Source organism: Saccostrea cucullata, unplaced genomic scaffold, assembly GCF_032062105.1.
Source record: "Saccostrea cucullata isolate Sc308-1 unplaced genomic scaffold, CSIRO_AGI_Scuc_v1 ctg200, whole genome shotgun sequence".
NCBI lineage: Eukaryota > Metazoa > Mollusca > Bivalvia > Ostreida > Ostreidae > Saccostrea > Saccostrea cuccullata.
The window spans coordinates 1-286665 of NW_026928357.1; the positions used below are offsets into that span (position 1 = coordinate 1).

A 286665-nucleotide genomic window follows, 5' to 3' on the forward strand; every position below is an offset into this window, starting at 1 on the left:
GATCACGGATCCTCCTTTCTTTGTTTAAAAATTGCTACGGCGCTAGCTAACCAATCTTTTTAAAAGATAAACTTGTACTGATATAAGCTTACTCAAAGTTTACATTAAATTGTCCGTTATAAGCATGCGTCAGAAAATAATGCGCTTAGGACTTTTATAAAGGGTGACGAAACTTGAAATTTGTCAGATGTTGAAGGAGGAAAACAAAATGATGATGGAAAAATAGGAATGTACTTTTCACTATATTAAAAAGAAGAAATTAAAATTAATGTAATTATACACAATCGTCTAAGAAAAGACGAACAAGAGAGAGAGATATACTGAAGTAATTCACAACCCCTCTCCCAATTACATTTTTATTGATTAAAGATACATTGTACTAATTATTCACTAATCTTGTGAATCATTTTGATTCCTTGACGTGACGTAATTTCCGATACCAGAAGCTGTCCAGTCTTATTGACCATGTGACTGATAAAGTCTGATTCTCGGAAACGCCCGTCTGAATGAACATTGCAGAAAATATTAATTTAAAAATTCCATCATTTCCAAGGCCTCGGTGCCTTCCCATTTTAAATACTGCCGTTTCTGTTTGAGTTAACTTTACAAAGGAAGTACATGTATGCATTTAATGTCCAATAAACTAATGATTTTAACAACATGGGAATTCCAGGAGCATCGATAGCTTAGAGTTTCATTGTGGAGTGATGCAAATTGTATATGCCAAAACACTTGTATTCGATCAAGGCCTCTCTTGCCATTTTTAGATCCTTGATGAAAGAAGAAGTAGCCTTTAAATGTAAACAAAGGGCGATGTAGTATTTGTTGAAAGAAAAGATGCAAATGCAATTGTTTACAAATCAATGTCTTTGAGTTCGGCTTTTGTTTAGCCGATTGATTCATTCTTGCATCACTAATGTTCGTCTTCCTAAAGCTAAGGTATCTTCTGAGAATGTAGAATAACATCGCTATTTAGAGCAGCAATAAAATCTCATTGCATGCAAATTAGATTATAAGCTCGGTTTTTCCCTATTGTATTGTATATTATTTGATAATCAGAGCGCCCGTACATATATGTTATTGATCAAATTGTATACATATCTCCCAGCTAATGAACACTTTTAAGTAGGGACTTCAAACTGTAATTCAATATCGTAAGATGATAGAAAAAAACATAACTTGTAGAGAAAGGTCTTATTGCAAAAGAAGAAGACAATTGCTGTCCATTCATTTTCTGCAGTAGAAAGAATGGAGTGTATATAGACTGATGCTTGTTGAATAGTTTCTCTCTCATCTATACTCTGTAATTCTAGTAAAAAGTTTTTTTCTGTCATTTCCTTAAAAAATGTACCTATATGTAGGGCTTTCTGTAAGATATTGGAAATGTATATTCTACAAAAATATTGAAATAAAACGTATTATCTTTATATAAGAACAGTGTTTGCAATGTGTTTCACAGAAACAATGTAGTCGAGTACTTGAGTAATTACTCGTATTATAGATAGATAACCTCAGGAGTACTGTACAAAAATATATTCGAGAAGTTTTGTATATCAGATGTGGATACTATGAAACTTTCAGAAACTTTTAAAAATATGATATCACAAAATTTTAACAAAAATAATGAATTCAAAACGTACGACTTTTAAACATTATTCAACATTCACCACATAAATTAAAGTCTATTTTTTTTAAACGACATCATTGTCAGCTTTAAAAGAATAAGAATGGAACTCGTAAATTTGCTTCCTTTGTCAATGGTCATTTGCAGAATTATTTAATTCTTAAAAATATTATAATTGTACACACAAGCGTTCAGAAGTTGACATTAAAAAGATGCTTGAAATTCTGATTGACAATATCGATGTAGTTTTTGGAGACCAGATCCTCCAACAATTCATTGGAATTCTCATGAGTACAAGTAGACCTCTAAGAAAAGAAAACATTTTGCTTTGGCCTTCAACTCGATATTAAGATGTATCGACGATGTATTAACAATTAACAATAATTACTTTCATTCATATGTGGACTCGATGTATCCAAGTAAAACTTGATAAAAGTTCCACATAGTTTGACACATTTGTTTCTCATTCGGATATTATACTAGAAAAAGATGTTAATAAAAACCTAACACAAAATTTTGTGATAATCATGATGACTTTAACTTTTCAATCGTTAACTTTCCTCACCTATGTAGAAAAAAACATCACCTGCATTTGGAGTTTATGCCTCCCAGTTGATTCGATACGCAAGTGCATGCTGTACCCACGAGCAATTTCTAACACCAGGCAAGCTATTAACAAACAAGTTGGTGTAACAAGAATATCAACAGACTTGTTAAAGTCGTCATTTTGCAAGTTATGGACTATACAACAACCTTATCAGCAAATAAAATGTCATTAAGTCGAATTCCGACTAATGTTTTTCATACTTATTGTTTGGCCATTATTTACACACTGAATTGTCAACGTATTTTTTTTTATTATCCTTATCATGACAAAAAACACACGGCGGTGACTGGTCAAGATGGGGATTTTTACTTGTCCATATCACCTGATCCTACCTCTGATGTGCTGAGAAGTCTATGTTTGCTCTGCTCCTGTTTTGTATTGTTTAAATGGACATGCTATTTATATTTAATGCAATATGATATTTCATGTGGTATTAAATGCAAGTGTACAATTACTTCAAAGTCGTTGAATGCGTAAAAATCATTATGACAATTTAAATAAAAATTCATGGGACCACAATGTCCCCACTGTTAAGTTCTTCAAACCACAAGGTCAAGGCCAATGGATTCTTCAAGTCACAAGGTCAAGGCCAAGGGGTATGAAAGCATCCGAAGAACTGTCACAAAGTATACACATGCAAATATGAAATCTCTAAATCAAACAGATCAAAAGTTATGGTTAAGGTTTAAGTTTTTGTGAACATGATAGAGAAAGGCAGACGGACGGACAGAGCAAAGATTTTATGCCCTCGAATATTTAAATATACGGGAGCAAACAGTTATTTTTTATAGTTAGTTCTGATATATACAACATCTCCATGCATGGTTGCATCAGCATAAGAACTGATCCTGCACGTCATGATAAGAGCTTTGTAATACAGACACTCCATATTGATCAGAAACATTAGGACACATAATACTAAGTAAACAAGTCCAGGTTAAAGCATTAAATCTTCCTTTGGGGCTTGTAAAATCTTTCTGACTAATTTTGATTTGTTACATGCTTTCATGCTTATTTTATCTCGGGGTGAATGTGGGTATGTGGTAAATCAATATATGATCCCACTTTTACGGGGTATTTAGGGGGGTTCGGAGACGGAACGACTCCCCGTGTAGGTTTCTAATTAGGTTTTTTATCTGAATGGATAGGTTCTAGTAAGCACGTGGATTAAGAACAATAAGATTTATTTGGTTGACGAGACGGCAAGAAAGCCTTTTTATGGTAACCTAATATACCCATTTAAGTACCAGCTTATAAAGGTATGCCCATGCCTCGTGATGAGAAATATCATAGCAGCACAAGCTGTTGTGAATTTCATTAAGGAAAATGTATCAATAATTGTGATATTTAAAAATGTCCAGTTTAATATAACTATTTAGTAATTTATAAACTTTTAAATGTCACGCGGAAAATACATAAAGATTTTACTTATTAAAAATGCACGATATGCGGAAATTCATTATCAGATGCGGTTTTTTTTCTAGCAATAGTGTGATAATTTTTACGTACACAAAAAGGAAAAAAATGAATAAAGATTTGAATAATTAATTTAATTTGTACACACTGTTACCAGGTAGCATTAGATACTGACCTTCATACTTTTATAATAATTGATGTCCAGGTAAAATAATAGGTTATGTTAGTTTTGATGGGCCCCCAAGGAACACATACAGGTCTCGCTTTTGTTTGTATCTGTATTTTTCGATATTGAATTTCTCTTTTTCGTTCTCTGGCATTGAAATTATTTCTAAAAAACATATCATGAGCATGAATTATTCCACATTTAATTATGCTTGTTCCTAATTTTTTTTTTAGAAAAAAAATATATGCAGTGTCAGAAAATGAAGCTCCATAGTGATACCTTAACAAGCAATGTGAAATGTTTGATATCAATGATTTAACTAATTATAAAGACGCTATGACTACGTAGGGAGCGATTTCTGGAGACAAGGCATGTAGTGTCTACCAATTAGTAGAATGCCTCCTCAAAGATTAAATTGGAAAAGATGTAAACATAGTAGTAGAGAGAGAAGATACAATTAAAAACTACAACCACGGTCATGGTCAAATGAGAATTCATGTCAAATTGAATTGCCTTAATTATCTGCATGAGACTTGATAAGAAAATTTTCGGAAATATCATTGTCAACCGGAAACCATTCTGGACTTGTTGGAGACTCTCTTCTAATAAATTAAATTATTGCCTGGATTTCTAGTCTTATTAATTAATTATGATTATTAAAAGAACAACGAAAAACTGTATTTTGTTGTGGAAGCGGTTTTTTTTAAAGAAGAAAATGTTCGTTTTCTATTTCAAATATTTACAGTATTGTTGAGTGTGTTTTCCTTAAAAAATCAATTCAGTCTGCTTTAATTTAGAGTTATTTTGTACCATGATGTATTTTTTTCTTGATCACAATTTACTGCCATGATAATTTTTTATAAATTCTGTCATCAAATTTCGACAAGAATAGTTAAAAACGGGGAAAAAATCAAATATAAGCCTGAAATACATTCTGACAATATCGCAAAATAAGGACCTGGAACTCCTTCCTAACTCAAGCCTTTTTCCTGGAAATTTTAGATAGTATTTACAAGTCTAATGTAAAGTTATTTAATTCTAAACACGGTCAAAAAATTCCACTGTTTGTCGTTATTTCCTGATCATGACAAGTAGCAAACGGCAAACGGAGTGAAGGGTCGGCAGGGGATTCTCGCTCCTCCATGGCACCTGATCCCACCTCTGATTTTCTGAGAGGTCCGTTTTTGCTCTGCTCCTGTTCTTTTTATTGTTTTATGGAGTTTTGGGCTTGTATGCTATCTCCATATGTTCCATCATACAAATCGTGAAGTGCAATCACATTTTATAAACATGAAGCAGAATGCTAAAAATTGATTCCTTAATATCTATTGAATAATCCTTCATTTGATAGTTTTACGCAAAACAATGTTATTATCATGCATAATTTTGTTTTTATTATCAGAAGGAAATGTGTGGAAAATTCTGGATAAGAAGCAATTAGGTGTTTAAAAGATATTTCGTGTTTCATTCAAATGAAGTATAATTTTTCCTCGGGGAAATAATATGAGTTGTTGCTGTACTTGTTTGATGAATGCAAACAGTGCAGCTGTACTGATCAGTGCTTTTACGAAGATTCATTCAATTACATCGATTGTATTTCCGGTAGAATGTATGTAAAAAAAATTAAAAAAAAATAAAGAAATAAAAAAAAAATTGAGTCATCCGTTAATCAACATATAATGTAAATTTTAAGTTACTTAGTATCTAAGTAGAGCTAATGCAAAATTTATAACATATCCAATATTAAGGTCCTTCGAATTCGGATGAGACTGTCCCCGTGTCGTGCGCAGAAGGTGTGAAAAAAAACCCCTCACTGCTCGATGGCCATGAGAGCCGATTATAGTGTCTTTCCACAAATTTTATTTAAAAATAAAATTTGTTGTTATGACTACTTCAAAGTTTATTTTTAAATAAATTTTGTGGAAAGACAATAAGACAAATTTTGCAGCTCTCCACCGGCAAGTGCATGGTGGCGTCTCCATAAAAGTGAAAAGTTCTCGAGAGGGACATTAAACAACAGACAAACAAACAAACCAATTTTGCCTCCACCATGCATTAAATTAAAAATTAACAACGCGATAAACGTATGACTTGTGTAAATACAAATGACCACAATCTCATTTTTCACCATGGCCCAGTAAAAAAAGGGATTGTGATACATGTATAAAGGCTTGTGATTTTTGTCTTCAATGTTTATCATAAAGATTTTGCAGTATAGTTTCAATAAACAACAATTTTTAGTACGAATATTCTTTTCACTTTCTACTTTTTTCAGAGTGAAGAGCACATGAACAGACTGGACAGAGAAATCCGAGAACTGGAACGAGTTGGCAAAAAAGCAGACAGAGGAACTATTTACTGCGCATGCGGAGTTTTGGGACTTGTGATAGGACTGATTTTAGTCTTTGTTTACCTTCTGTGATGTAAATTCTAACCTTGTTATGTTTGAACGTTGGAGCTTTGGAAAGACTGTTTTGATTTAAGAACCGTTGATTTCCATTTTAATTAAAACTTGTTTCATAGAGTTGGATTTTTTTTATGGTATAAACGGTGTCTGATTTGATTGGACCAAGTCTTTCAATGGAATTTGTTCGTCCATTTTGAAGAAGAATCAAAAAATTTAAAAGAGCACAAACTGATTTCAGTCAGTCTATATACTCTTTTTTTCCAGATCTAACACCTTAGATTGTTCAGAAAATAACTGAAAAAGATCAGATAAATCGAGAATTAACGATCTAAAACAAACTTTAGAGTACATACATCTACAAATTCTAACAATTCCTTAATGAAAACTATTTCTTTCATTGTTTAAGATGTATGGCACAATTATTTTTCAGAGCTATTAAAAATTACGTAAGTCTAAAGAGAAAGGGTTTTAATGGAAAAATATTTCTCTTTGAAATATTTTTCATTAATATATCCACAACGTTTTTCTCCCTTCAAATTGGCATTTACTTCGACAACGAAAACGAAATTGGCTAATCTGAGCTAAATCTGTTTTGTTGTTGGCGAGGACAGAGGATTGAATGAGCTTCATGTAGCATGAATGTGACTTTTCTCCATCTTATGATTAATTGAATTATCAACTGGACAGCTCATCACTGAAATATGTTCATCCTCATTTCGGCCTGCTTGCAGTATATTGACAAATAGTGAGATTTTCAATCATTATTATCCACAGTATCTTTGATTGAAACAGAGTCCCAGAGCAACCGTCAGAGCTTGGCTGATTTATAATCTCAAATCCAGGAAAAAGACCTAAATTACGGAACCAGTCTTCAGGCAGTGCTGGACTGACATTTCACGGCCTCTGTTTCTGACGTTTCCGACTTCCAGCTGAAAACCCTGGTCTCTCAATCTGCATTGGTCACTTATTAAGTCAAAAGCAGACTATATTCTCTCAATTATTCTTCTGTGATTTTGATTCGCTTTCAACGACAAAAACAGTCTACGAAACTGCATTAAAAGAGTGCAGACCGTAAATGCACTTTTGGAGTAAATGCATTTATGACATGTGTAAAGCACTAAATAAATCGTTATTAATGGTTACAAACGGTGTAGTTTTCTGCAAAATGGCCCGATGCATGCTTTTCTATGCAAACAAGAAATGGACAGACGGACGGAACAAAAAGAAATCAAACATGATTCATGGGGCATGTGATTGTATTTTAAAACTTTTAGAAGAAGAATTTGTTTCATATGCTCTCTAAAACTTTGGCCCCAGTAAATTCGTTAAACTTGGTAAATTTTTAAACTTATACAACAAAAATTTGAGTCTCCTTAATGCACAGTCAATTATATACATTTCATTGTTTAATCTAATAATGTTTTGGACATATGCATTGCTGAAGCTCTCTTTTGGGTAATTAACTCCAAGGAAAACGAAGTACCAAAAATAGATTTTCTTCGGGACATTTGGCCATAACAAGAGTCGCTCGCTTTGATGAGCTATTATTGATCAAATAACCTGGATTCCATAATTCTATTTTAATTTTAAATTGATATCAAACTCTTTTATCTTTTATTGCAAAGTACATCATTAGGCAACCGACAACGATAATTTGTCGGTATACAGGCATAACAACACTTTAAGCATAAACGCATGAACAATTTGGAGCCAGATCTTTCGGGTATAGATGCTAAACATATACGTAATTCCCAGACAAACTATATGTACGAAGCAGTTAATTAGGTACAACTTTCTTCTTTAGCAAACAAAGTTTTTTTTTAAATGATCTTGACATAGATGTTAGTACATGTATCACGTTTAATTTAGATTCTTAAACTAATATTTATGTTTGTTTTAGTCAACAGTTATGTAATGTGAATATTTGTTTATGATATAATAACTCTTCTTCGGTTGGATTAAGTCATTTTGCACAAAAGTGCTGGATATGTGCAGCAAACGATCGGAATATGTAAAGTAAGAGAACAGTTGTGATTTCTGTTATTATAAACCTATAATTCAAGCATGTGTTAAATGTCCTTCTCCCCAACACTACAGATATCGAATCGTTCTTTTTCTCTCCGAGGTCTTTCTGCTTCTGACATGCTAAAAACCGTATTGAAATTCAGATTTACTCATTTTCCAACTGATCGTTCCGTCAATATGTATATGCAGATTTTCTGCTGCATTTTTTGAAAATATGTAGCTCTCTTTCCATAAGAAAGATGTATTCCCCTGTAACAATAACCCACTCCAGTCTGATTAAAATCAAACTTTCCACCAACTCCTTGATTTTGATGGTCAGGTGGAAGGACCTTTTAAGCAACCATCAAAATATAGGAGCTACTGGAAGATTTGATTTTAATCAAACTTAACCCACTCGCCCCCCAACCATCAACACCGACTGTTGTAACGATTTAGAAATGTTTCCTTGAAATTTTACTAACTATAATAAACCAATTCAAAAAGTAGAAAATTGTCTTGTAGTACAGTTAGAAAGATGCTTATGTCATATTTTAAGCATCAAGGCACCGGGATCGAAGTCAGCCTGGCTAACATGTTTGTTGTGAATTGTACCTATATATAGTTTAAACTTATGATTTCCCCACCTAGCTCATATGATAAACGTTCGTTTTCTTTTTGCAAATTGAAAACGGAAATAACGGAACGTTTTCAAGCTCAAAAGCCCATTAAACAATGCACATTTTGGAGCAGAGCAAACATGGACCTCTGAAACATCAGAGGTGGATCAAGTGCAGTAGAGGAGTGAGCATCCCCTGCCCATTGGTCACACCCTCCGTGTGCAACTTGTCTTACTTCTTATTTAGTCCTCTTCTTTCCTTGTGGAGCATAGGGCTACTACAGTCGTTCTCTGCCTTACTTTGTATTAGGCGGTTCTTTTTTACTCATCCCAGTTCTTTCCAATGTTTCTCCTCCAACTGTGTAATGGTCACCTTTGCTTTCTTTGACCTTGTGGATTCCAGTCCAATGCCCGTCTAGTGATGCTATTTTGGGGCTTTCTCCGTGTATGACCAATCCATTGTCATGCTCGTTTCATGATCTTGAGGGCCGTTGGTTCAGTGCCTCAGTAGTTATTCGTTGGATATTTTTAATTGGCCATGTCACTTTACAGATGTGTCGTAGGCAGTTGTTGGTAAAAACCAATCCGAAAGATTATTGGAAAAACTACATAGATTTTTTAAGGAAGTGATACAAAAGTAGTGCCCAGGATTCAAAAACCATTAGAACGACCGGTACCTTTTCAAGCCACATAGTATAACTAACTAATGATAGATTTTCATTGCAAGACACCAGTTCTTTAAGGCTTAGTTAGGAAACTAAAGTGTTTCTTAATGACAGAATAACAGCTATTCGGATGAACGAAAGATCTGATCCAAATTATATGGTCCATTTTCAGAGAAAGTCATGTCGAAAATGTACCGCTGTAAAGGTTTTGTAACTGGGTAATCTATACGAAGATTAAGCGATTTTATTACACGTAAAGGCAAGAAGGGGATGATAAATTCGAGTGGGGTGATGGGGGGGGACTCTTTCGTGGAGTAGGTTTTCCCGCAAGGAACGTTTGACGTGAACCGAAAATGTATTGACTCAGGACCCCTGACGTTTTGTGGACGCCTGGGGAAGAGAGAATGTTTAAATTTACTTTTATTAAGCACTAATTTCAAAAATGTACCAGATATTAAAAGGTTCAAAGCCCTTTTACAGGTGCATATCGTTTACTGCTTTATTGGGTGAGAATTGATATGTTAGGGCAATGACATTTTTCCAGTATTTGTGGCATTGCAATGCCGAAATTTGGAACTGTGAGCACGATATATCTTAACTTAAGTGTATAAGTTTATCTCGCTCGAATTTCTTTTTTCAACAGCAGGAGTGATTTAACATATAATCAAAAATGATTTTAGGAGAATACATGTATCACTTTTCTTCTGTTAACATCCAAGATGTTTATTTCAAATGTTGATATGCTGTCACAGTCAAGATATATTTTAAATCACTTACTTAACATATCTATCTAGCATTATTGCATAATTAACTTGCACATCAAGAATATTTACAAATAAATGAATTGCATGTACAAGCAATTATCTTGCATGTTGACATATATAAGTCGCATTCCAGCATAAAAATCTTGCATGATCACATAAATTATTTGCATATCAACACATTTATTTTGCAAGATGACATACATATCTTGCATGTTAAAAACAACTAACTCACATGACGACATAATTATCATTTTAATTATTGTGCATCTTGCATGACAGGTTAGATACTCACTTAATAAATAAAATTTCAAGAAAAGGACAATTAAATAAAAAAAAAAATAAAATAAAATAAGGGATCTCTTTTACATGTAGATAATTAACGATTCAGCCAACCACACACTCACTAATGCTGGAAACACTCGCACATTTTAAAATTTCACCTTCGCATACTTTGAACTGCGAGCACGGATATCCAAAAGTCTGTTTATTTCTTTATTATTTAATAAATTGTGGAAAAATAAGTGGAAATCACTTGGAATTAACTATATTATAACATATTACAACAACCCATTGCATTAGACGTTTACCTTTAAATAGGTTAATAATTTGTCATCTTCTGGAATCTGTGTTGGCCATCGATCAGGGATATATAGTACACTGTCGAGATTCCGTTGTCTGCCTAGCTAGCCAGAGGGGAGTTCCGTTGAATGCTGATACTGAAACAGACGTGTTGTTCTCGGAGTATAGGCCGATTTAAGATGGCAGACGATACAGCAACTAGTCATGCAATGGTCCGGACTGATCAGAACAGATGTCTTCTGGTTTGAAGACAGAATTATTTTCTGACTATAACTTTAGACATCAGCACTTTGTTTTAGTGTAAGGAAAGCACGGTAAACAATTGTCCTTCCTCTGTACTGGACGAATCATTCTGTCTGTCTGATAAGGAAATGAAGAAAAGATTTTGTGCAAATTGTTTTGTACAGAAAAATTGGTTGATGTAAGAGAAATTGTGTTAATTTAAAAAGTTACGTCTGATCAAAAATATATACGACTGGGGGAAAATATATGACTACTCTGCAGATGGAGATATCTTTCAAGCCTGGAGTTCTTTTTTTGGTAAGGGGGGGGGATTAAATCTAATTGATTTGAAATGACATAAAAAAAATCCATTTCTTAATTCAATTAGGAATCCCAAAAACATTCTACTGTTAAATTGTTCGGTGGTTCACATGAGTTAAAGTGATAAAGCACAATGATTTTCAAATAAAAATCATTGGTTACCCTTCAATTAATCTTCACCAACCCCCATCATACTTGTTTTTAACTGAAGGAAGGCATTTTAACTGTACAGTGTAACTACAAATATGTTGAATACAAGTACAGCTCAACCAAAGAAGGATATAGAGAATATAAATTATTTTTCAAGTACTAGTATTGTAGACTCCCCCATAGCAAGCTTCTTTCTGTACTTCAGCGGAGGTTGTCTCCCAGAGGAGAAATCTCAAAATAGAGCCAGTTTCCCTTTTTTTCTTTCTTAGAATAGGATTTCCCCTCTCTGACATAATTAAAAGATGTCATAAAGTCTTAACACAATTCTTTCATAATTAAAAAATTTCAACTGAAAATAATGGTAACCTAACCGAAAAAAAAAACTTTATTACAAAAGTGATGACAAACTTTCCTATCGTCAGTTTTCCTTAATTACTAGTATGTAGCATAGTACTCTTAGCACCTGCATATAGAGTTTATAACTCCTAGTCGATTCGATAGACAAGAGCATGCTCTAAATAGAAACAATTTCTTAAAGAAGGTTAACGAAGCAAGTATATCAACAGTCTTGTTCGAAGTCATCATTCGCAAGTACAATTGCCCATACATTTTTATTATCAGCAAATATGTACCATCTATCAAAAAGTCGAATGCTGACTTCTGTTTTACATACTCATAGTCAGGCCATTTACACACTGGATGGCCTATGCATCTTTGCTTGATCGTGATTAGCAGCATACTGTGGGTGTTTTCTCCCCAGAGGCTCCTGATCCCACCTAAGATGTTTTAAAAGATGCGTAATTGCCCTGCTCAAGATTTTTATTGCGTTTTTAAACTTGCAATTGGTGAGACAAAAAGGATTCTTTACTGCTCAAAGCCCTTCGGTGAAGAGTACTATGATGGAAGTGAAAATGAGTGACAAAATCGCGATGGGATGTTGAACAAATAAGCCAAATAATACTCCTCCCCCCCCCCCAAAATAATAATAAAACAAAGCAATAATTTGAGCATATGCTAGTATTTTACACCGAATTTCGGAATTCTTGCGTCGAAAACATTCATGTGTCCATTTAAGGAAAAACTGGCTAAGGGGGAAATACAACTCTACGATATAGGTATACTGAAGATGTATATCCTGTTTAAAGATTTGAAGTCAATATTTTCTCTATAATATTACGACTTATATATTTTAATAGCATTTCACACAAAAATTAATTAAAAATCTTATTTTATCTAAAAGTTATTAAAACTTCAAATTTTTTGGCATGTTTTATTGACACATCCTTGCACTTTCACAAATTTTAACCTTATTCTTAATTCTTAGGAAAATTGGCAATCTTGTTGTGTATTAATGAGAAATATTAAAACTTTTATCCAGAAAAAATAATTTTATTCAGAGTAGAAATATTAGAAAGCAAAACTCCTTCACAAGTATCGTTATTCCGATCTAAGAGTGCGTACAGAGTTTAGCAAATCGAGCACACTCGTGTTATGTACACAGTTTTGTAAACAGGGCACGAGTTCTGTTATTGTTTATGTTTAGAATTCACCGGGGAAGTTCAATCGTCACAGTCTGCTTACCACAACTGCACGGACTGACAAAATATTGTGTGTTTGTTTTGCTTTCGAACATGTCTACTCTGAATTTTCTGCATTATAGTTTTAATATTTTTCATTTATACAAAAACGAGATTGCCACTTTTCCTAAGGATTAAGAATAAAATTAATTTGTGAAAGTGCAAGGATGTGTCAATCAAGCCCGCCAAAAATTTTTTAGCATTGATATCTTTTATATGAAATAAGATTTTTAATTAATTTTTGTGTGAAATGCTCTTAAAATATATAAGTCGTAATATTATAGAGAAAAAAATAACTTCAAATCTGTGTCCAAGTACCTATAAATGCTTGTAATCGCAATATATAAAGAGAAATAACTCTTGAAATGCCAACAAACTTGAACATGTTTGTCGCTCTTTGTAGCAAAAAAATAAAATTTCTATAAATTATGATATGTGTCCACATTAAATTGGCTGAAAACAAAGCATAAAACAATTCAACACGAATTAGATGTGCAATTATCATTTGTCGGTTTTGAATATTGTTTTGTATTCCAAACAACCAAAATGATTTTTCATTACAATATCTAAATTGGATTCCAAAACTTCGTAAAAAAATCCTTACAATAAAAGATACATAGCGGTTCCAGCAAACGTTCTATCAAGCCTCTTTCTTTACTCCTCACTTAGATATTAACAGTAATCAAGGGGGAACTTCAAGAGTACTGTGCAACAATATTCTCAAGAAGTGGTGTAAATCAGATGTGGATACTTAAAAATTCCAAGGAACTTTTGGACTGTATGAAGTCACAAGATCTTACCAAAATCAACAGCTTAAAAACTTGCGACTTTTCTACTTTATATACAACTATTTCCCACGATAGACTAAAGTCAAGGCTTTCTGACATCATTGACAGCTTGTTCTTCTTCTTCTTCTTCTTTTTTTTTTTTTTTTTTTTTAATTTTTTTTTTATAAAAATGGAACTCGTAAATTTACCTACCTTGTCATTGGTCATTTGCAAAACTGCTTTGTTAAAAGACAATCTGATTGTAAACACAAGTACTCTGGAGTTGATATTAAAAAGATTTTAGTTTCTGATTGACAAAATCTATGTGGTTTTTGGAGACCAATTCTTCGAACAATCTTTTGGAATTTACATCACTTCTAGAATATGTTGTTGCACGGTACGTCTGAAGTTTCTTCTTAACAGCAATACGATTTTTAAAGGAGTAAGGATAGCTACTTAGTAGAACAATCGCTTGACCATACAATGTATCTCTGTTTGTAAGGATTTTGAAGAAGTTTAAAAATCCAGTCTTAGTAGAGTAGATCGAACTTACCTTGGTGGACTGGAATGTTAAAAGTTTGAAATGATGAAATGTGATTTTGAAGAATATTTCCTCTAGAAATTAAACTGCGAGTATAAGTTGGATTTTTAGAAGTAGAATAAAAACCAAGTTCTTCCAAAACACAGTCATAATAATGAGCCTTGAAAACAAAGACAATATTATTACATGCCTTGACTTTTGGAACCATTACAAATTGTTAATGTTGTCTTTCTTACTTTTGGATCAACTAAAATTTAGTGAAAATGGAAGAATAGATGGTTCGCATTTTACCTTTTAAAATTTCTTATACTCGTACGATTTTTATAAATATATTTCTAAAACATTTAATCTAGTCTGACAGAATGTTTAGATTTTCTTCTTCATATTTTGCCCAACGTCTGGCGTAATCATAATAGAAAAGAATTTAAGTTTTGTCGCCAATCGAAAGGTTGGAAAAATGTTATTGTCGAGGTTACTCCATTGCAGTGATTCAAATTGTCGGTCCACAGGTCTTGGGGTGCTATTGGGGGACAAGACTGTTAATGTTGATAATGCTTGTTCTACTTAAGAACTTAAGTTGTTGCTGTAGCATTCGTGGACGAGAAGTCACCAAACCTCTTTATACACAGAAAAAAATTAAAATGTCTTTCTTCAGAACAAATGTTAATTCAAGAAACCATGTTACATGTACTGTTGAATGCATTTTCATCTATAGAGATACAATGGCAAATGAATTTCGACTGCATCTAAGATACTTTAGATAGACTGCACCTAAAATACTTAAGAGATACGATTGTTGCTGGACTACAATTGAAATTGATGTTACTGAATTTCTAAATGCTTTTCCATGAATTCTAGAATGCAGATTCAAGTCAGACCTATATACATGTACGTATGTACAAATGTCCTAGCGCTCGAGAAGGCTAGCATAACTGAAATGATATTTTTTCTAACTTCTTAAGAATGAAACGTATGGGGATGACGAACAGTATTCAAGATACACATTGGAGATAACGAACAGTATTCAAGATCAGAGGTCCACAAAACAATACAAAATAGGAGCAGAGCAAATATGGGCCTCCAAAACATCAGAGGTGGGATCAGGTGCCATGGAGGAGTAAGCATCCCCTGCCGACCGGTCACAGCCACGGTGCGCTCCTTGCAATTGTCATGATTGGGAAAATACGGAAAAATCTGTCGTCAATTCAGTGTTTAAATCATGGCCTAAATATTTGTATGAAAAACGTCCATCAGCATTTGACTCGATGATAAATTGTATTTGCTGACAAGGTCATTGTATCGACCATAAAACGTACGAAATGATGACTATAAACAAGACTGCTGATGTTCTTGTTTCAGCAACTTGTTTGTCAGTAATTAACCTCGTTTTTGAAATTCAGACATAGAGCATGCTCTTGTGTATCGAATCAGCTGAGATAATTATATACGCTACGTATGCAGGTGATGAAGGTATATTGCTGCATACGTAAGGGAAGTTGATGATAGAAAAGTTAAAGTCATCATGTTTTTCATTTAGCTTGGTTGTTAGATTACCATTAACGTCTTTTTCAAGTAAAATATCTAAATATGAAACAAATGTGTCAGACTATGTAGTATCTTTTTATCTCAAGCTCACCAGGATATCTCGTTTCGACATAAGAATGAAAATTACCACTGTTAATTGACAATACGTCGTCGATGTATCTAAATGTCGAATTGAAGGACACAGCAAGTGTTTTCTTCTTTTCACGCAAAAGATTTAGCACAAATTCTGCTTCATATGAATATAAAAATGGGTCTGATAACAGGGCGCAATTGGTACCCATGGGAATTCCAATAGATTGCTGGAAGACATAGTCTCCAAAAACCACATAGATATTGTCACCAATTACAAGGTAAGTAAATTTACGAGTTCTATTTTTATTAAAAAAGCAGCCGTCAATGATATAAAAAAGCCTGGTCTTTAATTTATTTTGGGTAATGGTTGTGTATAAAGTTGAAAAGTCGTATATTTTAAAAGCTGTTGAGTTTGATAAAATTTTGTGATTTCAAATAGTCCAAAATTTCCTTGGAATTTTTAAGTATCCACATCTGATTTAGACCTTCTTGAATATACTGTTGCACAGTACTCTTGAATTTTCTCCTTCACTACTGTTAATATCTTAGTGAGGAGTAAAGAAAGAGGTTTGGTTGAACATATACTGGAACCCGTTATGAATCTTTGTTTGTAAGGATTCTTATGAAGTTATGGATTGCAATATACCGGTATGTATATTGTAGTTCAAATTCATTTTGGTACATCGGGATATTAAAAATATTCAAAACCGACATATGATTTTGAAGAATTTCTTCCTTAAAGGGGAACTATGAGTATAAGTTGGATTATCACTTCTAGAATATAATTTATATAATGAGCCTTACAAACAAAGACAATGTTGCTACCTGTTTTGTCAGCAGAATAAATTCAACCAGTTTGGAAATAAATATACGTTTCCTCTTTCTTTGAGTGATTTTAGTTATTTTCTATAGAATTAGTTAAATCTAAAAATATTCGTTTTCTTTCTATATCATATACGTATCTATTATATAAAGAATCATTCCTGCAATATGGGTGGAAAAAGATAATACATGTGTGTCATGAATAATAAATATTTTATTGCCATAACAATTAATGATGCCATATTTATGTGAACAAAATCTTTTCTTTTACTGTTTTGCTAATACCATACAAAAGACCTAGATATTGTGTAAAATAAATATGATTAAAAACAAAAAGTATATAATAGCAATGTTTCTGCACTGACAAATTAACTTTTTATTCAGTGCTTAAAAAATTTTTGACAAGACTGTTGTACATTAACCGTTTTATCTGTATTTTGAAAATATGCAAAAAAATTTTTTTTCTAAAGGTTCATCAACTTAAAAAAATCACGAACCTTTGATTTTTCTATTCCATGCAGTGTTGAGTAATTTCTCACTTTTTTCCAAAATGTATGAAAAGGTGCCTTAAGCGTAAAATTTCTATAGTCAAATAAATATTTCTTTGAAAATAAAGTCGAATCAGTGTGCAATATCTTTCAGTAAACACAATGTGTTTTTAAAAAACAAGTGTTTTTGCAATAAACATAAAAATGACTTCATAAAAATCACAGATATCTTTTTGTCAATGTTCTTTCAAATCACTCTTGTCGTGTCTTTCTCCATCTGACCAACTTCTGATTTTTGAACCGCTTGTTAACAACTTTGGCAAGGTGGTATTATTCCAATTAAATATGTCAAGACTGGGAAAAAAGACGTTTATATGTACCCTCTTTCAATGTCTGCCATTAATTCTTCTTCTGAAATATCATACTTTGGGACGCTTCTGTAAAATAGAAAAATATTTGATTAGTCTGGAACACGAAATGTCTTCCAATATTATGATCATTTTGAAATTATGAAATGTCGGAGAAAACTTGCAGTCAGAAGTCTAGCATAAATAACTTAAATGTTAAATGATGATTAGGTGGAAAAAATTTCCCTCTCAGCCATAATATTTAAGCCATGTGTATACCTTTGAGTTACAATTTGACAATGGTATTTTACCTGTCGTATTTCTAAACTTACTTTTGTTTCTGATAAGTTGGAGTTCGGTACAAATCATCTGCATTTTCCGATTGACGTGTATTCCTAGTATAATCTGAAAACAAAAAAAGAAGAGATTCCATAAATATGTCCTTTACTTAGTCATTAACGTTATTGTGCCTTTTTAATTATCAATCACTTTTTCTCGGGAGTTATTTAAATATTATGTTTTACAATCTAATAATATTAATCTAAACCTACAGAAGGAGTCAAAAAGGGACCAAAAAAGACCATAAATTTATATATATAAAAAAATTATTCACTATATGCAAAAATTAATCCGTAAAAAATTAAACTTCGTCAAGATAGTTTAGAAATAAAATTTTCTGCTTGCCTCTCTTTGATACAAAGAGGGAAGCTTAAATATTAGTCTTAACAATAATGCTCACTATAGAAGAGATGCGCAGGTCACAAAAATTTATTATTGATAAATCGAAAGACCTTGGATCTAGGGGTTGTAAACAGTTTCTTGGTATGCCGATTTATACATCAGAATGTCGTATTGTGTGTGCCTATTCGTCAGAGACGATTCCCAGTGGGAAAAATGCATTATTGTCCAAAATCTGATTAAAGACTTTGTCAAAACTTACTCGAGTAAAGTTATCTTTTTAATAGGGTACAATTCTTGAAGGACGAAGTGGAATTGTTTTCCACAGCGTTAAATATACCATGGTATTGCACTCATTAAACTTATCTAGTACGGTGTGAAGAAGGCTTGTTTGAAGAATAAATCAATTTTTTTTTTACAAGTGATTGAAAAAACTCGTTGTTTGTCGATTTTTTTTTTTGCTTCTGAGCAATTGCGTCTTGGCAGGAACTCTAATAAATAGGCCTACCTATTAATTGGTTACTTCGCTTCAATAAAGTTCCAGACCTTGTTTGGTTATGACCAAAATACATTATACAATTATGGACTCTTTTGGTGTTGAATATGGTTTGTTATTCACCAGAAAAATATTCATATTGACCGAGGCGAAGCCGAGGTCAATATGGATATTTTTCTGGTGAATAACAAACCATATTCAACACCAAAAGAGTCCACAATTGTTTTATTATATAGTCGGGATTTGAATAGATAAGACATTGAAGGCTGTATGACGACACCATTTTCATTTGCGATCTTCCATTGTTGAAATTTAAAAAAATCTCCAGATTACTGTTTGTAACCTCCGTGTTTTCATTTCCGAGTTTCGCTATGTGTAAGACGTCCAAATGTTAAAAAATAATCCTGAAATAGGTTTGAATAATTGTTTTCCAGCTCAGATACGTAGCTCGCTGCGGCCGTTGCAACCATTGTTTACAACGTTGTTAGATGTTTTGATTGTGACGTCACAATGCCGTTGCACGCGCATTGACCCTCCGGTGAATACGGCCTAAAATCCGGTGAATATGTACTACAGTGTTATGAACTGTTTGCGTTTGTATAGATTAGATAGGGACTATAAATAGACTATATAATAAATAATAACATGGCATGTTCAACGTTGCAATATTCGATCTTTTCCATCTGTATAGAATATTCACATTAATATTCTTTATAATCTATTTGAATTGTATAATTTTTAATTTGTTTTGTATGAAATACATGGAAATAACGCAAAGTATTCAAGCTCAAAGGTTCATTAAAAATACAAAATTGGAGCAGAGCAAATATGGACCTCCAAAACATCAGAGGTTAGATCAAGTTCGACGGAGGGGTAAGAATCCCCTGCCAATCGGTCATACCCACCGTGTGCTCCTTATAATGATCGCGAAATAACAGAAAATTCGTTGACAGTTCAGTGTATATATACATGAAAATCCTAACAATTAGTTTGAAAAACGTCAGTCAGCATTTAACGTCATTATAAATTGTATTTGCTGACAAGGTCTTTGAATCGACAATAGGAGTTACAAAATGATAACTTTAAACAAGATTGCTGATGTTCTTGTTTCAGCAACTTGTTTGTCAATAATTTATCTCGTTTAAGACATTGTTCATACGTAGAGCATGCTCTCCGTATCGAATTAACTGAGATATATAAACTTCGTATGCAGGTTATGAAGGTACATGTATATTGCTGCATAAGTAAAGGAAGTTGACGATTGAAAAATTAGTCATCACGTTTATCATTAAGCTTGGTTGTTAGATTACAATGAACGCTTTTTTCACGTAAAATGTTCAAATATGAAACAGATTTGTCCGACTATAATTTTCTATTTGTATTGTAAATTTTGTATGAAAAATTGTAGTATTATACAAGGAAATATATGGAAATAACGAACAGGAATCAAGGTCAGAAGTTCAATGAAACAATACAAATCGAGAGCAGAGCAATTAAACCCGGGGCCTCTGAAAACATCAGAGGAAGATCAGGTGTCATGGAGGAACAAGTATCCCCGGTACACCGCAATCTGCTCGTTGTCATGATCAGGCAAAAGGAAAAATCAAAGACAATTCAGTGTGTAAATAATGACCTGCCAATTAGTATGGCAAACGTCAGTAAGCAGCCGACCTTATGACAGACTGTACATATTGGATGACTAAGTCTTTGTATCGACCATCAAACTTGCGAAATTATGACTTTAAACAAAACTATTGAAATTGTCGATATCCTTCTTTTATCAACTTTTTTAATAGCTTGTCTCGATTTACAAATTGTTCTTACATAGGGCATTCTCTTGAAAATTGAATCAACTGGGAGACAATATTCAAGGATTGAATTCATATTTTGGGATGTCTTCGGTCCTATAACTACGAAAGCCCAGAAGGCTCATTCGAGATTCAAGTTTCGAAATACGAGATTCAAAATTCGAGATTCGAGATTCGAGTTTCGAGATTCAAGATCCAGATTAACCAATCAAAAGGCTCATTCGAGATTCGAGGTTCGAAATACCAGATTCGAAATTCGAGTTTCGAGATTCAAAATCCAGATTAACCAATCAAATGCGGGTTCAACATTTGATTACTCCCCTTTATTATGTTTTATCTATCAATAAATCGTTTAATATATTTATAACAAATGAGTCATTTGATTAAATTACAATGCAAGAAAGAGTGTTATATATATTAGAAGGAAAGTTAAATAATCATTGGATTTTTTATCAACAAGATATACTTCAATTTATATTATGACTTCTTAAATATTAAATAGAATACATATATCAGGAATATATATATTTTTTTGCATTGTCTACTTTATATAAAGGGTTGTTGACATAATAATAAATTTATAAATAGTGACTAAAGATTAACAAAATCCTCACCCCTACCCGCCACACCTGCCAATTTTTCCCGACACTGGAAATGTTACTTTAAAAACTTGAAAGGCAATATAGCCTTGATAATTAAAAACCGTGTTCGTTTTCCTAATAGAGGGAATACTCAGTACATAAAAATAAAGTTTTCAATTACTTATCTTCATCTAAGGCTTTGATTTCTTGAATTAATTGTTAATTATATATATACAATACAGATTGCAAATATGAATAGGAATAAATGCAGCATTCATTTTATCTGATATCAAACAGTAGATTAGTCTAAATTAGCTGCAGAACTATAGCATTATAGTTTTATATTTAAGTCTCTGCATGACCATAGCGTTATGGTCAAAGATTAAAATATACTCAGTTTTTATTTATCAAGGCTACATTGCCTTTCAAGTTTTTAAAGTAACATTTTCAGTTTCGGGAAAAATTGGCAGGTGTGGCGGGTAGGGGTGGGGATTTTGTTAATCTTTAGTCACTATTTATAAATTTATTATTATGTCAACAACCCTTTATATAAAGTAGACAATGCAAAAATATATATATTTCTGATATATGTATTCTATTTAATATTTAAGAAGTCATAATATAAATTGAAGTATACCTTGCTGATAAAAAATCCAATGATTATTTAACTTTCCTTCTAATATATATAACACTCTTTCTTGCATTGTAATTTAATCAAATGACTCATTTGTTATAAATATATTAAACGATTTATTGATAGATAAAACACAATAAAGGGGAGTAATCAAATGTTGAACCCGCATTTGATTGGTTAATCTGGATTTTGAATCTCGAAACTCGAATTTCGAATCTGGTATTTCGAACCTCGAATCTCGAATGAGCCTTTTGATTGGTTAATCTGGATCTTGAATCTCGAAACTCGAATTTCGAATCTCGAATTTTGAATCTCGTATTTCGAAACTTGAATCTCGAATGAGCCTTCTGGGCTTTCGTATATAACACACCTGACCGTGCCGACAAATTGAATACCGCGCGTTAGCGCGGTATGATAATTTGTCGGCACGGCCAGGTGTGTTATAGGACCGAAGACATCCCAAAATATGAATTCAATGCTTATATTTACATTCTCTAATTTTTCCTCTTCATTATTTTTTATTTCGGTAATCTTTAATGTGAATTTAGTGCCATTCAAAACTGGTTTGCTTTATACACGTAAGAGCCGTTTGTGACGTTTGTGACGTCGCAAAGTTAAATAACGCTAACGAACATTGCGAGGAAAAAATTAATAAAATAATTTTAAACGCATTTTCATTAAATTGTGTCAAAACAATGTACATTTTGGTGTTCCTAGAGTATTGAAAATGCATAGTTCCTACTGTGTATTCTTACGCGCGGTGACAAGGTTTCGCGTGTGATATAGGAATTTGAACGTCGTGGATTTCTAATGGATTTCATAAGGAAAACTACACTGAATGTAAATATTTATGGAATTAGGGTAGAATAAGCAAGGGAAGGTCGTCAATAAAAAAAGTTGCCATTACGTTTATATCAAAGTTTTGTTGGGTTACCTATCTCCCTTTTTTCGAGAAAATATCCAAATAAGAAAAAGATTTGTCAGACTATATATATATATATATATATATATATATATATATATATATATATATATATATATATATATATATATCACCTTACCTGGTGTCATAGTAAATATTTCTCTCTTTTGTTGTGACTAAAAAAAAGAAAAAAAAAACACTAATATTAAAAGCATGCTTCATCTATAAAAAGCACAATTATTTACAAGAAAGGTCATTCAATTATATAGTCATCTCGTCTGTTTATTATCATGCTAAATAGTCCATGACTTACAAAAATAATTGAGTTTTTTCTGCTAACTATAAATAAAAGACATATTCTTGAATTAGCACATACATTAAAAATAAAGCTTTGATCTATTTTGAAACCTGTTGAAATATATGGATATCAAACGTCACTAGCATTAAATGATTTATAAATAGAACCTTATACCATTTCAAGATTTTATTACTGATGAATGTCCTTATTTTCAAAATGACTTTAATTTGAGAATTTGCGTTCAGAACTTTAAAGCAAATTGCCTTTTAAGTTTCGATTTATGACGCAACAACTCATAAAAAAAGTTATAAATTCTTTGGCCCAGCATGAATAGCTAAACAAAAGTACGTTACAAAGTCAAGTATCGGGATTTTACTATCCACTATAAATTAAATCCGTTAACAGTTATGTTAGGACTTTCAACTGAAAGATTGTATTAGGTTTTCTAGTGCCATATTTTATGCACTGTTTCATGGGTGTTTAGATATTTTTTTTAAAAGGTTGTTGCATTACATTATTTGTTTCGAAGAGAGAAGGAGAGACAGTCACAAAGATTAAACCTTCCCCCCTGATTTCAACTGAGATGAAAATTCTTTTTTTTTAAATTTGCACCAATATCAACATATAAAAAAAACCCCGAAGACTTCCTCTATTTCGAAAGATTGATATATAATTATAGCGACATAAAGTAAAAGCGAAAATCGAAAGATTTCACAATGCTTAAATCTATAGCTCTTTGGCTTGTTTGTCCGAATTTTATTATCCAGAAAGCTACATTTCTGCAGTTGAGAAGAAGATTTTTAGAATTAAGATACCATTTCATTTTCATGTTTTTAATAATTTCCCTTCAAAAGAGAGCTTCTTTCAACAAACTTTATTCTCCTTTACCCATAAAGATTGCATTGTGGTAAGATTATTTGAAATTGCCTCATTGGTACTTGAGAAGACGATAAACTAATGAAAAGATTATGACGAAGACATTGTATTAAATTGAGTTAAAGACAGAGTGTGCATAAACTTTTGCTAAATTTACTGATGATTCAAACCCCCTTGTTCTGACCTCCATACATGCTCCATGTTGAGGTTGTATATACTGAAATATGTTACCTTTGAAAGTGTTCTCGTTTGTTGATGAAAATAAGCAGTTAAACAATTAACATCATTATATTGAGCAAGTAGTCTTCTACTGATTTTTTTTTTTCATTTCATGGCCCCAGCACTAGTGACTTTGACCCAAGAGAGGTCTAAGTCTAGAACATATATTGAAAAATATTTTTAAATAAAACTTTGGACATCTTTATTTGTGGACATGTATCATGCAAGTTGTTCATATGCTTACAATGATGACTTTAACCTTTACCAAAGTATTTAGTTTGATACATCCTTAGTCCCTATTCCTCTACAAAACCATGTCGCTGTAACCAGGAATTATCCTGGACGGAGGGAGGGGGTGCTACGTTGGTCATATACATGTTTTTACACCAAGCAACTACTAGACAAGACAAGCAGCACGAGTGTATTTCTGATTATAGAGTCTTCGACGGTAAAGTTTTGTCACCAGTTCCTTTTGGTTAATTTTAATTGGCCATAGCCAGTGGAACACATAAATGTAATACTCAGGTGACCGTTTAAGCCCATGGGACTTTGGTTTGATAGATTTTTATAAATGCTCACCTGTACATTGGCGTTGGCAGCTTTAAACTTTGAAACATCGAAACTCCCAACACTTTCACGCTGAAAAATATAAAAAATGAAAACTATTACATGTGTAGGGGTGGATAAAAGTAATATAAAATAGTAATATTACTTACATTCAAACATTTTATTTCAACAATATTTAAAAATATACATTTCAAAACCTTTTTCGTAGGAATTAAAAGCACATATAATTTTTTGATGGATTTTATGAAATATTTAATCTGAAGAGGGTAGCCGTTCATGGTACCAAGCATAAAGAAGCAATAGCGAGCGGACAAGCAAGGCGATCGCCCCCTCAGTCTCATAATGCTGTCCTCTTATTCTCGCTCCCCTGCGTTGTTGCCCTGTCATTGGCATTCAAACTTCATTCTCTCGCTTTGAGAGACAACCAGTGAGAATATATTCATGTAATGTAATCATATAACAAACTTCAGGAAATATCTGATAGTTTTACAAATTACCATCTAAATTGTTTACCATGTACATACTCTTGTACCCCATAACTATGGAATCCGGATAGGGCCACGCAGTTCACTATCGCATCATCGCACCATCGAGGTTTAGGTCGATAGTGCAATGAAGAGATAATGCGATGACGATGATGCGATGGTGCGATAGCGATGAAGTGATGGTGCGATAGCGCGATGACGATGATGCTATGGCGCGACAATGCGATGACGATGGTGCGATAATGCGATGACGCGATGGTACGATGACGCGATGGTGCGATAGTGATGACACGATGATGCGATGACGATGGTGCGATAGTACGATGACGATGAAGCGATATTCACTATCGCTCAATCGTGCTATCGCACCATCGCCATCGCATTATCGCGCCATAGCATCATCGTCATCGCGCTATCGCATCATCGCTTCATCGTTATCGCACCACCGTTTCATCGTTATCGCGCCATCGCATTATCGCGCCATCGACCTTTAAGTTGATGCTCGATGGTGCGATAGTGAACTGCGTGGCCCTATCCGGATTCCATACATAACATAAAAGTTCGTGAAGCTCTGAAACACCTCCCTAAAAGCCAAAATACCTCAACAACAACTTCCAACATGGTGGCTTTAAAGAGTTGTGCAACTTAACCCATATATAACCAGTAGATAAAACATAGGAAATTAGTACAAAGAAATTGACAACATACAGCATTTAGTCTACATCATTGTGGCTGAGACCTACCGAACTGGAATTTGACTGGCAATTCCTCGCACCTGCCATTTCCTGGAAGAAATGCTATGTTTATCCAGAGACTTACAGACTTTTCAAGCGTTATAAAGTCGCGCAGTTAATTGTATAGATATTGATTTCTCTTCACTTAAGTTTTAGTCGATGCTACAACTAGGGACTAATTTTCCATAATTATCACCACCCAGTTTCACATTACATTAATAGATTGATGTCCAAAATTGATTAAAATGAGGCGCCATTTTAACAGGAATTGATTTATAAAAAACTGACCTGTGATTTACCTTTGGTATTTTTTTTTTTTACATGGAAGTCTATTTACATTTCTATAATTACTCAGATTAAACCTTCTCGAAAACCAGAACAAGAGACCCAAAAGTACAAGAAATGTATTTGACATAAATACAAACTAAAAAGGTAAATTAAACATGAATAGGAAGCTTTCTTCTCCCGCGCCAAAAATACTCATTGGCAATTGAAAATTGCTAATTAGTGAAATACACCTGCACTAAAACACGAGCAAAGAACTGAAGAAAATAAATATTAAAGTGCTGGTCAAGACAAATACATAGAAAGTACAGTTTGAGCTTTATTGTGCCCTAAAAATTTAATGTTCTTAAAAAATTATGAAATTAGCTTTAACAAAAGTTGAGTAGATGCATATAATAAATCATTAGAGAATATGGCATGAAGTAGGACCGCTCTGGAAATATGACGACATTAATTTCGTACATTTCTAAGTTTAATGCAGCCACCGTCGCCCAGTTCAATTTTTTGATATATTATGTAAACTGCTTTGAAAAATCACATATCTCAAAATCTTTGTGGGCGACGGTGGCTGAGTATGTTTTCTTAAAGAAAATTCCATTGAAAATTGATGTCTTCTGCAACTTTTTAAGAAAATACGGGAAATGCACAAGTTAATGACGTCACAATTAGCATTTAGAAGGACATGCAAGAAAAACAATTTGTATATTCTTACTGCACGGAGTTCCAATGAATCAGAAAGAATAAATTTTAATTTGTTATTTCACTTTAATATTTTAGAAAAATACAGGGCTTAATTTGTATTGAAAATGTACCTTCTTCTTTTTCGTCGGATTGATGATGACTGATAGGGATCGATGCACTTAGCAAAAATATTTTCTCAAACTCTGGTCTTTTTAACAGCCCCATCCCTAGATACGAATTACTGACCTTTGTATCCGGAGAATATTAAATTGAATTTTCAGTAGATGGCCATCTACAGTTGTATACTATTTTATGAATTTTGAAATTACGATTTTTGCCCTGTTTTTAAGGCGGAACCTCGGTCCTGATACAGAAATTTTGAAAAACACAATAGCAGATGGCCTTATGCTTCTCCACACCAGGAATTTTCAATTATCTTCAAGCTGTGCAGAAGATTTTTAAAGGTAAATGTTTTTCAGGTTCTGAAACTTTTGGTCCTGTCCATTAAGCAGAACCAGTGCCCTCAAGGTAATAAAAATATATTTCTACTTGAGAGTCTCATCGTTTTCCTTACATACATTCGGGTTGAGTTTAAGATGCTATAAGTGCAGATTTTTTACAATTTAGCTACATGTATTTTAGCATTTTTTTTGGCCCAATCCCTGGGGTCTCATATAAAAATGGGGGAGGGCTCCTCAATTATGTGACATTGGTCAGCGACATCAAATATGAATTATTATCATATTTTATAAAAAAACATTTTAAGTGTTTGTTTATCTCCCGTTAAAATAGACTATAAATTAAAACGCTTCTGGTGTAAATGACACGAAAAATGTCAATTTGGTATTGACTTAGTAAACCCCACTCAGTGAAAAGAAATAAATCGAGTATAAGAGTTCGATTCCTGGTCTTCTTTTCTAGATGTTAAGAATGTCATTAACTAGAGTAAACAGACAAATCTTGAAAATGTTTGTTTGAAAATCGGCCATATATTCAGTGACATTCTAACCAAAATTGACAATACACGGTGTTAAAATGACTCTCACCCCTACTTGTATGATTTTAAGAGTGTGACGCTCTTATATATAGGTAACAATACAATCATGTATTAATGCTTCCCAACGATCATATTCAAATTCAGTAGTTATAATTTTTAGAACCCTGGTCCGGATTTGTTAGTTCCAGGTACGGACCAGGGTTTTATTGGATACCATGGTTCAAGGCTCTCCATTTTAATGTATTTACAACTGTCATTTTGACAGAAATCAAGATTTTTCTTTGATTTTTAATGTCTATTAAATAGAAAACAAGTAACCTGTCTTTTACAATCCAAATAAAAGATTATATGCTCAAAATAATTTCTGTTTTGCCGTTGGGAGCCGTATTGTTAAAATATTAGTTATCTGTGGATTTAATAAAATAGAATGTTTTAAGTTTTGTGTGAGATATTGGTGTGTGACTCACACAGACGTGTCACGTAGGCATATTTCATGAAACGCGCTAGCCTTGATGCGATAACGCGATGAAGATTGAGTGATGGTGCGATAACGCGAGGAAGATGATGCGATTACGAGATACAGAGATGACGCAAAAATTGACGATGGAGCTATACTCACTATCACTTCATCGAGCCATTACGGTATCGCCATCGCAATGTCGCTGCATGGCATCGATTCAATGGTATCGCACCTTCGTCGTCGCGCCATCGACCCAACAGTCGCGATGCTTGATTGTGCAATAGTAAACTATGTGGTCCTATCCGGAGTTCATGTGAGAGAAAGGTTTTAAACAGTCCTCGCAAAGAAATTAATTATAATTTTCACTTGCTAAATATGTTAATTGTTTGAAAAAAATTGCAACTGAGCACATAGACTGGTGTACATTTTGTTCTTTGTGATATTTCGTAACTGAATAAAGTTTAATATGATTTAAATTGAGAGTTAAATTATTATTTTTTACCAAAATATCTTTATACTCAGTATTTTTGTCCGGGGTAGAAAGCCTCCCCTTAGATATAAATCCATTTTTTAAAAAAAATGCCTTTTTCATTGTGACTTGCAGATTTTTTTCCTTTATTAACACTATCTTTCTAACGACCAAAACTTTTTCTTCTCTATATAAATCACTCATAAAAGAAAGAAAGCAAATCTTTAAACCAGAACAACTTATCACTGATTAAGAAAACCCACCCTTTAATACACATTGCTTAAAGTATTGATCAGCGAGTCAAACTGAATTCTTTGGAGATATTATTTTTAACAACAGATTAAACTTAAGATATTCAGGTGATGAATTCGATTTTCTCAACAACAAAAATCAACTCTTTGACGGAAAAATATCCATCATAGTAGAATAATCTTTCACTTGTCCAGGTAAAAGTTATAATTGATTATCATGTTGATTTCCAATAGGACATTGGTCACAAAGATTTGATTTTACATAAATGCTCGAATATAAATTCAATTTTTGTCCTTTTCGAAACAATGGAAATTGACTTTATTCCTAGCAGACAAAGGTAACTAATAAAAATACAGGTATAGTCCACTAATCGATATATTATTTCAAAGGTACACGATACCATGACCGATTCCTTCTGACTGATGAATCTATCCTGGAAAATCCGAAGACGCTCGGCCATGCCGAGGAATCTTTGCGTCAATAATTCATTAAGCAAATGTATCAAGACTGCTCTTTCCATATGTACGAATGCCAGGAACCTGTCAATATATTGGTATATTTAGAAACTGCATCAAAATTTAATTAGATGTTCATAAACGCACCTTGGTAGTTTTACCTTTTCTCCATTTAGAGTAGAAGTTTTATTCAAGCGTCCATATTTTGACGGTAATTTTGGCGTTTTTATTCTATGGTACAGAGTAATTGTTGACATTTTTTTTCAGATCTATTTTATTTTTATACTCACACAGGGAAAATTTCACAATCAATTTGAATAGATTTACCTAGAATTTTGAAACACATCTTTAATCCCATTTAAGAATTTTGCAACTCGCGGTTTACCTAACTAGAGCTTTTCAAACCAATCCGTAACAATTCTATAAATGAAGACTTTCTAATGAATGTTGAATTCCCCCATGAGAGGAAAGGAACGTAAAACAATTTAATTAACGAAAACTAATGATTATTTATTAATTAAACGAAATGACCTTTTGAGAAACAAATGCAAGTAATTAAAGGTGAGCGCAAGATGTGTAAATTCTGTACTGTCAATAAGTAGTCCACAAAGGCAGGATAATCGGTGTTATTGCGCCATACGAGCTTTTCAAAAATTATTTCTACGTATACTTTATGAAATACGTTTATGCCCCCCCCCCCCCCCCCCCCCCCAAAAAAAAAAAAATTTAAAAAACCCAGACAAACAAAAATAATATTATTGAATACTTAGAAAATGGAAATAAATAGATCGACTTCACTATATGGGTAGTCCAGAAGATGAGCATAGCCACACTGCATAAACTAAAATACATGTATTCCTGTCTTAGTGTGATTTTTTAATGCCCCTTGATCGAAAAATCCCGAGGGTATATTGTTTTTTGTCCTGTCTGCCTGTTTGTATAGCTGTTTGTCTGTCTGTTGTCAACTTTAACCTTATAATAACTATATATATTGCGCTGTCAAGGTTAAGGCTTTAATATATATTTGACATAAGTGTTCATTATGACAAGACCTTTTCATTGGTACATTACAGAAATTTTTTTATCTTGTGACCTCAATTGTGACCTTTGACCTACATTTGAAAAACTCCAGAATTGTGTTACCATAGGCGGCATAGTGTTTCAAAAACACATCATGTTCTTTTTATATAGTGGTATGCATGCTTTTCAAGTCTATGTAAATTCAAAATTAACAATATCATAGTCCATGCAAATAAAGTGACATTTCTGATATATTTTATTGAAAGGTGCTTTAGGCCTGCTAGAAAACTATTTTACATGCATGTATGAAACAATGCACGGACATGAAAACTTGTGGCAAAGGAGATTCCAGTATTCAGTGAAACTTGGTTTTTATGCAATTTTTGATTGACTCTAAATGAGTTTACCTATAAACAACTCATAAATAAAGTTTAATGTATTGAACTCTGCATTTGTTGACGTAAAACTACATTTATCAGATTCAGTTTGTTTAAGCTCATGTCTGAAGGAATGTGGGTGTGGAAGTGCAAATTATTCATTTGCAGAACATTACTCGATAGTTTAAACACATATATGAAAAAAATTGATCAGACAGAAATAAAAAATTTAGGAAATTAATCAATAAGGGAATTCGACCTTATCTGTTAGCAATTAGAAATGACATAGAAGCATTTCCTCTTACGGTAATGTCATTCAGTAATAATGGATAATACTTAATGTGGGAAGTAAAATTCCAAAGAACTTTGCTACTTACAGTTTTAATGTATTTTCAATACATGACATTCATAATGGTCATGTTTAAAAAGTCTAAATTATCGATTGTTTCCACTAAAAGCAAAATTTGGTTTAATATATTGACATTTCATTGCAGTAGTAAACATGACCAGGAAACAACAGCCTCAAATAATGAGTGTACATGTGTGTCCCTGCTAAATTCTTTAGATTCATCTACACATTATATGTTTGGAAAAAAAAGAGCATTGTAAACGTATAATACGCATGGTAAAAGACTACAAAGTTCAGATAAACCCCAAAAAGATGGAGGGGGAGATAAGGTCAAATTTTTGTGAATTATAAACAGAAATATTTATTTTAAAATAATTACGTTCAAGCTAATTATTTATTCAAATATGCAGATACTAGTATTGCAAATATATAGGATTTATTTACTCTTGTTAACTTATAGGGCATCTGAGTGCAAGTTTAATTCTATCGATGAAGTTCAGGAAAATTTTGAACTGCGAAATCATTTCCTAGGAATCGCATTTTATATCAATGTACGGACCTATCCTTCAAAGTTCCAAACACAGAAACTAAACAGTTTTTTTTTGTGATTTTTAAGTCACACAAATTTCCACGTCAGAGTTCACAGAAAATTCCACTTAAAATCAAATCTTTGATCGTCATACGTGAAAATATCAAAGATTTTATGTATTAAACACATTTCATGGAACTCACATGTTATACTTGTTAAGTCAATATTTAATTGTTTTGCATGGATTTCACTTTCCAGTTCCCCTGAGAAATCTTTTGACAATTTTTTACAGTTGAAAGAGTTACACGTAGCTAATCTGCTAATGGTTTCATTTGGAAAATCTGTTTTAGCAAGTTTTGCAAACTTTAAAAACCATTGCTTTAAAAAATGTAAAATTGTCTTTGATGTCCCAATTCAAGCAACAAGATCTCGTAACAGCATACATTGTATATTTCATATCGGAGCTGATTACCAATGTTTGGACCGTCGGAAAAAGGCCAGATACCCAGTAACTTACGACGTGTGAAAATATTTGATTTTTGGTCCTAAATGTCAAATAGGCTAGAGTCCTCTCGGGCCGTGTGTTGACTTTTATGTTTAAATCGTTCTACTTAATTTCCCCCACGTTTAGCATTGGTGGCTGGTTCTAAATTGTCTTTGAATTTTGGTCCAGATACGGCTGCTCCTGATTAATGTTTATTTACAGATTTTTAAAGGGTTCAGTACATAGAAGCGAAGATAACGAGTTGCGTCTTTTTAATTTAATTAAGCACTGGGCGTGTTTGTTTATTGTTTGTACATATCTTCAGTGGGAACACCGACGTAGGTTTCATAAAGATTAAAAAACAGGTGACTAGGTTCTTCACGTGCGACATAATGGCGAATTATAAATGGTCACGGTTTATTGTTCTCGTTACTCGGGTAAATAAGATTACGGTATGCCAATAAATAATTTAGGCATTTAATAACCTATACACGCTTCCCTTAAAATGGAATATTTTGTTATTGAAAAGCCTGCCTTTGATAATTCTTAAGAACCTTTGGCTCATTTTAAAATAACATGGAACTTCATTTTTAATGTACACTCTCGAAAGAATAGAGTGGTCATTATATTGCCTTTAAGGGTTTTATTGCATGCATTTTATGAGTGTACAGGGAAATTCTTTCTTGATACAACAAGTTGCTTAGAGAATTAAAATGCCAGGGTCTCGTTTGTGCATAGATAAAACACAACAATGGTTTAGAGAAATAAAAAGAATTTTTTAAAATAAGAAATTGTCTGATAGGTAATAGCTTCCTTGGGCATGGATAAAGAGAATTTTCCTCGACCTCCGAATGACAGACACTACATATCAAAACCAGGCTTCTCAGATTAATTCAACAACAATTTGTTCTCAATTTTTCCATTATTTGTTTTTAATTATCCTTTTTATTACACCTCTGAAGCTGTATTCAAAAGACTCTATAACCAAGAGAATAAAGTACATTAACATCATGAAAAAAAAACCTAATTATATGTATTGACTCTACTAATATGATCAGAAAATTATGAGCCAACATATATCACATACGTACTATGGGTTGGGTTCTGGGTACCGTGGGTGGGTTCAGTTACTTACTTTTTCCGGAAGCTCCCACTCGTCCGGGTCCCTGTAGATGGTCTTCTGTCGGAGGAGGTCGTTGGGTCGGTACTGTTCCCGGAACCCCCTCTGAGCGTACGTCTCCGGTAGGTCCTCTACAGGGGGGTCGGGGAGTCGGGGTGGCAAGGAATTTTTCTGTTTGCTATTATAGTCATTATATTGCTTTTCCTGATTATTGTTCTGGAACGTTTTGGAGTCATTGTTCCAAGAGGAATCCAAGTTTAGATCGTTCGTTAAGTCGACACTGTCGTCTTTTTTGACGATGAATTTTGTTTTGGCATTCCGAGGGGTGTTGTTATTCACTGGGGAGTCACTCCTTACCCTAAGGTTATTTTGTCCCTCACGCCCTGTGTCCCTCCTGGGTTCGTTCCGCTGTACCGTCCCCCCTTTTTCAGATTGATTCGCCGCCTCTGTGCTTCCACCAGAACCCATACTCCACGAAAGTTGTATTAATTATAACCTTCCCTAAAACACATAATTCCAAAAATATAAAAATTAATCAGAAATATAATTAACGGCTCGGTCACATTTTCTCCTAATGGTGAACCACCGACATTCACTTGGACACTGAACTATGCTGATTTAAATTAAGCCATATTAGAACATTCCGAAATGGCGCGCTGCCTATTCGTATACTTTACTTCGGTCTGAAGACTGCGTAACCTCTTGGCAATCTTACAGTTCATTGGTTCGCATTTTCTGTTTATAAATAGTTCCACCGGTTTCAATTACTCTCGTTGATTGAAGGTTATACAAATTGATATTAACTGATCGTCGATCAATATAAATACAGGGTATGACATCTATGAATCAATATTTAAATATTAAGCAACCGAGGTCTGATCGAAGAATACAATAAAACACTCCGGGATTAAGATCATCTCGTAAATCTATATTTTTAAGTCATGAAGAGGTGTTATGAGCCAGTTGGGAAGACATGATCATCCACGATATAGGCTTCAGTTCCTGCAATTTTTTAAAAATAATTCAGGATCATAATTATGTAATTTAGATTTTCAAATTATAATTAATTATCTAAACTGATTTTATTTTAGATTTATTAATGATAATGAGCCTTTATATAATAAACTTAATAATACGCTATGTTATGCAGAAAGGAAGTTTTTTAAAAAATCGAAAGACATGGATTGAGTTATGGTTTTCCTTTCAGGAATCTAAATCTCCTAACATTTTAGCCACCTTTTCCTGTTACCATGTTCATTATAACCAAAAAGCACCTATCATTCATTCATACGTTATTTCCAGTTTGAAGGGAATTATGAATATATCATATAAAACACATGCATTACATAAATTTAGTGAAGTTCCCTCTGAGGGACAATGCAAGAATTTGCGTGGTATCATGCTCCTCTCTGTCCCAAGCAAGATCCTGCCAAGAATAATACTGGTAAGAATTGATTAATTGTTTGATTGATCGAACGTTGTTTAACGTCTCTCTCGAGAAGTTTTCACTCATATGAAGACTCCACCACTTGGAGAGCTACAAATTCTGTCTTATACTCGGCACTTAGGGCCATTGAGCAGTGAGGGGTCTTTTTCGTGTCAGCACCTTTTGCGACACGGGACCGAAGGACCGCTCTCCACGTCCCACAGTGGGATTCGGACCAGCGACGTAAGGATCAACTCCTTACTTGGCGACTCTAGAGCCGACAGTCTAACCACTGCGCCACGCGGGTGACGGCAAGACTTGAAGATTCCGCACAAGAACGCCTCCGACAGGAACAGGATAAATCCTATATAGACCACCACTCTCCTTAAAATAGTCGCCCGCGTGGCGCAGTGATTAGAGCGTCTGCTCTAGAGTCGCGGAGTAAGTCGACAATCCTTACGTCGCAGGTTTGAATCCCACTGTGGGACGTAGAGACCGGTCCTTCTGATGAGATAGTATAAAACGAGGTCCCGTATCGCAGTAGGTGCTGGCACGAAAAAGATCCCTCAATATTCAATGGCCGAAAGTGCCGAGTAACATATAGGACAAAATTTGCAACTCTCCACCGGCAAGTGGTGGCGTTTCCATATGAGTGAAAAATTCTCGAGAGGGACGTTAAACAACATACAATCAATCAATCACTGAACAATAAAACAGTCATTAGAGTGGCAGTCAACACTACATCTGAACAGAACATGTAGTCTCTGTCAATTAGGTAACATAGAAGATGAATTCCATTTTGTGTTAAAATGTCCACATTACAACACATTAAGACAAAAATATATTAAATCCTACTACTCCCGAAGACCAAGCGTCTTCAAATTGGTACAGCTACTCAGTACACAGAATATAAAAGAATTATGTAATTTAGGAAAATTTTTGCAATTAGCGAATGCCTCAAGAACAGCATCTTTATCAATTTTATAGATTATCAGAAATATTATATGCTTTGCACATGTACGTTGTATGTTTATTCCATTATTGCACGTGTTAAGATGTATGTTTATTTCATTATTACATGTGTTATGTCTATGAGATGTACGTCTCTCGACTTCAATAAAACTGAACTGATTTATTTATATGAACTCCATCAACTTTCAAAAGGCCTTTGACAGTGTTGACAGATGTCATCTGTAAACTACTGTAGTTTCCTAAATATACGCGTGGGATTAATTATCGCGTAATTTTGCGAGAAGCACCACACGTGAAATAAAATTACTCGCCTTTATTTTATGCAAAATCTCTTGACCAACCGTCCATTAGCGATTTAGTACTCGCCAAAAATAAGGAATCTACAGTACTCCAGCATATGGATCGCCACCTACCTCCACCATCCTCATACAACTTATGTATGGCAAGGCTACATGCCAAGTCCTCCACATAGGTAAGCTCACAATTTAAGCCTTTGAGACGCGAATAGGATTAAGACGCGACTGTCTTCTTCACTGTTGATCTTCCTAGTGGTGATCTACTGGATTACGCAGAAAAAACCCACAAGAGATGGCAAGACAGGAGTAAAATGAACTTTCAGCCAGTGTTTAGAAGACTCGACTTTTGTGACGACCTATGTCTTATGTTCCAGAAATATGAGCAAATGCAGCTAAAAACTGATAGTCTCGGGTAGGAAGTAGCAAAGACAGATCTACATATTGACAAGACAGGTTACGCGACTCCCCAACAAACAGCAAACACCAATCATGCTTCGAGAGCATACCCTGAAAGACAGAAACCTTCACATACATAGGCAGCATTTGCTCAGCCACAAGTGAAACAAATAAAGACATTTGATAAAAGCAAGGATCAGTAAAGCAAGACACGCCTGAATCACGCTCATGCCTGTGTGGAGATCAACAGCACTGTCCACAACCATCAAGCTCCGTATTAACAACAGTAATGCTGATCCCACCCCTGACGTTTTAGAGGTCCATGTTTGCTCTGCTCTCGATGCGTCAGAGGGGATCACAGATCGAGTGATAATATCAATGGTTCCAAATACACTGCCAAACACCCAGGGGAATATAGAATCCTGATAAGCTAGACAGGGCCAGTAAGAGAGGATCATAACTTGATTTGTAGGAACCTACGGAACCACGAGACTTGAAGTTCTCTCTTCTAGCAAATATAGATCATTCAGCTGGAAAGATGCAAACTGTATATCTGTCCCTTTTTCAGAAAGGAAACCAAAACAATATGAAGGAAAATCCTTTATTATCCCACATAGATACGGAACATAAACTGTAGATTTATCAGAAACAAACAAAATTACATCGGAAACATGGTTAGATTCGAGCACTGTAGTAAAGATAGATCAAACGGTGTGCTCATCACCATTCATGTCAAACTCCTTAGCTAAAGGTATTAGTTGAGGAAATATTTGATACTGCATACAACAAAGTGGACATGAATAATCTATAAATAAGTACTAAAAATATCAGAATCTGTGCCTTTTCGATCCTAAACCATCGAAATTAGAAGACGTACTTAGTAACAGCTTTTGTGTCTGTTCAACGTGCTCGTATATTTTCAAGCCCGTAGCATAAAATCCTGTCCAAATCCTGAAATTTCCTAGCGCCCAACCCTTACAGCAACGATAAGTAGGCAACCAGCATGCAAAGGAAAATTTTCAATAGCAAAGACTCAGAAAAAAAAAAACCCCTTCCAGCTTTCTACGGGGGTGTATGTCAAATCATGGGTTATCTTAATTTTGTTTTTGCCTATTAAAATTGATATAAAATATTTGTATATGTAGTCTCCTGGTAAAGATAAACAGATAATAATTTCTAATGTCTTTTTTAAAGTCTTGATTTCAAATTAATATCTATTTAAGATGGACTATTCACTCCTATTTCAATATGAGTGAATCCGCAGGAACACATCCGTATACTATATATTTGACCAAGTCTTCATGTGTTTACATGTATATGTCAAGAAAATATGTTATTCTGTAGGGGTTTTTCCCCCAATTGCCATCATTAGTTTTAACAGATGTGTAGTAAAAATTTCAGCATTGTTGCAAGAGCAATAACTCTTGATGTGATACATTAAAAGACCATTAATGCACATAATAAATGTTTGGATTTTTTCTGTCATCAAAACACTGAAAATATACAAAATATGATAAAATCTGTGTTTATTTTAACAAACACATAATTGACCAATAACAAATCTACAGAAATGTGCATAATTAGCACTATCATAATACTTAAAGCATTATTAAACAAGGAACACAGTTTTAAAACTAGCTGTATGTATATATACAGACCTATTTGGCCCAAAATAGGAAAAAGCTTAAATCTGAAAAAAATTATAAATGATATACATCATCTTTTTCAAATTTTTCATCAAACCATTACAAGAAAGGAACAAGAAAGTTTTAATTAAACAAATAAATAAAATGAAAATGTGATAATGAAATTGGACCCCATATTGACATGCTTTCATGAATAAAATCAGAGTCTGGGTACATAACATCATCAGATACCCCCAGGTGGTCTTGTTGATTACTCACTGTGACAAGTAAAAGACTAAATACCTCATGCTTATCCAACTATGGGTACATAATTATTCTTCCACCTATCATTCTAAAATAAAAGACAACTGTGTCTAATAAATAATAAAAAATGGAGGTAGATGCACTGGACACTTCTCCAAATATACAGATAAGTTTATGCAATGTTTTTTTTTTCTGCTGGTGTAACTAGATAATATTTTATTCAACAAAAGTTTATATCTACAAAGAGGAAATTGTATTTCCATCTTCTAAAAACAAAGAATGAAATAATATTTTTTTTTTTACTTCTGTGGTAAAATTGTTATTAGACATTTGTCAGTTTTCTCACAAACCCTGTTTAACCAGAAAAACAAACTAAGGATTTATACACTGGTATATTCTTGTAACAAATACTGTATACAAGGAATATGATGCTCCCACTTTATTATACCCCCCGCTTGAAAAGCGGGAGGGTATATAGTAATCGTTAATTCCGTCCGTCCGTCTGTACGTCCTTCCGTCCGTCCGTCCGTCTGTTACGCTTTGGGGTACCCATCTCTTATCCGCAACTCCTCTCATATCACTGAATGAAATTTGATGAAACTTTCACAGAATCTTCATTACATATTGCCATTGTGCACCTCCTATTTTACTTTTTGATTCGACACATATTTTGGGTTTCCCGGCCACAGGAAAACATGGACTTTTTCACCAGTTATAACCATATAGGAAGCGGGGGTATCATTTAGTGAGCTCATCGCTCACAGTACCTCTAGTTTTTGTCTCTTTTGTGCTTATTTCCAGTTGTCAAATCTAAAACACAGTGAATTCAAAAAAGACAAAATTAGATTTTTAACCCATTTGTGTCTGGGCAAATTTAAAAAAAGGGTTGGGGGGGGGGATTGTTTGCATGTTAGAAAGGGTGAAATAATAAAGGGCAAAAATATCCCTGTATACAGTATACACAAGGCTTATTTACAGGCAAGTTTTACTTTTCATTTAAAGCTAGGTGACAAGTGAACAAATTAAAAGCTATGTAAATCTATTAACTTAATTACATACAAGTTCATACTTTTGATCAGTGAACATAGAGAACAGCCACAAACAAACAGAAACACACATTCACAATCATTCCAAACACACATATATATTTTATCTTAGTTAAAAAAATCTACAATTTGCACACAGTATAAGCCACTTTCATCACAATCTCTTCATGGCACAGCTGAGATATTAATTGTTCATATTTAACAAAATAAGTACAGTCTTATTTCTTTTATTTTTACATGCCATCATTTTGTAGTTTTATCTTGAAGAAAAAGCCATATTCTCTTTGCTCTTCATTTTCTTAAAACCTGCTATGATTTTTATTTTATCCTTCAAAAATTTGAAGGTCACACAAATTTGTTTTAAAACTCGGCTCTTAATTTATCAATACATCAGATTAAACAATCAGATCTAATTTAAACATGTATAATATGAACATGTACAAATAAAAGGAGGAACATTGGCAAAACACTGACTTGAATTACATAGAGACCATCAAAACAACAAATAACATACTGGTATGTAGCTGTAATTTTTCTGTATATTTTATAAGTAAAATGCTACACACTTCGTTAATAACATCTTGAAGCACGAGTTCATTAAATTAAAGTTAACTGTTTCCACCAGATTTGTTCAGTGATGATAATGTTGGCTGCGTTTTTTCCATTGCACCGTTTAGAGTTATCTCCCCATAACAGGGTACTGATGTTTGATGATAACAATAAATACATGTATAAGCTTGATAATTAACAGGATCCAAAAATATTTGACTACATTTAAATGTTCAACGTCTGACCATTAAAGTGTTTCCATATTGAGCTCTTCCCCTCCAAGAGTCAATCAAAGTACAATCAAAATGTTTCCCCACCAGACAAACAATTTTAAAGTGAGTGGGAAAAATTCTCACAGAATCCCAGTCAATTTAAGTCCCAAATGCAATTCACATAAATATCCATTTCACAAAAACATATACATGCTAGTATCATTATTGAGTACAAAATCCGCAGCTATTGCAGTCTTTCAGTCTTCATACAATCAGTATGCATCAGCATCAGACTTCCCTAAACATGCATTCATGTAAAATAATTTTCCTTATATGGATTGACAATAATGCACCTAAAATGATGGTATAACATTATAAATATTACAAAATATAAGCATCAAAGGACTGAACACAGAACCAGTGATTTACAATATCTACGGAATAACTAGGGGTAATGCCGGAATGGCTGATCTACGTTGCTTGATGATGGCGTAATCTGTACCCAGGGTAGCTCTTCTCGTCTCTCGCTTTTTGTTTTGGATTTATTACTAGCTTTGCTTCTGACGCTGCGTAAACTTCGAACACTGCGCCGATCGGCGCCGTAAATGTCATTCACAACGGTGCTCTCTCTCATGCTGGTCTCATAGCTGGGTGGTCGGTCTAGCGTGGGGAACTCACTACCGTGGTTGTCATACGATAGCGTTACATTGTCATTACTTTGATATCGACGTCTGGAGGGAGAGGAATTGGAATACATTTTAACAAACTCTAGTTCATCATTTGCTGAAGATGCTGAAAAATATAAAACAATTTTTAATCAAATTATCTATCTTTTAATATATGTCAATCTAGGCTTTTGCTTTAATAATAATGAATCATTAACCAGTTTTAAAAATAGTTATTTGTAAGCTTTCCTTTTTCATCAAAGAATTTCAAATAATTAAATGCATGTATTATCGATAATTTAAATTTTCCCAATGCATAAATCAATGAAGATTTAAAATAAACACAACCTTTCACAATTTACTTTATAAGAGAAAAAAATTCGAAGTTGATACAACAATCAGTTACAACACAATACTAACAATACTTCATCCAAAAAAAAAAAATAATGTGTTTGAAATTCTGAATAAATATTTCTATAATTTATACATATAATAAAATATATATCTTTCTGAAATCAACATATATTTTTGTAGGTACATGTAACTGTACATTCAATTTATTTTTATTTAACCAAATTAAGTTCCATCTATGATCATTACATGTACCATGTCATGCTCTGCATCTTATTTTGTAAATTTGTTATCAGCAGTATCAAAGTATTAAATAAGCTTTTATAAATGTTTGTAAATAAAAAAAAAAATTGGGCATTTTATTTTATTAATATGAGAGCTCCTTAGAAACAACTGCATGACAAACAAGCTAAAGTTCTTGATCAGAGAAAACACAGTATGCACCAGCTATTCTGGGTGAAATTCATAGTAATTTTCCATAATACTCTTGGACTTAACCCGATAAACAATTCTAATTATCATTTTTCTACCAGGAATATTTTTTCTCCCTTTGACTGCTATACTACGTGTCTAATCAACAAGGCTGGTCAATAAAAAAAAAAAACATCACGAGTTGACGACTTCCGGATTAGATACATTAATAACTTCAGAGACCACCTAATGCTCAGATCTAGCATCCTTCCTTTTTCTGTATTTATCATCCTCTTATTGTTGTCACAAACAGATGTGTTCATCTTAATATAAATATCTCCTTTAAAGCTAAAAAAAGCCCCACAGATTTCATCATGTAGTGATGTACATGTAGTTTGTACTATGCTGAAGTTCAAAAATATATGATTGAGAAAATAAACTATGGTTTATCTGTACTTTGCATTTATGTGGGGATGATTAACAAATAACTGATGAAAATAATTTCTAAAAAGATTTTTAAGGCACTAGCCCAAGGGCAATTACAGAAAATTTAAAATAAATGTAGCAAAATGTATGTATATTAATATGTAAAGAGACCTATCCTTCTCTTGAGTTTCAGTTTAAATTCTAATCAAAATCAATTTAAAATCATAAGTTACTGGTTAGAATACAATATGGTGTTTGTCGAGATTTTGAAAATATTTGAATTCTTTATTATTAGAATACATGTACAATATCTGTCAATTATTTCATTATCTGGGTATCAAAACTGGGATGTTAAATTGTCCTCTCTTTATACTACATATGCAGTTTTATATTGAAATCTTCTAGTCCATGGATGGATTATTGATATTTTTCAGAGAATATTGGAGGATGGAAAGGGTGAGGGGCTGTTAATACACATTAATGGTGTTCAATTGGAAGTTATTTTCAGTACATGTAACTACATGTACATTACAAACACTGAAGTTATGTCATCTTAATCAAATTAAATGTTTATTTGGATGTACATCAGTGATATTATATTATCACTATGTCACTGAAGCAGTCCTGCTTCTTACATATAAATAATTAACGACACCACTTTGTAATACACATTGTAAGTGTTCACTTAAGATTTATATGCATGCAAAAATGAAACACTTTACATCTAACCACAAGTATAATCTGGTAAACATGTAAACGAATTTGTCCAGGAAATAATTAAAAAGCAAATTAAGCCGACAACATGTATCTTACTGTGAGTGCGGATGTAACTGGGAATTTTGGCCAGACATGTAAAAGAAAAGAAATTTATTGAGGCATCTTTAACTGTTGTCAGTGTGAGGCTAAACCTTTGTCAGATGGAAATTTATAATAAGTATATAACCTGTACCTGTCTAACTCAGAATGAAATTTATAGAGTGCTTGTCTCTTATCTAAAAACTGACAAAACTGCAGAGTTCAATATTTAGGGGAAACATTCTAAAGATGGAGAATGTTTTATTCTTTTACTCAACCGATACCAGTAAAATCTATCTCCATAACTTTGTCAGAATATTACATATAAATTGACCTAAATTTTCTGCTTTATGGGGGTATGGGGGATCAGTTTTGGCCTACTTGTGCTGCTGCAATGACATACAATCTGATAATCATGAAAATAATATGTCACAAACAAAACAGCTCATTAGAAAGCTTTCTGCAATCCAAGCCTTTGTGAACCTAGCTCACCGTCATTCATCTAAGCTTTAGACAAACGTCAATACCCCTGGTGGTATACCTCTACATGCATTTAGTATAACTTTTCCTTTGAGGTATCATTAAGGCAAATTCTTACATCATGCCTTTGTAAAGTAGCAAATTTATAATTCATACCTATCCCAAGTAGACTTCAATTAACCACTTAATATTCACAAACAAAGATAGACAGGTATATAATGTCATGAATTTCAAAAACAAGATTTGTTCTTAATACTGTAAATCACTTTTTATTCGCGAGAACATTATTTTCGCGTAATTAGGTGAGACAGTGTGCTAGCGAAAATTTAATTCTCACGTATAATAGCATTCCTGATGATTATATAGAGCAATAACCAAGAATCGCGAAAATTTTGTCTCGCTAATCAAGAGTCAATGACTATCTTGCGAAAATAAGGTGTCGCGAAAATTTAGTGAGCTACAGTATACTATGCAAGAAATTCCCACCCTCCCTTTCTTAAAAACTTTCAATCATTTCGTATCCACCCTATCAAATAAATCCTTAAATAGTCAAATTAAAAGTTAAGAGCAAATATTTAGATCAGATTATAGAAAGTTAATACTTCATCTACCTAATGAAAGAGTCAATATTGAACATTCGAATCAGGTGCCCAGGCATTATATGTAAGATCAATTATCAATCACACATAAAACACATGAGTAGACTCTCAAAGATTGATCAGTGAGTAATTAGAATGAACCAAAACACAAATTAGGTAAACAGTGTGATGAATTGGCTAAATTAAATTGAACTTCACAGATCTAGATGAACTTTGATTCTGAAAATGCAATGTATTGGTGTACAACAGTACCAGGAATGTGTAATACCTATCATTAACAACAAGTGAAAGTCAGTGTTACAGACAGACGAACAGAGTGAGTGATGTTGAAATCGTATGATGTCTGTTATGAATTTGCCCTGATGTTGTCTGATGGAAATTATAAATGATTATGTATCTGTTATATATTAGCATACATCTAGATAACCAATTCTGAGCCATGTTAGTGAATAAACAACACCCTTTTAGCTAGCTGTTATCATGATATCTATCTTACAAGATTTTCCTGTGTTTTCTGTGACACATTTTTGACTTGCTGAAAAAATATAGCATGCAATATATTACTCGTGTTCTATAAGATTTTCTTTACTCTGTTATAAAAATATATATTTTTCCTTTCATAGTACAAAATGGGAAAACTACTGTATACCAATAAATGCAAATAAGATATTAATGGTAACAGTTTTTCTAATATATGTACTATTATAATTGCAATTTATAACTATTATAAATATACATGTGCATAATGTGTTATGCAGTTCTCGTAAATATTCTGTTTACATTAAGGACTAAAATAACAGGTTAATCAACGTAAAACATTGGTTAAAAAGAACTTGAAATATGTCCAGTTTAGTCGTAACAAAAACATTGCTAACAAATTTTGTCTTACGTGCAGGTTTGTAAAGATATTTTTCTCTACCTATGCATGAAATAAAAAGCTATTGGGTAATTTTTTTAACAGAAATTCCAGCACTTATTAGAATTAAATAATATGCAACTTTAAATTTCTGGTTGTAACAAAAAAAAACATCTGCATTTTAAGTTACCTTCTAAAACAATGTACCTAATATACTACAGTTCACTTTTGTTTATCTAACTTGTTTATCCATCTTCCAGGTAAAAGAATTAATTTCTTAGCTGCATGCATGCAACGAAAAATTATTTTTAAAAAAGCAACCAAAAAAAAAGTTATGCAATTTCAATTTTCATGCATTACAACAAGAATAAAAAGAGATAGAAACAAATAGCATTTAAAAAAACAAACAAACAAATATCGAAGAAACACGATGAAAAATATTTTGAGTTGTCAAAACATCAGCATATTTAAATTCAAATTTTAAATGTACTTTTCTTTACATGTGCTAAACACTGTTTAAAAATCGCCATGTTCCCTTTAAACAGAAATATTGATAAAACCTTAATACTGTTTTTGCACCTGTTCTTTGCTGTTATATATCCTTCTTATTTAGAATCTCATAAGTTGCAAAAGAGAAACCATCAATAAATCAATGCTTGCTAAAGTCAAAGATGTAAGACCAACTTTTAAAATTAAAGGGGGAAAAATTAATCAAAAGAATTTGTCCGTTGGTTGCCCTTGCTTCAACATGAAATTTTTATCTTTAAGATTCACTTCGCTAAGGTGGAACAATTTACTCAATAAAAACCGAAGCTTCAGTCTCTGAGAACACAATCTAATCAAAATTATATCTTTGATCCACTCCAACTCTGTTGCTGCTTAGATCTAATTTTAATGAGAGTGCTCATAACAATTTTAAAATAACATATAATTTGTCAACCAAATTAAACCAGTAACAACAGGAAAAGAAAACCGTTTTCAACAAGAAAATATAACATTTGAAATGTTTTACCTATACAAAAATTGGTTTGAGATGCTGGTGATAGTAGGAAATAGAATCGAAGCCTCCAATGAACTCCACTGAAAGAGCATACCAAAGGGTGTTATGTCATAGCAAAAAGAATACCAAGTCAAAAGTACATCTGTACTGAATATTGACAGTCGAAGTCCCCCAACATGAAGATGCCCTTCATTTGCATTGTATATGTGAATAAGCCCCTGCAGATTAGCCAGCCAATTACTGACCATTTTCTACTCAGGTCATGTTAGTGGCTTTGTAGCACAAGTCTCCTGCAGACTCTTCTTTTATATTTGTGTGGACAAATAATGCAGTAAATAAGGTAAAAGGGTGGAAAAAATTCAGACACATGTAGTCTTATGAAAACAATTTGAATGATTTTTCCAGTAGATGCTCCAGCTACATGCATAAGAGAAAACAATCCTTAACAACTGAAAAGGTCGTCTAAATTATAAGGCATTCACATGTCTGAGACTTAATGGAATAAATCAGCCTTTTGAAAATATGAGTAAAAGCAATGTATGGCATGGAAAACACAAGGACTGAAAAAAGTTTCTTTTTTCATAAATTAATAGGGTACAAAATGAAACTTTAATAATGAATAAAGGAAGGAAAAATAAACAAAAGAAAATTTAAATGTACCAATTTTGCTTTTTTAATTAATTTAGTAAATACTCCTGGTGGTCTTGGGTCCACTGAAAAACAACGATATAATTTCTGCTTACAGTAACATCTACATAAAACTAACAGGAAGTATATTTTAGATCTCTATTTATAACAAAACATGCAGGTTTCCCTTCATACATGCAATTTAAAACCACCTAATTTGTCAAAAAAAAGAAATTTTTCTATCTATTGACTTTTCAATTCTTTCCATACTGAAAAGGTTTACCACATAAAGCTGAAATTTATAATTTATGAATCGAGTTCTTTATACCATTTTAACATAAACTTAATATGTGGGAGTTATTTTGATCTATTTTCTTCCAAAAAGTACTTTTGAAGACAATTTTCTAGCTGAGTAAGAAAAAAAAGATGACAGACAATAGTAAGCCATATGAATATCACCCAATCTCTTTACTAAAGCTCTGCAAGACAAGCTTAAGCACCACTCTAATGGCCTACCCTCCAAATGTCGCACAAAACAACAACTAAAGATCCACAAGAGAAAAGGGTGGAAAACAAACCAGTCACAACATAAAGACATTAAAGAAGGGGGGATAGAGCACCGTGCAGCTGCCAGGTAGCAATGCAAAAGATCTACAACAAATACCCTGACACACCTCTGTGATCACACCCCCTAAACTTCATCATCATACTGCTGGATCAACAACTGGGAGGTCTGTGACATACAGGGCGTGGCTTGTGTGTCATGTGACCAATCCAAACCCTCAGAATAGGTCTGTGACATACGGGGCCTGGCTTGTGTGTCATTTGACCAATCCATACCCTCAGAATAGGAAACATAGGTGGGCAAACACCAGCTATCTCTAACATACAGTGTGGGATAAGACTGGGCCGAATAGCTATGGCGAAGTGTGCCCAGTCGTGGGTATGTGCTAGTGTATGCCAGGTACTTACAACTTTCTTCTTCTTCATTAAATGCAGATATGCTGACACATGATGAAGTGAACCCAATCAACTGGAAAAGAGAAGGGCAATATGTAAATCACAGTTCAACAATTCTTTATGTAGACGTAATCATGCCAAAATTAACATATTATTTATAGAATTTTGAATTTTTTTATTTTCAAACAAAAATCAATCTTTTATTCTGACAATAAATGCAAATGAATTCTGTCAAATTCATCATAAACCTTAATGATAAATGCATTCACATTTTTTTTTGTAATAATTACAAACATACATAGAGAATTCAATATGTAGGGCAAATTCATCAACAGAATGACTTGTCAATTTAAAATCATCCTGTTTTAGTTCAATAACCCTTTAAAACATCCAGACAATGCTGTATATATATATAAGACTTCTGATATCATGTCAAGTGTAAACTGGACTTACGGCTAACAGACACTGGACGCCTGCGTGGATGACCTCCACATAGTAATAATCCAGGAGACATCCCTCTACCGCCTCCTCTGGGGGGATAAGCCGACTCGTCTTCACCGGATTATCACTCATCCACGTGTCATTAGTGATCTTACATCCGATTCCATGCTCTAACCACCAACTCTTGTTCTTTGTTCCAATGGTTAATATAAACAGATCTCTGTTCTGTGGAAAAATTAAAAAAATATACTCTAAATTTTTTTTCTCTGACACATTTATTTTCCTTTCCATTAAGGAATGAAACAAAAATATACATTTAACTGACACATTTTTTTTTATAGTAAATGCCCTAGCTCATGTCATTTACACATTCAAATATATTTTGCCCTAACTCCTTTAATCAAAGAACATGTTCATAACACTAACATTTCCTTTCCTGCAATTACACTACCCGGTACTTATACATATAAGTATGTCACTCAGCAAGAGTATATTTCGTAGATGCTGATGTCTGTTTTTTTGTAACAAAGATTTATACTTTATTACTTACTCTATTTAGAACACCAACTTCTAAGTACAGACAAATGACAAATATATTCCATCCTAACCACATTAATGACCATGTTGAATACTGGAAGAGAAGAAAAAGAAGGAGTATTAAGCTTTTAATAACCAAGGCATCTGTACAATATCTTGTTCAATAGTAAATTAATAAAATGTATCTTCCAATAGAATTCACATATTTTTCTCAAGAATTTTCTAAGAAAAAAAAATAGAATAAACTCTCTATATTGTTTATTTTATTGGCTTTGCTAAAGATCTGCGACAGTCTACTAAGTACCTACCACTACTACAAACTGTGCTTTCATCTGATATGTTCCAAAAATTCCTAAAATGCAACAGATGATCTGAACTGTGTTGGCAATAATGGGTGCCCACATATACCCTAGAAAATCAAACACTTGTCTTTCCAGTGTGCTGAGCTGGAAAAAAATAAGTCTGATGATATATGATCATATCTAAACAGCAACATTTGGGGAAAACAAGGAAAAATCTATGTGTATGATTCTGTAGTGGTCAACCGGGATCGATTGCTGGTGGCTAAATAGCTCAGTCAGTAGAGCAGCTGACCAGAGATTCATGGGGCCCAGGGTTCCCATCCCAGTCTAGTCTGCTGCATTTTTCTCCTCTCCCAAAACATTTAGTGCAGTGTTATGCCCTGGAACTGACAGGTGAGAGGCCTACTAGGGATGAGAGTGGGTTGGGATCTTAGGGGGGGGGAGCTTTTAAGGAGGGCGGATTGTGGAAGTCAGCCAGGTTTGATGTTGATTGTGAGATCTGGATGTTTCATTGAATTTTGTTGACATGGCATGCCCAAGACATTCTTTTTTTGAATTTCCCCTACCTCAATCAGTGTAACAATTGAAAGATTATACTCCATCAAGAAAATTATTTACAATGACAACGATCATGCAGTATCAGTTCCTATATTATTTTCTTACAATACATTATATGGTCAATTATTTGACCAGATCAAGCCTATTCATGGCAGATGACCACTCTAAACAAATGCAAGACATTGAAGTTTTCAGCTCATGGGGATAGGAATAACAATAGTCCCTGTGATAAGAGGATCTACTTTACAAAGAACAATTTACATACGGACCATTTTTATTCCGCGGCGAACTGTGGTAATGAACAACTTATAGTGAGATAAAACATGCCAGGAATGTCATCAATGACAGACGGCTCTTACTTACCAACTGAAGACAAATCACAACCATAAGCGTCGTATATAACGCTTTATTAATAAGTTTTCCTTTACAAGCCATCTTGAACATTATGACTTTTCCTTGAGATCAGATCTGTTCTTACTAACACATTTTTTTGTTTTTTCTTCGAACCATTTTCTTGTTATGAATAATCCCCGGTCGTAAGGCGGATATGAATGCGCGAGAAAAAATAGTTTCGTTTATTCAGCAAATTTAAACATTTTTACCCTTGCATGTCATTGATCAAAAGGATATAACTATTATAAAAATATTTGTTAACGTTCAGCACACAAAAAGCTTGATATTTTAAAGTTGTCTTCAATTTTATTGGGTGCGCATTAACGGGAATATTCTAGGCGTAACTATTTGGATGTCAGCAAGTGCGTAAACAAACAGAGCTGCGTGTGACATCCTGAAAGATTACAATATTTATTTTCACGAAATGTAAAAAAGAAAATCATTCTTTTCTTATCTCTTTTTTGTCATTTCTTTTTAAAAGATGTGTTTCAGCATAGACGTGTTTGAGATTATTTAGATCAAATTAATTCATTGGGTCCAAAGTCCAAAGGAACTACTTTTCATTGAATAGTGGCGGATCCAGTTGTTGAGGGGTTAAAATCATTTATTTTAAGAATATATACAAAATCTGATGATATTGAGACGACCAAATTCTGAAGTACCAACTTTTCTTCACACTACAAAATTACCATTGCTTGAAATTACTGCAACAAAAAGTGGGGGTGGGGGCGTAGATGGACATTTTCAGTAAAAAGACAAGTTGTGTTTATTACCCCCCCCCCCCCCCCCCAGTGCTGCGTTTCCATGGCCAGTTTGCAATGATATGAAGACAAAATGACTAATAATAAGCATGGTTATATGATTATACTGTTGTTGTGGAGAAATATTTTTGAAAGTAATTTTTGTGTATTCCTCTGTAAAAACAGTGGCAGATCCAGAAATTTAAGTGTGTGTGCTTGAAAGGGGGGGGGGGGGTTAGTAAGGGAGGGGGTGTCCCATTAGTGGGGATTTTGTTTCTATGGTTCTAAATAGTGCACTTTCCAGCATTTGAGGCCACTATATATATACATTTTTTAAGCTGACCGATCATAACAAATTCTTCAGAATTTGGAAAGATAAAAGGATTTGAAGTAATTTATAACTTAAACATAAAATTTTAGACTTTTGGAATTTATCACCCGGTAAAAAATCTCTGCCTTTAGAGAAATAGTAATTTTATGAATATAAGCATATTGACTTGTCTTCATTTAAAATGTCGTATGTCATATTAAAAATTTGAATTCCTTGTAGAAATTACCCCTTCTCTATATAAAATTAATCAATGATAATTTATTATACAAAGTTGTCTGTCACAACTAGAGGGGTTTGCTAAGCCAACCTGAAAAATCGTATGAATTTAACCCCCACCCCCTCCCCCAATATGGAATTCCATGGGTGCACGACGTTTCGGGACTAGCGACAAGACGGTTCGGGACTTGGATAAGATGTTTCGGGATTTCAACAAATTATTTTATTGTGGTTATTTAGCATGTTTTTCTAAGTACACATAGAACATAATATTTCAACCTGGAACCGTTGTCATAAAAATGTATTTTTTTTTACTGATTCATAATAGGTGTCTAATAATAAAACTTTTCTATATTCATTTTATTTTTATTTTTGAATTTGTTTAGGGATTTCTCACGCTGGTGAAATATATTTTAAGGTATTCAAGTAATCTCCAGCTACCGGCCAATGAATTCACAGTTTAAAATATGATTTTCATCAAGTATCTACAAATTATGCCCGAAACACCTTATTTGACCAAGCTAAAATTATATAAAGGATCATTAAAGGAATTTAATTATTTCTCAAAATTTATAAAATCTGTTAGCACCTTTCATTTATTAGATCTTGACCTTAATATTAAATATATTTATAAAAAAAAAATATTTCGATAATTGTTATGAGGAGGAGGAGGATGCCAATGAACATATTATTCACTCATTATTGACTAAAAAAGCATACCTTATTTCTAACATATTTCGCGTACTATCTGATATAATTTATTTTAGGCAACTGTAAGTCACCTTCTAGAGAAAATTGAAAAGATTACCAACAAAACAGTCGATAATTAAGAAACGATCATATGTAAAATAGACGAATTCATTTTATTTATTAATTCAGACAGTCTATAGTTATCGTTTCACAGACTTTACTTATGTAGTTAATGTTTAATAGAATAAATAAATAATTGTAACTACATTTCTCAAATAATTAATAAATTATATTTCATTTATAAGAAATTTGTTTCTCGTTAAATTAAAAAGGTTTTTTTTTATTTTAATTTGAAGAGAATTATATTTAAAGAGATATTTAAATACACGTTTAGATAAATCATTGTACAATTCTTTTAAGAAAACAAGAGTTGTCTCCATTTATTTTAGTACGTGTTCAGCATTTCGATTTGAACATTCATTTTTTTTTTATTTTTTAGTTATTGACCCCCCCCCCCCCACTCCCACACCCCCCAAAAAATTTTTGATTGGGAGCAGGTTTTGTATATATAACCCCTCTCCGCAGAAAATAGAAACTTGAACCCGTATTTTAAGATGTTCTGAAAATGCAAAACTTTTCGTTACACATCTACCCCTGCATCTATAACAGACGGGGTAAAATAAAAAAAAAATCTAATGTTTTTTTTTAGATTAAGGACAGATGATAGAAATAATTTTTTTTTTCTTTGGAGGAGACTCAAAATCATGTCACTGGTTTAGAAAAGTTGACAACTCTTAGATTTTTTTCTCCTTAGACTTGGAAAATATTGGGTTAATAGGTTTACAGAAGAGAACAAAATTTAAAATATGTTAAAATATGGTGCTAAATGTGTAATATAAACTTTAAAAAATATATACCATGGCAGGTAGATTTTATGAGGAAACGCAAAATGGTAAAAATCAGCCAATGTGATTTTTATGATTTTTTCACCATTTTGCAGAGTTCCTAGCTCTGCTTATTATCATATCAGTGTCATATATTGGTTATTTTCGCCCAGTGTTATATTTATGCTTTCATATGTGCAAATATTAACGATTTTGTCCCATTTTAAATTCGCCCAATATAATTTATTTAATAAAAAATTACACTGTCTTTTCAATCTGATTAAAATCAGATCCTTTGATCCGCTCACATAGATCGCTAGACAAGGTAGCGATCTATGTCAGCGGATCAAAGGATCTGATTTTAATCAGATTGACTGTCTTTTTTGAATTTGCGTACCTGTGAGCAGGACGAAAAGGGTGAAAATAAAACGGGGTAGAAGATTTCCATGAAAACAGTATGAGGAAGTCCAATTGTGACTAATCAATTTCCGACTATCCGATCGGAACGATGTTAATCAGTTTAATTTTTGTGTATATTAAAATGATTTTGATTTTGAAAGGAATTACAAACCCCTGATCCTCTACATGTTATGATTTTGAAGTACATAATTGAGTAAATTTAGAAACAAAGAAGGTTATTTCTTCTGTATTCTGTTTTTTAACTTTCCAACATTGATTTTATTCAGGAGCTACATGTATAGCATCAGCTTCAAATGAAAAACAGTATGAGGTATAAAGCGCTGCTTATTTAATCAGAAATTATATTTATTTCAGACCAGAACATGAAGAAAATTTAACACAGAGAATATTAATGAATTATTATCACGACATAAAATTAGAAATATGAAGTGTATAATAAAATAGTATTTAGAATCATTACCTATGAAATTAATATGATAAAACATAATAAAGCGTTGCTTCCTCGGTCAGAATATCACAATGTTGTGTATAGTTGTAAGAAATGAATACATTTTTAAGTAAGAGTTCTCTTTCTTATAATTATTTTTATACCTCCCGCTTGAAAAGTGGGAGGGTATACTGTAATCGGTATGTCCGTCCGTCCGTCTATCTGTTACGCTTTGGGGTATCCATCTCTTATCCGCAACTCCTCTTATACCACTGAGTGAAATTTAATGAAACTTTCACAGAAGCTGTATTACATATTGTCATTATGCATCTCTTATTTTACTTTTTCATCCAACACATATTTTGGGTTTCCCGGACACAGCAAAACATGGACTTTGCCATTATAAGCATATGGGAGGCGGGGGTATCATTTGGTGTGCTCATTGCTTACAGTACCTCTAGTTTTATTGGAAAATATGTATCGTAATACCAATGAAAATTCTATATTTGGCACATATTTGGTACATGGTACATTTAACCATTTAAAAAAAAAAGGTCTCTAAAAAGATAGAACTTATTCAGTTACTCATTCAGTTTATAAGACGTTTAATATTGAATTTGATTTTTTTTTATTAAAGGAAAATATTTAAAGCAATACCTTAAAAAATACCTGGCCTGTGAGATGTTGGCCCCCTTAAACTTCGATATAAAGGTTATTTTGATCAAACTTGCACAGATATAGAACTTTAAAAGAGAGCGCAACTGTAACAAGAGGTACTGTGAGCAATGGGCTCACTAAATGATACCCTCGCCTCCCAAATATGGTTATTAAAGTAGTTATAACTGATGACAAAGTCCATGTTTTGCTGTCGCCGGTGTAACGTTGAATATTGACCCGAGTTGAAAATTGAACCGGGGTTCATTTTTCAACGTTGAATATTGAACCAGGGGTGTTTTTTCTGTTGAAAATTAAAACTTTTCTAAATTCATTTTATTTTTATTTTTGAATTTGTTTATGGATTTTCAACAGCATGATAAATATATTTTTTGTTATTCCTGATAACCTCAACAAGTTGAAAATTGACCCTGTTGAATATTGACTCCACCTCAGAGTTTGAATATTATTTGAACTTGAAAATTATATTCATTAAAGGAATTTAATTAGAATCTCAAAATTTATATTTTGCACCTTTCAATTTTTTACCTAATCCAGAATATATATAAAAAAAAACATATTTCGATAATTGTATATATGTACATTTTGATCAGTGCACATATTCAGTTCATCTTAAGCATAAAAAAGTCAATTTTTTCATATATTTCTAAAATCCATAGATATAATTTATTTTACAAACTGTAAGTCACCTTCATAAAGAAAATTGAAAAGATTAAACAAAACAGTCATAAATCAGCCAAACTTGATCATATGTAAAATAGACTAATTCATTTTATTTATTTCTGATGAAAATATAGTATATCATTAATATATATATATATATATATATATATATATATATATATATATATATATATATATATATATATATATATATTAATAAATTATATTTCATTTATTGAAATTTGTTTCTCGTTAAATTAAAAAGGTTTTTTTTTATTTTAATTTGAAGAGAATTATATTTAAAAATTATTCACAATCGCCTTTGCTTTTGTCTTTGTACAATTCTTTTAAGAAAACAAGAGTAAATATTTCTTTATTTGTGTCTGTTTTTGTTTCAGCATTCCAGTATTTGAACATGCGTTTTTTTTTTATTTTTAAATTTTGTAACCATAACCAATATACTCCCACACCCCCCAAAAAATTTTTGATTGGGATCTCAGGTTTCTGTATATATAACCCCTATTCCTGCAGAAAATAGAAACTTGAACCTGTATTTTAAGATGTTCTGAAAATGCAAAACTTTTCTTACACATCTACCCCTGCATAATACTGAGAGCAGTGTAAAATAAAAAAAATCTAATGTTTTTTTTTAGATTAAGGACCTTTGATAGAAATAATTTTTTTTGTCTGTGTGGATATTCAAAATCATGTCACTGGTTTAGAAAAGTTGACAACTCTTAGATTTTTTTCTCCTTAGACTTGGAAAATATTGGGTTAATACTTTAATAGAATTACAAATATGGACAAATCACACTCAGTGGAGGTTTACAGAAGAGAACAAAATTTAAAATATGTTAAAATATGGTGCTAAATGTGTAATATAAACTTTAAAAAATATATACCACGGCAGGTAGATTTTATGAGGAAACGCAAAATGGTAAAAATCTGCAATGTGATTTTTAAGATTTTATCAGCATTTTGCAGAACAGCTCTGCTTATTATCATATCAGTGTCATATATTGGTTATTTTCGCCCAGTGTTATATTCATGCTTTCATATGTGCAAATATTAACGATTTTGTCCCATTTTAAATTCGCCCAATATAATTTATTTAATAAAAAATTACACTGTCTTTTATTTTGAAAAAAAATCCATTTTTCAGCTTGACATTTTAAGTTATTAAGGTAGCGCATAACTAAATAAGCATTAAAAAGGATCTGATTTTAATCAGCATTGACTCTTTTTTGAATTTGCGTACCTGTGAGCAGGACGAAAAGGGTGAAAATAAAACGGGGTAGAAGATTTCCATGAAAACAGTATTAGGAAGTCCAATTGTGACTAATCAATTTCCGACTATCCGATCGGAACGATGGTAATCAGTTTAATTTGTGTAATTAAAATGATTTTGAAAGGAATTACAAACCCCTGATCCTTTATATGTTAGGATTTTGAAGTACACAATTGAGTATATTTAGAAACAAAGAAGGTTCTTCTGTATTCTGTTTTTTAACTTTCCAACATTGATTTTATTCAGGAGCTACATGTATAGCATCAGCTTCAAATGAAAAACAGTATGAGGTATAAAGCGCTGCTTATTTAATCAGAAATTATATTTATTTCAGAAAACATGAAGAAAATTTAACACAGAGAATATTAATGAATTATTATCACGACATAAAATTAGAAATATGAAGTGTATAATTAAATAGTATTTAGAATCATTACCTATGAAATTAATATGATAAAACATAATAAAGCGTTGCTTCCTCGGTCAGAATATCACAATGTTGTGTATACATATAGTTGTAAGAAATGAATACATTTTTAAGTAAGAGTTCTCTTTCTTTTAAATATTTTTATACCCCCGCTTGAAAAGTGGGAGGGTATACTGTAAGCGGTATGTCCGTTCGTCTGTCTGTTACGCTTTGGGGTACCCATCTCTTATCCGCAACTCCTCTTATACCACTGAGTGAAATTTAATGAAACTTTCATGCACAGAATCTGTATTACATATTGTCATTATGCATCTCTTATTTTACTTTTTCATCCGACACATATTTTGGGTTTCTCGGCCACAGCAAAACATGGACATTGCCATTATAAGCATATGGGAGGCGGGGGGTATCATTTGGTGAGCTCATTGCTCACAGTACCTCTAGTTTTATTGGAAAATATGTATCGTAATACCAATGAAAATTCTATATTTGGCACATATTTGGTACATGGTACATTAATCCATTTTAAAAAAAGGTCTCTAAATAGATAGAACTTAATATTCAGTTACTCATTCAGTTTATAAGACGTTTAATACTGAATTTGATTATTTTTTATTAAAGGAAAATATTTAAAGCAAAACCTTAAAAAATACCTGGTCTGTGAGATGTTGGCCCCCTTAAACTTCGATATAAAGGTTATTTTGATCAAAATTGCACAGATATAGAACTTAAGAGAGCGCAAGTGTAACTAGAGGTACTGTGAGCAATGAGCTCACTAAATAACCCCCCCGGTCTTTCCCATATGACATGTTTATGACAAAGTCCATGTTTTGCTGTGGCCGGGAAACCCAAAATATGTGTCGAATCAAAAAGTAAAATAGGAGGTGCGCAATGGCAATATGTAATAAAGATTCTGTGAAAGTTTCATTAAATTTCACTCAGTGGTATAAGAGGAGTTGCGGGATGCAAGATTTGGAACTGATTTTCAGGTTTTTCTTACACAGAACACCATAGAACGTATAGTTGGACACTTGTTAAGGTGTAACGTTAACCTTGGAGGAACGTTTTCCATCATTTGTAGCACTGCATCCAGGAGAAGACAAAACTTGTGCTAATTCTGCTGAAATCCAAACCACTGACTTCAGAAACAATATTGAAGATTTTGTTTTGTTAAAATTAGTCATATTTAGGACATCTTAATTTCTTTTCTAAATTGATTAGAATTATAGGGTTATCAAGGACTCTTACTCTTGGTGTCACGTATATCTAAGCAAATTGATTTCAGCAATTGGTTTAGTTTGTCTAATCATTTTTTCTTGTCCTCACGAGCAACTGCATGAGAACTGAATATTATTAAATCTTTGTATTCTAATATAAAATCTTGTGTACGACACAGAAATCAATTTTCCCAATTTTTTAGCTGCCATGAGGGTCTGATGCAGGGAGAATCTCTCTCTCCATTTTTGTTCTCTCTGTATGTTAATGATTTTGAGATGGAATTTATAGAGAATATGTGTATTCCCGCAGAAATAAGAGATATTGCTATGTTTTTGATCATGTATGCAGATGACACTGTGCTTTTCTCAGAGACAGAACAAGGTTTACAAGATATGCTCACTTGTTTAGAGCGATATACAGCAAAGTGGAAACTTAAAGTTAACGTGGATAAAACTAAAATTGTTGTATTTAGAAAAGGTGGTAGATTGAAGAAAAATTACTGTTGGAAGTACGAAAACAAATTGATTGATATTGTTGAAAATTTCAATTACTTAGGAATAACTTTGAATTATAATGGTAAATTTAACAAAACACAAAGTGTACTAGCAGCACAATGTAGAAAGAGTCTAAGTAGTTTAATAACAAAAATGAAACCAATGTATTTGAATGTAAGCACTAAATTGTCATTGTTTGATACATATATTGGTAGTATAGCAAATTATGGTTGCGAAGTTTGGGGGTTTCGCCCAGCAGGAGAATTGGAAAGTATCCATTCAGATTTTTGTAAAAGAGTACTAGGTGTTAAAAAAAGCACCACATCTATTATGGTTTATTTTGAACTAGGACAGAAACCATTACAATGGAACAGAAAATTTAGAATGCTGAAGTATTGGCTAAAATTAAAAAATAGCGATAATTGTATTTTAAGAAATATATACAAAGAAATGTTAGATGTGTGTGAATCTAACACTTTTCCTTGCTGGTTGTCACATATAAAAGAACTTGTTGATACATTAGGCTTTGGTTATACATGGATTTTAAAAATAATCTTAATGAAAAACTTTTTTTGTTTGAGGTGAAACAAAGATTGGATGACATGTTCATACAAGAAGCACGAAGTTATTTTGAAGGTTCTCCGAAGTGCATTTTGTATAAGCATTTAAGTGATAGTTTTGATTTACAATTATATTTAAAAAAGTCAATATCACAAAAATATGCACAACATATCAGTCAATATTTTGTCTTCTCACCAACTAGAGATAGAGCGAGGAAGATTTTTTAATATTCCGAGAATAGAAAGATTATGTAAATTTTGTTCAATGTCAGAGGTTGAAGACGAGTATCATTTTATTCTGGTTTGTCCATTTTTTTCTAAAGTTAGAAAAGAGTATATTAAGAAATATTATCACCAAAAACCCTCTACCTTTAAACTTGTTCAATTGTTGTCGACAAAAAATGTAACAGAGTTATGTAAACTGGGAAAATATCTTTATAAATGTACAAAATTAAGAGCAGATGTAAATTGAATTGATATTACGACTCCTCACTACTACTATTACTAAACTTATATTATTGTGCTTTTTCTGCGTTATGAATTTAGAATGAATAGTTTGTAAAATTTTTCTATGATCCTGCTTTACTTAATGTTCAAACAATTGAAATGTTATACATATACTGTACAACTGATTTATGTATATACGTTAAACCTATGAACTGTATGGTTCTTGGTAATAAACAATACAATACAATACAATGAGAACTGAAAACCTTGTGTTTTTATACAAACACTAATTATCCTCTTTTAATATAAGATTGGGAAAAATATAATTTTTTGCTCTGTCTTTCCTTTTGTCTTCTGTTTTTCCGCAAAAACTTTATCCCTGCACATAATTATTGAACAATAAGTGCCCTGACTGTTATATTTCACACGTGTATTGCTCTTGACTGGGCCTTTCTTTGCGTAACAATGTTATATATTTTACCTTTTGACCTTTACCTTGGGGTTTGACCTATTTTTTGAAAATTTTTAATGTTTAACCATGACCATAACCTTTGAACAGTCGTAGCTAGAGCTTTGAAGTTCGAGAAGAGTGTTCCATGCGTCGAGATCTTGCCTTTCGTACCAATATTTTTAATCTCAGACTTTAAGTTTGACCTACTTTTGAAAAACTTAAACGTTTGCCATAACGTCTTCACTGAGAGACGGTGGTTGCAAGGACTTTCATATATATCATGTGTATTCCTTGTTATAAGCCCTTTGTATTGGAGAGGGGGGGGGGGTACAAACAATTATGACTCATGGACTTAAAGTTTCACCAACATTTAAAAAACTTTAACCTTTCTTAAAACCTTTGAACAGATACTGCTAGGGCTTTCATAGTTCATATTTTAATTTCTTGTTACAAGGGTTTTTTTTATGCCATTAATTTTTTCCGTATGACATTGGAGTATATTACCTACGTTTTGGAAAACTTTTACTTTGATCTTTTCTTAACGATTAGTACTAAGACTATTACATTTTTCAGGTGTATTCTCTGTGACAAATTCTTTTTTTGGGTATAAACTTTTTTTTAATATTATCTACATTTGAAAACTTGACCTTGAGTTGCCATACTTGTGAAAAAAAATATTTGGAAATCCTTTCGTATTCTGACTATTTAAGAATCACTGTTCCCTATATCTAGTGCAAAATATTTTTAAAATACATAAATGCATAATTTGCTCCGTACACTGTGAATTTCCAAGAAGGAAGATTTTCAAAGGTATGAAGTAGTTTGAATTATGACCAAATTAGGCCGACGCGGATACCTTAAACCATAATCTACTGCTTTATTATTATTTTTATTTTTAATTTGAAAAGTGCTCTAAATTTCCATTTCATTTCCGAAACAGTTTGAGTGTTTTATATCTAAGAGAAAAGTACTATGCATAATGTGTTTCTTTAAATATTTAGTATAATGCAATAGTTTAGATTTGATGTCTCTAGCATCGACACCACAAATGCCATTAATGGGCCTATTTAAATTGGAACCCAATTAACTCCATTATAATGTATTTTAATTCTTATATCTGGAATCATTCTATATCTTTAGGTTGTGTTAATTGCCTGATTTTTAGGAGTAAAGAACACTCTACTGTGTTGAAAGAATAACTTTTGACATATAGTGACAAACTTTGTGAAAACTCATGGGACACGAATATCATGACTGATTTTAGAAGCTAACGTACACCAAAGATTCAAATGACCTTCTTTTGACTGCAGATTTTCTATTGGGATGTCGAGTGTAGTCTATAATTCTCAACATTTACGACAATAGATTTTAATTGTCTTGCTGCCCAAAACACACTTGGCAAGAAAATAACTCCAGAAAAACTAAGAAGTGTTTCATTTTGGTTTAAATAATTTCCTCTTATGCAAGAATGAACCTCCAAAGGGGAGTTCAACCTAGAATATAAGATACCTTGAAATTTGTTGGGGGATCTTTGAAATTCTTCTCAAGAAAACAGCACATGATTAGTCATAGAGATATGCAAGCATCACAAGTGAAAATAAAAAAGAAATCGCTTAAGAAACAAAATGTGTAAATTTTACCAATTATTTTCCATATGATATGTCCTCTACAAATATTTGAATTTTTCAATTAAAATTCGAAAAATTCAAATATTTGGGGATACACAGCCTACTGTATGCAGAAAACACAAACATCAGTATTGTATATCATCGATTGATATTTTGTGCAAAAATACGTCTAGTAAAACTCTATCATAAACAGTTATTTTATTGTTACACAAATTTAGAAAATTTATTTAAAATTTTATTTAAAGCAGTAAGTCGTAGTATTTGAAAAGAGTGTTAGTAACTTATTGATCTCAAGACTTTCGTAAATGCTAGAAAGATGAATAAGATGAATAATTCCACAACGATGAACGATACCATAACTATGTTTCCTTTTTCTGAGGCCAATATACCACTAGTCATTTTATGGATATTGATAGTTATTGTTGGAGGTGTTGGAAATAGTTTAACAGTACACATTATAAGGAGATTAAAAGTGAAATCGGCGACTATTATTTACATTTTGAGCCTGGCAGTAGCAGATCTCGCTTTTTTAACTACAGTGGTGCCTTTTGTCTTCTCTCAACGCATGACCAATGTTCTGGTATTGCTTGAAGACACAGGATTGCTTTTTCTCGCTTTTTTTCAGTTTGTAAGTAATATAGTAGTTAATTATTATTTTTGAAGGACATAGTCTCATAACTGCAGCGGTGTGTGGAAACAAATGTAGAAATGCGCGTTAGCGTGTGATGAAAATCTTCGCACACAATCAATTTTTCTATATTCAAAGCAATATTTTTATTTTTTAATTAAATTTTTGTTATTAACCAACGTTTGAATCCAAAACTTGTTTAACTTAGTCCCACAGTAATGCAATTTAAGAAAACTTTTCAAAGTGCGTAAGTTTTAAAACTTCTTTGTAATAAAGCATTAGAATATTTTCCACAGCAATAAATAGTTTTAGAAAAATTGATCACAGCAAAACCTGTATTGTATATAGGTACTAATTAATGACACATTTTGCAATATTGTATTTTGAAAAAGAGAGATAATTCTGTCTCTGTTGAATTCATTCCCATTTCTTTAAAAAAAAAACTATTCTAGACAAGAAACATGGAAAATAAACTAGAGGTACTGTGAGCAATGAGCTCACTAAATGGTACCCCCGCCATCAGTGTCCATATTTTGCTGTGGGAAACTTAAAATATGTGTCGGATCAAAAAGTAAAATAGGAGGTGCACTATGGCAATATGTAATAAAGATTCTGTGAAACTTTCATCAATTTAAATTCAGTGGTATTAGAGGAGTTGCGGAAAAGAGATATGTACCTCAAAGCGTAACAGACAGACGGACGGACATATACTATATACCCTCTCGCTTTTCAAGCGGGTGTATAATGAAAGCACAATATCCCTGCATACAGTAGTAATTTTTACACAGATAACAGTGTACGTGACGTGTTGGACATTGGTGGCGATGACCATTGACAGATACCTGGCCATTGTGTATCCAGTAAAATCACTGAGATGGAGGACAACGAAAACATCAATAAAGGTCTCCATAGGAGTGTGGATTGGTGAGAAAACCTGTTTATAACAAAGAATTTTAAAAACGTCTACAACAATATTACTTAGATTAATACATATAAATTTGTATAATAAATATATCGAGAAAAAATATATTGTCCAATAAAATGATAAATTAAAAAGTACAATTAAAAAACACGTTTTTAATCTTTTGTAGTGTCTGCTCTTTTGTCGATGCCAACTGCATTCCCCTACACACATGACTCGGACTTCTTAGATGCGGTAGCGGTTAACATCTTTTTGACGTCATTCGGAATTCCTCTGCTTATTATCATAATTTGTTACGTGAAAATTATCAGTGTCATATATAAAAGAAACAAAGAGATGCTTCAAAAGGTATATTAAGTAATGTTTCTTTCATATATTTATATTAAGGATGTCAACTAGTACCCGGTTAACCAGGTACTTGATCGAACGCCCGACTACCGAATACTAAAACTGGTACTCGGTTTCTGGGATGTATTTTCTCTTATTCCAAAGTACATAATTATAGTTATTGAAAACGTATCAAAAATAACTTGAATGTGCATGCGATAATTAGAGTGCCCTCGCCTACACCTGTAAAATACCTGTAATCGTTCGTGGCTGTGTATATACAGTAATTAGTGACCAATCACCAGGTACACAGCTTTCTCGAGAACCTATAGCGTTCGTCATTTTTGGGATGACTTCAATGATTCGTTTAACGCTTAAATTCCGAAGTTGATTTAAAGTCCATTTTGATATATAGGAATTCGATTTTGTTTTTTTTCTATTGAAAAAAAAAATGTCCCCAAGAAAGGTATTTCTAATTTCGGGTATTAGAACTTTCATTTTTTTTTTCATTATCGCTTTTGAATTTTATTATGACGTTTCAAAAATGAAAGTAAATTTAAACTGTGACGAAACGTGACCTTTCTTTATATTCTTAAGAGGAATACTAAAAATATTAACTTCCCGTCATATTTTTCATTAAAATTACTTGTAAACAAGCAAATTCAAAGAATTGTGGTCCCCCGCTTTCGGTGTCTTTGTTGGTGAGATTTTATTTTTTATGACATATTGTGTCTAATATGAACATCCTATCTTATTTCATTTATTAAGAAATTATCATTGAAGTTGATTTTTTTGAAGGATGAAAAAAATATATTGTAAAATTAAAAAGTTATGGCCAAAAAAAACGTTTTTTAAAAGTAGGTCAACTCCAAGGTCAAGATCAAAGGGTCAAAGTTGTTGATGAAAGGTTTTTTCACAAGGATTACATATGTGAAGTATGAAAGCCCTAGCCCTTACTGTTCAAAAGTTGTGGTCAAGGTTAAAGTTTTTACATAAACGTAAATCTTTAAGTTCAAGGTCAAAAGGTCAAAGTTGTTGATATCCAATGAAAGGACTTGCCACAAAGAATACATATGTGAAATATAAAAGTCCTAGTATCTATCGTTCAAAAGTTGTGACCAAAGTTAAAGTTTTTTTTAAAAGTAGTTAAAACTCCAAGGTCATGGTCAAAGGGTAAAAGTTGTTGGTATCCAATGAAAATCTTCTCAAAAAGATTACATGTGTGAAGTACAAAAGCCCTAGCCCTCACCGTTCAAAAGTTATGGTCAAGGTTAAAGTTTTTTCATAAGTATGTAAATCTCCAAGGTCAAGGTCAAAAGGTCAAGGTTGTTGGTATCCAATGAAATGTCTTGCAACAAGGAATACATATGTGAAATATGGAAGTCCTAGTATCTACTGTTTAAAAGTTGTGACCAAGGTTAAAGTTTTTAAAAAGTAGTTAAAACTCCAAGGTCAAGGTCAAAGGGTATAAGTTCTTGGTATCCAATAAAAGGTCTTCTCACAAGGATTACATATGTGAAGTACGAAAGCCTTAGTCCTCACCGTTCAAAACTTATGGTCAAGGTTAACGTTTTTTCATAAATAGGTAAATCTCCAAGGTCAAGGTCAAAAGGTCAAGGTTGTTGGTATCCAATGAAAGATCTTGCCACAAACAATACATTTGTGAAATATGAAAGTCCTAGTACCTTCCATTTCAAAGAGCTTTAGAACTTTTATACATGTACTTGTTTCGTGATTTGTCGTTCATTTTTGTGAAATCTTTTGCACGCCTAAAACTTTTACTGGTAAAGAAGCCATAGTCTTTCATATTAAATATCAGAAACAGAAAGTAACTCGATTCTTTTTGTTAGACAGGGGGAACAAATACTTTGAAGAAAACCAGAAGAGTGGTCAAGATGGTGGCTGTTTTAATTCTCCTGTTCGCTTTTTCATGGGGGCCGATGCAAGTTCTAGCCATGTTGTGGAATCTAAATCCCAATTTTACATATTCTTTACAGTTACATAAATTCAGAATATATGCGAGCACTTTATCGTACGCTAATTCTTGCATAAATCCTTTTGTGTATGCGTTTATGAATAAGAAAATAAGAAAAGCTTTGGCAACTAAATTAAAAAGAAAGCATGGTCGTGTTTAGAAATTGACCAAACGGTACACTTACTGCTGAAAATTATAATTTCTTTGTTCATGTTCAAACACATACTCATATGAATGTATATTATTAAAGTTTCTATTATGCAGCGTGTTATTCAGTTGTACAAAAAATATAAATTAAAACATATTCACGATAAAACAAATGAATGGCAGATAGCCCTATTGAGAATGAGTGAAAGATGGTTTAGACTAAAGAACTCTTGTTGAACGAATCTACATATCTTTTCATATAGTTCTAAAAATTCGAGAGAATTTGATCTTTAAAATCCCCCTTATCTTGAAACACTTTGCGACAATCCATTAAACTGAAACTTCTTTTGCTTTGTTACCATTAGAAAGAAAACTATGTGATGGTCAATGTTATAATTACTCTTGGTTATCGTTGGAAGCAGAAAGAAAGAGGTTTTTGTGGTAACAAATATTTTTCTTGAATAAAATTGATTTCCTTCGTTGCTGGTACGGTTTTATATGTTCTGCAACTTTAAAATGCGTTGTTGAAGGTCTGATTTGTATATATTTGCTATACATTTAATGGGTATTATTTGATCGTTTTGCGTCCCTACAACAGCGAAATTGTATCAGTCCAAGAAATACATGTGCCTACAGTAGAATCGTTTCAATTTCTTGTTACTGTAACATACGATCCAACTGACTTGTCTATTTTTGAGAAGGTCCTCCTGACACTTGAGTTACGTCCTTATTGATCGACGAATTATTGATGAAATACTAATTATTTTTTCCTTTGGTAAGTTAAATAAAGTGGATATTTTCATTCTAAAGTGGAAACTTGAAATTAAATGTAAAGGAGTAAATATAAAATTTGCCTCATGACTTATAATGCATAACTAGAAATGAGTTTTAGATGAAGAACAAAACAACAGGGAAACAAGATTTGGAACTGATTGTCAAGTTTTTCTTACACAAAACACTAAAGAACGTATAGTTAGACACTTGTTAAGGTATAGCCTTGGAAAAAGGTTTTCCATCATTAGTAGCACTGTATCCAGGAGAAGACAAAACTTGTGCTGATTCTACCGAAATCCAAACCAGCGACTTCAGAAACAATATTGAAGATTTTGTTTTGTTAAATATAGTCATATTTAGGACATCTTTATTTCTTTTTTAAATTGATTAGAATTATTGGATTATCAATGAGTCTTACACTTGGTGTCGTGTATATCTTAGCAAATTCATTTCAGCAATTAGTTTAGTTTGTCTAATCATTTTTTCTTGTCCTCACAAGCAACTGAGAACTAAAAATCTGTGTTTTTATGCAAACGCTTATTACCCTCTTTTAAAATAAGATTGGGGAAAATATAATTTTTTGCTCTGTCTGTCTTTTTGTCTTCTGTTTTTCCGCAAAAAACTTTATCCCTTCTCATAAATTTTGAACAATAAGTGCTCTGACTGTTATATCTTACATGTATATTGCTTGTGACAAGGCCTTTATTTGAGTAACAGTATTATATATTTTACCTTTTGACCTTGACCTTGGAGTTTGACCTATTTTTGATTATTTTATTCTTTAACCGTGACCATAACGTTTGAACAGTTCTAGCTAGATCTTTCAAGCTCCAGAAGAGCGTTCCAGCGTCGAGATCTTTCATTTCGTACCAATATTTTTAATCCCAGACTTTAATTTTGACCTATTTTTGAAAAAAAACTTTAATATTTGCCATAACTTCAAGGACTTTCATACATATCATGTGTATTCTTTGTTATAAGGCCTTTCTACTGGGGGGTACAAACATTTTATGACTCATAGACTTAAAGTTTCACCAACATTAAAAGACTGTAACCTTGCTTAGAACCTTTGAACTGGTGCTGCTAGGGCTTTCAAATTCATACCCCCCGTTTGAAAAGCGGGAGGGTATGTAGTAATCGGGATATCCGTCCGTCCCTTTGTTACGCTTTGAGGTACCCATCTCTTATCCACAACTTCTCTCATAACACTGAATGAAATTTGATGAAACTTTCACAGAATCTTTATTACTTATTGGCATTGTGCACCCCCTATCATTTTACTTTTTATTACGTCACATCTTTTGGGTTTCCCATAGAAAATCAATGACACTTCCATTATATATATATATATATATATATATATATATATATATATATATATATATATATATATATATATATATATATATATATATATATATATATATATATATATATATATATATATATATATATATATATATATATATATATATATATATATATATATATATATATCATATATATCATTAAGTGAGCTCATCGCTCACAGTACTTCTAGTTCACATAAGAATTTCTTTTTACAAGGCTCTTTTGGTACCATTATTTTTTGTCCTTATTGATCTTAAAGTACTAGTATTATCTACGTTCTGGAATTTTTTTACTGTGACATTGATACCAAGGCTATTACATTTCACAGGTGTTTTCTTTGTGACAAGTTCTTTCTTTGGGTTTAACATTTTTTGAATTTTAATCTACATTTAAAAACTTGACCTTGAGGTGCCATAATTTTGAAAAATGGTCATTGGAAATCCTTTTATATACTGACTATTTGGGAACTATTGTCCCCTATCTAAAGTGCAAAATACTTTCAAAACACATGTCTGTCCAATATGCAAAGATAATCAAGTAGGTCCCGGCTTTGGACCTACATTATTGAGTACAAATTTCACAAATTGTGGTGAGTGACTTGTCACAATACATAATTTGCTCCCTCCACGGTAAATGCCCAAGAATAAAGATTTTCAAAGATATGAAGTAGTTTGAATTACACCCACGAGGATATATTAAATCAGAACCTGTTGGTTTTATTTTTTAATTTGGAAAGTGGGCTTAATTTTCATTTCATTCCCGAAACAGTCTGAGTTTTTGATATCCAAGAGAAGAACTATGCATAATGTGTTTCTTTAAAATAATTAATGTAATGCGGTACTTTACATTTGCTGTCTCTAGCATTGACATCACAAATGCCATTAATGGGTCTATGTAAATTGGAACCCAAATAACTCCATCATTATGTATTTATATCTGGAATCATTCTATATCTTATTGTTGTGTTCATTTCCCCTGATTTTCAAGAGTAAGGAACACGCTACTGTATTCAAAAATAACTTTTGACATATAGTGACAAACTTTGCGAAAACTCTTCGGGCACGAATGTCATTAATGATTTTAGAAGCTTGCCTACGCCAAAGACTGCTTTAAATGAAATTTAAATAAACTCTCTAAATTTGCACAACAATAAAAGAACTGTTTAAGACAGTGTTTTACTTGTATTTTGCACAAAGTAGAAGGCGATGATATACAAAACTGATGTCTGTGCTGTCTGCATTGCGTGGGCTGTGTATCTTTATAATATTACTTCGCCGAGATGGAACAATAGTATTAAACCAAATAATACTTCTACGTGTGTGGCAGTGAGAACTAGTATTTGAAAAGAGTTTGTGTCTTATCGATGTCAAGACTTTCATTAATGTAGAAAGATGAATAATTCCACAATGATTAACGGTGTCATGACTATGTCTGATAATTCTGAGGCCAAAATTCCACTAATTATTATTTGGATTGTGATAGTTATAGTCGGAGGTGTGGGAAATACTTTAACAATATACGTTATATACAGACGCTCAGTGAAATCAGCGACTATTATCTACATTTTGAGCCTGGCAGTAGCAGATCTCGCTTTTTTAACTACAGTGGTGCCTTATAACTTTTCTCTCCGCAAGATCAATGTTCTGGTAAAGTTTGGCGACGCAGTGATGGTTTTTCTCGCTTTTCTTCAGTTTGTAAGTTAAGGAATATGAATATTTATGTATACGTACTTAAAACGTATGTTTATTTGTGATTAAAAAGCCTCTCTTTTAAATACCGTGAACTATATTATGTCCCACAATATCTTGATCCACGTGGGACTGAAATGCGTGTCTATACATGTGAAATGCATTAATTACGACGTTTGTCTAGCTCAAACAGAAGACTGGAAATAGATCAACTTTCCTACAAATATATTCAAAGCAATATTTGTGTTTTGCAATGTTTCTTTATTAAACTTTGTTAAAAACAAATTCTGCATTTGAATCGATAACTGGATTAACTTGGTCCCAAATTTAACACATTTTTAAAAGTCCGTTGTAAAAATACATTAAATTATTTTCTACAGCAATAAATAGTTTATTAGGAATTGATCACAAAAGAAACTGTATTGTATACAGTTAGATACTACTAATGACACATTTGCAAAATTGCATTTTGAAAAAATTAGCTAAGTCTGTCTCTGCTGAATTTACTCCCTTTTTTTAAAATTAGTCTTTTGAGGAGGACAGAAACGTTGAAAAAAAATAAACACAATATCCCTGCATACAATATTAATTTTTATACACAGATAACAGTGCATGTGACGTGCTGGACATTGATGGCGATGACCATTGACAGATACCTGGCCATTGTGTATCCAGTAAAATCATTGAAATGGAGAACAACGAAAACATCAATAAAGGTCTCCATAGGAGCGTGGATTGGTGAGAAAACTTGTTTCTAACACATAGAATTTAGACAAACGTTTACAACAAGTGTATTCCGATTAAGACGCATAATTTTTTTATAATCAATATAAAGAGAAAAAATTACATTGTAAAATAAAAACAAGAGGCCCAGGGGCCACAGCGCTCACCTGAGCACATCAGGCTTGAATTTACTCCCCCCCCCCCTCCAGGCGTTCATCATTTGAACAAACTAGAATCTACACTACCTGAGGATGATTCCATATAAATATCACTAATCATAGCTTTGAAGTACTTGAAAAGAAGATTTTAAAAGGTTTCCCTATATATCCCTATGTAAAAGTTGGGTCGGCCATTTTGGCCCCACCCTAGCCCCAGGGGTCATGATTTGAACAAACTTGAATCTACACTACCTGAGGATGATTCCACATGAGTTTCATCTTTCCTGGCAAAGTGGTTCTTGAGAAGAAGATTTTTAAAGATTTTTCCTATATATTCCTATGTAAAATTTGGGTCGGCCATTTTGGCCCCACCCTAGCCCCGGGGGTCATGATTTGAACAAACTTGAATCTGCACTACCTGAGGATGATTCCACATGAGTTTCATCTTTCCCTCCTAGTGGTTCTTGAGAAGAAGATTTTTAAAGATTTTTCTTATATATTCCTATGTAAAACTTGGGTCGGCCATTTTGGCCCCACCCTTGCCCCGGGGGTCATGATTTGAACAAACTTGAATCTACACTACCTGAGGATGATTCCACATGAGTTTCATCTTTCCTGGCCCAGTGGTTCTGGAGAAGAAGATTTTTAAAGATTTTTCCTATATATTCCAATGTAAAACTTGGGTCGGCCATTTTGGCCCCACCCTTGCCCCGGGGGTCCTGCTTTGAACAAACTTGAATCCACACTACCTGAGGATGATTCCACATGAGTTTCATCTTTCCTGGCCCAGTGGTACTGGAGAAGAAGATTTTTAAAGATTTTTCCTATATATTCCTATGTAAAACTTGGGTCGGCCATTTTGGCCCCACCCTTGCCCCGGGGGTCATGATTTGAACAAAATTGAATCTACACTACCTGAGGATGCTTCCACATGAGTTTCATCTTTCCTGGCCCAGTGGTTCTGGAGAAGAAGATTTTTTAAAAATGCCATTAATTTTTAACAAATTCATGATTATCTCCCCTTGGAAAAGGGCGTGGCCCTTCATTTGAACAAAAACTTCACCCAAGGATATATTGTGCCAAGTTTGGTTGAAATTGGCCCAGTGGTTCTTGAGAAGAAGATGAAAATGTGAAAAGTTTACGACGACAACGACAACGACTACGACAACGACAACGACAGACAACGGAAAAATTTTGATCAGAAAAGCTCACTTGAGCCTTCGGCTCAGGTGAGCTAACAAGAGGCCCACGGGCCTTATAGGTCACCTGAGTATTGTGCAACAACTTTCAAACAATTCAATTTTCGTTCGTGTTTTAAACCAGAGGCCATGAAATTCACAAATTCACAATTTTGAAAGAGGCACCATTGCTTATCATAATTATAGACTTAGATTGCTTACTCTATTTACTTAATACCCAGAGGTAGATCAGAGTAACATTAAGAGAAAATGCACTTCCACTTTAGAACCAGTTGTGCACCTCATCCCAAAGAAACCACTGAACCTGGGGCCACATATTTCAAAATTTTGCAAATTTTATCATAAAATGGTTAACTAATGCCAAAGAGCAGATTTCAAGGCATTAATTTATTTTCAGACTTTGTAACCCCCCCCCCCCCAATCCCCGACCCAGGGAGGGGGGGGCATAAAAAATAATCATTTTGCTAGATGCACCTTTCTTCATCATAAATATATATACTTGGATCATTGGCATAAAACCCAGGAGCAAAGGAAAGATTTTCAAAGAATTAATGTATTTTCACTATATAATCAATAGAGCCCCGCCCTAACACCAGAACCCCTGACCCTGGGGCCGTAAAATTCACAATTTTGGAAGAGGCACTCTTGATCAACATGACTATGTGCTTAGTTAGTTTATTTAATATCCGAAAGCAGAGAAGAAGATTTTCAAAGAATTAATGCATTTTCACTATATAATCAATAGGGTCCCATCCTAACACCAGAACTTCTGACCCTGGGGCCAAAAAATTCACAATTTTGGAAGAGGCACTCTTGCTCATTATAACTATTTACTTACATAGTTTATTTAATACCCAGAAGTAGACAAGAAGATTTTCCAAGAATAAATGCATTTTCACTATACTACCAATAGAGCCCTGCCCTAACACCAGAACCCCTGACCCTGGGGTCATAAAATTCACAATTTTGGAAGAGGCACTCTTGCTCATCATAACTATGTGTTTGGTTTGTTTATTTAATACCCAGAAGCAGAGAGGAAGATTTTCAAAGAAATCATGCATTTTCACTGTATAATCAACACGGCACCGCCCTAGCACTAGAACCCCTTACCCTGGGGGCCATGAATTTCACAATTTTGGTAGAGGACTCAATGCTCATTACATTCATGCCAACAGTTTGCCTGCTTGTTGTCCAGGAGTAAAGAAGAAGATTTTTAAAGATTGCAATAATTTTAGTGGTTTTGGCCCCACCCCTCAGGGGGGCGGGGACCATGAAATTCACAATTTTTGTTCCTCTTCACCCAAAGATGCTTTGTGCCAAAATTGGTTGAAATTGGTTGAGCGGTTTCAGAGAAGAAGCTGAAAATGTTCAAATGTTAACACACGGCACACGACACCCGACGCACGACGACGGACGAAAATGGATAGCAATATGTCACCTGAGTCACTCAGGTGACCTAATAAAAAGATAAATAAAAAAGTACATGTACAAAATATAACACATTTAAAATTCTTTTGTAGTCTCTGGATTTTTGTCGATACCAGCTGCTCTCCCCTACACGTATAACTCGGACTTCTTAAATGCAGTCGCAGTCGACATCTTTTTGACGTCATTCGGAATTCCTCTGCTTGTTATCATAATTTGTTACGTGAAAATTATCAGTGTCATATATAAAAGAAACAAGGAGATGCTTCAAAAGGTATACAAGTATAGTATTTCTTTTTTAGATATATATATGGATGCCCATTTTTAACCGATTAACCGGTCTGAACGATGGTAATCAGCAAAGATAAATCTTTCAGAATTGATAGTTATAGCTTTAGATGTTGCATTAGCTGATATAAAACACTTAACTTTCAAAGTTGAAAAAGGGACATTTTGATTAAACTTGCAAAGCTATTGGACCTTACACTGAGTACCTGCAACGATCCACCAAATTTTTCATTGACAAATGGATTTAATGACAAATGATACAAACATACTTTCTTCAAAATTCATAAAACTAATATATAATGCTTAAAATTTCTTAATATTTAAGATATTTGATATGAGGATCATTTAGAACTAAAATATTTCAAAAATATATATCAATCAAGGCATTCTGCTTTTTTATGTTTAAATATTATTTGTTCCCACACGAAAGGTATTTTTAATTACCTCATCCTTAACTTGAGTACTGAAGACAACTTTGACGGCAGGTTATCTTCCTTCGTATTTTTAAAAGGAATTCTAAGTAAATTAACTTCCTGTATTTTTTTTCATTAACTGTAAAATACCCTGGTAATTGTTCAATAATGTTTGAGGAGCTTTCAAATCGTCATTACAGAAAATATAGTAAGAACCTTTATACTTGATCCGTGATCGCTTTGTCAATAAGTGAAATCATTTGCATGCCTTAAGTTTAGCTGGTAAAGGATTTAAAGTCTTATGAATTGAATATCAGAAAAAGAAAGTGACTTTATGGTTTTTTTTTTTGTCAGAATACTGTGAGGAAAACCAGAAGAGCAGTCAAGATGGTGTCTATTTTAATTCTCCTGTTTGCTTTTTCATGGGGGCCGATGCAAGTTCTAGCTATGTTGTCGAATCTAGATCCCAATTTTACAGATCCTTCACAGTTTGATATACTTAGAAAGTTTTTAAACACTTTAGCGTATACTAATTCTTGCATAAATCCTTTTGTATATGCATTAATGAATAAGGAAATAAGAAAAGCTTTGGCAAGTAAATTATGCATAAAGCATGACCGTGTTTAGAAATTGACCAATGCCACACTTTAACTGCTGGCCACACTGTAACTGCTAACAAGTGTATTTTCTTTGTTCTTGTTATTTTAAAAACATTTTGCAGAAAAATGTAATTTAATCGCACAGAAAATATAAAAGTAAAATGGTGGAGTATATTAATGATAAAAACTAACAATGAATGACAGATAGCATATTTTGTGGTAGTACTTTTTGTTGAATAAAATTAATTTCCATTGTTACAGGCTTGTTTTTATCTGTTGTGTAACTTTAAAAAAGTATTGATGAAGGTCAGGTTTCTAGATATTTGCACTTGCCCTCTTGTCCACTAAAGATTTAGCAAAATGTTATATTTAGTTTCTTTGCGTCTCAGCAACAGCGACACTGTAACAGTCCAAGAAATACATGTGTCTGCAGTAGAATCTTTAGACTTGTTAACATATGATCCAACAGACTAGCATGTCGTCGAGCATATCATCAGGACACATGAGTTACGCCCTTATTAATCGACGAATTATGGGTGGACTACTGAATAGTTTTCCTTTGGTAGGTAAAGTAAGCTGAATACTTCCCAACTAAAGGACTTCTTTTCAAAGCTTCAGATTAACTGTATTGGGTGAAAGTCAAATTTGCCTCATGACATGTAATTTATAACTGGGAAGACATTTTAGAACAAGACAATTGGGAATCTGTTGGACAAGTTTTCCTTACATAAAATGCTGAGAACATGTAGCTTGACAGTTGAAAAGGTAACTTTGGAGGGTTTTCCGGCATAAAAAATATATGAAGATAATGACCATTTATCAAGGTCAAAAGGCCATTCAAACAATATAATTCAGGAGCAGAGCAAGAATGAACCTCCAAAAACATCAGAGGTGAGATCAGGTGGAATGGAGGAGTAAGTATCCTCTGCAGTCATTCCGTCGTGTGCTTCTTGTCGAGATCAATGGTAAATCCATCGACAGTTCAGTGTGTAAATAATAGATTTACAATTAGTATAAAAAAGGTCAGTCAGCATTTGACTTAATGATAGACTGTATTTGCTGACAAGAAAATTGTATCGACCATTGAACTTCAGAAGTGATGGTTTTAAAGGAGACTGTTGAGATTCTTGATTCATGAACTTGTTTGTCGATAACTTGCCTCGTTTTAGAAATTGTTCATACGTAGAGCATGCTCTTTCGTTTCAAATCAATTGAGAGATATACATATAAACCCGTATGCCATTGATGAAGGTATATTGCTGCATAAGTAAGGGAAGTTGACCGTTGAAATGTTAACGTCGTCAAGGTTATCTTAAGCTTTGTTATTAGCTTAATATTAGTGTCTTTTTCAAGAAAGTAAATAAGCAAATATGAAACAGATTTGTCAGACTCTGTGGAGCTCTTATCTCAAACTCACTGGGATATATCGTGTCGACATATAAATGAAAATAACTGTTGTTAATTGATAATAATGGAAAGTCGTTGATATATCTAAATGTCGAAATGAAAGCCACAACAATTGCTTTTACTTCTCAAGTATAGGGTTTCTATCCACATAAGTTTTATACCACTTCTCGAATATATCGTTATTCAGTACTCTTGAAGTTTCTCCTTCACTGTTAATAATTTTTTACTAAGGGCTATAAGGAAAAAAGGATTGTAGAAATTTACTGGAAGCCGCTATATATTTTTGTTTACAGAGATTATTTATGAAATTTTTTGAATCGGATATTCCGTAAATCTGGAAATTTTTGCTGAAGAATTTTTTTTTTTTACAAAATTTGCTAGTTTATTGCATTAGCAAAAATATTATTCTTAAAAATAAATTAACAGTAATAAAATGTAAAGAGAGCAATAGTCATTCGCAAAACTTTGTTTGTAAAATTAAATCTCGTTCCTCTAAAATACAGATACCGGTCGCGGAAGTCTAGTGGTAGAGCTTCGTGATCGTGAGGCCCGGGTTAGATTCTCGTTCGCGGCGCCGCGTCAAACATAAGAGGTAAACATAGGTACATGTAGTGACTGTTCCTCCCGAATGAGTGAAAAACTCTCGAGTGGAACTTAAACCATATACAATTAATCAATCAATCAATCAATCAATCAATCAATCTAAAATACATTTAGAATTATGAGGCTTACAAACAAAGACAATGTTGTTACCTGTTTTGTCAGAATATGTAGCAGTGCATCCATTTGAAGACAAAGCTGAAACCCAAACTAGTGACCAGAAATAAGACGGAAAATTTTGTTTTGTTAATTTTAGTCATTTTTAGGACATTTGAGTTTTTTTCTGATTTGATCAGAATTATAGGGTTAGCAAGGAAATCTTATTCCTGGTGTTATTTATTTTTTAGCAAATTACTTCAGTTGTAGTCGACCGCGGGGCGCAGTGGTTAGAGCATCTGCTCTAGAGTTGCGAAGTAAGGAGTTGATCCTTACCTCGCAGGTTCGAATTCTCCTGTGGGACCTGAAGACAAGTCCTTCCCATGAGCCGTATAAACCGAGGTCCTGTGTCGCAGTATGTGCTGAAAGGAAATAAAATCCCTCACTTCTCAATGGCCGTAATTGCCGAGTACACATAAAATTTACAGTTCTCCACCGGCAAGTGGTGGCGTATACATATGAGTGAAACATTCTCGAGAGGAACGTTAAACAACATACAAACAAACAAAATGCTTTTAGCAGTTGGTTTAGTCCGTCTAATCATTTTTTTCTTGTACTCAGGAGTAACCGTGGAATGAATTATATGTGTTTTTATGCAACCGTAATACAAAATTTGGGGGATAAAGATTTAGGTCTGTCGTTGGATTGTCCTCTGTTTTATAGAAAAAAACCTTTAACATAACTTTTGAATGATAAATGCTTTGATTTTTATATTTTACATGTGTTTCTAGTAAGAATGCATTTCTTTGCATACAAATATATTTAACTTTTGATCTTGACCTTGGAGTTTGAACTACCGGTATTTTCGACCATTCCAATCTTTAACAATGGACATAGCTCTTTAGCAGTTGTAGCTAGATCATTTTAATATCACAAGTGTATTCCATGCTTCCATATCTTTAATTCCACGCCAATATTTTAACCTTTAACTTTGAGTCTGACTTTCTTTTTAGAAACTTTAACTTTGACCAAAACTTCTGAACGGTGGTTGCTAGGAATTTCGTGTATCACATGTGTATTACTTATGACAAGAACTTTTTGGGTAGCAACATTATTCACTCTGGGTCTTTGAGCCCGACAAACATTTTTTAAAAACTTCAACCTTGTTTATAACTTTTGTACAAGTGCTGCTAAGACTTTCATATTTCACTTGTAAATTTCGTTTGACAAGACCTTTCTTTGGTATTTTTATTTGTCCTTTTGCCATTGACCTTATGGCCTACTTTTTGGAAAACTTTTACCTTGGTCTTATTTTCTTAATGATTGGTACCAAAGCTATTACATTTCACATGCATATTCCTTGTGACAAGTTCTTTTATTGGGCTTAAAATTTTTAGAATTCTTGACCTTGGAGTTTGACCTATATGCAAAAATTTTACCTTCGCCTTTCACTGCGATACGTGGGCATCAGTGTTTCACAAAACATGTCAATTTTTCTTGTAAAAAATCTTCGTAAGTCAATTTGAATTCTAACCAATATGTAAGAATAATTATCTCTTATATAACGTGCAAAATATTTGAAAAATTATGCTTGTTAGATACCGGCATGCAAATATAATCAATTAAGCCCCAACATTGGACCTGCATTATTGAATTTAATTTTACAATTTGTTGAAGGGTTTCCCATACATCTTCGCTACCGGAGAATTCAAAAAACGGGTTGACTGTTTCATGTTTAAGAAAAGTATGCATATTGTATTTCTTTAGATATTTATTTTCATACAGTAGTTTAAATTCGCTGATTTTAGCTACCATTGATGTATCCATTTGATTTGGAATCCCAATTACTCAATCTTTTTGTATTTTAATTCTAATATCTGGAATAGTTCTATATTTGTAAGATTTTTAATGCCTGGTTTTCAGGAAAAAGCAACACGCTACTGGTATTCAAAGAATAAATTTTGACTTATACAGTGGTATACTTTGAGAAAACTTATTGTATGAATACTGAACCATTGGTTCCGAGGATATAAAAAGTCCGGAAAAAATCATTATGATCAACCTAGCCCAATCTCCAACTCATGGGCCGAAAATGTCCTGAATGATTTTACAAGCTCACCTACGCCAATGATTTAAATGACCTCCTGTTGATGTAATATCGGATATTTGAGTGTTGCCAAATAACTTTCTTCATTTACGTACGGCAATAATAAAATTATTTTAAATATCTTCAAAAGAATCACTTGGCAGAAAATCAATCAGAAAACAAACCGAGCTAAGATTCAAGTTGGTTCGATTCATTTCCCCAAAGGCTGGCTAAAGGATGAACCCATAAAAAGAGTTCAACTCCAAACACAGAAAACTGTAAAATCACATATTTTCGTGGGTGCAAATTTCGAGGTTTGAGAAAATTTGTCGATGTTTGGGGAAATGATTTCGTGGTTGGAGAAGTGTTGAGTAATAATGTATATCAAATTTTGTTGTCAAGAGAAGTGTTGACTAGATCGAAGTCAAGAATGGCTTAGGCCTATTGGTACGAAAGCTTGTAAGTGATAGGAATCACGAGGAATTTGCAGGCGCTATTAAACTGCACAATTTTACAACTTTTCTCACCAAAATATGCACACAATGTGATTCCAGATGATGAAGTTTGAGAATTTTCTTGCTAATAGAATGACCTTTCTACCCTAAAAGAAAACAAATCTATACGCGGTCACGAAATAAGGAGTTACATGTCTTGAATATCAGAGATTTTTTTTACACCCTCCCCCCCCCCCCCCCCCGATTGAAAAGCGGGATGGTATAGAGTAGTCGGTATGTCCGCCCGTCCGTCTTTTACGTCTTGGGGTATCCGTCTCTTATCCGCAACGCGTCTCATACCACTGAATGAAATTTGATAAACTTTCACAGAATCTTTATTACATATTGCCTTTGTGCACCTCCTCTTTTACTTTTTGATCCAACATATATTTTGGGTTTCACGTAGCAAAACATGGACACTGTGTATTCAAATGGGTGACGGAGGTATCATTTAGTGAACTAATTGCTCACAGTACCTCTTCTTCATTTTGCATAAGGTTTTGGAAAACAAAATAGACTTTTAACATTTGAACATAAATGTATTGTTCCTTGAGTGTTGATTAATTGTATATTGTTTAACGCAGAGTCGGCTATTTTCAGCCATGTTTGGGCGGACTGTCAGTTTAAATAATCGGTTTTTGGAGGATTTTGGTTTCTCTGGTGGCCCCCTGTGAGCTTACTCTTTTTCGAACTCCAGAGAAAAGATCTTTTACGTGCCAAGTGGGTTGTCATCTTTGACACAGGGCACCGTTTTACTTTAGTGTTAGAAATACCAAAATTCCGAAGACAGAGTGAAACATATAAAATAAAGCTGGAATAGAAGATGTTAGGGGATAATACTAAGTTCTTATAAGTGCTAAAAAGCTAGAACAAAGTATTCGATGAAATCGGAAAAGAATTTCCTCAGTTATATTTGATGGTATTCTGAGGGATGTTTGAGGTAGAAATGCGACTTGATAAAGACTGGATTCAGGAGTGATTTTAGGTGGACGGGGACTCAAAGGCTTTGGAACACGGTCAAATACGAGGGGAAAAATTTGGAAACTCTTAAGTCGAGTTTGTTTTAACTATTTCCAGAAAAAAATGAATCTTTTCTGATATTTTTTGTTTGTTCATATTTAATGGAATAATCAATATACTATAATTATATATAAAAAACAAACTGTAATTTATTTTCAAAATTAAGCAGTTCGAGTGAATATGACGTCATTTTGAGTTTTGAGCTAATTAACACATTTAAATCTAAGCGACTAAATTTTCCGTTTTAAAGTGTTCATATTAGTGTTCTATTGGAATTTTACATCAGTTAATTGTACTCGCTCAGTAAGATATTCACAAATCATTTCTCCGATGTAAACGACATTTAGAAATAATTTGAAAAAAAGGAATATCCGCCATTTTGAATCACCATTTTGACTTTTAACTTACAGCTGCACCATCATTCAATTGTAGAATAGTGAGATTTAGAGGAAAAAATACAAATCTGCAGTGTATGGATATTTGCAAATGTAAAATCCTGAACAAAGAAGAATAAAGAAACAATAGACAAATAAATCAGAGTAATTTCGAATTAAGAGAAAAAACGGCTAAATTTTCTGAGTTAAACTAATAATGTTAGCATTCTATTATCATTTTTATACTTGTATTTACATTTATATTTAGTCGAAAAAATAATTTTTTTTATAGTTATCAGAATGATTAAATTTTGCATTTTATGGACTTCCTTATTCCTATATTTGCCAAAAATAATGTTGTTCTGTCAAAAACGACAGATCTGTTAAACTTACACAAAACTACACCAATATTACTCCAAAGCTTTTTAGCTCACCTGAGCCGAAGGCTCAAGTGAGCTTTTCTGATCACATTTTGTCCGTCGTCCGTCCGTCCGTCTGTCCGTCTGTCTGTCCGTCTGTAAACTTTTCACATTTTCGACTTCTTCTCAAGAACCACTGGGCCAATTTTGACCAAACGTGGTACAAAGCATCCATGGGTGAAGGAAAATTTAAATTGTGAAAATGAAGGGCCAAGTCCCCTCACAAGGGGAGATAATGAAGAAAAAACAAAAATAGGGTGGGGTCATTAAAAATCTTCTTCTCAAAAACCACTGGGCCAGAAAAGCTGAAACTTATGTGGAAGCATTCTGGGTTAGTGTAGATTCTAAATTGTAAAAATCATGACCCCCGGGGATAGGGCGGGGCCACAATGGGGAATCAAACTTTTACATAGAAATATATAGGAAAAATCTTTAAAAATCTTCTTCTCAAGAACCACTAGGCCAGAAAAGCTGAAACTTATGTGGAAGCATCCTTAAGTAGTGCAGATTCTAAATTGTTAAAATCATGATCCCCGGGGGATAGGGCAGGGCCACAATGGGGAATCAAATTTTTACATAGAAATATATAGGAAAAATCTTTAAAAATCTTCTACTCAAGAACCACTGGGCCAGAAAAGCTGAAACTTATGTGGAAGCATTCTTAGGTAGTGCAGATTCTAAATTGTAAAAATCATGACCCCCGGGGATAGTGCGGGGACACAATAGGAAAACAAAAGTTTTCCATAGAAATATATAGGAAAAAATTTAAAAATCTTCTTCTCAAGAACCACTGGGCCAGAAAAGCTGAAACTTATGTGGAAGCATCCTGGGGAAGTGTAGATTCTAAATTGTAAAAATCATGACCCCCGGGGATAGGGCGGGGCCACAATGGGGAATCAAACTTTTACATAGAAATATATAGGAAAAATCTTTAAAAATCTTCTTCTCAAGAACTACTGGGTCAGAAAAGCTGAAACTTATGTGGAAGCATTCCAGGGTAGTATAGATTCTAAATTGTTCAATCATGATCCCCAGGGGTTGGGCGGGGCCACAATGGGGAATCAAATTTTTACATAGAAATATATATGAAAAATCTTTAAAAATCTTCTTCTCAAGAACCACTAGGCCAGAAAAGCTGAAACTTATGTGGAAGCATCCCAGGGTAGTGTAGATTCCAAATTGTTAAAGTCATGACGCCCAGGGGTTGGGCAGGGCCATAATGGGGGATCAGAATTTTACATAGCAAAATATAGGGAAAATCTTTGAAAATCTTCTTCTCAAGAACCACTGGGTCAGAAAAGCTGAAACTTATGTGGAAGCATCCTTAGGTAGTGCAGATTCTAAATTGTTCAAATCATGATCCCCGGGGGTTGGGCGGGGCCACAATGGGGAATCAAAGTTTTACATAGAAATATATAGGAAAAATCTTCTTCTCAAGAACCACTGGGCCAGAAAAGCAGAAACTTATGTGGAAGCATCCTGGGATAGTGTAGATTCTAAATTGTAAAAATCATGTCACCCCCGGGGATAGGGTGGGGCCACAATGGGGAATCAAAGTTTTACAATGTTGAATAAAAGCATGCTATGGTAGTGTAGATTTCAAATTGTTTAAATTATGATCAGTTGGGTAGGGTGGGGTCACAATATGTATAACAAGGGGGAAATCTGGTAAAGAACAGAATGTTCAAAGCTTCTCAGGTGAGCGATGTGGCCCATGGGCCTCTTGTTTACTGAATGACATTCAACAAAAAGATGTTCAATTGACTCAATGTCAGTCTTAAAGAAACTGCAAGCCGGAGACTCCTTTATCTTAAGTTTAAAGTTGCAGCCCTTCACCGGCAATAGTGACGTCTCCATATCAGTGAAATATTCCGGAGAGGGACGTTAAACAGTATACAATCAATCAATCAATCCATTATAAAATTGAAGTTTTTGTTTCTTTCTTTTTATTAATAAGAATATCATACATGTCTTTACAACATGTCATATTAGATCTAATATAAAACATAAATAATAATGTAGAAATCAAACTCTTTCGACCTTAAAACAGATTTAGAACCATATGTAAAGATATGCATGTAGACCCATTCAACAAGAGTTCTTTTGTCTAAACCATCTTTCACTCATTCTCTTCGAGCTTTCACTGCATCACTTAAGTTATTTTGGATGAGACAGCTTATTCTGTCAGATAAAGGTTTACAAAACTTTTTACCTAATATAGATTTGACAAAAATATTAACATGCGGCATTGAATATATTAAAAATGTCATGAAGAACCGTAAAAACAAGTTTTGGAAAGATGTCTTTGAAGCTTGGGTTGAATTAGATAATAAACACTATAATGTATGTAAGGTTGCAGGAGACATACCAATTTTTTTATAACTCTAAAATTGTCATTGGTGGAAAATCATTTATAACAAAAATATGTATGATCTGAATATTAGATTTATTAATGATCGTATAGATGAAAATGGTTCCTGTTATAGTTATGAGGAATTTTGTGGCATATATCCAAATGTAAGGCTTAATTTTTTAGAATTTGCAGGTATAATACATGCTGTAAAGGCATGGATGAAAGCAACAGAAACTAATGATATAATTGCAAAATTACCTAACCCATTAATTTTGCCCAACACTCATATTCTTTCAAAGTGTAAAAAAGCAAAACAGTTTTACGAAATAATTAATGTAAATGATATTGAACCCACTGGGAAAACAAGATGGAATGATATTTTTAATTTAGGGGAAAGTGAATGGAAAAGGATTTTTAAACTTCCATTTAAAATTACAAAAAATAGTAAACTTCAATGGTTTCAATACAGAATTTGAAATAAAATACTAGGTACAAACTCATATCTATGTAAAATTAGGAAAAGAGATGATAACTTATGTTCTTTCTGTAATATGGAAGAAGAAACAATAATACATATTTTATGGGAGTGTGACAATGTACAGACCTTCCTCAACAGTTTTGAAAGACATTGTGAACAAAGGACAGGGTTGCAACTTTCATTTACGAAGCAAAGTTTTATTTTGGGATTTCTAGTAAAAAACAAAGATATTCATAACTTAATGGCCCTATGGATAAAATATTATATATATACAATGAGATGTTTAGAAAAAAATTAGATGTCAGACTTGCGACTTCACATATTAAACTTTTTTATGAAACTCAAAAATATTTAGCATATAAGAATGGTGACAGAGAGATGTTTGACACCAACTGGAATCTGTGGAATCAAATGTTTTCATAAAATGTTATTAAATGAAAAAAAACTTATTTATGTAAAGGAATTTTAAAACATGCAAACTCTCCCTCTCTCTCTTTCTTTCTTTCACTCTTTCTCCTCTCTCTCTCTCTCTCTCTCTCTTCTCTCTCTCTCTCTCTCTCTCTCTCTCTCTCTCTCTCTCTCTCTCTCTCAAAAACCAATCTGTAATATATTAAATTTTGTATTATGAATTGTGAAACAGATTGTGTAAAATAAATAAAGAATTAAAAAATAAAATCTTTCACTCATTCTCAATAGGACTTAATCTGCCATACATGACCACTGTTAGGTTTTATCATGAAAATATTTCACTTTTATATTTTCTGTACAACTGAATAACATTTATTCTGCATAATGGAGACTTTTAATTATATACAGGCACCGGGTATGTGTGTAAACATGAACAAAGAAAATACACTTTTCAGCAGTTACAATGTAGCTTTGGTCAAATTAGGAGCAGGCTTTATTCTTAATTTACTTGCCAAAGCTTTTCTTATTTTCATATTCATAAACGCATATACAAAGGGATTTATGGAAGAATTAGCATACGCTAAAATGCATGCAATATTTTTAATTACATGAAACTGTAAAGAATTTGTAAAATTGGGATCTATATTCCTCAACATGGCTAGAACTTGCATCGGAGCCCATGAAAAAGCAAACACGAGAATTAAAACAGCCACCATCTTTACCACTCTTCTGGTTTTCTTCATAGTATTTGTTCCCCCTGTCTAACAAAACAAATAATCATGTTACTTTCTTTTTCCGATATCTAAAATAAGAAGACTATGAATCCTTTACCAGCTAATATTTAGGTGTGCAAAAAATTTCCACAAAAATGACGGAGCGATCGCGAATCAAGTACAAATGTTCCTACTGTATCTTGTGTAATGACGATTTTTAAAGCTCTTTGAACAACATTGAATAATTACCGGGGTATTTTACAGGTAATTTAAATGAAAAAATGACGGGATTTTAATAGTTGTTAGGAATCTAATGAATACGAAGAAAGGTCACCTTTCGTCACAGGTTAAATATACCTTCAATCTTAAAATGTCTTTATAATATTCTTAAGTAGGCGATCATGAAAAAAAAAAAATGAAAGTTTAATACCCGACTTTAGTGCTCAACTTTAGGATGAGATCATTAAAAATACCTTTCTTGGGGACAAATACTTTTTAAAAAGAAAAAAGAAATAATAAATGCCTATATTTATATACTAGCATATTTTTGGAAATATTTTAGATGTAGTTATAGTTTTTCAACTGTTTGTCAATGAAAGGTTCCTGGTGGATCTTTACAGGTGCAATAACTTTGCAAGTTTAATCAAAATGGACTTCATATCAACTTTGGAATGAACGTGTTTTATATCAACTTATGAAACTTTTACACAAAAGTATCCGTTTTCTTTGTTTGTTTGTTTATTGTTTAACATCCCTATCGAGAATTTTTCACACACATGGAGACGCCACTACTTGCAGTTGGAGAGCTGCAAATTTTGACCTATACTCGGAACTCAGCGTTGAGCAGTGAGGCAGTGAGCAGTGAGGGTTCTTTTTCGTGCCTGTACATACTGTGACACGAGACCTCGGTTTATACAGTCTCATCCGAAGAATCAGTCTCCACGTCCCACACAGGGATTCGAACAAGCGACAAAAGGATCAACTCCTTACTCCACGACACTAGAGCAGACACTCTAAACAAACGACATGCGAGCGACTGTAGCAATTCTGAAAGATTTGTTTTACCGACTACTTTCGTTCAGACCTGTTAATCGGTTTATTGGTTGAAATGGGCATCCTTATACACATATAGATGTATGAAAGAAACATTATTTGATATACCTTTAGAAGCATCTCCTTGTTTCTTTTATGTATGAAACTGATAATTTTCACGTAACAAATTATGATAACAAGCAGAGGAATTCCGAATGACGTCAAAAAGATGTAGACCGCGACCGCATCTAAGACGTCCGAGTCAGGTGTGTAGGGGAATGCAGTTGGCAACGACAACAAACCAGACACTACAACAGATAAAAAATGTGTTGTATTTTGTACATGTTCTTTTTAATTTACCTTTATATTTTACAATAAATTTTTTCTCGTTATATTTATTATGTGAAATTAAGCGTCTTAATATGAATAGTCTTGTGGTAAACGATTGTCTAAATTCTTTATGTTATAAACAATTTTTCTCACCAATCCACACTCCTATGGAGACCTTTACTGATGTTTTCGTTGTCCTCCATTTCAATGATTTTACCGGATACACAATGGCCAGGTATCTGTCAATGGTCATCGCCATCAATGTCCAACAAGTCACGTGCAGCGTTGCCTGTGTAAAAATTACTACTGTGTGCAGAAATATTATGCTCTTATTCATTTTCCACGTTTTTGTCCTCATGAAAAGACTAATTCTTTTTTAAAAATTGTGAATTCAACAAAGACAGACTTAGCTCTCCTTTTCGGAATACAATTTTGCAGTTGTGTCATTATCTATCTATATGCATGTACAATACAGTTTTTGTTGTGAGTCCTTCTAAAACTATCTATTGCTTTGGAAAATATTTTAATGCTTTATTACAAAGAAGTTTTTAAAAAATCGCGTATTTTAAAAAGTTTTCTTAAAATGCGTTAGTTTGGGTCCAAGTTAACCAAGTTATCGACTCGAACGTAGGATTTTTTTTTAACTTGTAACATAATTTGATAAAGAAACATTGCAAAAAAACAAATATTGCTTTGAATAAAGGGAGATTGATCTACCAATATTTGAGCAGCAAAACGATCAAACTTTCCATTTCATAATTTTTGTCGTAATTAATGCATATTATAGGTACACATTCCAGTCCTATCGGGGCCATTGTCACTATGGGGATTCTTCTGGTACATAGTATAGTTTAGGGTATTTAAAAGAGAGGCTTCTTAATCACAAATAAGCATAAGTTTTAGGTACGTATACATAAATGTGCATATTCCTATATTTACTTTACAAGTGTATTTTGCATACCAAATGTGTGGAAATCAATAAGGCATTCAAATCACTTTAACACTGACCGGGGGTCAAAAGGTTAAAGCATGCGTTTTATTTTGACGTCACGCTTACGTTGAACAGACGCTGTTGCATTGGCTAATAGGGCTGTGTATTGAGCCAAAAATTTCGATACGATACGATACAATATTTTTTAAAGCGATATGCGATTTATTGGATTCTGAAACAAGTCCATCAGTAAAGGCTTCTACATCATTTTAATGCATATATTTTATAACAATTTCAGTGTTTTATTATCTATTTTAAAGTTCTTGTCCCATTGTCTTTAAAAATAACACTTCGATTAAAACTTTTGAGGACAGTAAAATCAACATGTTCAAAAAAATTTCTCTTTGTATTTTGTAAAAATTATAAAAACTGCGTTATTTCCTTAGAAATTATATAATCATTGAAGGTTTTAATTCAAAAAAGTCAAAAAATAATCTTTGATGATTGAAATTCCCATCTTTTACACAGAATTTGAAGGAAAAAAGTCTGTCCGATACGTATTGGAAGTTACTTTTCGATACGATATTTTTCTTGAATATCGATACGTATCGATATATCGATATATTGATACAGCCCTATTGGCTAATCCATTAACTGTAACGTACTTGAAGGATAATAAAGGGATTTTCAAATATATTTCACATTTGCTGTCAAGGCAAGGATTAAATAAAAATTAAATATAAGCAATGAATCATTATGTTTTTAAAGATATAGTCTCATAAGAGCAATGGTATGTGCAAACAAATTTTCATAACGCGCTAACGCATTCATTATCAAATTACTTACAAACTGAAAATAAGCGAAAAAAAAGCATCCCTGCGTCATCAAACAATACCAGAAAATTGGTATTGCGGGTAGATAAAATTAAAGGCACTCCTGTAGTTAAAAAAGTGAGATCTGCTACTGCCAGACTGAAGATGTAGATAATAGTCACTGATTTCACTGTGTATCTGCATATAACGTAGATTGTTAAAGTATTCCCCAAACCTCCAACAACAACTATCAATATCAATATAATGGCGGCCGTAGAAAAATCAAACCCAGTTATGGTATCGTTCATCGCTGTGGAATTATTCATCTTTCTAGCATTTATGAGAGTCTTGAGACGATAATAACACTTTTCAAATACTAGCACTTACTGCTTTAAATGAAATTTAAAGTAAACTTTCTTAATTTGTTCAACAATAAAAGAATTGTTAAAGATATTGGTTTACTTGACGTATTTTGCACAAAGATTCATTCGATAATATGCAATACTGATGTTTGTGTTTTCTGCATACAGTAGGCTCTGTATCGTCATAATATTACTTCCGCCGAGGATATGGTACAAAAGTCTTACACCGAACAAGCTAATTCAGAGAATTTGTGTCCCCCGCTAAGGGAAAAAGTAAGCCATGCGTTTACAAACCCCCTTTACTGAATTTGTAGAATTATTAAATGTATACAAGTACATGTGCACTGAAGCAAATAAAATATACCAATATGGATATAAAGGTTTGATTGCTTATTCTTTATTATGTGTATAGGAGATTCTTTTTATAGGGAATATTTATCACACTGTAATGATGATTTTATGAGTTTGTACAAGCCAGACCTCATAAATTTTTCATTTCACATGAATACTATCATTTAGTAAAAAAAAAAAGTATTTCGAAAAAAAAAAAATCTTAGTTCGCCCGGGATGCTAACCCAGGCCCTCTCACATGTGAAGCGAGAGACATACCACTAGACCACGGAGCCGCTTTAAACCAGTGGCAATTATATGCAAAGATGAAGTCACATACATGTATATATTAACATTCGATATTGTCAAAATTTTACACAATGCATGATATCTAATTTAACCTTTATCAAACAGTTCTAATAGATGTAATAAGAATATAAAGTCCACTGAGAAGCTGTTTTACACGTAATAACTCTCCTCATGCCCCTGTGCTAAAAATAGCGACATGTAATACAATAAATACTAATAAAACAAACGGGGCGGGACACTTTGAGAGGGGGAGAGAGGTCCTAGGGATTTTTGGTATAAAATTACATTGCAAAAGCTCAAAATCTTCTTGAAATATCGCCCGAAAATGATCGTGTTTCATACAGACAGAATGTATAAATTTACAACCTTGAACTTTGACCTTTTGACCTAAAAATCAATAGGGGCCTTCCTTCGGCCACAGGGAGTTGTTATGTAAAATTTCAGTGCAAAAGCTCAAAGAGTTCTTGAGATATCGCGCGGAGACGAAAGTGTTATAAAAGACAGAATTTGCTAATTTATTACCTTGACCTTTGACCTTTTGACCTCAAAATCAATAGGGTTCCTCTTTAGTCCATAGGGAGTTGCTATGCAAAATTTCATTGCGAAAGCTCAAAGGGTTCTCGAGATATCGTGTGGAAACGAAAGCGTTACAGAAAGACGGACGGACGGACAGACCCAAATTAATATCCCCCACTTTTCAAGCGGGGGACAATAATACTTCTACGTGTGTGAAATACCCTATGGAAAATGATTGGTAAAATTTTTACATTTTTTCTTAAGCGATGTAAAATTTTTTTTTCATTTTCACTGGTGATGCTTGCATATCTCTATGACTAATCATGTGCTGCTTATTTGAGAAGAATTTCAAAGATGCCCCCTTCCACCCCACCCCATCCCCCGCCCCGACAAATTTCAATGTATCTTATGTTTGAGGTTGAACTCCTTTTTGAGGTTCATTCTTGCATTACAGGTAATGATTTGAACCAACATGAAACTAACCTTAGTTTTTTTTTTTTGTTGTTGACTTTTTAGTGCTTAGTGGTGTTTGGGAATATTTAAGACTATTGCCGTAAATGTAGAGACTTATTAGACAACACTCAATAGTCCGATAAAAACTCCGCAGTCAAAAGAACATCATTTGAATCTTTGGCGTGATGGCGTCAGTGAGCTTCTGTAATCATTCATGACATTCGTGCCCCAATTTATTCTTTGAATACAGTAGCGTTTTCCCTACTCCTGAAAATCACGCAATTCAAACAACTTAAAGATGTAGAATGATTCCAGATTTTAAAATTAAAATACATAAGATGGAGTGGTTGGGGTTCCAACATACATGTATAACCATCAATGGCATTTCTCATATCGATGCTAGAGACAGCGAATGTAAACTACTGCATTATATTAAATGTTTAAAGAAACACAACATTCATAGTTCTTTTCTCTTAGACATAAAACAATCCAACTGTTTCAGAAATAACATGAAAATTTGGCCCACTTTCCAAATTAGAAAAATTAAGTCAGATGGTTCTGGTTTAAGGTATTCAAACTACTTCATACGTTTTAAAATCTTTATTCTTGGACATTTACAGGGTAGGGAACAAATTATGCATTATGACAAGCAACCCACCACAAGGAACACTCTTCTGAAACTAAAAAAGCTCTAGTGACAACTGTTCTAACGAAATGATCACGGTTAAAGATTAAAAAATTACAAAAATAGGTGAAACTCAAAGGTCAAAGTCAAAAGGTGAAATATATAATATTGTTACGCAAAGAAAGGCCTAGTCACGAGCAATACGCATATGAAATATAACAGTCAGAGCACTTATTGTTCAAAAGTTATGTGAAGGGAAAAAGGTTTTGCTGAAAAACAGAAGACAAAAGGACAGAAAGAGCAAACACTTATATTTCCTTCAATGTTCTATTATAAGAGAGTACACACAAGATATTCAATCCATAGTTGCTCGTGAGTACAAGTAAATATGATTTAAGAATTGCTGAAATCAATTTGCTTAGATATAAATGACATCAAGAGTAAGACTCCTTGATAACCCTATAATTCTGATCAATTCTGAAAAGAAAACGCCAGAAGTTCTAAATATGACTATTTTTAACAAAACAAAATCTTCGATATTGTTTCTGGTTGCTGGTTTGGATTTCAGTAGAATCAGCACAAGTTGTGTCTTCTCCGGAAGACAGTGCTACAAATGCTGGAAAACCTTCTTCCAAAGTTATACCCTTTCAAGTTTTCAAACTATACCTACTGTAGTGTTTTGTATATAGGAAAAAACCTTTTGTTTCGTTCTAAATCTAAAACTGATTTCTAGTTATGTGTTACACGTCATGAGGCAAATTTTACATTTAATTATAAATAAAGTAAATCTAAAGTCCTTTCGAATGGAAGCATCCACTTTATTTTACTTACCAAAGGAAAAAAAAATATTCAGTAGTTCAGCAATAATTCGTCGATCAATAAGGAAGTAGCTCAAGTGTCCGGAGGACCTTCTCGAGAGCCAGTCCATTGGATTGTATGTTAACAAGTCATTAAAACGATTCTACTGTAGGCACATGAACTTTTTGGACTGCTACAATTTCGCTCTTGCGGCAAAAAATCAAGTTTTACCTAATATAGCAAATATCTACAAATCGGACCTTCACCAACGCATTTTGAAGTTGCGGAACAGATAAAACCATACCAGCAACGAAGGAAATCAATTTTATTCAAGAAAAACGTTTTACCATAAAAACCTCTCTCTTTCCACTTCGAACGCTAACCAAGAGTAACTTGATTCCAAGTATTTCATGACAGCTGGTGGTGATGGTACCATTTATCCCTTTCCAATGATCTTCAACTGTTATTAGTTCACCTATTTCCAGAAGGGCTTGGTAGTTGGTTTTCACCGCTATCATACTCCTGTAGGATTTGGAGAAGCCTGGTGTTATATGTGATTCTCTGAGAGTTTCTTTCTGTTTTCATATTTTTTAAAGCTTCGGTTTATGCTTCCTGTTAACTGTTATGTGAGGCTACATCTGCTGCCCGTTTTACCCTGGTATCCTGCAAAGATCTTTTTGATGCATATATGTATATGATCTATCTGGTTTTCAGTTATTTGGTCTGGTGATACCTAGGTGGTTTTGTGCATTTTGTGGTGCTTATTGAAGTGCCGCCTTTAATAAGTAGTTTGCTGAATACACAAACGTTTGCGAATCTTTCATTATTTTCATTCATTTAGCCCCGTCCATGTTGTCCCACGATCTCGCCATATCCTGTGTTATCATTTCCAATTTTTGCGTTAGACCTTAACTCAAAAATTCATCATGATGGTAACAACTGTTTCCCTAACAAAGTGTCAATAACACTTTGAAGTATGTTGTAGATCTCATCTTTTGTTTCTTCCTCCGCATGCATTATTTGCTAGCGCATTGCATAGGATAAAATTTGTGCGCATCTGTTTTTGTTTTGTTTAAAGTGATGCCTTTATGATCATTGATCCCATCCAATAAATGCTTCCCATGCTGTTTTGAATAGCATCAGTGCCACTTCTTTAAATTTTTCTTCATGTACAGAAGTCACCCGCATGGCGCAGTGGTTATAGCGTCTTCTCTAGCGTTGCGAAGTAAGAAGTTGATTCTTACGTCGCGGGCTCAAATCCCACTGTGGGACGTACGCGGCGACCGCTCCTTCGGATGAGACCGTACGTATAAACCGAGGTTCCATGTCGCAGTAGGTGCTGGAACGAAAATGATTCTTCACTGCTCAATGGCCCTAAGTGTCGAGTATGAAACAAATTCGCAGCTCTCCACTGGCAAGTGGTGGCATTTCTATGTGAGTGAAAAATTCTAGTGAGAGACGTTAAACAATATACAATCAATTAATCAATCCAGAATAGAGGATTAATTTGCCTGTAGTCAGCTAGTCTGCACTGTCCTGAATTAATCTTCACTGTCCTGATTTAATCCATATCTATGGCACGCCAAATTCACAAAAATGAGCTAAACCTAGTTTCACAATTGATAAACTAGGTTTATCAACTGTAAACTATAGTTAACAAACCCTAAACTATAGTTAACGATTCGTTAAGTATAGTTTTCATTTGTAAAACTATATTTAACGGTTGTTAACTATAGTTTACGAATGCTAATCTAAGTTTATCTGTCTGTAATGAAACGTTAACAATTGATTTTGTTGATAAACATAGATTCACGTCTGTAAATTATGATTTACGATCGTTAACTATAGTTAAGAGTTGTAAACCATAGTTTACAAATCGTGAAACTGTATTTATCAGATAATCTATGTTTAGCGATCGCAAATGATTATTTTTGGTGTTGAGTATAGTTTACGGTTGTGAAACATAGATTATCTATGGCACGCCAAATTCACAAAAATGAGATAAACATAGTTTCACAATTGATAATTAGGTTTATCGGTTGTAAACTATAGTTTACAAACCGTAAACTATAGTTAACAACGTTAATCTATATATCACATCTGTAAATCATAGTTAACGCGATAATCTATGTTTCACAGGCGTAAACTATACTTAACAGCGAAAACAATCATTTGCGATTGCAAAACATAGATTATCTGATAAATACAGTTTCACAATTTGTAAACTATAGTTTACAAACCGTTAACTATAGTTAACGATCTGATAAATATAGTTTCACAATTTGTGAAACTATGATTAACAACTCTTAACTATAGTTTACGATTGTAAACTATAGTTTACAAACGTGAATCTATGTTTATCAACAAAATCTATTGTTAACGCTTTATTACAGACAGATAAACTTAAATTAACATTCGTAAACTATAGTTAACAACCGTTAAATATAGTTTTACAGATGAAAACTATACTTAACGAATCGTTTACTATAGTTTACTGTTTGTAAACTATAGTTTACAGTCAATAAACCTAGTTTATCATTTGTGAAACTATGATTATCTCATTTTTGTGAATTTGGCGTGCCATATAAAATATAGATTAACGTTGTTAACTATAGTTTACAGTCCGTAAACTATAGTTTACAATCGATAAACTTAGTTTATCGACTGTAAAACTATGATTAGCTCATTTTTGTGAATTTGGCGTGCTAAATATAGTTTAACAATTGATAAACTAGGTTTATCGACTGTAAACTATAGTTTACAAATCGTGAACTATAGTTTACAATCCGTTAACTATAGTTTTCATCTGTAAGACTATATTTAACGGTTGTTAACTATAGTTTACGAATGCTAATCTACGTTTATCTGTCTGTAATAAAACGTTTATAATAGATTTTGTTGTTAAACATATATTCACGTCTGTAAACTATAATTTACGATCGTTAACTATAGTTAAGTGTTGTAAACCATAGTTTACAATCGTGAAACTGTATTTATCAGATAATCTATGTTTTGCAATTGCAAATGATTGTTTTCAGTGTTAAGTATAGTTTACGGTTGTGAAACATAGATTATCGCGTTAACTATGGTTTACAGATGTAAAATATAGATTAACGTTGTTAACTATAGTTTACAGTCCGTAAACTAAAGTTTACAACCGATAAACCAAGTTTATCGACTGTGAAACTATGTTTTGCTCATTTTTGTGAATTAGGCGTGCCATACACTTGTCTCACTTAATTATGCCGAGCATTTTCTCATCTCTGCTACAATTTGCGTTGTTTCCTCTGCTTCATACATGATTCTTACGTTCCAAGTTCCTATGTTGTTGTTTCTGGATTTTCATCCTCATAGTTTCCTTCCGTCTCTAGATTTCACCACACGATTTCCTTGGTTTTTCTTTTGGGGAACCTTCTCTTCCAGAATTTCAGGTCTGGATAAAATCTTGTTTGAGTTTCTGTAACAATTGTCTTTTTACATGGCAGGGTTGCTAACCCTGTGCAAAACCCCTTGGACCCAGTAGACCGGTTGTTTTCTGTTGGGGTTTTCCTTCCCCTTGTCACAGATTCCAGTTATTTAAAGGCGTTGGAAACTCGCCTTTTGCCACTGTCACTCAGTTCCCCTTGTATTTTCAGAGCAATCAACGGGCGGTGTGATGTGTGACTTGCTGGCAGAATCTATTTGACACGGTAGGCATTGTAAAGTTTTGATAATGTAACTTAGTGGCATAAGTTACACCCCTGGAGATCATCACCAGCCTTTGATCCCTATGAACGCTTACATATAATCAAAATACCGAAAGCGTATTTAGTTTTCGAACACAAATATCTATTAGCATTTCCGAAGACTGAGTAGCATGTTATTTTTATATATTTGTCTCTCATTGTGACTATTTTGTGTGCTTCTGCTTTGATAATGTTTTGCTTTTTCTGTTGTGTTTCATCTCATCAGAGCCGAATGCTCAAAAGAGCTTTTATTACTGATCGGTCCGTTGTCTGTGTCGTTGTCTTTGTAAACTTTTCACATTTTGAATTCTGTTTTCTTCCAAAGAATCACTGCTCCAATTTCGACCAAACTTGTCACATAAATCCTTGCGTTAAGGGATTCAAATTTGTTCAAAGGAAGCGCCACGCCTTCCTTCAAGGGGAGATGTTAAGGAATTCCTGAAAAATAACTTACATGTCGTTGTTGTTGTTGTCGTCGTAAACTTTTCATATTTTCGTCTTCTCCTCGAGAACCAATGGACCAATTTCAACCAAACTTGCCACAAAATATCCATAGGTAAAGATAGTTCAAGTTTATTCAAATGAAGGGCCACACCCTCTTCCAAGGGGGGAGGGATAATTATAAATATAGGAAAAATTAATGGCAACTTTTGAAAATCTTCTTCTCAAGAACCACTAGGCCAGTGAAACATATGGAGATGACGAACAGTATTCAAGAGCAAGAGTCCAAAAACAAGAATACAAAATAGGAGCAGAGCAAACATGGACCTCAAAAATATCAGAGATGGGATCAGGCGCCATGGAGGAGTGAGCATCCGCCGTGTGTTCCTTGTCATGATCGGGAAATAACGGGAAAATCCGTCGTTAATTCAGTGTATAAATAATGAACTTACAATTAGTATGAAAAACGACGGTCAGCATTTGACTCAAACATAAATTGTCATAATGTTTATCATAGAACTACGTGGTTGTTAGATTATCATTAACGTCTTTTTCAAGTAAAATTTCCAAATATGAAACAGATGTCCCAGACTGCGATATCTTTTATCTCAAGCACACAGATATATCGTATCGACATAAGAATGGAAATTACCATTGTTAATTGACAATACGTCGTCGATATATCGAAATGTCGAGTTGAAGGCCACGGCAAGCAGTAGGATGAAACTCATGTTGAAGCATCCTCATGTAGTACATGTATACGTAGATTCAAGTTTATTCAAATCATGACCGGGGTAGGTGAGACACAATGGGAATCAGAGTTTAACACAGGAAAATAGATAAAATCTTTAAAAATCTTCTCAAGAACCACTGGGCCAGGAAGGATGAAACTTAGGTGGAAGCATCCTCTGGTAAGGAAGATACATATTTGTTCAAATCTTGACCCCCGGTGGAAAGGTTGGGCCACAACGGGGTATCAAATTTTAATATACGAATACATTAGGTAAAATCTTTAAAAATCTTCTCAAGAACAGCAAAGCAATGATTGCTCATAGTTATATGGAAGCATCCGCTGGTAGTTAAGATTTAAGTTTGTTCAAATCAAGGGTGGAGTCATTATGGGTGATCAAAGTTTGAAGTAGAATTTCATAGAATTTAAAAAAAAATTCTTCTCAAGAACAGCAAAGCTGTGATTGGTCACATTCATATGGAAGCATTCTAGGGTATTGTAGATTCAAGTTTGTTCATATCATGACCCCCAGGGGTTGAGTGAGGTGACAATGGCTGATCAAGGTTTAAAGTAGGAATACATAGGAAAAATCATAAAAATTCTTCACAAGAACAGCAAAGCCATGATTTATCATCAATATAAAAGCAGAAAAAAGGTAATGTAGATTTCAATTTGTTCAAATCAAGACCGACCAGGAGAATAGAGAAGAGCCATCAAAGTGGATCGTAGTTATGCAAAGGAATATAAAGGCTATATCAAAATTTTCATCTTATAAACAGTAAAGCCATTATTTGTTTAATTAATTCAAAAGCATCCTTAGGAAGTGTATATTTAAGCTTGTTCAAATACCCCCTTTTATACTAGTATTTGAACTTTCAATACTGAACCCATTTTTGCTTTTGCTCAGGTGAGTGTTGTGGCCCCTGTGCTTCTTGTTATATTTAAACTTTTCAAGACTGAACTGCTTTCTGCTTTTTCCTAAGTGCCCAGGTGAAAGATGTGGCTCCTGGACCTTTTGTTCTATAGTAAGACAGTTGCCTACAGTTAATTCCTTTGACTGTCAATAGTAGCCTATCCCTGTGGGTCAGGATCTGAACAAAAATAAAATTTACTATTTATCAAGAACCTTTCATATTTCATCTTTTCTGAACCAGTGATTTTCGAGGAGCAGGGTTTTTTGATGACTCTTCCCAATTTTCACCTTTTCTTAATTATTTCCCCTTGGAATAGGACCGAAGTTTGGTCCTTAAATAGAACAAACTTGAATCCCCTTCATCCAAGGATTCTTGCTAGTAAAAAATAAACAAACACATTATAAATTGGTTGGTAATTTTTTTTTATTGTCAACACCCACCATATGGAGACAATTATCACAGTGACTGACATATCCCTGGTGAACTTTAAACTTTGACCTTTCTGTGGGAGTGATTGTGTTGTGTACTACGGCTGAGTTATTGCTACTGTGACTTTGCCCAGAAAGTCAATTTGATTTCAAAACAAAATCTTAAAATAATTCAAATTGTTAACAGAGAACAGATTTTACATACCTAACAGACTGCTATGGCACAAAATATTTTAACACTGACAAAAAGCAATCCCTCAAGGGACAAATTTTTAAATGTTACTTCACTTACTATTAATACATGTATAATTGTACGCCTTAAATGTGTTTACAGGAGCATATGTTAAAAGATAACTTGCACATAATGTTTATGTTTTTAAGCTAGTACATGTATTACGTATGAGGTAGAAAAAGAAGAATAGTGATTCAAAAAGGAATATGTTAAAAATGGATGCAAGTGGTAGTGTTCTATGGTGCCAAACATTCCAGTTTCATCCTGGTCTAGGCACCATTTATTTTTCTCTTTCTTTCAGCCTCCTCATTTTGTGTCAAGCTTATTTAGCTAGATAATTTCAATCAGCATTAAACAATGATAAATAATTTTAAAAATCAACAATTGTATCACACTTATCTTCCATACATAAACTATTTCTCAGGCTCAACCACGTCCCCATTAAAACATCATAAATATCAAAACAATGCTTAGTATTAATATCGCTAGCAAAAACAAAAGGAAATGATATGAAAAAAAAATTTACACAAATCAGTGATAACTATGTTATCATTCCACTCCATAAATGAATGAAATTAAGATAATACAATGGTATGCTAACTACATTCAGAGTATATAACTACAACAGTTATATTGCTTGATGAACTTTGTTTGAAGATATCATGTCTGGTAACTAGAAACTTTCCTATATTCATATAATTTCAAAATGTTTGTCTAAAGATTCAAGAAAAACAAATAAGTATACATCAAATGGTAGACAACTACATGTACATACATGGTATGTGACACTAAAACCCTGGCCTCACTTAAAAAAGATTGTTAAATAGGTCTTTGTCAAGTAGAATATTTTTTTAGAACCCCTATTTATTTGTGACAACATGGCCTTACACTTTTTTCCCAAAATTATGTACTAACGTATTTTCACAATAAAACATCGTGAAAAGGTTTTAAAGATTGAGCACTAAAAATGAATTTTTTGTTGTACTAATGGATGAATATTGTTGAAAAAAATGGACATACCATATTATACTTGCATAAAGATAGGTTCATTTAATGTTTTTTTAGATTGTTCTGGAGGAGGTAACCAATGAAAGATTAATAAGGTGCTGCAATTTTTTTGGTCTAAATCAATTGCTAATTTCTGATTCAATATTATTCTCTTTTTTGAAAGTTTTTGAATAAACACAATAAATAATATACAGTCAATTCTCGAATTATCGCCATTCGATTCATCGCCATTTTCGCAATACCGCCATGATTTCCCAAGAACGTTTTTCCTGCTATATAAAATTCTCTTTATAACGCCAAATTCGCATACCGCCATCCGCCACCCTGTTTTCACAACAAACGTCCATTTTTAAGTGTCAATTATCTCGATATACCGCCACAGGTGCATGTGGTCAGTGAAGCGCGGCTAATTAGTTGACGCTATTCCTGTTGTAAAGCATGCAAACGCAGACAAGGTACATGCAATTAAGTAATTAAACAAGAATTAAATAAACAATAATTTTAACATGAACTGTTATAATTATTTTGTTTTCTGTTTAATATAATCATTTATTCATGGCTTCGCACGGTCGTTGTTAAAGTTCGCCGATAACGATATTATTTTGATGATCTCTGCTTTAAACAGTGCAAAGTTTGCTGGAAAAATAATTATACGGTATAAATTGTGAACGTTCCATCAACAATGATACCATAAACAATGAACATATTCAAGAATTCATTTTACTTATTATCGGCAATATATCACGACGATCGACCCAGTATGTTTTTTTTTTCAATATCGAATGTGCAGATTTACATTCATATACAAATATTTGTCTTTATTTCATAACTACACATTTTTTTTTCGCAAAATTGTACATTAAAAAAATTACTTGAAGTATTTTCAATCAGAAATATGTGTTTATATACATGTACATTTAATTAATAATAAGATTAGAAACGCTAAATGGTATTTCTAAGAACGATAACTCTTCTTCTTGTTTTCTAAAAGATGAGAAATTCAATTCATCGCCAAATTCGTTATACCGCCATGATTTCTAAATTACAGAAGGCGGCGGTTTATCGAGAATTAACTGTACATTTTAAAAAATTCTATTGTATATAAGCACTCAAATTTTACAAATACATGTAAATGGTAAGTTATAGAGAGGTTTGGGCCAGAATATTTGACATATATGCAAGTATAAACGATATATGTTGTGTGTGTTAGTGGCTCATAAATAAAACTGCTGGAATATTGTAAAACAGCTGCACAAATAATTCTGACCTGTTTCACAAATGTAAACCACCTCCTCTACTCATTTAAGCACTGAATATATCTCAGAATTTCTCATTTTGGAAAAAAAAATTTCTATAAAAATCAAAAAACAGTTTCCCATAATTATAAGGATAACGCTGGAATGTTCTTTGCAATCAAAAGTCAACAAGATTCAAACTGAGGCTTTGTAAATGCAGCATTGGAACAAACAATCAGAAAACATGAATCATTCAGTACGAAATAATCTTTGGAAAAATGGACTTAAACTTTCTCTTCTTCATATCTTAACTTTCCTTCCATTAAAATTAAAGTGTATTTTAAAAGGGAAACCACACACAGTAATAAATAAATTGGGGAAAATTTTACTTTCATGCTCAATCCCTATGTATAATAGAAACACCCAATTTACTAAATATTAACTACTAACTAGTAAAGAAAGAACTTAATAAGTAAAGTAACTTCTGATTTTAGCTAAGAACGCTTTGTGCTCACTTAAATGTGGAAAAAATACATATAACCTAACTTCACATAAAATTCAACTATAAATAAATGTTTTTTTTTTCAAAATCCTAGCATGATATATCTTTACTTTTACTGAAATGTCTTATCTGTAACCTTAGCATTAAAAACAAAATACATCACAATAAGGCTATCTAAATTTAATTCCCTGGTTCTCAGGCTAATTTTCTCCAAAACAGATGCGGGAGGGCGGCATTTTATTTTTCATTTTATTGGCAATAAAGTAGATGAGGGAGGTATTTTTTTAAATTTTAATTTACGAATTTTTTTAACATAAAGATAATTTTTTAAATCACAGATATACTTTCCATTTCTGGTCAAAATTTCTGCTTTATCCGTTGCTTAACAGCGTGTAAACATCGTAGGTAATGTCCTCGAATGTATTTTCAAACGAAGTAGCCAAAAAATCTCATTGTAAATGGCTACCAGAAGTGATATTTGAATACTAAACTACGAAACAATTGAGGTCGGAATTTTTTTTCCCGGATTGGTCTCCGCAACACCAACTTTTTATTTTATCAAAAATACAATAAAATCGGCAATGCGGCTACCTCAAAACGGATGCGCGCGGGCCTGAGAACCAAGATTTCAATTTTATATGGCCTAATGGATTTAAAGCAAGTAAAACCATTCCCTCTTGGCAACTGACATTTAACGTTCTGATCCACATCTAAAACCACAACAAAACCAGTGGAAAATAAATTTCATTTGGAACAAAAAATGTCTTCTCTTCTAAAATACATCCCTCTCATAAACCTTACATCAGTTCTGTAAGCCAGACAGTGAAAGCTGTAAATCAGGAGAGCCGACAGCTCTTCCCATACCCACATCACAGGGTGTCATTGTTAAGAACCATCCAGAGAGATTGCTTAATTCCTTGGAGTACATAAATAACTTAAGTGCCATTTCTACGTTGAGGGGCGGTGCCTACGTGTTGGCGAATGGCTGCCGGCCCCTCTGAGTGAGTCCTTCAAATCGTTTGTATGTGTAGTTTATGAACACCCAGTCTTTGTATTTGGGATCACCCTCTGTCGTGGAATGATTAGCTCCCTGATGTGGGGTCCCGTCTTTGTTGGCAGCTGTGGAAATAAAAGTAAGATACAGATAAAACCCAAAATAAAACTACTCTAGAAGAACTTTTTTAGCAGTCACAAATCTTCACTGGAAATTTCTCCCAGCATATTTTAAGTACATTTAAATGCAATCATAAGAAATCCAAGTAATTTTCTAAATATGCATTAAACAAAAATTGTGTTTCCACAAAAAAGGACATTTGAAGCATAAGTATCCTTCTTTAATGAAAATGTGAATCTTCAATGTCTAATTAACCCTGTTTGTTATCTGTTCTATTGTACTGATGGAAAGGAAATTGACAGTTACATCTTCAACAAGGTGAAAAGTTCAATAAAACTTCAGCTGTCATTAACAATACATACGCCACTTGAGATCTATGTCTGGGAATTCATCAAAGTTTGACGTGTCATCGATGCTTTTGACTTCCACTGGGATGGCAGCAGGTCTGTCTCTGTAAACAGCACAATGAAAAATTTGTAGAAGGTCTGATTGATTTTGCACTTTCTCAGGATTTTGCATATAATTAACAAGATATTCAAATGGTAATTAGAGCAGGCAACATAATTATTAGACAAAACGTAATGACAATGTCTCTGCAATGCAAAACACATTCTTCTAAAACAAATGGCAATCTAATCTAATTGCTATCTTTTATTTGTTGAATGGGTTGAGGTGTTAAAAATATTTACAATTTACTATGCTTACTGTGGAATCATTAGATTATGTAATGACTCATTTTTGTTGAATTCATGGATACCTCTCATCCACAATAAATATCCTCAACGAATAAATAAAACAGATTTCAAAAGTTATACTTGTATTTTGCTTTGCATGTATAAAAGAATACACGAATGTAGGTCCTCACAAACCTGTAAAATTTAAGCAATCCTTGACCTCCCCCATCCCACCACGGCACCATCACGACTAATTTTTATGATTCCACAGTAGTTAATTCAAAATTGACTAAATTTTCCTTCTTTAATTATTTGAAATGTGGCAATAATTATAATTAGCTATGATTAGTGAATTTATAACATGTGTATTTTTGGTTGCTACTTGCGATGACTAATCTACGGATCCTCACCTGATGTGTTTCCAGTCGACTCCTCTGAAGAAAACATGGGACTTGATTTCATCTGGATTACCTGCACCTATCCTGTGCTCAGCATCACAGCAAAACCTTCAAAACCATGAAATTTGTTTAATTCAATGGAAAAATCAAAATAAAACACTTAATAATTTTCTCTGAATGTCTAAATACATACAAATTATATTAAAATTTGGTTTTATAGTTATCAGGAAGAAAAATCAAAATAAAACACTTAAATTTTTTCTCTGGAAATTTATACTTGCATATGTGTAATTTTGTATTGATAAAAGTATTGTTAATAAAGACATACTACATCAATATGAAAATCAATGAATGGGAAATATTTTTCTACACTCCTAAAAACATTCATGACGTACTTAATCACAGCAGTGACAATGTTTATTTTAAATTCCTTGGTATTGAAGCCTTGACCTTTGTTTATGACCAAATGTGAAGTTTTTATCAAAAGAAGTTTAACTGTCAAAATTTAAGTTGTGAATAGAAAGCTAACCACCAGAAGTGACAGGGAGAAACAATAAACCCTGAATCTTTAAGAAAGGGCAGCAAAACAATCCCATTCATTAAAAGTATACCTTTGAATTAAATCCCTGGCTTCATTGGAAATTGGCATCTCTGGCGGAAAGACGAGAGTTTCTCTCCAGTTCATGACCTTCCTGTAAGTTTCTTGTGGATTCTCAGAACAAAATGGAGGATAACCTGACCAAAAATCAAACAAAAATATACATAACTGGATATACAATATTCCTGAGAAGTGGATTCTATAAATTACATGGATCAATGCAGGACAAACTTTTAGAAACATTGGACATATTATATTAAGATAACCTACCTATTAACATTTCATACATTATGACCCCTAATGACCACCAATCACAGCTGCTGTTATAACCCGTCTGCATAAATACTTCCGGGGCAATATAGTCTGGGGTTCCCACTGTGGAATACGCCTGAAATTTATAACAAAATTCCCTCAGAAAATGATTTCTTTATAAAACTTGCAAAAAGTAACCAATATCCTATATTTCATTAAAAATAAGTATGCTGGAGTACAAGATCCAAGATGAATACAGATTGTATTATAATGTTCAGAAACAATATATTGCTTTTAGTATAAGGCAGAATTGTTGTAGGCTTGTAGCCTTGTTAAGAGTTATTCCCCTTGTCACAATGAGCTACTCACCAACTGTCGTCGATTTCTTTTCCAGCTTTCAGCTCTTCGTTTTGAATCCATTGGATTCGAACCTGGAAAAAAAGAAAGTATGTCAATGAAACATTTACTCTTTTGAGACTCGCAGAATCTTTGTTATAGAAGTAGTACAGAAGACAATTCAGTAGAATTGGTTTTAACCTTTCTGAAATTTAGACCGACGTTCCCAACATGACTTACTAAAATCCCGAGCTTTGGCATTTTTGAGATCTTTGTAGTAGTCTGTTCTATGAGATTTCTTCAGGCCTGTACAAAGGCCAAAGTCAGATAATTTGATATGTCCCTGTAAAAAAAATAACACTTTAAGATCAGAGAATCAAAGAAAATCAGTTTTAAGCACATGACATTATGCATAAATCACATACCCATTTACATGCATTTCATTATACCTTAAAAAGTTTTATATACCTGGTAATTGTTATTCTACTAATTTAAGCAATCATAATCAGTTCTTTAAAAATATATATATGTTATGTATCAACAATTAAAATGTATCATAGACGTGTAATTCTTTGTAGTAGTACATTTTCCTTATTTGTCAAAGTTGTTGATAAAAGAAATTGTTCACCCCAGCAAGCAGGGCAAAGTCCTGGATGCCTATCAATAATCAGGAGCCAGATTTAAAAATTTCTATTCGCTCAAGCGTAGTGGGTGAAACTGACCTTGGCATCTAGCAGTAAGTTATCAGGTTTAATGTCCCTATGGATAAAGCCGAGGTTGTGTATAGAGTCTATGGCTAACACTGTTTCTGATATATAAAACTGAGTCTGTTCCTCTGTTAATGTATCCTTCTTCATCAGCAGTGTCATCATGTCACCTGGAATTAAAAATATCAAAGTACTAAAAGTACCGAATCAAGGTGAAATCTTCCAGTAAAATTAGAAATCCATTTGCTAGTTACATGGCATAAATGCTCATATCAATGAGAAATTCAAGTATCTACATTCAAGTTGGTTTTAAATGTTAGGCTGTTTAAAATTAAAACTATGTTTAACGTCACCCGCGCGCGTAGGTTTATGAGAAATTCGTCTTTGAAAAAAACAAGCAATTCGGAATTCCGTATGTCTGTTCTACAATTAGCGACTAAATTCTGCTTCCCGTAGTGACAGAAAATGTGCTTTGATAGCAGCAGACTGAGCAGTAAAGGTAGTTGGTGTCGTATTAAAGAAAACTAGTGAATTAAAGAGTTTGGGACCATAAATGTAAGTAAAAAATAGATGATTTTATGATTGAAGTTAATGACAAAGTCTAGTTTGTTGATTTTTTTGTCAGTCTTCAAATCACGTGTTCAGACTGACAATGACAGACTCTCAGTTCGTGATTCTATTGGCTGAACTTTTCATTGTATTTTGGAGAGAATCGAAAAACTTTTTTACTGAGTGGAAAGTGTGTCAAAAACCAAGATTTATATATAGTGAAAAGCATCATTCAAATCTTATTTAATATGTTTCATATTAAAAATATTTCTATAAAAATCGAAAGGAACAGTAATGAGTAAAGTAATTGATTTCTTCATAATTCATGTACCTACAAATAGCTACAGTTTTTGGAAAAGATAATACTTGTCATAACCATTTGAGCAGGGAGAAGCTTACCGAAGATAGGGCCTTTCAAGTGAAGGAGAGTAAGGAAAGTGATTGGGGTATTCCAAGACGTGAAGAATACTGTCTTTAGTATGGAATTCAAGGTATTAAAGATAATCTAACAGCTATCAGTATGGTCCAAATATTAGTATTCACACTTTCAAAACTTAATGCTAGTAGATCTAGTACTAAGAAAAAATACGACATTATTCAATTTGAGATATTTCAACATGAACAGTTATAAATTGTCATCAATAATTTTAATTGTAGATATTGATCAACTATTCCCACAAGAAGAAGCATTTGCCTCCAGGGTACCATGGACGTGTGGCAATATAAATCCAAAGGACAACTGAGGCCTAGTTAAAAGCCTTTTTCCTGCACATTCAGTCTTAGACTACATATTTTGATAACAATAGGACTCAAACTGATTTACATACTAAGGAAAAACTCTGCTAGGGAAATTAATCTTAGGTGTCATATCAAATAAATGCTCTTATTAGTTAACTGTAATGTTTTTAATGTAGTGAATAGGTTAATTTGAATAAATTCACAATTGTTTGAAAATTTTGTTTGTTTATTTTTTCCCTCCCTCCCTCGTAGGTTTTGAACTTTAGATGTGACGTTAAACGTAGAATTAACTTTGAACAGCCTTAACTGAAATGTTAATACATACAAAACACTTTCAATTTGAGACTAGAAAATTGAGATGCTTTGAGTAAATAAAAAATGTTTGAATATACAATATCTTCTTCACAACCCATGGGTGATGATCCACTACTCTCTTTTTGGGTGATGAAATTAAGCAAATCCGACACTAGTCCAAAATATCTGACATTTTCCAGGCTTTTTAAATAAAGAATTTTATATTTTACATGCCAGGAAAATGACAAAACCAGCATGGAGTTATATTTTTTGATAATTTTGAGTACTAAAAGAATTGTGGTACTGATAAATTTTTAGTTTGGCATTTAATTTGGATTACAAACTACATCGAAAATCACATTGGCTGGAGGTGAGAATTTTCCAGTTTTCGTAATGCTGCCTGTTCTGACTTTTTCCTAGCACATGAAATATCAAAATCATAAAAAAGCCTGGAAAACGTGAGTTATTTCAGACTGATAGGACACTTGGCATACAAGGATGACAAATTTTTATCTGATGTTTTCTAAGAAAAAACAGATTCCATTAAAACCTTACCCCCAGGTAAGTATTCCATGATGAGGTACAGATTTTGCTGATCTTGGAAGGAATAGTACATCTTGACAACCCACTGGTGGTCGGCCTCGACCAGAATGTCTCTCTCAGCTCGCACATGGGCAATCTGGAAGTACATAAAATACATTCATGAAAGGATAGGTCTCTTCTAACAAACACACAAGAAGTTTATATGTTAAATAAAACATTATATTTGGTCCAAAAGTTTTCAAGATGATCCTAGAAATCTGATAATTTAATACTTAGAATATAAAGTTGCTTAGTCAGATTTTTTTGTTCGGGAAAAAAATTAGGCTACTTTAACAAGATTTTTTCAAATTATTTCGTTATAATATCACAAATATGGCAATTCTTCATGAAATGATGGATGGAATAAATTATTATACTGCAAAGAAGAATAAAGCATTAAGTTTTAACTTTGTGAACTTCAAGAAATAAATCTTAATTATTACATTTTATTGCTGTTGCACCTTACACATTCATTGATATTCTATAAAGACCACGTAATTCTAAAATAAATTCAATACTGCTATTACTTCTAGTCTAAAGATGACTTTGTTACAGTATTTCTATACAATTATTCATTTTTGATGAGGTCTACATGTGACCATCCGTATACGGAACTGATCATATCAGCTATTGGTTTGTCAAGGCCAAAGGCTGAGGTTAACCAATATCTGACCAGGTCTGAACAGTCACAAGTAGGACACCATCACGTTTAATAGACAATAACCATTTTATTAAACAATCAGAAATTTTACACACTATAGATATTGTTGCCATTAAATATAAACTCATAATATAAAATATCCTGAACCAATATATCATATTATATTTCAACAGTTTAACAACTGTTTAACAAGGTGGAAAATAGTGCTTTTACTGGTAATAAAAGAATAAATACTTATTAAAGCAGAGTTGAGACTTGGATACTAGCATCTGCATTATTTATGTTTACAATGATTCATGCATTGATTAAAACACAAAATTTGATTGGTTTGCTAAAATGTAACCAAATGTTAGGTTGGTCAAGAGGAAATACCCACATTTAACCTCCGCAGACTTCCATTTTGAGGTGAACCCACTATGAGGTAAAAGTCTGGACAAACTCAGAGAGCATCAAAATTCCTCATCATTTGATAATTAATACAGAATAATTAAATTCATTTAGCTAGTCCATCAAATGAGTTAGAAATACTTTTTTTGTTTTCTTTCTCTCCTATTCAGCTAACCTATGTTCCTTTTTTCTTTCTTTTTTGAACACCCTTTGTCATATGTGTATAAGTTACATAATTCAAAGACAAATAAATACATGATTTTAAAATTTCCGCATTGTCAGATATGTCACAATCTTATGATTTTATTGAAAAATTTAAAACCCCACCAAAGGACTCAAGTTCTTTATTTATTCAGCCAGGTTTCTCAAATAGGAAGTTATTATCAAAAAATTCTGACAAAAAGCAATAATTTATGACAAAATAAATAACTTCTTTATCAGAAATTACACAATTCTCTTCCTAAATGTCCTTGATTAGCTAATGCATCACATTGCCGTCCAGTGCATAGGAATTACCTGTACACAAAACAGACCACACAAAAATCAGTTCATACCTGGTCTTTTTCTACCATGTCAGCCTTTCTGAGAATTTTCATGGCGTAGACATGACCTGTGTCTTTTTTCTGAACTAGTCGCACCTGAAAAAGAGAAAAACAAAATCAAATTCATTATCCAGTACTGATTATCTAATACAGAGAATCAAAGAGCTATCTAATCACTGGGTAGGGTCAATATTACTTTGATTCATGTTATAAACATTATTATTTCACAATTTTTTTTTCTCTGATATGATACTTAGAAAGTGTTTGACGTTCACATGACCCTTCTGGGCTTTCCATCAATAATTATAGGTATTAATTATTTCTACATGAACCCTTATTGACTTGTCAGCTACACTGTAGCTCTTTATTTATGCATAATCACAACTGCATGATAATTTACCAGCCATGCATCTTCAAATCCCTAAAAAGTCTGCTTTTATCATTCGTTTTTATCGGAATATTGCCTGTGTGTGTCAATGTGTTACATCAATGCATTACATCTTATGTCCAATAGAAGAATGATGCATCCTTCATATTGAACTGTTAATTGCGTGCAGCAGTCATTTCGTTTAAAATGACATTCAAATACTGCTTTATTCTGTACACAACTGGCAGGAATTAGAGTTTTAAATGTGTTAAAATTTCAATACAGCACATGACATTAAGCCAGTACACTTGTCCTTGAAGATTCAGCATTCTATTTAACTTCTTCCATATGTCGAGGGGGCAAAACATGAAATGTTTAGATTATGTGACCTCCACAAACTGACAGGGTTCTCTAAGATATTTTTAGATTTCTTTACAAAATGTTTCCAGCTGAAAGTTTTAGTAAATGTCGCTGGGCAATAGATTGCACTGACCTAGTTATGGGTATTTGTTTACAAAGGGCTTAAGTTTCAGACTGCTTTTGTATGCAAGGTGAAATGGGCAGTTATAATTTTGTTATTTTTGCTAATTTGAGCAGTTACTATTAGGCATTTGAAAACTTCAAAAGCTATAAGCTTGAATAAAAACTGCATTTCATTTGGTACATAAAGAAACCCAAGGCATGTATATTGCTGTTCAGTGTGCAGATATAATTCTGTGACAATTTTCAGTGTAATAAAAACTGCTTCAAAATGTTGCCAAAGTTCATGACAAGTAAAAAACATCTAAAGAGTCCCGAATCAAATGAACAAATACTGTTGGTGACAGATGGATGAGAAAACCGAGAGCTGAGCCAATAGCTGGCTGTGTTATAGGGGTAATTACCCACCATAAATAACAGAGAAGCTTATCAAGAACAAATAAACTCTTTAAAAGGGCACGATTCCTCAACTCATGAGGTTACAAGCCCTTCAGAATACTCTACCCAATGGCAAGTTTGTATTCATCAGCCATGTACTTGATTTTCTTGTCACTAATCCAGCTGTCCCAACCTATGTAGTCAATAGTCAGTCTACATTCTGTATCCTGTAGATACTAGTCAGTCAACATTCTGTATCCATATAGTTACTAGTCAGTCTACATTCTGTATCCATATAGTCACTAGTCAGTCTACATTCTGTATCCATATAGTCACTAGTCAGTCTACATTCTGTATCCATATAGCCACTAGTCAGTCTACATTCTATATCCATAGTAACAAGTCAGTCTTCATTCTGTATCCATATAGTCACTAGTCAGTCTACATTCTGTATCTATATAGTCACTAGTCAGTCTATATTCTGTATCCATATAGCCACTAGTCAGTCTACATTCTGTATCTATATAGTCACTAGTCAGTCTACATTCTGTATCCATATAGCCACTAGTCAGTTTACATTCTGTATCCAGATAGTCCTAGTCAGTCTACATTCTGTATCCATACATTCACTACTCAGTCTATCCATATATTCACCAGTCAGTTAACATTCTGTATCCATATAGTCACTAGTCAGTTAACATTCTGTATCCATATAGTCACTAGTCAGTCAACATTCTGTATCCATATAGTCACTAGTCAGTCAATCCATATATTCACTAGTCAGTCAACATTCTTTATCCATATAGTCACTAGTCAGTTAACATTCTGTATCCATATAGTCACTAGTCAGTCTACATTCTGTATCCAGATAGTCACTAGTCAGTCAACATTCTGTATCCATATAGTCACTAGTCAGTCAATCCATATATTCACTGGTCAGTCAACATTCTGTATCCATATAGTCACTAGTCAGTCAATATTCTGTATCCATATAGCCACTAGTCAGTCTACATTCTGTATCCATATATTCACTAGTCAGTCTTCATTATGTATCCTGTAGATACTAGTCAGTCAACATTCTGTATCCATGTAATCACTAGTCAGTCATTATTCTATTAATCACTATAGTCTATGTCCTTGTGGTCACTATAGTATATGTCCATGTAGTCACTATAGTCTATGTCCTTGAAATAACTAGTCAGTTTGTACTAATCTATGTAGTTTTAAGTCAGCTGGCATTCTACATGTATGCCCATAGTGTCACTAGATGGTCAGCATTTTCTAACCAAACAGTTACCAGTCAGCCAACATTTCCTATAGATATGTTCAAATTAGTTAATGTTCCATTTGCATTTAATGAATGGTTGATTTGATGGAAATAAGACTTTATTTTTTTCATATAAAGAACTGAAAATTTGTCATCAGTTAATTTATTGAAAAAAATCTTGCAATGTTCTTGGCTTTATTTTCCCCTCTTTATAAATCTAATTTTGACATCTACCCCTTAAACAAAAGTTCCTTTAAGTAAAACCGGTTATCATGGTTATGACTTAATCAAGCCTTTTTTTTTTAAATTTACATTAAGTAGAGCAGAGTCTGCACAATCTAAACAGGGCTTATCCAATACAGGAAGATGTGACTCATGAAGCAGACAAATATCAAACACTGATTGAAGTCAATTGAGACTGAATAAGCTCGTCCTGATAAGTAGATTGTGAGAAGATTTCTCTCTCAGATAAAGAGCCTCCTTACAAATTATTACCACAGTACCAGCTACCCATTACAATGTGCTTAATGACTAGACCCTGGCTACCATATCATCATGGAGGTCACAAAAATTAAAATATGTGACCACATACACTTAAAACAATTCTATTCTGGTCACGGTCAAGCTAATTTTCCCAGGGTTTTATGGTAAATTTTAATCAAGGACCAAATGACGCCAAAACCTCTCAAATTTTCATGTTGTCACACCCAAAAATTCAATAACCTTATTACCATATAAGTAACATATTGTTATCTGTCAGCAATGTTATATTATTGATGTTGATGTGTCATATCTTAGTGATGAATTTATAACATTTATCTTATTTTTCAGAATATTTAATTCATACAGTAAAATACTTGTACTTTTAGGTTTAATGGAAACGCTTTGAATAAAAAATGTTGAAACTTCTTATTTATTGCTATTCACTCATATCAACGGAAGCCCATTTAGGACCTATCAAAAATATTTTTGAATTCGTTATAACGATTTTTAGAATTCGTTATAACGAATTAATTTGTTATAACAAATTTTTAGAATTCGTTATAACAAATTTAATTTGTTGTTACAGATTTATCGAATTCGTTATAACGAATTTAATTTGTTATTACAGCCTTATACGTTATAACGAATTAAATTTGTTATTACATATTCATTCAATTCGTTATAACGAATTTAATTTGTTATTACATATTTATTAAATTCGTTATAACGAATTCAACAAATCTGTAATAACAGATTAAATTTGTTATAACGAATTCAACAAATCTGTAATAACAGATTAAATTCGTTATAACGAATTCAACAAATCTGTAATAACAGATTAAATTCGTAATAATGAATTCAATGAATCTGTTATAACAAATTAAATTCGTTATTACGAATTTAAAAAATCTGTTAAAATAAATTAAATTCGTTATAACGAATTCAATAAATCTGTTATAACAAATTTAATTCGTTATAACGAATTCTAAAAAATCGTTATAACGAATTCAAAAATATTTTTTGATAGGTCCTAAATGGGCTTCCGTATATCACTGAATTGAGGGCAGAATTTAAAAATTAATTTTAAAAAAATCTTTGCATGTCAGTAAGAAATTTAAGAAATCTTCCTCCCTTCATCAAAATCTACAAAAACAAAAAATCTTAAAGTAAAAGGGATCAGATCTTAAAACTTGGTCACCTGTAATCTGTGTGACCTTGAGAGGATATCCTCATAAAGGTGATTTCCTGTATTACCTGAGATTAAATAACAAGAACACCTTTAGTTACACCTGAATAGTAGGCCAACCAAAATCAAAAGTTTAAAATTTAAGACACCAAGTATCAAAGGAAAACCTGAGAGTCTACATGTACATCATCTAACTCTGAAAAACCAAAACAATTCCTGATCAGAGAGACGGAAAGAAGGACAAATTTATCCTGTGTATCTGACACAGTAAGGTCTTCATCCCTTGTCAGTTTGTCATGCATGCTTCAGTTGATATGTAGAGCTATAAACACACTCAAACTCCCTTCATGTCACTACATATCAAATCTTCATTATTTTGGAAACAAGACTTCTATTTACTTTATATCTGGTCTGTAGCAGGTCTTTGTCCTATGTAATTTTAAGGTGATTTCTTCATGCAGATACCTGTCATTTTAATACCAATATTACTGAAAGCACTTTAAATAGACCCTGTCTTTGCCTTGCACCATAAACAAGTTCAATGTAGTCGGTTTAAAAGAAAATAAAAAAAATTTCCTTGTAAAGGTTACCAATTTATTGGTATAATGTAGTAATTTACATCTCTATCAACATATCATTCCCTTGTAATGGTGTGACTAACTTATTGATGCTTTTAATAAAGATGTAACATCTTTCTACTGCGCATTAAACATTTATGATTATTAAGTGACCTGCTTCCAAAATTATGCAGAGAAGTGCATGCTTACTTTTACAAACATATCAATCATATTCTTTTCCATATTTTAATAATATAATAATAGGAATTGACCATTGTCAAAATTTAAGAGTTGTCCCAATTTTTATTTCAAATGTCCAAAGGTGCTATTTTTAGGAGAGGCATAAAGAACAAAATGAAGAAATAGTGGCAAGGAAAGGAACAAGATATGTTTGTGAAACACTGGTGTCATGTAGGCATGGTCAAGATTGTCTTCCTCAAATCTAAGTGAACTTTGGGGTCAAGGTCAAGAGGTCAAAAATGATTGTACCAAAGAAGGATGAGAATACTAAAAGTAAAATTGTTGTGAACTTGTATATTAATTTTATTTTTCAGACTCACCTCTCCAAATGCCCCTCTGCCGATGGCTTTGATTGGCTCAAAATCTTCTACCCCTAACCTTGACCTTTTTAACCTCAGGAATTCTGTTTCTTTGGAAGCATGTTGTTGTCTTCTCTCTGATTTCTGATAATATATTTAAAGTATTTCAATTAAAAAAAAAATAAACAAACTATGTAGCATTAATAATATAACACAAAGTTTGACGGATTCAGAATATGTGATAAACACACATTTCTATTCATTTGTATGTTTTATATCTTTATAATTATGTAAAAAAAAAAAAGCTGTTCTAAGATTTGACTAAAACAAATATTAAAATTAAGATAAGTCATGAAAAACATCAATACATCATAATTTTTTTTTCTGTCCTGTACATATGTATTTTTATATATAAAGTGTGAAAGTAACAACTATGAAAATTTCTAATCAATCACAATAAAACTCTATAAAAAAATAAAAGGACATTTTTTATCAGGGCATTGTTTTAAAAGGACCAACAAATAAAACATAATCAACATGACATCAACAGATCAAGACCAAAATTTAATTGTTTAAGATCTGTATTTCCTTGTGACACCGCACACATGAACAGGAAATCAGCGTCATTCTACATCACACTCAGTTTACGCGGGTTGATCACATAACCACATGTTCCAGCAAACTTCCTTTCACTATTGCTGAATCACTGCTGTCATGCTATATTAATGTGTACATTACAAATACACAAAAAATCATAATGGATAAGTAGTGATCAGTATTTAGTGGTGACTAGTGTATCTAAAAAAAATTTAATTAATCTAAAGAGGATTTGCCTATTGATCCTGGTGCACATTTAAATGAGAGAAATGAATCAGCAAATTTCACATTAGGTTAATGATAAAACATTCAACCATTGACTGGGAAGAACATAAAATCTGTTTACTCCATATTTTATGACAAAATCAGAGAAAAAAATCAAATCAATTCACTGGAAAAATCAAGGCCTTTCCAGCTGGGTTAAGTGTAGACTCTTTCTAAAGTGGATTTCTTTTTTCCTTTTTAAAATATGGTGAACAGAAATTTCTGTGTAAAATAATAAATGTCTTTTGACAAAACAAGATACTTCAAAATGTTTGCTTTTCTGAGTGTGTTGTAATCAATTAATCACAGAAATCTATCAGCACTAAAGTTCATGACCTTTAACTTAAATGACCTTGATACAGCAAGGAGTCATTGACCCTATAATTACCATCCCATCAGGGAATCTTTAAGTCAATACACACACTATTTGTATTTGTCAAGTGTGTTCTTCACAAAATATCCTAGATATTGGTCCAACAGATGACACCAGAAGTAAATGCCATCACCCCCCAAAACAAAAATTCTACAGGACTCTGGTCCATCGACATCAAACAAAACACAACAGCATGCCAAGAACAACAAACTCTATATAATTATCTGTATGGCGACACACCGGAGGTGGTGATTTTTTCTTATTTTTTTTTTTACCTGTTCTTCTGAAAGGCCATCTGTGTTCATTGACTGCTCCAGAAGGCGATACCTGTGTAAAAGAGAAAAGCCAGCATTTAATAACAGCTTCTCAATATAAAAGGTAACAGAGACGATTCATTATGTAATGACACTTCACAAAATCTGTCACGTTTATTTGTTCTGTAGAAAGGACATTATTTTATAAAGCTGCATCCCTATTAAGTTGTGGGTTAATGACTTGAAAGTCATCATTGAGCAGATAAAAGGCTAACATTTTTGTGCATTGTAATTCTGAATATGAATTGAACTAAGATTTATTGATGTATGTGATGCAATGTCCAGGCATTAATTTCAAAAAATGCTCTAAGACACCACAGGTATATTTTGAGCAAAATGATACCTTCCTCTCCAATTTGTATGTACCGGGTAATGGCAGATATCAAGTTTTACTGTGGGAAAACCAAAATATCTGCCCAATCAAATTGTAAATTAAGACATGCATACTAGCACTTAGGATTAAATAAAAATTCTGAAAAAAAAGTATCATTAATATTTTTTCAGTAGAATAGGAGTTGAAGAGACAGATCAGGAAACCCCCATTTAAATGGACAAATGGATGGATGGATGAATGGAATGACACCCTTATCATTATATACAGGGGTTGTGACCCTAGACCCGTGGCATGGGGAACTTCCCATTCTATGATGATGTTAACCCCCAGGTCTTCTGGTAGTCCGCCCGTTGGGGAAGGATTTACTGTCGATCTCTTCAACCTTTTAACATGATTAATTGTTCCCTGCTTTTGCAATGCTTAAGGACAACCCTACCATGTGTGTGGGGGGGATATAAATATAATGCATTTTAGAGCCTAAAAAGCTTTTATCTATCATTTTATAAAGATTAGCAATTAAAGTACATATACTCCTAATTTATGCCACGTTTGAAGCACAACGATGCAATGTTTCATATTAAAATAGATGCAATAATGGTTGTTGGTACCATAATGGACAGACAACAAAAAGTCATTTGAATTGTAATCTTACATATAAAAAAAAATATGTAGTCTCAGCGATTATCTTAAATGAAAAAGGTTAATGAGTAACTGAACAAAATTGAAAACATTCTACAGTGTACTTTTAATTTCATTTTAATGTGAGGGACACAACCTAATGCTAAAGAGTCAATGAACAAACATTTACTTTTTACTTATTCATTATATAACATATAATTAATACAATAAATCAATAAGGAGGACACACAAAAGATTTTCAAACCAAGTATCAAAACTCTGTATAATTAGATAACAGAACAACAGCATGCAAGTATACAGATCTATATTTATGTCCAAAACATGATTCCTAAACAAAGATCATTTCCAACACAATATATAGTGCTTACACAGCTGTTTGAATTTATATTGCGCAAGAGTGTTCTTCTTTTGTCCTAATCAGAATTGATTTTTTTTCCCGTTGATAATTAAATTGCATGCTATAAAGTATTCATAAACACGTAGGGATCGAACTTTGACTTTAAAGTCCAGGTATTAGTCAAAAGAACTGCTCCGAATACCGTACATAAAAAAACCCGAGACTTTTAATGAATCAAATATACTCAATACCCTAAAACGTACTTCAATCTGCTTTGACTGTTAATGCTCAGTGCAAGACTAGTGATAAAAGACTAATAATCAGAAATTAAAAAGTTTATGCTTAAACATGTTAAAACTTAAACTTTACCATACTTTATAATTCATAAAGATAAAAATTCATTCCATAATTTTGTTGCAAAATATATGGGTGGGTGGGGGGAACATTATCTATTAATAGATAATGTTGCAACCAATATCAGTGATTTTTTCCAACATCTGCATTCGATCATGTCCCAAACAAGCTAACGATAAACACAGGGTAGGAAGGCTGCACACTGACCCGTGATAATAGATCTGCAAATCATTTTGGGTGGAGTGTTATTTACAAAGCAAACAAGCTTAATATTTTCCGATCACATTACCCAAGTCCCTGTAAAAATTAGGAAGTTTTTGAGAAATCACCTGATGTCAAAAAAAGAGAGAAAAATGCTGACTTTGGGGAAATAATAACAAATAAATAAATTTGTACTATCAAGTTTGTTTAAATATATATTTAAGAAGACCCTTGTAATATTTATATATATATACTAGTAAGTAAAATCTCTTTAAATACATTTACTCAAAATTTGAGGACTGACTGATTAAACTAAGTCTGCAATAAGAAGCTTTTCAGAAATGTGTCATTTAAGACATTTATAAATGAGTCTTTGTCAGAGCACCGTGAATCTGTAGGTTAAGAAAACCATAAGGCAAATTATGATCATATGTATTCAAATATCCAGTTTTAATCCACTCTTGAGTAATAATAAAGAAAATACCGGTTAAGCTGTTGCCCTTTGCTTTATTTTTATGTATCATTGTGTTTTGGGTTGATAGGCCTTTTTCCCTTTTGTTTATGACAACCTGTATGATTTCCTCTCAATTCACTTCAGTACAGTTTATTTTTTTAAATAATGAATAATTCAATGTCAAAAGGAAATTTTAGTACACTTTTTTTCAAGTGGATTTGTAATGGCAACCCCAATCCCTTAGTTTTTTGATATAAAATGCTTCTAAAAAAGTCAATACCTGGGAATGTATTTATCAAATTGCACTTGTGTATGATTTTATACTTTCGATTTTCTGCATTCAATATGAGTACTCACAGTAGCTCTGCAAATCTATTATAGTGAAAACAAAGCTTTGCTTCATGACTGTGCAGTATGCATTTTGCAATAACAGTATAAATAAATACTTTGTACTATCTTTCCTATGTATATCAAGAGAAATGACCTGCAATTACTTAATGCATTTATAGTTCCTATTATCAATGTACTACACCCACCAGTAATTAAAGGAAAACAGGAAAACCTAATTGATTGTACATCAGTGGTTATTGACCAGATTGCAATATGTACCACACTTTTTTTCCATAATTGAATCTCATGTTCAAATGCTTCTGAGTTCTTCCACCCCATGTAAATTGTCTTTTTTTTTTACAGCTTTTGTGAACTGTGTACATGCTTCTCGCAGCTGTTGCCTAAACACAACAGTGATCAATAGGGAGAAGGAGTTATAACCAAGATTTGCCCTAGCTGGTACAAAGAAAAGGTGAAAAGATGAAAAACAAGAGGAAAGCAATCCATTCCAATTAAGGATGCTTACTGACAATGAAGAATTATAAATCAATGGATAATTTTTTTTTACACTAAAAGCATAGTAAAAATGTCATGGAAATAATGCCACATCAAAGTAAAAACATGTAATATCCATACACTGACAGACATCAATTATCTTTCATTAGATTGTATTTGGTCAGAGCACAAAACTGTATGCAAAAATATCTTATGTTAATAAACTTAAGGTCAAAGCCAAGATAACATGATTACACTTACAACTGCACTTTTTGATCACTACCTGTGACCCTGACCTACCTATTCTCCCGCTCCTCATGCTGTGCCACGAAGTTGTAGAAGTAGTATTCTAGAGTGACCTTGACCTACCTATTCTCCCGCTCCTCATGCTGTGCCACTAAGTTGGAGTAGTAGTTTTCCAGAGTGACCTTGGCCTTGGTTGCCTTGTCCTTGGTGTGATTGCTCACTATGGGGGTCTGTTCTCCGACAGTGGCCATTTTGGAGCGGCGACTCTGCAAAGACACAAAAAAAAGTCAATACACATGTTCATATACATGAACTCCATTCAGGCCGACTGAGGTTATACATATATTTACACGTTAGCTAAAATCTCAAACCTACAAATAACAGTGCACAATTTTAGTGATGTGTTTAATAAACATCAACTGATTACTTCATGTTTGCTATCTACATGTTACACTAGTGGTAAAATAAGAAAATAAAGCAGAAAGCTAAGTGTATGGGGTAAATATTCTTATATTTCATGTCAGAGCATCCTGAAAACCAAACACAAACACATCACCAATGTCATTTTCCTGTACATGTATAGATTATTAATACATTCTACATGTAAATATGTATTATTGCTGAGGCCTAAAAGATGAGTCTTCAGTCTAATTACGTTATTAATAATGCACATTTTATATGGTCTAATTGCTAGTAAGTTATCATAAAAAAAAAATCAGTTCCAGGTGCATACATTTTTACAATTACAATGCCAAAAATATAGAACAAAATCTGCATGACCAACACAAGATTCTTATATCAGATACTATTTTGTTCCTTCTATAAATGTGTAGCCTTTCTAGGTTCTCAGATAACACAGCATTCAAATATTTATTTTATGCCGACTTCAAATTTCAAGATTTATAACAAAACCAGAGAGATACCAACTTCAAGTCATATGACTTCAGTTTATGGTTCCCAAAATTAATTTACAAACAAACGCCAGGGTAACTATATTGCTACTCCTCAAGAATGCAATGAAAGTACCTTGCTTTGCTTTATTAGGACCAAGAAATGGGTTAAAAAGTTTTCACCTCCTTTGACTTTAAAGGGTTTGGAACTTTTTATCTTAACTCGTGTAAAACACAATACAACTTGTGGACATGGTCCAAAAAGATAAAAATATACATATTCAAACTGAAAATGATTATACAAGTCAATATTTAAACTTACATCAAAGGTAAACTCACTTAAGAAACTAGACTGTTAAAATATATACACCAAAACAGCAGTTTTAGAGTGTTTCCAAAACACATATAATGTAAATTAATACCTTGTTATATTGTCAGGCATGAAAAATGTTTCCTTCAAAAGACAATTACCTTCAAAATTAGTACATTTGCATGCGCGGATCTAGAGGGGGGGTCGGGGGGGTCAGGACCCCCCCTGGAATTTACCAGGTTAAAAAATGTATATACTAAAACAAGAAAAAAGTTACCATGGACCCCCCCTGGAAAACGCTGACCCCCCACTGGTAAACATATATGTGTGAAATGTGTATGAAAAGTGAAAGATTTGAGGTAATAGAAGTCACCACTCCCCCCCCCCCCCCCCCCCCCCCCCCAAAAATAGGTTTTTAACGTTTGGGGAGTTTAGTTTTTTTTTTTTTTTTTTTTTTGGTTGCCAGCAAATTTCTGGGATTGAAATTTTTTTTGACTGGGGTGGACCCCCCCTGGAAAAAATTTCTGGATCCGCGCCTGCATGTGTATTATGTCATTTCAGCTCAATTTTATATCAGTTGTATCCTCTATTTTTTTCTTACTTATAATAACTACGAATACATGTGCATGTGGATTTCATGGCTTTTATATTTTGCAAATATGAATCATAAAGAAATTAATGTTCTCATTTTTCAGCAGCTAGTACTTGAGATAATTTACGCATTAATATGCGTAAAACAAGAAAACAATTAGTAGTAAAGATACTTATAAATCTTCAGGAACATGATACACAGTCATCATACATGTATATTTATAATAAAGAAATTTATATTTCATTCCTTAAAGTCACATGAATTATTCATGAGATCATGCAGAAAATAAATTGTAACTAACAAGAAAATATTTCAAAAATTCATACATAGATTCATTACATATTCACAGGTGTAGATTTCACATAAGATGGTGTATCTTGTACACAAATCAATCTTTGTTTATTGTGGTGATCTAAAAATAGATCCCACATCTTACTTTTTCCAATCTTACAAAACTGTGAAATGAAGGTTCATCAAAGCATGAAGGTTATCACTGTATCTGACTTCCTCTCCCCACAAATACCACCATTTCATGCCTGAATACTTAAATCTGACAATTAACCACCATCTAAATACATATATCAGCTGATCAAGCAATCTGGTTCTGTATCTTTATATATATATATCCCACACTGAATGGAAACTGACTTCACAATTCTTATAACCTTTTGTTTACAAGCTGACTCCAGATAAGTATTTTAATGGAGACCTCGTTCACAATTCATATACAATCATTGTACACCAGCTGCACTTGAGCAAACGGTGCAACATACTATACTGCGTTGATGCCCCCATCAACCTTGTATCTAACTGTTTATAGGTACACTGCCCTTGTGACCTAACTCCTACAGAAAACTTATGAACTTACGAACACTAATTGTAAACCATCTATCAGCTCCTTTGGGTGGATTCCTTGTAATCAAACATTTGCTGGGCTGTATGCACTCAAAACTGCAGTCTAAAGATATTCTCATAATATACTTTATATACAATAAATATATCACATCCCTCTTTAACAAACTAGAACTACAATAGACCCTTGAGGTTTATTGACCACAGAACAAAGGGAATATGTCCCTGATCTTGGGGCTCCTAATTTCGCTTTTTTCCCCTCCCATATATGTTTCGAAAATATCAAATTAAAGTATTTATATCTGTATCTGCATGATGTTCATATTACATGTAATTCTTGTCATAAATTATGTAAAAACATCAAAATGAAATAAAACCTTTATGAACTCATCCCTTCGAAAAAAAAAATACAACAAAGATGAAAGTAGGTAAATTGACATGAATTCAAGCAAGGAAATAAAGGAATTAAACACTGTATTGTTTGAAGTAAAGAATACAGATGTACCAAGTCCTGAGAATAACAAGTCCTAAGAATAAAACAGAGGGATTAAAATAAAACAGAAGCAGGAAATCTGATTTAGAAATACCACTACTCTGTTCAGTGTCAGTCTAACCTCATCACAAAACCAAACTTATCCAAAAAATAACATAGCTACTTCCTTCCATGTTAGAATCTGGCCTCTTGATCATCTTCCCCACATAAAAAATGTCAATTATATATACAATATGAGAAAAAAATAAAATAAGTACAACCTCTCCCAGCACACCTTTTTTTTGTCTATAAAACACAGTCAAAAAATGTCCTTATTTTAAAGATGTTAAAAGTATCAAAACAAACTTCTGGAAAAATATAATTAACAGGAAATATGAACAAAGGCCCAACATATTAATGTGCTACTTGGACATTACATCGAGGCATCCTCCTCATTATAAACCACCACTCCACAGGTACATGGGAGATCCATTCATTTTGCTGTTGGCACCCTTCCCAACCCTGACACCCCTCAATCCACAACAAGAGCTCTGGAAATTGCCCAGTGTACTATTAACAATATTGTACCTGATCTGATGTAAAGAGCCTGATCAGTGCTTCCAGTCGAGCTAGTCTTTTTTCCATTCCTCCGATATCATCAAATTGTTTCTTTCCCTGACCCTTCCCAGAAGCTTGTGTGTATTCCCTAACCCACAGTGACAGATGACTACCGATTCCTTGTGTATTTTGTCTATAATTGGTAATGACGAGCACAAGGTGATTTCCGAACATGATCGTAACATAAATGAGACATGAGCCCTTGGGGCCATAATGCATCTGCTCATAAAATGAGCCTTAGATCTTGCATGTATAGTTTTATCAAGGTGACACAATTCTTTATAAGGTCCTTTCTAGAGAACTGGTCACTAGGTAAAAAGCAAACACAGTGTTGGCTTTAGGAGGGGGTGATGGATGACCGGTAGAGCAGTGAGATGCTTATTTTATGGATCCCTAATTGGAACAACACTGGTTTAGTACCACCTGCCTTAAGCCTTAGGATACAAACCTGGTGGTGTTGTGCAATAGAGAAGATACTATCTTAATGTGTGTAGACACTGTTGTTACACTATCACTCTCTAATCTGATTTCACTTGTCTACATTGAATACATAAGTATCAAAGGCTTTAATAACAACATTGACTTTCTTTTTCTTTTAACACCCATTCTTGCCACTACACAGGTCTAACAAGTTTAAATACACATTCAATTTCAAAACACGGCAACACATATTGTCTATATTTTCCTGACATTTTTACAGTTTGAAAAATAATTCTTCCTTTAAAATCTAACAATGTTGTACACTTGAACTTCTGAACAACCTTTTAAAATCTTGTAAGACAATATTGCACCAAAATACACTGCACTTAATCCCGCATGTTCATCATTTAAAATGCTTTCAGGAAGAAAAAAAGAAACTCCACTGAACAAACTATGAAAGCTTAAGTTTAAAATCAATTGCAGCCAGGTAAATCATAATTACCTTTGAGGTGTAAAAATGACTTTACCTGACCTATTCACACCAGGTAAGTAAGAAAACGCACCCTCCCCTTCATTTACAGCTCTCCTAAAGAGAGGGAAAAAAATCCCAATGGTCAGAATATGTACGTACCACATTGTTACCCATGCATGCCTGTCCTCCGCTAAATCCCAAATTAATCCCTCGTGTCTTCTTGGTCCCTCATCTAACTATAAACGTTGGGGGGATTTCATGTGACAGAGCTTGCTGGATGAGTTAGTCATGTGACCGTGTATTTATCGCTTTATATTGATTCATCTCTATCTAATCATCAACTTATTTGGGGATCTATAAATACTGTATTAAGGTACATAAGTCAATAAAGACAACACATGGGAGAGTAAAATGTCAACAACGACTTCCTCCCGTCTTCACGCACTGACGGAAAATTAACCCGTATAAAACTTCAGTCTTTTTTTTTTTAAAGTATTTGCTTTAAAACTCCTTTTTGAAATGTTGGCGTCCATGAAATAACCGGAAATTAAGTAATCTTAGAAATCAGAGAAGGCAATGTAGCAATGCAGGTAATAAATGGTGTTTGAAACTAACAGACAATAGCAGTATTATTTTAATGAAGGGAAGTTTTAATTCTATGTTAAATAGAAATAGCAATTAAATTTAACACTACCTTACAAAAATGAGTTCAATTTTTTTCCTTGTGTGTTTATTATGTCAACTTATCTGAATAATCTATTTTGCACAATCATCTGCAAATTTAAATACTGGTCATGGATCAGAGAGAATAAAATATAAATCATTCATATACATGGTCTCTAATCTGTAAGAATGTCATCTTGGAATATATAATTTTAACTGACCTGTTTAAATAACAACTACTGACATAAAATGAGAAACATGAACTTGAAATAACCATGTCCTTTAAAATTATTTGAGGTTTTGTCTGATTTCTTATCAACTTACTGCATTTGAGTATGTGTATGCTATTAACAATAACTGCCTCTGGACGTGGGTTCAACAGACAATGCATACTAGTAGAGGTTTATATGAGCATTATACAAGAACAATTTATATGCATATCATGAAATTAATGCAAGCAATTGACAACTTGGAAGGTTAGTAAATTATTCAGGCCATGGTATATTTAAAAGGCTTTCCCCAGAGTGCTGACCAAATGACTTATTAATTCAATGTTTTCAACACTTATAGATATACGTATATTAATAAATTCTGCTTCCCACTTAAAAATTCTGGTCACTTTCCTAAATATTGAAGATCTTTCCTGATGTAAGTTAATCATTTGGTTTTCCCTAATCAAAAGCTAATTAAAAGTCAATCTTTGAAAATTTGTTTGAAAAGTACTCTCTTCACTTGTTTAATTAATTAAGTAAATATTTCCATTTTGAAATAAATATCATAAAAGTAACTACGTACTCAGAAGAAGGATTCTTTTACATACATACATGTACATCTATTTCTTAAATAGACTCGTCATGAGTAGACAAGCAAACAAGACGTTTAATGCTTCAATGTTATGACTATTAAGACAGAAGAACCAGAGCATGTGAAAATTAAATATCATCAAATCCTCAAGTCAGACTACAGTAAAAGAACAACTAAAACTGGTGACCCATATCAGCAATGACACACAAAGCAATGTATGACTGACAACTTATTATAAAACAGCTCAAAAAGGAGCACTGAATTACCACATCAGCTTTATTTATATCCAAGATAATAACTACTGCCATGTACTTTTAACTGTTAAACTGAAGTTGAACAGCTGTAACACGGTGACCCTTCTTTGTGATTTAATGTCACTTTCAATACTACTATGTCATGTGTGTATTCAGATGACAGCGTCGTCATACAGTAAATTTCATACATAAATACACTGACATTTACTAACATTAACAGTATTGTTAAACAGCTCAAGAAAATGTCATTTGTAATGTAGACTAGAATTACATACATAACTGTTTGTTACATTGTGCGAGTTCTTCATTTTTACTGTTAATAGAAATATCCAAGTTTTCGTCAAGACAAAATATGAAATTTAAGACAATAGATACATATGTCTCAGATTTTTAATTATACTGAAATGATTTACTTACAAAATTTCTAAAAACTTTAAAGATATTTACTTCAATCCTCTATTGATAGATATATTTTCATTATCATTATGATAAACTTAGCTCTTGAGATACCAAGATAACTGAAAAGGGAATAAAACATTGACCCTTTATTAGTCCTTACACATCACATTGGACTATGTAAGACAAGTCCAGTAAAAAGAAAATAAAATGTGAATTTGTGTAGAATTTAAAGTGTAGGATGTCATTGTCTTAGACATTCTTTAAACTAAAAAAAATGGAAAGAACCATTTCTCATGAGATTCATGCCAATCATGGGCTTTAGCCATTATTTGTATCCTTGTGTCTTTTCATACAGACACCAAACAGAAGGAAGAGTAAATAACTTACCCTGGCCTTAAGGAGTTTATTCTTGAGTCTCCAAATTGCAGCGGTTAAATAAAAAGCACATAAGGTATGGTAACATCAACAGTCTCAAGTCTCCTTTTCAGCAGGTAAAAAAATCTAAGTGTCCAGCCGGAAATAAATAAATGCGCACAGAGAAAAAGATAAGGTCATAAAATAGTTCCTTATAAAATTAGCATATTTTTTACTATCTAATCAAAGGAAATAAATAAAAAATTATTAAATACTTAGAATAATTTAAATTACTTTATTTTTGCCTTCAAATTTACACATTACACTTGAAATATGATTTGTTTACATATGATTTGTATATTCTTGCGCAGTCACTTTTCATTTGAAACGAAAGAAGAAGTTTACATTAGTTAAGAACGTTCTTTTTTAAGCCTTTCCTGTAATACACTTGTTGAAGACTCATTATATAGCTAGTTTTTAATATTAAGTGAAATTTAATTATGATATTAAGTAATCTTTTTATGTAAACAAGAAATAGTCTCCTAAACGCTTTTTCATAACGCAAGTTAAATTGAAGTGTTCGAGCGTTTGTTTTACATTGATTGTGCAACATGGCGTCAACATCGCTGTCAGAAAAACAGAGCAGTGAAAAAGAAACAGCACAGAATCTCAGAGAGACAGAGAGAAGCCCAGTGAAAGGTTCAAAGAAAGAATCAGCAGCAGACAATGAAAGAGCCTCTTCGGAACCCTCCACGTCAAGTGTGTCACCAAGCAGCAAGCAAGACTCGGCAGAGAAAAAGAGGAAATATGAACCTAGTGAGGCAGAAATAAAAGCATATAAGCATAAACGAGAAAAACAAGAAGAAGAGAGACTAAAAATGCAGTTAGTAGTTATACAATTCATTGAAGCTGTTGTATGTGTGTTGGTAATAATATGTTCTACGGTGTCGGTGCGACCGTTGGGGCGAGCGCAGTTACTGCCTTAGCCGTTTAAGTCACGAAAGTATGACGTCAAATAAAATGACCTCCCACTCAAACGCCGATAGTTTTGTGGCATGGAGATTGCATATCGTTGTTTGTAATTTTTTTCAGTAAGTTGTTGCTATGTTTTAGCCACCATGTTGCTATGCACCGCAAAGGATTATTAAATTTTAATGTTTTCACGTGGACTCATAAAAATTACATTTTAAAAGTAAATAAGCATATACTGAGTCAAACATTCTTCTATACACTTCTTATAATATTTTTGAAGCTGTTGTATGTGATTGGAAAGTGTGTACGGTGTGACACAGGGGCATCTTATCCACTCTGTTCTATTAAAAAACACTTGAAAAATATAAAAATACACAAGGGAAGAATCGAAAGTACGTCACACGACGTCAAAACTTGTCAAAAAAACAACTTACTTGAGAAAAGTTTACACAAATGAGCCGAAAAACTAGCGCAAATTAACCACCTGTACAAGAAATTTTGCCAGCTATGAAATTTCCGCCATTAAGATTTTGCAGGGGCTGATACGTGAAATCCATAGCTTTTATCACAATTATTTCCATGATCTAGAATAGCTTCCCTTGAGTGTGCTTTTTTTTCAAGGAAGTTTGATTAGATTGATAGTGTCATGTAATGGCGTGGAGGACAACGAATTTCAAGCGAAGTCATGGAGAAACGTGCTGCTGCTGCAACACATGCGTTTGAGATCACATAGATTAAGAGGCATAAAGAATGGTCCCTTCTGAAAAGATTCAAATTTTCGATTTAAAATTGATTGTGCGGCAGCCTCAATATTAAGTGATGGGTTCCCAGGTGAAACAACAAATATCTATATCTAGGCAAATATAATTTTAAGACCTTACGAAAAAATGTTGAATTCTCACAGAATTTCCTCAAACTGAAAATCTCAAATGTTAAGCTAAGACATAATAATACAAATAAAAGTCTTAATATTTTAAAAGTGACTCAGATGTAGAAATATTCTTACAGAATTTCCTCAAACTGAAAGTGCATAATTTTATTCTCATTTATTCGTGTAAGATGTCTTGAAATACAGGAACAGTATCATTTTCACATTTGGGAAGGTTTTAATGTACTAGTATTTTGTATTAAACATTCTTAATTATATTGACGATGTGACAAAATGCTAAAGTAAATCAGTTTAAAGATTAATTTATGAAAAGTCTAAGATTGCAGAATATTTCAATTTTTTTTTTCGATGGGGGGATGTGAACGATGTACATCACCAAGTGTTTAAAAATCATAAATTTTTAACTAAATATTTTTTTTTTGAATTTTGGATAAAACACCTGACCAATTTATGTGAAAGGGACTAAATATGTAGAATTTTCAGTTTAATATCCTACCACAGACAATTTTCTGACTAGAATTTCATACTTAAGTTGTCTATTATGTTTGTATAGATACTTAGTTTTAGTTTTCAGAAGAAAAAAACTCAGTCTGTCAAAAATCTGTCAAACAAATCTGTGAAAAGGTGAAAATTAATTTCTAATTGGCTTTTTAAGGTAAAATTTGATAATTGATAGTGACAGGAATGTGAAAAAATGGTACCTTTTTAATGGCCTGAGAGGTAAGAAAAATGAGTCTAAAATGCTGATTTATGCTGAAAAATGCTGAAAATGTATATCGATTTGTGGAAGTTGACGTAAAAATGGGAATCTTTTAAATCAATATTCCAAATCCATAGAGGACTGTTTCTGAACATTGAAAGGTAAATCAAGTATCAGTAATTGGAGTAAAATATATATGGTTACTTATCGGATACCATTCTGAGAGCGTAAAAAATCATAATCTTCAAGAAAAAATACCTGAATTGAGCAACAAAACATCAGCGGCGTAACTCAAAAGTTTTTACAACGTGTGGATCTGTAGCTCTCTGCTTTATCTGTCCGAATTTTCTCAAGCAGAGAGCTAAAGTTCTGCAGCTACTCTGACAAGAGTTTTTATATTTTGAAATGTGCTCAGCAGCTGGGGAAAGTCAGAGCACACGCTAATTTAAGGGGGCCGACTATAGTTTCCATTGCGCAATATTTCGCGCATCATAGTAAAATGAAGCGTATTTACTGTTTAAATGCAACTTTTTTTGCTTAATTAGTAAAATTAAACAAAATTAAGAAATTATAGGTATAAAAATGTAATTACAATTTGATATAACTGATTTTTTAACCGACTTTGCAATTGATAGGTAGGTTGACGTCGTTGCAGTGTGTTTTTGACGTTATGATAATCTGTAGCTCTTAAAGAAAGGGGTAATAAAAATATTATTAAAGAAAAAGTAATAAACATACGCTCTTGAAATTTCAAACATAGAAATTTGAGAATATCTCCAATATTTTTATTAAGTTTTCATGTGAATCCATTGTTTACGTCATATTGTGTAATACTCTATAAAAATAGTAAAATTTGCTAATTTTTTGCATTTTGAGATCCCCCCTCTGGTAACAAGACGGTGGAATTTTGTGTTTCTTACATATATTGTATAATATAGTATTACTCATCAAATATTATAGTTTGAACAAAATGTCTATTGTAGTATTTGTATAATTTGCTTTAAAGTGCTAAAAATCGGCATTTCACTATATACTGTAAAAGCACAAATAGAGAGATTAAACAAAGGTTTATTTCGTTGTTTACAATATTCAACGAAATTAAATCCCACACGAAATTTTATATGACTATATATTGAATAGGGTTACTTTCAAAACAACGAAATTAAATGCCCACGAAACTATTTTTGATGACAAAACAACGAAATTTTATGCCCACGAAAATTTGTGCTTCTCAGTAATCCTATAGTATATGGATTTTAGACGGTCCCTCAAAAATACCTTTAATTCCCCCAAACTTTGCATGTACACTAAAGTTAATGTAAGTTATCTATGGCATAAAAATGAAGAGTTTCGCTATTGTAGTTTTCACACAATAAAACTATAGTCGGCCCCCTTAAAAAGTGGGAATTTTGCATCTCCATCTGCTGACACTACTGTGCTGACATTTTACAACTTTGTTGCAGATCTATTAGAGAAATGTTACAGAGATTTATGTTGATTGATTTTGAATTTTTTTTTAACAAATTTGATATTTTTTGTTATCTTTACTTAGTAGGTGTTAGAGTTATCTTCACTCCAAGTCTCTTATGTCTGACTAAAATGAAAACAATGAATGACATACAGTTAAACCTTGTTATCTCAAACTTGATGGTACTAACAAATTAAAATGACCTACAGTAAAATCTCTAAGTCAGTGGGACTAGTAAAAACCTCTACATATCCATGATATTCAAGATATCAAGAGTAAAATAGTTAATGGGTAAGGAGTTGGGACATCCAAATCAGTTCAACATATCTGTAATACCGGTATTTGAGTTTTTGGTTTTTCAACATACACAGAAACAACTTTAAAAACTTCGCAGCATGTGCTTTTCTTAACTTAATTAATCATTATATCCTTCTTTCTTCATTTATATTTATTTCATGTAAGAGGAAAAAAACTTTCATTATTAGCATATAAATGATATTCCATATTCTCTGAATTTTTGTATTATTATTAAGCCTTTATTTTATTTTCTTCTGTAGAGTTCTGGTGTCCAATTTTACAGAGGAGCAGCTAAACAGATACGAGATGTTCAGAAGAGCTGCTTTTCCAAGGGCTGCAATCAAAAGGGTAAACAGGTCTTATAAATGAAAGACAAGGTGGATAGCATTACCTCCCTTAGTCATGTTTTGTAAAATGCACTTGCATATATCTTGTAATGTCATTTTCAAATATTTTAAGTGTACCTAAGAAAAAAATCCCACTATAAAGTACATGTATCATTAATTTTGGAGTGTTTGCCATCCTTTTTTATGATGGCCCATATAGCAGAACAACACTTATGGATCACTTTACCTGCATCTTTCTGCCTGTCCATCTGTCTGTTTATTCTATGTCAGACCTTATTATCTACATGTATATCTTCAAGATCACACAATGGCTTTTGAAAACACCCTGGTTGACAACCTTTTAACTTGACCTTTGACTTTTCAAAATAGTTTATGATGTACAGCATACTTTTTTCGATATTTGAGTATCAAGTCTGTGCTATTTAGCATGCACTCTAGCTGTTTGTCTTACCGTACGCAAAATCCTAGAATGCAGCCTCCGTGATATTCAAATTTGACCTACCTGTACTTTTAAAAATTTTCTTTGAATGATTTAATTACCGGTATATTTATAACATGTTTATGTGTGAGTTTACTGTTAATTCACACACTATGAAGATTGAAGAGTCATATTTCCTTTTCTCATTCAGCTGATGCAGTCCATAACTAGGACCAGCGTATCTCATAATGTTGTCATAGCGATGGCTGGGATTGCCAAAGTCTTTGTCGGAGAGGTGGTGGAAGAAGGTAAGAATAAGAAAACATTATACAGTGTATATAGCCCTCTACATCAGCTACAAAATTATGTATCTGTATCGTTAAAAGTTTAGCATTGTTCTAAGGGGATAGGTCAATATATTTCTATTGTTTTTAGCTAGATGGGTTGTATACTACTGCTAATAGCATATGCAAGTTAAATATGTTCATCAATAATCTTGAGAAGATTGTTATTAAATTTTTTAAAACATTTTTTTCATTTAATAAGCTGCACATAAAAAGCAAATAATATTACACTCATCTGAGAGCATATTATGCTACAGAATGTTAGCATTAAAATACAGATGTATCAGTTAATGTATTTAATTTCCTGTTGTAGCCCTGGACATCATGGAGAAGAATAAAGAGACTGGACCAATACAACCCAAACATTTACGAGAATCGGTGCGCAGGATTCGAAAAAGGGACAGTCTGTCTAAGTCCAAAAAGGTTTTACTAAACACGTGATACCAAGAACTCAGGGACGAAAAAAGTCAGGTGTCAAAAAAGAACTTCTGTGATGTCTGAAGAAGTGTAGCTTTGTCACAGATCCAGCATTCATGTTTTCTATTGGCTGGAAATTCAGTGTTGTTATGTTGTGATTTTACTATACTGCTATAATGGTGCTGGCTGTGGTGAATATTGAAGTGTACTACACTGTAGTGAGAAGTTCCTACTGCTTTTTGAGGAGGGGGTAGGGGGTGGAGGGATGGAATGCATGGGTAATGTACTTGTGTACAAGAAGTTCAGGGATGTCATCAATCATTTTATTGCCATCATATTTAATATTGGATTGATTTCAGGTTACATATTATTAATTTATGAATGTATATGTATTAAAAACAGAACTGAGAGTTTTTCAAACAATTATTTAATTAATGTGGTATTGTAAAATTACCCTGAGAAAAAAAGTTCTGATAAGTTAAATAACAAGCTTAGTATTACTGAGGTAACTTTTTGTTTTGTTAGTTTGGTTGTCTCTGCTACCCGCTGTTGTCACAAAAAGCAACTAATATTTACGCCTCTCTTTGTGACGTATTTCAGTCAGCAAGTTTTGTTTCATCGCAATTGAAATCAACAAATGGTCAACAGTACACAAGAAATATTTTCTTTACTGTGATTGGATTTTCAGTAATTTCCAACATTTTTGCATTTATTTAATGAGCTAAAAGAATTAAGTCAACCACGGCCAGAATGGGAGAGGATCGTACATTTTGGCCGTGGTTTGCGACAATGATCTATTGTTAGTTTGGTTGTTTGTATGTTGTAAGTAACTAGCTAATACTTTTTTTTAGTATTTCAACTAGAGTTGTCGTTTCATCAATAAGTAGTATCAATAACATATGTACCCATATATTTAGTAAGCTCCAACGTTTTGCACATTTTTCTAGAAGGCAGATGACAAATCAATTGTTTAATGAAGTAAAAATTAAAATAATGTTTTCCTAACTTATTTTTTATCAACAAAATGATCTACTGAATCTTCATCTTTTTTTTTAACAAAAGGTCTAATGTTCACAATGTATGAAAAGCATCTTCGCTAGAAGGGTTTCCAATCCAAAATCTACTCATTTTGTTTGTATCGGAACTGTAATAATTCCACAACATACGGTTATATTCAAGTAAATAAAATTTACGATTGTTTGTTTGTTTGTTGTTAAACGTCCCTCTCGAGAATTTTTCACTTGTTTGAAGATTGCACGCCACTATTTGTAGATTTCGGATCGGAAACCCTTCGCTAATGATGTATGAAAAGTGGCATAATTCATTTTTTCTTATTCAACCTGGAAAAGAGAAATTTGAGTTATTTCCCCTTTTATGTCATAAAATTGATTACTGTGGCAGTGTTTTAATGCGCCACCACTCAAGATTTTTTGTCCTGGGTTAATTTGTTGTTGTTTTCACTTAAAAGTATTGAAAATGAGCAAATACAAAAAGAAATTATACAAGAAATACTTTTTTATTTGAAAAAAAAGTTATAAACTTCAACAGAGAGAAAATAAAAATCGGGGGAGGGGGGGTATAAAGAGGAAAGTTGACTCGTTGGACTGTCACACTTGTAAATTACATCTGCCTTGTATAAAGTGAAATTACATTCACTATTAAAAAAAGTGAATTCAGTCTTGAGCAAACATCATGTCACTACTTTGGTAATTAAACAATATCAAACTGAAGCTGAAGTTCCAATTCATTAAAACGGTTCCAATCTATGACCTACATGTAGTTGGTGAAATGTGTCTGTCGCCCTCAGGAGAGGTCGTCGATATTCTCTCAGGTCATGGGCCAAAAAATTGTGATTTAGTACATTTGTGAGGTCTGACAAAGTCAGACACGATTTGTGACAGACAAATTAGAGTTGTGGTCAAAACAGTCTACTAATATATATCTTTGTCTTGTTCTGGGGGGAACAAACCAAAACAATATTATTAATATTATTACCTGTACATTTTACTCTAGAAGAGTTGGTACTTATTGAAAATTAATGGCTTGCTGTACTCTGATTATGGAGTGAGTGTGTGATAAGTCTGACATTATGCCCTGATTTAAATTAAAAGTACATGACATTGTATGTCAATATTGAAAATGCACGGCTAGACCAGATTCCCCCGTTGTCAATTGCAAATATGCGAAACAAAATACTGTTGTACAAGACTATTAAATAGACACGGGAGATTTTTCAATAAAAACTCGATTATACCATTTTTTTTGTTTGATCAAATGTATTTACGATCAATATTGCTTTATAATTTGGTTGAGGTAAAGAAAAAAATGATGATTGCATCTATATTCAAAAATCCATTTTCACCATCATAGAAAAGATTTCGATGTCAGTACATATGTCATGTTGTAAATTTTGAATTTACCGGGTGGCAGTAAATACAAAATTCATATATTAGAAAGAAAAAAAAAACAAAAGTTTCAGACAATGGTAAACCTCAACATCAGTTGATGTAGAAACTTAATTGCACCCCAAAAGTACATTTTGGGGGAGAAAAAAAAATCTTGCAAGGGTGGTTGCAATTGGGGGAGGGGCAGAAATGTACATGCATGCATGGATTTTATCTGTCTCTCCATCGTGAAACAACAATAATATTTTGCACCCTACGTGTCACGTAGAATCAACTTATCTATAGTTCTTACAGTGCCTGGAACTATTTGATAGATTTCAACACATTTCACCCCGAGTAGAAAAATAAAATGCTAAAATATGAAATTTAAATCCCCATATAATATTACTTCTATTGACCGAACGTTCTGGGGATTAGCCGAGCCGTCTTGTGGGGTTCTGTAAATCTTTAGAAATCTCAGTGTTTGGCCCCGTTCTATAAACTAAATACTCATATGCAGAATTGTATTGATCTGCATGTTAGATTTTCTTTGCTGTTTGAATATTGAGTCCATTCTCCCAAGTGCGAAAATAAAATTTAGACGATTGCGAAATTGGAGATTGAAACAACTAGGATCGTGATTTTTTTTTTAATTTTATTTTTTAAATATTTAAATCAGGAAAAGCATTCAATTAAAAATACATTAAAATTTCAAGAAATATAAATTTTACAACATAATTAAAATCTAAAAGAAATCAGATGTAAAAGAATGTTTGGAAATCTTGATCTGTCAGTTATTTGGCCTTCTTGTACATGTATATACTTATACTAAGACTTCAACAGTTATTTTGGTTTTGGATTGTGTCTAATTTAGTCAAATATAAATAATATAGAAAATATGTGTCTCTTAAGAAAATCAAGTTACACCTACAAAAGCGTGTAGGTGGAAGGGGGGGGTCCTTTTTCAGTCTTCTAACTGTAAACAGAAACTCCGATACGACAGAAAATTTAAAAATAAACCCAGACTTGATGGGATTGGTTTTAATTCTCATTTTCTAAAATATTTGTTCTCTTTGATAGGAATCAAAATTAACTATCAGTATTTGTGTCGAAAGACTTTTCAACAAAGTTATATATATAGATGATTTTTCATCAACCGACAAGTTTTGGTATGCGCAAAACATCCAAAAGAAGCAAAAATCGTCTTTGACTGATGAGTTTAATTTTTAGCTCTACTGGTCAGAGACCAGAAGAGCTTATGCGATAGTAATGCGTCCGTCGTCCGTCCGTCTGTCTGTCTGTCCGTCTGTCTGTCTGTAAACAATTTTTCAAAATGCTACTCCTCCTACAGTTTTGGTCTGATTTCAATATAACTTGGCACACAAGTAGACTACACTAAGATACATAATTCTGTGTATCGGTTTTTGATTTCGATGAACGGTGTTGCCGTGGTTACTAAAAATAGAAATTTCTGTGAAATTCTTTCAAAATGCTACTCCTTCTACAGTTTTAGTCTGATTTCAATATAACTTGGCACACAAGTAGACTACACTAAGATAGGCAATTCTGTGTATCGGTTTTTGATTTCGATGAACGGTGTTGCCGTGGTTACTAAAAATAGAAATTTCTGTGAAATTCTTTCAAAATGCTACTCCTTCTACAGTTTTAGTCTGATTTCAATATAACTTGGCACACAAGTAGACTACACTAAGATAGGCAATTCTGTATATCGGTTTTTGATTTCGATGAACGGTGTTGCCGTGGTTACTAAAAATAGAAATTTCTGTGAAATTCTTTCAAAATGCTTCTCCAAATACAGTTTTAGTCTGATTATAATATAAATGTGGCATGCAAGTAGACTGCACTAAGAACATAAAGAGGCTTAATCAAGGATCATTCTATTTATTGATGTTGAAAAGTTTCAATTTCCAACTGCTTAAGTACTTTTCTCTTCCTTTGCTATAAGTACAAACCAGTAGAGCTTCAGTCTCGACAGAGACTTCTGGTTTTATTTGCAAGAGAATTGGTTGTCCGTAAAATTCGTGGACTTACTTAAAATTCAACAATCAAGCGCTTTTCAATACTGCTTTGTATGTAGCAGTACTTATATGTAGTGAGATAAACTCATACTTAAACCAAAGTTCACACGAGACGTTACCATTCGTCACTCTGACTTGAATATTTGATCTTTCGACCATTAACTACTCTCTGAAGTCTTAAATAGTTTACAAACTTGGTCCGTGAGTACTGACTGAACATTTGCATAATATAAAGCAGAGAGCAAAGATCGTTTTATCTACGTTGCTCAAAGGGTCATAATTTGAATTATCGAAATTTGTAACAAACTTACTTTATGCAAATTTTCCAACTTACAATCAGTCACAAAAGAAAAATGTATATATAGGCTATCTTAGAAGGGTGGATACAGTGTCAACTGAAATAATTGTACTTCATGTTTTAATTTATACTTTGTTTATAAAATGGTTTGTTATCGTTCATATAATTGTTTTAAAATGTACATATTATATAATATGTGTTTTACTTCTTGAATAAATTATTTTCAAAAAAAAAAAAAAGAAAGAAAGAAACAATTGTACATGTCTATGTAAAAATATTATTATACGATACTGAACTCTGCTGCAACACAATGCAATATATTGTAATGCCTTGCAAATTGACGAATCAAAATAAACTTGGTCAGTTTACCTCGAAATTGAATTCAAAAGATAAATGAAAATCCCCATTATCTCTATTCTGTGTTCTGCAGCTGAATGTTGGGAAGAGAGGGGGAGACTATATGGTATTCTTTTTAATTCACATTTTCATAGTTGTTCTCTTTGATAGGAATCAAAATAACTACAAGTATTTGTGTCGAAAGACTTTTCGTCAGTTATAAGTATTGATGTAAATCAAAATAAATTAAGTCCAATTCAATTAAAATATGATTGAAAAATCAACACTATTTTTATTTCGTGTTCTGTAAAAAGCGTTCAAAAAAAGACTGGACAAGGATTTCTTTGTAATTAATTCACAATGTATAGATATGTGTCCCCTTTGTCTGATTAGTAAATTTCTTTAGTTATGTGAGAATTACATGTTCTACTATAACAGCTTATCTTAATAAGAATTGCACTGGACAAGAATGCAATGTCAGTCAAAATTATTAAATTCAATTTTGTTGTAAGCGATTTTAAGGTTGAAACTGACCATTTTTCTGTTTCAGTTTTCTTTGAAAGGAATTCACAAAAAAAGACTGAAAGGAATATTTTTATTCACATTTTCTGGCATTCTTGTTGTCTTTGGTGTGAATCTAAATTAACAACACAGTAATTACAAGTAAATCGAGGTTGAATTTTTTGGGTTATACAGTATTAACTTTGGTTCTACAATCCATTAATTGAAACCTTAAAAAATCTAACCCCACCCACCCCCATTATAATCTAACCCACCCACCCCCATTATTTTGTATTCATTTATTTATTGTTTTTCTTTTGCAATAACAATTTTTTTTTACTCTTGCAACCTCTCCCGCGAAATCCTGCATCCTTTTTTGACACCCCCTCCCCCATTTCGAATTAAAATAAAAAAGACATATATACGATTATGATACCCACGATGAAATCCATAATAAAAGTTCAGGAAAAAATATGCAAACATCAATTTCATTTTCAAAACGATACATGCACATATTAAATGTCTGTCTGTATGATTTAATAGAAAAAATGTTTTATGTACATTAATTTCGATATTGAATAGGAAACAAATTATTTAAATGTCGTTTTCATGCCCGAATGTCTCTTTCAGACACCAAAAGAGATTTGCAAACACAAGGATTGTACTACAACTGTCCGATTTTTCTCCGGAAATTATTTTGCACATTTATGAATGAAATCTTACGCAAGCAAATTTAAAATTAGAATATTACTCAAAATCACGTGCACTTTGGTGCAGGTAAAGGATCCCATGCTGATCCCCTTAAAGTATATTGATTTGAGGAAGGTCAAGGCTGTAGTCTGGAATTTTGTTCTCGTTTATGACCTGTACCCACACCATCAGTTTTTACAATGAAAATATCAAGACTATGATTAAGGTGTATATAAAAAATGGAAGCGCATGGGATTGGTTTCTATTTTTTGATATGTGTTGGTTGTAAAGGATGCGAAAATTATTATCTTTAAGTTCATTTGAATACCTTTAATTATTAATTTAATCTACCTGTATACAGTTCTTACTTTTTACAAAACTTTGAAAGTTTGAACGAAAAATTCAAATATATACTGTTAAACTTATTAACTTTTACTTAAATAAACATGACTTTAATTTGGTTGTTATATTAAAATTATGCTTTTTGATAAAAATTTTCGTTTGTTTTTGTATCATATACACGTATTGTAGAATATGTCTTAAGATGCAAGTTTAAAATCCAGTTTGACAAGATCTGTAAAGCCGTGATCAGTGAATATGAATAAGAAAGCCAGTGGCGGATTCAGGAATTTTGAAAGGGGGCAGTTTTGGGTTTGGGTAGGGGCCCACGGCCACACACCCCCCAAAAAATGATTTTATTAAATCTTACGTATATTTTGGACACAAAGTGGGGAAGCAATCTAAGATAGTGTACTCTTAATTAAGTTTATTCGCATCGATCTTACCCCCCTTCTCTCTATCACTCTCTCTCTCGTTTAATGTGGGAAAACTTTGACGAACAAAGTTTTATAATGGAAATAATATAATTAGGAATGAAAATCTTAACAAATCAACAAAGCAATCGATAAGCCATACATGTTACAAGTCATACATGTCCATGATTTCTCATATTTAAATGAAGTGAAGATTCTTCTTTAAAAAAAAAAAAAAAAAAAAGATTTAAGGCTCCTGTGTGTAGGTTTAAGTCACAAATGGTGAAGTTTTACAGAGGTATACATTTATGTGTTCTTTTTTTATGGAGGAAAACTAGTTTAAACTACTGATGAAGTATGAAATACAGCAAGCCCAACGTGATCCAGATGAGCGATGTGGCCCATGCATGGACATCTTATTATATAATACGGGTGTCATGTGCACCCATATTTTAGGGATCATAAAAAAAATAAAAGTAACCCTCCAAGAATTGATTTTTTGGGGGGTCGAGGATTCGACAAAATCCATTTCTTGCCAAAAAATTATTTATCATCAACACTTTTCTCTGCAATATTATTATCTTTATATTGAATTTATTACTTGTGCAGATCTTACAGGAGTGTGTGTGGGGTGGGGGTGGGGTGTCGGAACGTAGTCCTGACCCGCATTTGTTCAAATTTTGACAGTATACGTAAATGTAAACTAAAGGTAACATTTAATTACAGTTAATTACTAGTCTCATTAAACCAGAAGTGAACAGAATGCAAAGACACGCACCCTCGTCTGGCCTGAACCATCACAGGTGGGATCAGGTGCCGATGAGTAAGCATCCCTTGTGAAATCAATGATTAAACAAATTTAACACAATATTGTTCTAAACATATGTAAGTCAAAATATGACCCATCCGAGCAAAAGCAAAGCCGAAAGATTACCTAGCCTTGACCCCTCTTCACATGGACACGTACATATGTACCTAGTAAAATAATACGAAGAGTCGATTGATTATATTAGCCCCCCCCCCCCTTTTAGAATCACCACCACCATGCAGGGATGGGGTAATTGAATAAAGTAATTGTAATTGAGTGTAATTAATTACATTTTTCAAAGTAATTGGAAGTAATTTGTATTTGAGCGAGCCTTCAATTACAAGTAATTGAATGTATTTAAATACATTTCGAAAAAGGTCATGTATTTTCAATTACTTTTCAATTACATTTCAATTACTTTTTTTCAAAATGAAAGTTTATATTTAAAAAGGTCTCTTATACTGATACATAGTTTTATACTGGTGGGTTTATATTACTTATTCCCATGTTTTTTAAATCTCAGTTCTCCCTATTCCCACTTCCAAATAACGATGATTGTTTAGTGATAGTTAATTTGTTTTACAGCAATTAGACTAACTACATCCCCTTTTAGATTTACCTGTATTCTATTCATTTTAAGATAGATATAAATAATGAATGGAATTGTGATAGATATTATTTATTTCCTTCAAAAATATGGATTTGAGAAAGTAACAAAAAAGATCTTGCCATACACCATACTGGTGTAGCATGGGCTTGTGTTTGTACAATAATTAATTGTCTCATAATGTTTTATTTGTTTATACAGTGTGTCACACTCATTATAAGGTAAAGGTCTAATTTTGACCAGGTGTGAACCCCTATCATACCCAAGAACAAAAACACTGAATGAAAGTTCGAATTCGATCGCTATAGAAAAAATCTTACTTAAAAAAATCTTTATTTTTTTTTTATAAAAATAAAACTCGAAGTAATTGAAATGTATTTAATTACATTTGTCAAAGTAATTGAAAGTAATTAATTACATTTGAAAAAATCAATGTAATTGTAATTGCAAGTAATTGACAAAATTATCAATGTATTTGAAAGTAATTAATTACATTTCAAAGTAATTGACCCCAAGCCTGCCACCATGCATACACTCATGTGAAATATAAAGATTTTGAATTCAAGGTTTTATGGAAACCTCATTCCCTATCCCCCTACATTTTTACATGTTACATCATAGGCTCTTGGTTTCAAGATGGTGTATTTTGCAGGCGCGGATCCAGAAATTGAAGTTAGAGGGGGCGCCAAATGTAGGCAAGGGGTCTGGGGGCCGCCTTGAGGCCCCCAGTGGGTCCAGGGCAAAGCCCTGGTGGGGGCCCAGGGGACGAAGTCCCCGGAAGCTCCTGGATTCCAGAGATTTTGTAGGGTAAAAATTAGGTCTACCAAGTATACATATTTACATTTTCTAGACGAAACTGCATGTGATTTAATTACGTGTTGACAATTTTAGGGGGGGGGGGCGCCGGGTACGCCCCCCTTAAATCCGCCACTGTTTTGACAGAAAAGTATTTTACTACATAGATTCATTAAAAAATCGCTAAAATTAGCGTTTCAAAAGAAAATATATCACATTTCTGTATATTTAAATTAATTAAGACACAATTTCATTTTTTATTTTTTATTTTAATAAAATCAGTGTATTCTAGTAAGGCAATACAAAAAAATACATCATTGGTGGACATCAAATCATGACAAACCCATCAACCCACCCCTTCCATTTATATATATGAAATTTAATGTGTCCCCTCATTCCCTTCTTAAATGTACAGAATCAGTCAGAATGGGTGTCTTGAATACTTAGAGTACGGGTTTGCCAGTATAATCGGCTGTGCAGAGGCATCGTCCCCTGGTACCCTCTGTATCCAAGTTACCTTTTCTTTACATTAATTGTATGCTACCTTCAAGATCACAGATTTACATTTATACAGGATAGTACCATTTGTTTATATATATATACATATATTTGTGTGTAAATTATTATTTTTCTATGCATGGATATGTGTAACAATAAGTGTATGTTTATAATATATACTATACATACATATATTTGTATATAAATTATTATTTTTGTATGCATGGATTTGTGTAACAGTAAGTGTGTGTTTGTGTATGTGGGTATGCATATGTCAAATATCTATTGAACTAACTCCAAGAGATTAGTTTGCATTAAGTTTCTAATTATATGCTAAGTACTTATTAATTGAAATTACTATTTCTGTTAATACTTAAATGATTTTTTTTTTGAATGACCATCTTCAATACTTAGGGTACAGGTTTGCCAGACTGGCTGTGTAGAGGTATCATCCCCTGGTGCCCTTTGTATTCAAGATGCACTAGTTTTATATTAGAGTACTGCCATTACTACAAGATTTTTTTTTTTTTTAATTTACCTTATATCTATCATTTTTATTTAATTGTGTTTTCTTTTATCATTCTATGGTTTCTATGCTTTTGATCCAGTGTGGTGATGCACTTCTCAATTTCAAACTTAATCACAAGTCATGTTACATTATCCTTAATATAGAATTGTAATCAATGTTATCATTTTGTAATAATTGTTCATGCCCCCTGTGGGCCCTTGATTGGTGAATAAACATATATATATATATATATATGCCAACTTTTAAATGTGCCGCTCTTTTCCTTCATGAATATTCATAATTTGTTTACATCTGAACAATGAGTTTGCAAATAAACTGGGTCACTGACGTCACGAGTATTATGAAATACCCATCATGTCCATGACCGATTTCAGCAAAAACTCTGAAATATTAAAAATCTGCAGATATAAAATATATAACTGAATAAACAATATTTGTTTTAAAATTAGGGGTATATTTAAACTGATTCAAAAATTGGAAAAAAAAGAATTTGACTCCCCTTTTGGTACCTCAAGAGCACTTTGGTTAACCGGCTGTCAATGCGCATGTGTTTCAAATAGCTGAGTCGTGTGAGATAGGATTTACAATTCTACAGAATAAATCAAGAAAAGCACGATTTAGCAGGTAAAATTTTCACTTTAACTTTTAAGAAATGAATGTATCTTTTATTCGAATCAAAACTTTTGAGTTGTCATTTTCTTTTTTAGTAAATATCTCATTTTCTTAGGTACCCTGCTTATCACAGTGTATCACTCTACATTACATGTTATTGTAGATACTCTGTAGTTAATACAATGTATGGCTGTATGCATACTTTTATTAGTTCTATACGGTAACTATAATTTATACATATATTCATGTGATATTATTTGATTTGGGTTGAGGGCAACATTGATTGTCCAAAAGAGTGAACTATGCGGAGTATTAGAAATATGATGACTGATATGGATACATGGAGTAAATATTTAGTTTTATAGTATAATGTGACAAAAGCTGGTACAAAAGCTGTATACAATATAGTACTGTTATACTATTATGCTTTATAAATATGCGAGTGTTTGCTCAGGTTGTCTCAAGACACTGCATGTGAGATCGTGGACAAAGTACAGCAAAATACACAGTATTTGGGCAAATATGTTAGTGTTAAACTTCAGTATACTGATAAAAGCAATGCATCCCTACAGAGACAATTTCTGTACTGAGAAATGCATTATTGGCACAATTATTCATTTACTGTGCATTTTGTTCATTTTGAATAGAGATGTCCAAGTTTTTAGCTCACCTGAGCTTAAATTGGGTTAACTGTGTAAGGCTCAAGTGAGCTTTTTTGATCAAAATTGTCCATTAATTGTTTGTCCCATTTTTAGCATTGTTGTCATTTATTGCTGCCAACTTTTCACATCTTCATTTTCTTCAAAACCACAAGGAGAATTTCATTCAAACTTAACACAGAGTATTCTTGGGTAAAGGGGATTTAGGTTTGTTCAAATGATGGGGAACACTTTTTTGTTCAAGGGGAGTTAATTAAGAAATAGTAAACTTTGGTAGAATAATTTAAAAATCTTCTTCTTAAGAACCACAAGCCAGAAAAAAACTTAAATGAAAGCTTTCCAGGGTAGTGTGGTTTCAAGTTTGTTCAAACTTGACCTCCAGGGGTAGGGTTGGGCTACTATGGACATAATCAAAGTTTTACATAGAAATACATATGATGCAAGAAAAATCTTCTAAAGAACAACAAAATCTAATCATATTAATATGAAAGCATCATCCTGTAGTGTGATTCATTTTTTTGTTAAAATCTTTACCCCCAGAGGTAGGACAAAATGGGTGACCAAAGTTTTACAGAGTAGGTTTTGGGTTAGGAGGGGCCACAATATATTAGCTTTTTTATAGGAACATGCAGGGGAAAAAATCTGATGAAGAACAAAGGGAATCATAGTTACCCAGGTGAGCATTATGTCCTCTGGGCCTTTTGTACTTTTTTTGGAGTTTTTTACTGTTGTTAGTGCTGGAAAATTCCAAGGAAGAGATAGACATTGCATGGTTTAATAAAACCCCTTTAAAGGAAAGAAGCAAGGGGTATATGTTTTCAGGCCAGGTATGAGGTAGTTTGTGCGGAGAGTAAGCATTAGTAGCTGGGCAGGTTAATTGCCATTGTCAGATGTCCCTCACTTCATCAACCTCAAAGCATCCGCTTTATCATAAGGCAAAGTACATGGATGTGGTCCAATATATCATTTTGTTGCTGAATGCAAGCACTGTACTTAATTTTTACTTTGAATACTGTAATGAGTTTAACTCAGAGAGAGAGAGAGAGAGATATGATGAAATGATGAAAATAAGTTTATGAAATTTTGATAAGACATTTCAATATACATGAGTAATTAACTGAGTATGAAAATTTGTAAATGTGTTTTTCTGTGTGTGTCTAAATTTATAAAATTTTGTAAATGTTTTTACTGTACAAATGTATATAAAAAGAGTATATACAGTAAATATGACGTTTTTAAAACGGACTAATTTCGGCAAATTTTTTATTTTTATTTTAAATGACACACATGCATAATACACAAAATAGTCATAAGTCATTGTCTGACTTAATTAATTTGTCAAACTTTGGATTTTTTATGCAATAAAACATGATAAATAAAATAGCGACATGTAAGTAAAAATAAATAAATAAAAGACATATCGTTCTCTTTGTAGACCTCTACTTATCAAAAGGTTTAACCCAGTTTTTCCTCGTTAAGTGTATGAATGTTATTGTCACTACTTGTTTTATCAGGGCTCTAGCTCATCCTGTGACGCAGCGTTTTGTTATCAGTATAATCCTTTATAGTGAAATAGACAGAAAGCCCGGAGAAAGTTTGTGATGAAAAGTAGTTTTGCTCCTCCTTGTTCATTGATTTTTGTAATAAACGCTAATACAATGATAAAATGATTGTTCGCAATAAGAGGAAGGTCAGTATATGTATTACTCTAGGTCAAGGCCTTTTTATATATTGTTCAAAATATGATACTTTTAATATATGGGTTATGGATTAACAATTCACACCTTGTAAGTCAGAATGGGCAATGTATATCTACAAAAAAAAAAAATACACTGAAAAACATGCAAATTTCACATTGAAAATTTACTAATAAGTATAATTTTACAAAATTTCAATTGGTGCATGATTATATTAGGGGACAAAATTAAAGTACAGTTTTAATTAAACTTGGAAATTTTGAAATAACATCTGGAAAATACAAAATGTGTTTAAAAAAATGAGTTATACTTGTTCATGTAGTAGACTTGCAATATAGACATTTTGTAGGAATAAAGAGTGCATGCTGAATTAGTCGGATACAGATACTCTGTATTCTGATCATGTCTGATTGAACATGTTGAAGGTCAGGTGAAGTTTGTATTATTACTGACCTACATGCATGGTTACATATTCAGAATCCCCTGTCAGCGGGTTTTAGGCTTATTAAATATATGTTAAAAATTAATACACGTATTGACATATGCTTTTTTAAGTTGAAAACAAAATACATTCAGACATTGATAAATTTTAGCTTGAGTAAATGAAATGAAATAAAAAGCCTTTTCCTTTAATTTTCTCTTGAGGAGAAATTTTATTTGGGTAATTCTTGCTACTGTCCACTCCAAATAACGTAAATAGGGTGAGGGTATTTGTACAATATTTACATTAACTTGAAAAGACCAACCATTTACTGTGTGTATACACTGTTGAGTTATAGCTCTTAAAGAAAAATCATTACTGTACGTGCTAAGCATTATTGGAAATATATACTTTGAATAAAAAACTTGAATAGTTAAAGTCCACTTCAGGGCAATGTAAATGTACGTGTGACAACAAACGTGTGAAATATATATGTCACGTCGTAAGGCAAGTTTATAGACCATGACGCCATCATCGAATTACATAAATGAAATTTTCCTTATAAAGTGCCAGGTGCCTATGGAAGTAGGTGGTTCACCTCCCCATTAATTACCATTATTTGTTATGCTTCAACTGTCACCAGAAATTCTACTAGCAGCTAAAGATAGATGTGATGAAAAATCAAATGAAATCTGGGATAATGTATGCATCACTCCTTAAATGACTGAGAAAAAAATCCTTTCTTAGTATATCCAAAAATGTGGGATTTCGTCAGATTTTTTTTTTCCTGAATTTTTTTTTTCAAGTCAGCAGGATGAAAGTGCACGTACGACATTTTAAATGTACCAGCTGATATATAATTTTAAAATGTACAAAAATATCATTTTTCTTTGTTTGAAAAAATAAAACAATTGATGCCCCAGTCAGAACTGAAAAATTACAGTTGTCTGAACTTCAACAAAAAACGGTTTTTAAATTCTATAACTTAATTACGGGCCTATAAACACTGCAGTCAGTGTGATTGATGATGGGGTATTAATAGTAAGTATAAACTTGATAGTAATCGTACACTGGGTGTATGCTCAGTATGCTATAATACACTTGACACAGAAAATCAGGTTATACTGAACCAGGCAAAGTTTCAGTGCATAGGTACTGAGTTATGCATCCACTAACAGTGTGTTTACAGAATATACACGTGCTTAAATGTGTGCCTTCCTTCTGATAAATCAGTTATATAAACCAAAGTAATGTTCGGAGCTTTAAAGTATATCTGATTTTTTTTTTGTGTTACGGAAAACTTTGTGGCAAATGAACGATTGTTTTTGTGTAATCATAAATCAATTACCATTAAATGGATATATTTTCTTACCAGTAATTTATCATATGTTCTCCTAGGTTTTGTTTGTGGTTAAATGACAGAAAGGATATTTTTTTATTAGACGTGATTTTTTTAGGGAAATTATTAGCATTACAAATAGGCTTAGGTACACTGTACATTAATTATCTGCCCTTTGCATAGTAAAAATCTGCACAATTTGCTATTCATTTACAATTTCAATTGCTTTACAATTGTGTTTCAAAACTGCATGAATAGAGTTGTAAGTAACTATTAATTCTGAAAACTACATATAAGTTACTTGAATAAAAACTTTACTTCAACTGACAAATACCTGAAGAGGATTGCACAATTCAAGCCAATATTTTAATTCTTTTAATGATAAACTGGAGCATATTGCTAAAATGAGGGGTATAATTGTCTAGGTGACAAAAAGGATCTAAATTCTGTGAATTTTCTTTCAGAATCCAACAAAATGTACAAGCCCCTGGAGTTACCTCCCTGCAAGATCTGCGATGGCGAAGCCTCAGGGATTCATTATGGACTCAACACCTGCGAAGCCTGCAAGGTCAGAGTTCATTTGAGTATCCACATTTACCTTAATAGCTAAACACTGGGGGCTTATGGGTAAATTATCTCTGACTGTTTGCTGTGATGTTTTCAAAGTAAAAAAAAAAATCAATTTTAAAGGTTAGTTATGCACTGTAGTTATAGGAATTTTTTTTGAGCTATCTCGGAAAATGGAGTGACCGAAAATGTGAAGAGGAATTCTAATTCACCCAGTAAAATAAAATGTTCAAACTTTTGAAACTTATTCAGACTTGCACACATACAATATATGCTTTATTAAAGATTAGACAATATCATTATCAAGAAAGCATTTTAAAAATATATTTGTCTGCATCACAATTTTCAGGCTTTAAATGGGAAAGATTCAAACAACAAAAAGTAATTAATCACAAATTGTTTCAATTTTGTTATCTACTTCAGGCGTTTTTTCGCCGAGCTGTTATGGAGAAGGATAAATATCAATGTGCAAAGGATAAGGACTGTAAAATTATCAACAGGAAGAGAGGAAATTGCTCGTACTGCCGGCTTCAGAAATGTCTCAATCTGGGAATGTCACGAGATGGTTTGTATATTTATAGAAATTTTGCAATCCAGTATGATTAAAATAAATTTTATTTCAGGGGAAGGGGGGGAGAGGGGTTTTATTTTCTTTTAGGAGAGGGGGGTTAAAACACATGATTGCATAAAATTATCACCCAGTAAATATAAGTTTTTAAAATACTTCAAGAATGTAATTGAACAATTATGTAACTTTAATTTTTATCCTCTTTTCTTTTTAGCCATTTGGCATTGGATAAGATTTAAAAGATTGCACAAAATTCAAATATGAATCATGACAAGGTTATTCATATATACATAATGTACTTTGAACAAGTTAGACACATGTATTTATAAGAGAAGAAGACAATGACTTTTGATTAGTGTCAAGGGAAGTACTTTGTGTGTGGTCATATGCATCATGGTCTCAGGAACCGGGCTAAGTGCAGATGTACCCAATATAAATTTGCTTATATAGAGTTTTAAAGAAAAAATTGCTACTTTATGATTGTGCCCCCTAATGATTACAATGATGACCCTTTTTTATTTGCCAAGGAACTTTAATTTTGCTTGAGATTGACCCATCCTTCCAAAAACTGAAAATATTTGGTTGTGCCCCCTCCCTTCCCCCTAAAAATAATGAAAATTAATTTTTACATGTTTTGGGTGAATGAATGAATGATTCAATAACTTAAAATGCATATTAAAATGTCATGTAAACAATATAACTTTGCTTTCTATAGCTATGAGACATGGACGTTACACTGTTGCTATTCGAACCAAAACTATCCTGGAAGTGAAGCAACTAAAACAAAAAGCTGAGACCATAAACCACATAACTGGTCTGGGCACACCCCAGTTAGAAATCCCTTACACAAATGAACCTTCTATCCCAAAACTAGACAATCTCATCTCCATAGAGACAGCTGACTCCCTCAATCAAGGGTCGGACAGCTCTGTCGTGTCCACGGCAACATCTCACAGAGGATCCATTCAGAGTATTTCATCACAGTCATCAGACACCACAACAGATTTCATCACATCTCCTGCAGACTTCATGACCCTGTCACCCCCTCAGTTACAAATGGACTGTCTGGCAGATTCCGACATGACATCATTATTTGAAGATTTATCAACATCCTATACACAAACTGAGTCACAGCAGAATCCGATAAAACTGGAAGATTTTGCCGATTCCTTATTAGATCAGCCAGAAGCAAATTCATTTGACATTTTGGAAGACCTGAATGTGTGCCTTCCAGATGTTTGTCCTGAGGTGGAAGACAAAAAAGAGTCACTAGACAATCCAGGTAAAAATTCTGAATTTTCAAATGAACTTCAGTATATCAAACACTGATATCTCAATTACATTGGATATGTCAAAGTGATTTGGAAGTCTAAACCGACATATTCTCCCAATGTCTCAATTCCCTGGACATCCTGAAGTTTTCTATCATTCCCATCAAGTTCAAGCTAGCAATGTTTGACTGTATATACTACGTAAGAAAATAAATGCATTAATAGTTTAATACTTAAGCGTTTAGAAAATGATTAAGGTATACTAATTTCTTGTCTTAGCTTCATCACCTACAAGAAGAAGTGCCAGGATAGCAGAGAAGCGACGTTCCACTCTACAGGAATCCAGACTAGATGACGATCCATGGCTCTCCACCATAGATCCCGATTTCTTCACAGCGACAGAGGAAGTCACTGTTCCCATAGTGAAAAAACAAAGATCCAGTCAGTCGGAGTTTGAAATGTCCGTGGATGAAATGGAGCAGATGATATGGACTCTTGTCTGGAGTCAGGATCAAATATATCCGGAGTACATCAACTCCTTTGACAAAGATTACATTAAAAAGCTCCATAATGAATATTCTGTAAGTTGTTCTTCCAAGAAATATATTTTCAAAAATGTGATTTAAATTTCAAAGTAAAGAAAATTAAACCCATTCAATGAATGTGAAAATTATTAAAATTTTTCTCTTTTCAGGAGAAGTACAATATGAAGAATGAGTTCTTTGGCTTGAAGAAATTACTGTCTCCTGACGAATTTAACAGTTTTTACCTGGCTACAGGCATTGATGTGGACGGTCGCATGGAGATGCTCAAAAAGGCCATTGAACAAATCCAGCAAGGCATCATCAAGTATATCTCGTTTGCCAGAATCATTCCTGGATTCGAGGATCTTCCTACTGATGACAAATTAGCTCTCATAAAAGGTGGGTGATCAGAGCAACAAGTAACTGGCAGATGTATCATTTACCAGTAATTTGTTTTTGCTGTAGAATGTATACCTAATTGCAATTGTATGTATTCAACTTGTATAAAATAACTTCACATGTATAATGTCTAAATTATCACAGTTTCAATCACAGTAAATTAGCTTTATTTGGAGAGAAAATATTCTCCGAGACTGCTAATTATTTTCCTTCTGTAATGTATTTCAAAAATATTCATGCAAGAGAAAATTTAACAGGATTAGTCAAAATATGTTGACATTACCAGAAAACCAGAAGAATTTCTAGTTCTTGAGAAATATTTAAAATAGATCCTTCTTCTCATTTCAGCTTCCCGTTTTGAGTACTGGTTAATGGGTGAACATTTACACATCAACACCGAGATGAAGGTCATTTATTACCCAGACACCAAGGCTCAGCTCACCAGAGATGACATCATCATGATCTTTGGAGAACCGGAAGCTGTAGACCAATGTATTGAGTTTGCTGCATCCTTACAAAAGCTCAAGTTAACTTATGAAGAAGTAGCAGTCCTCAAAGCCATTATTATCACTTTCAGAGGTAAAACAAAAAATCTGCTATAATGTACATACTGTTTTAATAAAACTCCCGAGATATTCCTACTTATCAAAACATGTATCAAGCATAAAAACTGATTGTTAAGTTAAAAAATACAAAGTTTTTTGTACATATATAAATGTGAATAAGATTCAAGATAGGTAAAGGGAGGTAACTTTAATTTTGTTTCAGATTTTTTTCACATCTAAGTGAATTTAATGTTTATAAGGATGTGTAAAGGTAGTTAACTTGAATATTGTTTCTGATTTGCAGACAGAGAACCTTTACAGTGTCCAGAAAAAGTAGAAGCAATCCAGTGGAAGTTAGTACAGTGTCTGAAATACTTAATAAACAAATTCCACAAAGGGGAGCCCCATCGCTTCTCCTCTTACATGGACAAACTGATCACCATGAGACAACTGACTGAAATCAACCGCAAAGTGAATGGTAGAATGGAGAGTCTGCATCTGTCTATCATGAAGCGGTATCCTCTTGTGTACGAGTGTATTTCCCATGATGCAAGAGAAACCCAGAGAGACGAAGAAAATCACAAGGCTCAACTCGAGTTCATTAAGGAGACTTGTACTACATAGAAAAGTTTTCTTTAGTACACTGAGAATGTACAGTATTTCTTAGTATTTATAACATTGTAAAGTTGGTGGAGTTGTCCATCACTTTTTTCATATTTAAAAATCAGTTGTTTTTCGTAAATTTCATAAATAATTTGTTCACGTAACAATTTAGGATATTTTCTTTATTGTGGAGAGAGTAGGTAGATTTGTAACTAAAAATTCTGATCAATGTTACAAAGTAAAAGATAACTGATGCAATTTAGGAATATGGACTTGGAGTGATTTGTGTGTGCAGATTCTCTTTAGTGTATAGTTGACATCAGTATATTCAAGTTGTAGAAATACTGTAGGCATACTTATTTTTTGCAATGATCTTATTTTGCATTTTTTGGGCACTAAAATTACACCATAAACATGATTATACATGTATCTGACTATCTTATACATGTGCCCTTGTTTGAAAGAACTCAAAGGTATATAATTGGATTTTTAGGTTTTTGTTGAAAGATGTATTCAACTTTCATTTGCAATCAAATAAGTATGTTTACAATATATATTTCAAAGTATAGATTAAAAGTGTTGAACATATAGTTAAGTAGATATGTAATATTAGGTCTTAAAAGTAAATAGGTTTTTGCATTTTAAAGTTTGAGTTATCGTACACAGATTTTGAGTTGGATTGCTTTATGCTGTTGAGAGTTATGATTTGTTGTGGTATATAGATAACAAATGTATGTTTTGTTTTTTCTTTAACCTTTCCTGCTTATTGATTATAAATGAATTAGAAAGTATATTCTACAATGTATTGGAATGAATAAGAAAACTCCTTGGTGGGTTTTTATATGAATTCTAGTGATTAATTGTAAGCTGAATCAGCCATATATATAAAGAAAATTAATAATCATTGCAATTTATCTCTTCCATAAAATTTGTTATGTGTTATATGTTTTATTATTTTTAAATCTATCTTTGTTTGTTTTTGTTGCTGATAAACTCTATCCTAAAAACCTTTTGAACGTACACCTCATTTTCAACAGTATCAAATATGTCTTTGGTAATCGGTTACCCAGTATTTAATTTCTCAGTGTATCACACTTGAAACTGAATTAAGCCAAATTCGGCATCAGTTTTATCAGGGATTGTTTGTTTTAGACTAGTACAATTCAGCTTCAATATCTCAAATACCTGGGATATGCTGAAATGAGTTAATAGCAGTCCCAAATCCTTTTTCTGTATATAAACCTTGTTATCTGGAATCCTTGGATATCTAGAAATTTTATCTTTGTATTGTTTGAAATAACAAGGTTTGACTGTAATTGGAAAATTGTTTGATTATCCTGATTTTATACTGTATTTAGCTTTATATAACAAATCCACTGAATTTCAATCTTATAATTTTTTGAAAACATTCTTAAGAAAATAAGGGTATACCCACTTACCCAGGGACAAAATCCCAACCTGTACACAATATCTAGTGTCTAAGATGTAATAAATGGCATTTGTGCAATTTGCATAAATTACTTAATTAAGCTGCCATTTTGAACAACAAATATCTAATTGTTCTCAAAATATATTATTTATTAATTGTTGAAGAATTCTATTTATGTGCCATTTCTTTAATGATTTTGCATCTTTAAGTACTAACATTTCTAAGATATATAAAAAAAAACGAGCAATTTGGGGCATTTACTTAGTAAATATTGTTGAATTGTTATACATTTTTTTCTATTATACATTTTAATATTAATATACTAAGAATCATTTTTGTACATAAATATATACATTATTTGTTGACATGTTGTTTCTTTTTTAACCTCATGCACCAGAAGGCATAGGTATCAAATTTTGTTTGCATAAATAAAAGTTTGTAAAGTGAGTTTGACTTCTTTTCAATATATGCTCTTTCAGACAAGTTTATTTATACATGTATATAGTGTTATGATATTAACTGGCTATTACATATATCAACCATTAAAGGCCGAGATTTTTAACCGTACGGTTTTCTCAGGTAATGGGAGGGACTAAATTTTACAAGCGTGGTACCCCGAGGCATTGATGGTCGTGCAGACCGTGGGAAGCGCTAATCCCTATACACAAACAGTACACACAGGAAGTCAATGAGTATTACCTGTACAGCTTGCTGGGCTACTGTTCATCATACATGTAAAATTAGTAGATCTCGACATCGTGAATAAAAAATATCATTAGTAATAATAAATGATCATTGTAAAATTCCATAATTTCTGACATAATAAATATTAAAACAAGCAGAAATCTCACCTGTCGACTTTTGTAAAAAAAAAAAAAAGAAAAAAAAAAAAAAGAAAAGAAAAAAAAGAAAGAAAATCTACGGTATGTACCTCATATTGTTTGTCACAGCAGCAATGACTTGAGTTCGTTATTAAAAGAAATATAATGAAATACAGGTATAAATTCAACAGTAAAACACTCATCCTTGCCTGTCCCTTTCAAAATCTTAAAAAACTATTCATAATTATCGTAAATATCGTAGCAATTAGATCTTCAATCACGGTCAAATAGAAACAGTTACTTCCCGTTTGTATAAAAAGTCGCGTGGTCCTATTTTTAGCAAATGTACATTCTGTATCTTGTGAAAAATTCGCCATAACGACTGTTTCGTTAAGTTAGAATTACATACAAATGTGTGTATTTTATCGATAAGTAAATTCAGATTATAATTCAAAAACTTACAACAAATGCTCGGTTATAAAAAGGGAAAAGGAAAAGAAACTCTAAATACTGGATGTAATATACTTGTCCAGGCGAAGTTGTTACTAATCAGACATTTTGTTTTCAACCTTACAATCCATTTCAAGCAAAAAATGTTACCAGGTTATTTTTTCCTTTATTTTCATCGCAATTTTTTCGCTGCGTCTCAAACCAAGAATCTTTTTACGAGTAAAAACAAAATTACAGCCACCTATGCACTTTTCATTAAAAAAAAATTACACGATCTTGATTTATTTTATAGGAACACTTTGAGAACATTTTCATTTTTCAGTGTTTGTAATACAGATAATTATAATCAATTATAATCAAGCTAAAATTATTTGCATCGAAATGACGCCTCATTGGGATGACAATTTAGCGGTAAACATCAAAAGACCGAAAGTTAATTTGATGGTGGCCACGCGTGTCAAACAAGGTGAAAAAGATATACACAGGGACTAGCAGCTAAATGTCAATCATTTTCAAGTACCCAATGATGGACCTTAATTCATTTGATTGACGGGGGAATCCAGACCAGGAAAAACTGAAGGCGGTACTTATTATCTCGGGCTTTAAGCATGATACCAGGATAGCTGAAATTGCTTCAAGATAAATACCAGTCCTGATATCATCATATCAAGATATTTTTTACCTATACAGATGAAAAAAATATCACTTGTATAATTTATAATCTTAATTTGGACCACTTTATCTGTGATCAGTACAAGTTATGTATATTGTATATGTATCGATATCTTCATTCAGCTTTCTCTGAATTGTATACTCTACAGCATAGAGGAAAACTTTTGAAAAAACAATTGTGTTGAAATTATAGATTGCATTGATATATGGATAAATCCTTGATGTATGCTGACTTCATTGACTAAAAAATTCACTAAGTCAGCAAGGAACTTATAGTCCTAATCATAAATTTCCATCTCTATTTGTTTTCTCTGTGTTAACTCCTTGAAAGTAAGTTGAGTTGATTTCTTGATAATTCTACTGGAATGTAAATATCACAAAGCGATAGGTCAGGAGCTGAGGCTTAATATGCATGTAAATATCCTGTGGCTGTCTTTGTGTTTGAGGTCAGTGGGTGGGGACTAATGAAATTGATATAGGGGGCTTTGATTTCACAATGAAATAGAAATATTGGAAATCGCTGTCTATTTAGAAGAGTATGCCAGGGTGATCAACAATAGTTGGAAACATGGGATAATTCACCTGTTTTGCAAATTATCCCATGTTTGCAACTATTGTTGATGCCCTGGCATACTCTACTAACTAGACAGTGATTCCTTAAATAATTATAACCAATAATTTCAACTTGATCCTGATTACCTTTAAACAAGATGCACATCACTCATCTGAGCACTCTGGATAAAAAATTCTATTCAATGGTTTAATTAATATAAGTGGTCCCAACATATGCAGGCTAGTCACTGGTTCCTTCAAAATATTTCCATGTAAATTAAATGAAGAGTCATACTCTCTTTCAAGGGTGAGTCTGACCCATAATTTGAAGAAGAAAAATACTGAAGCCCTTCACCCCAAAATACTTCTAAGTTTTTGGTTAGTTTGATTGCAATTGGTCCAGTGGTTCTTGAGAAAAATTGAAAAGGGACAAGTTTACAGATGGATGTTGGACAAAACATGATCTTAAAAACTCACTTGAGCCTTTGGTCCATGTGAGCTAAAAACTCACTTGAGCCTTTGGTCCATGTGAGTTAAAAACTCACTTGAGTCTTTGGTCCATGTGAGCTAAAATCTCACTTGAGCCTTTGGTCCAGATGAGCTAAAAACTCACTAGAGCCTTTGGTCCATGTGAGCTAAAAACTCACTTGAGCCTTTGGTCCAGGTGAGCTAAAAACTCACTTGAGCAGGGGCTGTCAAATAGATTTTTCAAGCACTTGCCCACGGGCAAGTGCATGGTAAAATTTCACTTGCCCTACTTCAATTTTTACTTGCCCCACCAGCACTTTATATTCATCATAATGAATTAATTTGTCTCTAAATCGAAAAATTTTGCAGCCTTAGGATTGTAGTTTTGAATAATTGTGACATTTAAAAATACCTGCCTTTAAGTACTACGTACCATACAATCTGTTGATTGATTGTATGCTGTTTTACGTCCCGTTCAAGAATTTTCCACTCATATATAAACCTAAATTTGCTATCATATTTCAGCTATAGTCATGACATCTGCTATTTGTTTAAAATAATGGTTTCGGACAGTTGTTTTTTTTTTTCTTTTCTCATACCTGGTATCCTTAGACAATTTTGTACTGAGTTTTTCACTAACATTGTTATGGAGGATGTACTTATCATTGGCTTTGGATCGTTTTCTGCCTCATAACTGTCAAAACTTTCTCCATTTCTCCCATGCCAATTTGTCATTTTCAATTAAGTACAAATACATGTACTTAACACTTTCGGTAAAACTTGTAATGAATTGCATAATGATGACACAACTAAACTGGTTCGCATACAAAGTGTGACAAACAAAGGAAGATAACTCTTACAACAAAATAATTTTAATTTCGTGGAAAACTATGACATTTTAAAAAATATTTATTGATTGATTTTTTTTTTAAAGTCACCTGCCCACGGGCAAGTGCCTATTAAAAATTCACTTGCCTGCCTCTAAAATTCACTAGCCCCGGGCTTCGGGCAATGGGATTTGTCAGACCCTGCTTGAGCCTTTGGTCCAGGTGAGCTAAAAACTCACTTGAGCCTTTGGTCCAGGTGAGCTAAAACCCACTTGAGCCTTTGATCCAGGCGAGCTAAAAACTCACTTGAGTCTTTGGTCCAGGGGAGCTAAAAAAATTTCAAGAGATTCAACAACACACCACTTTCTTCATTATACCCCCCGCTTGAAAAATGGGAGGGTATATAGTAATCGGTATTTCCGTCCGTCCATCTGTCTGTTACGCTTTTGGGTACCCATCTCTTATCCGCAACTCCTCTTATACTACTGAGTGAAATTTAATGAAACTTTCACAGAATCTTTATTACATATTGCCATTGTGCACCTCCTATTTTACTTTTTTATTTGACAGACGTACAGTATTTTAGGTTTCCCATGGCAAAACATGGACATTGCCATTATATTCTATATTTATATCCTGTGACGTCATGTATAGAAGCTTCTGGATAACATTTGATAGGACGAGTTATTCCTCTTTACACATTACCGTAAAACAATAGCAAAACATGGACATTATGGGAGGCGGGGGGTATCATTTAGTGAGCTCATTGCTCACAGTACCTCTAGTTTTAATAAAAACTTCCTTAAAACTCAAGTACTGGGTCATATTTAATTTTATAAAGGAAATATGAGTCAGCTGAGTTATCATTCCTATATGATTCATTTGTACAACCACGTAATGTCTTTTCTTTACCCTAAAAACATGTGAATAACATAACATAATAATTATGTAACAATCAACTGGAATAGCATAATCACTCGATTCTCACAAAGGAGACTGATATACAAATTAGTCATCTTAGTTCAATAATGTACTTTCATACACAAATAACATTTGGTCAGTATTTGGAATGTGAATTTGAAAAATACAGTATGTTAGCATCACTATGATACTATATGTAAAACAAACACTTAATTAGCATGAAGATTTAGACAGAAAAACAAAATATGTGAATGAGCTAAGGATTTCAGTGACAAATGTTGACAACCAAGATTTAATTGCTAAAGCTACTTGTGTGGTACTTTGAGTACATCATGCATACAACATTTTTACTTTTTGAAAAATATTATTTTATGATTAATTCCTATCTTTTGACTGGCTGATATCCAATAATGTAGAAAGACACTACATTATATTCAATTCTGCCTGACCTTCTGGGTGAATATAAGAATTTTTCTCTTTTAAATAAAATACCAAGGATTAAATGTCTTTTTTTTTTCTTTATTTTTTTTAAATGACAAAACATTTGGACTTCTTGACAAGATATAGATTGAGAACCTCCATTTCAACAAATTATTTATGAAAAGCAAATTCAATTTTTCCCCTTCTCTCATAGGTAGTACATGTATATGCCAAATTTAGTTGAAATTTGTTCAGCAGTTCTAGAGAATAAAACTGATGATGATTAAATGTAAACTATAGAGTGATCATGCATGGTGACAGACAAAAAACAGACAGCAATAGGTGACCTATGTGACTTAAGTATCCTAAAAGAAGTCTGTGAGCCAATGCTCACTAGTAATACACCCACTCTGATGTGAACATACACTATCATGTTAATACAAGTTCAGTGACAAGCAGATGCACAGATAAAAAGGAAGTTGACATCAGATTCATATTAAAGCAAATCCCACCATATACAGTGTAGCATACCTCAACAAGTATCTGCTAAAATTTCAAGTATCTTTAATAAGTAGTTGCTGAGAAAACTAAGACCAAAAATTTTTTACAAGCAGACTGACAGACACACGGACACACAGACAGACAGACACACAAGGGTGAAACAGTATATGCCCATCTCCTTCGGAGCGAGGGTTTAAAATGAGACAGAAAGCCAGTAGGATGAATGATAAATATGACAAACAACCTTACTCTGATTCTTGTAGCCATAAATATCAAAATTAATGTTCTCATGACCTTGATGTATGACCTTCACCTAATGTAATTGTAAAGCAAGGACCTTGACCTACCATAAAAATTTCACAGTTCAAAGCTAATGACCTTGGTAAAAGTTTTGAACAGACAGACCAAAAACATACAGAACACTTCTTCTTTCTAATCTTAACAACCAAATAAATTCTCAAGAATCAATTCTTTCTTCAAATCCCCATTGAGATTCACAATAATTACTACTTGTTATTATGCTTTTACTGTTTAAATTCTAAAATTCTCTCAAGTATAAATCCCATTTTTAAGATCTGACTTTTTTCAACATGCATTTTTGGGGTTAGAATTTTCAATGACAGAGTAAAAATCACAAAAACTGCTGCATATTTATCTCTACATTACTACCCATGTAGTAATTACTCTTTTGGTCAATATCACATGATAAAAATTAATGGTATTCACTGAGTTTATGGCAGTTTCACTGAGTCTTCAGTTTTGACATAGACTCCCCCAGTGCCTCATATATCAGAGGATATTCCTTAATAATATTCAGCGTATAATCATCTAACTGCTTTTTCTGGGATTTTTGACGTAGTTCACTCAGGTCTCGTAAATCCACAAGAATTTGCAGGCACTGAGAAAACTTTCGGGGTTCATCTGGATGAAAGAGTTCCACAAGGTACTTTAAACACTGGATCAATCGCCACTGAACGGATTCAACTAAATCTGCGTCTTCCAAGGCACTGCGATCTACAATCACAATATATTGAAATGAAACACATGTAACAGGAGAGGAGAAGAATGCAGCGGACCAAACCAGGATTCAAACACGGCCCCCTGACTCTGTTCAGGTGCTCTACCGACTGAGCTATCTGGCCACCAGCGATCGAACCCGACTGATCACACACTCCACACATATAAAAACATACTAAGGGATTTTAAATTCCTTTTTTCTATTGAAGAATACATGTATGCTAAACATTCCTTTTATAAAAATTCTAAGAATTTGTTATCTTTTGCAAACACAATTATGAACTTTTATAGTCAGTATTTTTAACTACAAAGCAAATAGACATTTTGCACATTTGGAAGCAATGAATCATGAATTGCAGTTTGAGACCATGGGAATAATGTACTACCTACTGTGGAATCATTTGAATATTAAATGGGTAAACAAATTTTTACAAAGCAACCGGTATTAAATTTTGCACATTTGATAGTTCAATGAATCAATATGCTCACAAAATAAACCTTCATGAATTGCACGAAATCCATGAAAATTAGTCCCCAATGAACAATGATGATTCTACAGTATCACAGAAAATATAAAAATGCCTCCGCTACTATGGTGTTAAATGGTGAGAACATTGATTTTAACTAACTAAATTTGCAATTTCAAATAGAAATCATTTAACATAAACACAATTACATTCCTTGCAAATTCTTAAAGCACTTAAACATGTTTTACATTAAATTATGACCAGCAATTGTTTTTCTATATCAGTAAAAATCTTAAAATATACCTCTTGAGAATAGGACAATTCCTCGCAACAGTACAACCTCTTGATACATGAAGTTCATATTTAGCAGTGTGTTGAACATTTTCAGCATTTCATCTGAAAGAGATTGTCCAAATAACTTGCCATGGTTTTCAAATGTCATCTGAATTTCATTCCCAATGGATGCCTTGAGCTCTGGGTGGTAGTGAGTAAAATGTCCCAGGATCCAGTATTCATGCTCACCATCTGAAGCAGAAGTCTGCTATAAGACTGTAGCTCTACTGGTTTGTACAATGTACTTGTAAAGAATGGGGGAGGGTTATCGATTCAGTTTTACATTTTTACAGAATCATGTTTTCTGTGGTCTTCTAAATTTGAAGCAAAATTTTATATCAAATTAAAATTTTCTTGTACTAGATTGTTCTGAAAAAGACCAAAACTTTAGGGCATTAAGAATTTTGAATATGTCATGTGTTTTTTTTAATTATCTACTGAATATTGTTATTCAGAACTGAAATTCAGTTCTCTGAAATAGGATCAAAACTAAAGGATCAGCATTTTAAAGAACTACAGTGTATTCACAAATGGACAGACAGACAGCTAGACAGGTGACACACAGACACTTTACATTGAATAAGTAAAGTTTAAGTTCTTCTAAAAAGACAAGCTAAATCAAAAAGGGGCAAACTTTTTTATAAGTACAAGCAAGTACTTACATTTAACTAGGCTGATTTTATCATTCATACTCAGATCTGTAAAACCCTGGATACACTTGGCAAAGGTGAAATATTTCATCAGCGATCGCTCGCGGTGACTGTACATTTTTTTCAGTAATTCCAGTCGGCCATCAACATCTATACCTGTGGCTCGGTAGACTTTTTCAAATTCATCCTTATCGAGCAGACTTTTAATTCCAAAGACATCTTCCTGTATCTTCTGATTGGCCTACAACAGATTTTACAAATACCTGAATACAATAAAACATGTATATGACAAAGTGTTTGGGACAGGCAATTTCGCTTTGTTATAAGCTTAATTCCTTATATCCGTCATGCGTTCAAAATATTTTGAAGTCAAAGGGAATAAAAACCCATTTGCTATAAGCATCAATTTATTATGAGTTCGCTATAAAATATTTTACTGTTCTTAAAACATGCACTCATTAGGTAAGTTTGATTTAACGGCAACGGAACTTATATTTTAACAATTGAAGAGCTGATTAGCTTTTAGCTTCATTAATTCACTTTGCATAATTTTTGCCAATCAACAAGATCACTGACTACTCACTATGTGAAAAACGAATAGAAATCTTTTGGTTTAATCTGTTGAATATAAGGATATGCTTACATGTAAAAAAAAAAAAAAGTCAGAAATCATAAAATATTTAAGATCAATGATACACTAAGCCTGGTGATACTCTAAAAGACAAGGTTGGATGCTTCTTAATCTCACAATGTACACCTATACAAAATTCAGCAACATTGATTAATATTTTGGTTGTACATGCATAACACAAATGATTCTAAAAATACAGGAATTGACAAGTCACTTACAATAAACTTATCTTCCAAGAACTTTTGGTGTTCCTTTTCGAAGTAGTTTTTAAAGTTGGGATAGATTGTGTCATGAGCTTTCACTAACGTCTGAATTAAGCACTGAATTTGTCTCTCGGACAGGGTCACGGTATCAGCAGACAGGGTCACGGTATCAGCACCGATAGCCATATCACAGCTGACCCGGGTCAAACTCTGAGACCCGGGGGTCACCACACAGTCACAACTCTCCAAAGGATTCACAGTGTCCCTGAGTCGAACTTTCTTTTTGGGTGGTAAGTTACCTTAAAAACATAAAATATATTGGTAAATAAAGAACGGAAAAACGGTACTCAAGAAGAAATGTTTCAATTTCTTGAAAACTAATAAAATATTGTTAAATAAAGAACGGAAAAACTGTACTCAAGAGGAAATTTCTCAATTTCTTGAAAACTAATAAAACCTTTCTGATTATGTAGAATACATACTGTCCGATGATTCTTGGCCACACCCAGATTGGCAGGGTAGCAAGGAGAGATCGACTGAGGGTTCTACAGTGTCTGATTCCTCGGGAACAAAATCTGACTGGTCCTCTGAAGCTGTTGTCTGGTTCCCATCACTATCACATGCTGACGAGGCCCCACCAACTCTGGCGAAGTCGCTGGAGGTCTGGCCATCAGGATTGTCTTTTTGGTTATCTTTCTGGTTGTCTTGCTGGTTGTCAACAGACACTTCTACTGCTGTTTGATTGGCTAACCTTTTGACCTCCAGGATAGTGTTGGTTCTGAGTTCAATAGTGTAGCGCCCTTGTCTTACAGCTTTGAAGAAAAAAGATATTTACAGTACAAGTTCTAACATCACAAATTTCTATTATATGAAATACATTTTTTGTTTAATCAGGAAATGTAGGACTAAGGCCTCCAGTGGGACTAAGTAAAGGCAAGGTTACATTTTGGCATAATTAAAGTGCTTTCACTTAGACACCTGTTTAAACAGTTCTCAAAAATGTATGATGCCATAAGAGGTTAAATATATACTGGTAATTTCTTAATATGTAATTCCAGAAAAGTAGAGCAATTAAACCACGCAAAAGGAAAAAGGAAATACATGTGTGAGATAAATGTCATAAGGAAGGTTATGGTAAAAATGTTTGACAATGAGAAAATGCATACTCTCATGAATTCATGTATACATGTATACTGTATACATGTATATATGTAAAAGTGCTTTTTGAAAAGACATACCACTCTTGGACATCCCCAGGTTGAAGCATTTTTGAAGTCTGCATGCTGAACAATTCCCTCTTTTCTCTGCAGTAATTTCACAGTTGCTGTCCTTCAGGCAAGCATATTTATTTTTATCTGTTATGGCTCTTCTGAAGAAAGCCTAAAGAAAAGAAACTACTAACTGGCAAAATGGTAAAAAAAAAACCAAAAAACAAAAATTAATATACCATTTGATTTTTCCCATTTTTTATGACTAATTGATGAAATGCCTGTATTACAGTGTAAAGGAATATCTCTTAATTTAATTTTATTAACTTTTCTCTAGCCCAATTTTTTAAAGGAGGACTGATGGTCACAAGTATGACACAAACATGATTATTTGGAACATGTTCTTAATAATAAAAAAAAATCGGTTTGAAATATTTGCAACTCATATTTAAGAATAGATCACTCCCAGACTGATTTAAATTTTGAAGTGTTTTTTCATAAATAAATTCATAAATAGATAAATGCTTTAAGAAAATCATTAACAAAATACCTTGCAAGGCTCACAAGTGTAGACCCCATAATGAAGCCCTGTTGCCTTTCCTGAGCAAACTTTGCATGGTGGAAATGTTAACTGTTCTTTTGAGCCTGATTTTCTCTTTTTCTTTCCCTCCTGGGGTTTTTCTTTTGTGTCTGGATCTTTGGCAATCTGTTCTTCAACATTTCCAGACATTTTAGTTCATATTTCTCTGATCCATTTAACTGTAAATTGATATAACAGTCGTGTAACGTTTAGGTCACAATATAACTGTATCAAGTAATATTGGATATTGATCTTTCTTGGGAAATTGAAAACAATAGTGTGGGGCTCTCAATTATTATCAACCCCTTATGAACTGATGTCATTCCAAGTATGCAGCTTCAACAATGTTATCTACTTATCTCACTAATATGTGAAAAAAAAACAATTTCATGCTAACTCTCAAGTTTTTGCAATGCCTACAATGCCTCCCACTCAGGTAAAATGACACTATTAGGTAGTTGTTTTCAAAATTGTGCAGAAGCAGACTGTACTTTTATCACACTGCATCTATTTGTAGTTAGAATAATCCAACAGTGTCTCAGGACAAGCCCTCACCACAGTTAGAATATGTCTAATATACTTGCAATGTAGCAAATCGAAGTGGATCCGCTCCGAAATGATTTTGAAGAATACAAAAAGTGTTGCACAGAACAAATTCTATAATAGTAAAACCGAGTCTGATCGAAGGACAATATCATTTTAATGACAGAGATGTTCTATCTAATCTATATGGTATACATTCGAATTGTACTGAACACCTGAGCCTGGACATATTTATACCCCCCGCTTGAAAAGCGGGAGGGTATATAGTGATCGGGATTTCCGTCCGTCCGTCCGTCTGTCCGTCCGTCCGTCCGTCCGTCTGTACGTCCGTCCGTCCGTCTGTTACGCTTTTTCTCTTATCCGCAACTCCTCTTATACTACTGAGTGAAATTTAATGAAACTTTCACAGAATCTTTATTACATATTGCCATTGTGCACCTCCTATTTTACTTTTTTATTCGACACGTATTTTAGGTTTTCCAGAGCAAAACATGGACATTGCCATTTTTGTTTACCTATGACGTCACATAATCGAAGCTTCTGGATAACATTTCATAGGACGAGTTATTCCTCTTTACACATTACCGTAAAACAATATAAAGCAACACATCGACATTATGGGAGGCGGGGGGTATCATTTAGTGAGCTCATTGCTCACAGTACCTCTAGTTAATCTAAATATTAGATAGAATGTTCTATTGTTAAAATGATAAATGTCCTACGGACCGGGTTTAATGATAAGAATTCGTTCCGTGTATTCACTGTGTAGCAAAATAAACACGGGCGATAACTCAAACTCATTGCATTTACTACGAAGATTCCTGAGAGTTCTGAATGCAAAAATGGTGTGTAAATTTGAAGCAAGAAAAAACACTGAGAAAATTAATTGAATGATGGTCTTTATTTGGATTATAATTTAGGATTAAAGGCATACACAACCTCAAAAAGGTTTGTTGTAATTAATTTTGAAGTTATTTCCAATGCAAATGCTTTTGTACACTTCAAATTCGTTTTGGAATGATTCTGCAATTTTTTGCTACATAGCAAGTATATGGGAGGTATTCTAACTGTGGTGAGGGCTTGCCCCGAGACACAGTTAGATTATTTTAACTATCTAAATACAGACAAACATGCTAAGAACCCCTTTGTCTTAGTTTTTAAATTTCATCAAAATAAATGTTAAGGCGTAACAAAAAAATATGTTTGTTTACGGTTACCCGACCGACCCTAATTTTAATCGCCGACCCAAACTTTTTTTTTCGTCATAAAAATCTGGAAGTTACTGGCCGGTCAGTTTAACTTTAACATTCATCTAAATCGAAATTGAAAGTACAGAAACAAAACTAGTGAGTTCAATTTCTACATCAACAAGTTCGTTGCAATTTGCTTACCATTGCGTGGCAGTTGCAAGGGTGTGCAACTAGCATCGCCCAACGCCCGGTGCTACCGTTTTTGGGGGGTAGCAAAAATAAAATTAAAATTATGCATGTATGATTATAAATACATGAGAAACAAAACGGTATTTTCACTCATTGTTTTGCTATTTAATATCCAACTAATGAAAATTTTCCAGGCAACATGCTCCTACTGTTCTGAAATCACTGTAATCTCATCCATTTTGCAGTACTACCTGACTTATTTACTTAAAAAACGATCGTTTTTCCTAACCCGAATTTCCTCCATTCCTCTGTTAATGGTAAATATATGCAGATATCTCATTCAATTATATACGATCCCCCAATCAACTGATAGCTAAGTGTTATGTGATTAAACTTTAATATATATCAATAATACTTAATGGTTTGAAATGAAAATAAAATGATTTTTGCTTCATTTTAGATAAGCTTGACTAGTGCAATATGTTCAGAAAAGAAAAGATAATTTCTTAAAATTTTTTAACTTCAACTTTAAAAGGAATGGCTTAGGACCTTGCCTGGCTTTCTCAACAATGAACTTTTTAAAATACTAGTTTTTACAATTTTTTGTTGCCCCTATATTTGGACTGGTCACTTTTTAATGCGGACTAGTAACTTTATTGCTGTTACAAACCTGTGGGTTAGTACTTGATTTTTATTTCAATTGCACACCCCTGAGTTATAAGGCAGTTGGCAAGAAAGATAATAATATTGTATACCACCCATATTACAAGCCCAAACAAAAGTAAGGCACCATACAATGGTAAAACTGTTTTTTTAATTCAACGAATTCATGTGAATTTGTGTATAAAAATATTCAATAAAATTAAAAAAAAATTCCTACCTACCGACCCTATTTTATTTCAGCATGTAACAGTAAACAAAGTTATTTTTTTGTTTGGCCTAATTTGCATAATCATCATGCATTTCCTTTTTGTGTAAACTAAAAGAAATTCTGCAAGGCCAACATACCTGGGTTTGCTGAGTGGTATATACACTGTATGTAAAGGTATATATTCATATAATGTATATTCATATAATGATTATAAACAAGATACTAACCAAGTGCTGTCTGTAAATCCCTACTTTCGATTTCAAAATTTCAATGTTATGATACAGTTTTAAACTGCTCAGACTATTTTCCCTGTTTTACACTTTTAAATGGTTGGTCATAAATACGCGTTATGGCTCAAAGTTGGTTTTTAAAAAATTCTAAGGATTAAAAAAATCAACTGGAAAATTTCGCAAGTTCTGCACCGATGTCATGATCATCTGGTAAAATCGTGACTTCCGGTTTGTGATAAAAAATATCTATATGACAAGTCGTTGAAAGACTAATTCGTGAAATCAATGTAACGCAAAAAGAATATTATGATTATAATGTCAGTCTTATCAATAAGGTGCAGATACTGTCATGCCCTATCAGTCGATATTTTTTAATATAAAAATATTTATCCAGACAAGCAAGTTAATTAACACATAATTTTATCAAATTTTCTAGACTGGTATTGCCTGTCTTTACCGTACGCAGGAAAATATATATGTATATCGAATATCAGACAGGCAGGCCAGTCTACAAATTTTCTAGTGCATCGTTGTTCGCGCTAAAACCTCTAAAATTTGAAGCCTGTTTTTTAAGTTACACATACAGTGTACAAAGATCGATTCGTTTACAGGTATTATAAAAAATCTTCTATTGAAATAAAGACCTTTAATTACATAAAAATAACCATTAAAACTTTCTTCATCATCAAGTTAATTAAATGTAAAAATTAAATTTAAATAAAGTGAACAGACCCGTATAAGGAGCGAATAATGGTTTGAGGAAAAGGGGGCGGGCACTGAAAATAAACTACCAGATTACATCCATTTGCAATAAAAATTGACTGCTTCATTCAGACCTAGTTTTTATATCACATTTTCTATATATTCGATCAATGCATACTATCTTTGCAAGATATATAACTGTATTCAGCGGCAGCTCACACATATTGGTCCGACCAAAATAATTCCATCATGATAAGTAGATACAACATTATTGTTCATGATAAGAGTAAAGTTGTGTATGTCATACGTTAAAGAAATCAAAAATAACGTCAAAATATCATTAGAAAGTCACTTTCCCCCCGAAATGCAAATAAAAAATATCAATATTCCTACGCTCGCTCCCTCCTCAGCCTTTTTTTTTTTTACGTGTTTGATAACAGAGAATAATTAGGTCATTCTTCGATTCATATCTTTTCACCAATGAATTGATAATACTATATCAACAATTGTATTAAGTACATGTTTATAGTCCGTTAATTATCATACAATTTGTTCTTAAAGAAAAAATTAATCATTCTGTGTGTGTATTATTAAATGACGGAATTTTCAATCCCTGGCCTGCTCGTGTGTACACTTTGTAAACTGAAGGGTATGTGTGGCAAAACGAGAACTGCATGGGTTGGAGATTCGGGTTCGTGTTGAAGTTCAGCATACCATTATATATAGAACTTGAATAATGTAAGTAATTTCTGCGACAAATATATTAGTATATTTCAGTTATTTTCAAAACAAAAAAGGTTTTCCATGTTTTCAGTTTAGAATTTTCCGACCCGGTCCTGATTTTCCCAACCCGGCCATTTTAAACACAAGTTGTTGCAGATGCAAATGTTAGAACAAACTATATAAAGTTCAACAGGGATTGTATAATTTTTATTAATCAGAATTCGTATTTATATGATCTAATTAAGAAAAGAAAAGTTTTGTCTGACACCGTAACTTCTCGGCAAAACAAAACGTGTTTCTCCGAGCTCGCTGGATGCGTGTGACAGCTCCATTGCACGTGTGTAGACCAAGGCTACAGGTACATGTAGGCCTATGTGTACTGTTTGTTAGGAGACTAGGTGACCGTAATGCTATGGAATCACGATATTTACAACAGTTCCATAATTAGACAGTGCAGTTTTTTTTTTATTAACGTCATTATAAACACTGTTAAACATATTAAATCTAACAGTCGAATATCTTTGGATATGGGGTAACCCATATCTATTCTTGTTAAAAATTCTTTTGAATAATTACATATTATATGCTGGTCATTTCATATTTCCACAAAGACTTCAATGGTAGATTGATAAAACAATATCAGTTTCAATATAGAAAAATGTCTCAACCGTACCAATAATGAGAGAGAGAGAGAGTGTGTGTATAGATCTATAGACAGACGCATAAATCGAAAAATATATATGCATGTAAATTAATGTAAATTACTTAAATCGATTAAATTTGTGTAACATGCGGGGAAGGGTGCAGCTAAACAGCGCAGCACAGTTAAGGTTACAAATGGAAATATCAGCGATTTTTTAAGTTAAAAAAATACTTTATTAGGATTGGCGATTCTTTTTAGGACTTCGTCGATATTAAAAAAAATGTAATGGGGTTTAAATCTACATGTTGGGGACATTTAGATTTTTTATTTAGAATTGTCACGTGATGTTGACGTCACATGATTTTAGCAATTATAATTGCAGTTTAGAGGTCATCTATAAATTTCAATATTGCAAGGGCATAACCAAGTTAAAAATCTTAGTTTAATTTATAATCCTTTTCAACACTATATGTAGTTTGTGAAAAGTTCTGCGAACCTATATAGATTTCCTTTTTTAATTGCTAAAATTTAATTTGTTGGATGGCAGGTTGAATATTTTGCTGGTCAATTACATTAAATACAGCTATAACTAATTTGTTTGCAAGATTTCAAGAGGTTCGCAGCACTCTTCAAATATCTTAATGCTTCTTGAGTTTATGTGAAAAAAACTTTACAAGATACATTGAGGGTATGCCCTTGCAATAAATCGATTTATTAGGGCCCTTCCATTACTTTTTCAATGAATCTGCATACAAATACACGACAGTATCGCTTGTCTGGTGACGCTTGTCTGGTGAATGCACGCACAGTTTATAAATAAAATACTAAAATAGACATCGCATCCAAGTGAAAGGCTTTTTATTTGACTGCAAATAATATTTTATTTGAGAACAAAAAACATTTTTCATTGTACAAAATGTGACTTGATCAGCCTCTCACTGTGTAAAAACTGCGTCATTTTTGCGAGATGACGTCACATTGACAAGTGCATTGCGATCGGTGCATCGTTTATATACTGTTGTGTGGGATTTAACGAACAACAAAACTGGATGTAATAGTAAGTTTGTATGTAGTGTACAGCTATCCAGCTGTTTGAAATAGCAAATAATTTTATTTTGTGGTATTTTGAAGACCTTATAGTGACGTCATAGTAAACATTTTCCGTACAAATTAGGCCCCGCCTCCTTACTGTAACCTTAACTGTGCTGCGAGGTTAATCGATCGTTTGTAAATCCGGCATACCCCTAACAGAAATTCACTCCTTTAAAATGAACACGTAAATTAAATCCTTTTTTATGTACCTTAACCCAAGGATTAAATATAGACATCCCAATAAAATATGATATATATGTTCGATTTGTCACTGAATTAACTGGTTTCGGCCATGCATTGAATCATAGCTGTGTGAGGGCGGTCGACCACAGGATACGCGTTTTATTTTTTACCCCACCCCACCCCACCCCTCGATCTCCTACACAGTATAGTTTCATAAGACATAGTCAGATGTAACTTCAGATAAGGTACTCTACGTGGGTTTTTTTTTTTTTGGTTGATCTTTTGATTTTCCTTTGCTAAGAGTGTAATTAAAGAAATTCTCATTAAATTTCATATTCAGTCGTGTAAGAGGAGTTGCGGATAAGATATGGGTACGACGAAAAGACAGACAGCTAGATGTACGGATCACTCTATTGTACCCTTCCTACTTTTCAAGCGTGGAATATAATTATGTTTAAAATTTGAGCAAAAATGTAATTTTTAATATTAAAGAACACCTGTTTTCTTTTTAAAATCCATGTGGGTCCAGGCGCGGATCAAAATTTTTTTCCAGGGGAGGGGGGGTCCACCCCAGTCCAAAATAAATTCAAGAAATTTCTTGACAAGCAAAAAAAATAAAAAATAAAGAGGAACTCATTTCCCAAATACGATAAAACTATTTCGTGGGGGAGGGGGGAGTAGGGGAGGGATAGTCGTTAACTTTTAAAATTTTACCAATTTCTCACAGATCTGTGATTTCGAGGAGGGTTTCGCGTTCTCTAGGGAGAGGGGGGGGGGTCAAAGTCAAAACTTGGTTTCGTATATGCATTTAATAACTCTGAAAATTTCAGGGACCCCCCGATCCCCCTCTAGATCTGCGCAAGGGGTAATTAGCGGGGAATTTTGCATTACACGTATGTACATAAGAGCTTCAAGAGTACTAGTATATAAACAAAGTATATTTTACACCCTCCTTTTTAAATTTAGATTGATGAACTGGGTAGGACATGTATATATTCAACTACCGAGGTAGTGTGATCTCTACTTATAAAAAGGGTGCAGAATTTTCCTCAAACTAAACTGTATTGTTAAACAATCGTTCAGAGTTTCTGAAGCTGATCTGCGTGAGTTAGGACTAGTAGCTACACGTAGTTCGCTATACAGTGATCCGATTTTTCACTGACTTTTTTGGCACAAAATACTATAACCTATGAATTTATTTACTGACTGTATGTCTCTCCTAATAGAAAGACACAGATTACTTTTGTATGTGTGTTTGTCCATTTGTCTGTGTTCAGGCCGTAACTCTCTGACTGTAGATTGTAATGAATTCAACCTTCAGGGTGCTGTTGACAATGACCTTATTTAGTCAAAATCTTAGTCCAAGGTCATAACTTTAAATTCGAGGTAATTGAGAATCGATATAGTAAAATGATATATCTGACCAAACAAAATCTCTCCAAATCTTAAATTTCGAATCCTGGAAGTCATTAATTCAGATTTAAGTTCGTTATTTCTTGTCTAAGAGGTATCAAGATCTTGACCCCAGGGTCAAGGTCAATGTGATAGTGGAAGATTCTGAGACCCTTGATTGCATATTTAAGAATCTAAACGTAAAAAATGTTTTAGAGGTGAAGACATCTGTTTGTAACAAAAGAGCAAAAATTAGATTCTAATTGTACTTGTTCTATAAAGTTATATTAGGAGACCATCTAATAATTTTTTTGCATGCATTCTGTTATAGGTGTCAAAATATGTCAAATGATTTGGATAAATTGCTTACTTCTTTTCCCTCGTAGATGACAAGGCTAGGCTCCTCATGGTAATGGATTATCGTTCTTGTTAATGGTACAAAGAAACATTATTAAGTTTTACAGACAAAATAATGCCTAGGATCGACCGTGTTACCCAGTACCCATCAGATGCTGTGGTTCTGTAAAATCTTTAGGGAAAATCCCAAAAATGACAGGAGAATGCGCAGACTCACAGACTAGTCTGACATTTCAAGGTATGTGAAGACACTTTCTTTAAATCCGACAGACATTTCAAGGTATATCGCAGTTTATCACACGGTAACCTACATTTATAAATAACGTCTTTTCTTTTAGGTAAAATGTAAATTTGTGGATTTTAGAAAAAACGATTTTATGTAGATTCGCGCAATAATGTAAATTAATGTATTATCTAGAGAGAACAACGTAAAATGAATACTTTTTCAAAAAATAAATAAGGTCACTCATTTCCTCGATAAGCTAAAAGCTTGGTTAATATATACAAAATATGTTATGACCTATATGTCTGAAAAATTGCCATGGTCTTAACGTGGCTTATAAGGGAGAAACGACCCCAGCATATGAGTAGGTGCCTAATATGAAGGTATATACAGCACAATTATTTCTATAATATTAATAATTATGTTGAATATAATTTTGAACCAGAATTTGTTTAACTTAATCATTTTGGGTATTACAGTTAAGTTTAAAGTAGCTGAGAAATAAATTAACATACACACAGAGACTTGTGAACAGGGCCCCCCTCCCCCCACCCCCGATATTCAACCCCTGGGCTTATTTGACATTTGACATCAAAACCCCAAAAATAATCGCTCCACAAAAAAATACTCCATTTTATTATATGATTGAATAATTTCCATCTCTCTGATTGGCTGAGATCCAACTATGTTAGAAAAATATTACGTTGTATTGACCTGCACGTGACGTTCTAGGTCAATACAAGGATTTATTTCCTCTACATTGATCTAAAAATAGATTGGGAAATTCCAAATTGATACAAATTGTTTTAGATAGCTATCTTAACGACTGTGATTTTTATTTTCATGTGAACAAAACATAAGCTAATATACATTTTAGGTGAGGGTGGTAAGAGGGGATGCAGGGACCCCCCTCCAACACTTTCACTGAACAATTTTTTTTTTACTTTTTTACTTTTTGGCAGTCAGTTTTTCCTAATAATGCTCCTTCCTTTCAAAATCTATCTTATAAAAAAGACTGACATTATATATTTTTTACGGCATCTAAAATTGATTTTAAAAAAACATTTCAAATTGATACCACTGGTAAGGTTTATTCACATTTTAATTCTGCTTCTCTCTGAAAATATTTCTGAAAAATATTTGGCTAGGACTTAATAAAATAAGCTGTATAATTTTATCAGTGAGTCATATAATAAAACAATTATTGCTGGTTTTTGAGGTCAATACAATGATTTAACCATCTTCGAAGTACAATATTCGGGCTCGGTGAATATTGTACTCCTCAGATGGCTAAATCATTGTATTGACCTCAAAAACCAGCTATAATTGTATAATATATTATAAGAGAGATAATATATAGTGGAGTATTTTTTGTGGAGCGATTATTTTGGGGTTTTGACGATTTATTCCTATTGCAAACATGTTGAATAAGTGTAATAAATATAAATTGTAAAAAAAAAAATGTCAAATAAGCCCCGGGGTTGAATATCGGGGGGGGGGGGGGGTCCTGTCCACAAGTACCTGTGGTCATATAGTACCCGCATCGTCATTCTTTACAATCTATCGTGTCCTATCGTGTGTGTATCCTATCGTATCGTGCATGTGTCGTATTGTATATCCTGTAAAGGATAACGATGCAGATATTGTATATTACTGTATCTTTGGAAAATTCTCAGCGTTTGAAATCAAAATTTAAAATTGTTTTAAAAGAGGCATTTAGCTTTATATCGTCGAATATGAACTCAAGATTGGAGGGGGTGTCCATCCTCATTGTTTAACAACTGGAATGTCATTCGTAAATGTGTAAGCTTTCTTTGTTTGTCCGAAAGATTATTCAAGAAATCCTTTTTTTTTTTTTTGGATCGACATACATCAATTTATTTGTTATCAAGTCCAAAATGTAGATTTATTTTTACTTCTTCACATATAAACAGAAAGTATCCACTTCGATTTCCACCGAAGGTGGAGGAGAACAGAATAAGTCGCATCAACATGCTTGGTGCTGGAGCTGATTCTGTACTATCCACACAAGGATGATGGCGGAGATTTACAAAGATGAAATATATATTTTAAAAAAAGAAAAAGATATGGAAATTCACTGCTTTTTGACGACAGCACTAAACCTTATATGTTGAAGAATGTTAACGATTTATCTATTTTTCCTGTTGTCAAATAAAGATGAAATCTATTAATTTTTGTAAAGTTAGTTATTTGTTCTTGTGATAATAATTCATATGTATACGTGTACACGTATCTCATCACGCCCTTAGTTTTTCACTATCCAAACTCTGTTACTTTCGGGAAGCTCCAAAGAAATACAGGTCTTAAAAAGCTTTTCCCATACACCTGGAAGCGGAACTCAGTGGCACAGGCACTTGTTTCGGGAATAAATTTTAATCCATAGTATTATAATGACACATTACTATGGGTTAAAATTTATTTCCGAAACAAGTGCCTGTGCTCAGCGGCCTTCCAGGGGATGACCTTTTCCTAATACTCCTAGGAAAACAAACACAGTCCTTACTCAAACGGAGGAAATCGAGTTTAGGAAACTGAATTCAAAACACATAGTGACGTCTTGTGCAGTCTACAATAGACTCATTGCGTGGCATTTCACAGCTCCCATCAATTGTTTAAAACTTTTTCATATTCAAAATATATGTAAATATTTTCCTTTCGATTAATTCATTTCTTCTCAATTACATTTATGTACATATATATCTACACTTTTTTGTAACTTATTTGTTGTATGTTTGATTCTAATCTCCGTAATGGAGGAAATAAAAGATGAATGAATTAATGAATGAATGAATGGCGTCGGAACAAGGGTGGGGTGGGGTTAGGCCCCCTATTTTTTTTTTTTTTGCAAAGATAGACATTACATAGGCATTGCCATTTGGGAGTAGGTTTAGCCCCCACCCCCACCACTTTCAACAGGCACGTTGGAGTTTAGATAAGAAATGGGTAAGAAGAAATAGGTTTTTGTGTTTTGACAATGTACACATCCCCCCCCCCCCCCTTTTTTTTTTGCTTGTCAAGTTTTTTTTTTTTTTTTTTTTTTTTTTTTGTACAGGTTTTGATTTTTTTCTCTTTCACTTAGCCCCCCCCTTTCAATTTGGTTCCGACGCCAATGCTTCATTTATATTGTCGTATTTATCTTTAAAAAAAAAAGGTATTACAAATATATATGTTTTTTAATCAGCAGAATTGGTTATATTTATTCACGCATGTTGCTGTAATTATGATCTTAAGTGCAGTAAAATATTAAAAATTAATAGTATCAATTTTGCCATTCACTTATCATGACGTGTCTTTTATTCACTGATAAACATGTATCATTTCGTCAGCAAATTGTGGATTTCACATGGTATACATTAAAGTCAAAGTGTGGAGCAAGATGTGCATGCCGAAGTAGTTTTTTTTTTTTTACTGGAAAAGTATCTTTTCAATTCTCGTCAAAATTTTACACATGCCAGACTTCTCTAGCAACTTCTCTAACAACCATCTCAATATGTTTTATAAAGTTTTCAAATCTTGTTTTAAAATCGAGCTAACGAGTGAGTACAGTGATGGGAAGTTCAAAATTTGACGACACATTCAGAAATCCGACGTAAAAAATAGGTTACAGGAAAATCTAAATCATCTTTACATTGTGACGTCATAATGAATATGACGTAACAATACCTTTTATGCGTACAAATCATTGTCCAAAAGCAAGTGCCCTTTCGATTCCCTTTCCCTATAATGAATACATATATAAATGAATGAATAAATAATCAAATAAAGTAATAATAAATACTGTAAAAAGCTTCTACTTGTTCTCTGAATAAGATGAACTGGTGTTTCTAGTTCTAATTTTAACAATCTTTAAACATGTAAATTAAGATCCTTTCCTTAAAGCTGCTGACATAGGATGCCTCGCACTCCTCTCTTTGATAGTAATTTGCGCTTTGATTGTTTGATTGAGTTCAACTACTACACCAAGAAAATTAATCTACAGAATTTCTTCCGGAGGAGGGGGCACATCTGTGGTCAATATAATTTTACATTTTCATAACAATGAAAGTGTACTGTTATTGAAAAAAGAGATTTCTTTCATATCCTCAAAAGAAAATATAAAAATTAAGAGAGAGAGAGAGAGAGAGAGATTTAAATGTTAAATGACTGTAATTGTGTTTGTGGCAGTTGTATTTGATAGAGAAGAAGGTTTAGAAAATAGCTATCTTTTTTATAAATCTAAGCTTGAAATTCTTGCTTGTCGTGTGTTACATAAAACAAGTTATCAGCAGTCAGGAGATTGAAATAAAACTATGCTACCTATTCCAAAAAAGATCAAGCCCCCCCTTTCAGCTATAAGTAAGTCGTACGATGGATTAGTTCTGACGCATGTCAATCGTCCTTCACCCTAATGTTTACATTCCTTGATAGACATGATCATGACATGAAACAGGTAAGTTAATTTACGCTATAAAACCATAGTGCACACACACACAGAATGGATGTCCTGAGAGTGAATATTCCATTCTTTCAATTCAAATGATTGTCACTGCTAATTTTTGGGGGAATATTCATTCAACAATATTATTTCAAAATATCCCCGGGCAATATGAATTAAAATGTCGAGACATCAAATAAATCGAAGAGAAAATAGTGCGGATAAAGCAAACAAGTCTTCAGTGCATGCAATGTGTGAGCACATTGGAGAGAGAGAGAGAGAGAGATGCATGTCAATTTGCTGACAATGCTAGCCGGGTTAGTGATTGTTTTTTTTTTACTTCAGAAAAGTCCATATTAATATGTATTGTAGACATTGCATTTATTGCTATTCTAAAAAATCAAAATACCTCATGATATTTTGTTGACATTAAAATAATTATTTAATGTTCATAGTTCAAAAGTATAGATTCAGCTTGCCCTGAGACACTTAGATCATATAGATACTGTACTCTAAAAACTAGGTCATGGGGTGCGATGAATCGATTTTTTTATCTGCGATATATAAGCATGTGCACATGTCTATAAAAACATTCAGTCCATATATGGTGCAATATTCTGACTAATCAAAAGTCGGTAAAAATATAATTTTGTGAATGAACGCATCCTTAAACTGTTTAAAGAAGAGTTATAGATGTACTAGATATTGACATTTAATGAATAATAAACATTGCCTATTCTTATGCAACAATTACTTTTTTATGAGTCATTTAAATGACGACCAGGGAAAACCATCTCCCCAGATAAAAAATAAAAAAATGATGAATATGATATTTGGATTTAGTTTTCAGCACACATCACTGTATAATGTTGGAACCAAGTACAGAAAATCTGCAAAAACCAAAAGTCCCAAAAGAAGTGAAGCGCAAAGACATGAAACATGCGAAAGGCAAGAAAAGACAGAAGTACATCCCCACATCAGAGCCATTAGAACTCCCATTCTGTCGAATCTGTGGGAAAAAGGCTTCAGGGATTCATTTTGGAATATATAGCTGTGAGGCCTGCAAGGTATAATTATGTTCCCCAAACGAAGTTGGGGAACATATTGTTTTTACTCTGTTTCTTATTATGTTCCCCAAACGAAGTTGGGGAACATATTGTTTTTACTCTGTTTCTTATTATTAAGGTCTTCCGTCTTCACGGAAGACCTTATAGTGATTCTATTGTTTCTTATTTATTATTATTATTATTATTCTTTTTTTGACAAAATTTTGTGCAGGCGATTTCTCGAAAACTATTCAGCGGTTTTTCATGAAACTTTCACAAAATATGTGTCATTATATGAAGTTGTTACATCCGAAGAGAAATTTGGAAAAATCGCTCTTGGTGCCAACTTATGGACAATTTCCTGATTTTAAAATGCGATTTTGTCGCCCCTTTTTGTCGAAAATGGCTAAGGATATGATATGGAGACTTATTGGAGATGATAGATCATGACTTTGTGGTTTGCAGAATCACCTTTTCGTGCGTCGTCAGTACTTCCGGTCGTTACGAGGTGCAAATTAAAAAATTCGTATTTTCTAACTTTTTTGTTTTTCAACATTTTTTATTTATTTTTGGAATGATAATAGAGACCCTTTAAACGATGCTTACTATATAAGTTGTTTGGATATTGGTTAATCAGAACTCTAGATATTAATATTTGAAAATATGAAGCGGACCCAAGATGGCGGCTGTCTCTGTCAACTCCGCCATTTCGCGAGTAGGGGTTTATGGAGGCAGCTGAGCGTTTGACAAAATGATACATGAAAAGTAAAAAAAACTACGTGGACTTTCACCTAGTAGTACGCTGCAATTCAGTGACAATCTTAAAACTTAATTTCCGTTTTACTGCTTTAGTGTAATTGGGCTAGATACGTGTGTGCAATGTGTTAAATTTACTTTCTTAACGTCGAAATAGAATAAAGGCGATAAGAAGTTGTTTTATTTAATATTTAATATCATTGAAGCTATCAAACCTATTTGATAGATCAGACCAAAGGATAGGCGCGAATATTTACTCGTGGTGTTTGTCGCCAGATTATGAATAGTGGCCCGCCTTTTATAATTCTTAGACAGGTGTATTGTTGCAGGTGTACTGTATACATAACTATATTTAGAGCAGTATTCAAAATTTATTAGTTTTTCACAAACGTAACCACTGTGTTTCCCATGTACACTTGAGTCATATTAAACTAATACAAAAGACAGAAATAAGAAAACCATTTTTAAATAAGATCGTTTAATGGAGTTTATATTAACATTCTTTTCTCAAAGATATTTGAAGTTGAACATTGAACATAAATGAAATCTGATTCCTTGACCGTCGAAGGGCGAGACATGTCTTTCATCGAACCATTTCTACCTTTTCATGAAGGTGTAAAGAATCGGGTTAGTTCACTTTGGGGATAAACAGGTAATTAAAAAAAGTTAAAAATGATTACCATTTCACTTCTTTAGTGTTACTTACCTATATAAGATATAGAATATGTACAATCTGTTAAATATACTTTCTAAACCTCGAAATTTAGGCTTAAAGAACGTTCCTTTTTCTGTATTCTGTTGAAGCTATCACACCTATTTAATGAAACATTCCAAAGAAAAGGCGCGCAGATTAACTTGTGGCGTTTGGCGCGAAATTATAAATAGTGGCGCGCCTTTCGTGATTCTTAGACAGGTGTATTGTTGAAGAAGTATATTCAAGTACATTTAGAGCAGTGGACTCAAACGCGTAATTTAAGCGTGTTGGGAATAAAGAGGAAAAAAGCGCGTTGGATTTTCACGCTGGCGACCTGGGTTCAATCCTCTTTGTGACCAAATTTTTTTTATCACTTTTTCAGCTCGATTTTAGGTTCTTTTCCTGAATCGGACGGAAGACCTCTCGTTGCTCGCAACGAGATCGTTTCTAGTTATTATTATTATTATTTTTCTTCTCGGGAAAATTTTGTCCGCGAATGATCTTGTAAAGTACACATCCGATTAAGGGGAAACCTTTTTAGGGTATGTAGGCATGTTGTGTAGATTTGCGGAACGAAGGTCATTTTGCGCGCACGTGCTTGCAAGAGCGCGCACGTGCAACACGTGAAATGACTAATATACTTGAAATTGCCGTAACTTTTACATTTTTCGATGTATAGCTTTGGTATTTAGAATATATAGACATATTACAAATGTAAATAAGATGACATTGTCAACATGCCATTTTGCGCGCACGTGCTTGCAAGAGCGCGCACGTACAACACATTAAAACGCCAATATAATGTATATTGCCTTAACTTTTCTATTTTGTGATGAAATGCTTTGAAACTCATAATGTAAGGATATATTAGTAGTATAGATAAGATGACATGGTCAAAATAGCAAGATCTCACGCTCATGCACGTGCGCTTTGCTCTGATTGGCTGAAACTAAAGTCTCAATATCTTTCTTGTTTTTTGACGAAATCCTTTGAAATTTTGAACATAGCCATGCATTAGGATTACCTACAACATGATATATAGCAATTATCATGAATACACGTGCATGCACGTGCCCTGCAATATGATTGGCTGAAACTTTAAATAGCTATAACTCCCTTGGTATTCAACCAAACAGGATGGGATTTGGAACACGGATATATATAATGGACTTCTACAAGAAGGTATGGTCACCATGCACATGCATACACGTGCGTGTGCGTGTGCTGCAATCCGATTGGCTGAAACTTTAAACAGCTATAACTCCCTTGGTTTTAAACCAAACGGGTTGGGATTTAGAACACAGATAGATGTAATGGACTTCTACAAGAAGGCATGGTCACCATGCTCATGTATGCACGTGCGTGCACGTGAAAAGAGTAAAATCAAACATACACTTGAATGAGCGTATTTTTTAATACTTTTGGATTATATACTTTAATATTTAATATATTAAAATTTATAGATCGTGTAGACAAAATGATATGGTCATTACGCACATATATTCACATTCGCACGCGTGCAATGCTAAAATTTGAATGAACTTGGTACACTTCTGGGTAAACGTTGTTAAAGTCTCAAATGCATAGAGTTTGCCTTATTTAATGAAGCTTACAGGGGATATGGTACCAAAAGGGAGTTGGGGAGCGTTTGGGGAACATCTGTAACGGTCCCCGTTACAATTAGCACTAGTTATTATTATTATTTTTCTTCTTCTTCCTGGGTACTTTTTTGTCCGGGAGTGATCTTGTAAACTACACATCCGACTTAGGTAAAACCTTTTTAGGGCCAGTAGGCATGTTATGTAGATTTGCGGAACGAAGGTCATATTGCGCGCACGTGCTTGCAAGAGCGTGCACGTGCAACACCTGTAATGACCGATTTAATTGATATGGGCGTAACTTTTCACATTTTTGATGAAATCCTTTGAAACTCATATTATAAGGATATATTAGTAGCATAGACAATAGGACATGGTCAAAATAGCAAGATCTCACGCGCATGCACGTGCGCTTCGCTCTGATTGGCTGAAACAAAAATCTCAATATCTTTTCTGTTTTATGACGAAATGTTATGAAATTTAAAATATAGGCATACTGTCGGATGTTCTACAATACGATATATAGTAATTTTCATGAAAACACGTGCATGCACGTGCGCTGCAATCTGATTGGCTTAAACTTTAAATAGCTATAACTCCCTTGGTTTTCAACCAAACGGGGTGGGATTTAGAACATAGATAGATGTAATGAACTTCTACAAGAAGATATGGTACCAAGCTCATGTATGCACGTGCGTGCACGTGAAATGAGTAAATTCAGAAATACACTTGAATAAGCGTATTTTTTAAAATAATTTTGGATTAAATACTTTTATATTTAGTATATAAAAATATCAGAGTGTGTAGACAAGATGATATGGTCATTACGCATATGCATTCACACGTGCACGCGTGCAATGCTAAAATTTGAATGAACTTGGTACACTTCTGGGTAAACGTTGTTAAAGTCTCAAATGCATAGAGTTTGTCTTATTTAATGAAGCTTACAGGGGATATGTCACCAAAAGGGAGTTGGGGAGCGTTTGGGGAACATCTGTAACAGTCCCCGTTACAATTAGCACTAGTTTACTTTGTTATTAATTTCTAAATTATTTTTTTCCTTTACTAAATAAATTATGGTAATTTTTAAAATATGTTTCAAATGCTTTACAGAGCACACGTTGGGAATTGCTTTGTTAGGCAAAAACTGCAGGTTTTCTGTCTTTTTGTCTGTCTGTAACCACAATTTGATCTTGTGAAAAATAATAAACTATGATGCAAGTTTTATGTTCAATAGCTAGAGCAAGTCTTGATCTCTTACTAGCTAGTTATATAGTTTGTTCCTGATAATGTTACTGTTATCTTTGCTGATGAAAACCTTTGAAAAATCAGCAGCATGTTGCAGAATTTTGATATTTATAGCTCTGAATAACTTTAGTTATTTGATCATCTAAGGTCAAATGCATGATTGACACATTTCTCAATATACAATTTTTCCAGGAATTAAATCATAAGTGATGTACCTTAAAACCCAAGATTCTAGGGGATGCGGTATACCCTATATATTATAATCTATAATTTATTTTAATTATTAACAGAAAATGGGCTCATTTAATAAAACATGTGCCTGTATACCATATAATGATTTTATTCCAGTATTCATACGTTTTTCAGATTTAAGTGACAACCTTGTGATTTTCGTTCAGGTCATCAATTTTAGGAAAAATCATCAAAAGGAGTTTTCCACTTAAGTATAGTAGCTTGGTCCCTTTTTTCGCCCCTATTTTACAGAAAATACTTGAGGATATGTGATAATTTTTATTTTCATGGTGTTTAACATAGTATTTCTGATTAAAATTTTGTACAATCATTATTAAGGATTTTGAGTATCAAGAAATAAAAGCCAATTTTCAACACCTACCGCACATACAAATTCCGGAACATTTTCTTTCGAACAGAGTATGGTTTCTCTTTTACATACACATGGGCGGAGACATTTAAATTAGTTACTATATAAAGGAAGACATGGTGAGCTGTAGCGTGAGATAAGAAACAATAAACAATGTACGGGTTAGAATAATATTCAATGAGCTTGAATTTTATTTTGCACTATTCGTATTTTTCTTAATTTGGCGTGGGTGAGGGGTCTTCTTTTTGTTCTTAAGGTATTTTTGGTCTGAAAATCCCCTAATCGTTTTTTTTTTATTTTTAATCTATAAATGCATCTATCAAATATATTAACCACTTTATTAATTTTCTTCCTTATGACAATTTAAAAAGTACAAGCGATCGAATAATAAATTACTGTAAATACACACAGAAATTTAATACACTGCCTTTCCTTTGTAAAGGGTGAGCTGAGAAAAAATAAACAAAAAATGAACAATAGACCTGAACAGAAGTTTGGTAAAGCAAAAGAAAAAGAGTAAACTCTTCCAAACTTGAAAAAAAAAATCGATTATGTAGGAGTGGGAGTCAACCTATTACTCATTTTTATTTGAAAAATAAAACAACAGTTTTGTGTGTTTATTCATATCGTAAAGGCTAAAGGCGTAAGAATTTGGGGGGGGGGGGGGTGAAGACCTAATGATTTATCTCTGAAAAGAAGGGGTCACACCTCCTCCTGATACTACATGTCTGACATGTATATTTATTTTTTAATTTTGCTCTAAATTCCGCAATGAATATTCCGATTTACTTATAGATTATTGTTTAAAGTACATGGCGTGTACAAAGCGCGTAATATACAAGTGTACTTGTGTATAATCACGTCAAAAACAGTTGTTGAATAATAGAAACATAATTACTATACTTCATAAGGATTCTTTATAATAAATATCACAAGACTGGTAAATGAAATTCAAACTCAGTATTCATCGACTTCGTTGCATTAATACATTCGAAGCTTGTCCGAGTTTATATGCACCCCAAAAACGTGACAAAAGTGTAAGGTTGCTTTGAATATTGAAGTGGTCAGTACAGTGCATTTGTTTTTATAGACTGGTTAAATGTGAAGAAAGTGTAACCTCTTTGATATTTTTGCTTGTTTGTTTCTTTTTCGAAAGAAATTGATTAAATGTGTATTTATATACATCTACTAGTATGTTGATTGTGTTGTTCGCAATGCCCAGGAAAAATGCGATTACATGTATGAGAATGAAAATATGTGGCCATCATTTGAAGATTAACATGAGTGATATTCTTCGAAGTCTATAGAGAACCTTGTTTTGAATTTTAAAATAAAAAGGCCGGTGACTGCACTTTTAAAATACGAGCTACATGTGTAGCGAGAAAACACGCTTTTCGGAGGTATTCACCTGTGGCGGTATGGAATCACGTGACATATTATCTATTCTTAGCAGGTCAACAAGAGGTTAATCTTATGTAAATGTACTCACCAAACAGATTCAAAATCATGATACTTTTGAGTAGAAAACATAGAGCGCAATGTTGTTCAACAAAGATATTTTCACACAATCTGTATAAATATAATATACATATTATATCTTAATCTCGACTTTGAACAAATCTGCGCTCGATGTTTACGAAAGCTGTGAAGTAGGTACCTGTCACAAATTTCTTTTGATATTCATGAAAATCAAAGGACCCCACCTTCAAAACACAGCTTCGCGTGCTGTCTATTGCAATTATTTGACCTTTTTAAACGTTGACGCAAATACTACAGACACGGGAGAATAATATAATTTACTTTTTAAGTTTTTTAATGAAAGTTTAAAATTTGACGAGTAACCGGGGACCACAGATAATGCCTTATTGAGACTTCTTCTTTGTAAAGTTGCAAATGTTAGATGATAAATGATATTTGGATGAATTTGTAATTATATTCATAGAACTAGATGCTGTCATGAGACAGTAATACCCGCACTAAGGTGTTTGCCTCTAAATACACAATCCTACGGGCGGCTTACCAAGGAAAAAGTCAAAATAATTCTATATAATTCAGGCACATAGCATTGTTTTTGAAAGTGGGGGGGGGGGGGGGGGCAACCTGAGAAAAATTTTTTTACTAACCTAAAAAAATTAACAAGGAAAAAAAATGAAATGGGGGGGTGGGGGTGGGGAGGTGGTGGCCACTTTTTTTTCAAGGCAAAATTACTTTCACTTCCAATTTTTCCCATATTTCCTTGCAATGTATATACTGTGGTTAAAAGTGGGGGGAGGGGGCAACCATCTTTTTAATGGACATTTTCTTATGGTACAGGTAATGTTGGGAAAAAGGGGGGCAGCCCCCCCCCCCCCCCCCCCCCCCCAAGCCCCCCCCCCCCCCCCCCCCCCCCCGGTTGCTACGTGCCTGTAATTTACATATGTATTCATAAAATTGGGTATGAAATTATCCCTGTGACCTATAACTCAGAACCTCTTATATTTATTTTACATGCTTAATTCATTATATACCAGTTTGAATTCTATTAATAATGTAAATTAGATTTCAAATGATAAATGTTTTGCTCATATTAGGACCTTTTTAAATTTACTAATCCCCCCCTCTCGACACCACAATCACACAGTACATACTTTTGGGAATAGGCTAGATGGAACAGTTTTGTTAAAACAGTGTTTGTTATGAATTAATTTAAAATTTGTTCTTGACATGTAAATTCTACATCACATCACGTTGCATCACCCATTATCATATTTTTAGATTAAACTCCATTCGGTACACCTCGGCCGATTCCCACTTCATCTGATAAGGTGACGGAATCGACGGCACGGAGGTTTTCCGAATGGAATATCATTATAACATGCTGCAGAATGGTGTGCTTTGGATTAATTCATTTTGTGTTATAATTGGATTTATATTTCATGAAGTTTACAGGACCTATGGAGGTCGGTAAGTACAAGTTTAAGTATAGTGGGGGTAAAATAAACCCAAACGATTAGGTTAAAGTTCAAAAAGGGTCAAAGATCATCGCATGCCACACTAGACGAATTTCATATTGTCAAGTTATCTCCCCTTGTCGATGTGACATTCAGTTACTGCCAATACTGGTGCGGATCCAGAATTTTTTTCGGGAGTAGGGAGGGGGGTTCACATCTCAGTCAAAATATTCATGCCTAGAATTTCCTGACATGCAGGAGAAAAAAATCATACACTGAAAACAAATAAACAAAAAAAACCCCAATGTTTTCTTAGTTAGGGGGAGGATGTCCAAAATCATTTTTTATTTGCTTCAGTATATAGTCTTGTTTAAATAACAAAGGAAATTCCAGGGGGGGGGGTTCCAATCTCCCTACCCACTCCCTATCCCTGAAATAACAATCTATTTTGTGATTCCATATAAATAGTATATTTTTTTCCATTTGACTAATTATGTACATATTTTGTTTCTTGTGTTTATATTATGTCTGTATATTTGTCTGCAGAAATTATAACCTTGCCCATAAGTTTTAAGTGGGATGGGCTATACAATTGGCTTCCACATTTTATAGGTTTATTTCTTGTGACAATTAAGACCTTTTATTTGGGTACCATTAATTTTTACCTCTGATCACTTGACCTAGAATACACATTTTTACAAGAAAAATACCCAACTTTAAACTTGGCCTAAATTTTGATCAGTAGGTGCTAGGGCTTTCATGCTTAACATGTGTATTCATTGTGAACTGTCAACAGGTATAAATATGTTTGACCTTGACCGTAGAGTTTGAACCACTTAAAAAATTAACCTTGGCAATTAACTTTTGAAGAGGAAGTACTAGGGATTACTTATTTCACATGTGCATTCCTTGTGACAAGACTTTTTTCTGATACCAACAATTGAACCTTTTGACCTTGACCTTTGAGTTTGACATATATTTGAGAAACTTCAACCTTCGCCATAGGCTACCAGACAGGGACATCAGTGTTTCACAAACACATCTTGTCTTCATTATTATTTGGTGGTGTCTCCATATGACGGAAAAATTCCAATGAGATATGTATTCACAACAAACAAACAAATTACTAAAGAAAATATAAAACATGAATATGTTGGTCATGCATATCTCTGCATGAAAAAAAACCCAGCTTTTCAAGTAACCCTTTCAAAACACTCATTTGAGCTTTTCTGGTTTCCTTGTCATATAACGTCTGTTGTGACATGTTGTCCATCTGTTTGTCTGAAAACTTTTTACATTTTTACTTTTTCTAGAACCACTGGTCCAATTTTACCCATGCAATTCATATAGAAATATGTACATTTGTATGTCAGACTGTTCTTCTGTCTGAATAAAATTAACCTTGGTTATCACGGTCATATCTACTGAATGAGAAGAGACAAGGCATTCATATTAAACTTATGTACTAGTATTTACCTGTGAGAATGGCATGGTTTTTTTTTTTTTTTTACATATGACCTAGAAGTTTGACCTACTTGCAAAAAAATTAAATTGTTATAAATTTATCATTTTGAAAGAGAAAAGTTAGGGCATTCATATTATAATGCATGTATATTATTACCTGTGATAAGATCTTTCCAAATGAATCATGACTTTTACTCTGTGACCTTGACCTTGAAGCCTAACCTATTTTTCAAAAATGTTGCATTTGCTTATAACTTTTGATTGAGATGAGATATGACTCTCACATTTGACATTTGTACATTAATTACTCATAAAAATTCAAGATGTTTCCCAGCTTGCAATGTTTTTTTACTCTTTAACGTTAATGTTTTACATAATTTTCAAGATATTTAACTCTCCTAAAAGATGATTAGGCTTCTGAGTAACATTAAGGAGGACTTCAGGAAAGACAGGACTTTTTGCACAAAAAATGTAATTTTCCACCCCCATTTGACCTCCCAGGGCAATATCAAAATTCCAAAACCTTGCTGCACATCTACATGACACTACCAACCATCTCCCTAAAGATGAATAGGCTACTGTGTAAAATGTAAGAGAATTTCAGGGAAGACGGGGCTTTTTGCATAAAAACGTCATTTTTTTACCCCTATTTGACCCCCCGGGGCAAAATCAAAATTCCGAAACCTTACTGCACATCTACATGACACCACCAACCATCTCCCAAAAGATGATTAGCCTACTGTGTAAAATGTAAGAGGAGTTCAGGGAAGACGGGGCTTTTTGCATAAAAAACATCATTTTTCGACCCCCATTTGACCCCCCGGGGCAAAATCAAAATTCCGAAACCTTACTGCACATCTACATGACACAACCAACCATCTCCCAAAAGATGATTAGCCTACTGTGTAAAATGTAAGAGGAGTTCAGGGAAGACGGGGCTTTTTGCATAAAAAACGTCATTTTTCGACCCCCATTTGACCCCCCAGGGCAAAATCAAAATTCCAAAACCTTACTGCACATCTACATGACACCACCAACCATCTCCCAAAAGATGATTAGCCTACTGTGTAAAATGTAAGAGGAGTTCAGGGAAGACGGGGCTTTTTGCATAAAAAACGTCATTTTTCGACCCCCATTTGACCCCCCGGGGCAATATCAAAATTCCGAAACCTTACTGCACATCTACATGACACCACCAACCATCTCCCAAAAGATGATTAGCCTACTGTGTAAAAGGTAAGAGGAGTTCAGGGAAAACGGGGCTTTTTGCATAAAAAACGTCATTTTTCGACCCCCATTTGACCCCCCGGGGCAATATCAAAATTCCGAAACCTTACTGCACATCTACATGTCACCACCAACCATCTCCCAAAAGATGATTAGCCTACTGTGTAAAATGTAAGAGGAGTTCAGGGAAGACGGGGCTTTTTGCATAAAAAACGTCATTTTTCGACCCCCATTTGACCCCCCGGGGCAATATCAAAATTCCGAAACCTTACTGCACATCTACAAGACACCACCAACCATCTCCCAAAAGATGATTAGCCTACTGTGTAAAATGTAAGAGGAGTTCAGGGAAGACGGGGCTTTTTGCATAAAAAACGTCATTTTTCGACCCCCATTTGACCCCCCCGGGCAAAATCAAAATTCCAAAACCTTACTGCACATCTACATGACACCACCAACCATCTCCCAAAAGATGATTAGCCTCCTGTGTAAAATGTAAGAGGAGTTCAGGGAAGACGGGGCTTTTTGCATAAAAAACGTCATTTTTCGACCCCCATTTGACCCCCCGGGGCAATATCAAAATTCCAAAACCTTACTGCACATCTACATGACACCAACAACCATCTCCCAAAAGATGATTAGCCTACTGTGTAAAATGTAAGAGGAGTTCAGGGAAGACGGGGCTTTTTGCATAAAAAACGTCATTTTTCGACCCCCATTTGACCCCCCGGGGCAAAATCAAAATTCCAAAACCTTACTGCACATCTACATGACACCACCAACCATCTCCCAATAGATGATTAGCCTACTGTGTAAAATGTAAGAGGAGTTCAGGGAAGACGAGGCTTTTTGCATAAAAAACGTCATTTTTCGACCCCCATTTGACCCCCCAAGGCAAAATCAAAATTCCGAAACCTTACTGCACATCTACATGACACCACCAACCATCTCCCAAAAGATGATTAGCCTACTGTGTAAAATGTAAGAGGAGTTTAGGGAAGAAAAGTGTGACAGACGGACGGACGGACGGACGGACGGACGGACATGAGTAACAACAATATACCCGAACTTTCTTTAGAAAGTGCGGGTATAATGATGTGTTTCCTCCTCAAGTATGTATAAAGGAAAAATTAATTAGATTAGTATGCAATCTTCTTCATAGAGACCACTCTATAACTTAAGTATATCTATAATCCTAAATATTGTTGTTGCTTAAGAGTATTACAGTCCTTGGGATATTCTAATTTTTTAAATGTTTACACTGTACTTAAATTTTTATTGACCCCCAAAAATACAGTGACAAAATTTTATATTATCTGAGAGGAAATCAAATAATAATTCACATTACATATAATTTAATCTGTGTACTGTATATGCTAGATTAAATAAATTTTTGAATTAGATTTTATATTTACATTTTCGTAGGCTTTCTTCAGAAGATGTTTACAAAGAAAAACCCCATTTAAATGTGACAAGGGGGATAACTGCCTCATTGATGAACAACAGAAAGGTCTGAATTGTTCAGCTTGTCGCCTAAAAAAATGTCTAGAAAATGGAATGTCAAAAGAAGGTAATTTAAATATTTACATTCAGTGATGTTATATATATAAAGAATAATTTTACATAGGTATATTTCATAAAACATTTTTATACATGAAAGGTGCAAAATAACATGAGAATTTCTATTTCTTGATATGGTGTGACATGTATATAACAGTGAAATTTGACCATTTAAAATTTTTAATCCAGTTGGGAGCATTTTAAAGCTAGTTTTACTGAAGAGCCTTGAAGTGTTAAATTTCAGGTAGTGCCAATTTTGGCAGCTAATTCCCCCTCATGATTTCCAAGCTTAAAATGCCCTTAATGAAAACTCCATAAATGCTATGTATGCAGTGTAGCTATATAATGATCTTTAATCAACCAATATTAAATAAATCTAAACAGTAAACACTCTCTTTCAAAACAAAATTACTTACTTCATAAATCTGCATTTGTAAGCATATTATTTCAGCACCCTTCTACTGTAAATCTACTATGTCACGTGGGTTCAATTTTTCAGGTGTAAGAATAGGTCGCTACTCAACAGCTGAAAGAACCAATGTCATAATGGAAGTCAAGAAACTCCATGCCTCGATTAAAACCCCTGATCAACCATCCCTCACAAAAGAACCACCCTTCCCTACTACAGATCCCATAGGCAGCAACAGTCCCCCACCTTCTATAGACTTTCTCACAGACGAGCCAACAGACATTCCAGAAAGTTCTGATGTAATTTCTGACATTTTGAACATGCCCCAGGATTTAGTTACCATTGAGGAAGTGTTCTCATTCACAGAAAACATATGTTTAGAAATAGAGACATCACCAGTTGACAGTAGTAGTAGTGTCTCAACTGGACAATCACAAGATTCTTCTATTTCTTCGCCATTATCCATGAGTTCCCCTAACTCGGAGGAATCGGGTGAAAGTCTGGGTTCTCTGGTGGAGGCTTTGGAAAACAATCAGATAGTAGTGTTAGAAAGAGGCCAGATATCTTTACCAAAGGAATGCCTGAATCGGTGGTTAATTAACGAAGAGGCTAATCAGATCATTAACCAGCTAATGACAAGTTATCAATTTCTACAACCATTCTCAAAATCACTGACAGACGAGGAACGCAATGACATATTTACCCATGGTCTGGTAGGTATAACGAGTCAAAAAAAGAAAAACAAATACTTTATTCAGTAAAACTAAACCTCCATGTGCAGTATACATACACTCCAAGAAGTCAGAAACTATTGTTCATTGTTTATATGTTAAAAAATTCAGAAATTTTGAATTATTTCATTTTGTTCAGAATAATTGCATTTCCTCTTGGAATGTTGTATTATTAATAATTTATTATGGCAACACCCCAAAGCCAAGAGGCTTTTAAAGAAGTAATGACATTTGTTAACTTTATTTTGTTTGTTAACTTTACTCATCAGAGACCAGAAGAGGTTTCCTGATAGTAAGGTGTCTGTTGTCTCTCTAGCTTTCTGTTTGTCTGGAAACGATTGTTAAAAATGCCTCTGGTTTGATTTGAATATAACTTGCCAAGCAAGTTGACTACACTAACATATACAAGTACATGTAATTTATTTAATGTTTCATTGGTTTTAGATGAAGGGTATAGCCATAGTTAATAAAACTTGATTTTTTGTTGAGAAATTCTTTCAAAAGGTTACTCAATAGTTTTAATATGATTGCAGTAAATCTTACCACAAAGCAAAAACCCATTTTTGTTCTGATCAAGATTTCTGTGCTAAAATGGTGCAGTGTGGCATTGGTTAATTTCTAAACACAACCATGTTTGAATTTTAATTTGGTTGCTAAAGCTTTTCTTATCTTCTTATTCATAAATGCATACACAAAAGGATTTACGCAAGAATTAGCATATGATAAAGTTTTTGCAAATATGTCAACTTTAAGTAATTCTGAATAATTTGTAAAATTGGGATAAAAAGTCCACCACATGATTAGAACTTGTATCGGACCCCAAGAAAAAGCAAACAGGAGAATTAAAAGAGCCACCATCTTTACCGCTCTCCTAGTTTTCTTTGTTGTTCTTGTTCCCCCTGTCTAAGAAAAAAAAAATATTTAAAAAAATGAATAAATAAATAAAAGATTTTTAAAAATTCTTTTCTGATTGAATTTATTAATTTTATGTGTTAATTTTTTAAATACTAAAATTCCTTCACTGACCAATTTCATACCTTTTGAAGCATTTCCTTGTTTCTTTTGTACAAAACAAAGATAATTTTCAGATAACGAATACTGATGATAAGCAAAGGAATTCCGTATGTCGTCAAGAACAATCCCATGACCACTAGTACTTTTGATATGTACGAGATATAGGAATGTGCAACTGGCATTGACAAAACAGCAGACACTGTGAAAGATAAAACTATGTTCTGTTCATTATTTTAAAGTATTTTAAAAGAATTATTCCTGTAGTAAACGTCAGTCTTTATTTTTATGATATAATAAACAGGTTTTCTCACCAATCCACACTCCTATGGAGACCTTTAGTGAAGTTTTCGTTGTCCTCCATTTCAATGATTTTACTGGATACACAATGGCCAGGTATCTGTCAGTGGTCATCACCATCAGTGTCAAGCATGTCACGTGCACCGTTATCTGTGTAAAAATTACATTTTTTTGCAGGGATATAAATGCTTTAGTTTATGTCATGTCTGCATGTTTGTATGTTTTTTAATGTCCCTTTCAAGATTTTTTCACCCATATGTAGACACCACCACTTGCTGGTGGAGAGCTGCAAATTTTGTCCTTTTACTCGGCACTCAAAGCTATATTGAGCATTGAGGGATCTTTTTCATGCTAGTACCTACTGCAATCCAGAATCTCTGTTCATACAGTCTCATCCCAGGGACGGGCATGGTCTCCACATTCTACAGTGAGGATCAACTCCCTACCCCGCCACTGTAGAGCATGTGCTCTTATTACCACTTTGCACACAGGCACCATTTAATTTATGCATGATTAGGCAATTTTTTTTAAAAAGGGAGTAAACTCAAAGGAAAATGTAGTTGCAGTATTTAAAAAGAGAGGCTTTTTAATTAAAAATAAATACAAGATATTGCCCGCAAAAATGTTCCTATTCTTTTACTTACAGTCTGAAAAAACTCTACAAAATGGCGTCCTGCGCCTTCAAACAACTCTGGATCATTGCTCGTGATGTCAACTAAGGTCAAAGGCACCACAACATTTAAAAAAGCGATATCTGCTATTGCCAGGCTCAATATGTAGATAATTGTAGCTGATTTTGCTATATATCTGCATATAATGTATAGTTGTATACGGTTAGAGTATTCACAACACCTCCAACAATAACAATCACTGTCCATATAATGATTACCGGTAGTACAATCATGTCTTCACTAGAACCAACTGTTGTCATGGTTTCGTTCATCATTGTGGAATATATGAAGGTTTTGTTATCCATATAGACTCTTTTCAAATAGCGAGCACTCTCTGTTTTAAACGAAATTAAAAGCAAACCCTCAGAAGTTTTACAACAATTGAAGTACTGTAGTGACAAGTGCTCTATAAGTATCAGTATCATTTGACTTGATTTATTGACTTGTATGCTAAATTTTGAGTGTTTTCTGTGAATAGTAGGCTGTGTACCATCATAATATTACTTCCGACAAGGACAGTACAATAGATTCTTAGTCCAAATAATATTCCAAGATATGTGGGAAGTTATTGATAAAATTTGTATCATTTGTATCATAATCCATGTAAAATAATTTTTTTCTTTTCATTTTCACTGGTGATCAAGGTGATGCTTGAATACCTCTTTGCCTAATTTCAGGAGACACCCCCCCCCCTTTTTTTTCAGAAGAGTTTCAAAGATATCCCCCATAGAAATTCCAAGATATTGTGTCTTTGAGGCTGAACTGCTTTCTTGGGTTCATACTATTAAGCCATAGGGAAATTGATTTTTAACTTAGTTTTCTCTGAATATTTTTTCTTACCCAGTGAATCTTTTGAAGATATTTATGAAAATTAAATTATTGTCACAAATGTAGAAAGTTATTGGACAACACTAGACAGTGTGATAGATTCCTGAAAAGCTGCTATCAATGGAGGTCATTTTAATCTTAAGCATAGCTGAGCTTCTAAAATTATACATGACAATGCATTGGATTTTGTTGTTTTTTTTTTTTTACCTCGGTCACAAATCCTCTTTAATTACTGTAAACAAGTAGTTAATCAACATTCGGAAATTTTATATCCTCAAGCCCAGTGGTTCATCATTCAGGCAATAAGCTTTCACAAGGTTTGTTATTGTATGGCAACATTTGCTTTTGAAAGCCACTGCCAGTAGTGTGTTCCTAACTTCTGAAAATCAGGCAATTAAAAAAACTTAAGATACAGAATGATTCCAAATACTGAGATATCAGATACTGAATTTACGAGGGTTGTCCCGTAAAATCGTGGACAAAGCGTTTTTCTCGAAAAGTAATGGGCGCACTTAGCTGAAAATTTCAGTAAATGTTTATTTATCATATTTAAGTGCATGATATTTTTTTGATAAAATATAGGCAAAAATAAAGATTTTATTATGCTTGAATGTGCACGGGGTATTGTCATACTGCGCACGGACAAAAAAACCAAAGTTTTATTAAAAAATACACAAGTTTGAATTCAAAATAAAAGTTTTAAATACATAAGATTTGGATCAAAATTATCCTAATTCAATTCCACAATCAATTTTGTAGTCTTTGTAAAAATTTTAAGGCATTTGGTCAATTTTTGGCAGTTTCTCGAGCAATCGAAATGGGAAAGTGGTAAACATAACACACGAAAAATGGCAACGTTTTATGACGTTACGGCGCACCGGAGAGCAGTTCCGTTTTAATTCGATGTTGTAATGACACCTTTAGAGACTTGAAATGACCATAGAAGAAAAAAGATTATAAACATATCACCATATCTTAAGTATACAAATGAAATAAGAGTTTTCTTAGCGAAGTCTTTTTTGATTGAGTCCCTGGGGAGTATAAAACATACGGACAATCTCCTAATGTAATAGCAAAAGACGCTGTCACTGTAGACCGCCGATATGAGATTTTCTTTTAGTTGAATGATGGTGAGAATATTGTCCGTAACTTACTGATAAATCTTCAGAAGATCGCATAAGGGTGCCAATATTGGTTCTTCGACTGTTTATGGAGACTAAAGAATGTTTATCAATGAAATTCCTAAATTTAAGTCGGACTCATCTAACTTCATTTTCAGCAAAGATAAAACGTGACGCTGTTTTAGACACTTTGACGTTATAATCCATGCGCCGTAAGGTGATACAATACATGGCATAAAATCACATAATTTGTTTATTTATGCATATATTTATCTGAAATTTGCTGTGTATATTACTAAAATATGTACTAAATAATAGTGAAAATTTCAGAACGCAGTGAAGATTATTTTTTACACTATACAACTTGTCCACGATTTTACGGGACAACCCTCGTAAAGTACATAAAGATGGAGTAATTCAAATTCCATTACATCGACCCACCAATAGTATTTGTGATATTCACAGATGCTAGAGATAGCAAACAAGAACTACTGCACTATATTAAATTTTAAGAAGTACATTGTGCATATAGTTCTTTTCTTTTAGATGACAGTCAGACTATTCCATGGATGTTAAATGACCCTATAGATTACTTTCCAAATTGAAAAAAAATAACCAATGAGGTCCCAGGTTTAAGGTATCTGAGTGGCGATAAGTTGGTCATAATTTAAACTACATGTACTTCCTCTGTCAACAATTTGTCAAAATGCTACTCCTCCGGTAGTTTTGGTTTGATTTCAATATAATTTGGCATACATACATGTATGTAGACTACACTAAGATACAATAACCTAGTGGGTTTTGTTTTTTTGATTTTGTCGAATGATAGTGTTGCCAACATGATTACTAAAATTAGAAATTTCTGTGATATACCCAGGTATCTTTAAAATGCTATACTCTTCCTACATTTTTAGTCTCAATTCAAGGAGTAACTTTGCACACAAGTAGTCTATACACTATATTATTCAGTGCATTGGTTTTTGTATTCTCTTAAGAGAAGTGGACAGGCTTTGCCTACATCCACTTCTGCTTTGTAAAATCAGACAATATTTCAGACAAAATGTTAGTTTAGGTGTAGGCTGTCAATGGTTCTACATTTTACATGATTTCCAGAATAACAACATGAAGGTCTGTCAAGAGAAGTGGGTGTAGGAAAGCATGTTCACTTCTCTAAAGAGAGTATGGTTTTTGATTAGGGATGTCAACGAATATTCGAATATTCATTCGATGAGTTGATATTCGAATATAAATTCATGATTCGAATATTCGGATTTTAAGTATACAAGCATCAAAAAGGAAAAAAAAATGTGGCAAAAACTGAAGTTTTATCAGAAATTGAATCAAATTCTCATCGTTGACCATTAATGACCAATAATAATATTTTATTTAAAACAAAATTAAAATACACTCCTCTTGGATTACCTTAAAGGTGTGAAGAATGTGTCTATTAAAATGATATAAATTATTTATTTGATCATTTAATTAGAGATATAACAGTGTCCAGTACTTATAATTAGTTTGTATTGTTGAAAGGACACATTTTTGTTTATGCATACATCATTTAAAATCATTATCAGGAAATTATTTAGTAATTGCTTTTAATGTTTCTCCATTAGATAGTTGTTCTGTGTGGTATAAATCTGTAGGGTTATCAGTGTACACTCTGGTAAGATGATTAATTAATCTGGAACTTATTAAAAGAATCTTTTGAATTTTCGGAGGAAATTTTTTTTTAATTACATTTTGGATATAAACTCTTCATATATTCTGTAAAATATTTTAAGAATATAATTAAAATGCATTTACAAAACTCTACACGAAATTTTATTCCAAAATAATGACATAAAACGTATATATTGCTTTACAAAAGAGTGAAGATATATACATATTATAATGCAAGATGTATTTATTTTATCGAATATTCGAATATATTCGAATACTACTATCGAATATTCGAATATCAATTATTGACAATTTTGACATCCCTATTTTTGATTAAAGCTAGGGATCATAACTCTATTGTCGTTTCAAGGCCAACTGCTAAGTTTTGTCTTCCTTTTTTACAAGAAGAAACCAGTAGAGCTACAATCTTATCAAAGACTTTCTAAAAAGTTTTGTATTGATATTCTCATTATTAATGATGGTCTTCTAATATGTTAATATAGAAACAGTATGAAGAAAGAGTACAGCTCTTTGGGAAGATGGAGTTCCTTTCATTAGAAGAATACAAGGACATATATAAGAAGACCAAGATTGATATAGACGGTCGGCTAGAGCTCTACTCCTTTGGTCGTGCTGAGATGACAAAGATGTTTGACGAGTATGTCAAATTTAGTCAAGGAATTTTCAACTTCACTGCCCTGAGTGCAAAGGACAAGTCTGCTTTGCTGAAAGGTAAAAATGACTTGGGACTGAATTCAAATTAAACAAGAAATTTTACCAATTTTAACAATTAAATTTTATAATTAGGACTAAGGTCACCCGAGTAACTCAAGTGACCTATTGCTATTTGTTTTTGTCCGTCTGTGTGTGTCGTGCATCGTGCATTAACATTTGAACATTTTCTCCTTCTCTGAAACCACTAAACCAATTTCAACCAATTTTGGCATATCTCCATTCTTTGGTTAGTTAATACCCAGAGGTAGATCAGAGTAACAAAGAGAAAATACATTTCCACTTTATAAGCATGCATTTTCACTATACAATTTATCTCCTGCCCTGGCACTGGAACCCTTCATCCTGGAGCAATGAATTTCATTTTGGTAGAGGATTCAATGCTGATTACAATTAACAGTTTGACTGCTTGATGTCTAGGAGTAGAGAATATTTTTAAAGATTGCAATTGATTTTAGTGGTTTTGGCCCCATCCCTGAATGCCCCCCCCCCCCCCCTGGAAATGAAATTACCATGAAATTAACATTTTTTGTTTCCCTTCACGTGTAGTTGAGTTTACTCAGGTGACCTAAAAATGGTGCATATGCCTTCAACAAGCTTCCTATCTTTTAGATTTTTTTGTTTTGTTTTCTAATATGATGCTCAATGTTATTTATGTTGTAAATAAAAAAATTGAAGTAGATTTGTGGATTTTAAAAACTTGTTAGGAAATAACCTATTTGTCCCCTCTGGTTCAAAAGTATTTTTATTTACAGCTTCAAATTTTGACTTTGGAATGATTCTGGACTATCGTGCTGTTGATGTAGACAAAGAAATGTATCTGACTTACACAGGAAAAATTATGCCTATGAATGAGGGATGTCCACACATGTCAGGAGACACTATCAAAAGATGGGCTGAGTTCTGCAGAAGCGTCGAAAAACTCACTTTAACTCCCCAGGAGCATGCGCTAACACTTGGCATCTGCCTAACATTTCAAGGTAAACAGATTTAAATTTTTTAACTATCACTATATATTCTGAGTATTTTGATTAAAAAAATAATTAAACATGCATATAATGAAAATATGCTTGGGAATAGAAGCTTTTAAGGTCAGACGACACGTTCCTAAAAAATATATAATTTTTCCTAAGAATTTGTCACTGAATAGGTACTTAAACAAGTTTCCTCACAAAAAATTAGGGTACCTTACCAGGCATTTGGCCAAGATACCATAGGGTTATATTTCTTATATAACCCTTATGGGTAATCTTAATGGCCTACATGTATAACACAATTTTTGGTGTACTTATATTTAAAAACATTTTGAAAACAATGTAGAAATCAGAAGAGAATGACAAATATGAAAAAAAAATTATATAGTACAAAGAGATACAAAACATATTTTGAGGAACGTGTCGTCTGACCTTAAGATGTAAATGAATGCATTATATCCGTAAAGTTAACAATACAGTTTAAAGGCAGTGTGAATAAAAAAAACCACTTCTCTAATAGGATCAGTTCATTATATTAAGTGCTTTCTATAATCTTTTCACCGTATATATTTATATATATAATATATATACAGTGTATATTTAATTTTTAATTTGTTTCTGTACTTCTCTGAAAACAGACAGATGTCCCCTTGAATCTCCTCAGAGGGTGGAGGAAATTCAACACAAACTGATAAATGTTTTGGAGTTATTACTGAACGAGACCCACAAGGAGGAGAGCGGTATACGACTGGCAAAAATCATGGACTTGTTTGTGCGCCTGCGTGATATGCACAAAGAATACTACGACATGTTAGAAGAGATGTGTAAAGATGACATTCTGACCGAATGTATCCCGGAGATTTATCTTTATGTCTGAGATATTGACCTAGCATCACTTCCTTTGTTATTGTTAGTATCAGTGTTTTAAAACATTGCAGTGCATTGTAGATTTTTTTCGTACTGAAATTGGAGTAAATATTTTTGTACTTTTGTTCACAGTTGACATTAAGATATCCATTCATATAATTAGTGCGTTTGTGTAATATATTCTTGTATTGACTTTATTGTGATCATTCAACTAAAAAGTTTTTAACATGTGTTAAAGAACTTGTGAGTTAAATAATAATGTGCATCTCAGCTTGCAAAATAAAATGTGTTGACTTTGTTGATCCCTTTATATTTATTCCATTTCTATTTGTTTTCTCTGTGATAACACTTTGAAAGTTAGTTGAGTTATTTCTTGATCATTCAGACGATTCTACCGGAATGTAACTTTCGCCAAGGGATATAAGGACAGGAGCTAAGGAGGCCTAATATGCATGTCAATCTCGTGCAGCTGCATGTGTTTGACGTCAGTGGGCGATGACTACCGGCATTGAAATTCACATGGGAGGCCTTGTGTAATTTAAATCTTTTAGTCTACATATTGGTCTATAAATTTTAAGAGTCTGCCCTAAAGTCGCGATGTAGGGAGTTGATCCTTACGTCGCGGGTTCGAATCCCAATGTGGGACGTGGAGACCCGTCATTTGGATGAGACCGTAAAAAACCTAAGTCCTGTGTCGCAGTAGGTGCTGGCACGAAAAAGATCCCTCCCTGCTCAATGTCCGTAAGTGCCGAGCATAGGACAAAATTTGCAGCTCTCCACCGGCAAGTGGTGGCGTGTCCATATGAGTGAAAAATTTCCGAGAGGAACGTTAAACATCAATCAATCAATGGAATCCCAGTGTGGGACGTGGAGACCGGTCCTTTGGATGAGACCGTATAAACCGAGGTCCCTTGTCGCAGTAGGCACGAAAAGATCCCTCCCTGCTCAATGGCCGTAAGTGCCGAGCATAGGACAAAATTTGCAGCTCTCCACCTGCATGTGGTGGCGTCTATGAATGAATAATTCTCGAGTGGGACGTTGAACAACACACAATCAATCAATCTACCACATACACTGTAGTTGAGCTCAACAACTTCATTTGTTAAAAGGGAAGATGCCGAACAGTGATGGAACTTATATCCAGTAAATATACGCCACGCGGATGACCGTGACAGAATTATTGTCCACAAAAATTAATTTTAACTCCGAATTATTGATGTGTTTATCTTATTTTTTACTATACTTTACAAAGATTTGCTAGAGGATTGAATGCATGCATCAATTCTTTTATAAAGAGCGTCAGTTCAATAAAATAGATGGTTACTAAAAATAGAATATTCTGTGAAATTCCTTTTAAAACGCTTCTCCTCCTATAGATTTGGTCTGATTTCAATATTACTTGGCATGCAAGTAGATTACACTAAGATACATAATATAATGCATAGGTTTTTGATTTCGTTGAACGGTGTGGCCAAGGTTTCTAAAAATAGAAGTTTATTTGAAATTCCTTTAAAACGCTACTCCTCTTACAGCTGTGGTCTGATTTCAATATAACTTGGCATACAAGTAGACTACACTAAGATACATAATTTAGCGCATCGGCTTTTGATTTCGATGAACAGCGTTGTCATGGTTTCTAAAAATAGAAGTTTATTTGAAATTTCTTTAAAACTGATTTCAATATACTGGCACACCTCCAAAAGTTGTTTTGATTTCTGATGTTCAATAAACCTAGAAATTTCTGTGAAATTCCTTTAAAACATTACTATTCCTACAGTTTTGATCTTTTTTCAATTTAATTAGGCACACAAGTTGCCCTAAAAAGAGACTTATTCAAGGATCATTATTATATTTATTGCTGTTGAAAAGTTTCATGTCCAAATGTTATAAGCTACTTTCTTTCTTTGTTATAAGTACAAATCAGTAGAGCTACAGTCTCGACAGAGACTTTTGGTTTATTTCACCTTGAAAGAACCTCACCAGTAACTGATAAATTTTGGCGAGAAACCTGTTTTTCGTATAGAAAAAACTTTACAATCTGACTGAAATTAATGTCATGACAACTTTTGGACGTAATACTTTTGCTTAACCATTGCCGTTTTTGTGTTTATCTGACCTCTTCGTGTGTGCTTTCCATGGTTTCTTTTCACTCCCATGTTTAATTGTCTATAAATTTGTATAACTGATCTAGGCATCTCAAACATGATGTCAAGCAGTGTTGATACATACTTCTCTTTCCAGCATCAGGTAATCTGAGTGTAGACACTTGGCTAGTGAACAAAAGCCCTGTAAGCCATCATTACAGTGCTTGTCCAAATAAGAATAATGGTCATTTACGTAAGCGCTTAACATTGTCATTTACGGCTTGCCGAAATGCTGTACCGTTCCATCACTTTGTGGATGGTACTTGTTGGATCGTGTTTTCTTTATATGAAAAACCTGGCACATCTCTTCAAAGAACAAACATTCTGTCGACCTTGAGAGTAAATTACTAATGGCACGCCGAACCTGGCAATCTTTCTTCAACAATAAGTCTTGCCACTGTCTTGGTATCCATATTCGGCACAGGGAAAGCTTCGGTCCATTTCGTAAAGTAGCCTAAACAACCAATATATATTTGTCGCAATCTCCTTCGTTGGAAGTTCTCTTAATATGTCTGTGGCAATCTGTCCATTGGTAAACCACTTTCAACTATATGTAATTCTATGGGTAATCTTCATTGTTCACAACTTCAAGTGCTATGTACATTCTGGTACACTGTGGTATCAGCTTGCAAAGCTAGCCAAAAGACCTCTTGCCTCATTCGAGCTTATTCCTTACTCACGCTAAGACTCTACAGCAGTTGTCTTAACATAAAATCATAACAGAACTTGAATATTGTCCGTCGTTGGCTACTTGGTACAAAAGCCTACAAGCGTTTGGCCTTCTTATTCTCCTCTACAAATCATCTATATATAGAAATATTATACTTTCAAGTAAATTAGTTGAATCTGATTGATCGAGAAACATTTGCTAAAAAACACTATTACCCGCTGAATAATGAAGCCACGCCCTCCAGCATAGCAACAGTCAACATTGCTTGACGACTGGTGGTATTCCAAAAAATAGCGACTGCGCAGAATTTATGCGCGCACGGTTCACTGTTATATGTATTTGTATAAAACATTCAATATAATATAATAAATATACAATGTATTTTATGAGTGTAACATTAGAAATGAAAATTTTCATCTTTTTCCCAGTTAGGATAAAAAATCACAGTAACGACATGGCACACGCCTCGGTTGACAATAAAGTTTTACAATTGGTGAAAATTTTTAATGTTACACTCAACTACATGCAATATTTATATAATAGCATTCTCTATAAAAAGTTTGGTCAACTGGGACGACAAAGAACGTACTACATATCCTTGACGACAGATCTCCTTGTTCTCGGGTCTTTTCTTTGTCTTTATCTTGCATGTCTTTCATCTATAACATTGGATCGACATAATCTTTCTTTGACCCACTGGCTTGAGCTATTGCTATCATTCAGCTTGTTTATTTTCAGATCTTTTTCCCAGTTGAATAAAAAATCACAGTAACTACATGGCACACGACTCAGTGCATGTACATGTATATTATGTGCATCTGCATTAGATTCCTGGTCAATGTTGTATGTCGAAATTATACGCACTAAAGATTTCCAACCAACATGCCAACTGTCCCTCTGAATTCTTAAATTTAAAAAGTCACATTAAGGAGCTATGGTCTGTGTGGACTGCAAAATTCTTACCATGGAGGTAATGCTTAAAATGTAGACATTTGTAGGCACTGGCAACTGTTTGACTGCAGCTCTTTTGTTTGGGTCAGTCGCTACATCTTCCACTGATACTGCATGCCCAAGGTAAGTCACCTTCTTGGCAAATAAGCAGCATTTCTTGGCTTTGAGTTTAAGACCTGCATTTTTCAGTCTGTCAAATACCGAGTACTTTTCTAAGGTTTACCAACATTTCCTCAAATGTCCTGCCTGTCACTAGCACGTCATCTAGGTAAACTAGACAATATTTCAGTTAAGACACTCGATTAGGCGCCTAAATGTTGCAGGAGCACAACATAAGCCAAATTGCATGACCTTAAACTGGAATAGTCCAATAGTAGCAATTAAACTCTGTCTTGTGTTTGTCGTCTGGCTTCATCTCTACCTGCTAATATCTTAAACAAAGATCTAGAGTAGAGAACCACGAACTGATCCAGTGACTTGTCTATTTTTGGAAGGGGTATGCATCTTTGATTGTACAGCTATATTTAATTACAGTAATCAATGCAAAATCTGAATTTCCGTATTTCTTTTTTGCTAACACAATAGGCGCTGACCATGGGCTGTTCGATCACACCTCATTCAAGCATCTCATTCAGCTGTTTATCAACCTCTGTAAAATAAGATTGTACTCTCCTTGGAGTTATTTTAATTGGGCGGTGGGTCCTAGTATTAATACAACTTATGTTTACAATGCTAAATCTTTTTCAGACTTTGCAAATAGATTGGTGTATTCAATAATTGATGAGCTTTCATTTTCTGCTTTCATGTCATGTGTGAAGATTCCTTGACCATAACATCCAAATCTTGTTTGTTAGATTTGTTCCACATATCCTCTTCTTGTGACTTAACCACTCTGATTTCACTGAGCTGTCCAGTTACCGTACTTGGGTAAACCTCTTTGGCTTCCTCACCAACATTAAGCAAATTGGTACCATCTCTTGAGATAAAACCATTTGTTATGTAGCCCGTTATGCATAAATTATCCCATGTTTTCCACTATCGTTGATGTCCCTGGCATACTATACTACTAGTACCTGGTATCTCCTTTATTTAACTGAAAAGAGTATGAATTGATTCAGTTATTGCGTGCATTAATGGAATTATTACTCTCCAGTGGTAAATTGTGTGCCTCAACTCATTCAAATATGGCTTCCTTGCATTAGTTCATTATCTTTATTTCTACTACATGTGTATCAACAATTGTATTTATTGTATTTTAGAATTATTCACATAAAGTTAAAACTTAAGCATAGTTTACAAATCGTGAAACTGTATTTATCAGATAATCTATGTTTTGCGATCGCAAATGATTGTTTTTGGTGTTAAGTATAGTTTACGGTTCTGAAACATAGATTATCGCGTTAACTATGGTTTACAAATGTAAAATATAGATTAACGTTGTTAACTATAGTTAACAGTCTGTAAACTATAGTTTACAACCGATAAACTTAGTTTATCGACTGTGAAACTCTGATTAGCTCATTTTTGTGAATTTAAAATTGGTGTGCTAATCATAGTTTCACAATTGATAAACTAGTTTTATCGACTGTAAACTATAGTTTACAAACCGTGAACAATAGTTTACAATTCGCTAAGTATAGTTTTTATCTGTAAAACTATATTTAACGGTTGTTAACTATAGTTTACGAATGATAATCTAAGTTTATCTGTCTGTAATAAAACATTAACAATAGATTTTGTTGATAAACATAGATTCACGTCTGTAAACTATAATTTACGATCGTTAACTATATAGTTAAGAGTTGTAAAGCATAGTTTACAATCTTGAAACTGTATTTATCAGATAATCTATGTTTTGCAATCGCAAATGATTGTTTTCGGTGTTAAGTATAGTTTACGATTGTGAAACATCTAGATTATCGCGTTAACTATAGTTTACAGATGTAAAATATAGATTAACGTCGTTAACTATAGTTTACAGTCCGTAAACTATAGTTTACAACCGATAAACCTAGTTTATCGACTGTGAAACTATGTTTTGCTCATTTTTGTGACTTTGGCGTGCCATAAGAATCACCTCCATCAATACATTTTCGTAATTTTTCCACTCAAATTAATTATTAGTCAAAGAAAATATTTATTGATTTAATGTGAATTAATTAAAACCTTAAATCAGTGGACAGCATAATACAAGAAAATACTTAGATAGCCTTTTTAATTATATAAATAATGATAAACAAGAATAGATATGGGTTACCCCATATCCAAAGATATTCGACTGTTAGATTTAATATGTTTAACAGTGTTTATAATGACGTTAATAAAAAAAAAACTGCACTGTCTAATTATGGAACTGTTGTAAATATCGTGATTCCATAGCATTACGGTCACCTAGTCTCCTAACAAACAGTACACATAGGCCTACATGTACCTGTAGCCTTGGTCTACACACGTGCAATGGAGCTGTCACACGCATCCAGCGAGCTCGGAGAAACACGTTTTGTTTTGCCGAGAAGTTACGGTGTCAGACAAAACTTTTCTTTTCTTAATTAGATCATATAAATACGAATTCTGATTAATAAAAATTATACAATCCCTGTTGAACTTTATATAGTTTGTTCTAACATTTGCATCTGCAACAACTTGTGTTTAAAATGGCCGGGTTGGGAAAATCAGGACCAGGTCGGAAAATTCTAAACTGAAAACATGGAAAACCTTTTTTGTTTTGAAAATAACTGAAATATACTAATATATTTGTCGCAGAAATTACTTACATTATTCAAGTTCTATATATAATGGTATGCTGAACTTCAACACGAACCCGAATCTCCAACCCATGCAGTTCTCGTTTTGCCACACATACCCTTCAGTTTACAAAGTGTACACACGAGCAGGCCAGGGATTGAAAATTCCGTCATTTAATAATACACACACAGAATGATTAATTTTTTCTTTAAGAACAAATTGTATGATAATTAACGGACTATAAACATGTACTTAATACAATTGTTGATATAGTATTATCAATTCATTGGTGAAAAGATATGAATCGAAGAATGACCTAATTATTCTCTGTTATCAAACACGTAAAAAAAAAAAAGGCTGAGGAGGGAGCGAGCGTAGGAATATTGATATTTTTTATTTGCATTTCGGGGGGAAAGTGACTTTCTAATGATATTTTGACGTTATTTTTGATTTCTTTAACGTATGACATACACAACTTTACTCTTATCATGAACAATAATGTTGTATCTACTTATCATGATGGAATTATTTTGGTCGGACCAATATGTGTGAGCTGCCGCTGAATACAGTTATATATCTTGCAAAGATAGTATGCATTGATCGAATATATAGAAAAAATAAAATATTCGAAACAACGGTCTGATCGGTAATTAGTCTAACCATGTCGTTAATAACTCGTACCAGTATTTGTCGTTCGTGTTAACCTGAATTACCTGTGATGTTTACATTTTTGAGAGTCAAAAAAAGGGCGTGCTTCCTCGGTGAATTTAGAGAGTACCTTGACATAATTATGTAATTAAACTGGGTAAGTAACATTACATAGTACTTTACTTGACTTCGTGTCCTCGTGAAAAACTTGATTTCACTCAACGGTATTTTGAACAAGGAATTTCGAAATTGAGAATTATTTCAATACCTTTACCATGTTTACTGAAGAAAAATAAAACAGTATGGGCCTAATTACTAGTTATCCCAATCATCAATATCATTTTTAAAAAAAAAAAATGTACAATCTATTAGTTTATTCCAATCCTTGATTGTCTTGTACTGTAATGTATCCTAGTTTTCGTATTTACTCTAAGATTTAGTTAACTTTCAAAAAGGTGATATGGGTTTGGACTACTGCATTTATAGTCTATTATTTTATACTATATATACAAACACATGAGTTATCAATTTATCAGTAATGAAAAACAGATTAAATCCTACGGAGCTGCGCTTTCAATACTACTATTATACTAACTGGTAGGATTCATGTCTATTTCTAATTTACTTTCAATTTTACTTTATTGATTAAATTTGCCGACTCCTGTGATAAAGGAAGACGTCGTTCTCATTCTTAACCCCTGTGTACTGTAGGTGACCTCAGCTCCGGTGGATTTCCGTACTATTCGGACATTCCTTGACCGTGATCAAATGGTGATCTATTAAAAAAAAATTCAAAAGTTTATATCTTATTTGAATGTAAATAATTTTCAAAGGAAAAGAAATGAAAGTGAAACCCAAAAGGGCGCATGGTAGTTTACAACACAATCTCTGGTCTCGCTATAAAAAATTTTATAACCAAAGCGAGTAAAATGGCATAGAGGAAATAGAGTTCTATTTATCGACCTGACCTAGTTATAGGACTTTTAAAGGACCTATATATTTCTAGTTATTGGACTAATGATGGAAAGGGGGATCGATGAATTAAATCATGGGTTGTGATTATTTTTCAACATGCTTATAGGAATATTATTGAAGCTCCGATTGAAGGTTTGATGTAAGTTTGTACATAATTATTTGTAATATTTTATTTTCGTATTCTTTCGATTTAATGCACTAAGTCTATCAAGTTTTTTTTCTCGATACATTTAAAATTGAATTCAAATTTCGAAACTTTAAGTGAACCCATGTACCTATACCTATACAAGTGGAACATTATCCTTGCATTTGTTTTGCTTTATATCTGGATTTGTTTGTTGGAAAATATTTGCTCATTAAAAGTATTACTCACTCAGATAAAATCGAATTAAAAAAGTAAAACTTTTGATTGAAAGTCACCAAACTGAACTAACAGCAATGGCTAAGATATACACACGTTTCATCCCATATTCATCTGGGAAGACCACAACTTTTTTAAATATTAATTTAAAAAAAAATGGGCCACAAAGATATTTGTTAAACTTGTAATACTGCGACCACACTAATCATAAGATTTTGAAATCTACACTAAGGCTTCCATGTGCACTTTTTTCTGGCCCAGTGGTTCTTAAGAAGAAGATAGATTTTTATATATTTCTATGTTTTATTCATTGAATTGGATCTACACTAGCAGGCATAAAGGCCCTCAAGAGGAGAAGATTTTCTCTCCATACATCATAATGATGAATCTACACAACCCCATTATGTAGCATTTCTGGCCCAAGATTTTCAAAGGTGCCATGAAAATATCAGTTTGTTTTGGTTTTCTTTGGGTGGAAATTTTTCAATTTATGTTATCCAAAACTACATGTACACATTGTATCTGTTTTTCTTTTTTTTTTTGTACATTATAGTGAAATATTTACAACCAAAAAGAGTTCTTGAGAAGTTTACGGACAGCTAGACGGACGGACGACGACGGACAAGATGTGATCAGAAAAGCTCACTTGAGCCTTCGGCTCAGGTGAGCTAAAAATAAAAGATATTTGTTAAACATTCAAAAACAAGAGATTCAAGGAACTTTTTTCTGGGCACATCATAAAGATAGTTTAAAATATATGTTTTATTCATATATATTGAACAGCAGGCATAAATGTAATACATCATAAAGAAATTGTTAAATAAATACTCCTCAGTTTGTTTTGGTTTTTTGGGGGGAGGAAATTTTCAATTTATGTAATCCAAAACTACATGTTTTTTTGTACATTATAGTGAAATATTTACAACCAAAAAGAGTTGATAAGCTGTACAGAACCTGGTATCGAGACCATAGACAACTGTATACTATATATTTCTCTGCAAGTAATAAATTGTTAAAAAATCACCCGCAATGTACCCGTATTCGAGTGTGTCGTTTCTTTTGTCACGGTTTAATATCTTTAATTTGAAAAAGTCTCATAAAGCTCTCCCTTAACTTACTTCTAGACAGCGGTTTGCATTGAAATAAATTGAAATTATGTTCTTCTCAAATAATCATGATTAGGCAAACGATAATTGAAAAACAAAAATCTGTAAAAATAATCACGATTAGTGATGCCCCGTTTGAAAAATAAATTCCTGGCTTCGAAATTAAGTAAGAAACTATGAAACTATGCTTAATATTAAACTGTACGAAGATATTATCGGGTTATTGAACTTATCTTGGTGAATATTGGCACGAGATTGCTGTACACATGCACGAGCTTGTGAGTGCACGTGCATGTGTACAGCCAACGAGTGACAATATTCACCAATATAAGAAAAAAAACTCCTTTATTACATGGCTAAAACATCTCACATTAACTCAATCTAAAAAAGTTAATAACCGCTATAGCATCATTGCCAATCTCCCATGCAGAGCTGTCGTTCGTTCCTCTCTGTCTCAGATGAGCCGATGGTAGAGAGTGCATCATTAACCCTGTAGCGCTATGATTTGCTTATTGAGGTTTTATAGTGGCTGATTTGAACTAACTAATTAATAAATAATTTCACCTTTGGGTGAAAAAACACATATTACCTACCTGTCGTTAATTTCCATGAATTTGCCTTTGAGAGTTGAACAGACGACATTTTGTGTTTACAACGGGGCGTTCGGTATTGAACGCTCGTATGCGGAATGTTTCGGGCAAACTCATTTACGTTTTGCAAACTCAACGTTCAATAAAACCCCAAGATATTGAAATAAACGCTAAAATTCTGTAGACTTTTGTAGTTTTTGTTATTATAGCCTTTTTTTAGCCATGTAATTATAAAATATATAAATCTTTCTTTTTAAAAAATTATTTTAAGGAAAAAAGTTCTACAACTTTAATCACTTGATAATGATTTTACATTATATAGTCTCACACCTCTGCCTGCTGAATGGTGATGTATGCATATAATGGAAACAACGAATACTGAAAAACCTCCCACAAGCATCGAAACCCAAGAGGGAACTAAAAAGAAGGGTCGGAAGAGGGAAAAATATATTCCGTCTTCTGAACCACTAGAGCTACCGTTCTGTCGCATCTGTGGTAAGAGAGCGTCGGGGATTCACTTTGGAGTATACAGTTGTGAGGCGTGCAAGGTATGAACAAGTTATTTTTTGCAATTCTATATTTTGTACAATTGAAACATATTAACTATCTTGCAACTTTGGAAAATGCATGTCAGTTTGTTAGATTAACTAGCTGTGAATTATAGAAATTTTATACTGACATCCCGGCCTTCTTTTGTCTTAAACTTGTGACCTTTTTTGGCATGGCTTTGTTAACGTTTCAGGATCGCTGTGTAATATCAGGTTTTTGTTTGTTTGTTTAATTTCCCTTCGAAAATAATTATTTCACTCATATTGAGACGCCACCACTTGCCAGAGGGGATTCAAATTTAGACCCGTGCTTGGTACTTTAATAGGTCTTAGAGCGTTTAGCACCTTCCAGCGGTACTTGATCTCGCACTACACGGTCTCGTTGGAATTTAAGAACCGGTTTCCATGTACCAAAGTGGGATTCGAACTAGTTACGTAAGCATCATCTTTACTCCGCTACTCAAGCGCAAAAGCTCTAACCATTGCGCCATGCATATGTGGCGACGTTCTGATAGACTAAGTGATCAGTGCCTCTCTGTGGAGGTCCTGTGACATGCTTCCTCGTTCCAACTGAAATTGATTGCGCATGCTCCTTCTCAGGGCTTCATGTCACGTATTCGTGACATACTCAATGTGTTGACTTCGTGTAAAAGACGTTTTTCACATCTCAAAGGACACCAAGAGTCTGTGCAAGAGCTGCCATCAGCTCTTAAGGAATACCGGTAATTGAACCTTTTTGTCCCCCGCTTGAAAAGTGGGGGATATTAATTTGGGTTTGTCCGTCCGTCCGTCCGTCCGTCTTTCTGTCTGTCTGTAACGCTTTCGTTTCCACACGATATCTCGAGAACCCTTTGAGCTTTTGCAATGAAATTTAGCATAGCAACTCCCTATGGACTAAAGAAGACCCCTATTGATTTTGAAGTCAAAAGGTCAAAGGTCAAGGTCATAAATAAGCAAATTCTGTCTGTTAAAACACTTTCGTTTCCACACGATATCTCTAGAACCATTTGAGCTATTGCAATGAAATTTTATATAACAACTCTCTGTGGCCTAATGAAGACCCCTATTGATTTTGAGGTCAAAAGGTCAAAGTTCAAGGTCGTAAATTTATACATTCTCTCTGTGTGTAATACTATTATTTCCGGGCGATATTTCAAGAAGATTTTGAGCTTATGCAATGTAATTTATATCAAAACTCCCTAGGACGTCTCTCGCCCCTCTCAAAGTGCCCCGCCCCGTTTGTTTTATTAGTATTTTTAGTATTAATTACATGTCGCTATTTTTAGCGCAGGGGCATGAGGAGAGTTATTGCGTATAAAACAGGTTCGCGGACTTTATGTTCTTATTACATCTATTAGAACTGTTTAATAAAGGCTAAATAAATCAAACACCATGGATTGTGTAAAATTTTGTGTGAGAACATGAATATATACATGTATGTGACTTCACTTCTGCATATACTTCGCACCTTGTATAGCGATTCCGTGGTCTCGTGGATATGTCTCTCGCTTCAAGTGTTAGAGGTCCCGGGATCGAATCTCGGTCAAACCTTTAATTTTTTTTTTTTTAAAATACTTTTTTTTTTTTACTAAATGATAGTATCCAGCATGTGAAATGAAAAATTTATGAGGTTATAAAATCATCATTACAGTGTGATAAAAATTCCATATAAAAAATCTTCTATACACATAATGAAGAATAAGCAATCAAATCTTTATATGCATATTGACATACATGTATTTTATTTGCTTCAGTATACATGTATACATTTAATAATTCTACAAATTCAGTCAGGGGGAGTCGACTTTTTCCCTAAGCGGGGGACACGAATTCTCTGAATTAGCTTGTTTCTTTAAAGATGAAACAAGAGAAACTCAGACTGTTTTGTAACAGTGCTCGCTATCTGGAACTTTTGAAGAAGAAATGTTTGCTATGATTAGGTAGAAGGGGTTTTAATCCTAAGGACATGTGGTTCCAAGAAGACGGAGCTACGCCTCACACAACTCAAAATGTAACTGACTGGCTACACGAAACATTCAATGGAAATTTTATCTCTTTCAAAATTGAACACATCTGGCCTCCTCATTCCCCAGATCTAAGCCCTCTGGATTTCATTTTGTGGGGATACCCCAACTGAAAGACAATGTGTACAAATCAGAGCTTGGATCCTTCGCAAATTTAAAATGTGAAATTCGGAGAGAAATCCAGAAGATGACCAACGAGACATGTGCTGCTGTCATAAGGAATTTTATGCAACGTCTCAACATAACTTCCCAGAAAGTACGTCATTTGGAGCACATCATGTAAAAGCTGTATCAAAGTTTAAAGCGACCTATTTTTTTCTTTTTAATGTCTATAAAATTATGTAGTCGCCTGCGTGGTGCAATGATTAGAGCGTCTGCTCTAGTGTCGCGAAGGAGTTGATCCTTACGTCGCGGGTTCGAATCCAGTTGTTGGACGTAGTGACTGGTCCTTCGGATGAGACCGTATAAACCGAGGTCCCGTGTCACAGTAGATGCTGACACGAAAAAGACCCCAATGACCTCAATGGCCGTATGTGCTGAGTATAGGAAAAAATTTGCAGCTCTCCACCGGCAAGTGCTATCGTCTCCACATGAGTAAAAAAATTCTCGAGATGGACGTTAAACATCACACAATCAATCAATCAATTAAATTATATAAAAAAAGGACAATATACATCATGATAACAATGTACATGTATTTGTTTTTATTCAATATTCGTGAAAGTGTGTTTTATTCAAACAAGAAATGGTATCATATATTCTGGGACACCCTGTATATAAGGACAATTTCAATGGCTATTTTCAGGCATTCTTTCGGCGATGTCTTCAGCGAACTACTCCATATAAATGTGACAAAGGGGGAGACTGTGTAATAGACGAACAACAGAAAGGCCTCAACTGCTCAGCATGTCGCCTCAAAAAGTGTCTGGATCTTGGCATGTCAAAAGAGGGTAGGAGATTTTAAATACTTTCACTACTGAGATTAAAAGCATCATTGCGTGTTGCTTCAGGGATGCTCACTCTTTCACTGCACCTGATCCCACTGATATTTTGGATGTCCGTGATTGCTCTACTTCTCTTTTGTATTGTTTAAAGGATTTTTGAGCTTAAATACTGTTCGTTATCTCCATATACTTCATACTTCAATATTTTAAAAGCACTAGAATTTATGCTAAAAACAATTCATTTAACTTTTAAATATCTAGGTATTCGTCAAGGACGTTATACAGTGGCAGAAAGAACAAACGTCATAATGGAAGTGAAGAAACTGCAGGAAAATGGTGTTTTACAGCATAAAAACAGGCAGAACAATTTATCTTCAGTTTCAAGTAACAGACATCCGGTTCTCTCGGAACACACATATGCTTCAGATTCTTCCCTTCACTTTTCTCCGGATGTTGCCCGAAGTGATGAGGTTTTTACTCCGCCAAATTGCTCTTCCTCGATCCCGCCAGGTTCCAGCCCATCCCCCTCTTGTTCGTCCATTTATTCAAACTGTTCTGTCGTTGTTGATGGTACTGCTTGTGTTATTGATTTTACCGAGGAGGTAAGCAGGCATGCCATCACACAGACCCCAATCGAACAAACGTTGTTTTGTGGATCGGCGCCCGTATCTGGTCAGCAGGAGGCAAAGCGGATCATGGAAAATATCATGGTTGGATACGGCGCACTTAAACCATTTGAGACGACGCTGAATGATCAGGAACTGGAAGAATTGTTCGAAGAAGGATATGTAAGTTGTTATTTTTCATATGGAAAACATTTTTCGTATATACCGGGTATATTTTTTTAAATGCAATATAAAAAATCTATATATCTATCATAAATTCTTAACATATTTTAATATAATTCTGGACAAAGAATGAGAAGAAATATTCAATACGTAACACAAAGTACCAGATAGTAATTCATCTTTGATTAAAATTTAAACATAATTTTATCCACCCTTTCTAGAGTTTTGGGAACTATTCTTTTTGAGAAATTAAGAACTCTTTTCCGAGAGGAGTTTAAGACTAAGGCCTTGGATATCCCGTTTGTTTAAAAGTTACGCATAATCTTTTTAAACTGTAGAAAAAATATAAAGAGAAGACTCGACTTTTTGGAGACATGAATTTCTTGCCAGCGGATGAATACACCGAGATCTACGAGAAAACAAATATGGACGTTGATGGGCGGCTGAAAATACTCCAAGATGGCCGCCGTGATATGGTCCGGATTGTCAGGGAATATGTACAGTTTACGCAAGGAGTTCCGGACTTCCGGGCTTTATCTCCAAAAGACCAGGCCACGCTTTTAAAAGGTACTCTTGTAGAATGTTTTAAATAAATGTATTAGTTACTCCCCCCCCCCCCCAAATCGATTTACATATTTTAGGCATTCAGTGGGTCTTTATTTGAATTTAAGACTAAATACATGCAGTTCTTTTGTGTTAATTCCTAAAACGAAACAAGCAAGAGCTACAATTGTCAGTTTAATGCAAAATAATACAGATGCCTATTATCATATATGTTTTCATATAGTGATCTTACTCTTGAACTTTATTTTTTAGCTTCCCGTTTTGAGTTTTTCGTCATTCTGCAGTACCGGTCTATTGATTTTGAGCGGGAAATTATAGTAACATACACTGGACAGGCCCGCCATTTTAGTGAAATCTGTGTTTATACGCCAATAGAGGTCTTCAGGAATTGGTTCGAATTCATGAAAAAAGTGAAAGAATTAAACTTTACCCCCGAGGAGCATGCGCTGGTTCTCGCTATATCTTTAACATTCCGAGGTGAATATTTTGAATGAAAAGAAAACATTAATTTGTAGGCATTTTTTGGCATATTTTTCTTGATAAACTTAATTATTTTGATTTGAAACTAGGTTCCTGGGGCAATATTGCATTAACCTTATATCTATAAGTATTAGATTCCCGAGATTTGTAAAATGACATAACGAAATTATTTATTTTTGCACCAACTATGTTGTACTTGAGCGTGAACATAGAAATCTTTTTCTTTCACCACAGACCGATGTTCTCTAGAAGAACCTGACAAAGTAGAGAAAATTCAGACTACGTTGATAGAGACTCTCGGAAATCTATTGGAGGAAACCCATGGAAATTCCGGAGGCAGGCGCCTTGCCAAAATAATGGACTTGTTTATCCGTCTTAGGGCTCTAGGAGAAGAGTACCTCCAGCTGTATAAAAACTTGTGTAAAGACAAATTCCTGATAAAGGTTATTCCGGAAATGCTTCAGTTTTTGTTTGATGAATAGTGCTAAGAAGTTGCACTGTTTGATATACTTTTATTTACGATGTAGCATATTTGAACGTTCTTAATTTGTACGTACACAGTTGATAAATAAGTAAACCATTCCATACCATTTACATGTTTTTTTTTAATCATTATTCAATACTTAACATGATATAATAATATGAGAAAAAGAAAAGATAGCCGTGAGTATCATATGCTCCACGAAAGCTGCATGTAGATATTCAGTGCATGTAAACTAGTATCTGAACGATAGTATTCGATGAGAGGCAAATGAAAAAGACCTGTCAGGATATTTTCTATGATGTTTTTTTTTTTTAAATTTCATGAACCTATTTCACATGTTTTTCTTTTGATTTTAAAACTTCATCAGGCCTTTTAAATATTTTAAGGTCAGACGACACCTTCCTAAAAAATATATAATTTTTCCTAAGAATTTTTCAATGAAGTATAGATACTAAAAGAAGTTTCCTTTCAAAAAATTAAGGTACCTTACAAGGCATTTGGACAAGATACCACAGGGTCATATTTCTTAAATAACCCTTATGCGTAATCTTCTGAATGACCTATATCACATTTTTTGGTTTACTTATATCTAAAAACATTTTGAAAACAATGTAGATATCAGAAGAGAATGACAAATATGAATAATTTCATAAATATGCATCTGTATGCAAATCTTTAATGACATATTTTCCGTTTCTATTCCGGAATTTTATAGACCTTTATCTTTTTTTCTGTATTAAAACAGACCCACAACTTTTTGTCGTTATGGAGGTGAAGAGCAAAAGCGTCTTTTGAGCCCGTAAGAATAAATGACTGAAACTTTCCATTTTGGTCAATCACATGGATCTTTGGTGTATTGTTACACACATATATACGGCCCTTCGAGTCCGTCACCACACCTCTGGGGATAGAAATATTGTAAGTGAAGCGATGCTTTCCGTCCTGATCAGTAACGACAACTCCTCCATACCAATCTGAAATAACGACGTCAGCGTTGCAGTTTTCCGTAATGTATCGAGGCCACGTGTACATTGGATTGTCGCTGCTGTCACGTTCTATCGTGCTCTGGTATTCCCCATCCTTGTTGTAACGTGAAATTTTGCCTATTCCCTTCTCTTCGTTTTGAAGTCCAATCAAAATATCACCGTTTCGATGGCTGGCATAAATGCTTCGAGCCTTCCATCCATCAACATTAGTTCCGGTGATGAAGTTAACGGACTTGTCCTCGGAGGTGTGTTTTTTGACGGATATTCCGGTCAGGTACACGAGGGAGCCATCCTGAGTTACTGAATGGGCCCCGAATGTGAATCTGAAGCGTTGGATTTCCTTGAGCTTATTCCCGGATTTATCTATGAAGACGACCTTGTTTTCATAGCTAATCCAAAAGTTTTCAGGAGGTTGGAACGCAATATGTCGAAAGCCTTCTATTCCAGAAACTGGCATTTCTTTTACGACTCCCGAGGCTCCTGAAAATTAACGTTAATATAAAAGAATAAATAACTTATAGTCCGTTTTCTGTTTAGAATTACAATTTTATCTTTTAACAATTTCAACTGAAAAAAAACTTTTCAGATATTACGTATGTGTCAATAAGAAATGTTATGACAAACTTTATGATTTTTTAAAATTATGTTCAAATCTATTACCGCGGTGAATTAATAATTTGCCCTGTATTCGTGGCTTTGTTGAGTCTAACCCGATTCGATTATATTCAGAGAATGTTGCGCCCGATCTAAAACACTTACCAGGCCCCTTGTTAGCGGGTATAGGTGGAGGTTTGTCAATGTTGAGAGACTTTTGAAAATCTGCCTCAATTTTGTTGTCGTTATCATCCTGGAGATGGTTGCGAATTTCCCTTACAAGTTCCTCGATTTTCTTTTCAAAAGGATACTTTCCAGAAAATTCAAAGAAAAGTTTGCTGCCAAGAATAAAGCCAAGCCACCCTTTAGCCTTATATCCCCTCTCCATTTTACATGGTATTATGTCTTTTTTAAGCTGCCTTGCATATTCTGCCTCTGAAAACAAAATAACAAATAAAAACTTTAAAATTCAGATAACTGATTTCTTTTGTTATTTAATACATAGGCATCCATGTAATATTACTATTATAAAAAAAAATCAAAAACGGAAATGACAGTCAATTTCGGGACATTCTGGAGCGAAAAGGGGTCGGTTGGTCAATGGGTTGGAACCTGGAGTATTTCTTACACTTAAAAAAATGTCTTTGACTCATAGGAAAAGCGACTTCTCCTAAAACAGTAAGGAAAGTCGTATATTTGTAGATAATTGACTTCAGACCCCCCCCCCCACACACACACTGTACAAAGTAGAAATTATCGGTTTTTTTAGATTAGGAAAGTCATTTTTTTGTTTTGCTAATGAAACATAAAATTGGATCTAACATGCTTCTGCCATCCCCTCACGGAAAAATCCTGGATCCACACCCTGAAAACGGAATATCTTACCCGCCTGGCAGTTTTCGCTTTCGTAGTACTTCTCGGAGAAACACATGAGAAAGATGGCGGAATTCTCCACTGCAGCACTCATGGCTTCTATCGTCGAGCCCGATATATTTTCTACATCGATCCAGCAGTTGATGCCATGTTTCTTCAGACTGTTTCGGATTTTTAGGACCGACTCTTGGTGTTCCCAATCGTAGCTGATCATGACGTCATGTTTTATAGAATCTTCAGATTCTGTCATGATTGTTCTTGTTAATGCAACTAATTCTCTACTCTGCAATTAAAGAAAATCAATATTACCGATATTGGACATTTACTGAATCCCTTTTGTTGATAGCAACCTGTAATAGCTAGTTACACTCGGATGGGTAGAAAACGTTCTCTATGCAACAGTGTATCGTAAACCATATGTTGCAGTTTTCCGACTGAAATTTTTACAATAAGAATTTTCAAACGATTATCATTGCTGCTATTAACTCTAACACAAATATTTCTTTTTACTTACTTTATAATTACGTCGAAATGATTATACCAGTTGTGGGTCAACGATCAAACATGGTGGATAACGTCCATTTATTTCAAAATGGAATTTAAATGTCCAGCAGAGTCATAGCAAGCAGAAACTTGACTGTTATGGCTTCTATATTGACGAGGTTGTTTATGTTTTGGATTAAATAAGTACAATTCATTAACCATAGTTCAATAAATAAATAAATGTACTCGGTATGTAAAGGAATTAACTACTCTGCAACTATTGCAGAAAAAATATCTCGCATAAACGGCTAATGTATTTTTATTGCAATGGTTACAATCGTTAAAACCCGTATTAACAAATTAAAGAGAGCATTTTATCTGGTTATTTATATAAATACATGTAAAAATATGCCACATAATTATAAAATCAAATAATGAAATTCAGATCGTTTATTAAATTGGTATACTAGTATACATGTATACATATACACATTGCTAAAGTATATACCGGTATTTATATATTTTGGAAACCAATTTTAATTTCATTTGAGCAGATCGAAGGATATATATTACAGAGTTACATTACCTCAGTCTTCATTTCAAGTAAGTCTTTACCTCTTTAAAAAAGTCTTTACCTCTACATATTCATTACCGCTACAAAAAATAAGTTTATACATTAACGCTACAATGTTTCCTTTAGCCAATGCCTAAATTCTTGTGCAAATGCGATATAAAGTACCACTGTTACATTAAAAGTTCAAATCTTAAGTTAAACTTATCTATAACTAGATAGTTATAAAAGATATGTTTGAACTTTACATTTAGATCTTAGGGCCTGTTTCCCCTGCTCAACCCCCCCCCCACCAAATAAAAAGACTTCAAGCGGGTTGTATTTCTTGTTCCACACTTACCGTAGGAGACGGATTTTGAGGACTTTTTCCAACACATCTCTACACACTGGATAAAAAAAACTTACAGTATATCGCCTATAGGCTAAATTGAATAGATCTACAATATAAAAGTGAGCGATTTATATGTCACGTGTATGAATGAATAGAACTCGGTTTCATTGTCCTCCATGACCATTAGATTCGTTTGTATCGGTGCTGACTGCTGAGTTTTAATCGCCAATCTTCTTACTTATCAGAAGCAACATTATCATTTCTTATTTTGCAATTAGTTGAGGAGATTGATTGATTGATTGTATGTTGTTTAACGTCCCTCTCGAGAATTTTTCACTCATATGGAGACGCTAGTTGAGGAGAGGAGTACTTCTAAATTTATTTACTTGAACTATTTAAACGGTCCTTACACTGATTTGAAAACCTTTTAAAATGGTCTATGCTGAAAATATGAAAATGGTAATAACTGTAAAATTTGTTCTTTATCACACAAAATCGCTAGGAACCAATAAATATTTGAGATGTGTGTTTGATATCTGAAAACACTAGCTTTTCAATGCTGTACAGTGGCTTCCAAAGAGGGCTAAAATACATAGGTATAATGCGATTGTAATAGAGGAAAAACTTTCCATATTCTTGTCAAGTGCAACCTTTTAGTAAGTGGTAAGTGCATGGATATTTATAATATGGATCATTTTATGGTTTTCGTAAACAGGCTTTAATATTAATTTTTTAATATATGGGTCAGTTTTATTTGTCACCCAACTATGATACCTTCCTTCCGATTTCTTGAATAAAGGTGTAATTTGCACCCATGTATACAAACTTAGTTGTATAAAAACTTCAATTTACTGTAGTTCCCCTGTATTGATTTGTAAATACGTTTATAAATCAATTCATCTACTCATTACTTTGAAAGTTTAAAACATATTTTTGATTGTTAATATGCGTATTTTTAAGCAATTATTTTTAATGCGTATTTTGAAACATTCATTGCAATTTTCTTTTTGTTAATGTGAATCTTATCTGGGATTCTGTTGTAAATCAGAAATGATAAACTGTAATCAATTGCATTAGCGAATATTGAATGACTTCAGCTTTTCTAGCGATCTATCATCAACTTACCTTAGGTACATGTATGTAGCAAATTACCATGATCACCTGCATATGGAATTTATGTTCCCTTGTTCATTCCACAAGTCAAAGCTTTTTTGTCAAATGAACGGTTTTAAAAGTGACAAACTATTAACAAATACAGCAAGTTGATGATCGAAGGATATCAACAGTCTGGTTTAAACTTACCTTTCGCAAATTGTATGACTGATGCAATTACTAATATCTTGTACATGTAAGCTAATACAATGTATCGGTCAATATAATCTCGAATTACGTTTTTTTTTTCAAATAAATTACATAAAAATAAAAATTTAAATCTGTATTGTTTAGTTTTTTTTCTGCTTGCCCTATCACATAATGGATGTGAACGAACGACAGGGGGTGTTTCTTCTTTTTATGATACCTGTTTCCTCTTCTGATATCTTATGGATTATATTACGTATTTGTATTGTACCAATGGACGTTTGAATTTGTTTATAATCTATAACAATAATATTTCATTGTTATGATATTGCAAGTCATGCAGTGATCGCAGAATAATTTTTTCGTATCTTTATATTTTTTGAAGCTCAAAAACACAGTTGTTACACAGAACTCATTAAAATGAAATATTGATGCAAACATCAATATAAATGATCCAGTTTTTGTTTAAATACTGTGATATATGTTTTTCATGATGAACAGATGTCACAAACGCATCATGTAAACTATATAATAAATCAACGGCTGCAAACATGCATACCACCCAAAAATTTACAATGAATTTGTTGGTTGGTTTGTTTTGGGCTTTTGCCTCAATCTCATCCGTAATTAGTACAAAAATGTCTACTCGATTGACACTGGGTCGACATGAAGATAAGACGTTATCGAAGGAGCTGTCTCAGTTGCATTTTCAGCTTTTCAACACGATTCAGAACAATACAGATGCGATAGAGGTATGGAAGATAAAAGAGTAGTAAAAAATATAAAGATTGTAGGATGAGTAATTTAATAGTTAAATTGTTCATAAATCGGTATTTTCTTGCCTACAATTGTTTAACTTATAATGATTGTGATATATTTTAAAGTCGGCGTATTTTGAAACCTACTGCACAACAAAGGGATGCAAATTTACCAAAAACCAGTGCAGCACAGACGTGCCAAAAGAAAGTCAAATACAGAAGGAATTGAATCAAATAAAGGGATATATTGAGAATGTTTGCAGGAAACCCATGCCAAAGAGTGAGCATTGCTATTTTAATAATATTAATTTCCTACTTAAAGTTTATAACATTGATCCAAACGGTCATTAAAACGTGTCGTACATGTATTTAACAGAATGCAAAAGGGGTTGGAAGAAGTACAAGGGACATTGCTATACACAGCCAAGTGTTCGTCTGAATTGGTATAGTGCTCAGGTTTGTGACCATTCGTAACCATATATTTTTGTTTTGCATCTTCAAACTTTTATGAATGGAGAGAATACGTACATGTATTGTTGCACACTTCCTTTGCAAAATTTCATAGTGATTAGAATTAAATGCAGCAATGTCATTTATATTTTCAAAGCCTAATACTTATGTTTGTATGTATTAAAAAACTATTAAATTCAGATGTTCTGCAGAAGACGGAATGCTCATTTAGCCAGAGTTGATGACAAATACGAAAATCACTGGCTTGCACATGCATTCCCTGAAAGTAAGTTATTAGACGTGATCTGAACTGAAAATTATAACTTTTTCCCTATATTACAAGTTCGATGCTACGAAGAAATGTACATTTCCTGGGATATACTTTACACAATAGATAATTTTTTTCCTCGATCGCACAAATGTTTAAAGATCAGAATTTACGAAGTTATTTTTGTATAATTATATAGTTTGGTTTCCATTACTCCAGCAAATGCTTTTTTCATTATCATTTCAACAATGAGGGAATATTTAGTACACATTTAATCACTTTAATTGTATTTCAGAAAATTGGTACATAGATTTCACTGATCTTGGCGATGAAGGTGCGTGGAAATCTTTCACTTTTGGTGATAGAGGGATGTACACAAACTGGATTCGAGGCAACCCTAGTAACTCTGACTCTGCTGAACACTGCGCAGAAATATATTGCGAAAATTTGGGATTATGGAATGATGTCCCTTGTCACTTCAAGCTAAAATTTGTTTGTGAATCTTTCGGTAATTTATCTTTATCAATAAGAACTAGTTTTCAGACCTGACTTGTACTGAAATTAGAATATCATTCTGTTATAGTTTGATCCAGGTATCTATATTTCACTTTCGTTTTGTTTTTCTTTCACAGGTATCTGAGAATGATCGACCTATTGTGAAATAAAATCTGTAATGAAATAAAGGAATACTTGTCTATGAAGTATTTTAATTTTCATTTTTCTGAGTTTTATTTGAAAAAAATTCAAGAAACTATTTTTTTTTAAATTAATGAATCAATTATCTTAAAAAAGTTGCATACTTTTTCTTATCGTGAGTAGAGAGGTAGAAAATTAGTGTCTTTATTTAAAATAGTAGTACACAGTTTTTCTGTTTAAATCCTTTCGGAACTAAACATTTGATAGAAAAAAAAATTCTGCGAAAAAAGTATATATTCATCAATTTAAAACGATCTTGTTATTTGCAAGTCATTTATTTAATTGAAGGAATACAGAAGTAGTGGATTTAACCTTCAAGAAGTCGGTATAATGGAGGTATAGATAAGTGTACAGCACAATTTACCAATAATGAAGTAAAAGTACTTGATGGCAATTGCTGTGTAAACGAAAATTAAACTGTCTTTGTAAACCATAATTAAATATCACTATACGTGTTGTATTTTTTTTTTTAAAAATGAACAATTAAGAAAAGAATATTAAGCATTATTCTAAGAAGTCCCACTTCAGTGTCGTAGTCATGCACTTCAAATTTTCTGATCAAAATTCTTGCATACAGTGTGCATTATTCATCTAAACTTTGAACTATAGGATGTTATATTAGATTATTTCAAAAAGAGTAAAAAAAAATTATATATAGATAATCAAGAATGTTCTGTTCCTATTTGTGTCCATACAGAAGCCGATTTCGAGGATTGATTGATTGAGTGTATGTTGTTATATTTACATTTCCAATGTCTTTGTCCGAGATAAAATTACCAATTGTAAATGTAATTGATTTCCTCATGAATGTTTTGGCGCGGTTCCAAAAAAACCACGTGCAAGGCGGAACAACACCTAGAGAGAAGCAGGCTTGGAGCCCGTGGATTGGCGGAATCAAAGCATGTAAATATAAGGAATAACTGTCAGATTTTTCGAATTCATGAAGATGATCAATGGATTGGCTTGTGTGATAATTTTATGCATAAACGCCTTCGTTTATGCAAATTATCACACAAGCCAATCCATTGATCACTTCATGAATTCGAAAAATAAGACAGTTATTCCTTAAATACGTCCCATTCAAGATTTTTTTTCACTCGTAAAGAGACTTCACCACAAAACCGCTGATGGACTTCAAATTAAGACCTATACTGGATACTTAGATCATTGAACAGTGATGGTTCCTATCGTGCCAACGCCTTCCGTGACACGGGACCTTGATCGGCTTTTAACTTTTTACCAGAAAGACCCAAACCTTTCAAGTCTAATGCAGGGGTAACAAGAGTATTGGTGTTAATGAAAGAAGAAAAACCTATTCAAAACGACAATTCAATCATTTAGTGCTTTTTTTTCGAAAATGTGGGAATTATGATCACAGCAATTGCAGTAAAAATATATAATCACCACAAACAGGTTAGATTTTTTAGCAACAAGAAAAAGATATCTTAATAAACATATATCAGTCAGTAAACAATACTAAGCATACTAGACATATCACCTGTACAAATGTCTTGAACAATGACTCTTCCATCAATGAAATGTACAATGACCTAAATATTTAATCAGCTGCATCCTATTTAAGATGATTTTTGTACAAACATAAACATAAGAAATAAAATGTCTTTTTTGTAGTAATTAACGTTGCAAAAGCTTACACCCAAATCTTTTTATTTTTTAATTTATGACAATGTGTACTATAGTATGACATTTTTTAAAATTACTTTAGTTTCTTCTCATATTATCCTTTTGTGTTATGAAATATATGGAGATAATGAACAGTATTCAAAATCAAAAGTCCATAAAACAATAGAAAATAGGAGCAGAGAAAACACGGACCTCCAAAACATTGGAGGTGGGGTCAGGTGCCATGAAGGAGTGGACATCCCCTCCCGACCGGTAACACCAACCGTGGGCTCCCTGTCACTATCAAAAACTAACGCACACATCGACAATTCCGTGTCAAATGTGAATAATAAATTATATTTGCTGACAAGGTAGAATTGACCGTAGAACTTTCGAAATGATGACTTTAAACGCATACGAGACTGCTGATATTCTTGTTTCATCAACTTGTCTGTCAATAATTTAGCACAATACAAAAACGATAGAGTTGAGTGATTCATATTGGTTTAACAGATGGGGGAATTTAGAAAATTCCAAGGGTGTTAAAGAAAAGACATTTGGGTATTGTTTTATTGTCATTAAAAACGGATTTTTCAATTGATAAATTATTTTTATTTACTTCCAAGTCGGTATATTTTGGAAGCTACTGTTCAAAAAAGGGATGTGAATTTAGAAAAAAACCAATGCGATGCAGTCCAAAAAAATTGAGATACGGAAGGAATTAGGTCAGAAAAGGAATATTTCAAGGACATCAGTCAGAAACCCAAATCAAAGAGTAGGTCACATTGTTTCTTATAAATTTAGAATTTTTTGTATGCTGGTGTATACTGAATGATTCATTAGTAATTCACTAGTATATGTTTTACAGAGTGCAGAAATGGTTGGACTCAGTATAAAGGACATTGTTACATGTATATGCGACCACGTATTCGTCTGAAATGGTTTGAAATTCTCAGGTCTGTGATGCATATTGTATTATCACAACCTGTATAAATAGTTATTTGGGGTGTCCATATGCCCGTACATAAATGCAATGTACAAACATTTTCTTTTTTACATGTGTGGAGGTTCTTCACTTCCGGTGTTCAGGAAATGTATACTATCTGGCATTCAGGTATCCCAATCGCATCATCTCGGGTCTTTCCGTCAGAGGTCGGAAAAACAACCTCGAATGTATTAAGATCACCGGATGTTAAAAATTTATACATTTCCTGTTTATTCAAATATAGGATACACGGAGTTAGAAGTCCCTTGTATATTATATTTTAGGTAATTTCATTACATTGAATAAAGTTAAACTCCATATTCCACAGATAAAAGGTCCCCATGCATTTATTTCAAAGATCGTGAAAAGGGGGAGTTGTCATGGCGGCTTCCATACACATTCGAGGTCGTTTTTCCGCTAGTCGGAAAGGCCCGAGAAGTTGCGATTGCCAGGTATCCCAGTAATTCCGGAATGACTGCGTAGAAGTTAACTTCAGATATTGCAGTGACGTCTCTTGTTAGCTCTACTGGTCAGAGACCAGAAGAGCTTATGCGATAGTAATGCGTCCGTCGTCCGTCCGTCTGTCTGTCCGTCTGTCTAGCTGTCCGTCTGTCTGTCTGTAAACAATTTTTCAAATGCTACTCCTCCTACAGTTTTGGTCTGATTTCAATATAACTTGGCACACAAGTAGACTACACCAAGATACATAATTCTGTGTATCGGTTTTTGATTTCGATGAACAGTGTTGCCGTTGTTACTAAAAATAGAAATTTCTGTGAAATTCTTTCAAAATGCTACTCCTCCTACAGTTTTGGTCTGATTTCAATATAACTTGGCCCACAAGTACACTACACTAAGATACATAATTCTGTGTATCGGTTTTTGATTTCGATGAACGGTGTTGCCATTGTTACTAAAAATAGAAAATTCTGTGAAATTCTTTCAAAATGCTACTCCTCCTACAGTTTTGGTCTGATTTCAATATAACTTGGCCCACAAGTCCACTACACTAAGATACATAATTCTGTATATCGGTTTTTGATTTCGATGAACGGTGTTGCCATTGTTACTAAAAATAGAAAATTCTGTGAAATTCTTTCAAAATGCTGTTCCTCCTACACTTTTGGTCTGATTTCAATATAACTTGGCACACAAGTACACTACACTAAGATACATAATTCTGTATATCGGTTTTTGATTTCGATGAACGGTGTTGACATTGTAACTAAAAATAGAAAATTCTGTGAAATTCTTTCAAAATGCTACTCCTTCTACACTTTTGGTTTTCTGTTTTGGTTTTCTTAAATTTCTGTTAAAAACTCTCAAAATTCTACTCCAAATACAGTTTAAGTCTGATTATAATATAATGTGGCATGCAAGTAGACTACACTTAAGAACATAAAGAGACTTAATCAAGGATCATTATTCTTTTTATTGGTGTGGTAAAGTTTCAATTCCCAACTGCTTAAGAACTTTTCTCTTCCTTTGCTATAAGTACAAACCAGTAGAGCTTCAGTCTCCACAGAGACTTCTGGTTATTTCAAGCTTAAATTTGTTTGTGAATTTTTTGGTAATAGTTGGTATAATTAGAACCAATCTTAAAATATGATGTATTTTGAAAGATCTCCATTTAGGTGACAAAATATTATAAGGTAGCAAAACAAATCTGATCACTTTTTTTATTTTCCTACAAGAATCTTAAAATAAATCAGTGTTTTGTATTTAGTCATGGAATATATAAATTAAAGCATATCTTCACTGTGTTTGTTGATATTTTAAATAATATAATTTACGATCAATAAATATGTATCTCTTTACTAGATGAAACAATACTTATTTGTAATATAAACCTGCAGTTTGTAGCGAATAAAGAGGTATGTATAGATTGTACATGTATGTGGGTGAGGAATTTATCATTGTCAACATAAAAAAATGAACTTTACATATGAATTTGTAAAATCGAAGATTATTAACCATTTTTGTGAAAATATGAATGTAATTAAGATTTTCCTATATGACTTAATTTGTTTTTCAGGAGACGATATGAATGGCAAATATTTGTATTTTCGTCACCACTTGCAATTAAATCAAAGCAACAACTCAGTACTGCAAGATAGTCATTTTAATATTTAAAAATTTCATAACCCGAGTGTTGAAGTTTCGAGATATGCATTAAGAGTTTCCAATTGAATCTTTCAAGAAGTTGCAAGTTTAACATGTCAGATATAAAAAATCTATGGCTGCATGCAGCCATTCCGTTTTCACCCTATATCTTACAATGGATTTAATGAATTTTCAGGTGGTTAACTTGAGCTTTTGTCTCCGTCTTATCACAGTTTGGAAATTTCTTCATACCTGGCGGATATGTACGGAAGCCCATTTAGGACCTATACAAATATTTTTGAAATTTGATATAACTAATTGTCAAATTTGTTATAACGAATTTAATTCATTATAACAATTTTTTTTTGAATTTGATATAACGATTTTAATCTGTTATAACAAATTTGTTGAATTCATTATAACAAATTCTTTAATTTGTTATAACGAATTAAATTCGTTGAATCAAATTCTAAAGTTTGTTATAACAAATGAAATTCGTTTAAACAAATTCTACAGTTTGTTATAGAGAATTAAATTCGTTTAATCAAATTCAATAATCAGGACCTATAGAAAAATATAGATGAATTCGATCTAACGATTTGTCGAATTCGTTTTAACGAATTTAATTCGTCATAACAAATTATGGAATTCGTTTAAACGAATTCAATTCGTTATAACAAGTTTTAGAATCTGTTAAAACGAGTTTAATTCGTATTAACAAATTTTTGAATTCGTTATAACGAAATCAACAAAGGATGAGGTGACCTGCGGCCCCTGGTAAATGGACAGAAAATTAAGGTAGGATTCTTCTCATATTTCTTGTATTTAAAAATTAATGAAATTTTCACAGAATCAAGAAGACAATATCAGTAAGTGATGGTATCAGTGAGATTAAATTTGACCGTTTTATATTAGAGGCAAGGTCAGGTCAAGATCATTATCTTTTTCCTTGACATTAAGAATAAAAAAAATACTATTGCCAATCATGTGATGCCTACTTCTATTTCAAAAGTTTAAAGATCGTTCTTTATGCATAAAAAGATATTACTATATCAAGTCTATAGCATGATATTACCAAATTTACATAAATAATTTAACTAAACTGGATATTGGCTAATCCGAATTTTCTCTGTTTTTCTTAATTTTTTAAGATATATTAGCTATTTTCATATGCTTCCTACATTTAACCTTTTCTTATTTTCACACATAATAAGGTAGTCTTATAAATGTACAAAATGAAACAAAATCAAAAAGTATTGATCGTTCACTAAGAGAGAAAAAATACTTTTTATGGATTTTTTGCTCAAATCTGCACTTTAATTGGAAGCGTTTAAAAGCTAACATGATTCTAGTTTGTATGAAAAATCATATTTATTTGATATATTTTGAAAGTTTAGTCCCTTATTATTAATTAAACTTACATTTGAAAAATTCTCCAAGTCTTTGATTGTGTAAAAATTATAACTGAATTCACTGTTCTATTATAATTTTGAAAGGCAGAAAAGAAGATATTTTCATACGCCACCATTCCGCCAAAAATATAGTCCCTGCTAGTTTTCAAACACAGTCTACCATTTTCATTTAAAGTTGTACAGTTGTGATGAGGAAAGAAAAATATGGCCTTTTAAATCACTTACACCTCAATATATAAGACATATAAGCAAATATACTTTGAATGTTTCATCTAGTCAGAAACAAGAGAAGAATCCTACCTTAAATGTCTAAATTTTACTCTAATTTTTGTATGTGACTAATCTCTGATATGTGTACCTTTATAGAACACTATTTTTAACAAAAATAGAAACGTGATTTGAAAGATATAGATCTTTTATAGGGATAGGGGTATCATGTTTACATCCAATTCCCATTGCATTTTAGCCCCGCCCCACTCTTTGAAGTCCTTAAAATATACGAGCGCAGGTAGGTACAATTTTCTCCTTTGGCTGGTCACTGTATTTTATTGAAATCTACCTATATGTGAAAGGAGAAAATTGTACCTTACTGCGCTCACATGCTATTTTTTTTAAAAATTGTAAAATCTAGCTTGCCTTTCCAATTATGAACAGATCGACGGAACTAGATTTTCTGACGTAAGAATAAATTCATATGCTAATCGAGGCACTGGCGATACTTTCTAACTGACCAATCAGCTAAATGAAATTCGTTACGAGTGAGTACCACAAAAATACTATGGAAACATGCTTGGAATTCTACTGCTTCCCGGTAATTTTTTTACGCATTTGAGTCACAGATTAAACATGGATCTACATATATGTACAATTTCCGAGATCACAGTAAAATTTATACACAGTTACAAACAATTGATATATATACATTAGTTAAAGTTTTGTAGCGTGTTTGGTGAGCAATACGCTAGGTGTACACGTATTCCCGAGTATCAGTGAATACAAGTTTTAAGGCCGGTATACACGGTAAGATTTGTATTATAAGATTTGTATTATAATACAAAATCTTAAGGCCGGTATACACGGTAAGATTTGTATTATAAGATTTGTATTATAATACAAAATCTTAAGGCCGGTATACACGGTAAGATTTGTATTATAAGATTTGTATTATAATACAAAATCTTACTGTGTATACACTCTTAATACAATGTATCATAAGATTTTTCGAATCTTATAAGACTGTATTAAGAATAGAGCAATGCTCTATTTCCTAATACAAGTCTTAACTCACCTTTCACTTTCAACCAATCAAATGTACTCACATTGGGGGTCATCCTATTTATATCATTACTAAATAAAGCACATGGTAAATAATAATGGCCGACTTTTCGAGTAAAGATATCGAAAAACTCGTGGTTTTATGGGAAGGGGAAGAGGACTTGTGGAATATATCAAGCTGTAGCTACCACAAAAAAGATGCTAGAAGCAGAGCTTATTATTATCGTTTTTATTATTTTGACAGAGAGAGAAATATGGCAGGAGAAAACACGTGGGAATAATAGTTTATTTACAATCTTATAAGATATGTATTAGCGTGTGTACAAGAAAGTATTATAATACAAAAGTATTATAATACTTGTATTATACTACAAATCTCATCGTGTATACCGGCCTTTATGTGCACTTCTTGTCCTAAAAACCGTAAATGCTGAAACTCCATGCGTATTATTAAATATAAACAGCCTTGGCTGACCATTATAAAAGATTGAAATGTAGAAAAAGATAACAGGTAAGTTGACCTAAACCACGTGTCTGAGATAAAATGTAAACGTAGTAAACCAGCATGTTTTGTAGTTCTGTCATCGGATTGGACAATGACTATGTGCAAAATAATAACAATACCCATATAAGGTCTTCACGGTCACGCATATCCCTCTATTGTACTAAGACCCGCCCATTCTCTTGCCATAAAAGAACATATTCTCACAAACCTGGCCGAATTTAGCTGTGAATGGGTCTAAAAATCAAAGATAATGCAGCATTCCGTATAATTAAAATGTGTCTGAACTATTGAAACTAAAAGGCGTCATATTTATTCACTCATGTTTGAAAATTACCAACATCGTTGTAGATTAAATATAATTCGTCGTGGAAGGAGGGGCGGCAGATAGCAGTTATGTCACATCATCTTTTGTTATAACAGATTAAATTCATTATAACGAATTCAAAGAAATTGTTATTAATAACAAATTAAATTCGTTATAACAAATTCTACAATTCGTTATATCGGATTCAAAAATATTTTTCGATAGGTCCTAAATGGGCTTCCGTAGATATGAACACAAGGCGTTGTGAATATACCGATACTTGTCTTACTTGAATTTTCAACACGATTCAGCTAATAAAGGTTTTGTTTTCTCTGTTTCTTTGCTCTTTAACGTCACTCTTGTGATTTTTTTTTTACTCACGGAGACGTTACCACTTGCCGGTGGAGGACCTCAAATCTATACCTATACTCGGGACTCAGGGACATTGAGAAGCGAGTATCTTTAATTTTTTCTGCGACACGGGACCTCGATTAAATTACGTCTCATCCGATCAAGGCCATTCTTGCAGTGGAGTCGAACCCGCGACGTAAGGATTAGCTCCTTTCTCTGCGACTCTAGAGCAGACACCCACCTGTCACTGCGCCAAGTGACAGAATGTTTTAGAGTAATAAAATCAAAATACTCTTTTTCAATTAAATCTTATTAAATCCAAATTGTTTTGCACTAATTTACCCTGAAGGTCATCATATCCAATAGCTCAAATGAAACTGGTCACAAACTTGTTTTAAAAAAAAAATTGGAAAAGGTTTGTATTTCTTTGCTGCACCACTGTAATCCACCGGTATTATCAAAAAAGTCATATTGGCACTGTGTATACAGGTATCTAAAAAATCTTCGTCTATGGAGAAAAAGTTTTTCACCGGAGTTACACATTGTATACCTTTCTGCATTATTTTGTTTGTCAAGGTTAACACACTCCTGGAGCGAGTGAGACATTATCTATAGCAATGTCACTTCGATATCCCAGGCCCCTGATCACCAAAACTTCAATCTAAAAGAAATCAAGCAATGTTAAAATAGGTCACTACTGTACAAGAGCAACGCCATACTAAACCAAATCCAAAAACCAACATTATAATAACGAAACAACATATATTGAGAGGTAAATATTTACCACTAGTCTTGGAGAGGGTGGGATGGTCACTTTTTGTAAAAACCACTGTAAACCTCTATTGCCATACAAATACACCTTGTACGGTAATGTGTCCCCAGATGAGCCAGCCCTTATAACTAAGGCCCCCATATTGCTTCCATACATGTTGTAATAGAAAGACAGACACCAGTTCTGGTTAGCTGAAGTATTAAAAAGTGAAGTTGATCACAATTTTTTATACAGTAAGTTGCTAAAATATCTCAAATACATGTATTCGGATTTTCAGTGAGAAATACATGCATGTGCCGTTGATTTTTCATTCACAGTGTACATACGAGTGACTGAAAAAAGACCTTGCACGTACTGGGTTGATTAACATCTTATTCAAGACTAGATAATCAGAATATACTACTCGAGTTCAAACTACAGATCTAATCTACTTTCTTGACATTTTACGATTATTTTGTTAATATATACTAACATATAAATATTAATGTGTGACAACATTTAGATACCTAACTGAGTCCCTGCAGTTGTCAGTATGTAAGTTGTTCCTCTACGTTTGAATGAGGATTCCGTATAAGCAAAAACTCCATCCAATGGAAACTGGGGTCCGGTGTGAATGCTATGAGTTGACTGAGAAAAACAAGGAATATATTAGAAAGTGTACCATACCTAAAAGAACAAATGTGAAAACAAGAAGTCTTACATCTTATTTGTATGTATTTATTTATATCATAACGGTAAAAGTTCTGAGTGGGAAAAAAGTTAAAGAAAGCTAGCAGCCACAGGTTCAAACTGCATCTTAATTTCAGTCAACTGAACAGTCACTGAAAGTTTTGGACAAGTCACTGAATTTCAGGAGCTCTACCATTAAGGATAAATAACACAAACAAACTTTTTTCAGAAATCAACATTATTTCTCATAGATTTACATTTATATTAACAACCTGAATAATGTTTACCAAGTAGAGTGGGAGAATTATATAAGATTTTGTCATAAAGTTAAAAAATTGTGCAAAATTTTGTATGGAATTATATAGAAGGCAAAACAAAATCTCATATCTAAGCACCAAGGAAAACCTACGATTTCTTTATGTTTCAGGGATTTATTATTTATGTCATTTCAAATCAAAATCAGTCAAAAAATACATATCAACCCGCACATCCATTTTTTGTTTGTGGTAAGTACCCTTAAGTCATCTTTCAGTAATCCTTTAGTCATCTTTCAGTTAACTGAATGACAGTTTTGACCTGTGAGAGAAATAATGAGAGTGAGAAAGATGTCTTTTAAAAACAATTCATTTTAAAACGTGGAAAATATTAAATACTCGTCCGAAAACCCAGTCTGCACCATCGTCTGTTGATTGTTTCAGAAAGGAGCACATCCCATCGTTAAATGTGCAGGTGACCGAATGGACTGAAAAGTAGATTTTACAAATTATAAATATCATTCAACATCAAATTCACATCTTTTTGAAAATAAAAATTGTATATCTACCTAATAATTCACAGTTATGTCCGCCATATCCCCCTTCGCAGGTGCACGTGTACCCGGATGTGCCTCCTGGGATACATGTTCCACCATGTCTGCACGGCTCTATAGCACATCCTGTTTCAATCAAAATTTTCTGTACAATTAATTTAATAATAAAATGATTTTCCGTTACTGATAAAGAAATTAATATTTCAGCAGTTGTAACAACCCGCGTATTTTTCTGCAATAGCAGCATTTTTCCCGCATAAATTCTGGAAGCGGGTAACGTAATTTCCTTCTGTAATTGTTGAAACGTTTATTCCAATACTATTTCATTAGAATGACATTAGAATGACATTTTATCGTATATAGTCATCTATCTCTTCATCATATAATGTATGTTTTAGTAGAATAAATATTGCATTGTTGCTTTATGTACATAATTGAACTTTTCATTGATGGAAGTGCCACTGCTCAAAAAATTCATCACTTATTCATACTTGGTAAAATGCATGCATACACGTTGTGAAATATGCTTTTGTCGAATGTAGATTTGTTGTCATACACAGAGTTATAGTTACAGTTAATATATTTATCCTACATCTAAATATTCATCTTGAAACCCATGTGCACAATCTTATATTCTTACCTGCTTGTTTCATCATACCAATGTATGCACCTTTTATTTTGTTTTTAATTAAAAAATATTTAAGCAACAAAATATTTATCATGATTCTCTACAGCAATATGGACAGGTTTTTAACTTTCTCTGGGAGAAATGGATATCGAAACGATTGCAATTTGTGTTCATCATCGTAAAACAATAAAACACTTTGAGCATACAATAATTCGTATCAAGAAAAAATATTTTCCCTAAAATATTACGATTGTTGTTCCATTTAAGCATGGATTATTTGCCTTGGTTTATTACGGAATAGATTTTAATGCAACCATCAAAACTAGCATTGTCCTTAGAGTTGTTATTTCCTTAAGCGTTTATCTATCTTAAATGCCCAATTCAATTATTACGAAAACAACACAATTTATTTCGTTTTCTTGTGCTCCATTTTTATTTCTGTTAAGAAAGTATCTGAACAGACATTATTATGGCCATCATAACTGATAATGAGGCAATTTTGAGTTTGGAGCAGCCACTCGTACCACATATTCCCTCGCTAACGATGACGTCATCAATAGCTATGTCACTCCTGTAACTCGACCCGCAGATGCCCTCAAAGTAAATCTACAAAATATGAACGAAATCTCTGGGAGTTATCTACATGTAAAACCATGTACAAGAAGACATATATATTTATGATGTTCAAATTTATTGTTGCATATTATGGCTTATTTCATAAAGTTTTGATTTTGAAAACGAATATGTTTCTGTAGGCATACTGAAGATCCATAAATTGAACTTTTTAGTTTTAAAGCTTTAAACTTAGGTAAATGAAATTACCAATCCTGTTGCGTTTTTTATCGACATCGCATTTACTGGTGATATATAATAATCGCATATATGCTATTACTTAGCCTGCCTACTTCCTTTCATTGGTCAAATAGAAAGTTACGGACCGAGACCAGTAGATCACCTCTATCACCTCTTATCTAAAGCACTTTGCAAAAGAACATTCACTTCGTTTAATTGAATCTGAGGACATGCTACCTGATCGCGAAGTAATTTAAACGCCTTGACCACGGATACAAAATTGTAACACGAGACAGCATAAAGAAGAATTAAAAAACAACTCCCTTTTATAAGGATTTCTCTCTTTTCAGCATTAAATTATTCCCCAAAATGTTTTTAAGAACGTCATACTAGTGCTTCACTTACATACCTGAAGTCCACTTGTTGGTGCAATTTGTATAGCTGTTCTCTTCCATGCATCTCCTTGATTTCCTGTTTGTTTGAATATCTTGCTGAGCGTCCCATTACTTCCAGTATAAAAGACACTTAGTGTTCCCATCCCTTTTCCAGTTCCATACATATGATAGGAGAAGCCGAGGCACTGCATTGTTTCTGAAGTATATATTTATTACCAAAAATGATGCAAATCATTTGAGATCTTACGTTTTGCTACTATCAGCTGTTTCCTGTCGAACCAATAAAAGTTACTTTTAGTAGATGGCGCTGAACTGAGTTGCTTTGGATTTTTTTTTTTTTAATTTTAAAAACTTAGTTCTGGAATATCACGATTAGCTACACCTCATTTCAAATGAAATGGGAAAACATAAATATCAAAATAACTAGTACTGCCTTGCTGTTCTATTGAATTTTTCTTGTATACATGTATATATTTTGGTCCAACCCTCAGTCCGAGTCCCTCTTTAAACTTAAACATGCATAATCTTAGAGGTTTTTTTTTTTTAGAAAAACTTGAATCTGCATATTGATATGACTTATTCTGATGTCATACTCATTCTAATTTCTTTCAAAGAATTTTTTTCTGAATGCAAACCATGTAAAGATTAAAACAACATATGTGAAAAGACAAAAATTTAATTTTCACATCTCCAAGAAAATCTTTTTTTCGTACTTTATCTAATGTAAAAACTGACATTGATGTAATGACCCCTTTTCAAAATTTTTATAGCCCATTGTAACTTTTGAGGTCCATTATTTTAAGTTTAATTTCAAATATATTAAGATTGTTCTAATCTTAGATATTATATAGACTGTAGGGTATTTTGTAAACTTGTCTAAATTATTAATGTCATACCTCTAAATTTAATATTTGTTTTCAAAATTGCTCTATCGCCCTGTATTCTCGGATTAGATGCTTCGATAAAAGCGTATCGGGAACCACTGTAGGCAGCGGACGGACCTGTTTCAGAAGATGAAGTTGGACCCTGGAATGAAAAAATTTGAATAAAATTGACAATGACTTTGAAAATAAACTCAGAGTAAAATTGATCAATTTTCACTAAGTCAGAAGTAGCATTTGATTTGCAAAATAAATCACACATACAAACATCGAATTAAGTAAATTATCAATGGTCTGCATAAATATAAAAAATGATTCCACCATACCACATGGCCAATGGTCCAGTCAAAGTCATCCTTCTGTAAATCAGCATTAATCTGAACTTCTCCACCAAGCGGATTTGAATTTTGAACCATGTTTTCCATAAAACAACTGTTTCCATTTTCGAATCCACATTGAACTAAAAGATTATACACAATAATTTATTAGGCAAATGCAAAGAAATAGAAACATGAAGTATTAATGTGACTTTCGTAGTAATAAGCTGTAAAATGTAAAAAAAAATAAATAAACCAATGGGAGGTATTGGTATCCCTGTCGTCGTAGTTTTATACGTGGTAGTGTTTAAGTACGAGTCTCTGTAAGAATCAGACAATATGTGTATAAAAGTGAATCATGAGGGTTCTCAGAATTCGATGATTTTACACGTATAGGTTTCTCTTACCCTATGAACCACGAATGTAAAATGAAAATTATTTTGGGTCCTGGTTACTATGGAAACATGGCCAAAGAAATTTTCCCTAGCAACCGGTCAATTTTCCATGTTTATGGACAAATATATCACTAAACTTAGAGGCTTGAAATTGAATGTGAATATTACCAGAGGGGTTCTTGAATAATGTTATCATAAAGATAAACATTTCAAGTGATAAAACCATGTAATACATACAATTTTTATTTTAAGATATTTCTTTTACGGGCAATGGATGATATGCATGTTTTGCATTTTTTGCTGATTCAGCATTTTTGTTAATTTGGGCAATTTTCAAGGCCATATATCTCAAACTTCTTGCACAATACAAGAGTATGGTATATTTTACATAAAGGCAGAGGAATATCCTTTTTGGAATTTAAATTCAAAAACGTGTGTTTTTTAATATTTACAATCGGTTGCCTAGCAACAAAAATGGATGTTTTGATGAAGAGAAAGAGACAAATTGTCAAATATGCGAGTTATTTCTGGAATTAACTCTTATCGGTGGATACCAAAATCAATTTTTAAAGTAAAAACATATTTCTGAGACTTCTTCATGAATCCAGGAATATTTTGCATATACTAATCACCATAGCAACAGAAAATTCCCCATAGCAACAAAGAAAATAAATCCACTTTTGACATGCACTCATATATGTTTGTAAAGATTATTCAGTGTTTGACAGACCACAGTAATTTAAGAGCATCAGTACATTTTTTGTACTTTATTAGTCCCCAACCCGTGAAACTGGAGGGGGCTATAGGTTTCTTCTGAGTCTGTGCGTCGATCTAGCTGTCCCTGTCTGTCTGTAAGTCTGTTCTACTTGGGTTTCCATACTTATTTTCTAAACGCTTGCAGATATTGAGCTGAATTTCGGCATGTGAGTGTATCTTGGTGAGTCACAGATCAAGTTTGAATGTCGTTACGCTTCATTGATTTTTGATAGATTTATGGCGTTTTAATTTTTTTCATAATGGTTTAAGATCGGGTTCGTGCTGCGCTAAATTCCAAAGGTCAACATGGTAAACATGAACTATGATGAAGCCAAAAGAAGATGTTAAAAAAAAATGAGTTGAATTTCCGTCTTCATGTGTTTTATTTTTTTTTTTAGATTAAAGGCATGCATAACCTCAAAATTTTAACATCAAACACTTTAACCTTGGTCATAACTTCTGCATATTATAAAATGACATTCTAGAGAAAAGGGGGAAACCGGTAGGGGGCATGCATTGCTTTAGTCCGAAAAATCTGACGTTTTCCTGGCATGTAAAATATCAAAGTCGTAAAAAAGCCAGGAAAACGTCAGATTTTTCGGACTAGCATTGCTTATGCAATTCAATCTCAGAATGTTTTTAACGTTTACCCATGGCAACAACAATGAGCATGTAGCAATCATGAAAAGTTATTAAGCGCCACATGGCATTTTTAAATATTTTTAGACAAGTTTTCTTTCGATCTCAATCTCACAGTTACATGTAAAGGGGTTGATATAAATGTACAACAAAATATTAGAGAAAAGAGCCTTGAAACATTTTCCAGGGACGAAACCAAAGCAAGCCTTCAACTGTAAAATAATATAAAGACATGATTGTTTTGGTCATAATTAATATACATTTTCACATTTCAAAATTTTCAAACTTTATTCTTCCAAAAAGAGCAGTGCTAGGGAATTAAGCAGAAAAAAATATGCATCAATTAAAATTTGAAACAAAAGGCCCAGGGACCACATCTCTCACCTGAGCACCGTAGCAGGGATCAAAGCAAAACTCAGTTCAGCCTTGGAAAGATTAAATGTATTTGTGGTCCCGACCTACCCCTAAAAGGGAGGGGGTACGATGTCTTATTTCTTAAGTGATACATGTATCCAATGTAGCTTAAGTTCTTCCAGATAAGTACTATTTAAGGTGAGTCAAATAACAAGTTTTTTGATTAAAGCTGAACACTACTCGTAAAAAGGCAAAGTCCGCCATATTTCCTGTTCTTCAACGCTCTCCCTACAACCCATATATAAGGAGCAGATCGCTTATCATTTCACGTATTTTTCCGTATACGTAGACGTACATCTTACAAAGTTACATAGCCGTGCTGCTCGGTCGCGATGAAATTATCAAAGTTAACGTACTTTTTCCAAAATAGGACAAAAGTATCATGAAAAATATAGGTCGATACATCATTTACAAACAGAAAATGCACATAAAAACAAGGAATAAACGCAAAAAATCTAAGACCACACAAGTTTTGAGTGTGCAATCGGGTGTCACAAAATTGAACTGTTTATATACCCTTCTGACAGTGCCTATTTATGAGAACATGTAAATACCGGTAGTACCCAAGAAAGCAAATCCCAAAAGCAGCAAGATATTACTTTAAACCACTGGTACTTTGTTTCCGTGGTTACACGGAAAAGAAGAAAATGATCAAATTTTCTTATGTTGTTGGTGTTGTGGTGTTGCAAGGCCCAAGGATGTATACATGTCACAAATGCGGATCCAGTGCCGGTTTGCCGGTCATCCCCCCTCCCGTTTGAAGATTTTGTACATGTACACTAATGTATATAAAATTTATATGTCCACTATCCTAAAATCAAGGAAAAAACATCTTTCATTTGTGGACCTCCACTAGTCCCATGCCCTAAACCCAATGGGGACTTCAGTGCAGCCTTGGACCCCCTGCCTTCTACTGCCCCCCACCCCCAACCCAACCCCACCTTATAACAAAATTGCTTGATCGACTTTCTTGAATTTTCCTGTTTTTTTTTCTCTCAAGATAGGAGCACTAGCCCAATTTCAGTAAAGTAAACAGATAGCTAATGAAACATGCAAATTTATGCTGAAGTCAGAAAATCTAGTCGGTACTGGTATTCTAAATAGTGCACGAAGTAGAAATCAGATTTTGCAAATATAAAAAAAACCTTTTTTTTTTTATTAAATTCAAACATTTGGGAATGAATGTATTCTTTGAAAATTAAGGTACATTGATGGCCTTAGGAATTCTATTTACTAAGTATTTTATCTCAGTTTATTTCAGTTTATTGAAGTTAAAGAGACATATATCTCACAATTATACATTTTTAATAACAAATATAATGATAAGCTTAACATGCAACATGTACAGTACATGTTATATTTTCTATAATGTATAAACAAGTGAAAGGCACTATTCTTGATGCACTCCATACTTGCCAACCTCCAGCATGTAAAAATCTGGTCATGACCAGATTTGCAAAGTAAAAAATCTGGTCATAACGCGTAACGACATTCACGACATTTTTACCATGATTAAATTTTATACATATGTACAAAGTATTTGTGTATTGAGAATTCTTTTATTGAAAAAGGATTTAATTTACTAGGACAAAAAATTCATACATAATTTGCTTTAACTTACATGTTAAAAATGAAAATTGAAGGTTTCATATTTCAGTATTGAACTGAAGTAAATGTGCATTTTTTTTTTAAAAGCCTTTTCAGTTTCTGCTAAATTTGAAAGTATACCAATTTCAGTTTTGAAGTTATTTTTCCTCTCTCTTAATTAATTAACAACTGCAACATGATTTAAATTTGAAGTTAGGCCTACACTGTCTTTGATCACTTTATTTTATCTAGAATGAAAGTTTTTTTTTCCCCAAGATTCCTTGATATGCACATAAATATCGTTTCTCTTTTTCTTGGTTCAATCAGAGACATGTGTTTGGTTCAATTTGTTCCTGCTGGCCCTGATAACGATCTAGTTCTATCGGAAGCCATTTTAATTGACTTCAAACATTGATTTGTCAAAACAACACCCAGTTAATTGTTTACACCTGCACAGATAATTAATCCATCGGCATTGTTTACGTAGATCTAAGCTTGGGTTGTAACTGGAAGTTAAAAGTGCAACCTAATTTACGAACCAAATCCGGAAATCGGGAGATTTTCGGGTTGTTCGCCAAAAATCGGGTGATAAGCATGACCCGCCGGGTCATAAAAAATAATCGGGTTACGGGTTGAAAAATCGGGTGTGACCCGACGAAATCGGGTGAGTTGGCAAGTAGGATGCACTCGCCAGTTGCACAATTTTTTCTAGATTACATAATTCTTTTTTATTCTGTGTAATAACATGACTACGGTAAGTAAATGTACTAATCTGAGGGCACTTGGTCTTCGGGAGTATAGTACATATGTACACTGTGTTACAGTTTCTATCGAACATGTACAATTTTGCAAAGCCTAGCCAATGAAATTCATTTTTAATATTTACAATGCAGTCATCATTATTTTCTGTCCTTTTTTGGAGACATGCTTGAAGAATACAATTATCACTACTTATATAAAAAGAAAATATATATGTATTTTGAAAAGGGTACATAGTGCGGGGTGCAGATATAATTATGTTTTGTTGTACAATTTTAGTGTATTGATGTATACGGGTATACCTTTGAATACATCAAAACATCCCTCCTTTTAAGTAACACTATATATCATTGTAAGTTACAAAAACAGTTTGATTAATCTTTTGAAATTAATGTTTTTCAAGTTTAAAAAAAAATACCATACAAAATTAAAGAGAATTTGTACACTTTGATTGATTGATTGTGTATATTGTTAAACGTCTCTCTCCCTCGAGAATTTTTCACTCACGTGGAGACGCCACCACTTGCCGGTGGATAGCTGGAAATTTTGTCATATACTTGGCACTAAGGGCCATTGAGCAGGGAGGGATCTTTTTTCGTGCCTGTATCTACTGCGACACGGGACCTTGGTTTATACGGTCTCATCCGAAGGACCGGTCTCCACGTCCCACAGTGGGATTCGAACCCTGGACGTAAGAATTGACTCCTTTGCGACTCTCGAGCAGACGCTTTAACCACTGCGCCACGCGGGCGACTGTAGACTTTGAAAGATATATGTTGATTTTCGAAATCCATTGCTTGGTAAAAATATATCATCTCATGCAAAGTGATCAATAATGCTATGAACGCTAGGGATAGAAATTTACAGTACAAAATTTTAGGCTATATTTTTTTTTGTCCTACATTTATATGGCAAGTATTGACTTTGGACAATTGCGGGCACTTTTTCTGTATTTGTCCTGCTTAGGGCATTGATTCCCTATTGATGCATTGTAGTTTTATTATACCCAATTTGGACAATTGTTCCAAACAAGGGATGTAGCAACAGGGGGCTCAAGGGGTGGGGGCTGCCCCCCCCCCCAGTTTTTTCGAACGTAACTTATCACTGTAGGAAATGTTTATTAGAAGACAGTTACAGTTAAGGGAAATAAAGGAAATGTATTATTGCATTAAAATAAAATTTGGTGCTAGCTGAAGGTGTGCTTTTATTGTAAAAAAAAAATAAATAAAAATATCATATACCATTATACAAACAATGATATTTCAATAAATATTTTTTAAACACTGGGAGCAAGCCCCTGTGCACCAAGATTCATTTTTTAACTTCATAAAAAGATTGCTCATGAGGAAAACTTAGTGTGGTAAAAATTGTAAATCATGCTAGTTTGAACATCTAACCGTCTAAGCAAGCTACTCTAAGTATATATACAGTGTTACATAGAGATTGTGTCACTGTCTGACCTGACATATGTCTACATTGTCTCTCATCAACGTGTTTTTACATGTGATGTTATATTTTTATTGCGAAATGTACCAGGGTCGGGGAGAGTCAGGGCAGAGGCCCCCTCAGCTGTCACAATTTTCAAAGCAGAGGAATCTCGGTTAAATGCATGAAAGCCAAAAAATGGAAAGAAAAAAGCACAGGGGCTTGCTCCCGGCGTGTAATAATTATTTATTAAAAAATCATTTAAGAGAGTAATCCAAGGGGAAACAAAAATGCTTCAAAATGCAGAAAAAATTAATATTCACCTTTAAAATTCTTTTATGCATATCATTTGCCCACCGAATTTTTATTTAAAATGTTTAATATAATAAAATATTTACATTTGCAAATGTTTTCCTTTATATAACACTACTGAAAGCAAGCGTTTTTATAACTGTATAAATACAGGTACGGGGTCAAGAGGTCATAGATGTTCGTATGGATAAACGCTCGACGCAATTTCTCTGTGACGTCATAAAGGGTCGACGCGCGGTCAGTGGATTACATACATGCCATTGGGTTTGAAAAATAATGCATTTCACACGTTAAAAGTCACAATCAGGCAAGTTTAAAGTATGAATAAGTCACAAATGTAAAAATAAGTAATAAGGTATCTTTTTTTTTTAATGTTATTGGGATGTAAAAAGGGTTGGCACATGATCAAATCTTCCATAAAGCCCTTCGGGCTTTATGGGATTTGATCACGTGACCAACCCGTTTTACATCCCAATAACACTCAAAAAATGATACCTTATTTCTTAAATGTTGACCTTCCTTTTTCTATGCTTAATTTGTAAATGATTGTATTTTTTGGTCACCTGAGTAAACTCAGGTGACCTATTGCTATCCGTTTAGGTCACCTGAGTAAACTCAGGTGACCTATTGCTATCCGTTTTCGTCTGTCATCGTGCGTCGTGCGTTAACATTTGAACATTTTCAGCTTCTTCTCTGCAACCACTGAACCAATTTCAACCAAATTTGGCACAAAGCATTTATGGGTGAAGAAGAACAAAAATTGTGAATTTCATGATCCCTGCCCCCTGGGGCCTAAGAGGTAGTGCTAAAACCACTAAAATTAATGCAATCTTCAAAAATCTTCTTCTTTACTCCTGGACATCAAGCAGTCAAACTGTTTAAATGATTGTAATCAGCATTGAGTCCTCTACCAAAAACTGTGAAATTCATGGCCCTGGGGTCAGGGGTTCTAGTGCTAGGGCGGGGCTAAATAAGTATATAGTAAAAATGCATTATTTCTTTGAAAATCATCTTCTCTGCTCCTGGGTATTAAATAAACCAATTAAGTACATAGTTATGATGAGCAAGAGTGCCTCTACCAAAATTGTGAAATTCATGGCCCTGGGGTCAGGGGTTCTATTGTTAGGGCGGGGCTTTATTAATTATATAGTGAAAATACATAAATTCTTTGAAAATCTTCTTCTCTGCTCCTGAGAAATAAATAAACTAAGTGCATAATTATGATGAGCAAGAGTATCTCTACCAAAATTGTGAATTTTATGGCCCCAGGGTCAGGGGATCTGGTGTTAGGGCAGGGCTCTGTTGATTATATAGTGAAAATACATTAAATCTTTGAAAGTTTTCTTCTCTGCTCCTGGGTATTAAGCAGATAAACTACCTATATAGTTATGAGTAAGGGCCCTAATCTTCCAGAATTGAAAATTTCAAGGCCCCAGGGCCAGGGGTACCAAAGAGGGGGAGGGGCTGTACTTATATACTGGAAATGAATGAATTGTTTGAAATCTACTCCTTGGTATTAATCAAATATTTTTGAAAAGCAAGGATGCCTTTTCAAAAATTGTGCAATGTGTGGATCTAGGCCTAAGGGTAAGGGGTTCATGTGTGGTAGGGGCACTACTGATTATTGCTGAATATTGCTAATTAGTTGAAATGCATTTTTTGTTCCCCTACCCTGCCTAATGGTATTAAGTAACCAAACTAAGCAACTGCTAAGTGTATAGTTAATATAATGATCAATGGTGCCTCTTTCAAAATTGTGAATGCCATAGCATCTGGCTTAAAACATGGATCAAATTCAATCACTGGAAAGTTGTTGCATAATGCTCAGGTGACCTATAAGGCCCATGGGCCTCTTGTTTGTCTTAAGCATTTAAAAACAGCAAAATTTACCATATTTTGATATTTTCGAGTACCTAGCATGGCCACTAACAAGTGTGAAATTAAAATTGAACCGTAAACATTGTTGTTTGAATCTTTAGCATTGGTTTAAAAAAATCATACACAAATTTAATTATCTCCTTTCATTTCTGGACATCTTCATGAAAAGAGCAGATTTTCATGATTTACAGAAATGAGAAAGTCTGTATCCCGTTTCCATGGCAACGGTAAACCGAGGTTATAATTCAAAAATACTTCTACATTTCACAATCAATCACACATTTGTTTATAATTATGACAGAAAAAATTCAAATCTGTAACTATGCGTTGCCAGCCAAATTTGATAATTACGGAGAATTGGTCTTAAAATGCTTATGTACAGAGACTTTAGAGAATAACTTTAGCTCCTTGTAATGTATAATTTTATTAACGTTATAAGCTCAGTAATATTGCTATGCATTAATTAAGATAAAAAATTACTATTGTTAAAGTTCAACACTATTTTTTAATATCTACCTGTCCAAATCATCATTTCTAGACGAAAATAATCAAATCTGTGTATGAGTGCATGTCAAAAGTGGATTTATTTTCTTTGTTGCTATGGGGAATTTTCTGTTGCTATGGCGATTAGTATATGCAAAATATTCCTGGATTCATGAAGAAGTCTCAGAAATATGTTTTTACTTTAAAAATTGATTTTGGTATCCACCGATAAGATTTAATTCCAGAAATAACTCGCATATTTGACAATTTGTCTCTTTCTCTTAATCAAAACATCCATTTTTGTTGCTAGGCAACCGATTGTAAACATTAAAAAACACACGTTTTTGAATTTAAATTCCAAAAAGGATATTCCTCTGCTTTTATGTAAAATATACCATACTCTTGTATTGTGCAAGAAGTTTGAGATATATGGCCTTGAAAATTGCCCAAATTAACAAAAATGCTGAATCAGCAAAAAATGCAAAACATGCATATCTTCCATTGCCCGTAAAAGAAATATCTTAAAATAAAAATTGTATGTATTACATGGTTTTATCACTTGAAATGTTTATCTTTATGATAACATTATTTAAGAACCCCTCAGGTAATATTCACATTCAATTTCAAGCCTCTAAGTTTAGTGATATATTTGTCCATAAACATGGAAAATTGACCGGTTGCTAGGGAAAATTTCTTTGGCCATGTTTCCATAGTAACCAGGACCCAAAATAATTTTCATTTTACATACGTGGTTCATAGGGTAAGAGAAATCTATGTGTGTAAAATCATCGAATTCTGAGAACCCTCATGATTCACCTTTTGTCTGATTCTTACAGAGACCTGTACTTAAATCATTAATGATGGTAGGCGTGGTCTCTTCATAACTCTCGGATGTGGTATCATATAGCACAGCTTGAACATTTTTTGGAGATGTAGTGTTATTTGTAGGCGTGCTTTCATTTGTTGTCGTTGTGACTCCAACAGTTGTGACCGTTGTAGGTTCCATGGTAGTAGTTGTAGTAGTAGTTGAAGCTGTAAGGGAGATAGTGTATAGCTAGAGATCGTACCATTACATGTATCTTCACATAAACTATTTGAAGTATTTGGTTGGTTTACATGTAGATACATACAACAGCTATGACTAAGGAGTTCTATTGAATCAATGGCAATATCTCCTCTGTACCCCGATCCCCTCATGCCCTCGAAACCAATCTATAAAGTAAGGCCGTACTAAGCACCGTTGAAATACTGTAAATCACTTTTTATTTGCGAGAACTTTATTTTCGCGTGATTACGCGAGACAGTGTGCTCGCGAAAATATGATTCTCGCGTATATTAGTATTCCTATGGATTATATAAAGCAATCACCACAATTCGTGAAAGTTTTGTCTCGCTCATAAACATGATAAAGAAGATAAATAAGATGTCGCGAAAATTAAGTGATCTACAGTATTACTTTCAAAATTGATACCTGAAGATTTTGTACTGCAGGAATATCGATTTTGGCCTTAATCCAATTGTTTCCTTGGTTACCAGAACGACTGAATGCCACTGTTTTAGAAATATTTATTCCTTTGTAGAAAACTTTTAAGGAACCAACTGTCGATCCATACATATGGTAAAAGAATTTTAGGCATCTCTCCTGTGCTGTAAAAATATTATTTTAAAGTATGCAGTTGATTAGAAGACTGCAAATATATAATTATGATAAATTATCCTATGGAGTCAAAAGGGCATTCATTGTCAATCCAATAAATATTGAATTAACCAATGCAGCAGTTCATTTTCAGTTACATGTATTTTCTGTCGGGTTCGTTTTATAAGAATATACATTTTCAAAAATCAAATATGCAACTTCAAAACATTTTTTCTACAAAATGTGTAATCTAGCGTGTTTTTGATCTTTGATAAATTTAGTATTGTTATCAGCAATGTTAAGACTGGTTCAACTCATTTTTTTTTCTATTTTTCCATCATCAACTTCCTAATTAAAGTAGCAATATTCCATTATCACCTGCATATGATGTTTATGTCTTTAAATTTATTATCTGTTCTAGAGCATGACTGCATGTTTACAATCGTCTTTTTTTAACCGAGGCAGACTACACATTCATTAACTGATGTTGCAGGGATGTCAACAGCCTCTTTAAAAGTTATGCTGTAAATTCAATGGTCGCAATAATACTCTTACTAGAAATACATCTTAACATTGAGTCGTATTTTTGCCGACTGTTTGAAACCAACTGTAAGGCTTTTGTTTAAGTACTAAATTAAACTACGGAATGTTCCGTTCACTTGATCAATACATACGGCTCACGGCATGTGTGGCTGACCAGAAGGGAATGTCTTAATCTTCCTAGACACCTGCTTCCACCTCCAGAATTTCTACGGTTCAATTTTATACTTTTTAAGATATTTATAAGGTTTACAGTTTTATTTGATTGATCCTTTCTAGTTATCTTCATCTTTCTTAACTAGCTTACAATGGTTCCGCCAATCAAATTGTTCCACTAATGACGTTCTACTGCTGAAGTTGAGTTTAAGCATACCCTTTGTTTGAAGCAAAGGTATGTAAATTTTGTTCTGTTAGTAGCCAGAATGTGGCTTGACTCAATTTTTACTGCCTTTGTTTAGAGTCATAATCCGTATAATTTCCCACAATCAAATCATTTTTATCTAGAGCAATCTTTTAAAACTTTTTTTCAGCTTAATTATGGCCTATTCTACCACGATTATTGTAAAGATCAAAGAATACCGGCGGACATCATTCTCCAATAAATCAGAACATCATCAAAAAATTATCAGATCAGAAACACGTATCAAATCTGAACAATTCAAATGCATGTTTGGCTGTAGAATGAAATACTTGTTTAGACCGCATCGTTGTGTCGTCTTTTGCAGTATAAACACTGTAAATTGCATAAAGTTGCTGCTGAATGTCGATTTTTATAGCTAATCGGGGCTATTCCACGGACCTCCCTACACATTTAAACAACGTGATTTTAGTCCCAATAGAGTAGTAAAACAGGAACATGATTTTGTTATTGTATATTCATTATAACTGATCAATACACATTATGAACAAATTTGTAATTTAAAAAGGCTATTTTTAACGTAACGAAAGCTCAAATCGCCTGCATTCAATACACAGGTAAGCAAACAAATTGTACCTCTGGTGTTAAATGGAACAGCGCAATCGAGACATGATGACCTAATTCGTTTCTCTATAGAGGAAACGATCAGCCGTATTTTAGCGATTTTAGTTGACATGGAAGAATAGAAATAAAGTCCTTATTGTCGTGAATGATGCAGAATAACCTCCTCGGTCTCCAAATGTTGTTTGAAATATAAAAGCCTCGGCTAACGCCTCGGCTTTTTTCTTTCAAACAACATTTCTCGACCTCGGAGGTTATTCTGCAACATTCACAAAAACGCGGACTTTATTTATTAAATAAAAATGACAGCCCAGACAGAAAGATAGACGTGTTTCGTTTGGTAATTCAATGTAACACCGCAGTTTAATAAGTATATCTTTCAAAACCACCCATTAACTCCATTTGAGAATTATACACATTTTTATTAATATTTAACTTAATATAAAGAGAATATACCTGTTGCAAACCTGACAAATCCTGTACTTAGAATAGCAGTATCGCCCGGGGCCCGGGGCGAAGATGACTCTATATACATGTAATATTTCCCCGAGTGTGCATAGCTTGGTCCAGTATTTGATGTAGGTGTTCCGTCCTACAAGAAATGTACATAACAAGAAATTCAATAAAGAGCTCGGATCACTTTATGCATAAAATGGCCTGTAGGTATACCAATTAATTGACTAACTCTTGATATTCCATTTGAAGCATGAAAATAAAATAGAGACCTAGTGCTTTCATTTCCATTAAAAATTTTCTCCGAAAAGTCCAGGTCTTGGAGAACTAGCTTCATGAAATTGTAATATTTCCATTTGATTGTGAAATAAATCTGAAGATTAAGACTTTAAAAATGTAGACAAAGATTTGAATAACACGATGGCCCCATGCCAATTCAATAGTCCTCGCCCACTGACGTCAAACACAAAGGCAGCCGCACGAGATTTACATGCATATTTGCATGGCCTCCTCAGCGTCAAACACAGAGACAGATGCGCACGAGATTTGCATGCATAATAGGCTTCCTTAGCTCCTGACCTATCGACCTGCTTAGGTTATATTCCGGTAGAATTATCAAGACATCAACTCTGCAAACTTTCAAAGAGTTATCACAGAGAAAAAAAAATGAAAATGGAAACATTTAAGGAATCACTGTCTAGTTAGTATAGTGTGCCTTTGCATCAACGATAGTGGGAAACAAGGGATAATTTGCATGACGGGCGAAGCCTGTTGTGCATAAATTATCTCTTGTTTCCCACTATCGTTGATGCAAAGGCATACTATACTAACTAGACAGTGATTCCTTATACATGTATTTCCATTTCATTGTGAAATAAAATTGTAGATTTAGACTTTAAAAATGTAGACATAGATTTAAATTACACGAGGACTCTCATGCCAATATCAATAGTCCTCGCCCACTGACGTCATACACAAAGGCAGCTGCACGAGATTTACATGCATTTTGGCTTCCTTAGCGTCAAAAACAGAGACAGATGCGCACGAGATTTGCATGCATATTAGGCCTCCTTAGCTCTTGACCTATCGACCTAATTTACATTCTGGTAGAAATATCAAGAAATCAACTCTGCAAACTTTCAAAGAGTTATCACAGAGAAAAGAATTAGAAATGGAAATATATCAATATAACAAATTTTTAGCTTTAAATTTGTGAATAAAGATTTTAGTTTAACAATGCTTCATGTCAATATTTAGTAAAAAAAATAGTTATAGTTTATAATTAGATAAGTTTTCTTTGTATAAATGACTAAGGGTAAAAGCATTTCTCTTTATATTATTATTCCAAGTTGAATGAGAATAGAAAGCATTCCGTATATGTTTTCACCACGTCATAAAATAAGAATAAAAATTAAGCACTGATTTACCGAGTTAAGGCTCCAGTCAAAAGTATCTGTGGCTTCATTTTGTAAAATTATCATTCCGCGGTCGTCGAAGTTAGCAATGAAATTCATATTTCCTGATAAAGAAAGTTATATTATTTTTCTTATTCAAGTAAGTAAAAAAGATCTAGAATTATTGATCTTATCACTAAACACTTTTCTAAAATACTACTTTTAATGGTTAATTTTTTTTCTGCTCTCTGTTTTTACAAAAAATGGAATAGACAATAAAACTGATTTCGAATTAAAATTCAGAAAACAAACACGCGAAATCAAGTATTTTTCTCAAAATTGGAAGAAGAAAATATATAAAACGTTCACAACGTCTATCGTATGATTTCTCAAACGTTTGAGGAATAAATAATATCATTTTATTTGTTTACCGTTAACAATTTGATCACAATTGGTTCCACTGAACCCATTCTGACAATCACACCAGTAAGATGTATGGGTGTCTATACATTTCCCGAAGACACATGGGTGATCAACACAACCTGAGGAACACAATTATAAGAGAGAAAATATAACGAATACTTATAGTTATGTTTTTATTTAAAGTGCTTTGAAGTAACATACAAATCTAATAATTTAACATCAAATTCTATTAAGAATTAATCTTCAGGGTGGTGTATATATCTAAAAAATAAATACCATGAAAATAATTCGGTTATTCATTAATTTACTATTATAGAAATATCGGCATGAATAATTTTGTTTTATTTTAATAATAATCATTTCCCATAGCTGAGAAAAATTGTCATTCTCAGTTTCTATTAATCTTTAACAATACCCAAGAAAAATAAATATGGTACTTACTTACTCCAACGCTTTTGAGAGTAAGGTGGAAGCCTTGAGATGATGGTCTGTCGCTAGAGACAGCTGTATTGAATCTCAGAATCATAACATTCTTTAATTCATCAGCTGTTGTGTAGATTCTCTCTGCTTTTCGCAGACCACAAAGTCTAAAATGCATAAATGATTCTGCTTATTGGAAAAAAAAACATATATGGTACATATTTCTAACAATTTTATGGAAATAGAAAGATATTCCATCGATGTAACTCAACGAAATAGGAATACGTTATACTTTTAAAAACATTGTTAAATCAAGAAACTATGTCACTTTTTAATTGCCATCTTTATATAAAGACTGTATTTATGTTTCTGATAATTAACAAATAAATAAAACCATAATCAATTCAATATTTATATCGTGTCACATTTAACAGAAAACAAATGATAAAAATTACAACGTAAGGTTCACGTACTCTGGCCCATCTTGTCCCATGAGGTTATAACGAATTTCCAGCCAATGGTAACAAGTGTCATAACCGTTGTCGGAGACGTCCATGAAGTCTATTGTCAGCTGTATGTGGCGGTCAGAAGGTGCCTTCAAATCAAGGACAGATGTTATGCATATTGTAAGGAATAAATTTCAAAGATCGTGTATGTAATTAAGAGGAAGGATAAATTTCCGATTTATTAAAATCTGTATTTTTTATCACTGTAATCGATATTTAAATCTTTTACACTTCAATACTTAATTAGGCATTAATAAAATATATGTATATCAGCAATAAGTACATGTATGCTTTAAAACTCGGATTAACGAGGGTTAATGCAAACCATGAGTTTGATATAGTTTGGTCAAAATGTGAAGACTGTGAGTATATTTAGTGCTTAACAATTTTATAGTGATATATATACTTCAAAAGTACTATAGTTCTTTATATTTAGCTCTATTATTTTTCTTTTGAGAGCAAAAATGAGCGCAATAGAAGAAAACTGAAACAGAATATTTAAGCAAAATTAGGGTAAACAAAAAAATGTTGTTCAAAATTTCTTTTGGACTCTTGAAAGGAAGACATGAATTATAAACACTTTAAATTTATAAAGTTTAATGTTGTATAAACTAAAACAATCTACCTTCACTAGCCAGACGCACACCTCTCCCACTCTATAATTGTTGGGATAATTGGATGACGTTATCGTACGTTCTCCGTCTGCTTCTAAATTTATCACACCTCCACAACCTAAACAATATTACGCAGAAACTTTTTAAAAAATTTTACTTCTGGAAATGACGTCAAATGAGAGCTTTTTATATGGGTTCAAGTTTAATTCTATGTCATTTAGATTTAATTTGCTTGTGTTTTTGTTTTCTTGACTTGTGGTGCTAAATCTTGATTGGTGTCTCTCATATCAAGAAAATTCTGTATTTCTAACAATCCCTTTATTGAAATGTTTCCAATGCATTAAAAATTATTTTTCATTAGGAGAAATGTGAAAAATAAAAATATTGTTATTTGCAAGTGGGAATAGGTGGAATTGAGATTTTTAAAAAGTTGGAATAGCTAGAAGACACCGTGGTGCTAAATCTTGATTGGTGTCTCTCATATTGCAGCTTTTATAGGAATTTTATTTTCTACCTTGACTTGACTTTACAGACGAACAATTACTTCCGGTTAAAGGTGAAGGACAATGGCAATGACAGGCATGGTTTACATACCCGCCATTTTCACATGAAGGTGGGTTGTTACAATCCTCTTCAATAAATATGATGATGAAATGTAACTTTTTATATTATTATCATTACCAACACAAAGATGATATTATGTTAACTTCAGTTACTAAAATTATGAGATAAAAATATTTTACCTTTTTTTTAAATTCAATATTTGTTTAACAACATCATGTGCACAGCTGATTTACACAAATGTGTGCTTATTTCCATTTTTATCTATGTATGTTTCATTTCAAAACTTTTGTTTGGTTCTTAAAAAAATAAGATATTTTTTTAAGTTTGTACCAATCTGATTTATTTTATATACATTCTTCTTACTTGTGCATTGATAGGCTGTGGTTATTTCTCGCGCATCGTAATACATAAGACCTTGGGCTTTCCCCGCTAAGAAGGCCAGTCTCGGGTCCTTTGAACGTATCGTTGGTTTACTTCTGTCAATGGCAAAGGACTAGGGAAGATATTGAATAATGTTGATCTTTAACTGAGAGGTCTATTATCGTTTGCAGCTAACTGTAAAGTTTCACGTTACGTCACGATCTAGTTGCCAGCTGCACTCAAGGTAAATTGTACACGCCTCCTAACCGCAAGCTTCACGACTGGAACTTTCTTCTTATCCCTGATTGGTTGCTCGTGCAACAGACTATTTCCGTGTCAATGTTGATAATGAGTTGACCAATCACGTGGATTGTTTACGCTGGATGCATCTGACGAAAAAGATAGTGACGTAACGTGAAACTTTACAGTTAGCTGCAAACAATAATATTTACCAAAGATGGAAAAATACATATCAGGAAGCATCCGTGTGGTGCTAGACTTGAGAGAATCAGTTGAGATATATCCATCGCCCGCATGGAGCGTTGGTTAGAACGATTGTTCTATAGTTGCATTAAGGACACTTGTCCTTACGCCGCGGGTTCGAATCTCACTGCGGGATGTGGACACCTTCAAATAAGACCATATAAGCCAAGATCCCTTATTGTGGCAGTAGTTTTGGCACAAAAAGATCTCACACTGTTCAATGCCCCTTAGTGCCGATCGAGTTAAGGACATACGCAAGGTACCTAACCTACTGATAAGTTTTCAAGATAATCTAAATTTAAACTTATAATACCACTACATGTTCTTAGACAAAAAAGCAGCATGCATTACCAGGGGTTTTGAAAAGATATCAAATTGTGAAAATTTTTGCATTATTGAAAGAAAAATGTACAAAAATTACAAAATATAAATTCCAGATTTTTTTTCATCAACAATTGTTTTAGAAGAGGTTTACAAATCCATATATAGACATTAAAAGTATTGCACACAGGTCCTTCATTTAGTGGAACTCTTCAACTCCAGGGAAAAACCCAATCCAGTTCAAACTACGCTGCATATGACCTTAAGGACAAAAAGTCCACCACTGACAAGGTGGTGGCGTGTCCATATGAATGAAAAGCGTTTTTAGAGGGTTTCAAAGATAAATAAAACAAACAAAAGTGCATTTGATTATCTTGAAGTAGTAATATCTTACATTCAAACTGTACTGAAGCACAGAGGATATGTCGTATGGATAAAGCATTCTAGTTGTCATGGCTGCAAAATTAATGTTCTGAAGTCCGCCATTTTGAATGTTGTCTCCATAAAGTTGGATATAGTGGTCCCTATCTCTTCTATTCTGTTCATGCCACATTCCAATAGCGTGACACATTTCATGAATAGCTGTAGCAACCTGAACATGTATATAAAACTTTTTTCACTAGAGAAATTCAAAACAGAAGAAATATATTTTTATTTCAAGACTGTTCATTTCAATTACGGAGTGTCATTGATAGAAGTATGGACATCCTGTTTTATTATTTCTATTAAAAGTGACAGCTAGGCCTAAGCGCAAACCAGTACACAGTACTGTTTATTTACTTAACATAAATTTGATATGTCAAAATATTTGTAAAGATGTTTCTCCAAACTATTTTGACAAAGATATAGCATAATGTTCAGGTCCGTATCTTCCAACATCGCTAATTATATTTATGAAAATTGAACCTTTGCTTTAGCTAGAACATGAATATGATAACATACGTTTATACAGCCTGGGTCTTGTAAGCTTATATCCTGTCGACCCCATCCCACCATTCCGACATAAGACCAACATCCTCTTAAAAATAAAGAATACCAACGATACGTGAATATATTTTTTTAGAATGAATTACTTGGGTGTATTAATTGGGAAAAGACAACTATATTTTAACAAAAAATAATCATTATTATTATATTTTTTGCTATCGTCACATCACAATGCAACGCTATCATTATAAAGATTTAGTGAGTTTGTCCCTCAAACAAACCGATGGCAATAATATGAACAGCAGGCAAATAAATTTGGGTTTCCAACATCTCGTTAGGATTGATTAATTGATTGCACATTGTTTAACGTTCCTCTCGAGAATTTTTCACTCATATGGAGAGGCCACCACTTGACGGTGGAGAGCTGCAAATTTTGTCCTATACTAGGCACTCAGGGCCATTGCGCAGGGAGGGATCTTTTTTGTACCAGCACCTACTGCGAAATTGTCTCATCGGAAGGACCGGTCTCCAAGTCCCACAGTGGGATTCTCACCCGCAACGTAAGGATTGACTCCATACTTCTCTACTCAAGAGCAGACTCTCTAACCACTGCGCCACGCGGGCGACTCTTGTTAAGGAAGGATTAGTTTTGTTTATGTAATCTCTTAAAAATATGGATTCAATATGGAAACATTATTTTTTGGTCAAAATGATTTTATTGATTTAAAAAGATATTTTCAGTGAAAATAGAAGAATTGTTTAATCCGTTGGTAATCTAGCAAATTCCTATGGAACGATTACTTTGTTTGCAAATACAGTCTGTCGTTGAAGGTTTTATTTCTGATAAAATGAATTTATTATATCCGTATTCAAAATGCACTCACTTCCCACTGAAAAATCTGACCCAGTTTCCATGCAAGACGTTCTTAGCAGTTGCAGTTCCTTGACGGGCAAATCGGACACAGGTTAGATCACTGATCATATTAATTCCTGCAAATATAACTTCCAAAGCATCAGGGGCTGAAAATAACAAAATACATGTTTAGAAAACGAAATCTTGATTCTGTGTCCTAAAATGCAATTAGTAAGGATTTCAAGAGAATCATACTTAGACTTGAGTCTATATCGTATGGAACTATGCCTTCTGGCCAAAGTGCGCCATCTTGTGTCATGAAATTTCTTCTTCTTCTTCTTTGAAGATCACTTTCCTGAAAAAAATTTGTGTCAAAGAAGGTCTATTCAATTATGTACAATGATCAATATATTTATTCGAGGCACAATTGGGATAACAAGGAATTTTGGAAACATACAACCAAAGTAAGTGCAAAGAAATACAGAAGTGTACTTCATATTGCCACAAAAAGTTTCTGTTTTTCAACCATGATTGGTGGAACAAATTGACCAGCGGGATGTACTTACATTTTCTGATTCTAATCCAAACTGAACTTTCTGTTTGTGAGTAAACTTATGGGAATCCATTTGTTGGCCTTGAAATCTTTTCGTATGTTTAAAATCTATGTGTGGCTAAAAAATAATCGTGTTTGTTATTAATAGGGTTCTTGAAGAACATATTAAAGGGCTTTGACGGTCATAAAAGTATTTGGTGTAATTTTGGTAATGAAGTACATGGCATGTACTTTGTCGTCTGAGATAGGAACCGAATTGATTCATTGACCAAGAGCACATGAATATTACAATTTTAATTTGGTAGATTTGGAAGCTTTTAATTACATTCATGGAAGTAAACTTCCTGCTATATGTCAAGAAATATATTCCACCAAAAATTAAAAACGAAGAAAAGCCAAAAAAAAAATTATATAGAAATATACACTATACTAGTTTATACAATCTCTTATATTCTAGTCATATTACAAATAAAACGTTCCTTTTTTAATCAACATAACCCTTTAAAAATACACTTATGTAGAATTTTCTTCATATTCTTAAAATCACTTTGTAATATTAAACTGTATATGTCCTTGTTGTTTTCCTTCACAAACCTTTTTTTGTCATAATTCATGTTTTATGGTCATTGGTGTTATTTTTAATGGCTCTAAATAAAGCCGTTGAATATGATTTGAATATCATCAACATGTTTGTATTTCACAGAAACAATTTTTCAGTTCAATTCATAATTGCTCCCTACAAAACATTTTTAATACATGTATACTCAAGCTTCGGAAAAATCTTACCGATCTTTCGATTCCATTTCTTTTCACAAACATTCCTGCCAACAGACTTGCTACAGCAGAGTCGGGATTATAGGCCTGTAAGTAAAGTGAATTTAAAGTAAATGAGTAAAGTGAATTATAAACTACATTAACTTGATCAAGACTTGATATTGCATTCAATAATTTTTAAAGGAATATAAACTTAAATGAACATTGTCAGAAAAAAATGATACAACAAATCCTATACCGATATTTATTCTCAATTTTACAATACAGTTTATCGATATGTCTTTAGATAATAAATCTTATCCTGTTAGTATAAGTGCACATGAAGCAAACAATCAAAATAGGAAAAGAGAAAAAAGTTTTTGATAAAGATTACCTTATGGTCAATTACAGATCCACCATGACCAATTAACCTTCTATAGCCATTTGACGCTGATGCTTTTCTTGTATGACGTCTTTTCCTTTTTTCAACAATCTTGATTATTAAAGAATCTCTAATTAATTAATTTTAGTGCTCAATCATTCAATTACTACTCTTAATGAACTTTTTAGGTTGAGCAAAGAATAAGTAAATTATTCTTTACTTTAAGCAAAATTGTTTTAATCATTATATTGTTATTTATCAAAGCTTATCCAAGTTGGAAACACAATTTACAAAAGATGCTACTGGTTAGATCAGATCTAAAAAAAAATGTCAATTCTAAACAACATTAAAAGCAACAATAAGGTAAAAAAAAACAACAGTTACATTTGTGGTTAATTTCATTTTAAATTTTATATCTAAAAAATACTTTCAATAAATGAAATAACTGGTTTTATATTCCACATACATATGATTATTGTTCAGTATAATGAAATGTCTGACACATCTGTTTCATACTTAAATATTTACCATATTTATTCATATAAAGACATTAATGATAACCTAACAACAAAGCTTTATAATATACTTGATGACTTTAACTTTTCAATCGTCAACTTTATCTTATACAATATAGGTCTACTCTTATCAGTGCTTAAGGGGTTAATAAAGTTTTAATTATAGGTTCTATTGTTGACAGGGTGTACTTCATAATGACAATAGCATTTACGAATTACTGACTTTAAACTAGATAATTATAAACATATATATAACATACATTAAATTTCAAATTATAAGTCAGTACTTCGTCTACCCCGGTTTAAAAAGATTGTATACTAATAGCATGTTTTTGAGTATTAAATAATTTGGAAGACAAAAAGGCTGTAGCAGAATATTTCAGTATTAATAAGGAAAAATGATAATGGAAAAGCTGTAGTAATTTTGTATGTTATACAATTAAGTTTGTTAGTTGGCTCTTATTGTCTATTGTTTAATTCTCAATTGTAAATTGGAAGACCCGGTCTCCATGCAAAGATTACATTAGATATTGTCTATAACAAACTCTAGTGTCCTTTTAATATCAACTGCAGAGTACTTTTCTGTACATTCAGAGTGATTTTTAACAAAGTAATTTTAACAAAGTTTTTTTTATATTTATTTGAGAAATGGTTGTACTAAGTGTAGTCATAAATTTTGATATTATAAACTTTTAAAAAGAATGGGATTGAATTTTCTAAGGTTCTTTGGATTTTTTTAAGAATCTACATTTGATTTATGACACTCTTAGAACATTTGTAACACAGTATATCTGAAATAAATGAATAAATTTTTGTATATGCGTGCAAAATCTAAGAAGTTGTAAGAGTTATTGCATCTGTCGCTGGTTTATTTAAAATGATGCAATATTGCTGCAATACGGTATTATAGTGCGATTATGGGATACTGCTTATGATACGAGTCAAATATCTGTATTTTTCGTACTTCATTAAAATACATATATCGAGGTTTCGTAAATGTTTTTGATGGCTGTTTTACATCACCATCTTTGATTAAATTTGCTGAAAAATAGAATTGAATCATAATTTAAAATAAGAAAAAAAAAATATTTACATATGCTTCTCCAGTATAACATTAATTGAGCAAAACATATCTATCTCTGTCTTAATATTGATTCTGTATAAACTGTATTTATAGCTCGATATTGAATGTTAAAAAATGAAACAATATTACAGTATTTTCAAATAAAGAAGTTGAGACGTGATTTTTGAATTTTGGTTGAAAAGTGACTGGAAAACCATTGTAATTTTGTATATTTTGATCTTTATATAAATCTAATCAGTTTGTTGAAGAAATGATAAATATTTTATTTATCAGTTAAAACCTTACTGATGACAAATTATAATATTTTTTACATTGCATAATTTACCTGCAAGGACACAACCAACAGACAAACATAAAAACAACAACACGGGCAAAACAGAATAGTAGGCCATGATCACAAATAGCAGAACAACAATATGTACTGTACTGATGGTAATCGACAAACAATTCTCACAATCATTTCTCGTTAGACCATTGATATATACGATGTGAACAACACATGTATATTACATTGGAACTGTGTATATAACTTCCGCCTCGTGATGAGCAAGTCCGGCCAATGCCTTGTTTGTACTCTTGGTAGTTTATACTTACTAATATGAACAGCTGACCTTAAGGAACCAATATTTAAATAATAGACATACTGCGTTGTGAAATACAGGTTGATCAAACTTATAAAAAGGTATATATTATTATATGAGAATGATATTAAATACTGATATTACAAGTCAGTAGTAATGACAAGTATTTTTTTGGAATGGTATTTCTAGGAGATTGAGGTTTTTTTTCTGTGGGGGTACATCTACTTCAATTTAAAATTATCAATTAGTTCGAAAAATGTTAAGATTATAATCAGATAAATACAAATGAATTTAATTTAATTTGCTTTTAATATCTAAAAAATTTATTAAATTTTGTTCAGGCAGTTGTAATCCCTGTAACATCAACTTATGAGTGAGTAGCCGGCCTGGCTTGGTCGTAATCAGAGCAAGCTCTTGAGAAGCGAATAAGTGGAAAACATAAATATCATAACCAGGTGACAGTGGAATATAACTAAAAAAAGAATAAGACTGGATAGAAAAGCTAAATTTATCTCGTTTGTAATACAATTTAGTTGTTGAAAGTCCTTTATCCTCTTTATCAGTAAAACATCTAAATATGAAGCAGGTGTGACAGACTCTGTAGTGTCTTTTATTTCAAGTCTTTTGTTTCACTGTAATTTGTTGAGTATACTATTTGATTTCTTTTTTTATTTGATAAAGCTTCGTCGATATACAGTATAATTTGTCCAATCCGGCTACCGCCGGTTCCATAAAATTTGGCCGGATTAGACAGAATCCGGAGTGCAGGAAAAATGCAGGAAAATATAAATTTCGAAAATTTTCGTTGTTTATTTACAAGTACATCATATACATATTATAAATAAAATTAAATGATGAAATCAATTACTATTTTGGAGTGTAGAAATTATAAGATAGTCTCACATGACTTACTGTATTTTCTTATTTGTTCACGAAGTTTGAAAGTCGGGTGAAATGTTACCTCAATCAAAATATACAGGCATGCATAATATAGGCCTACTATGTATCAAGCGGACCGGGTTTCGCTCGTCTGTGACCTCATTCAATGTATTAACAGTAATGCACAATTATTTACGATGTGCTAATTATTAGATTGAACTTTTAATTTTATGTAAAAAAAATTACGTCTTCCTCAACAGTGTTATGGCGCCATTTTGAAATGCGTTCGATTTTCGATCCCGATTTATATTTTGATTTGTAAATCGCGCGTACATATATTTTTGTGTTTATGTTATAATGTGGTAAAAGGAGTTAAAACAAAGTTAATTTTTTTTACTTGTAATTTAATCATATAATATATTTTTCAAGTGGACTGTGTCACCGCCGCATTTCACCGAGTTCGTCTCATGGCACTAATAATCATGCTAATGTAAACACAGATTATCACATTCCCCACGAAAGGTGTTAATTGCTTTGAAGTAACCCAGGTGTGGCCGGATTAGAGGGAATAATTACCGTTAATTATGATCAGTTGGGACCAGTATGGCCGTTCGGAATACAGAATAGACAGTATCCGGACTACACAGAATTTTTTGAAATGAATTTGTTAAAGAAGTGCATGGGACTAAAATTTACGGACGGAATGGACAAAAGTCCGGAGTACTCAGAGTCCGGATTAGACAAATTTTACTGTATCTATAAGTCGAATAGAAGGCCATAGCAAGTGTTTCTTTTTTTCTTCTCATGAAGAAGTTTGAATTTAAAGAAGTTCTGCTTAATAAGAACAAGACAACAGATCGACTCAAAAGGGAACATAATAAGGGCCCTGCGGAATTGAAACAGTTTGTTGAAAAACTTGCGGTCTTTTTCACAAAAAATCTTACAATGAAATATGAGGGAATAACGAACAGCATTCAAGCGCAAAGGTCAATTAAACAATACAAAATTGGAACAGAGCAAACACAGGCCTCTAAAACATCAGAGGTGGGATCAGGTGCCATGGAGAATTGAATCCCCTGCCGACCGATCATACCCGCGCTGTGTGCTCCTTCTCATTATCTTGAAATACGGGGAAAACCCGTCGACAATTCGGTGTGTATATAAGGCTTAACAACAATGTTAGCAAGAAAAACGTCCGTCAGCATTTGACTCAATGATAATTTATATTTGCTGACTAGGTCAGTGAATCTACCATAGAACTTAAGAAATGATGACTTTAAACAAGACTGCTGATATTCTTGATTCAGCTATTTGTCTGTCAATAATTTACCTCGTTTTAGAAATTGTTTATACGTAGAGCATACTCTTGGTTTCGTATCAAATGTGAGATATAAACCCCGTATTCAGTTAATGAATTATCTTGCTGCATAAGTAAGGAAAGTTGACGATTGAAAAGTTAAAGTCATCATGTTTATCATAATGCTTGATAGTTATTTATTTCCATTTCTAATTTTTTTTCTCTGTGATAACTCTTTGAAAGTTAGGGGGGTTTATTTCTTGATAATTCTGCCGGAGTGTAAATTAGGCAGATCGATAGGTCAGGAGCTAAGGAGGCCTAATATGCATGCAAATCTCGTGCGCATCTGTCTCTGTGTCTGACGCTAAGGAGGCCAAATATGCATGTAAATCTCGTGCGGCTGCCTTTGTGTTTGACGTCAGTGGGCGAGGACTATTGAAATTGGCATGGAAGTCCTCGTGTAATTTAAATCTATTAGTCTACATTTTTAAAGTCTAAATCTACAATTTTATTTCACAATGAAATGGAAATATAAGGAATCACTGTCTTGTAAGTATAGTATGCCAGGGACCTACACTAACTAGACAGTGATTCCTTAAATATTATATAACCATTAATGTCTTTTTCGGAAAAAATAAATTCTTAATATGAAACATATATAAACTTGTCAGACTCTGTGGTGTATCTTTTATATCAGCCTCATTGGGAAATATCATTTTCGACATAAGAATGGAAATAAATATTGCTAATTGACAATACGTCGTCGATATTATCTAAATGTTGAAGACCACACCAAGTGTTTTCTTCTTTTTATGACAAGGGATCGGAAAAGGAATCTTCACGGATATTTCTCTTATACATTCTTTCAATTTTTTGTTTATATGTAGTATTGGTTGTTTACCAAACCTGGGAATCCGAAGACTGTACATGTGACATATGCTTTAACATCCCTGACGACTAAGACGAAAATTTGACATTTCAATAAATTTTTGTTTAATAAATATATTTTTCTTAAATATTTTTACTGAGACTGAGTTACTTAATATATTTAAGATATATTTTTTTAATAGCTTTCAACAGTTTAGATACTTTTTGAGCATGTTGAGGAATACGAATATTTTTGTGTTTGTACATATCGTATTTTTGTGAAAAAGGCCTCATGCAGGTCTCCAAAGAACGAGGAGCTCCAACATACTTTCAACGACAGCTTCAAAGAAATTTCGTGTAAAATCAGAATGATTTCTAACAAAGTATTTTTGTTGATGACCAATAAAAATGTCTTCCAGTGGTGTTTCTTTTCAACCTAAACATGTACATTTACTTCAATTCTGTTTATAAAAGTGTGTTAACTGCGTCTAATATAATGTTATTATTAGATAATGTACTGACTGAAAGCATATGAGTCTGAACAAAGCAAAAAGTCATGCAAAAAGTATGAAACCATAAAGTACATGTTACTTATGATTTGTATGCTTGATATGTGACAAATTATATTTGGAATTTACCACTTTATTCAAACCTAAATACGCAGTCTTAATTTATTTTACCGTATGTATATGTCTAATTAAAATGAAATGAAAATGAAACTGTTTATAATTATCATATGATTTTAATTAAATCAAAAAAGCGTTATTTTGTTAAGATGTAAAGTGGAAATTATCTCCATCTTCACCGTAAGAATACTTGTGTTGCCTATCTAAAGACAACGCTGATGAACTTAGTACCTGTATTATCAACGTAATCTGGATCAGCCTAAGACAAACACTGAAGGTTTAACTCTACTCAATGTTTGTCCCAGGTTACACAAATCCATCTCAGGTAAATGCATTCATACTTCATTTCATGAAGATTTTTAGTAAACATGAAATTTTGCTTTATTTGAATGGTTCAAACTCATTGTTCTAGATTTTGAATTTCTTCAATTGGAAATGCATGCTCATGCATAAACTAGCAGTACTTTTAGATGACAGTGAATTAAACAATGTTTTCATTATCTTGGCCTCGCTATTTCTAGGTCAGGCAATCTGACGGAAAAGGGTGAGAACCTAGGACAGAGACTATTTACCTGGGCAGGTGAAAATAGGTAAGTTTTTAATTTAAATGTAGCATTTACAGTTTATTGCATGATTTTATGCTTTTATTTTTCATATCTTTTTCTTCAATTTTATTTTGCACTTTATGTTCTATTTATTCACTCGCTGTGGTACAAAGTCCACTGTCAGGTTGCCCTGAAATCGATTTGCAAAATATTTTCCAATTCATGTTCATGTAAAAAATGGTTTACCTCTTAAAAGTCAATTTAATTGGCGCTTTTGTGCATTTTTCAAAATTTTGAATCAATATATTATCCATTACATGTTATTGAAAAGTCTTGCAGCAGTTTTTGAAATTTATAAATCGTCTAAACTTTCAGTCATTATATTGACCCTTCACACACTTAACATTCTCAATATAGTTACAGAATCATGTGATAAGATAAAAATTCCATTTCCGTCTTTTCCTATTCACATTTTGCACTATTTTGGGCTATTTCTGACAGTGCAAACATGGAGAGAGATCGTTAATTCCGGGTCAACATTACATGCATGTCATAATGTTGTAACACTGGAGTATCTGACTCCAAATTAGATGGATAATTCTCTCCCTATGATCGCAGTCTTGTTATATTTTCTATGACACTCCAAAAAAGTATAGCATAAAAAGTTGTAAGAATTGATTTAACGTTTCATAACGCAATAAGATATATAACTTATATAACACAATATATAAGTTACAGAATGGTTACCTGAAATTACAGAGTTTCTATCTCATGAAAATGTTCAAATAATATTAAACATAAAATAAGCCTAAAACTAATCATTAATATTTGATCATATGAAAAACTGTTGCAGTACATAAAGTGCCAAAGACTTAAATGTGAGGTGAAGAAAATATAGGGCAACGTAATCTCTCATAGGTTAATGTCACAAATCAAGGTATTTTAATTTGACACGTTTTCAAAATACATTACTAAAATTGAAGCAATACTATACTGTATTTCTGCATTAAATCATTCATATTGATTTAAATGTTGGAACAAATTGCTTTTTCAAAATATATAGATATGTTGCAAAATATTCAAAATCCGAGGACTTCAATTTAATTATCTTCCAAACATATTGGAAAGTGTTTAGTTGTGCTATATTTTTCTTTTTTTCGAGCCTTCTGATATTTCAAACCTGGTTTAATTTTAGAAAAACAAAGCCTACAAAAGGTATCAAGGTTTCTCGTTATCTATTAAGATAGATAAAAACAGTCCACCTTTTCGCAAAGGGAACAGCAAGGCAGCACTGCATGTCTAGTTAACTTACAATGAGATTTGTAGATAAATAAATTCGTAGATAAATACATGTCTCTTGAATGCATTAACCTAGTATGTTGTAGTGGAAGAATTTGTAGTCATTTTACATTTAGAACATATATAAACATTAAATGCAGTCGGTATACAGTTCCAAAAGATTTATTTTCTTCTGAAGAACTATCTTTATCTTCTCTACAGGTTCTGGAAATCCATCGATTGAATGGTCTAACTTTTAGTTGAAAAAGTCAATCGAACGCACTGCAGCCATGAGTACACGTGACATAAGTGTTGGGACCGACTTCGATTTTGACACAGGCCATTACGAACAATCGTATACTCCATCAAAGAAGAAGAAATCGGATTACCCCTATATTCCTAAGGGCACCCCACTTCAGCTTCCACCTTGTCGAGTCTGTGGGGCGAAGGCGTCGGGGATTCATTACGGGGTAAACAGCTGTGAGGCTTGCAAGGTACTGATACCTTTCTTAAATTTCAAATGAGCAAACAAAAAAAAATGGAATTAAGAAGTGAAAAAGAGGAATGAGCATACAAAACCAGTATTGAATATAGACTGAAAAAGAGTAAAATTATAGCTAAACTAAAAGTTTGGATAGCAGTCTTTAAATTTCAACTCGTTTCTGCAATGATAAACAATTATTAACAATTACTTCTCTGAATATACATGTAGGTGCTCTGATGTAGAATTTTTACTCAGGATTGTACATTGCATCCATTTCAATTTTAAACTGAGTTTAATTGCTTCACAGGGTTTCTTCAGACGGTACCTTCTTCGCAAAGAGCCCTATAAGTGCAGCCATGGCGGACATTGTGAAATAACGGATCGTCACCGGGGCAACTGTTCAGCCTGTAGGATGAAAAAGTGCTTGGATCTAGGAATGTCGAAAGAAGGTACAAGGAGTCAAAAACATTTATCATTCAACAATGTTTTGTTCAACTGTTTTGGTCATTAGTTTGTTTTGTTTAAAAGCAAATCTGATTTATATTGTCCAGTGATACATTATTTCATTGCTATTTCTGAGTTTCTAATTGATTATAATCATCTTATGAACTTTATGAAAAATTTCAACAGGTATTCGACAAGGTAGATACACCCTCACAGAAAGAACTAAAGCCATCATGGAAGTTAAACGTCTACAGAACCCAGAATTGCAGTTTGACCAAAGAGCCTTCGACATTGTTAGTGCAGCTGTATCTCAGAAAAACGCAGAAAGAAACCAGAGATTTGCAATCGAAGAATCCCAGTCTTCCTGTATGCAAGTTCCAATTTCCCCTGACTGCAATAGACAGCAGGCACTGTCCGACATCTCTGATGACCGATCTCTTGCAGACCGACTCTTAGATTTCTCTAACTTTTCCGCTCACAATGTGTCGGATGAATTAACAGATCTTCTGAATCCAGACTGTTTCTTTAGTGAGGAGATGGAAATACCAAACACTGAAAACATACTTCTGTTAGACTCTGATCTTTGTCCTATTGCAACAACAGAAGTAGAAATTTTTCACCCACATTTATATGACGATGTTATCGATAATTTAGCGGGAGCATTAAATGACATGCTGCCTCACTCTAGTCAGTTTACAGATGAAGAAATTTACACCATCCTGAAAGACGGATATGTAGGTATTTTTCAAAGAATGTTCTTGACCTTTGGAAATCTTCTTTAACGTACTGAGTAGTATACATGTAACTCATGGACATTCATTGATTTCAGAACAGTTGTTTATTGCTTCTTGCAGGACAAGTATCAAATGAAAGCCCAAGTGTTTGGTCCTTTAAACGCTTTATCTCCCGAAGAGTACAATGCAGTATATGAAAAGACACAACTTGACGTGGATGGAAGAAAGCAACATTTACAACTCAACAAAGGAACATTAGAAAAAATGATCAAGAAATATGTTAACTTTTCTCATGCCATTCCATCGTTTTCTGATCTTCCAGCACAAGACCAGGCTACATTGCTGAAAGGTAAGTTGTTAATTAGACCGTCCTCAAGCAACTTAACGACGATGTAATTTGCGAATACTGCAATGCAAAAGCACCAGAACAGAAGAGTGACAAATGGGCAAAAATAATTTACCTTATTTCTTACTGATTTGCAGCTTCTAGGTTCGAGTTTTTCATGCTCCTGGAATATCGGTCCCTGAACCCTGACCTTGAGATGATACAGACGTACGCCGGGGAAGTTTTCCATCTTAATGAAGCGTGTATATACGTACCAAGAGAAATGATGAAATCATGGCTTGAATTTACGCGGACTATCAAGAAACTAGAACTGACTAACAAAGAACTAGCCGTTACGCTTGCTGTGGCCTTGACTTTTAGAGGTAAGGGTCTGCAGCATTCCTCTTCCCTTTCCACTCTATTATTCAAGTTCTACAAGCTATATATCCAAGAAAGAACAATGCTTTAAGGTAAAGCATTTTGATAAACCCCATGCACAGTGCTTCAACTCTCTGCATGTCTTTCTGATTGTATGCTTAAAATCTTGACCACCTGCTCTTACATTGTGCACAAAACTGACTTGATGTTAAAGAGCATCTGTTAACATAAAAATTCTTTCAGAAACAAGATCAAAAATTTTAGTCCCATGAAAATTCAATAATTCTTCCTCATTCGTTTTTTCTTCTTCTGAAGTTTGACTTCTTGCTAAAATGGAAAACAAAAGTACCCTTTCCACACATATCCCGTTTTCCTCTCACACCTTTTCTATTTTATCCTCATTTTACAGACCGCTGTAGGTTAGAGCAGCCATCATTCATAGAGAAAATTCAGGATAATTTGGTGCGCATGCTTCACTACCTACTAGAGGATCACCATGGAGACGAATTCATGATGGCCTTTTCTCGTATTATTAGCATGTTGACAGGCCTGCGCAGCCTGACAGAAAATTACTTCCTACAGTTCAAGACGATTTGTAAAGACAAGTTGATCAAGCGAGAAATGCCTGAGCTTCTTGGTTTTTTGTTTGATGAATGACTTTGGCACAAGTAGACCAAGCACATTCCTTGCCCTAATTTTGTAAGCGGTGTTCGATTTCTTTGATAATAAAAATAGATACACGCGTCTGTGTTTATCTTTTCATGGCGTTAGAGATATTTGAATTTTCTCGACATGCATTGTTTCTACATGTAGGTGCATGTTTTCTTACATGAAGTATCTCTTCCTATTAAAGGATTTTAGGTCTGCATGTTAGATTAGTTGATTTCTTGATCGTTCTACCGGAATGTAAATCTCGCCAAGCGAATGTACAGGAGCTAAGAAGGCCTTAGGAAAATCTCACGCGTCTGTCTTTGTGTCTAACTCAATACGCATGTAAGTTTCGTGCGTCTGTCTTTGTGTCTGACGTCGATGGGCGACTATTGAAATTGATACCGGAGGCCTCGTGTATTTAAAGTTAATCGGACAACATATTTTTAAATTATAAATTTAAAGTTTTATTTTACAATGAAATGAAAATATAAGGAATCACTGTCTACAAAAACATGTAGTTAATAGGGTATGCCAAGGACATGAACGATAGTTGGAAATGTTGGGATAATTTATGCAAAATGTTCTACGTTTCCATCTATCCTGATGCCCTGGCATAATCTACCAACTAGACAGTGATTCCTTAAATCATTTAACAATGAATCAAGTATAGTTGCTTTTTGTAGGGAATTGCACTGAAATAAACATGATGAAAATGCTCTTTACTCTCTTAAAATTATTTAATCTTAAGTTTATGATTGAGTAATACTGAAGTTAAAGACTTATATTAAATGTGGCATAACGAATTTAAAAAAAAAAACATAGAAAAATTTTCAGTTAGAAAATCAAGAGAAAATTTTAAAAACATTCAGACGAGGGATTAATTATTTTATCCTTTTAATTCTTTTCCAGATCGGTGTTCATTATTAAGCGCTGATCGTGTGGAGGAAATTCAGAATGAAATGGTCGCCATATTGCTTTGTTTATTAGAGCATCGTCACAAACATGATTCTGTACGGCGACTTAGTAAAATTATGGATATGTTCGTCAAATTTCGAGAGTTGACTGAGGGTTACATGAAATGTTACCAATCTATGTGCAGTGACGATTTCCACAAGGAAAACGTACCAGAAATGTTTAAGTTCCTCTTTGACGGCTGGTGAAACCATGTCTAGATATCGGGCATTTCTTATTACAAATTATGTTTTGTATACGTGGACCAGTTTTAAAACAGAATTTTATGTTTGTTTTCTTGTATTTTAACATTTAATAAATTGTAAAACATGTAATGCATGTACTATGTATATAATTATGAGACATAAACCGAATAAAGTTTATTCAAGGATGATACTGTAGCGTTTTCTATAATCTAACACACAGTTGATTCATATTAAAAAGTAGTATAATGAAAAGTAGTATAATGATAAAATACCATCATATAATGACAAAGTACCATCATATAATGACAAAATACAATCATATAATGATAAAATACCAGCATATAATGACAAAGTACCATCATATAATGATAAAATACCATCATATAATGACAAAATACCATCATATAATGATAAAATACCATCATATAATGATAAAGTACCAGCATATAATGAAAGTTTTCCACATAAGGCAGTTACGGCGTTCCATAGATTAGGCCTACAATGTTTTTTATCCTATTCTACAATTGCTAATACACTGTATTTACTCTTAGAAAGGAAAAAGTACCTGACATGGCAGACATGCATAACAGTGCTTAATGCGAATAAATATGAATGTCACCTTTCTATTTATACGTTGTGAGTAGTTTTCGTTAAACTTTCCATTTTTTCTTGATCAATAGAAATCGCAAATACAAAAGGTTTTAACAGTACATTTAACTCTGGACACGATATAGTCCAGACTTTTTACTACCATTTCTAAATATGATATCCAAATATTTTTATAGATCACTTGGTGGGATTTCTTAGCAGTATTCCAGGGACTTATGTAGATCTCACAAACATCTCAACTTCTAAAGATATGAAGTCCTAAAACTCAGAATCCCATGGGAGAATGGTGGGATTTTCAGTCCCACCAACTATCCCACGTTTTTCCATGGGAGAAAAAAATGTCAGATGGGATATTTTCTCCTAGGGGATTTTTTCTCCCATGAAATTGTTCAAATTGGATAAATCCTACGGATATTGACAATGAATTATTTTCTCAAACACATTGTTGTAGTTGGTATATTTTCTATATATATGATGAGAAATTTGTCATTGTCATACTGTGCGGGATACATTTTATGTTTCACAACGTATGGGAGAAATTGATTGATTGTCAATATCCGTGGGATTTATCCCATTTGAACAAATTGTGGGAGAAAAAATCCCATCTGACATTTATTCTCCCATGGGAGAATGGTGGAAGAGTTGGTGGGATTGAAAATCCCACCATTCTTCCATGGGATTCTGAGTTTTAGGACTCCATGTCTTTCGAAGTTGAGATGTTTGTGAGATCAACATAAGTCCCTGGGATACTGCTAAGAAATCCCACCAAGTGATATAAAAATATTTTTGATATCACAATGAGAAACGGTAGTAAAAAGTCTGGACTATGTCGTGTCCAGAGTTAAATGTCTTACTGTTTTTTTCAGAAATTGGTTTAAGTTTTAAAGAAAAACTAATTAACTTTTGGCCTCATTGAGCTAAAAATTGAATATTATCGACAGGAAGTCTAACAAGATCGTTTGCGGTAGGGCAAAAAAAAAAAAAAAAAAAAAAAAAAAAAATACACAAAATTATATAGGAAAAAATCTCTACAAAAGCTTAAAAAAAAAACCCAGCAAAAAACCATGGTCATAATTAGTCATATTTATTTGGAAGCACCCTCAGTTACTCTTTACTTAAATCATGACACCCCCCCCCCCCGGGAAAAATTATTGGGCCGCAAAAGAGCAATGACGAAATACAATGGGAAAATCGTCTTCTCATGAACAGCAAAGCAACAAAAAAAATCCAATTTATCAGTCTTGAATGCAGCAATGAAAGTGTATATAACGTACTTTACTTCACAGATAAGTGATCAATTTAAAAAAAAATCTTCTAGGATTTCCTGATTTTTTTCTCAGACTGGCAGCATAAACCTTACATTCACTAGATAAGTTGGTCTCATATATTTAGTAAATCCATACCTAATTACCAGTAACATACTGTATAAAGGGTTATTTTCGCCCCGTCTTACTTTCGCCCTTTTACACTTACAAACAATTTTGCCCCGTTTTAAATTCGCCCATAGTTTTGTTTAAGAAATATTACTGCATTCTTTGAATTCGCCCAAATAAGGGTAGGGCGAAAGGGGCGAAAATAAAACGGGGGCGAAAATTTCCCTGTATACTGTACATGTACATGCTAACGATCGAACGATTTGCTGCTCCCTCCCTTTATCTTCAAAATGTTTTAAAATCAAGTGATATAATTTGTTCCATCAAATTCATGTGTATGTAAAAACAACTACTATTTTTCTCAAATTCAAAACCTCTATTAGGGTTTAACAACTAAATTATATTACTTTCAAAATAAATTCTTCTGATATATTGCTAACAATGCAAAACACAGTGTGAAGTGTATTAAAAATTTTATTCACTTAAATTTATGAGAAAAACAAGACAAGGAATTGGCAACAAAAGGGTTCTGATGTCAGTGAAACAGTTTTTATTTGAATTTCTTTCTTTTTTACAGCTAAAATGTCGTTAGAGCAAGCACAGTGCCAGTTATCATTATTGAGAGAATGCCTTGGTAGATGGTTGCATAAAGAGTAAATTAAGACATGTATTATGAGTTTTATTATATCAGAATTTTCTTATTCTTACGCAACTGTGCAATCAGACTCTTGAGAGAAGTTCTACATTAAATGAAGAAACGCAGAAAAAATGATAATGATTATAACTGCTGCAACATAAATATTTCTTAAAAATTAAATTCAATGAAAATGTGGTCCCCTCTAAACTACCTATGAAACCCTCGTCTTCAATTCAGAAACGGTACACAATTCCTTGACATATAACATAGATATTTGTTTCTTTAAAATGTCATACTGGAGTATGCATGCATGTAACATTGTTTTTATTCATAAATACATTACGTATACATTATTTCTTCCAAACTATACCTCGCAGACATTTTCTCGAATCCTCATCCTTTCACACACAAAAATTTAACTACCATCGTTTAAATGTACAACGCATAACAAGGATTTTTTTTATACAAACACAAAAAACATTTAGCACAAGCATGATATCTTTCTAACCTACACATCAACATTTTTCTTCTCTAGGAAAACAACATTGTTCAAACTTGTATGTGGAATGACTTCTACTCACTATTAAGCATGTTAATTTACTTATCACTATGAAAGTAGCCATTGGGTTTTCTTGAACTTTTAATAATTTAGTAAAGCACTTTTAAAAATTCAGAGAAATATGTTTCTAAGCACTGCTCACACTAGAAGTGGAAGATTAGAACGCATGAGAAAAAAAAACAACTCGACATTATTCTTGAAACTACAGAGTGCAACATACACACCCATTTCATCTCCAATATCAGGACAATGGGACATCTCTTACACTTTAATAAACATATTTTCTCACATAACACTGATACTCTTTCAAAATATTTTTGTCTGTTTCAAACTCCCTACAGCTGTAGTTAAGGTTTTATCCCATTCAAATAAGTAACAGTGTACGGAAACACAAATTACGATTTACAAGTACATATCCTATCATGACGCATGTACACTTGGGAGGTTCTGAATGGGCAATCACATATCAATATGAGTTAACATTGCACATGACTGTGGACGCAAATCCACATATTTTGTATATTTACATTTGTACAAATTACATTAAAATACTAGTGTCCAACCATACTTTATCTAAATTTGATACAAAATCGGCTTCCACAGAATTTTAGAATTGTATCCCACTACAATAAAACTGTACTAAAGAGCCAGTGACTCCCTCAATGTATGAGAAATTTAATGTCTACATTTTATATTCAATTCTTTTAGGACAGAGAATTTTAAAAATTGCCAATGTTTATATTTTTAAATGATTCAATGTATAGGACAATATACATGTTCTTGTTCTGAATAGTTGATTAAGAGCTAATTTTTTGTTATCACTTTTTTAACAAAATACAAATAATAATCAATTTTTGTTTATCTTTTTCCTAAACACTTTAAATCAATACCCTGTTTACATTCTCTTTTCAGGCAATGATTTAATAGCATATTTAACAGTTGCCAAAACTCTTGATGGGTTACAGTAATGGACATTGTAAAATCTGAATATGAAAAACTCCAGTGAAGACAAATGCATCAATGCCCATTTTAGAAATTATCATATAGTTATTTCTACTCAGGAATTAAACTGAAAAACTAAATTGATGATGCACAACATTCATTGCTAAGTTGCTGTGGTATATTTTTGATCAATTTCGTAGCAGAACTATTCATATTGTTTAGAAAGAATAATTGCAAATAATAGAATATTCATTTAGCTCTATAAACGACTAAAGCTGTAAGTGTATAACCAAAAAAACCTTGAAGTGGGAGCTTTTTTTCTTGTACATATACACACATTGAGTGAAGTAATTAATGTTGCTATGGTAATCACAAGCCTCTGTGAATAAAGAATGATGGGACATGACAGGAAGCGACATCATTGGCTGTCTGAATTCTCCTCCGATGGTTTTAATGATGGTGGTGGGGCAGCCTCTTTATGATGTTGCATTGAATGATGCGTCTGCTTCTTCTCTCCTGCTACTGCTCGACGGGCTTTGTCAGCCCGGCGGAAAATTGTTATTTCCTGAAAGTTTAGAGAAACAAAGCTGTTATCACAACATCCTGTTTTTGCTTTTCATGTTATCAGACGAGCATTTTCTGTGAGTAATGACTTTTGCACATCAAAGAAAGGGACAAATGATCTTGATCTCTATTTACAGCAACAAAGAGACAATACTGACCTCCCTTGTAGCAACAATGTTTTCTGATTTTAATGATCTTAATGTTATAAATAACAGAAGTCAAACAACAAAATAAACATAAATATCATGCCTGATTTAGAAATAAATATTAAACAAGAGATGTTTGTGAAACACTTAGGCGTAGATATTTTTATGATAAATCTGTATACCAAATTTCATTTCAGTATGGGCAACCTCTGCAAAGAAAATGAACAGAAATTGTATATGGACCAACAGAAAGACAGACCAACAGGCAGGAGCAAAGCAATATGCCCTACCTTTTTCAAAGGGGGTATAAAAATAGTATTACGAGATATTGTACTGTGTCTGATGAACTTGCTATAGTTGGAACCTGTCAGAGGGTGGTAACCTTGTAAATCTGAGTGCCACCTATTGACCTCTCCTTACCTGTTGTTTGAAGTACCGTCGTTCTTCTTCATCCACCAAAACCAGGTTGAGATAGTATCTGACTGAAAATTTCTTGTTGATGTCTCTCATGGTTGGGGTGAGCTCGTATCCACTCAGAAACAATCGGATTGGTATTGACTCACCTAAAATAAATCATACTATAATTTTATTCTGAAAGTTGATAAAAATGAAACTCTTCAAAAGGAGGTAGAAAAATACATATGCAGGATTTGTCCACCTTAAGGGTGTTAGTCCACTTTAATTACCTCTGACTGGTGCTCCATCCATTATTTCATACTTTGCTATTGTTTCATTTTCATTATATGTATTGGGACCTAAAATTAATCAAAGTAACACACAACTTTAAAATAATTTAACTGTTTCCATTTCTTTTTCTATTAAATGCAGAATTTTAAAATGTTTATAAATTAATAAATTCATTGAGTTACTTCCCTTTGCACATCCAGCACTAGTAAGTTTTAAATAGTGTGAAAATTACTTTTACAACATCATATGGCTGATTTTCAATACTATGATAATTTCATGTAAATGTATGTGTTGCCAATCATAGAAAAAGAAACAATTACATGAAATTGATTTTTCACAGAAAGCTGGCAAAAATTCATGCAAAAGAGTAGCTGCAGGTCTGTAGCCGGTCTGAAAAAACTGGCAAGACTAGACAGCTAAAATGTCAATTGTATAAAAAGTGTAGATTCATTATGCACAAAAGTGTGCAGTTTCTCAATTTATTTAAATATTAAGAGAAATAAATAAAGTATTAAAACAGAACACTGTTGATTGGCAATAAAAATATGCTTCTTTCAATGGATTAGCTCTCTAGTGAGCTATAGATCTGTAGCCTGTCAAAAAGTTATCCAATACGAAAAATAAACTTTTTCCCATGAGACCACAACAAAAGGAAGTAACTGCTGCTTATTGTGAATATTTCCTGATCAAATCAATATAATTTACAGTTATATTAACTATAATTATTTCAGACAAAACTGCCACCAAGTTAAAACAAAATTAACTAGTGCTAATTGTAACGGGGACCGTTACAGATGTTCCCCAAACGCTCCCCAACTCCCTTTTGGTGCCATATTCCCTGTAAGCTTCATAAAATAGGACAAAATCTATGCATTTGAGACTTTTACAACGCCAAGTTCATTCAAATTTTAGCATTGGAAGCGTGCACATGTGAATGCGTGTGCGTAATGACCATATCATCTTGTCTACACAATCTATATATTTTTTATATACTAAATATTAAAGTATTAAATCCAAAAGTATTAAAAAATACGCTTATTCAAGTGTATTTTTGATTTATCTCATTTCATGTGCACGCACGTGCATACATGAGCACGGTGACCATATCTTCTTGTAGAAGTCCTTTATATCTATCTATGTTCTAAATCCCACCCCGTTTGGTTGAAAACCAAGGGAAATATAGCTGTTTAAAGTCTCAGCCAATCAGATTACAGTGCACGTACACGCACGTGTATGCATGTGCATGGTGACCATACCTTCTTGTAGGAGTTCATTATATCTATCTTTGGTCCAAATTCCATCCTGTTTTGTTGAAAACCAAGGGAGTTATAGCTATTTAAAGTTTAAGCCAATCAGATTGCAGCACACGTGCATGCACGTGTTTTCATGATAATTGCTATAGATCATTTTGTAGGATATCTTAATGCATGGCTATGTTAAAAATTTCATAGGATTTCGTCGAAAAACAAGAAAGATATAGAGACTTTAGTTTCAGCCAATCAGAGCAAAGCGCACGTGCATGCGCGTGAGATCTTGCTTTTTTGATCATGTCGTCTTGTCTACGCTACTAATATATCCTTGCTTTTTAAATTTCAAAAGATTTCATCAAAAAATAGAAAAGTTACAGCTATATCCATTATATTGGTCATTTCACGTCTTGCACGTGCACGCTCTTGCAAGCACGTGCGCTCAAAATGGCATTTTGACAATGTCATCTTATCTACATTTATAATATGTCTATATATTCTAAATATCAAAGCATTACATCAAAAAATGTAAAAGTTAGGCAATTTCAAGTATATTGGTCATTTCACGTGTTGCACGTGCGCGGAAAATGACCTTCGTTCCGCAAATCTACATAACATGCCTACTTACCCTAAAAAGGTTTCCCCTTAATCGGATGTGTACTTTACAAGATCATTCGCGGACAAAATTTTCCCAAGAAGAAAAATAATAATAACTAGAGCAAAGCTCGTTGCAAAGCAATGAGTAGGTCTTCCCTCCTGTTTGACCGGAAGTAGCTTTCATTTTTAACAAAAATGAGAAATAACGCCTAAAAATGGTTTGAATCCTCTAAAGCTATGTTAATTAATTCAAAAATAAGCAAAATTGGCTATTTCCGGTTTCACCGGAATGACGACAACGAACGAAAAATTAATTTTTATGCTCCCAGTAGACATATGTTACCCAAAAAACTTGTCAAGAACGGCAAAAATAGCGTCGACTACTTCCGGTTTGGCCGGAAGTGATGACGCCAACGTTTCCAATAGATTAAGCCTGACATTTTGAACAACTTTGCTTCTTGGGCATATTACAAATTCTCAATACTTTTTGAGATATAAAGAAAAAACTTTCGGCCCCTCTAGGCCCTTAATTTTAGGGGCCAGCCCTTTTTAAGAGATAGCGTTTTGGGCAATAAAAATATGTTTTAACAAAATATTTCCAGGTAAAAAGGTGTTAAAAATTTCGAAATTCGCGATGTGTCTATTTTCGGGCCATAGCGAGCGCCGACGTGCGGCACTTCCTATGAAATACATTCCGCAAATCCAGACATAGGTCTACCATACCTGAAAGTATCATGTGTCTATCTAAAGCCGTTTAAGAGAAATCGTGCAGACAAAACGACCTTCAAAAAACCATAAAAGTTGATTCCAAACCGGAAGTGACGTCATCAAAACGGAAAAAAACGCATAAGGTTCAAGTGATGTAACATAAGTCCTGAAAGTTTCATGGAAATCCATTGAGCCGTTTTCGAGAAATCGCATGCACAAAATCGGTAAGAAAAAAAAACAATAATAATACAAGTGAAAAAGAAACCTAATATAACAAGATAGGTCTTCCGCTAAGACGGAAGACCTTAATAAGAAACAGAGTAAAAACAATATGTTCCCCAACTTCGTTAAAACAAAATTAATGCACTATTCACTGTACTGTGTAAAACAAAACATAACTTAAAAATTTAAATCTAAGTACATGTACATGCAAATGTTTCAAATTGCAATAAATATCAAAATATGTTGACAAACATTAATTTTTATTACATCTTCAATATTAAATGTAAAATGGTTTGCTGATATCTGATTCAATTTTTATACTCCTTAATCATGAATGCATATTTAACTTATGTTATTGTACTAATATTATAATGTAGCTGCTATATCTATTGGCTTGACAAGGGTTTCACATGTGTGTTAAGGTTCTTATCTAAATGAGTATATTCAACTTGAACTAAGATTGTTTATATGTGACTGGGAGTGTTTCTGAATATTTTTAAAACTAAAATGTATAAAAGAAGATGTGAATGTTAACATGTCAATATTCTCAATTCTAAACTTCTGATACATATGTCAGCTTTGATACAGCTACAGTCAGCTGGGTGACAAAACAATTTGTTACAAATCTCTCTTCAGGGACTCTCACGAGAGATGCCAAAGTATGCAATTATCAAAGTATAACAATGTATCCCTTCCAATTCCATTAAAACGCCCTTCTTCAAATTCTGTTAAATTTTTATCCTAATGTTTATGTTGAAATGTCAAATACAGTATAGCTCATTTAATTATGTTAAATTTCTACTCTACTGTTTATTGTGAAATGTCAAACAGTGCAGTTGTGTGGTAAAATAATACCTGTCCCTGTGCTTTCTCTCTTGATAATTTGAATTTCCATATGCTTGATTTTTATTCGTACTAATAAGAAGTATATCTTCCCCACTATCACATCCTTCAAGTGGTACCTGTGTAAATAAATCAATCATAACTAAACAAAAACAAAATTTAAAAAAAAAAAAAAAAAAAAAAAAAAACAGGCCTAAGAGTAACTCAATTTTGCCGTCTTCATAGAAAACTTGAACTAATTAAATACAAAACAATGACATATAGACACTGTCAAAATAATGTCAGGCACTGAAAACAAATAAAAATAACCAACCCATAAATGTACAAGTGAATGTATATATATATATATCACTTTTAAGCAGGTAACAGAAATCAAAAAATTATGTTTGAAACAAAATGTCACAACATATACGTATAGGCATAACCAAATGTTTGTGAGCAAGCTTTCCAATATTTCTGATAACAAACTGAGCAGGCATAAATTAATTTTGTAGTTTTTTTTTTAATCATTGCAAAAAGGAATTTTCTGTGTTCAATTCAGTAATTCTGACGTTAAGAAATCATGTATAGTAAAACAGGTAAAATTGAAAAGTGAAACATACATTTTGATTGACTAAACTGCATTTTAAATTAGGATGAAATTTATTTAAAATTAATTTCTATAAATCATATAAACTCTGAAGTAATCTGTTATCAGAATTTGGGAGTTCCCCACAAGATCACAGCTCTCCTATGTAAGATCACCTGCTCCTGTGGTTTCACGCCTGACTATTGCTAGTTCCATGTAGCGAATTTTTATGCGAACCAGCAGAAAATAAATTTTCCCAACAATTACATCCTTTAAATGGTACCTCAATTAAGCATGAAGAGAAAAACATATAGCATACTTTAACTTGAGAGAGCTGGAAATATTTATCCAAATAATCTTAAATACTATGAATATTTTACAATGGACATATCTTGTACATCCTTACATGTCACTGAAAATTTTTCACATTTCTTGAATTTACTAAAGCTTGAAAATTACAGCCTGTGTTTTGTTCATCTCAACTCTGATTCAACATATCATCATGCGATACTCACTTGGATTTATTATATTCAAATTCTATATGTAGACAGTCTTCTATTCCGACTTCCATTTTTATGCTGCTATTCATTTCTGGGTACTGTGATAACGTGTGTACAATAATATCCTGTTCCTTCACAGTATCTGACAATCTCTTCACTATGGTCACTCGTAAAAAGTACCTGCTCAAAAGCAGACAAAAATAAATTGCAAGTTCTTTCAATGTATCAAATTCATTTTAATACTGAAACTTGTTTATATGACTTGTAAAATGTAAATTCTTTATTGTGAACAAACACAAATATTATTATTTAAATAACACTCCTTACAATAAAAATACCCTTTTCTCATATTCTTCATTTTCCCTGCTGAGAAGACTTGAACATGAAGTAATTATCAAAATGAATACTTTTTGGCACCTTATATATCCGCTGACTTACCGTAACCTAACATTGGCACCTGTGTATGACTCATAGGGTTTCTCAACCTGCTGGAACTCAAAACCAAAGGTTGTGTTCCCGGTTATCTCTCCTGGCCGAGCCAGCTCTTTGACAAGAGAGGTAAATTCATGGTGATTTCCCCGGTCATAATATAATTCTACAATAAATTAATCCGAAGTTACAATCCACAAACTACGATTTAAAATTTTTGTCACACTTAATCTCTTTATTTACTTCATCTAATTATCATCAATTCTGGCACAAAATACCAGTGCTCCAAAGAATTAAGTTTAAAAGAAAATTCATGTTAGGCCATAATAAAAATATTCCTAGATTCTTTTTTATACCCCCGCCTCGATTTTTTAAATTTCTGTTTTTCTTCGTCTTATTTCTGATCGGGATTGGTATTCATCTACCATTCTACTTTCGTTTTAAATCCAGCGAAAGTCGACATGATTTTGACAGCTGAAAAGATGGTAATTGCTGTAATACATGCGTATATATTTTAAAAAAGGGTCATTGGTTGAAAAAGATTGGTGATGATGTGAAGTAAGAGATAACTGAACCTTTACTATGACTTTTATTTGGGTATTGTAGATAAAATTACACTGATTGACCAGGTCGATAAAAAATCTGCAAAATTGAAAAAATAAAAAATATAAAATAAAAGCCGCCCGCCCGCCTCATTAAAAAAAAAAACCAGATGAGAATCTAGCAATTTATTTATTATGGCCTTATGAGCTTTAGTCGTCAATATTCTTCAAGAGCAACAAATTTTCTAACTCCTATACAGCAAATTAAGCTTATTTCTCTTACCTATTTGACCTATAAATTCTATTTTTATGCCTTGATGTTCCATTTTACTTCCAGCCTTTTTCATTGTAATATTTACCTACAATTAAGTTTTCATACATTTGAAACTTTGATGACATTATGGATTGTTATGATTGTATTTACTAGTATCACAGAGTTGTGTGCATAGCATAGGTTAAAAAAAAAAACAAATTTGGACCACCAAATGAGCAATTAACCAGTGTAGAGTGTACACACACAAAATATCTCTCTGATGTCAATGTGGTAAATATATACCAATATCCATATTTTGCTTACTTATGTTTTTAAGCAGTTTCTATGAGGACATGTTCAATAATTGCTCCATCATATTTCTTATGGATAAAAAAAAATTTTATTGCACCACACAACTACATTTCACTAAAGTGTATTGGATGAATGAAAACATTAAAACATGAACTTCATTCTCAGTTTACCTTCCCAGCTACTGTTTCTCCATCATAGTATAAAAAATGTCTTTCTTTTTTGCCATCTTCTGTTTTGATTTCAGCAGTTTTTCTAGTATCCTGTCCATCTAGCACTATATCGATGTCGGCACTAGGGCCGAATCCAAAGAAACTCTACAAAAGTACAAATAAAAAATTGTAGCCACACATGAACATAAGTAAGTAAGTAAGTAAGTAAATTTTATTTAAAGTCGGCATTGTATACATACATAACAATAAACATGAGCTCTGTAGAGCTCTTAAACCGACTATCACAGTTAAAATATCACAATAAAACATTTACGACATAAGTTTACATGCAAAAACACATGTACATATATACACATACAAAAATTATGACAGATAAAATGAATTTTAAGAATTACAAATTTTAAGAATTTATAGTTTCTTTAGAATGTTAAAGAAAAATAGCAACTTGAAAAGCAATATGATTGCATTAAGAGAAACAAAAATAAATATTGTATTATAAATAAATAAATAAATAAAAGTCATATGATAGTACATGTAATAAAATTAAGCACTAAGTTTAATTCATAAATTCAGATAAAAATAACTAATTGTATTATTAATAATATTAAAAATAATATTAAAAATAAATAAATTTAAAAAAAACCGATAATTGAATAAATTTGAAAGTTTAGGAAATTTAAAATTCACACAGACATAAAGTTGAATAATTAAATTTCTCGCATCTCTCTCATCTGTATTGAAGAGGTGGCTCCCCAAGTCAGAAGTGAACGTGTCAAGTAATACAACAGGGTTTGTCCAAATGGATGCACCATCAACTTGTTATTAACAGTCAATCAATCATTAATAAAGCCTTCAATCATTGTAGAAAATAAGTCTTCAATTCTAAAATTCTATTTCTATAATGAATTGAATAAAGTATAATATTATATTGGATTTTATATCATACATTTCCTTTTTGACCATAGCGATTGCTTATTTTTATAAACAACATGAACATTGGATACTCTCTGACGTTTGAGGAAATTCGAGCTAATCAAATTTCCAGGTACTTTCACATTTGGATATTTTGAATTCATATTTGTCATACACAAATAAGATGTGAGGCATCAATGTCTTACACTATAAGACACATTAAAAATATGTACATCATCAGCCATAGAATATGATAAGCTATATCGATTCTTTATTATTTTCTGTCATGTGATTAACTTCTTCTCGGAAGACCACCCCCAAGTAAAATGTTTAGAATGCATTAACCTCCTAATGCAGTGAAGAATTTGGTCAAACATTTCGATGGGTAATTGTACTATTAGTTCATGTGATCTCTAAATGTTGCTGAACAGAATCAAATAAACAAAACAATTCACCATTTTCTAGTCCCCTCCTCCTTTTTCGTCGTTCATCGACTGTAATGGCGTCGAAATCTCGCGGAAGTGGGATTTGCTCTAGGCCTATTTATGAAAGGACACTCCAAAATTATAACAACTCTTTTATTCTTGTTTCCCGTTTTTTTTTTTAAAATTTCCATTTCTTTAAATAAATTTGTTTCTTTTAAAACAAAATTATACGGTTTTGAATGGACATTATTAATCCGGAAAAATATTTCCAATATACGGATAGCCAGAGGTGACATAAAAATAAAAATAGCAGTCAGAAGACCCTCGCAGGGACTAAAATTAATTCGCAATATGCTACCAGAATTTATTTATTATTTTTTTTTTTTTTTTGCTGTCTTTTTGTACGAAGGAAAACAAATTAATGCCAAAATGGAATTAAAAAAAAAAGCTAACTTTTTGGGTAACCTTACTGAAGATTACCTGCGGTACCTTTTTGCAGGAAAAAACAGATTCTCTGAATGAGCTTGTTAGATTTAACATCGTCGGAAACCCACTGTCGGTTACGCTTCTTTTACCCCCCCCCCCCCCATTCAAATTAGTCTAATTATAGTCAGTAAGAAAATAAAGTACGGAGTACTATGTACGGACCATAATTCTAAAATATGAGAATGACATTGCGATTTTTTTTTTATCCAAGTACCTTCATCTTAATTGCACAATTATCTGTGTGCATTATGACATAATCTAAACTCAAAGTCTTTTCTAAAAGTTTCGAGAAAAAATATTTCAAGGTATCACATAAGAACATATCAATAATAAAAGCAATTATCAACAATAACACTATAGAATAAAATTGGAAGAATATTTCAGATAATTAAATTAAACAGCTTACGATATTATCAAAAAACCCACAAAGAAACGAATAAAATACGAAATACTTTGAAATTCTTAATCTCTATCTAAGAAATTTACAGAACTCTTGAAAGTACTGTCTTCCTGACATGTTTTCTTTTTATCAATAAAAATATGCTGGCATTATGACTACTGAAAGTTATAGTCATAATGCATATATCTACCGCATGATAAATAGAAAATATGTCAGAGAGAAAGTACACTAGTACTGAGAACAGAATTATTTGGAATCAGTGAACATCCATTGGTGAAGATAAAGAGCAAAATTCGATCTTTTAGAAAATAATCTGTGAACAGGATATAAAACACGGAACACGGACTGTGGATATTCCAAAGATAGAATCAGGTTCGTAAGTGAAATAAGCATCTCGTGTCTACCGCTCCAGCCTACTGTATTATATTATATTTACTAACAATTAATTCTATTATAACGACGATAGAATTTTCGAAATGCTTCAACGCTCGACTGTCGAGATAATCGAAATCCCTGTCACATGAACTTATCAGTCAGTAGTCTGCCTCGGTTTAAAAATTGATTACTCATAGCATACCCTTAATTATCGAAATAAGTTATGATAAATAAAACCCATACTGGTGACAGTAGAGTATTACTGCATAAATAAATAAACTTGACGATGGAAAAGCTGAAATCATCTCGTTTGTCATACAGTATATTTTTCAGTTGGCTCTTATCGTGTATAGTTCGTGAATCAAATGAACTGTTTACGTTGTGATTTCAAATTCACGGGTGTGATTGAAACGAGTTAGCAATATACATGTATTTAGAGGTTTAGAATCTCACGCACAAAGAAAAAGCATATTCAATGAAGACGAATAGGATTTATTTTTGGAAGCAAGGTTTTTTTTTTCTAAATAACGTATGTATCTCAGTTTGAAAAAAAATAGAGTAATCTAAATCACTGTGCAAATGAATTCTTCGTACTGATTCTATGTAAAGATTAAAGGGCTTTTTGTTTAAGTTTACAATATGCTTGAGTTTGTACAGTTTGTAAACGTGCTTATAAGATATCATGAAAACTTCCTGTTTTATTTTTACCCTTTATAGTATAAGTCAATACCAATAAAATCATTTCGTCATATGCAGTTATCCTATTACATTCATTGAATATTTTTATTTTTAAGTAACCTAATACTCTTTTAATGGTTTTATTGCACGCATTACCCATAAAAATCTCAATATGTCTAACAGTAAAGAAAATATTTTACTCTTAATATTTATAATAATTCCAGTTTATGGCTAAAGACATCTTTACAACTTTGCTGACAGTTATATTTCGGTCAATTTCCCAGGCTTGGTTTAATGTAATATCTAACAAGGATGTTTAAAACTTTCAATGTTTATTTTTTAAGTTCTCAGGGTAGAGATTAAAACTGCTGAAATTGCTACCAGTAAGTAATGGTTGTCAGTGGTTGTCAAACCTAACAGATCCAAGATAAAATCTAATAAAGGGCAAAATGAAAACCATGCAACTATCCCTCTATGGCACGCCAAATTTACAAAAATGAGATAATCATAGTTTCACAATTGATAAACTAGGTTTATCGACTGTAAACTATAGTTTACAAAAAGTAAACTATAATTAACGATTCGTTAAGTATAGTTAACGATTCGTTAAGTATAGTTTTCATCTGTAAAACTATATTTAACGGTTGTTAACTACAGTTTACGAATGTAAATTTAAGTTTATCTGTCTGTAATAAAGCGTTAACAATAGATTTTGTTGATAAACATAGATTCACGTTTGTAAACTATAGTTTACAATCGTAAACTATAGTTAAGAGTTGTTAATCATAGTTTCAAAAATTGTGAAACTATATTTATCAGATCCTTAACTATAGTTAACGGTTTGTAAACTATAGTTTACAAATCGTGAAACTGTATTTATCAGATAATCTATGTTTTGCAATCGCAAATGATTGTTTTCGGTGTTAAGTATAGTTTACGGTTGTGAAACTTAGATTATCGCGTTAACTATAGTTTACAGATGTGAAAAATAGATTAACGTTGTTAACTATAGTTTACGGTTTGTAAACTATAGTTTACAACCGATAAACCTAGTTTCGATTGTGAAACTATGATTATCTCATTTTTGTGAATTTGGCGTGCCATAATCCCTCTGTGTTCAGTAATTCAGAAGTGAAAAAAATAGATTGATAACAAGATCAGTATTGTACTGTTTCCTACTGACAAAGCGGGTAACAGGATTGTTTTTGTTTGTAAGGCTCATTATTTAAATTGTATTTTAGAGGAATTGGGATTTTATTATACTAGTAGTTATCCAACTTATATACCCATAGCCTCCTTTCTCAGGAGGACATTCTTCAAAATAATATTTCAGTTTCCAGTTTTTTAGTATTCAGTATTCTCAACACTCAGAATGAATGTGAATTGCATGTCCTATTTATTTTGGATATCAAAACATCACAAAAATCTTAACGAAGATACATAGCGGGTTCAAGTAAAAGTTCTTCCAAGCCTCTTTCTACACTCTTCACTCAAATATCAAAAGTAGTAAAGGAGAAACTTCAGAAGTACAGTGCTATAATATATTTGAGAGGTGTTGTTAATCAGATGTGGATTGTGGATACTAAAAAAAAAAAATCAAGGAACTTTTGGAAATTTTGAAATCACAAATTTTCAATTTTATCAAAATCAATAGCATAACATCTTACGACTTTTCAACTTTGTATTCAACCATTCCCCACAGTAAATTAAATTCCGGGCTTTTTTTATATCATTGACAGCTGCTTTTTCAATAAAAATGGAACTCGTAAAGTTAGGTACCTTATCATTGGTCATTTGCAAAATTATTTTGCTAAAATCATTATGATTGTACACACAAGTATTCTGAAGTTGATACATGTAGTAAAAGATGCTTGAGTTTCTGATTAACAATATCTGTATGGTTTTTGGAGACCAGGTCTTTCTAAAATCTTTTGGAATTCCAATGGGTACCAATTGCGCCCCATTATTTGCAGACCTATTTTTGTGTTCATATGAAGCAGAATTTGTGCAAAATCTGATACGTGAAAAAATAAAAAACTCCACTTGTTATGGTCTTCAACTGAACATTTAGATATATCTATACGAAGTATTGTCCATAAACAATGGTTATTTCCATTCTTATGATATATTAAATGATATATATATCGGTGAATTTGAAAAAAAAGATATGACAGAGTCTGACACATATGTTTCATATTTAGATATTTTACTTAATTAGACGTTAATGGTTATCTAACAACCAAGCTTAATAACGAAAGGGATGAACAATTTCTAAATGTTAACATAATTTTAATATCAAGTTCAGAATAGTTGTGCAGAGAATCAGAATGATTTTTAACAAAGTAATTAAACAACTTACTTATAATTACAAGATATAGTCATAAGATTTTTAAGTTCATTTTTTAAATATAATTCTATCAACATGTCTTTATCTACAAAACAAATTAAATATTTGGAAATCTAAAATTAAATTTAATAAAAATAAAACCGATTTAATTTCTGGTAGCAGTTGTAGTTGTATATGTAGGCCTTTCAACTGCCGCTAGGGGTCGGTGTTATGAACGATAACTCACTGCTGAAACTTGTTTAGAGCAGGCTCGGGGTATCTAACTGTTTACACGCAAGGCAGTTTTTAGCATTTACCTGTTTACCAAGTGTTTCTTTGCTCTCAGTAGAATCCAGTGCTTTTAAAATTTAGCACCAATGTTAAACTTATTTACTGTATAGTTGCGAACACCGGTTTACTGCATATAATTAAAATTTTTAATTAAAATAAAAAGTGAAATCTACCCTCCTTCTCAGTTCTAACCTAATTAAATTTTTATACTCGGTCGTTCCCCTTCGTGCTTAGTAACACAAATAAGATGATCAATTGTTGCATTTACTTGTAAAAATATATGTATTTATATAGGAAGCGAAAAAGCGCGAACACAAAAAACATGACATTAAATTTTCTTCTTCATGATAATCGTCAAAGAGAGTTAAAACTATTGAATATAGTCTGTTCCCCATTCATTTGACCCTGTTATTTCAGGTAGAATGAAGGCATTCTCTTTCTCTTGGTCAAAACTTTTTGTGTACAAAACAATGTAAGGAACCCTTTTGTGTATATAACAATATCAATGCTGAAGCAGCCTTTATGTCATACCTATAAACGATAACTCATAAATCGGCACTAAGTTGGTCATTTTTCACACCTGAGTTACCTGTCCTTAAACACAACATCGGAAAAGTCAATTATAAATGATTAAACCTTTTAATGATGTAATTAAAAAAATGCATCAGTTATTATCTTTTTTGATAATTTCATGTACCTAGAAATCCATCTATACAATGTTTTTTACAATATGTGCAACTTGAAAAATTAGTTGAAAGGCCTAGTATATGTTGCCAAGTCTGGTCTTTATTGTGTCTTGAGGAATGGTTGAAATTCACATATACACATATACATTTATATAAAAAACGCATGCATTAATCTATCACAATATCGAAAATCAACCTAGCCATGAATTATTTTCCTATTTGCTGAAATTATTTAAGGGCAATCGATATTTTTCTCTGTTTTTTTGGTCTTATCCGCTGCATTATTCGTATAGAATCTTTTCCACTATTGATAATAATCGAAACACTTTTGGAATTTTCAGGTGGGAAAACGGGACCTTATCTTTTAAGAGATACTCTGTTAATGAATGATTATGTGGAATTTTTACCCTTTTCTTAGAAAAACCACCAATTATTATTGCAACACGTCCTACTACATGTATTTCACTAGGAAATGGAAAATTGTGGCGAATATTTTCGAGTGTCTTATGATAAAAAATTTTAATTTCTGTGTGAAGAATTTTAATACTGATCAATGATTTATAAAATTTAGAAGATATTTTTTATAGTATCCCTCCGCTA

The 286665-nt window shown here is 33.1% G+C and overlaps 15 protein-coding genes across 28 annotated transcripts; 7 read left to right on the forward strand and 8 right to left on the reverse strand.

The window, feature by feature from the left end:
• Nucleotides 1–17082: 17082 nt before the first annotated feature.
• On the reverse strand, nt 17083–34367 carry LOC134277305 (uncharacterized). The gene is made up of 5 exons (XM_062759624.1): nt 33492–34367; nt 24792–24851; nt 22959–22995; nt 18033–18105; nt 17083–17790 (listed from the first exon to the last, which is right to left on the reverse strand). The coding sequence occupies exons 1-5, from the start codon at nt 33942–33944 to the stop codon at nt 17724–17726; spliced, it is 690 nt and encodes a 229-aa protein (XP_062615608.1). The 5' UTR covers nt 33945–34367; the 3' UTR covers nt 17083–17723.
• Nucleotides 34368–38070: 3703 nt separating this feature from the next.
• Nucleotides 38071–49824, reverse strand: LOC134277313 (sodium/potassium-transporting ATPase subunit beta-1-interacting protein 3-like). 5 transcript variants are annotated; one of them, XM_062759634.1, is made up of 9 exons: nt 49634–49824; nt 48719–48856; nt 48424–48504; nt 47886–48098; nt 47445–47505; nt 44879–44908; nt 44486–44524; nt 39223–41054; nt 38071–38892 (listed from the first exon to the last, which is right to left on the reverse strand). In XM_062759634.1, the coding sequence occupies exons 1-8, from the start codon at nt 49712–49714 to the stop codon at nt 40708–40710; spliced, it is 990 nt and encodes a 329-aa protein (XP_062615618.1). In that variant the 5' UTR covers nt 49715–49824; the 3' UTR covers nt 38071–38892; nt 39223–40707. The 5 variants fall into 5 exon arrangements, with proteins under 5 accessions (XP_062615618.1, XP_062615617.1, XP_062615619.1 ...); XM_062759633.1 differs by having other exon boundaries at nt 38071–38886; nt 39218–41054; XM_062759635.1 differs by lacking the exon at nt 44879–44908 and having other exon boundaries at nt 38071–38886; nt 39218–41054.
• An 11645-nt stretch (nt 49825–61469) lies between these two features.
• Nucleotides 61470–65597, forward strand: LOC134277314 (G-protein coupled receptor 54-like). 2 transcript variants are annotated; one of them, XM_062759638.1, is made up of 4 exons: nt 61470–61850; nt 62639–62774; nt 62942–63120; nt 64950–65597. In XM_062759638.1, exons 1-4 carry the CDS (start codon nt 61539–61541, stop codon nt 65232–65234), a joined length of 912 nt encoding a protein of 303 aa, XP_062615622.1. In that variant the 5' UTR covers nt 61470–61538; the 3' UTR covers nt 65235–65597. The 2 variants fall into 2 exon arrangements, with proteins under 2 accessions (XP_062615622.1, XP_062615623.1); XM_062759639.1 differs by having other exon boundaries at nt 64954–65597.
• Nucleotides 65598–68655: 3058 nt separating this feature from the next.
• Nucleotides 68656–74096, forward strand: LOC134277315 (G-protein coupled receptor 54-like). The gene is made up of 4 exons (XM_062759640.1): nt 68656–69039; nt 69636–69771; nt 72634–72812; nt 73594–74096. The coding sequence occupies exons 1-4, from the start codon at nt 68737–68739 to the stop codon at nt 73864–73866; spliced, it is 891 nt and encodes a 296-aa protein (XP_062615624.1). The 5' UTR covers nt 68656–68736; the 3' UTR covers nt 73867–74096.
• A 9781-nt stretch (nt 74097–83877) lies between these two features.
• Nucleotides 83878–192265, reverse strand: LOC134277321 (G-protein coupled receptor 54-like). 5 transcript variants are annotated; one of them, XM_062759649.1, is made up of 4 exons: nt 191563–192179; nt 85802–85937; nt 85448–85626; nt 83878–84334 (listed from the first exon to the last, which is right to left on the reverse strand). In XM_062759649.1, exons 1-4 carry the CDS (start codon nt 191794–191796, stop codon nt 84032–84034), a joined length of 852 nt encoding a protein of 283 aa, XP_062615633.1. In that variant the 5' UTR covers nt 191797–192179; the 3' UTR covers nt 83878–84031. The 5 variants fall into 5 exon arrangements, with proteins under 5 accessions (XP_062615633.1, XP_062615632.1, XP_062615636.1 ...); XM_062759648.1 differs by lacking the exon at nt 191563–192179 and adding an exon at nt 87426–87830 and having other exon boundaries at nt 85802–85954; XM_062759652.1 differs by lacking the exon at nt 191563–192179 and adding an exon at nt 87426–87614.
• On the reverse strand, nt 100731–125316 carry LOC134277316 (serine/threonine-protein kinase 38-like). Of its 2 annotated transcripts, none has more exons than XM_062759643.1 (14): nt 125160–125316; nt 118150–118292; nt 114598–114649; nt 113110–113232; nt 107844–107927; nt 106215–106338; nt 104094–104248; nt 103612–103714; nt 103405–103466; nt 103054–103171; nt 102797–102920; nt 102198–102293; nt 101476–101564; nt 100731–101118 (listed from the first exon to the last, which is right to left on the reverse strand). In XM_062759643.1, exons 2-14 carry the CDS (start codon nt 118275–118277, stop codon nt 100967–100969), a joined length of 1410 nt encoding a protein of 469 aa, XP_062615627.1. In that variant the 5' UTR covers nt 118278–118292; nt 125160–125316; the 3' UTR covers nt 100731–100966. The 2 variants fall into 2 exon arrangements, with proteins under 2 accessions (XP_062615627.1, XP_062615625.1); XM_062759641.1 differs by lacking the exon at nt 125160–125316 and adding an exon at nt 122812–122973.
• LOC134277317 (transcription initiation factor TFIID subunit 11-like) lies at nt 125638–131246 on the forward strand. The gene is made up of 4 exons (XM_062759644.1): nt 125638–126009; nt 129713–129800; nt 130429–130525; nt 130875–131246. The coding sequence occupies exons 1-4, from the start codon at nt 125738–125740 to the stop codon at nt 131000–131002; spliced, it is 585 nt and encodes a 194-aa protein (XP_062615628.1). The 5' UTR covers nt 125638–125737; the 3' UTR covers nt 131003–131246.
• On the forward strand, nt 141801–152234 carry LOC134277318 (uncharacterized). Its single transcript, XM_062759645.1, has 8 exons — nt 141801–141839; nt 146408–146511; nt 146934–147075; nt 147794–148360; nt 148629–148930; nt 149044–149272; nt 149621–149851; nt 150122–152234. Exons 2-8 carry the CDS (start codon nt 146419–146421, stop codon nt 150439–150441), a joined length of 1884 nt encoding a protein of 627 aa, XP_062615629.1. The 5' UTR covers nt 141801–141839; nt 146408–146418; the 3' UTR covers nt 150442–152234.
• LOC134277319 (nuclear receptor ROR-alpha A-like) lies at nt 158028–162763 on the reverse strand. Its single transcript, XM_062759646.1, has 7 exons — nt 162541–162763; nt 162021–162162; nt 161265–161594; nt 160798–161081; nt 159961–160189; nt 159269–159490; nt 158028–158495 (listed from the first exon to the last, which is right to left on the reverse strand). Exons 1-7 carry the CDS (start codon nt 162718–162720, stop codon nt 158224–158226), a joined length of 1659 nt encoding a protein of 552 aa, XP_062615630.1. The 5' UTR covers nt 162721–162763; the 3' UTR covers nt 158028–158223.
• LOC134277320 (nuclear receptor ROR-alpha B-like) lies at nt 175270–198076 on the forward strand. Its single transcript, XM_062759647.1, has 7 exons — nt 175270–175358; nt 176187–176410; nt 188333–188477; nt 188967–189589; nt 195704–195932; nt 196688–196912; nt 197545–198076. Exons 2-7 carry the CDS (start codon nt 176210–176212, stop codon nt 197781–197783), a joined length of 1662 nt encoding a protein of 553 aa, XP_062615631.1. The 5' UTR covers nt 175270–175358; nt 176187–176209; the 3' UTR covers nt 197784–198076.
• Nucleotides 198077–204955: 6879 nt separating this feature from the next.
• On the forward strand, nt 204956–213905 carry LOC134277322 (nuclear receptor ROR-alpha A-like). 2 transcript variants are annotated; one of them, XM_062759654.1, is made up of 7 exons: nt 204956–205088; nt 208286–208511; nt 211341–211485; nt 211741–212267; nt 212606–212834; nt 213084–213308; nt 213546–213905. In XM_062759654.1, the coding sequence occupies exons 2-7, from the start codon at nt 208317–208319 to the stop codon at nt 213791–213793; spliced, it is 1569 nt and encodes a 522-aa protein (XP_062615638.1). In that variant the 5' UTR covers nt 204956–205088; nt 208286–208316; the 3' UTR covers nt 213794–213905. The 2 variants fall into 2 exon arrangements, with proteins under 2 accessions (XP_062615638.1, XP_062615639.1); XM_062759655.1 differs by lacking the exon at nt 204956–205088 and adding an exon at nt 205847–206038.
• A 538-nt stretch (nt 213906–214443) lies between these two features.
• On the reverse strand, nt 214444–216524 carry LOC134277306 (uncharacterized). Of its 2 annotated transcripts, none has more exons than XM_062759626.1 (3): nt 216261–216524; nt 215541–215810; nt 214444–215258 (listed from the first exon to the last, which is right to left on the reverse strand). In XM_062759626.1, the coding sequence occupies exons 1-3, from the start codon at nt 216496–216498 to the stop codon at nt 214492–214494; spliced, it is 1275 nt and encodes a 424-aa protein (XP_062615610.1). In that variant the 5' UTR covers nt 216499–216524; the 3' UTR covers nt 214444–214491. The 2 variants fall into 2 exon arrangements, with proteins under 2 accessions (XP_062615610.1, XP_062615609.1); XM_062759625.1 differs by having other exon boundaries at nt 214444–215261.
• A 13671-nt stretch (nt 216525–230195) lies between these two features.
• LOC134277311 (MAM and LDL-receptor class A domain-containing protein 1-like) lies at nt 230196–257724 on the reverse strand. The gene is made up of 29 exons (XM_062759630.1): nt 257658–257724; nt 257213–257289; nt 255385–255459; nt 254612–254716; nt 254301–254400; nt 254077–254212; nt 253208–253283; nt 252660–252857; nt 251465–251594; nt 251052–251168; nt 250549–250655; nt 249891–250012; nt 249439–249584; nt 249006–249116; nt 248608–248699; nt 247184–247319; nt 245044–245219; nt 244703–244784; nt 244407–244604; nt 235181–235243; nt 234934–235067; nt 234623–234752; nt 233741–233922; nt 233064–233145; nt 231927–232037; nt 231757–231845; nt 230941–231061; nt 230447–230625; nt 230196–230323 (listed from the first exon to the last, which is right to left on the reverse strand). Exons 1-29 carry the CDS (start codon nt 257722–257724, stop codon nt 230240–230242), a joined length of 3426 nt encoding a protein of 1141 aa, XP_062615614.1. The 3' UTR covers nt 230196–230239.
• A 4041-nt stretch (nt 257725–261765) lies between these two features.
• Nucleotides 261766–267755, forward strand: LOC134277307 (vitamin D3 receptor-like). Of its 2 annotated transcripts, XM_062759628.1 has the most exons (9): nt 261766–261907; nt 262104–262172; nt 263628–263899; nt 264197–264338; nt 264520–265067; nt 265188–265416; nt 265551–265775; nt 266180–266469; nt 267331–267419. In XM_062759628.1, exons 3-8 carry the CDS (start codon nt 263696–263698, stop codon nt 266425–266427), a joined length of 1596 nt encoding a protein of 531 aa, XP_062615612.1. In that variant the 5' UTR covers nt 261766–261907; nt 262104–262172; nt 263628–263695; the 3' UTR covers nt 266428–266469; nt 267331–267419. The 2 variants fall into 2 exon arrangements, with proteins under 2 accessions (XP_062615612.1, XP_062615611.1); XM_062759627.1 differs by lacking the exon at nt 266180–266469 and having other exon boundaries at nt 261768–261907; nt 267331–267755.
• A 2261-nt stretch (nt 267756–270016) lies between these two features.
• LOC134277323 (vacuolar protein sorting-associated protein 26B-like) lies at nt 270017–280985 on the reverse strand. Its single transcript, XM_062759656.1, has 9 exons — nt 280854–280985; nt 279487–279630; nt 279035–279110; nt 278219–278375; nt 277796–277960; nt 276725–276831; nt 273095–273163; nt 272829–272971; nt 270017–272263 (listed from the first exon to the last, which is right to left on the reverse strand). The coding sequence occupies exons 1-9, from the start codon at nt 280854–280856 to the stop codon at nt 272117–272119; spliced, it is 1011 nt and encodes a 336-aa protein (XP_062615640.1). The 5' UTR covers nt 280857–280985; the 3' UTR covers nt 270017–272116.
• Between the last annotated feature and the right edge of the window lie 5680 nt (nt 280986–286665).

Coding starts and splice junctions, on each gene's coding strand:
- LOC134277319 (XM_062759646.1), bottom strand. CDS start 162,720: ATGTCTGGAAATGTTGAAGAACAGATTGCCAAAGATCCAGACACAAAA. Junction 161,082..161,264: donor TGGCCAAGAATCATCGGACA/GTATGTATTCTA, acceptor TATGTTTTTAAG/GTAACTTACCACCCAAAAAG. Junction 160,190..160,797: donor TCTTGGAAGATAAGTTTATT/GTAAGTGACTTG, acceptor AATCTGTTGTAG/GCCAATCAGAAGATACAGGA.
- LOC134277315 (XM_062759640.1), top strand. CDS start 68,737: ATGAATAATTCCACAATGATTAACGGTGTCATGACTATGTCTGATAAT. Junction 69,772..72,633: donor CTCCATAGGAGCGTGGATTG/GTGAGAAAACTT, acceptor ATTCTTTTGTAG/TCTCTGGATTTTTGTCGATA. Junction 72,813..73,593: donor ACAAGGAGATGCTTCAAAAG/GTATACAAGTAT, acceptor TTTTTTTGTCAG/AATACTGTGAGGAAAACCAG.
- LOC134277321 (XM_062759648.1), bottom strand. CDS start 87,717: ATGAATAATTCCACAGCGATGAACGATACCATAACTGGGTTTGATTTT. Junction 85,627..85,801: donor CTCCATAGGAGTGTGGATTG/GTGAGAAAAATT, acceptor TATCTGTTGTAG/TGTCTGGTTTGTTGTCGTTG. Junction 84,335..85,447: donor ACAAGGAGATGCTTCTAAAG/GTATATCAAATA, acceptor TTGTTTTGTTAG/ACAGGGGGAACAAATACTAT.
- LOC134277318 (XM_062759645.1), top strand. CDS start 146,419: ATGTACAAGCCCCTGGAGTTACCTCCCTGCAAGATCTGCGATGGCGAA. Junction 147,076..147,793: donor TCTGGGAATGTCACGAGATG/GTTTGTATATTT, acceptor TGCTTTCTATAG/CTATGAGACATGGACGTTAC. Junction 149,273..149,620: donor CAAATTAGCTCTCATAAAAG/GTGGGTGATCAG, acceptor TTCTCATTTCAG/CTTCCCGTTTTGAGTACTGG.
- LOC134277306 (XM_062759625.1), bottom strand. CDS start 216,498: ATGACAGAATCTGAAGATTCTATAAAACATGACGTCATGATCAGCTAC. Junction 215,811..216,260: donor AAGCGAAAACTGCCAGGCGG/GTAAGATATTCC, acceptor TTTTGTTTTCAG/AGGCAGAATATGCAAGGCAG. Junction 215,262..215,540: donor ACCCGCTAACAAGGGGCCTG/GTAAGTGTTTTA, acceptor GTTAATTTTCAG/GAGCCTCGGGAGTCGTAAAA.
- LOC134277314 (XM_062759638.1), top strand. CDS start 61,539: ATGAATAAGATGAATAATTCCACAACGATGAACGATACCATAACTATG. Junction 61,851..62,638: donor TTCTCGCTTTTTTTCAGTTT/GTAAGTAATATA, acceptor ATTTTTACACAG/ATAACAGTGTACGTGACGTG. Junction 62,775..62,941: donor CTCCATAGGAGTGTGGATTG/GTGAGAAAACCT, acceptor AATCTTTTGTAG/TGTCTGCTCTTTTGTCGATG.
- LOC134277305 (XM_062759624.1), bottom strand. CDS start 33,944: ATGGGTTCTGGTGGAAGCACAGAGGCGGCGAATCAATCTGAAAAAGGG. Junction 22,996..24,791: donor CTGCCAACGCCAATGTACAG/GTGAGCATTTAT, acceptor TCTTTTTTTTAG/TCACAACAAAAGAGAGAAAT. Junction 17,791..18,032: donor CCAACTTATCAGAAACAAAA/GTAAGTTTAGAA, acceptor TCTATTTTACAG/AAGCGTCCCAAAGTATGATA.
- LOC134277322 (XM_062759654.1), top strand. CDS start 208,317: ATGCATATAATGGAAACAACGAATACTGAAAAACCTCCCACAAGCATC. Junction 211,486..211,740: donor TCTTGGCATGTCAAAAGAGG/GTAGGAGATTTT, acceptor TTAAATATCTAG/GTATTCGTCAAGGACGTTAT. Junction 213,309..213,545: donor TATATCTTTAACATTCCGAG/GTGAATATTTTG, acceptor CTTTCACCACAG/ACCGATGTTCTCTAGAAGAA.
- LOC134277316 (XM_062759641.1), bottom strand. Junction 114,650..118,149: donor CATGAGGAGCGGGAGAATAG/GTAGGTCAAGGT, acceptor TCTTTTACACAG/GTATCGCCTTCTGGAGCAGT. Junction 101,565..102,197: donor GTCGACTGGAAACACATCAG/GTGAGGATCCGT, acceptor TGCTGTTTACAG/AGACAGACCTGCTGCCATCC.
- LOC134277307 (XM_062759627.1), top strand. CDS start 263,696: ATGAGTACACGTGACATAAGTGTTGGGACCGACTTCGATTTTGACACA. Junction 263,900..264,196: donor ACAGCTGTGAGGCTTGCAAG/GTACTGATACCT, acceptor ATTGCTTCACAG/GGTTTCTTCAGACGGTACCT. Junction 264,339..264,519: donor TCTAGGAATGTCGAAAGAAG/GTACAAGGAGTC, acceptor AAATTTCAACAG/GTATTCGACAAGGTAGATAC.
- LOC134277313 (XM_062759634.1), bottom strand. CDS start 49,714: ATGTTCAAGATGGCTTGTAAAGGAAAACTTATTAATAAAGCGTTATAT. Junction 48,857..49,633: donor TTGTGATTTGTCTTCAGTTG/GTAAGTAAGAGC, acceptor ATTTTTTTCCAG/CTCAGCACACTGGAAAGACA. Junction 48,505..48,718: donor AAGCACAGTTTGTAGTAGTG/GTAGGTACTTAG, acceptor CTTCTCTTCCAG/TATTCAACATGGTCATTAAT.
- LOC134277320 (XM_062759647.1), top strand. CDS start 176,210: ATGTTGGAACCAAGTACAGAAAATCTGCAAAAACCAAAAGTCCCAAAA. Junction 188,478..188,966: donor AAATGGAATGTCAAAAGAAG/GTAATTTAAATA, acceptor TCAATTTTTCAG/GTGTAAGAATAGGTCGCTAC. Junction 195,933..196,687: donor CAAGTCTGCTTTGCTGAAAG/GTAAAAATGACT, acceptor TTTTATTTACAG/CTTCAAATTTTGACTTTGGA.
- LOC134277317 (XM_062759644.1), top strand. CDS start 125,738: ATGGCGTCAACATCGCTGTCAGAAAAACAGAGCAGTGAAAAAGAAACA. Junction 126,010..129,712: donor GAAGAGAGACTAAAAATGCA/GTTAGTAGTTAT, acceptor TTTCTTCTGTAG/AGTTCTGGTGTCCAATTTTA. Junction 130,526..130,874: donor CGGAGAGGTGGTGGAAGAAG/GTAAGAATAAGA, acceptor TTCCTGTTGTAG/CCCTGGACATCATGGAGAAG.
- LOC134277323 (XM_062759656.1), bottom strand. Junction 278,376..279,034: donor AGAATTTATAGGTCAAATAG/GTAAGAGAAATA, acceptor AATTTATTGTAG/AATTATATTATGACCGGGGA. Junction 273,164..276,724: donor GAGAGAAAGCACAGGGACAG/GTATTATTTTAC, acceptor GATTAATTTTAG/GTCCCAATACATATAATGAA.
- LOC134277311 (XM_062759630.1), bottom strand. CDS start 257,724: ATGGCCTACTATTCTGTTTTGCCCGTGTTGTTGTTTTTATGTTTGTCT. Junction 254,213..254,300: donor CGATATAGACTCAAGTCTAA/GTATGATTCTCT, acceptor TGTTATTTTCAG/CCCCTGATGCTTTGGAAGTT. Junction 234,753..234,933: donor ACTGGACCATTGGCCATGTG/GTATGGTGGAAT, acceptor TTTTCATTCCAG/GGTCCAACTTCATCTTCTGA.